Raw genomic sequence first — 246628 nt, 5'->3', positions numbered from 1 at the left:
TCAAGGATGAATTGTTTTATTTTTTTTATTTTATTTTTGAGGAAGATTAGCCCTGAGCTAACATCCACCACCAATCCTCCTCTTCTTTTGCTGAGGAAGACTACCCCTGAGCTAACAAACATGGCTTGATGAGCAGTGTGTAGGTCCGCCCAGGATCCGAACCAGTGACCCGGCAGGCCACCGAAGCACAACACAAAAAAATTAACCACCACGCCACTGGGATGGCCCCTAAATTCAGTTTTAAACACTTTGTTTTTGTTGAAAACACACACATACACGAACATTCACAGACAATTAAGCATTAGTTAGAAACATTATTCAGATGTAGTCCTCATCTGTATGCATTTGACAGCATTTATATTCATTCTTTGCTAAAGAATTAGGAGAGGTCTCCACATCCCCACACAGCTTGGCCAGCGAAAATCCAGATGGGAGCTGGGAGTGGGTGGGGATTCACTCCTCTGCGTTCTCTGGTATTGACTCAAGGTTTTTAGCATTTCATTCAGATTCCAAGAATTTTTATCAGTGTACATTTTTGGGATTCCTACTACGTAAATAAATGTACAGCCACCAGAAATATTATAATCAATGTTTTGATGTCATACTTAGAATAAACAATCAGGTAATTAAAAATTGATACAAAAACTTACAAGTACATTTTTCAGTTTAATCATGAATGTATTTTGACTCCAGTGAGGTCACTTTTTTAATTTACCATATACTTGAGCATTTAAGCTTAAAATTACATGTTTCAAATAACTATAATAGGAATATATGAGTCTGGACAATTAATTTCAGCAACTCCCCAAAGTCAGTAACTTAACACACTAAAAATCAATTCGTGCTGACATCCCCATCTCATGAGAGTCAGGCTGCTCCTTTGATGGTTTCCTTCAGTCAGTAACTCAGGGGCCTAACCTTCTTCCACTGGGTAGCTCCAGCATCTAAGCAAGAGGAGAGAGAGCGTATGAAATATGTCACTGGAGGTTTTGGGGCCAGGCCTCACGGTCTAGTACTCTTCCTCCTTACACATCTCATTGGCTGGAAACTACTCACATGGTCTCAGCCTAATGCAAAGGACGGCTGGGAAATGTCATTTTCCTGAGTGCTCAGGAAGAGGAAACAGGATCTGAGAGTATCTAGTCAGCCTTTGCCTAAAGAATACAATGTTAACGTTTTTAAATAGCATTTTTTCCTTCTTCTCCCCTCAAATTGGTATTCCCCGTCAGCCATGCTGCCCTTCCCCAGGAAAGGAGGAAGACAAATGCCGCTGTCTGAGAAAGGGTGAGTGAGCGAGGCTCGAGGGAAGCCCTGAAAAGAGAAAAGGAAGAAGTAACACATCTCTACAGGGAGGAAGAGGAAGGGCACAGAAGTGGGGAGCGTGTCACCATTTTATGAACAGAAACCCTGAAAATCCTCCTGGTGGGACACTTGGAAATGCGAGAGACATAGCATTTTTTCAGATGGATAGAGGAGCTCAAAAAAAAAAAAAAAAAAACTTAGGGAAATGCTTAGGAGCCAGAAACAAACACAGAGCTGAAAGCTGGATCCTTGATGGTCCACATGTGATGCTCTGTGTCTCTAGGCATGGGCGGGAGTGGTTGGTCTTAATATTCTAGAAGCTTGAGTGTTAAATCTAAGTGAGGGTAGGAGACTGGGTCCATGTGAAACACGGAGTTGAAACTAAAATCTCCCCATAAAGCCAAGTCCCTTGGAAGGCTAGAAGAAATCTACCCACTGGGGAAGGAAGACAGTAAAGTTTGTCTTTATCAGCTTGGATTCTGGGTGATATGATTTTTTTTATTATTATTACTCAAACTTCCTTTTCAATGTCAGAATACTTTCTATGGATATCATCACTTTATTATTTTTGTGTCGTATTCCAGAAATTGAAAAGTGCTGTGGGAGGAGAGGGGAGACAGGAAAGTGTAAGGTGAGTACTAGAAAGGAGTTGTGTTCAAATTCAGTTCCATCTTGTACCAGCTGTGCCAGCTGTGTGATCTTGGGCAAACCAAGTTACCCAGTTTCCCCTTCTGTAAAATGGGATAATAATACCACATGACAGGCTGCTTTGAGAATTGGTTAATGTATGTCAGGTGCTTAGAACAATGCCAGGTATAATGTAAATGTTAGCTTGGCACATACCATTAGATCATTACTTTACTTGTTAATGTGGCTGACTATAAGTTCATACTAAGAACAGAACTGTAAGCTTTCTTATTTCTTATTCTTTGTATTTACATTATTAAAATTATATCTTTTGAATTTTTTTGCAGGATTAATTTAAAGCCACATGGCCATTTTACTGGATTAGATTATGCATGAATTTATCTGAAATCTACTCATCAGATTTTTGTTTCTACTTCTTTCTCCACTTATTTCCAGTTCCAGATGCCATAGGACACTTTTGTATCAGTACTTCTGTGTCTTTCATCTTTTGCCTTGATGCTGGGTGAGTTGGAGCAGTGGGATAGTTCCTGGACACCATTCATACAGTAAAATGGTTAGCAAGTATTTATACACGAGAGCGACTGCTGCTACATGAGTGTATCCCACCAAACCAAAACTAAAGGGATACTCAACTGCAGGTCCTCTTAGCCACGTTCCCCAAATGCCCATGGCCACTCCAGCACCACCCGGTGTGAGGAGAAGTATGATGGAGACGAGGTCAGTGTGAAAACAGAGGTCTTATCTGGTTGCAGTTAATTTATTCAAAACATATCACCATGGAAATATATTGCTAGAGCCCTTTCAAGGGCCTTCAAAGAGGCCTGTGCTCATGAAAACTCCTCAAGTTCAAGCTTTACTGGTGTTATAGAGTAAAGATATTTTTGGGGGTAGAGGATATTGTAAATGACAGAATTTGATAATTACAGGTGCAAAATACAAATTAACTCGAACTGCCCCAGAGTGTAGTTCCTGCAGATCAAGGCCAGGGCGGTTTCATTTGCACAGTGCCAGCAATGATGCTCATCCTCGTGGATACTTAGTAATTAGTTACTTGATTCTCAGTTTACCCTATTTCTTATTCTTAAAGGGTTTATTTTTATAAAGCCAAACAGTTGTACATTTTTTTGTCAAACAGGACATTCCGTTACAGCAATAAAAGGAGAATTTGTGAGTTTTGACCGCCAGAGTAGAGTTTTTTTCAGAATTTTAATTCCCATTTGTGCGTTGCGGTGTGTCTTAGCCGTTGGAAGATCTTCATAGTCTTCTTTTGAGTGTATTTCTTAATAGCAAGCCATGAATGCCAACTGTGTATTTCTACATTCAACTGACGGATTAAACAGTCAAACAGTATCGTTAAAATGTTTGCCGAAGAATTTAAAAACTATATTTAAGACTTTTTACCGCTATCGTTCTTCAGAACTTGATTTGGGAAAGTGTTTGAGACTTTGAAAAATCAAAACATTTATGTCTGTTCTCCAAATCTTATTTGAGATTGTAGCTTATTAAAAGTTTCAAATCTTTGAGGAAGTCATAAAAGAGATTGATAACAAAACATAAACTATTAATCTAGTTAGGAATTCTTTTAATCTGTTTATACCTGATATTATTTTTAATTACTTTCTTTTTGTTGCAGAAAATATCTGCAATCAAGCAGGTCGTGATCTGTCATTGGCCTCTGTCACTTAATAATCTCTTGCTCCAAAATGAGTTAGATCTCTTATGGAAAGACTGGACTGCCTTGATTCGTTATGAATGAATGCTCCCACCCTCTGGAAGTGATGAGTTTGGTCCATGTGCTTTGAGCTGTCACCCACTCTAAATGATTACGGATCTGTTATATAGCAGAAATCTGTTATTACCCAAGATCCACAAAGACATTCTGAAATGAGAGGTATAGTTGTATAACTGCATTGGGGGTCCTGTTCATGAAAATAATTGACACACCTCATATTTATTTCTGATGAATCAAGATACTTTAAATGGTGTTCAAAATAGTGAAAGGACAAGTGTCAAAAATCTAGGGAGCAAATTGTTCTTGTTTCTTTCTGGGATAAATTTTAGGCCAGTTTTGCAAGAGAATCTTCTGGGAATTGGGATGGAGTCGTTAGTCTTTCAGACTAGGATGTCAGCACGTTCAGAGAACACCTCCCCTGCATGAGACCTATTTAAACTTCCCCGATTACACAGAGATTTCAGAGATTTTTGCTCAGTAGATGAGTGAATAGTAAATAATTATGATACTTCTGGGAATCAATTTGAATTCACTCATCACTCAACAAATTCCAGGGAACCTTAATAGTCTTGTTTGACCAGATGTTCAATCCTAAAAGGTCAAAGTCGATCACATTCAGTTTGATATGTCGTATGAACTGTGTATAGGAATTGATTCCACAGAGCAAGCCCGTACATGCCAAGGAGGTTGTTACCACTGATACCATGGAAGTGAGTAGTTAAAACAGAAAAATTGGCTACAACAGAAAAAGAGTGGACATTTTATTTTTTCATATCACCAAGTCAGATGCTCTCTTTTCTCATGGGAAAACTGCTTTAAAAACATCTCTACTCTGGGAATGGCTTTGGAATTCACACACCAACGTTAATACAGAATGTCTTGGACAGTATTAGAGTTATTTTTAGTACATGACAGAAGGCATGCTGTCAGAATTCTGAAATTATAAATAGTAATTCTTTCTGCAATCATATCTGAGATAATAAGAATAGGTAATGTCCATTCTTTGCATCCAATCTTGGTTTTTCACAAATCTGAAAATAGCGATTCTATCTTTGGAAATATAAATTCATCACAACATTTACTAACATGACTAAGATTTGGTGCAAGAAGTGTCTGATTTGAGCAAATTAGATGGAATTAGATCTCAGTGTAGAAACTTGAGTTCAACATCTTCTTTTCCCTTCCTCTCTCACTATCCAATGCCCAACTATGTAAGAGTGAGAAAAAAAGAATTAAACATTTAACAGGTGTTCTTCAAATGCTAATATATCAACAGAAGCCAATATCCACTCTTTTAAAGAATAACGAATTTGTTACTTATTTTCTAGTTTAAAAGTAAACATGTTTATGGTAGACAATTTGGAAAATAGAGGAAAGGACTGAGAAGAAATAAAAAATATTCCATTTAAAGCACCAGCCAGAGGTAACTACTGTTATTACTGGTGTATCACTTCACAAATATTTGTGTGTGTAGGCATATGAAAATGTTGGTGCTTGCAGATATTTGTGTGTGCATGCATCTAAAAATGTTGCTGTTTGAAAAATTGATTCATATTCTTTTTGTAACATAATTTTTTCATTTAATTCCAGGAGATTAGGCATATTTGTTTTGTTCACTGTGTCGCCCAGTGCCTGGCACATAGTAGGCCATCAATAATTATTTGGTGAACCTACCAGTACGGTATGACTCTTATTCATATATCAGCAAATATTCTGTGAAGACATATTTAATGGCTGAGCAGTGCACTGGAACTTATGTAACAAACATACTGTTGCTGGGAATTTAGATTATGTCAAAGCATTTTTGCATAAAATTACCAGAACATTTCTTGTACGTGATTTCTTTTTTTGTACCACTTTGATTATTTGAAGTAAATTAAAAAGCTGGAATTGGGGCCGGCCCCATGGCTGAGTGGTCAAGTTCACACACTTTGCTTTGGCGGCCCAGGGTTTCGCTGGTTTGGATCCTGGGCACGGACATGGCGCTGCTCATCAGGCCATGCTGAGGCGCCATCCCACATAGCACAACCGGAGGCACTCACAACTAGAATATACAGCTATGTACTGGGGGGCTTTGGGGAGAAGAAGAAAAAGAAGAAGAAGAAGGAAAAAAAAGATTGGCAACAGATGTTAGCTCAGGTGCCAATCTTTAAAAAAAAAAAGCTGGAATTGGATGAAATCCCCTATTTTAAGAAGGCTTCCATAAAATTTAAGCTAACCTGTATCCCTCTGTCGTGATTTCCCCTTCCTCAGGTGACTCTTGTCTCTGATATTCTTATCCAGGGGCTGCGGGAGGGCTGGACCCCACCTATGAAGTCATCCTCTGGGCCAGAGCGAATGGCTCGGGAATGGACCCATAACCTAACTCAGGCCACTGAGGTGAGAAATATTTACTTTCTCAGGGTGATTGGGGAAATCATTCTCTTGGCTCCTTGATGGAAAGCAGGAAGAATACTCTTATGGGGACTGCAGGCAGCCTTGTGGTATATGGGGAGTCAAATTTAGGGTAAAGCAGACATCAGAGAAAGCAGAGAGGAAAGAGAAAAAAAATCTGGATTTTTGTACAATGGGGCCAGACTGACTTGAAGCTTGACCTAACTGTGAAGTTTTGAGATACTTGACCCAAAAAGTTCCCTCCTTTCCCAGTTGAGGTAAGTTTTCTATTAGCTGTGATATAAAGATATTGATGTGATGAACATCCCTCACAGTGTTGTAAGGGGATCATTTTCCCAAAATCTACTCAATACTGGCTATCATGATAAATTGGCTTATTTCTTAGGAAGCCCATTATGTCTCATCTGTGTTTCTTCAATTGCTAGTGAGGGTAAACATTTTGCATCTGATCATCAGCACTGTTTCATTCTTCTTTTCTGGTTCCAGTTCTTTGTGAGGTGTTTCAACCACTAGGTTTCCAGGAGATACACTGGTATCCTTTTGTTTGTTTGTTTTTATGTAATCTTTTATTTTGGAATAATTTTAGATTACACCAACATTTTCAAGACATTACAGAGTTCCCGTATGCCCCTTCACTCTCCTTGCCCTAACATCAGCATCCCACACAACCATGGTGCATTCGTCAGAACTAAGAAATAAACAGTGGGATAGTACTGTTAACTAAGTTACAGACTCTATTCGGTTTCAACAGTTTTTGCATTAATGTCCTTTTTCTGTTCCAGGATTCAAAGTTATATTTAGACCAGCTATTCTTGTTAGTGAATTCCTCTCTCGAGATATTTGAATTCATGCAATCAAATTTCACTTGCCTAAGTCAATCATGAACATGAAAAATGTTAAGTGATCCTTAACATTAAGCAAATTTGAGAAAGAATTCCGTATGGTAATATTTGCATTATTTTTGTTTTTCTCATTATTTTTGTTTTGCTATTTTGTTTATTTTTATTTTACTGCTCAGCAAATACCCAGAATGATACAGAGAAGGTTGATTCTGTATTCGGTCAATGAGTAGGCTACGTCTATGTTGTGAGTACAAGATGGATAAGATAATTTCTGATGTCCCCTCCAAACTTGTGTTCATTTTGGAATAAGAAGGGCTGAACCTCAAAAACTAAAATATATACCAGCTGTGTATGATCCTGGGCAAGTTACCTAAAAATTGTCTTTAGGTTCATCGTCTGTAAACTATCACTTGATTAGGCATTCCAAACTTAACGTGCTTAACTAGGAACACTTGCTTCCCTCTTCCTCTCTCTCGCTCTGCTCCAAACTGTCTCCCCCTTCTTAGTAAACAGTGTCATCTTCCATCCTTCTAGAAGCCCAGGCCAAGATGTACGTGCCATCCCTCATTCTTCACGTCCTCATCCTCCATGTTTGATGCATCAACACGTCCTCTCAGCTGACTTTCCAAGGGATTCTTCGAACTGATCATTTTCTCTTGGTTTCCATTACTAGAATCCAGCTAGTTCAGGTGATCCTCACTTCTTTTTTGGATGACTGCATTAGCTTCCTAATTATCCTCTCAGATTCTACTTTTATGCTTATCACCCATTTGCCACATTATACTAGAATCATATTTTTAAAATGTAAATCATATCATGATTCCACTTTTTTGTTTAAAATCCTCCAAAGGCTTCTCATTTTGCTTAGACTAAAATCTAATCTTATTGCTGCCATCAAGTCACTACAAGATCTGGGGCCTGGCTGCCTCCCAACTTGGTCTCATCTTCTTCTTCCCCTCCCTCAGGATGCTCCAGGTACTCTGGCTTTCTGTTTTTTTCTCAAACATGCTCCACTGTTGCAGACTTAGAGCCTCGTGTCCTTGCTGGTATGTCCACCTGGAATATGTTTCCCTTAGTTTGTTTCAAAGCTGGATTTTTCTTACTATTTAAGATAACTTCCAGCTTAAAGATGCCCTTCCTAATTAAAATTTTAGTGCTGTGTATTTGTGTTATTTTCTCTTTGTCTGTCTTCTGCCTTTAGATTGTAAACTGCCTGAGAGCAGGAAATGTGACCATAATTATCTGTATTTTTGGTGCTAGTATGGTGAGCAGGACCTAAGAGGCATTCAATAAATATTTGTTGACTGAGTGAGGAATAAAGGATAAAATGATATCAGTTTAGCTATTTGAGTACAATTCTGATGAAGTTGAGCAGAGAAAAGGGAGTGAAAATAGGACTTTTTTAAAAAAGGAGACTTGACTACTGAGTTTTTCGTGACATATCTGAAATTACGTAAATTGCTACCTTATGGCTAAGTAATAGGCTTCCCTTTTATGGGGAGACTCACATTTTCCAAGATTGTTTCAGTTGCGGACCAACAAGCAATTGCTAAGTGACTCAGTTCCAGAAATCTCTCCTTGTTAATCTGGGATTAGGAAAGTGTGTGCGTGTAAGGAGAAATTGCATGCTTTTGAGGCTGTGGGGTTTTGGTCAGCTCAGGCATCTGGGGTTAGGTCCACTATTCCAAAAGTATAATTAGAATAATGCAGTCCTCACGTTAGCATGTATTCTAGGTAGCAGCCATAATGGACTATATATGGTTGTAGTGTGTTACCTAAAATATTTTGGATGCCATTCATTTTTTTCTGGGTAATTTTGTTTATGTTCTATAAACTAAATTTCATTGCCTGCTATTTAATTATTTACTTATATCCTTCAAGATTCCAAAAAAAGGTTTAATGCTGCTTCCTTTGCTGCTATAATCTTCCTCAAGGATACCCCCCTACACACACACTCATGTGCATGTGTGCAAGTTTATGATTTCCAGAGGAAGGTGAATTTGGAAGTGACTGGTTATAGGCAGATTTGAGAGTTGTAACTAATGACTTCTGACAATCAGAAAATGTTATTACTGCAACAAGCATCTTTAATATGTTTTTATTTCCATGAATCCTGTTAGGTAACTAGTAGTGTTTGAGCTAGATTAAGATATTAAGTGGATGTTGGTCTGAAGACATCCTGTGTCTCATAAGGTGGGATAGCATGTGCTAAGGTCTTATTGCTACAGGTACTATCGCCCCATACTGTGGTTCATAGAGTGGAGCGTTCCTTCCCTGCTTTCCCTCTGACTGCTTCTTACTGTGTTCACAGAGAAGAACTGAAGTTACAATGCTCCGGTCCTGAAGATGCCAGAAACTGGATTAATCAAGTCAAAGGACCGAGCTGGTATTTGCCCTGGTCTTCCCGTCTCGCTTCCTCCTTCTAACAGATATGTAGGGGGTGTCCACTGGCTATGAGGCCCCATGCAAGGCACTGACAATATTGGGTGAGAAAAAAAAGAAATATTTTCTGCCTGCATGTAGTTTGCAGATAATAGGAGTTAAGTAGGCGTTAATCAGAGTCACATGAGCACCTGATCACAATCAGAAACAGATGCTGTGAAGGATCAGCTCAAGCTGCTCTGAGAGTAAAAGGATTTAACCTGAGAGGCAGGGCGTGGCCAGGGGGGCAGACGGTCTCGCTGAGGAAGCTGACGTTTGCCTGAGACCGGAAGTAGGAACAGGAGGTTTTGGGTAAATGGAATGTGGGATGGGGTGAGGTGGGCATCAAGGGGCGTGGGAAGTGTGGAGAAATTTCCAGGCAGAGTTTAGCGTGTGCGATAGCTCTCAGGAGTGAGGGAGGCATGGGCAGAGAGCCAGCCAGTGAGCCTGGATACAGACAGGGAGCGGGAGAGGAGGGAAGAGGATGCTTCCCTTCAGTAAGAACCTGAGAGGTGTGGAGAGATGGATGCGAGAACGCACTGAGCGTGGGCTGGGGGAGTGGGGTGGAAACGTGTGTGGATGTAATGGGGAAATGACTGGCACTTTCCAGTTTTACTTGAAGCCAGCCTTGCCCTTAGGTCCATGAGAGTTTGTATTGAAAAGTTCATATATCCTCCCCAAACCCATAACCTCTGTCTAATCATGAACAAAACATCAGACAAACCCAAACTGAGTGACATTCTACAAAGTCACTAACAAGCACGACTCACAGCTGTGATGGTCATAGGTCATCAAAAACAGGGAAAGTCTGAGAAACGACCAGAGCCAAGAGGACTGTAAGGGGACATCATAAATGAATGTAGTATGGGATCCTGGAACAGGAAAAGGACATGAGGTAAAAACTAAGGAAATCTGAATAAAGTACGGACTTTAGTTAATAATACTGTATCAATATCAGTTCATTAATTGTAACAAATGTATTATGCAAATATGAAGATAGTAACAATAGAGAAAAGTGGTTATGGAATATACGGGAACCCTCTGTACTATCTTGCATTTGTTCTGTAAATCTAAAACTACTCTAAAATTAAAAAATAATTTAAAAACTTCTTACATCTCAGAAAACATATTTTGAAGGTTCCTGAGTGTTAGCAGCTCAAATCCTCAAATTTTACATGTAAAAATTTCTGAACTTAACAGGCCAGATATAATAATTCTATTTATGATTCCACTCTTCACTTTTTCCCTTGAACAAATTAACATCTGTGCTACACATGCTGATTTATTAAAGTAAAATTGCTGACTTAAAACCTTGTGTTCTAGTCACAGTAAACCGCTTTCAGTTCTCTCACTGTGCTGGGCTATCTCAGGCATTTCTTCTCTTCAGATCATCCCTCTACCGAAAAACACTTCTGCCTTTTCTGGGCCACAATCACTCCTCCTCTGCCGCCTCCGCTCAGCATTTGTGACATTTCCTCCAGGAAGCCATCCATGATTTTCCCCCGACTGGAGTGTGTTTCCCATTCTCCCGTAGCTCCTTGTGCCTCCTTCTATCGACACACTAATCCCACTATATCGGAGCTACAGATTTGCTGTCTGTAAGCTCCTTAAGGGCAGAGACCTACATCCTATTCATCTTTCTCTGCCCAACATCAATCACGATGCCTGCACCTACACCAAGGACCTCTAAAATCATTTCGTTGAATGAATACCTGAACCAATGTTGGTAATTCCTTTAGGCAATCTTGAATCACAGTGCTACAGAAAAACACAGGAATAACTTCTAAAAACTCATGTCCTGTTCACCATGAGATGTTGCCATGAGAAGATTTTGGTTACAACAAAAACAGATGGCTCAGCAAGGCTATCAAAAGGGTCAGTTGATATCCTGGAGCTAGTATCACGATGGATTTTGGTCTTTCTTTCAAAATGAAATAAGCAGAAGTAACGAGAATAAACCACCTCCTTCCCCTCCTGCAGGTGGAAACTGAGAACAAGGTATTTGGCAAAGAAGTTTGTTGAGGCCCTGGTAGAACGATTGTCTCCAAACGTCCTTTTTCCTAAGAGATCCACTCTTGGGAAGTACAGTCACTGCTCCACTGAACAAGGTGACTCCCTGTATCAGAGGGCAGAGGCGCCTCCCAACTTATCAGGCAGCTGGGAGGCAGTCAGCAAATGGTTTTGTGCTTGCTTATGGATTCCAGCTGTTGGAGCAAAGCTGGCTGACAATTTATCTTTGCCCTTGAGAGGTGTGTTCTTTGTCCAACAGGTCTGTCTGCAGCTTGGCACCCAAACAAAGGATCCTAAGGGCCATGTGAGACTTGGGGCACCAGCTGGCCTTTGTCCTCAACTCACATAGGAGGCCGTGTTTGGGAAGTGAGGGCCATGTTTCTCACCAACCATATTGCTGGAGCCCCCCTGCCATTCCTCAACCTGGATGGAATGAATCAGATTTAGGACACTGTGCTAGAAGGATGGGAGTGGGTAGGGAGAGTGGTTGCACATCGTGAGTAGAGAATTGGACGTTTCAAAAAAATACAACGGAGAGTCTCACAGGGGAGTTAAGAAGGAGTTCTTTTGGAGAGTGCACAAAAACAAAAATGAACCAAAGAGAGAGCAAGGTTTAAATTCTAAGGATTTAATTTTAATTTCTAAGGATTCTCCCCTTGGACTCTAAAAAGTATATTTAGTTCACAGTCTTGTTTCCTTGGGAGCCCACATAAAGACAGCAGCACCTACTAAGGGGGTTGTGCACAGGAGGGGCAGGACGCGAACTGCTCAAGTAGCCGTGGGTCATGGTTGGAGCTGAGTGTGAGAGAGAACAGGAGCACAGTGAGGAGCAGGGGGTCGGGGAGTTGGCAGTAACGGGTAGGAAGTGATGTTTGAATTAGACCAATAAGGAATCCATTAAAGCCCAAGTTGGCATAAATCAATACTACACCTTCATTATAAACCAATTTCATCATAAGAAGAGAAATTAAAGCCAAGATGAGCATGCCAAAGGAAACTCAAAGACTTTGGGCAGCCTCATTTCTTTTGACTTTAAGGATTCTTGTACTAACTTCTGACTCAGCATTACCAAATTTGCATATCAATTTACTACTTACTGCTTAGAACCCTAAGTTATCTAAATCATCTGGTCAATAAATTAAGACTTCATTTACTGGATTTACATTGCAGGAAAATGATCCATGATGATGAATAAAAGCATTACTTTAATGTTAATCTTCATGGAAGAGAACCTACACCTACCGGCAGGAAACAGTTCATCTGTTTAATGTTTGAGTTCCAGGTGGCTCTACTCAAGGATGGATCTTGGCGGTTGGGAGTCAAGAAGGAACAAGAAAAGACCAGAGCCAGAGGTCATGTTTGGGTTACCAATGAAGTCAGTTTTCCAGATGACAATTTTTCAGATTTTCTTATTAACCTACAGATTCTCCTGGAAGTAGACTCTCCCATCAAGCCTGAAAGTCACTGCACTTTTTTTGTGCTTATCTTCTCCAGGGAAGAAGTCTTGAAAACTCAGATGCCATCACCAGCTCTTCTTCCCAACCTCCCATTTGCTGTTGAACTGCCACACTCTGACATCATCCTGACCAGTCACTGACAGGACCCCCTGAAAACCAAATCCAGACAGTGCTTGTAAAAGGTACTGCACAGGACTGTTCTACTCCACTTGACAATCAAGAGCTCTTTGTACTTATTGAACTTTTCCTTGGTTTCTGCTCTCCTTATTCTTCTCCAGCCTATCTGGTCCATCTTTCTCCTCTTAGCCTAAAATGGTGTTGTTTCCCAAGGTACTAACTTTGGCCTTATCCTCTTCGTCTTTTATGTACTTTTCCTGGATGGCCCCCTTGCTTGTATTGGCAGCTCTACACAGATGCCTCTAAATGCATGATCTAGTTTAAATCTTCCTCTCGAGAGCTCTACTAAGCATTGTGGGCCTCCTTTTCAAATATTTGCACATGAATATTGCATGGGTCCTCAATACAACTTGTTTTTCATAGAATTTATCATTCTTACGCCATATCCCCAAACCCATTCATCTTCTTGAATTCCTAATTCCATTTGGTGACACTGTTGTTCAACCAGTTCCTAAGCCCAAAAGGTAGGCGCAGATCACTCATTCCTTTTCCCCTTCTATATCCAATCTGTCACCAAGTCAAGTTGGTTCTGCTTCCTATATCTTTACTTCTGTATTTTAAAAATTATACAACTAATACCTAATTATTATTTTAAAAATATGTGGTCCAGAAATATAAGGAATAAAGATATAAAACTCTCCTTCAGTCTGTCTTGTCCATAATCCCAGTCTGCACAATCAGACTCTGTCCACAGTCCAAAGAAATAGCTTCCCATCAGCTAGCCTTTGGGTCTGGAGGTATCCACACCCACAGCATGATCTGCCCTGGGTAAGATGGGCTCAGAGAAGTAGACTACACAGACCCTGAACATGGATTCTAGTGAGATACCCAGAGATACACGTTACATCATGTAAGTAAAAGGGTGATCACAGGCTTCGCGTGGCCATATTGCGTTGTCCAAGGGAGGGAGGGGTGTGGCTGCAGGAGGGCACGATGGGCCTTCTGAAGCGCAGGACCCAGCGCCGGGAGTCCTACTTGCCTAAGGGCAGTACTGGTTCCTCTGTAGTACCAGGTTGCATTTGAATTAATTCAGAAACTGAGTAGAGCTGAGACTATAAATCATTTAACATTTTTCTTTATCAAATATTTATTGAGTTGTTATATAAACTGGATCCTATGCATGGACTGGAGAAACAACTGGTAAACAAGACACAGTTCCCATCTTCAGGGAGTTCTCGTTCATACAGAGCGTCTTCCGGTTTCATGGAGGTGTAGCAACGTGGCTGTGCAGCCAAGAGCTGTCATTAGTATGGAGAGTTTGGTGGTGACTATATTTCTATAAATATTCTAAATAAATGTGATACTGATAATATCAGAATTGTTTTGTAATTATTATAGAGTTTAAAGTAAACCTATAGTCTAATGTTATTACTATGTAAACTTGATCTTCAAGGTAAGCGAAACTGAGCTTCTTTTTAAGAGATCGCTGAGGTTCATTATTTAGAGTGCACTGCCCTCTGGTGGTTAAAATACAGTATTTTTTCAGTGTACCCCGAGGCTGCTTAGAGTCTTGTCTTTGCTGATAAGATGTGACATTCTGCATTTTCTCATTATACTTATTTTTACATCCATTACTGTTTTATTGCAAAAAAGTCCCATATTTATTGAAATTACATTTAAAAAAACTACTTCAGGGAGAGCTTTTTAACAATATTCGGAGAATCCCAGAACCAATTCCAGTGAGATTTGGGGAGAAAAAGCTGATTAAAAGTTTTAAGATTTATCAGAAAAAAATAAACGTGAAAGCATGGTCCAGAAACTGGAATTTTCAACCTGAAGAAGGGAAACCTCTCAATGCATATAAACACAAAAGGTATTATAATACAAAAGGGATTATATAATGCCATAATTTTAAAAAGGTAGTACTACCATCGAAATAGAATGATAAATGATATAGCACCCCCCCCCACGCCAAAATCTAGAGACAGTCACAATAATTTTTTGGTATTACAAATGTAGCATTTCGATATGGAAGCTCTTGGCAAAATAGTGATAATGGTTAATGCCTCAAAGGATCTTACGACTCAGGGGAGAAATGGGCATGTATGTATATAATTATCACACAAGATCCTATAAAAATCCACCGATCATGGTTTCCAGGGACTTTTCATGCTTTATAAGTTTAATAGTGTTCAGATTCTACAAACAACATAGAGCTGTAATTAACCCTTTAAAGCCATTTACCAAAGTAAGTTTAAGTAGTTATATTGCTTTATTCTAATTTTTAAAGTAATGAAGGAAACTCTCCAAAGTCGGGGCTGTGTCTATCTTGGTCATTGTATCCTCAGCATTTATCACAATGCTTGATATACAGTAGACACTCAAAGATTAGTTGAAATAATAAAGGAAATTCAGATTAATGCACAAAAACATAAAAAAAATTATACACAATTTGACCAGTTTTGTAAATACTCTAAAAGCATATATTTTTGCTCAGTTTTGTAACTGTCTTCTTAGAAAATTACTTTAATTGGAATTGCTGTGTTTGAAGTATGTTCACATTTTATATTGTAACACATAATGACTTACTACCCTCCAAAAATTTATATTGCTTTACACTCCATCACTAGTAGATATGTGCTTTGGGGGTGAGATAAAAACTGAGAAAACATTTTGATTTAAGAACAAAGGAATCTGGAAAAATACTAATTCAGATTTTACTCCAGTATTAACTTAGCTCCAAACACATACCTTCACCCAGAAAGCTTGTCCTCTGGATTCTGTTGTCAATTAGTTCTTTCTCCCTAAAAAACCATTAAGAAACCTTAATCTTGTGGCTAAGGTTATAATTTATGGTCTGGGATGGCCTACATTTCTCATTTTCCAGGTTCTGTTGGTCATCTTACATGGGGTTTGCATTTTTGGTCGACTTCTTGCTTCTGAGAACATATTATTACGGCAGAAAGACCTTAGTCTTTGCTAGTATACTCACTTAGAAAATAGCTTTTGTTACGTCATTTCTATTGAAGATTTTGTTTCCATTCTATCTTCTCTGCACAGTGCTGGTTGATAGTTTTACAATCTAAAGAGAAGGAAACTTTGATGCTCCAAGGCGTGGGCATTTGGTCTCTGGTCTTTATCTTTTCATTCAAAGTCAAGGGCCCGGTATTCGGATGCAATGGAAAAGTACTTTAAAACTCTCTTTAGAAGTTGAAGTGTAACCTAACAAGGATTTCCTGGTGGGGGGCACCACCATCACACTTCCTTTGGAATATGATAGTAATATACCCCTCTGGCAGCAGCAAAGGGGCTCCTGGTTAACCGTATCATGCTAAAATTCATATACATGATATATATATATATATATATATCACAAATATGTGTGTGTATCAGTGCATAGGTATGTACACAAATATATATGTGTATCAGTGCATAGGTATATACAAACTTGAGCAGTCATTTTATTTGGAGAAGCACGTGCTGAGTGTATAGCTATGCCCAGTCTGCACGTGTCTCTGCGTTCCAAACACATGCTTCCCATTCTGAGACCTAGTGAACTACATTCCTCTGGGAATCAGCAAGCAAAATGTCGGAAAGCTTCACAGCATGTGTGATTGATTGACTTACCTGCAGTAAATCCTCTTAGTTCCTCTCAGTTATTTCTGGTTAATGTTGTCTGGGGAAGGAAGATGCCTTCCCCAGGAGTTCTGTTGGATATCTACCCTTAGCCCAAGTTCATGTGACTGTCACAGGAGGAGTCTTGCTGCTGTAATGGAGAGGAATTCTTCCTACCCAAGTTAAAGGACCACTATCAGAAATTATTAGTTGTTTTGATGTTCATCCCTAATAAATCTAACTTTTCCTTTCATGATTGGAAAATTTGGACGCTTTTGAGTGTCAATGTTGCAATATTTGGTAAAATTTTAGATAAAAATACACTATGACTAGTCAATTGTATTTTTAAGATTCAGACCTGTAAAAATATGAACATGTGTGAATAAAGGCATGATCAAGAATTTTTATTTCAGTGATTTTGTTATAACAAAACAAAAAGAGAAATCAATATAAATGCTTATCAATAAGGAGATAGATAAATGTATTTTGTTATATCATACTGTGGGATACCATGCAACTCTTAAAATGAGAATTAAAAAGGTATATCCAAATTCACTTGAACATCTTTCCATATTGATATGTTGTGAAGTAAAAAAGGGATTTTAAAAATGATAGATATCCACTAAAAAACTACTAGACCTAATAAACAGGTTCAGCAAGATTGCAGGATACAAGACCAATACACAAAAATCCATTTCATCTCTGTATGCTATCAGTGAACCATCTGAAATGAAATTAAGAAAATAATTCAACTACAATAGAAACAAAAAGAATAAAACGACTTACGAATAAATTTACCGAAAGAAGTCTAAGACTTGTACACTACAAACTACAAAATGTAGTTGGTAAAGATAAAGAAGATCTGAATAAATGGAAAAGAATCCGTGTTTATTGATCAGAAGACATTGTTAAAAGAGCAGTATTCCTCAAATTGATTTACATATTCAATACAATCTCTATCAAAATCCCAGTTGGCTTTTTTTTGCAGAAATTAACAAACTGATACTGAAATTCATATAGAAATATAAGGAACTCAGAATAGCCAAAAAATCTTGTAAAAGGGAAGAAAGTTAGAGAACTCACACTTTCTGATTTCAAAACTTATTACAGAGCTATAGTACTCAAGACATCGTGCTACTGGACATATAGATCAATAGAATATAATCGAGAGTCCAGAAATAAATGCTTACAGTAGTAGTCAATTGATTTTCAACAAGGTACCAAGACGATTCAATGAAGGGAAATACATTTTTCCACAAATGGTGCTGGAACAACTAGATATCCATATTCAGAAGAATGAATTTGGACCTATTCTCACACCATATGCAAAATTTAACTCAAAATGGATCCATGAACAAAGGGCAAGAGTTAAAACATAAAACTCTTAGAAGAAAACATAGGAACAAATCTTCATGACCTTGGGTTTCTCAATGATGTCTTAGATATGACACCAAAAGCACAGGCCGTAAAAGAAAGACAAGTCAGACTTCATCAAAATTAAAAACTTTTGCTTTAAACAACACCATCTACAAAGCAAAAAGAGAATCCATAGACTGGAAGAAAATATTGGGAAATCATATCTCTAATAAGGGACTTCTGTCCACAATACATAAAGAATTCTTGCAACTCAATAAGAAGAAAACAAATAACACAACTAAAAATTGTCAGAGGAGTTGAGTAGACACGTCTCTGGAGATGACATAAGAATGGTCAATATGCACATGAGTGGCTGTGCAGCATCATTAGCCTTTAGGGAAATGTACATCAAAACCCCAAGGAGATACCACTGCATAACTCCAGAAAGGATCAAAATGACAGACAATAACAAGTATGGATGAGAATACGGAGAAATTAGAACTCTCATACATTGCTGGTGGGAATACAAAACTTTGCAGCCACTTTGGAAAATAATTAAGCAGTTTATCAAAATGTTAAACATAGAATTATCACAGGGCCTTAGAAATTCAACTTCTAGGAATCTATCCAAGGGAAATGAAAACGCATGTCCACAAAAGACAAGTACATGAATGTCCATAGTAACATTATTCATAAGAGCCAAAAAGTGGAAACGACCCACATGTCCATGAGCTGCTGAATGGATAAACAAAACATGTTAAATCCATACAATGGAATACTACTGGACCGTGAAAAGGAATGAAGTACTGGTGAATGAAACAACATGGATAAACTTCCAAAACATTATCCTGAGTGAAAGGAGTCAGACACAAAGGACCACATATTGTATGATTTCATTTATATGAAATTTCCAGAATAGGCAAATCTACATAGAGGCAGAAAATAGATTAGTGGTTGCTTAGGCCTGAGAGTGGGGGAAAGGGGAAGTGATGCTAATGGGCAGAAGGTTTCTTTTTCAGGAGACAAAAATGTTCTAAAATCAGAATGTGATGATGGTTGCATAAAACTGTAAAATCACTAAAAACCAATAGTTATTAAAATGAATAAATGTTATGGTTTGTAGGGGCCAGCCCTGTGGCCTAGTGGTTAAGTTCACTTGCTCCACTTTGGTGGCCCAGGATTTCACCAGTTCAGATCAAGCCATTCTGAGACGGTGTCCCACATAGCATGACTAGAACATAACCTACAACTAGAATATACACTGGGGGGCTTTGGGAAGAAGAAGAAGAAAAAAGAGATTGGTAACAGATGTTAGCTCAGGGCCAATCTTTACAAAAAAAAAAGTTATGGTATGTAAATTATCTCTCAATAAACTTGTTAAAAAACATGTATAGTAGGATTCTATTTTTGTTTAAAATACATTATATCTGTCTGTGAACATCCATATCTATTTTGTTTAAATACATGTATATGTATTTAAGTATGCATAGAAAAATATGGGGCCACATATTCAGTAAACTGTTGATGGTTTTCCTTTGGGGAGGGAGGAAGAATGAGTGGGAGGGAAGTATTCAAATACTACTTTATTCAGTTATGATTCTTTTAAATAGATTATAATACGCAAGTTAATTTAGTGGGTTTTTTAAGAAAAATAAAGAGAATGAATCCTGGGGCTGACCTGGTGGCATAGTGGTTGGGTTCATGCACTCTGCTTCGGTGGCCCCAAGGTTCACAGGTTCGGATCCCAGGCGTGGACCCAGCACTGCTTGTCAAGCCGCGCTGTGGTGGCATCCCACATAAAATAGAGGAAGACTGCCAGAGATGTTAGCTCAGCAACAGTCTTCCTTAAGCAAAAAAAGGAAGATGGGCAACACCTGTTAGCTCAGGGCCAATCTTCCTCAAAAAAAAAAAAAAAGACGAATCCATTATAAATAAACAAATACTCAGTGGATCCCTGTAATGCATCCTGATTGCAGCTCTTGTTAGGGATATGATCTGGTCACTCATTTATCACCTAAATATTGACTGGAGACTAGGTCCTAGAGAGGACCAATATAGTCCCTGATTTTAAAGACCTGCATGGTTAATATAGAACTGCAAAAATGAAGACATATTTATAATCTGAACACTCTTCCTCCTTTTAAAATGTAACTATTAGTGATCACTAATTTGGTAGCAAGTGGGAAAGTAGTATCTTTTTTACATGGCTGTATTTAAAATAATTTTTCTTTATGACATTAAACGTAATAAATCTTAAATCTGTTTTCTCTTTTACATAAGATTAGCAGGCACAGTGCTTTCTGGGGCATATAATGGTTATATCAAACAAAACCCCAGTACACTGCGTTTACTTCCAGACCCCTTTCCTACAAATATTTCCTATTCCTTTAACACACCACACCCCCATGTTTAGGATGAAGTACAAGAGTTATTTATCTGTATAATAGTTATTTATCTTTATATTTATCTGTATAACCAACCAATAATTGGTTGTCAGGAGCAACAGCAAGAGTTTTGAAGTAATGGCAATGAGTGAACTTTACTTCATGAAGTTTAAATTGTAGTAAGTACATTGAAGAGTGTTTAGGCACTAGTCACAACTTTTTTCAGTAGCTCATTGGGAAAATAATTAAAGTACAGTTTATAATTCTAACTGGGTTTGCTTCAACCAGAAAAATTGCAAATAAAGCATATACCATCCTCTCTCTCTACTTAGTGGTTTTTCTGTGTAACAACAAGCTGTTACTTTTGACAAAGTAATTATATTTTACAAAACTAAAAATATTTGATATAAATAAAAATGTATAGTCTTCTGGAATTGAAATTTGACATATACAGCATGAGAACCAAGATATTTTTCATATGCGTTTTTTATATTTTAAAATTTATTGGGGCTGGCCAAGAGGCATAGTGGTTAAGTTCAGTGCTCTCCACTTCAGAAGCCCAGGTTCACAGATTGGGATCTGGGGTGTGGACCTATGCCACTCATCAAGCCATGATGTGGCGGTGTCCCACATATAAAATTGAGGAAGGTGGGCAGAGAGGTTAGGTCAGGGCTGCTCTTCCTCAAGCAAAAAGAGGAAGATTGGTATCAGGTTTTAGCTCAGGGCCAATCTTCCTCACCAAAAAAAAAAAAAAGAAAGAAAGAAAGAAAAAATTTCCATTGCTATAGGCGTTTTTCATGCAATGCATTCATTCATGATATATTTGCTGAGTTGTTGCTAAGTTCCAGACACTCTACTGACTAGGTGATGTGGGAGGGAAAGAGAGTAGGATATAGTCTCTGCCTTCGAATATTCATGGTCTATCTAAAGGCAATCTTATAAATAAGCAATTTTGGTAGAAAGTGATAAAGAAGTTCCTACAAAGGTAATAGCAGAGAAATAATCAAAAAAAGATCTGGACACAAAAATGTATTCAATCAAGTTACGTGAAAAGAGAAAATGCTAAATTATTTTATTAACCCATTAATACAAAATGGATTTTCTTTATTGCAGCAAGGACCTTGAAATCACTGATGAAAAATCGTAAAATTATAAATAGCATCAGCCTGGAAAGAGATATATCATTGAAAAATTGCACCAATTTAAATTCTATTTTTAAAATCCAATGCTGTGGCAGTATAAGGAAAAGCAATGTCAATACTTTGTTTTCCCTTTTATTCCCCCAGATTTTAAAACAATCCTCTTCAACCGAACAAACATGGAAGTTGACTTGAAGAAGAATATTAGATCCAGCCTGACGTTTTTTGTAAGCAGCTCATTAAAACACCTCACGTCCACAACTGTGTTCCATGCTCTGATCTCCTGACTCCCTCTGCTTTCACTCAGAACAGACAGGCGTGCGAACACCTTGCCGCCAGGGTCCTTGTTTCACATCTCCCTAGAAGCTCTTTAGCATTTGAGTTATAATTATTTGTATGCACATTTCAGCTTCTTGTCCAGACTGTAAGCTCCTTGATGACAGAGTCTGCTTCTTCCTTCTTGCATCCGCCACAGAGTCCAGCATAGTTCCTTACACAAACAGGTGCTCGGCATTTACGACATGCGTAAATGATCTGCTACCAATCCAGGAAACAAACTGCGGAAATTTACATCCCCCCTCACCGACAAACTTTGACTTGGAGAAGGTTTCTCTGAAATCCTTGGGAAAAGTTAATCAGAATCTCAGTCTACCATGTCGCTTACTTTATATAGTCCGGTGCGACTGTTCTTCCGGGTCTATGAAAGCGGCTGGGACATTTGCCAGAATGTATTACTTTAAAATTTAAAGTTTCAGCACTTTAGAAATTGTTTTCCCTTTTAAATACTTTCCCAATAATTAGGATTTCCTGCCATCAGATAGCACTAACGAGCACAGTACCTTAACAACAAAAGTATTCCTTGAGATCCAGACTCTGGTTTTCAAAATAAAATAATCAACTAAAACTGAATGACACTAAACAGATGCATTAATTAAAGCTAAGGAAGAGACAGTGGAATACTTTGGGATTTGTTCATTTTCCACATTTCATTGAGTCTAAGATGTCTTTGATTTTAACTGGCACCATTCTTTTATGCACCATTAAGAAGGAAAGGACATTGTCAATTAAACCATAATAGAATGCTTTCTTACCATTTAGAATTTTTTTCAGCTTTAGTGAGGTAGAATTAACAGATAAAATTGTAAGATATTTAACGTGTACAGTGTGATGATTTGAGGTACATATACATCGTGAAAGAATTCCCCCGTCTACTTGCCTGTCACATCCATCAACTCATATGTTTATCTTTCTGTTTTGAAGATCTAATGTATAACATGGTCACCATAGTTGATAACATTATATTGTACAATTGAAATTTGCTGAGAGTAGAACCTAAATGTTCTCGCCAAAAAAAAAAAGAATTTTTATTATGTAATTATTAAAAAAGTTCTTTTGTAGTTATTAGATTGAGATGCTTACATTATATTACATTGCTCTGTTTGCACGCCTTTCTGGACATATGGTAACTTTTTATTCAATGCTGAATCACAACACAGTCTTTTTGAGAGCATTTTGTGGCAATTAAACTCAACATGAGTACTCAAAATGCACAAAATTATTAAAATTAGGACAAAATGTATAGCCTCTCCCAAGTTTGTGCCTGTTCAGGCTTCACAGTTACCTTGAGAATTCCACCAGAATAATAGCAATTTTAAGGTGACTGATTAAGATGCTGATTTCAGAGATCATTTACCATTTTTTGTGAAATAATTTGAACTTAGGATCAACGAAATACACTATCTTTAACTTTTCCTATGTTAACTTGAATTTTTAGGTATAATCAAAAGCCTTTCTCTGAGCTTTGGGTAACTTTTCCCTCAGCAATGTCTATTTTTTCATCCTTTTGAGAACCATTATTTCCAACCTAATCACAAAAGGTCTTTAATTTTCTCTCCCAGTACTGTTGAGCAGCTAGAAAAATCCACATTACAGCCTCTGACCCAAGTATTTCTTTTAGCCCATAAGACTAAAGAAGAACTGAAGACACAAGCTCATAAAACACTGAGCTTAAAAGTTCCATGACTAGATTCTTTCCAATCACAGGAAGTAATTTCCAACTTTGTTCTTTAAAAGAGTAAAACATATACACCAACCCCCAAATCATCTTTCTACTTGTAATTACATGTTCTACCTTCCACGGCTTAGCAACATCCTAAAAAAACTTGACCTCTGGGACTTCTCATCTGTGGCCAGTGGTAGAACATGGTCATCATCTTTCTCATATAGTTGAAAGTTTATCAGAAATAATGTCGACAGGAGATTCCACTTTCCTGGATCAAATGATTCCAGTTTAGCACCAACATTAGGAGGGGAGAAAGGTTATATATTTTTGAAAGCTCTTTCTGGGAAAGGCATTTAAAACTCTACTGAATCTCCCAAGCTAAATATCCTAAACCAAAATCACTGTTTTTATTCTAATCTCTTGAAGTACCGTGTGCTATCTCTCAGGGGTTGACAGTACTACCATTCATTCAGTTGTCCCAGCCAGAAACTGGAAACATTCAAAGACTTGCCCCATCAGAGTCCTTGTCCTGTCTTTAATTGTTTGCCCGTCTCTCAGTGTTATGGACTGAATGTTTGTGTCTCCTCAAAATTCATAAGTTGAAGTCCTAGCCCCAATGTGGTGGTAGTTGGAGGTGGGACATTTGGGAGGAGATTAAGTAGTGATGGTGGAGCCTTCATGAATGAGATTAGTGCTCTTATAAAACAGACCCCAGAGAGCTCTCTCCTCCTCTCCCCTAAGTGAGGATATAATGAGAATGGTCATCTGCAACCCAGAAGATGGCTCTCACCAAACTCCAACGACATTGGCACTTAGAACTTGGACATCTAGCCTCCAGGATTATGAGAAATGTTTCTTTTCTTTATAAGCTACCCATTCTATGATATTCTGTTATGGCAGCCCAATGGGCTCAGACACCCACTCTAGACTTTAAGCTCTAATATGATAGAGATCATGATTATTCTGTTTATCTTTTTGTTTTGAGGATCTAATGTATAACATGGTGACTATAGTTGATAACACTATATTGTACAATTGAAATTTGCTGAGAGTAGAACATAAATGTTCTCACCAGTTCCTGGTGCGTAGCTTATATGTTAAATTAAAAAGAAAAATGAGAATTCGCTCACCTTGTGTCTTGAGCAAGTGAACCCACCTAATACTAGTTAAGGATGGTGATTGGAGGGAAACTTGGATTTTAAGCTCCTTGATTTTAATAAGATTTTAGCTTGAGCTTATTTTGTACCTTAATAGGGCAAACCCGTGAGAGTACCTAGTGAGGGCTCAAGCTATTCATAGATATACAGAATTTTAGAATTAAGGGGCACTTGGAGATCAGTTCATTCTAAATACCAGGCCCAAAGAAGTTATTTATTATCTGAAGTTGTAAAAAGAAGGAGCAATTAGGCAGTTGGTCAGGCTCTAGAGTTGACTTGGGCTTCCTTTGGGTCTCCCCAGTTCGTGGGAAAGAGTCAAGTACTGCCAACAGAACATCTTTATGAACAAATTAAACATTGTTGGGCAGAATTTGCCTTGTGATAAGAAGCTAACAAAAAATTAGTATTTGGCTCAAACTTTGTCTGACAAAGTTCATATGTCACAGGCATTTTGACATTGAAATTCAAGGAATAGCTAAGTCCAAGTTTCTTTGGAGTATAAAAAGCACTTGAAGGATGTAATGGATGAAGTGGGAGGGAAAAGTTATGGAAAGTTAAGTCTGTCATTTGTTACGTTTGACAAAGTAAACCTAAGTCATGAGAGGAAAAGTAGTATTCTACTAGAGCATGCCTCACTGGCTGTAATCGAATTAATCTGTTCTCCTCTCCAGTACATCAAGCTGCCAAGAATTTTAACAATCACAGAGCACAGAAGGATTAGGAAAGCTGTATACTGCTACACTGGCTAATGAAGTAAAGTGTTATGATATAGGTTTTCTCAGATGGGAAAAAAACTCAACAAAAACTGACTTTGGATATGACATCCATTCACTTCTTATTTTAAAATAAATTATCTAGGAAGAAGTTTTGCAGTTCTCTATACCTTCTTCCTTTTTTTGTTTTTGCAGGCATCAATAGTTCACTGGAAAGATCCTTATTAATAAAAACTATTTTGAAGGGAAAGGAAGGGAGAAGTACTCTAATACTTAAGGAACACATTGTGACAGGTATGTTACGTGCTTATGCTTGACGACAACCCCACTGGACAGGTATTAATATTATTTCCATTTTAGACATGAGGAGTGTGAGGCTCACAGATGTTAAGTATCTTGCCCAAAGTCAACTGGAAAGAAACCAGGACAGCAGGTGGATGAGCCTGGATTCAATTGCAGGTCTGTCTCAACTCCCAGGTGACCTTCTTTCCATGGACTCATTTTGCCACTTCTCACCCTACATCTGCCACATAAAAAACTTCTGTGTTCTAACTGAGATTTTGGTTTGGTGTATGGAAAGTTGTGTCTACAGGACACGATAACATGAAGTGAGTCTTTCTTGCTATTACAAACGACATTTTTCACCACAACAGTAAACAGGAAAAAACGTTGATCTCATGAAAGTTATTCTTACTATTTTCTGCAGAACTGCTATCAAGTTTTACCGTATCCAAAACGAATCAAAAAAACTTAACATGTGGTTAAAATAAAAACAATAACATACTATTATTAAAGTATTTTTTTGAAGGTTGAATCCAGAGAAACATAATATACCAGTAAAATTGAGCCGCCGAGACTCCTAAAGGAATGCCCCCTTGGATTTTAACACATTGCCTCACGTGCTTGTCTCCTACCTTTACCCTGTTTTACAAGAAAAATAAAGAAGAAAGGTAATCGACTTTATTTCTCGCCCACCCCCAGTTCTTCTCTACCGCCATTGGAACAGTCCCTCTGGCTGTCAGCTGAGCTTTCTCTGGGCCTTTGAGCTCATGAATCAGTTTCATAGGTAGAGACCAAATGATACAGTGTATGTATCCATCTCATTATTAAAGAGCTAGCTAGCACTTGATCAGAGTGCAATTTTTTCTTCCTCTTCTAGGGCAGCAAATGGTTAAAATAGCGTGTAATTAAAATCAGGAGATAATCAATAAAAATGTCATCAGAAAACTGAAGGTAACGGCCAATGTACTCAATGATAAATTCAAAACCACCTAAGACTGAGGAGCTATTAATAACATATGCTTGGCCATAATTTGTACAGTTTTATTTAAAATAAATACTTAGATCAAGCACTTATGGAGGCTATTCATTCTAATTGCCTTCTATTTTTAAAGTAATGTTAACAATATGATGGCCAATGTAATAACTAGTTCAATAATTCATACAACTTGGGTATGATTCTAATTTTCAGGGAACTCATTATAAATCAAAGTGCATATTTTAAGCCTGAATTTCTTCGAGTTAACATTCTTATCTGAATTGAGGGGAACGTACCTTAAGGAAACCAGCCATGCTAATGGTTTATACTTAATAGTCTTAGGACTTGACATGAATGTACAATAAATATTCATTTTCTCAAGGCCATTGTTAACATATGTTCAGTTCATTTTTTGTTTAGCAAAATGAGTTAGGAAATACCATTACTCTAAAAAAAAGAGACTATAGCATAGTTTTTATAATTTAAGATAGCTCTTCAGTTTTGGTCATTCATCCACAGAATATGAGGCTATAGACACGCACATCTTAGCACCATAATCAATTTTAGAAACTAACAAAAACTCCAGTATCTCAAAACTTTAGGACTGATACTTTAAAGTTATCTTCCAGGTTTTATATGAAAATTACTCCTTTGATTAGGTTGGTTTATTAAACACTACCACCAAAAAGGAGACTCTCTGTAACCTACAAAATAACAACATAAAACAAAAAAAATAATTTGTGGTTCAATATAGATACTATGTTGTATCCTTAAAGTTTTGATCATTGGCTTATGTTAAATAGAACAAACCTACAGCTGTTATCTCCTTATGGAAGCAAATGTTTGCAACCAAATGGATGGTTGGAAACCCTGGCAGGGGTGCAGGGTGGGGGTGAGAGGGTGGGGGTTGCCCAGGAGTTCTGTTTTCTACAACTCTATTCAATAGTAAAAGTTAACAGAAGACTATTGCATCCTATACTGATTTACTCAGAAATGAAGAATTAAGGCTCAGATCACTCCATCAGGGGAAAGACTTAATCAGCAGAGGTGCTGGCTGTGGGTAAGGCAAATACGGACTCAATGGTGAAGGAGGGAATGTCAGTTTGTAGTTTAGAACCAGTCGTTGAAAAGGAGAACTGTAGTCTGTGTATATTCTTAATGTGTTTCTGTGTCCTTTTGTTTTTCTCTCTATTACACAGAAGATATGTTTACTGTTTTGTCCAAAAGTTGCAGAATATTAAGAAGGCACTGGCAAGAAACTTGTGGGAATGGACATTTCCTGGAGATTCAGGATTCGGGGATCAGAAGCCCTACAACAGTACGCAGAACATTCTGTTATTAGTGGTCCTTACTCTGTGAAAAAAACTCTAAGAAATATAAACTCTCTATGTTGCTAAGTATAGAAATAAATGTAAGATAGAGCAGATCACAAAAGGGGGCTCTGCGTGTTGAAATAATTAACGAGACACAGAACTGTGCATCTCGGTGATGGTGATTTTCATCTTGTTAATGCTTGTCGTAACAAGCTAACAGAATAAAACCAGAAACAAGTGGGGGTATGATATCTTCAGGAAATAGCAATGGATAATAGACTTTGCTTCATGAAGTTCTGTTGTATATACAAAACATTTGTAACCATTTTTAAAAAGTCTCATTTTTATTTTCAGAGTAATCTTTACGTACAATATCAAAAGAGGTCAATTATTGAGGATGCCGATGTAAAAACCTGCTTGCTTGCTTATTCGGAATGCTCCATTCATTGGGGGACTCTCCTCTTTTCATCTTCCTCTCCTGGGGGGTTATTAAATATTCATTTCTAGTATCCAAATAAATAAATGATACCATCCCCAACACAAGAAAGAAAAGATAAACTTAGTGCAAATGCCTATGATAGTCTTTCTTAAAACAACCTTCCCGATGAATTCAGATATTTTAATTTGGTGTTTTGCCTCCAATGGATCCTGTTAGATTTTATACGGATCTTTTCCTCCCTATAGAATATCTTTAACTATACATTTTTTCTTTTTCTCTTAGCAGGGATATTCACTTATACCATTTTTTCTTTATTTTCTCTTTTCCTTTCTTTCCTTTCTCTCTCTTAAGAAAAATAATTATTCACATGGGACAACAGAAGAAAACCCAGGCAGGAAAGAAAAATTCCGTGGAGCCTAATCGAACGTGGAAACTGGAAACCTGAGTGACCCCTATTCAGAAAAAGATAGAACGCCCTTTCGTGGTGAGGGTTTCAGGACAGAAGCGGCTTTGTGAAGAATTTTGGAATAGATGGCAGTGCAGATGACGTAGCTGGCCTGGCAATGGTGGCCCTTTTCATTCCTGGAGCATGATTCACTCTGATCTTCTCCAGACGTAACAGCACTCCAGTAAGACTGTCCCTTGAATCTTCCAACCTGCCCCCTAGCCCCCAAACTCAGGAGCCGTGTGGATCTAAGTCTGTTTTTTTTCTTTTAAGTACGCATTTCCAAATACGACATAAAGTGTCTCGCAAAAACACTGAACAAAAACAAAATATAATAGGGATTGTAGGTGATTTTATTTCTTTTCTTTTGAAAAATTATTTAAATATTTCTCACACATTTTAAAATCGTATTCATTGCTTGAAGAACCAGGAAAAGGTGTTATTAAAAGTTAAATACAGTTTATGCATGCAACTGCATCTTCCCTTTTGGCTGGGGAAAGCTTGGGGTGTAAATGCTACTTTCTAACCCTGTCTTGTTGTTGTGATAATATGAAGAAGGGCTAAAATGGGTTTCTATTCTCAGTCATTTGCAGAGAAGTTTTCTAAGTCTCCAAATCTACTTTTATGTTTTGTTTGTAGGTTTTATTGAAAAACATTTTAGGATTGGCATTGCTTCAATTGTTTGCAACCTAGGTTTTAAAGAATCATATTAATCCAGACTCCTCTGTAATCAATGGATTTCAAGAAAAAGAAATTATTTAATTGAAGGGAAGATCTTACTTTTATAGTACAGATTTTTAAATAAAGTCATTTTAACAACATCTTAAATAACTTGTCACTTACTAAGATTCCCTCACTGAAATAAAGCACAGATGTTCTGGTTTTGCACAATGCAAGTACTGTAGGCAGTTACATGGATGGTGGGCTTCCTTTAATTAGAAATATATGATCAGAGTTGAATTGTTTGCCTCAAGAATATACAATTCAGGGTAGTGAAAAGTAAGTTCTGTTAAAAAGGGCAAGTGTAGTAATCACGGAAAAATTAATCCCAGAGTAAATTTCATTCCAAGGGTCCAGCAGGGAGGTATGTTGGGGCCCAGATAAGATGACAAATTTGTCCAAACAGCTAATGTGATTCTCTAGGTCAGGAGTATTCTCATCATAATCTCAGGGCACATATCTCTTAGATTCAGAAGGAAAAATAGAATTGCTAAAATGACTTGTTCATTCTTGGGGGACACATTTTTGTACTTTTGGAGCTTTCAGAAAAAGGGAGTCATAACAAGGGCGTCTTTGGATTTGGGCCCAGAATACCGATTTTATCCCATCCATGCTAGTCTTCGCCTGCAAGTGTGTGGAGGCCGATTCACGGTCTTGTGTGGGTGGCTAGGCATGCCTTTTCTGCAGAGGAGAGGAGACCTCTGTCTCAGATATCTAGAGTGACCAACTTTGTTGGCTTGTCTGGGAGTTTCCTGGGATGTGAGACTTTTAGTGCTAAAATCAGGGCAGTCCCGGACAAATCAGGGCAATTGGTCTCCCGACTCCATTTTCAGTAGATGATTAGACATTTTATCACTCACACAGAGTGGGCAAAGGAACGTTTTAGCATCTGTGCATCAGTGAAGTAGCCCTAGTGTCCAGATGGAAGACAGATATTTTTCGTTATCTCTCAGTTGATCCCATAGTATCAGAGAGAGGCCAGTCTGAAATCTTCAGATAACTTCTTGCCACATCCCTTTGATGAAGAGGTAATTAGATCATCCACCACTCACAGGGAAGAGAAAAAAAGTCATCTAGGTCACATCTCAATAATGATTTATGCTGGAGCTCAGATCAGAGACAGATGTGTTTCCAGAAAACTCAGAACCAGGTGGGTGATTATCCAGAGGCCTAAGTTTATTTTAGGCATTTCCCTTTCGTAAAGTTTAGAAGAGAAAGTTGGGTTAATCATCAGGCATAGGTAGTACTTTCCACCAGTTTAGGGCAGATGAACCACCGTGGCTTTTGCAGTCTTTCTGTGGAGGAATCCGATGACCAGATATTTCTGGAATTAGCTTTATATTTATTAACCGTTGAAGCACTGTAGTCAGTTCTATTACAGGAAGGTAGCTTGTGCATTCTCTTGTCAAAGCTTTCTTCAGCAGAAATATTGAGCCCGTTGTCATGGATTTTCTGACTAACAATAACTCTGTATCTTAGAGTTTCTTTCTATTCTGAATTTTCTTTTAAATTTTTATTTTTTTCGGATGTAAATCATATTTCGAATTCTGGATACATTACATCATGTTCACCACCCAAACACTAATTATAGTGCATCCCCTCGTATGTGACCCTAATCACCCCCTTTGCCCTCCCACCTCCCCCCTTCCCCAATGGTAACCACCAGTCCAATCTCCAATGCTATGTGTGTTTTTTTTTTTTGTCGTTTTTATCTTCTACTTATGAGTGAGATCATATGGTATTTGACTTTCTCCCTCTGACTTATTTCATTCAGCATAATACCCTCAAGGTCCATCCATGCTGTCACAAATGGCTGTATTTCGTCATTTCTTATGGCTGAGTAGTAGTCCATCGTGTATAAATACCACATCATCTTTATCCATTCATCCCTTGATGGGCACCTAGGTTGCTTCCAAGTCTTGGCTATTGTGTATAACGCTGCAATGAACATAGGGGTGCAAGTATCTTTATGCCTTTGTGTTTTCAAGTTCTTTGGATAAATATCCAGCAGTGAAATAGCTGGATCATATGGTAGATCTAGCCTTAATTTTCTGAGGATGCTCCAAACTGCTTTCCATAGTGGCTGCACCAGTTTGCACTACCACCAGCAGTGAACAAGGGTTCCCTTCTCTCCACACCCTCTCCAACATTTGTTGTTTCCTGTCTTCTTAATTGTAGCCATTCTGACCAGAGTGAGGTGATACCTCATTGTAGCTTTGATTTGCATTTCCCTGATAGCTAATGATGTTGAGCATCTTTTCATATGCCTGTTGGCCATCTGTATATCTTCTTTGGAGAAATCTCTGTTCAGATCTTTTGCCCATTTTCTAATTGGATTGTTGGGTTTTTGTTGTTGAGCTGTATGAGTTCTTTGTATATTTTGGATATTAACCCCTTATCTGATATGTGGTTTGCAAATATCTTCTCCCAATTGTTAGGTTGCCTCTTCGTTTTGTTGATGGTTTCCTTTGCTGTGCAGAAGCTTTTTAGTTTGATGTAGTCCCATTTGTTCATTTTTTCTTTTGTTTCCCTTGTCTGGTCAGACATGGGACTTGAAAATATGCTGCTCAGACCAATGTCATAGAGCGTACTGCCTACGTTTTCTTCTAGAAGTCTCATGGTTTCGGGTCTTACATTCAAGTCTTTAATCCATTTTAAGTTGATTTTTGTGCATGGTGTAAGGGAATGGTCTACTTTCATTCTTTTGCATGTGGCTGTCCAGTTTTCCCAACACCATTTATTGAAGAGACTCTCCTTTCTCCATCGTATGCTCTTGGCTCCCTTGTCAAATATTAGCTGTCCATAAACGTGTGGGTTTACTTCTGGGCTCTCAATTTTGTTCCATTGATCTGTGTGTCTGTTTTTGTGCCAGTACCATGCTGTTTTGGTTACTATGGCTTTGTAGTATAATTTGAAATCGGGGAGTGTGATACCTCCAGCTTTGTTATTTTTTTCTCAGGAATCCTTTGGCTATTCGGGGTCTCTTGTTGTTCCATATAAATTTTAGGATTCTTTGTTCTATTTCTGTAAAAAATGTTGTTGGAACTTTGATAGGGATTGCGTTGGATCTATAGATTGCTTTAGGAAGTATGGACATTTTAACAATGTTAATTCTTCCAATCCAAGAGCACGGAGAATCTTTCCATTTCTTTGTGTCTTCTTCGATTTCTTTCAACAGTGTTTTATAGTTTTCGGTGTACAGATCTTTCACCTCTTTCGTTAAGTTTATTCCTAGCTATTTTATTCTTTTTGTTGCAATTGTAAATGGGATTGTATTCTTAATTTCTCTTTCTGCTACTTCATTGTTAGTGTATAGAAACGCAACCGATTTTTGTACATTGATTTTGTATCCCGCAACTTGACTGTATTCCTTTATTATTTCTAAAAGTTTTTTAGTGGACTCTTTAGGGTTTTCTAGATATAAAATCATGTCGTCTACGAAGAGTGACAGTTTCACTTCTTTTCAAATATGGATCCCTTTTATTTCTTTTTCTTGCCTGATTGCTCTGGCTAGGACTTCCAACACTATGTTAAATAAGAGTGGTGACAGTGGGCATCCTTGTCTGGTTACTGTTCTTAGAGGGATAGCTTTCAGTTTTTCTCCATTGAGAATGATATTTGCTGTGGGTTTGTCATATATGGCCTTTATTATGTTGAGGTATTTTCCTTCTATACCCATTTTATTTAGAGTTTTTATCATGAATGGATGCTGTATCTTGTCAAATGCTTTCTCTGCATCTATTGAGATGATCATGTGATTTTTATTCTTCATTTTGTTAATGTGGTGTATCACGTTGATAGATTTGCAGATGTTGAACCATCCCTGCATCCTCGGAAGGAAACCCACTTGATCATGATGTATGATCTTTTTAATGTATTGTTGTATTCGATTTGCTAGAATTTTGTTGAGGATTTTTGCATCGATGTTCATCAGTGACATTGGCCTGTAATTTTCTTTTTTTGTGTTGTCCTTGTCTGGTTTTGGTATCAGGATAATGTTTGCTTCGTAGAAGGAGTTAGGAAGCCTCCCCTGAAATTTACAGTTTATTTATTGAATGTTGGGTTAGCCTCCACTTCTACACTTGTCAACTTGTGCTTGTCTCCCTATGCTTCAAAATTTCTGTTGCAGAAATATAAACTTCTGTTGCAGGAATATACGTTGACTGACAGAGCTCCTTAAGGTTCTCTACTGTGAGCTGGGGGTTTTACTTGAATATCCTTTGGAGTTTTGGTCAGTTTCAGTGAAGAAGGGTCATGGTGCATTGTCTTCACTGGTTTTTCAGTCTGGACTAGAACATGGTCTTTTTTGACTTCATTTTTTGTTAGTATGTTTTGTTTTCTGGAGAGAAGGGAGGAAAGGAAGGAAGAAAGAAAGAAAGAAAAGAAGGAAGGAAGGAAGAAAAGAAAAACAAGAAAGCAAGCAAGCAAGCAAGAAAGAAGAGAGGAAGAAAGGAAGCAAGGAAGAAAGAAAGAGGGAGCATGGGAGGGAGGGTCAATCTGGTTACTTCTTCAAAGAATGTGGAAAGCCCCTAATGCAAGTGTGCAGGACTTGATTATTTTGAGGAAGAAATGAATATGTCCAGCCTGCTATTTGGGGCAGGACTTCATGGGCTGGCTGCCTATTGATAAGTTCCCACAGGATCTATTCTTGGCCTGGGTGGATGAAAATCTGAATTTTGTCATTTTACTCAGGTATGATCAGGTTGTTAGTGAACTCAGTGAATTCAATTAAAATATTAATTGAAGGGCATGTCTGTTGTGGAGCCATCTAATTATGAAAATTACAAAATGCAAGGTAATTTGAAAAACAGTTTTAGAATCTAAATAAAATAGAGCAAGTGCCTACTATGTCCCAGGTACTGGGCTAATTATAGTTGGGGAAAGATATCAGTAGGAGTAAGAGGTTTCAAAAGGAAATGTAAATGACAAAAACAACCAATTAACTATTATGTAATATTATTCTGGAAAGTTCTTTAGACCTATTAGCATTTTGCTTAAAAGTGATACTTTCAATTCTTTTTCCTAGAAAGTCTGATTTAATTTGGCCTATAATAGCATGCTATTAATTTATAATTTTCTTCCTACTGGCAAATTTTACTAAGCTTGTTTTTATTATTCATGATTATTACTAAGGTTCATGATCTTCAAGAATAAAAATTTGAAAATATTAAAAAGTAAACCACAGCATTTAAAGTGCATAGGACATCCTGAGCATGAATGTCTAGTTATTATTTTCTGTCAATGTCACAATTTTAATGAGGAGTTGAAAATAATTCTGGGTGTTAACTTTTATTTCAGCTCTTTCTACAAAGGATATTTGGCGGCCTACAAGAAGTTATATTATAAAACCTGTAAAAATATGAACTATAGCAGAGAGGTCAAAAATAATCCGTTTTAGGGGCCAGCCCGGTGGTGTAGAGGTTAGGTTCACATACTCCTCTTTGGCTGCCCAGGGTTCCTGGTTCGGATCCTGTGCGCAGACCTACACACCACTTGTCAAGCCATGCTGTGGCAGGCATCCCACATATAAAGTAGAGTAAGATGGGCACAGATGTTAGCTCAGGGCCAGTCTTCCTCAGCGAAAAGAGGAGGATTGGCAGCAGATGTTAGCTCAGAGCTAATCTTCCTCAAAAGAAAAAAAGTCTGTTTTATATATCATGTTATAAAAATGGATTATTTCATTATTACAAATTTGTATGTACCTTGTTTTTTTTCCTCCTCACCTCCCATCAAATATGGCTTAATAGTAATGCTATAGATCTAAAACCCAATGACTTAACCTACTCTCTAATGAACTAATTGTTATGTTGCACAGTCAACAAGGAAAGTCACTTAACTTCTTGGGCTTTTTTTTCTTTGGAATGACAGGTAAAACTCTTCCCACATGTGGAATCCTTGGATAAAATGTGCTTTGAAATAAAATGTTTTCTCTGTTTATCTTGTTTAATACTATTCCACCTTAGAATAGGACTGTTGATGTCTTTTTATAAAAAAGACTTCATGGGATGACGACTGTCTCTTCCTAGGGATGCCAGTCTTGTGTCTGCTTAGAGCCGTGCTGAAGAGCACAGGACCTTGTCGTAAGAGGCACTTGATTTAGACTTGCGTTTTCCCCTGTTCGGTGATGTTCGCAAAAGGAATGTTTAAGTCATCTGTTGTGGGAGATTTCTGCCTTAAACATCTTTCTTCTCCTAATCTAAATGGATTAAAGAATCTGTGAAACTGAAATTAATGACAATTTCTAATGTGATTTGTCCAAATTCTTGGCTTCTGACTGGTTGTGCATTTGTTTCCCTGTTGCTGGTAAAACTTTAGAAGTCTTGCTTCTGGGTGCGGATCAAGTGTGAATAATGTGCTTGGGGAGACTCATTTAAGAAATCTTGTCAAGGCATTTTGTTGACAGACATATCCGTCATTACATGGACCAAGTCCTGGATTCCTTTGCAGCCTACCTGTGAAAAGACACCACTTGGTTATTTGAGAGCTCTGCTCCCTCCCTGTTAAGGAAGCAGAGTTGAATCTTCCTTGGCACAGTGAAACTTAGAGAAATTAGGAGCGTTGGTAGTGGGTACTGTATGGCAGTTTCAGATTCAGAACTAGAGGATGACCAGAAAGTGTGAATGGCTCTACATCTAGCATTGAATAGTTCATAACTTTAAGTCCGCAACCTTATTTTGGTGAGCCTCTTGAGAACCAAAAAGGAGGAAAGACATATGAAATTCTTAATAAAACTCAACAATCTTAACAACATAGGAATAAGTAGTCATTTTAAATATGATAGTGAAATGTGTGTTTCAAATGAAAGATCAGTCAGCATTATTCCCTTCAGTTGTAATGGATGGTAGGACAGCTGCCATTCTTACCTTATTAGTCAAGGCTGTTCCAGAAGAATTTGCTCATGTAATTAGAATGATGCACAAAATAAATGGCAGGAATGCAAATCTTCAGCCTTTGCAGATGTTAAACATTGTATACCTGGAAACACGGGGACATGTTTTCTAAACTAAAAAAAATATTAAAATGATTACTGAATTAAATTATTTAGAAAACAACAAAAAACAATAGGATTCTTCATATAAATAACTGGGTAGAAAATATAAGGGAATAAAAGGTTGTCTTAACAAAAACAAAAACAACTTACCAGAAATAAATTTAACAGTACCTGTGTACTACTAGTATAAAGATAATTGTAGGGGCCAGCCCCGTGGCTGAGTGGTTAAATTTGCTTGCTCTGCTTCGGTGGCCCAGGGTTCGGATCCTGGGTGTGGACACGGCACCGCTCATTAGGCCATGTTGAGGTGGTGTCCCATATGCCACAACTAGAAGGACCCACAACTAAAAATATGCAACTGTGTACCGGGGGCTTTCGGGAGAAAAAGGAAAAATAAAATCTTTTTTTAAAAAAAGAGGATAATTGTAAAACTCCAATGAACGGGATAAAAGAGACTCAAATGAAAGCAAAGACGATGACACACCTTGTTCCTGGACAAGAATATTCAGTAGCATAAAGTTATTAACACTCTCCTAGTTTATGCTCCCTTGTTAAATCTCCATAATGCAATATCAACAAAAATAAAAGCGATTTTTATTTAGGGACAAAGTGATACTAAAATGTATTTGAAAACAAATTAACATGTGAAAAGACACTGGGCAATTTCTAGGAGCGTGAATAATAAAAGTACACTAGTCCCCACCAGTGTTAAAATATTTTATTTTGTGGCAGAAGCTAAAATTGTATTTTACAAGAATCTGAATAAACGGATCAAGGGAAATGAACAAAGAGTTCATAAGTATTCATGATGTTTGTTTCCAGATGATAGTGACTTAATGACAAGAATCAGAACGGATTCCATCACTCGTTTGACACTCCCTACCATCCTCATTGCAGGAGAACAAGCTGGTTCCAGATCAGCCAAAAGAGAGTGGACGAGTAAGACTGGCTCAAGGAGAAGCAGCTACCATCGAGGAGAAGCTTCAAGATATGTCAGTGCTCCCATGTGCATGAAAGCGTGGCATGGTCCCAATGTGGTTATGCTTAGAAAAATATCGGGAGGAAAGATGACAAAATGCAAAAAAGTGGTTACCTAGCATAACAGGATTGTGAATGATTTAAAATTTTCCATAGTACCTTATTTATCCTTTGTTTTTTCAGATTTTGTAAGGAATTTTCCAAGTCTCTGTTCATGGAGAAGTCTGTATTCCACTGTCCCCATTGGTGGGAAGGGAAGGTCTGGTCGTCACATCGTCACATCGTGGTTCAGGTCCTTTAGATTTGGTGATAAAAGGAAGAGCAATTACTGGTTCTCCTCTCCTTCCTTTGCGTAGGTTTTTTCTTCCTTTCACCAAATTTAAATGTTTACCTCTCTCCTTCCTTTTACTCCCTTCCTTCCTAATTGGGGCTCTATCATTATCATCAAGTTTTTGTTTTCTTTTAGGAATTACAATCATTTATGATTTTTGTTTTGCAGACCAAATATTTGTTTTAAAATATATCAAATTTATCCACAGCATCTCTCTCTAAATTGGTGTCCTTAGTAATAGGCTAATAATATGTAGGTGACAAATGTATGGCAATAGCTCTTTTCTTTTTGTTTAAAATTTATTGAAAAGCATTATATTTTCATGGCGCTTGGTTTTATATCATTTGTCAGGTAATTAGTTTACATGAGCTGGAATGAAAACTAGCAGGTTTCCTGTGCTACACCCTTCAGGAGTGGGGAGAAGCAGCCACGGATTGTGTGCAAGGGCGAGCAATACGGTTTCAGTAGGATCTCTCTGTTTCTGTAGTTCACCCTCCATCTCCTAAATTGTTTTGAAGTCTGTCCTATGCTGTATCTTATAACCTTCTCCCCTCTTCTTATAGCATATGCTCTTCTTGATTCAATTTATTTTAGAGTCGTGTCTGTCTGCTCATGGGTTTCCTTAAGCATCTCCACGTCCTGTGGCAAGGTTTTGCATTTATTTTTTCATCAGCTTTTGGTCAACCTCTAGGGAAAAGTGTCGTTTGCCAAATTACTTACCTGTTTTTTCAGTTCCTCCCTAGACGACAGCTCATCATTCAGCCTGGGCTGTCAACAGCCTCTATCTTCAACTCTTGTTACTACAGATTTTATCTGTGAGACATGCATCGTTTTAAATTTTCTCACACAAGCAGTCTGCTAGGTGGCTAGATTTATTCCATCTCCATCCATTTCCTTTCTTATTGGACATGCCCTTAGATTCGGAATCAGTAGTGAGCCCCGTCATCAGCCAAGTGCAATTATTTAGACTTTAAATAAGTCTAGAGCTAGAAGGTGGATGTCTGAGACTTTCTCATTTAATTGATTTGTTCACTGACCTCAGTGTGTTGCTCCGTCCAGCTATCCACTTCCCTTCTATGTTCTTGGTGAGCCCAGTATTTTTTTCTCAAGCCCATGGAGTTTGTATTTGATTTTCTCTTCATTTAGTTTAGCTTCATTAGAGGAAGTTGCTATCTTCCGGACACGCCGGAAGCACCTGCCGAGCACGCCGGAACCACCTGCCGGCTACGCCAGGTGAAAATTCTACTGACTTCCTTACAAGAGTAGATAAGCAGAAATAAAAATAATACAACATAATACAATAAAATGTAATACTGGTTCTATTATTTTCTAGTTAGAATGTGTTTAAAAGATTTTGAAAAAATAGTCTACCTTATAAAAACCCAATGATGTCAATTAGAAATAATTCACATTTCAACTCCCAACTGTAACTAATATCAAACGTATCAGTCATTACCGTGTGACCATTTATGGTCTTTACTTCTTTTAATTTAAATTCCCAATATTTGTCTATTACATAAAATGTGAATGAGATTCTTAAAAAATCACTTGGAAGCTAATCTATTTCTTTATAGTCTACACCCGTGGTTCTCAAACTTCAGCGTTTATCAGAATCACCTGGAGGGCTTGTTACATCACAGACTGCTCCCTCACTTACCCCCCAACCACACATAGTTTCTAGATCACTGGGTCTGGGCTGAAGCAGAAGAATTTGCATTTCTAATAGGTTCCCAGGTGATGCTGCTGCGGCTAGCCTGGAGATCATACCCATCTGTACTAAGGTAAGGATTTCGGAAAAAAATTTTGTGTGTATTTTTATGTCATTTAATTTTAAACTTTTATCAATGTTCTCCATTTCCTAAATTTTAAAATCTGATGTTTTATAAATAAAGTTATATCTAAAAGCTCATTACAACATACACATAAACAAGACACGTTCCTGACCTTCCTTACCTATTCGAATTCCTTTTCCCAGAAGCAAGCATTTTCGATTCTTAGGACTCTTCACAAAAATCAGATCAGGCTGATGCTGATCCCGCAGCATAGCCAATGGTGTCTGAAATAACTGCACTGTCAAAGGCTCCAGACTTGGTGGATCTTCTTTGTAGCTATTGCTCTGAGTCTGTAGGTGTCTTTGTTTATAAGTATACTTATAGCCAAAGCTTCCTCAATACTGAGTTCCTGGGTGACTTCCTAGATTACTAGGCAATGATGTCTCTCATCTCACAAAGTTAAAATGACCGGCATCTTCAAGCATGTCATCGCTCTCTTCAGACATTTTCATTCTAACCACTACTCTTGTATTTATCCTCTCTTGGCCGCTTTGATTTCCGTAGTGGGAAACTGTTCTCATCTTCATATACTACAGGTTTGACTTCCTGACATGCTTTGGGTTTGTCTTATAGTCTTAAGGAGGTCTCACACAGCGTTCTTCTATAGGCTCAGCTGTGACAAACAAGGTACCACTGACGAATTATGGTAATTGACAAAAGAAGTCAGGTTTTAAATAACACCCAGGGTCCCCCTGTGGCTGAGTGGTTAAGTTCGCGTGCTCCGCTGCGGCCGCCCAGGGTTTCCCTGGTTCGGATCCCAGGCACAGACATGGCACACCTCGTCGGGCCATGCTGAGGTGGCATCCCACATGCCCCAACTAGAAGGACCCACAACTAAAAATATACAACTATGTACTGGGGGGCTTTAGGAAGGAAAGAAATAAAAATATATATTAAAAAAACTGACTTAAATAGCATCCAAAGAGGGGCCTCCTTAGCCAATTTACAGATGAGCTCTGTAATTCTCGGGTTTTGATTCCCAGCCACGCTGGCATCTAACATTTTCTCCATTAAATCCACAATATGTGGCTTGAAAGAGAAAACCATCTTGTCTGGGCTCACCTAATGAATCAATATCGAGTTTGATGCTATGCATGCAAATATCTTCTATCTGGAGAAGACTTGGCCGCCAGAGGAACTCTTTGTGCTTTTCTATGAGCCTGTTTTCATCCAGGAGGCCTTGAGGCAATGGCTGACTGTGCCATTTCTTCCGGAGTCTGACTTCCCAGGTACACTTTAGTGTCCTCAGAACTGTTGATTCTTTAAATCCATGGATTCCTCCATGTTCTCATGGTACTCTGGTGAAAGTTCTTTTATCCCAGGTTTTTCTCAAAGAGAAAGCTCTTTTTCTTTTTAATGTATCCACTCTCACCTTATTATGACTCTCTTTACCTAAGTGTTAGGTATGAATCTTTTAAAAAGATTATTTTATTTTTTTTGAGGAAGATTAGCCCTGAGCTAACTGCTGCCAATCCTCCTCTTTTTGCTGAGGAAGACTGGCCCTGAGCTAACATCCGTACCCATCTTCCTCTACTTATATGTGGGACGCCTACCACAGCATGGCGTGCCAAACGGTGCCATGTCCACACCGGGGATCCGAACTGGCGAACCCCAGGCCTCGGAAGTGGAATGTGCGCATTTAACCACTGTGCCACCGGGCTGGCCCCAAGACTTTATTTTTATATAACTATTTAAGATGTTCTGTTTTTTAAAAACTGTGAGTCGTCTTATTTCCTGTTATATGCTTTTTGGTTCTGTTTGAAACTTTTCAAGCTTTGTCTGTTGAAGATCATAACAGAAGCAGTGTATTTCACAGATCATGTACCTCATGTTAAATATAAATAAAATAAAAGTGAAGTCAGTAGCAAAAGTTCAGAAAAGAAAGCAAAATCAATAATATATCTTGACATCTGAGGGGGCTAGTAAAACGTCACACTACTTTCTTTACCTCCAAATACCAGAGTGAATTAAGAACCAAGACTCAAGTGCTCAGCAAATGCCTATCAATATGTCAATAGGCATTTGGCATTATTAATCTTGTCTGTGTATTTCACACATAAAGTTTCATAGAAACTATGGGTGGGGTCTGAAGCCAAATGGACTTTTCTAATATTTCATACTAAGTTTAAATTACTCTCCATAGTCAGAGTCGGATGACTACACGTCCATACCCCACCCACCCAGGCTTCAGTGACAGAGTGTGCCCCTATAAACTCACAGCTTGATAGAGAAGAAAATGTGTGTTTCTTGAGGAAAAGCTATTATGAAAGAGAAAGAGAGAGGCCCCAGAAAGGGAAAAATATAGTATGCTCAATTCCTCCTCCTGAGCTCACCAGTCAAGATAAGCTGACAGGACTCTATCTGAACAGGAAGATTACTTCTATCATCTCTAAATTTCCTGAGATGCACAGCTGTCTGAGAGACAGTAGGTGTGGAAAAGGCAAATCATGCAGGTCAGACATAAATTTTCAAATAGACAAAGTTTCTTAAGAGAAATAGTGCTTTTTTCTCTTCCTGTAACTTCAATACCATAAGATAGGTGGAGATAATGCTCTGTGAAAAACATAAATACGATTAGTGACACAAAAAACTATTCAGGGTTGTTTTTTAAAAGCAGAGGTGCTAAAATTAAAAGAAAAATAAAAACAGCTGCCCAAAGGAACAGAATTTGGTAAAATACTTTCAAAAACCCACAAAATAGATGGGGTCCTTATTTAAACTCCTTAGAATTAGTTTGGACAAAGTAAAATTAAAGAGGTTAGACATGTAGATGGATTAAGAGGCCTTGCAACCAATGTACATTATTAATGTCAATTGAACTCAGGACAAATTTTATGAGTTTGAGGTTTCATCCATAATCATTATCTATAAGGCAATGAAACACTCTTTTGGGAACAATTTCAGTTGACAATCTGAAATAGCTCAAATGTGTATATTCTGCTGGCATGTAATCATGAAGATTAAAGATATCCATGAGGCATGCTCAGTTTGAGAGAGAACATTTCAGCATTCAAGTTCAATAGATGGGCCACAGAGACCGGCCAAGGGAAAGAAGTTGACAAGCCTGGGAATATTGCCATTACCTATGAGGACAATGTCAAAGGAGGATTTTTGTCTACCTATCTCTAATAATTCTAATGCACATACATCTATATTTTAGGACCCCTTGGGTACCCAGGCAATATGCTCAGTCTCATCTCTTCTAGGCTTAATGAAGGAAGCTGAGTGCAGTAATTGCTTATTTTAAATTACATGTTAATTTAATTTGAATTAAAATTAATGAAACTTCAAACATTTGCCATTAATTCAATTCAATCTTTCAAATAATTCGTTAATTAACGTTTATTGAAAACAGGTAGGTATTTACACATCATGAGAGTTATAGGAGATATAAAACTGAATATGATATTGTCTCTTCAATCAAGAAATTCATAGGCCATTTGGGGACACAGACCTGCAAAAAATAATTTAAAAATATATATGTATAAAGGATGATAAGTATTACCATGTGTTAGCAACACAAAAGTAAAGTAGTTGCACAAAAGAAGTAATCAACTCAAGAGAAATCAGTGAAGTTTTCATAGAAATATAGAGAAAACACATTTTTTCATAATATACTTTCACAACATTTAAATACAATCTCTAGTGTGTCATTTAGGATCATTTTTCAGATGATAAATTTTTGATAATTTTATTAAACATAGCTCATTGAATGGACAAAAGTTGTTTACTTAAAGATGTTTTGTTACAGAGAAGAAAGTTGCTAGTGAGTAGAGGTTTTGTTTTGTTGATGTTTTTATTGATGGAAAGAGGTGGTATAAAGTAAAGGAAACCCACAGTAACTTTCCCCATGACTTTAATGGTGTGAAATTTCAAGATGAGCCCAAGGTCAAATTTTGGGATTAAGCTGATAGGTTCTATGCTTTCATTCTTTCCTCTGTGTTTACAAATTTAATAATTACGAGATTAGATTTTGCCAAAAATGTGAGGCATTTTCAGGTTATTTTTCTATGATGTTGAAACTCTGAAAAGATACATGATGAGAAGGCATGAAATTTAGATTTCTTTGTTCTGAAGAGGCAATTTATAGGCCAAGTTGCACAAATGATTGTTATTCACTAGATGGCAGAATACTAAAAGAATACTCTGGCATAGTACAGCTGGTTTCATAAATCTGCTGGGTAATTTGACTTAAGACCCTTCATATCGCTGCAAAATTCGATGATTCATTATTAAGTGACATTAAATATACATGAAGATTCTGAAGTAGCCCCTGACACAGAGGAAGGTAGTTTCTATGAATAAATAATAGAATCTTAGATTTGCGAGGGATTTTTTATCATCCTCGTTCCCTCTGGCATGCTCCCAAAGTTTTGCCTTCTGTGTTTCCCAGGATGGTTATTTTCATTGTAATCCTCCTGGCTTCCTAACTCATAAACCTAGGAGATACTCTTGAATCCTTCCTCTCGGTCGCCCACATTTAACACAATATTAAATATCATCAACAGAGGTCTGCTGGTCTCCTTCAACAGCTGGCCTTTCTGATATGGCGTCCCCTCTTATTTATTTCTCCTAATGCATTCAAGGTGCTCCTCTGGTTAAGGCATCCTCATTTCTTACACAGTTTGTTGTAACCGACTCCTACCTGTCCTTTTGGCCTTGATCTTTGTGTGACCAAGCTAACCCCCATACCACCTCAGCAGGATCTCTCCAAAACACACATTTCATCACATTAGCCTACTTTGAAAACACTATAGGGATTACTTTTTACTTATCAGATGGGAAAAAAGCAAAATTTGATGAAAACTCGCTGTTGGCAGGAATGTGGGGTAATAGATACTCTCCTACACTGATGGTAGGGCTATCACATATCTCTAAGACAGGGAATTGTGCACTATTTTTGATATTAAAAATAGAGATTTTATTTGAACAATTCCTCTGCTTTTAATTTTGTTGCAGCATTATTTCTAAGACCCAAATCTGTAATGAACCTTAATATTAATCAATATAAAATATTTAAGTATAGTTTGGAATGTTTACATGATGGAATACTGTGCAATCTTTGAGAATAAAGTGGATCAAAATATGTTGCTAAGAAACTATCTTCAAGGCATCTTATTAATTGAAAGAAGATGCAGAGTAAAATGTAGAGTATGAGTCATTTATGTTACAATATTTATGTCGTGTTTTTTCCACACATGCACACAAATGTAAGTGAGGCATTCGTATATTTAACCAGCCTGGTGGTTGACAGCATAGATCATGGAGCCCTACTTGCCGGGTTCAAAGCCTAACTCCACCACTAACTAGTTCTATGATCCTAGGCAATAGTCTAGTCTTTCTGAGCCTCAATTTCCTCTTTGTAAAACAGGAATGATAATAGTAACTACCTAAAAGGATTAAAAGGATTAACAAATGTAACTTACTTTGAACAGCATCTGGCATGTATAAGATCTATATTAGGGTTTACTATGAATTTATACATTACTCAGTTTCTTTCTGGAAGGATATGTAAGAAACACTTCTGAAAAGTGGGTCTGGGGGCTGAAGGATGTCTATTTTTTTGGTACACTGCATAAATAATATTTAAAAGGGAATACCTTAAAAAAAATCCTTCCATTGCTTTCAGGTGAATTTGAAATCAATTATCATGTCACTCAAGACTTTTCACGATCCTTGTCTCCCTGTTTGGCTTTAATCTGTGTCCTGCCCCATCCTCTGGTACAGGACTTATTCAGTGTTCTTTGAAGCTATTATGTTCTTTCAGATATTCTTTCCTCTGACAGGATGTCCTTCTCTCCTTAAGACTTCCACGTGACCTGCGAGGCTCTCATGTCCCGTCCCCAGAAAGCCCCATGTGTGCCTCTTCACATGCCCTCGTAGCACTAGGAGGGCCCCTCTGTTACAGAGCTTATCTTCCTGGTGATTGTTCAAATATTTACCTCACCCACTTATCGTGAACACTTACAGGCAGGAAGTATGTCTTGTTCCTCTTCATATATTCATTACCTGCCGCAGTGACCAAGTATTTGCTTACTAAATATTAAATTAATGAATAAATGAGGGCCGGCTCCGTGGCCGAGTGGTTAAGTTCTCGCGCTCCCCTTCGGCGGCCCAGGGTTCGGATCCTGGGTGTGGACATGGCACTGCTCCTTATGCCATAATGAGGCAGCATCCCACATGCCGCAACTAGAAGGACCCATAACTAAAAAAATATACAACTATGTACTGGGGGGGATTTGGGGAGAAAAAGCAGAAAAAAAAAGATTGGCAACAGTTGTTAGCTCAGGTGCCAATCTTCAACAAAACAGAAAAAATTAAAAAAAATGAATAAATTAACTATAAACAAAATTCCTTTCCCCCAATCCAGAAATTCCTTCTAAAACAGTCTATCAGATCCCAGAAAACAGAAACCTCACTGGGGATTGCAAACTGAGCAGATTAGAAATTGGTTCCACAGGTGTAGGAAGGTGTAAAGAGCAAAAAGGGGATCCTGAGGTATCTAAATTTAATAACCGCAAGAAGTTAATGCAGCAAGAAGAAAGAGACCGGTTATGGAACCTAGGAGTTTGATGGAAGGGCTCAGTGGACTGGTGTTTTGGAGCTCTGGGGGGAGCTCTGTACAATTTGTACTGGGACTCTAAAGAGAGGGCATGATCTGGTGGGTGTCGGACTGCTGAAGGTGGTGTGACCTGGTGGGCTCTCAGACTGCTGAGGTGGAGGTGACAAATAGGTGCTTGGATGGCCCTAGACAATGGCCCAGTTGGTGAGCACATGGCTTTGCTGGTTCTCAGACGACCAAGGTATGCTGCTGACTGCTGTGGAGCCTTGAGGATGCTTGGAGAAGCTGGTGCTAGGAGTGCTGAGGGAAGCTGAAGATGGGACAAGAGTGCAGGGTAATGCTGAGAGGAAGTGAGGAACAGGAAGGCCGTCCTTCTTGTCTTCCTTGCACTTCCAATTCTCCTCCACTGTAGATCTTCCTGCATTTTTCCTCACTGCAATTTTCCTCCATTGGCTGATCTCAACAGGAAGGCAACTGGCAAGGGAGTCTGGGAAAAGTCGGTTGTGGAGTTTCAGCTCCAACACCACAGAGGAGCAGACGGAGGTTGTGCTTGCTGCTGGAGGACAATAGCTGGATTTGTAGAGCTCTAATACAATTGACAGCCTCTATCTCCCACTTAAGCTCCTGCCTCAGAAATTCTACTGGAATACATTTATGTAACACCTTATGATTTTTCAGTGGAGTTTCACATGTATTACGTATCTCTTTTTGAGCTTTACAACACAAATAATCATTTCCATTTTACATGTCACCCAGACATCACTTTAGATCACTCTGTACTTTTTAGACATTTTGTTATTGTTTTGTTTTCAATTTTTATTTTAAAATAATTTTAGACTTACAGGAAATTTGCAAAAATATTACAAAGATGTATTACCACCAGCAACATATGAATACGCCCGTTTACAAGTATTCACACATTCATTCATATTAACACAGCCTTGCCAACAGGATATGTTCTTGTACTTCCAAAAGTTGGGCTTCTGAAATGATATCTCAGTGTTAATTAAATTTACACTTCTCAAATTAGGAGTGAGTCTGAACAGTTTTTTCATTTGTTGGGGGTTATTCTTATATATTTCTTGTGAATTGTCTATTTATATCTTTTTCTCATTTTTCTACCAGATTTTTAGAACTTTGTCCTTTAATTTTTAAGAATTATTTATACAATGGGAATTTTAGGCCTTTCTGATATATGTTGCAAATATTTTCTACCAGTTTTTCAGTTGCGTTTTGACTTTACGGTGTCCTTTGCCATGAAAATGTGCTTTTCCTTTTAAAATTTTAAGTAGTCAAATTGGTCAGTCTCTTCTTTTATTGTCTCTGGATTTTTAGTCAATGTCAGAAAACCTTTCCCTATCCTGTAATTAAGAAGAATTCTTCCATGCTTTCTTCTAGTACTTGTATGGTTTCAAGTTTTGCATTTAGATCCTTAATTTACTTGGAGTTGGTTCTTGTGTATGGTACAAAATATGGATGTAATTTTTCTCTTTTCCCAAGTGACTATCAAATTGTGCCAGCACAATTTATAAAAATGTTTATCTTTTCTCTAATGATTTAAGATGCCTTCTTAATCTTATACTAAACTCTCATATATACATTTGGATCTATTTATAGGCTATTTATTTCATTGTTCTATTTGTCTTCATCAGCCAGGACCAGGCTATTGTAATTATAGACACTCTATGTTATGTTTTAATATTTCATTGGGCTAGTCCCCTCTCAGAGTTTTTCTTTTTCAGTGTTTTCCTGAATATTTCTGCATACTTGTTTTTCCATATGAATTTTAGTATCAAGTTTATTCCTAAGTATTTAATCTTCTCTGTTGCTATTATAAATGAGGGTTTCTCTATCATATATCTCTATTTGGTTATCATTTGTGTATTTGACAGCCACTAATTTTTTTATGCCAATTTTATATTCTGCTTTCTTAACTATTTTTGCGTGAGTTAATTTTATAATTGATTCTTAGATGTATCCTATTACATCTTCTGCAAATAGAGAGTTTTACCTCTTTTTTTTTAACCATTCCTATGCCTTTAGTTAATTTATTTTGTCTACTTGTAGTAGCTAGTACCTCTAGTACAATGTAGAGTAGTGGTGGAGGTAATGGGCATACTTCGCTTATTTCTGATCTGAGGGAAATGTCTCCAGTGTTTCTCCACTAAATCAGACTCTAGATATGGACCAAGATATGCATATTTTACAATGTTAAGGAAGTATTCCTCAATTCCTATTTTTGAGTGTTTTTTTAATGAGTGGATGTTGAATTTTATCAAAGGCTTTCTCAGCATCAATGCACCAATCATATGTGTTTTTCACATTTATTAGATTTATTAATGTGGTGTATGATATTAATAGATTTCCTAATATTCAACCACCTTGCAATCTTAGAATAAATCCACTTAGTCATTGTGAATTATGTCCTTAATCAGTGTTGGATTCTGGTTGCTAGTATTTTACTTAGTGCCTTGGCATGTATATGCATAAGAGATATTGGTCTGTAATTTTCTACCTTTTTGCTGTCTATCAGGTTTAAGTATCAGTGTAATATTTGTTTCATAAAAGAAACTTGGAAGTTTTCCTTCCTCTTCTGTGAAATAATTTATAGAGTATTGGGTCTCTCCGGTCTTCAAAGTTTTGGTAGAATACTCCCGTGAAACTAGTTGAGGTTGGTCCTTTTTGTGGAGTAGTTCCTGTAGTGGGTTGAATAGTGACCCTCCAAATGATATGTTCAAGTCCTGTGAAGTCCAGAAATCCAGTTCACGTCCAGAACCTGTGAAGGTGACCTTATTTGGGAAGAGTCTTTGAGTCTTTGCAGATGTAATTAAAATAAGGATCTTGAGATGAGATCATCTGGATTAGAGTGGCCTCTAAATCCAATGGCAGGTGTCCTTACAAGAAACAGAAAAGGCAAGGACACACAAACACAGGAGAAAGTCATGTGAGGAGAGAGTTAGAGACTGGAGTGATGTTGCCACAAGCCAAGGAATGCAGGTGGCCACCAGAAGCTGGAAGAGGCAGGAAGCAGTCTCCCCCATGTTCTTGGTCAGAGCATGGCCCTGCTGACACTTTGACTTCAGATTTCTGGCCTTCAGAACTGTGAGAGAATAAATTTCCCTTGTTTTAAACCACCGAGTTTGTGGTAATTTGTTACAGAAGCCCTAGAAAACTAATTCAGTTTCTTAATAACTTTATTACTTTTATGGAAATTGGTCTTTTAAAGCACTGTAACTCCAAAGAGTTCAAATTTGGTAGTCTGTATTTCTCTAAGAAATTGTCCATTTTATCTAAGTTTTTAAATATATTTGCACAGATATCTATAAATTATTCTCTTCAGACTTTAAAAAAATATTTTGTTTCAGTGTTTATTTTCTCATTGACATTTCCTATTTTCTGTATTTGTATTTTCTTCCTTTTTTGTCAAACTACTCAGTTATATTTTTAATTTTTTTTCACAAAAACAGGATATTGATTTGCAAATCCAATGTACTACTTTTCTGTACTCCTCCTTGTTATTTTCTGATTTTTCTTTATTTTTTTTTTTTGGTGTGTTTTCTTTTTGGCTTACTCTGTTCTGTTGTTGTTTTCTAGTTTTTAAAACTGAGACATAAATTATTTTTGTTACTTCATTTTTACTGAGAAAAGTGGTTAGTGTTATAAATTTTCCTCTGACCTGCTTTAAATGTATCCCACAGATTCTGATATGTAGTGTTTTCATAGTTATTATTATTATTTTCACCCAAGCATTGTTTAGTAGAAGGTGCTGGTGGTGGTTGTTTCAATTTCCATATGGAAAGACCTGTGCTTGGAAATGTAAATAAATTTGGCCCAAGCCCCCAACCCTCATCCTATCAAATGTGTAATGATCTTCCTGTCACTTCTCTGAATTCTCAGGGTACAGGAAAAGTCCTAGTCCAAGGGAGGTCAGCCATGAGCAATGTGAGAAATAATACAAATATCTGGGGAACTTTTTCTCTTGTGTCTAGAAGTGACATCTTAGGGAGTGAGAAAATTGGTCTTATTTCTTTTTAACTGCATCGAAATAAATGAACTGTCCCTGTACCTTCCTTTCCATAGTCTCCTGTGGTAAGATTGTTTATTGTTTAAAACATGCAAGTGCACTGTGGAAAACTGAAACAGTCTAGATTTAAATGACAGAAACTATCTCAGAAGCCAATTCTACAACATATGTTTATGAAAATGATAAAAGGATTTGTTTACCATTTAGAAAGAGTTTTGTTTTGTTTTTTTGCTTAGGAAGATTCACCCTGAGCTAGCGTCCACTGCCAGTCTTCTTCCTTTTTCATGTGAGCTGCTGCCACAGCATGGCCACTGACAAATGAGTGGTGTGGGTCAGCCCAGTCCGCCAGAGTGGAGTGCGCTGAACTTAACCGCTAGGCCAACAGTGCTGACCCAAAAGAACTTTTAAAGAATCTACAGAGTTGGAAAAGAGAATAAAAATTTTGAAGACATTTTTATATGAAATTATGTGTATTAAGTATCCTAATTGAGTAGTTAAATTGTATGACTTTACAAATTAGTAAGCTTTATAAACTAGTGAGCTTAACTTTAATTTTAACATTTAGATGAAATCTAAAACCAATAACAGATAATCCAAGGGTACGGTAGGTGTCCTAGGAAATTTTAATTTAAACCTAAATTCAAAAGGTTTAGTTAAATCGTTTGAGAATTGTCATCTGCCTTTTTAAAAAAGTTATGATAAAAGATAGTGCTGGTTTCCTTAACGCCTTTCCTGAGTCCTAATACACAATGTGAATGTTTGAATGTTGGCCTAATTTATTTGAGATTAATTCTAAATGAAATGAAAAATCAGAAGCTTGAATTATTAAGGTACTTAAAGTATATTATCATATAAATCAACATGCACTGAATTCTTATGTTTACATTGGAGAACAAAGCAAGTAAAGACAATATCCTAGCCCTGTTAAATTATCAGTACAATATTGTGGGTATTGAGTGGACATGGTGAGTGGAGTGAAAATAGTTTAAAACCCCCTCTGAAGAAGAATAAATCACCAAAGTACTGAGAGAATGCAAAATTAAAATGAGTAATTAGTAATGTCTGTTGAAGTTCAGAGTTTAAGCGGAGGGCTAACAGTGACTTCATCTTTGATTGCATAGTGGAAATTTAACAGCTCAGTAGCATTCTCAGTAATAACGTGCAATTTGATAATATAATGCCAACACAAAATCCATAAAAAATGTTCAATAAAGAATATATACCCTATTTTATAAGGAAAATTAACTCCTGGGTAAATATGCCAGATCTATAATTTAGAACATTTAATTGGGCATTAATCAAGTATAACATAGCACATTAGCTCTTATGTATTTTAAATAAATACTCTGAAAGGGAACATTTAAACAAATCATCTAAAGTTTATTTGGATGGCTCATGGATTTGAAAACTGAGAACTATAATTCATTGTATAGAATCTTTAAACCTAATTCCTGCTTTGAACTGTGTTGGTGGAACCGTGTAAGTTTTAGTGAGAGAAGGGTGATTTAACTCAGTCTCCAGATGAAATAGAGAAAGGAAATAGAGTGAAATATATCTCTACATAAACAAATCATGCCCCTTATTAATAACGCTTCAGTTATACAGATAAACTAATAGGATTTGTAATACCTCAATCCTATTATGCAGTAAAAACAGGGAAAATGCAAATCATAATCCAGGACTTTACTTGGATATATGAGAGATTTTTGGTTAAAGGAACCATTGTGTGGAAGGTGAGGAGGAGAAATGGAAGTTCCCAACAAGAACTCCAAGAGAATGGGAGGGGAAGGTACAGTTTCACGTTATCACATTCAGTTCTAGGAATGCGCAGGAGAAATGGGGCAAGCAGACCAAACAGTGGTCCTCGTCTTGTCAACCCTGCAGACATCTCACCTACAGTTCCTCAGGATGAGTTAGCATGGTGGTCTTTGGAGGTTTCCCGGTGGTTATTTCATTACTATAATATATATATTATATATCATATATTTTTATACTAGATACATTATTTTCTAGAAATTCTTGGAAATATGAGGCTCTCAGAGATTTTAAAGAACTGAGCTATTTTCTGAAATTTTCTGATGACTTAGTCTCTGCTAACATAGTTCTGTAGCTTGACCATTTGCTAGTTCTAGGGGATGTCCAGGATCATTGGGGAATCACTTAGTTGCTTTAGAATCAGTCAAGCCTGAGAGATCTCAACTCTATGAAGTCAATGCTTCCTGAACACCTAACTTGATCTAAAGTGCAGACTAAAAATCTACTACATAACCATTTAGGATTTAATATAAAATTCTCTGACTTCCCAAATCATATATATCCTCTCCTTTTCTATTCTTCACACTTCACGAGTCATCCTCTTCTTTTCCTGCTTTGGAAATTGGAAAACTTTGCTAAGTTCGCCCCCAGAGAATGGAGAAAGTAAGTAAAGGAGGTTCGTGTCTTCATCAAATATTTCCTGAGGACCTACTATGTGGCAGGCTGTAGGATGATGCTGACATATTGTTTTAATTTTTCAGGAAAACTCTGGAAGTCATGCCTCAAAGATTTGTGACAGAGGCAGGAATCCTGTGCAAAAAGCGTTAAATCCACACCCAATCTGGCTAATTCTGCTTGGGAGAAAACAGTGACAATGCATCTGAAACTAAACTTACCAGATGCCCAACAAAAAGAGGTGTTTTGCTCTGTTTTCCAATCTTCCAATGTTGTAGTCTGACCAGTACACATTTCATATAAATCTCTGTCAGCTTTCTTTTAAAAGGAAAAGAATGTTTGCACTTTAAGAATTTTTTTTTAAGATTTTTAAATTTTTTTCCTTTTTTCTCCCCAAAGCCCCCCGGTACATAGTTGTATATTCTTCGTTGTGGGTCCTTCTAGTTGTGGCATGTGGGACACTGCCTCAGTGTGGTTTGATGAGCAGTGCCATGTCCGTGACCAGGATTCGAACCAACGAAACACTGGGCCGCCGAGCAGGCGAACTTAATCACTCAGCCACGGGGCCAGCCCCTGCACTTTAAGAAATTTTTATGAAACTCAGCTTCACCACAAAATAATTGTTTATGAATGGGATTTTAGTTTATTTCATATTTCTGGCGTTTTCTGTTACTAACAACTTTTCCCACTACATTGATAGTGTATCATTTGCTAAGTTAATTGAATACAATAACCCTTCAAAGCCGTCTGACATGAGTAATCAGTATGCTAACGTGTAAGCTTGTCCTTTTATATGCTCGTGTTTTCTCAGTATTTGCTCACTCATTCATTCTTTTAGAGAATAGACTCCAATGGGAATGTCTGCTCACTGTTTTCTTCTAAGACCTGTGGCGTCCTCTTCTTAAACTCCGCCAGAGAATCTGGACTGGGGACCAAGCAAAGCAGGCTTTCTACACGTGGTGAGAAACTGAAACATTTAAATTTCCGTTTCTGCTAGTATCCCTGTATTCTTTTCTATGTACTAAACAAATGGACAGAGAGGAAGGAAATGAAGTGATATACAGTGAAGAACGAGGAAAACAGGTGAACAAATAGCCCTGACTGCACTCAGATCCCAGGCTTCAGTTGTATTTGAGACCCAGCTTTAGTCCTATTCTTGGAATTGCGAGAAGTTCCTGCGTCCTTTTCATAAATTCCCTTGCATAGAACCCAGTCTCAGCGGGGAGCCTCTTGTAAACAATTCACTTCTAGCGGATACAATTCAATATTACTCAATGGATTTTATGGGACCGTGAATAGTTACCGGGCTCTGCGGTAGGCGCTAGGAAATAAAGACAGATAAGACATGGCCAGGGACCTCAAGCACCCTTGATTTACACAAATGCTAACTAGCATAGGGGAATGCAGAGAAAGTGCTATCTGAAAGAGCAACGGATTTCCCATAATACCTAAAAAGGTCAATAGGGGTCTCTCATGATTCACTGAACCGCTTTTCACAATGACTTCCCGAAGCACTAAGTATTTATGGACTTACTTTATTGTAGTTTCTTTTCATGATCTCACTACTTTTGGTAACACATTATACTAAGCAACTGGATATGAGTAAATGAGATGGATTTGATTTGATAGTGCTAAAGCAGCTTTTACAATCCCCTTTGCTTCTGAAAATACTGTCTTAGTAATTTGAGTTAAAGTTTGCATTTCACATACAGAATTATTAAGAATAATTGTCTTAGTTGTTACTGATGAGATTTTAGTGTACTCATGGGGTGCTGGAAGGCGCTCTAAGACAAGAGACTCTCCTGCACAAAGTACTTACGTATATATTGAGACTAAAGGATGAGTGGTTAAGTTCACATGCTCCACTTCGGCAGCCCAGGGTTTTGCCGGTTCGGATCCTGGGTGTGGACGTGGCACGGTTCATCAAGCCATGCTGAGGTGGCAGCCCATGTGCCACAGCTAGAAGGATCTACAACTAAAAAATATACATACACAACTATGTACTGGGGGGCTTTGGGGAGAAAAAGGAAAAATAAAAAAAATCTTTTAAAAAAATAAAGGACAAATAATCTATAAGAAATAGAAAACATAGATGAAAATGAAAATGTCTGTATTCCTGACAATATTCTCACTGGAAATAGGATGAATTTTTCTTCTTTCACGTGGATTTTGTTTTTTGTTTTCTTTCTTTTTTTGTGAGGAAGATTGGCCCTGAGCTAACATCTATGCCATCTATTTTATGTGGGACGCTGCAACAGTATGGCTTGATGAGCAGTGCTAGGTCTGTGCTCGGCATCCTAACCTGGGAATCCTGGGCTGCCAAAGCAGGGTGTACAAACTTAACCACTACACCACTGGGCCAGCCCTTTTGTGTGGATTTTAACTAGGGCTGTGGGAAATTCTTAACCACTGAAGAGAGAGCTTAGCTCTTGATTTTCAAAAATATTTTACTGGTTCCTCTTGCTGAGTTCCTATTGTATGAAGCTGCATGGATGCTATGGGTTCAAGGCGAGCTTAACCATATTGCTTTCTACAGATGACTAGCTAGATAAGTGATTAAAGAAAATAAGCTAATGAGACTGATCATATGATGTGTCCTAGAATAGGAATCCAATGAAGCAGACCTGTATCTATATTAATCTGCTTGGGTTACCATAGTAAGGGACTACAGATTGGGTGATTTACACAACAGAAATTTATTTTCTCCCAGTCTGGAGGCTAGAAGTCTGACATCAATGTGTTGGCGGAGTTGGATTCTTCTGAGGCCTCTCTTCTTGGCTTTTCGATGGCCACCTTCTCCTTGTGTCTTCACGTCGTCTTCCGTCTGTGCGTCTCTGATGTCTGTATCCTAACCTCCTCTTCTTATACGGACACCAGCCATATTGGATTAGGGCCCACCCGTATGACTTCTTTTTATCTTAATTACCTCCAAATCCAGTCACATTCTGAGGTACTGGGATTTAGGACTACGACATATGAATTTTAGGGGGACACAATTCAGTCCATACAGGCACTTAATATATTGCCATCTACAGATGATTAGCAGGTAGGTGACTAAAGGAAACAGGTTAATGAGATCAGTCATGTGATGTGCACTGGGATAGGAATGCTATGAACCAGGCCTACCCTGTTGCTATGTTAAAAAGAGACTCAGACAACTGGACCTGTGATTACCCAGGCTTGGACTTAGGCTTTGAAGCTGTTTTGGGGAATTTTGGTTTTCCTAAGATCTGGGCCTCTTTTAACTCACAATTTAAAATTTATTTCTTAATCCTTCTGTGTGCAAAAAATTATTGGCAAACTTAATTAATGTCATGGATTAAGTGTGTGAGTCCTCATATTCAGTTAGTTCCCGTTGTTGGAAGGTATGTGTGTGTACAGCTTCTAAACTGAGTGTTTCTTGGATGTTCATTAATAAGCACTCTTTAGACTTTAACTAAGAGGGAGTTTACTACTAAAATGCGTGTAGGGAGCTATTGTGTTTCTCTTTAAGCATGGCTCCTTGGAGAATTGTATTCTCTCTTAAACACCAAAAACAGCCCGCTCTGTAGAGGGACTGCTCACCATCAGCTATTAAGCAGTATTGCCTCTAAAAAATGAAAAACAAAAGAAGAAGGCCATCTGGGATGCGGGAAAATGTTTGTATGGATCTCCACAGGATCCTTACAAGAGTGTGTACAATGAAAGAGAAGTCCAAATCTTTGGAAAACCAAAGGGTAATTTAGAAAAAAGAAAAATGCTTTCTGAAAAGAAGGCAAACAAAATCATTTAATACTTCCCATGTGATAGACATTTTGAAGTTAAGATCAGTTTTGTTGTTAATCTGTTTGTGTATTTAATGTTTATTTAAGTATGCAAGTATTTATTTTTAGAGATTTATTTTCGGTTTTCCAATGCTTTCTCAAACATTATTCTGCACAATATGCCATGTATGTTACTATTACAATTGTTAATGGGTCAGGCAGTTGATGGAGTTTATAGTGACCGAGACACTAAGCCGTGCAAAGTGACCTTGGGAAGTTGTAGAAAGTGCTTTATAATCACCAAAATCTTTAGTAGTTTTGTATACAAAACTGTAGCACATCAATGAGCGTTTGAGGAATATAGCATCTTCCGTTGACTATAGAAAATTTATAAGGCCACTTATTAATGCAATACAGATTTTACAAATCTGCTAGAAAAATGGAGCATCTTCCATTTAATCAGCCATTAAATGTGGGTCTGGAAAAAATTGGATGAGCCTTCTTATATTCAGAGGAAAAAAATTGGGCAAATGCCATTTCTTTGAAACAGTACCTTTTAATCATTTGTAGCAGCACAGAAAGAGACTTGAACTAAAGAAAAATTAATGTAGAATCTTAGAAGCTGGACTAGCTTGGAAAGACTATCCATATTTGTTGGCTTTCTAAGAGTAATGACATCGTATGCCTTGGCTCATAAGCAAGAAGAACAATGGGCAACCATTCATTTGAGCACAGCTCTTAGGGCAATAGGTCTAAATAAAACTACCTAGTTCGTACGTTACCTGGTAGGAAAGTGAGAGGCCCAACCCCAGCATCCGCTTGAATACTTCTGCCATGTTTCTTAGACACTGCTTACATTAGCTCGTGGCTGCTCTAAGTATGAAAAATGCTCTCACTGCCCTTCAAGTTCTAAGCTGTTTTCTAACTCTGTGTTTGTGTGTGTGTGTGTGTGTGTTTGGCCCAACTTATGAAACAAATAGGAAGTAAAAACAATTTCCTCAAAGAGTTGTGGCAACCAGTACTGGATAGTGATCCACATGAACGAATGGAATTAAAGGAGGCATGTAGGCAGTGTTGCACAGTGGTTGGGAATGTGGGCTCCGGAATCAGGAAGCCTAGGTTCAAACCCTTGCCTGCCAGCATGATCTTGAGCAGGTTACATCATCTCTTCTTGCCTCATGTTTCTTCTCTGTAAAATGAGTATAATAATAGTATGGCTGGCCTGTGTGGTTATTAATATGCGTAAGAAACTTGGAGTAATATTTGTCACGTTGGGAGCGTGGTAAAATTGGTAGCTAGCCTTGTTTGCCAAGTAAAGTACGAATAGTTAGCTATCCTAGCAGACTTTTTGTTCTTATCCTAAGTATTGACGCTGTTCCTGATCTTTCCTGATGATTTTGATGAGGGCCTGTGCAGGTCTGATATGCTTGCAGAGACCTCTGGGGAATGTCTCCAGACCTCACTTACTCCAGAAAGCCAGCCTCCTTCCTTTCCTCTTCCTTCCATTTTCTTCTTTTCTTCCCTTTCATCAAATATTTATGTACCAAATTTTAGGCATTGCACTAGGGTTACAGAGATGAATAAAGCCAAATCTTGAGTTCAAGGAACTGACAGTTTAGCTTGAAGAGGGGACAGAGTTTGTGGCACAGATACTTAAACAGATACTTTCAATACAGCCTGGTTACTGCTACACTAGAATTAAGCTCAGGGTTCCAGGAGGGCTGCTATGAGGAGCAGCTGACCCAGGGTGGGTAGTGGTCTCGATGAGGGACTGGAGACCTGGGGGAAAACCTTCCTGGAAAGGTAAAATCTGATTCAGCCTGTGTGCTGAACGATGAATAGGAATTAGCCAGACTTGGGTGGAAGAGAGAGGCTGTTAGGCAATGGAGAGGAAGGAAGACCCGTATAGAGAGATGCATTTTAGCGTGTTAATCTAGAGGGGACAAGGTGTTTGACATATGCGGAAGGTGGAAGCAGATCAATGAAGCGCTGGGATCTAGTGAAGTATGAAGGGGCCCAATTAGTAAAGGCCTTTTTAGTCCATGCTAAGGAGTTTGGAATTTTCTCAGAAACTTTGAAGGGCGATTAGAGATTTTAAGCAGGAAAATGGTAGGAGCTGATTTGAGTTTTAGAATCTTCCCCACACTGTGGAGAATAAGTTTGAAGGAGCTAAGACTGGAAGAAAAGAGTCTAGTTATAAGGATATTATAGCCACGTATGTGAGGAATTAGAGCCTGAGCGAAGGCAGGGTGAGTGGGTTGAATGAAGTGAATAGGATCAAGAAATGCAGTTCTCAGAACTCGGTGGCTGCTCAGATTTGAAAGTGAGGAAAGAGAGGGTGCATCAGGATGACATTCACTGAATAGACTGGGCAACTGAGGGGGGAGAAGCCAGTCACTGAGATAGTTGACTAAAGGTATGGGGTTGGCATGGATTTATTTCTCAACCTTTGAATGTGAATATGCTAGCATGCAGGATAAGGCTATAGAGCAAGATGGTGATAAGTCAAAGACAACAGATTTAGGAACATCAACATTTACAGTGTGGTAAACTTTGCACTTGGCAGGTGGGGTGAAATACTATGACTTTGCTTCCAAAATATGCAGGTGAATAAGAGGATATCCTGGTCAAATGACCAGAATAACAGCCATAAACTTCAAAGGAGCAGAGACTTTGTACATGAACATGGAGGGGCAAAGGACTAGAGTGTGGAAAAGAAGTCGCCACCCAAGAAGGCTGTGGCAGGAGCTATCTCTGAGGTGGAAAGCCAGGTTTTGCTTAAGGAATGCAGGTTCAGGAGCACTCAGGGAAAGGTTGAGGATGAGGATGAGTTCTGTTTTAACAGAATGAAGGTGTCCAGGAAATAAATAGTTGATTCTGAAGGGAACAGTAAAATGGATTTTGAAAGAGTAGCACAGCAGTGTAGAAACGATAGTAGAGGAAGAGGAAAGAGGGTCAGAGAGGTGATCATGTGGCAGTGACCAAGGATGTCCCTACAAGTCTGATATAAAGCTGCTCCCAGGCTGAGGTGGAGTTGAGCATGTTTTGAGATTAGCAGTGTGAACCTTGGTGTCTTGGCATTGTGAACTTCCCTCCCAGCATTAGAGGCTTGGTTTAATCAAATGTTGTTGTGACTGGATTGAACCAGACAGTTTCCTTGATTCACAGCTGAGAAGCTTAGCAGAGTGTGATTCCCAACAGACCCATTCTGCCTCTGCCTGCGCCCCACCTGTTTAGGGATGAGAATTTTTAATTTCTATCTTGCACTTAAAAGGAGCAAACTAAACTTTCTTGAGTATCCACTATATTCCTGGCAACTTCAATCTCTTATATTATCGAATTATTTTACAAATAAGGAAACAGATTCACCAGGTATAAGTGACTTACTCAGAACCACATGGCTACGAGATCACAGAGCAGGAAGGACAGACTGGGTATGCCCTTTACTAAATCCTGTTTATTCTCAATTGCATTCTGGGCAAACAGCATTCAAGACTCACCTGAGTTTCCTGGATGCCTTGAGAACCACTCTAGGCATCTTAGAGCACAAATGAATAGAACTAGAAACTGAGTTCCTAACTTGACTTCTAGATAGTCAGAATTCAGAACTGAGCTGGGAGCCATTCTGACACTCTCAGGAACTGTCATTATTAAGAGCCAAATGGAGCATGACCAGCCCATCTTTCCAACCAACCATTAATTCACTGAACATTTAAGTGCCTGTTTTGTTCAGAAACTGTTCCAGGTCCTGTAGATGTGAGGATAATTACAATAATATTGACACTATTCATAACAATTAGCATTTACTGAACAACTGCTAAAAACTAGACACTGTTCAAAATGCTTTACATGTTTTAACTCATTGAGTCCTCTTGGCGACCATATGAAGTGGGTACCATGATAACCCCTATTGTAGAGATGAGGACACTCATCTTTTTGTATTGTGTTGATACTCAATACTTTTTGTATTGTTTTCATTTTCTGCAATAAGCATCTGTTAACTTCATAAAGAGAAGAATAAGCAAAAGGTAAATCAATCACTTAGTAAATAATATTAGATCCAAATACGTGAGATCAAGGTTTGCCTGTCGGCCTTGGAGGAAGGAGGGTCTGGAGAAGTGGAGGTGAGCCTGCTTTTCCACCAGGTGCAGTTTATCACATAATTGGCACTTTGCTAAGCCCATTAAACACCTTGTTGATTGGTCCAATAGTCCCTAACCAGAATACCAGGTACTTGTTATAAAAATAACGCTAGGGCAAAAGATTCACTGTTGTTGTTTTTTTGGCCACTGGAATATATTGTTTGCCTACAAGATTGTACTACCTAGCCTACCTTTTCGTATGAGTAAGCCTATATTTCTAAGAAATAAGAGTCTACTTTTGGGTTTCTTGGCTTTAAGGGCTTGAATTCAAAGCCATAAGTGATACTATAATGAATTTTACAGCTGTTAGTTAGTTAAGTATTCTGGGAAAAGGCCAGTGTGTTCAAAAGATAGAAAACTCCAGAAGGAAAAATATTTACCTAAATGTAAAATAAGAAGTGTTAAGGTGATGCTAAGCTGCAGAACATTTTAGAAAAGTTATTCAAGCATTAGGGGTTGCTTACACCCTGGGGAGTCACACATGAAGCAGAGTAAGGTGTTCTGTCCCTCTGATGTGTTGTCATATCTGATATTTTAGTGTATTCTTTTTTTCATTACACTATAGGTCACTATCATTGTTAATACTCTGGATGTTACTTTGTCATTAATTATAAAGATAGTTTTTTCTTCACTTAAATATGTGATCTAAAAAGATTTCCTATGTTCCCCAATATGGTTTAATTAAATTTAGAGGTCATAGTATTTAGTAGAATAGATTTCTGGTTTGCATTTCTATATCAGACATATTTTTATGGAAGAAGTTTGGAGAACATATAATCCAAGAAATATTTAAAAGTCTATCTGATATATTGAGAAGTAGAAGAAACTGGAAGGAGATGTTAATGAAGGTTATGTCCTAATAAGCAATGAAAAAAGATAGATTCTCCAATAGGTATAAAAGATAATATGGACAATTCAGGGACTCCCTAATCTGCTTGTATTCTGTATCATTTATTGTCATTTATCATGGTCTTCACAAGAAGCACGTTTGAAGACTGGGAAAGTACTGTTAGTCTCAAGTTCAATATGCATGTAATTATCATTATTAACAATCCTAAACCTTAGCTAAAAAAAAATAAGGGAATCTACCTGTAATCTCACCACATTACAATTCCCATATATTTTAATGCTCTCCAAATTTTTGACCATATGTGTATGAAATATGTAGCATTTGCAGGAAGATAGAGTCTAGTTAATGTATGCAACAAAAACTTCCTGTCTGCTACGAATACAGAAGAACAAGACAGATCATGTTCCTGCCTTCCTCGAGCTTACTTTCTAGTAGGTAAAACAGTATGCAGATACATATATATTTATTATGTTAGGTTACGATAGGTGCTTTGAAGAAAAATAAAGGGGCAAGAGGGTACAGACCGAAGGGAGATTCATTCTATTTTATAATGTGCGGTAGGAAATGCTTCCCTGATGGGCTAACATTTGAGCAGAAACCTGAGTGAAGGGAGAGCATGAACTCTATGATATGGGGGGTGGAGGGCATTTCAGGCAGGGGTAACAGCATGAGCCAAGACCCTACGACGGGTGTCGTCAAGAAAAGTTAAGAAGGCCCAAATGGTTGGAGAGGACCGTAGGCTAAGGCAACATTGCTAAGGGGCTATTCATCTGGTTCTGCCTCTGCTGGCCATCAAAATCTTGACTCTAATTGTCAGATATATCTACCCAATTCAAGTGTTTATCTAGAAAAATATTTAATGTTGGAATTTACCTTAGATTTTCGAAGACTTCTAGATATGGTGAGAATGACTGAACCTGCACTCTATATTTATATACATTTATTAAATCTTCCAAAATTATAAAAGGGTCTATAGTCAGTTCTTTTCTTCACAAAGATTTATTGTCCTTAGAGATCATAAATAAGAAAATCATCCCTATGACAGTTTAGTCGGGCATTTCTGCCATATGTTCCACTTTATTATTTATTTATTTATTTATTTTTGAGGAAGATTAGCCCTGAGCTGATATCAGCTGCCAATCCTCCTCTTTTTGCTGAGGTGAGGAACACTGGCCCTGAGCTAACGTCCGTGGCCATCTTCCTCTACTTTATATACGGGACGCCTGCCACAGAATGGCTTAACAAGCGATGAGTAGGGGACCCCGATCCAAACCCGTGAACCCTGGGCCACTGAACCAGAGTGCGTGAACTTACCTGCTATGCCACTGGTCCGGTAACCATATGTCCCACTTTAATAATTTGTCTCAATGCTGTGATAACTCCGGATTTGACCCCTTTACGAAGTCTTTGCATATGAGTTTGCTCAGAGTAGCATCTCAGGATGGGGACTTCTCAATTTGTCTGCTCTGACTATATGAAGGTGGGAAAGTAGGTATATCTTTTCCTTGGAAAGATACTACCAATGTTTCCAAAATTCAGTATGGAACCATGGAGCCGCCGCTTCCTCTAGTGAGAGTGAGCCCTCATTTCACCTGCAGTCCCTCAAGCCAGTTCAAGACTGCGGCTTACTTTTGTCTGAGAAGAGTATATCATCAGGGAAATTCTTACCCTACCAGCATGGACAATGGAAATCCCTCCCCTTACTGGGAGGTAGAGCTGGAGAGAAAGAGCGGAAGAGTCAGAGATTGAGTCAGGAAGCATAAGAATCGAGGGTCCCTGCTTCCTCCTCTCAGGGCAGGAGGCAAGGTACAGGAGAATTTTGGAAAAGCAAGTTTGCTGTTCATCTCTGGATATCCCTTGGGAAATTCTGAACACTATACTCACTGTGTTTTGAGAATGATAGGCCAGGGCAATAAATTAGAATTGGTTGAGGCAAATGTCTAGGGCAATGGGATTGAGATAGCAGTCTCAGATTCCCACAGCCTGAGCATGGTGCCTAGTAACCTAGAAGGTCCCTGTGCCCTGTTGGCTGACACAGAAGTGCTTAAAAGAACCAGAGAGTACAAGAGGGCTGCGGAGAATGTCTTGTTGCTGTAGAGGGGCCCTGGACTTCAGCAGCTGCTGTGAGCACAGAGACCAAATGAACCAGGTATGTCCAAGTGCAGCTCAACAGATACGGACAGAGAATTCTCGTGACTAATTGGGTTAAACTGGATTGTAGGAGAAGGTAGCTTAACCCCCTGAGACCATAGGTTCCCTTAGTAGAGAAGCCAGAAGAATGAGAAAGGGAATAATTAAAAATTCAATGAGTTTATACAATGAGAAATCGGAGTAATAGCAAAAGAAATTGTTGACCCTAAAAAGATCAAGCTCGCTTGAAAATATTTGAAAGATTTTTTTATCTACCTCGTAAAAATGGAAACTTGAGACAGATGACATCATCTTTGGATTTTAAAAGTGCATTTTTTGTACATCTAAATTACAGTGTGCAAATTTCAACTCTTGCTGTATTAATTTATTTGGCATACTAGACAGTAAAAGACTTACCGTAAGCCATGCGAACTGCCATAAGCCCAAACTGATGAATTTGTGGCTTTTAAACCACAAACAATCCTCAAGAGAGAAGACAACGAAATTTCCACAACTCTTCTTTATTTTTACATCTTTGAAAATTTGCACTCCCACCATCATGTCGTCAAATTGTGGTTCAAATTCCTCTCAGGGCCCCCCTAATGCATCTTTGTAAATCCTTAAGTTTCCAGAATTTAGCAGCATCTACCTTGGTTGCCTTGCTTCTGTAGTGTCTGTCCCAGCTCACCAGGCCCCGAGCTCAAGGTGGCCTCCTGCATATCCTGAGCCTGTCCCAACCAGTATCAATATATCATCCATGGACCTGCCTTCCTTCTCAAAGCATCATCTAACTTACTTTTTTAAAAAGTACACGTCTGAAGATATGAGCTCACGTTAGACCATTAATCTAGGATATCTACTCTCATGTTATACATGGCTACTGCCCACATTCCCCACCTTGCTTCTGAGGGCTGATAAATTATTTGCCTTAAACAGGTCTCTGGTCCTCTGGGAGGATGTTCGAAGTCCATTACCGCTTTTGTTGCATTTGCTTTTGCCCCCCAGAAATATTCCTCTAAAAGTTTGGAGTCTATGGTGGATTGTACTTCATTGGTTTACTTATAGAGTATGACTTGGCTTGGGAGCAGTTAAATAATCTGCTTTGTATTATTCAGAGTAAATAACATTAGCTGCTGTAACAAGTATTAGTGGTTTATTTCTCGTTGCAGTCTGAAGCAGGCTGAATGCCTTTCTTCAAAGTAGTCATTCCGGAATTTCACCTCCACCATCAGTGTGACTACACAATCTCAGAATCCTTTGGTCCTAGCCACGTAGATAAAGCAAAGTGTGTTCAAGAGGCATTTTGGGGGTTACGCCTAGAAGCAGTTTACATCAATTCCATCCACATGTGCACGGACCTGCCTTATCTCTCAATAGGTGATATAACTTTTTAAAGAAAGTCCATGTCTGAAGAGAGGCTTGAAATATATAGTACATATGTGTATGGGTGAGCACTTGCCTGCCGTTGTCTGTCCTCTGGTCACCAAATATCAGATGGCTTTCACCTCTTCACCCATAGAACACACTAACCCCGTCCTCAAGGGAGACAATGTGAGATCCAGGCAGTCAAGGTAGCTGGCTCAAAGTCCACAACCTCAGGGCTCTGTAGTCCTTTCCATCAAACCCAAATATGCTTCCTCTTGCTCCTTTAATCTACAAACTAAAATAACAAGTCATCCTTCCCTCCTCTCACCTCCCATCCCTGATATACCATAGTGATCAGGACAGAATAAACTTCATAAACCTCTTATTGGGAAAAGGGAAGGAAGGAAGACCCTCAGACTTCGCTGGTTCATAGCTATGTTGGAATCCCATGCAGCTGCCTCTGTAAAGAACCACTTTTTGGGGTGGTGGGGAAAGCTCTTGGTTGGTCTCCAGTTCTGTTCTCTAGGAAAGAATTTCATCCGGTATTTGTGGTGCCTCTTTCCTTTGCCCTCTGCCTTCCTCATCCATTATTCTCTTTGGCCATATCTGAAATGGCTGTTGGTCGCTATAAAGCCTTTAAAACCTGCCTCTTGCTTGTGAAAGTTTAGGGGCCCATGGGAAGTTTTACGTCTCAATCAATCAAGTTATTATTAATTTTTTTCATCAAGACTCTTGGTTGTTTAGATGATACATTTTTCTCAAAAACTTAGTGGGCTTCTGAACTCTGTGCTTCCAGCCATTTCCATTTGCCAATTACCACACTCAAAGTTCCTTTTTGTACATAATTCTCAAGTGGATTTATTTCTTTTCTTCCTCATCCCTCAGCCTCTCACCTTATTGGCTGCTTGTTTGTGACTGTCTCAAACATTGTATTTGGGTGGGGGAGTCACACTTTTAATATGATCATTGCCACAGATTTAAAGATTGATTGGTTAAGGCTTGTTTCTCAAAGCCTCTTTCAATCTTATCTTATACTGGTTTTATTTATTTTTTTTTTTGAGCAAGACTAACCCTAAGCTAACATCTGCCAATCCTCCTCTTTTTGCTGAGGAAGACTGGCCCTGAGCTAACATCCGTGCTCATCTTCCTCTACTTTATGTGTGGGACGCCTACCATAGCATGGCTTGCCAAGCGGTGCCATGTCCGCACCCGGGATCTGAACTGGCGAACCCCGGGCTGCTGAAGCAGAATGTGCGCACTTAACCGCTGTGCCACTGCATTGGCCCCTCAAGTTGAAAATTTAATGAATGGGTTAAACAACACATCAGACAGCTAAGGAAAGAATTAATGAACTTACAACATTAGCAATAGTAGATGGTGCTAGCACTGAATATTCTCACTATTAAAAATATTTACCATATATAGACAAAGAATATTAATAAGCAATTTGGAAAAGAAGAAATACACATGACCATTAAGGAAAGTTTTTTAAAAATTACAATCTCACTTATATTTCAAGAAATGCATATTTTGTTTATTAGCTTGGCAAGGCTTAAAGGGTGACATCAAGTGTTGGCCTGGGTGTAGGGAAATGAAAAACTCCACACACTTCTCTTAAGGGGCAAAAATTGGCACGGAATTTCTGGAGGACACTTGTTTCAAAGGGCATAATGGGCAAAGTCTTTGACTCAGAAATTTCACTAAAAAAATTTTTCCTTAGGAATATAATTTCACAGATGCACCGAGATGTTATGTAGAAACTGTTCCTCGAAGGATCTTTGTAGTAGGAACAAATTGTAACAATCATAAATAATTAAAATATCCAAAAGAGGTTTTGTTGAATACACTGGGATAGTATTAACTATTGACTATAATTGTGTGGATATTTATCAATATGGTATATTAAGTGAAAGAAGGAACTTTTAGAAAAATGTATGTGATACTTCTATGTATTTCTAAATATGGGCACAAATTTATACACGTATGTGCAAAGGAAAAATCTGAAAGCAGGTATAGCAAAATTTAAACATTGAATAGCTCTCTATGTTTGAATTTCAGTTGATCTTACATTATTTTTTCTTGGCTGCATTTTTATTTTTAATCTTTCTTTTATTAGGTGAACATGTATTACCCAAGTGATAATTTTTATAGACACAATTTGCTGATTTGAAAGGCAGAAATAGTGACATGGTTAACTTATATTATGATTTCTGATGCGGTTGAAGAATTTCCCCCAGTATTTGTTTCCTCTTTTTCTTTTGTGATTTGTATGCTCACAGGTTTTACAATATTATTTTAGTTTTTTTCTTTTCCTGTGGAATTTAGAGGTCTTCATGTATTTAAATTTATATAGTTGGTTTCTCATTACAATTGCATTTAAATTACAGCAATAACCACATCTACATATATAGTATTAAGAGTCTAAGTTTGTGTAAGGCTTTATAATGTAGAAAGTACTTTCATATATTTCTCTCCAACAGCCTATTGCTCCCAACAGCTACTCCAAACTGTCACAGCTCTACTCAAGTCAGACTGTGCCATTCTCTCTCCTCACACTCAGCAGATAACCTGATGCCTCACTCCACAGACTGGAACTCTTCCAAATTCCTTCCCATCTCTCTCCTCCACCCTTCCCACTCACAGTCACATAGACATCTGTCTGCAAATACACGTACCCTTATCTCTACGCACCCACCAGTGGAGAGAATTGTCCTTCTACCTGGATCCTGGATCCTGGCCTCTGTCACCTCCTTGGTAATCTTTAGTCCATTGATAACCTCTCACTTTCTTCTGTATGTTTCTCTTTGTTGCTTCATTTTCCTCTTTTTTTTAAGCAACTTAAATTTCCATCTGCCTAAAATAAAAACAAGGCAAACAAACCCCCATGAAAAAGCCCAAACCCTTCCTTGGGCTTTTCTTAACAAGTTAGTGACATAAAGGACCTGTGATCGCGTTGAGCTCTAAGCGTTATTGAACACTCAGAAAGCGTCTGGCCCTGTAATAGTTTCTGGAGCAACATTGGTGAATAAGTCACATACCTTTGAGGAGTTTGCTATTGTCCTTTTACGTAGTTAGAGCTCTGGGGGTGATTGACACATGGCTTACAGTGGAGCTGCATTCAGGCAGCGGCAGCTTCTATGAATCCTGTTGGGGAAGCTTTGAATAAAGGAGGAAATGACTAGTTAATTAAGTGAAGATCCCAGATCTTCCTCCAATCTTCAGAAGAGAACTACGAATGTCTGTTGGCTAACAGATATCATCCTTCTTCTTTCCTTCACTGTCAAGATTCTGAAAAGAATGGTCTATGATCATCCACTGTGATCAGGCTTCTGCTTTCTTTACTGAACTAAGATGACAAGAGAAAATTTTCTGTATGCCTTTCTATCCTGACTTCTCTTAGACATTTGGCAGTTGACCATCTCTCTCTTTCCTGAACCCCTTTTCTCCTTTCTCTTCAGTGTCGCTTCCACCATCCCTCTGGCTGCTTTCCCTCAAGATCCTTTATGGGCTTCTTTCTCTCCGCTTATCCTCTGCCTCTGTTCTCTTCGTTCTTTCCCTGGCCTCTGTTCTCTTCATCTGCAAGCTCTTCTCCCACATGGATATTAAAAGCATTGAGGAAGGAACAGATTAAAGATTGATGTAATCCACAAACAAATCTTAAGAAAACTGAGGAAAGGAGAACCTAAGTGTTATTTCCAAGATCTCATATCCAATGACAGCTAGAAAGATCCTGAACTCATCCTGGGTTTCCCAATGTCAAATCCATCCGAGTGTTCTGATGCAATTCTTCTGAAAATAGTTTTTGAACCATTCCACGCTGCCAGGTACTAGGATGTTACATCAGGAATATTTAAATAGGTACTTTCATCCTCCTTTAATAGCTCTCATTCTTTTTTTTTTTAATGTGATGTTTATTAGCATCAGCAGGAATAAAATTTGCCCTGGATACCATGAAGATTCAAAGATAAAATTATTTTATTTTTTTTCCATTGTGAAATTTCAGTTGTGCTTTATTATTTGTCAGTCACCATATATATGTGCCCCTTTACCCTTTATGCCCACCCCTAACTCCTTTCCCCTCTGGTAACCACTAATCTGTTCTCTTTGTTCATGTATTTGTTTGTCTTCCACACATGAGTGAAATCATAGGTGTTTGTCTTTCTCTGTCTGGTTTATCTCACTTAATACCCTCAAGTTCCACCCATGTAGCTGCAAATGGAACAATTAAGGATAAAACCCTTAATATAAGTGAGAGTAACTTAAAGCAATGTGCAACATGGGGAAACAGCTATTAAAAATAAACAAGCTCATAGAGTCCAATGTTACAATCAAGCATAGGCGTATATATATATATATATATATATATGTATATAGATATGTGTGTATAACATTTATATCCATATGTAAGCCTATTAGATGGCGTTTCTACAACTTACACATTTATATTATTAATGTATAGTTTTGTACAGAGTTCATCTTTTGCAGAATGCTTTTGAGTGTTTACAGGGTAGAACACTAGGAAAGGGCAGGTTGGCACTGCTTGACAATGTGTTTCAGCTGGCCTGTGGCGCTGCTGGTCCCACGCCTCACAGACAAACCCCTGACCCAGCCTGCATGTTCTTCTGATGCTCCTGCCTGGTTTGCTGAGGGATCTCTGTGAAGCACGGGACTTCTAGGTACCATGACTATCCAAAGAGGTGACCCAAGCTTAGCTCCTATTGTCCGGGCTTCCTGCTTAGTGGATACAGGGCAGGATGGGGTGGGGGATAATCTGATTTATGTACATGGAAATTGGAGAGCAAACATATGTAAATAAAGGACTTCTGGGACACGCAAAGGAAAAAAACCTCAAAACCCTGAAAGAATGTGTAAAAAAGTAACAGTTTGTTTCTGAGCATTAGGCATGCTTATTTTCTTCTTTTTCTCTTTCTGGCTTTCTGAATTTTAAAAATAATTATCAGATATTGTTTTTATAGTCAGGAAACATGTCATGAATATGAAACTTCAATCTATTTGTGCTAGGATGGTTGGCCCCCAGTCCGCAATACCTAGTAATTAATTGATTTTGTAGTATCCATAATAATTATTAGAAGGATCAGATCTTTAACCATTCATAAGATTTGTTTTGCTGATCTTCTTTTGTCATTTTGCTGAATTTTTGTAGGAGTTGTTTTTACAATAAAAATTTTATAGGCAAATACTCTGGGTATTGCTCAATCAGAACACTTTATTCCATCAAATTCTCAAACTGTTAACCAGAGAATGGAATCATGATGAGATCATTAAAAAGGCAATTTGGCACTTAGAAACCATTCCACACACTATTTACAAAAGTCTCTTATGGATGCCAGTGAAATCATGACGACTAGTAGTTTTAACATTGATATTATTATTATGATGCAAAGTTCCCATCTAATTATAATATGTCAACATTTGAGCACGATTTACAAATTCTATCTTGTCAGAGAATCTATTGTCTTCCTTTACCAGAATGGGAAAAATAAAGGATGAAAGTTAAATGATTTACTCAAAGATACACATCATCATGTTAAACATCTGGGACTAGAACTCTGGTCTCTGACATTTAATTGAGTACTCTATTCATTTGAGCATATTTCCCATCAACTATGCCATTTGCAGTAAGTAATCCTTAAAGAATCAGTTTATTTAAAAATACGTTCTGTGAACAGTAACCATAATTTGGCTTTAGTTTCAATTTTGCAAATTACCCAAGTCTTTTTGGAGAGGTCATGAAAAGAGAAAGTCAGGATATGGAGGAAGATCATATATAATACCAAGAAATAGATTTGAAAATGTTTGAGACAAAAATTCCCTCATACTATTTTTTCTTTCAGATTTTAATTCCATCTAAGTCTGTTTTCTCGAATTTTGTAGCAAGTGAGACAGATACATAGGAACTTTCGCCCAGGCTTTTAACATTTGCTTCCGATTTGAGCTGTCAGTGTTGCAAATTTTCTTCCTTACAGTACTTCTGTTCCATTTTGTTTTAGTCCTCTTGAAATCATGAAAAAAGTAAAAAATGGAATATTTTAACGTTTTTCAACTTGTGGGTAAAGTTTGGGATACATGGAGACCTCATTTTATATTTGGTTTGAGTTACTTTATTCACTTTTAGTTTTAATAAAATGTGAAACAAGAAAAATCCCTCTAGTGGATAAGCCTGTTTATTTTATTGTGCTCTGTTTAGTTATTCAAGGGGAAAAAAAAGTTACAGAAGTGTAATCATTGCCATCTGTTGTATTTGAAGTAAAATCTAGCTCAAAAGTCAAAAAAGTCATGGCAACAACTTATAAAAACAACTACAATAATATCAACTCACTATGGTTACTGGTGAAACTTTATTTTTTCCCAAATGAAGTAAGTTTCCTTAGAGGATTATTTTAACATTTGATTTATATCATTATTAAATTTGCCTCCAAGATCATCAAAGTCTCTAATAACATTGTTATTTAACTCTCTTCCTGATAGGAGATTAGCAGGTTTTTCTGTCACTCTGACTCAAACCTCATCAGAATTCCCTCTTTGGAGAGTATTACTTTTAAGAACTTCCTAGCGTAAGATTTTAAGGACAAATATGTGTATATATGTGTATACATTTTCCCATAGTATTAATTGGCTACTGTTACTGGGAAATAAAAATGCAAATTTGGTCAAGCATAGGATTTTCATTGCAGCTTAAAACATTTGTTCCTATAGCGGTACCGCCTTAGGCCATACTTTTCTCTGGTTCTTCTTTAGAAACTCTAGTTGTAAAACAGTAGGTGGGCTTCAAGGTAGACATGTCTTATGTAAGATTGTCCTCTCTGATGGAATACAGGCATAATACGGCAATAACATGGCACCAACAGGGTTCTTCTGAAATCAGCAGAGCTCGTATTTAAAGACACTCATTGGAATGGCCAAGGTATTTACTTGATTTTTATTCTTCAAAAGGGAACTTTAATTACTCTACAAAAGGAAAAAAGAACATTCTGCTACATCCATGCATACACATTCTAAAATCATAGATTTTTACCCCTTTAAATATTTTTCAAAAGAAAACATAATCAGAGTTATTGTGGGCATTCAAAAATATAGCATATTTTAGAGAAATTAGCATCAAACTTACTGTCAAGTTATTTAATATTTTCTCTACTTCTATTCCAGGAGTGAAATAACTGTATAATTCGAACAAATAATTTAAATTATTGACGCCAAATTTTCATTTGTAATATAAAATTCACAATCATTACTTTTGCTATCTAAGAAAAGGATTGTGATTTATAAATAAGAAAATAAATTTGAAAATGCTTTGGGTTTTTTTCAGGACAACATTTTGTGAAAGCCGATTTTTGCAGTTTCTACATTGGCAAAATTTGAACGAATGTGATTTTTGGTGTTGGCAGGGTTTGTGTATGTGTGTGAGTGTTTGGTGGAGAAGAAAATGTGGAGAAGAAAATCATTCATTCAACACATATCTTGCTCACCTGTTATGTATGAGGCACTGTGCCAGTGTAGTGTAGGATTTATAACCGAGGTTTACGGAGTTTCTAGGCCACACTAGATGGGGAAGATAACATATATTTGTATGGCTACACACCACCCTTGCTTGTACAATCTTATGCCAGACCACACAAGCCTGGGAGTAAATATAGGATTATTATTATTATTATTATTATTTTCCCCAAGGAAGATTAGCCCTGAGCTAACAACTGCTGCCAGTCCTCCTCTTTTTACTGAGTAAGATTGGCGACCAGCTAACATCTGTGCCCACCTTCCTGCAATTTTTATATGTGGGACGCCTGCAACAGCATGCTTTGATAAGTGCTACAGTAACCACCTGCTGTGTTTTCTTTTTCTTCTGAAATGATTTGTTTATACATGCTCAAAAAAAAGCTAGCAGGTGACTTATGTGAGCTACTGGATACTATCAAAATCTTTATTTGTGTGCACGTGTGTTGTATACATGTGCATGTCCCATGTTGCCTTTTTTCATTCTCAGAGACACCAGACTCGTTTTCTGCGCTGGGATGACTATACTCTGTTCCCCACCCCAAACTAAAAGTTGTAAAGCTGTTGAGGCCACAGGGTTTTCCTGGGTCTGCCAACCTTGCTGTTTAAGCACCTACTGAAAATTTAGCGTCAAAGCGATGTCACAGGTGACGCTGCTCTGTGAGCTGTGTGAAAACCCTTCACGTGCTGGGAGAGCTGATGGTCCTCAGGCCCTACAGCTGTGGTGTGTAACCTAAAATAGGGAAAATTCTTTCTCTCTACCTTTATGGCGTGTACACCAACAATATTCAGAATTTTATTGAAGCATTCCTTTATTTTCGCTTGCCGGTAGCTCCTCTCTCCCTGAGATTCAGACATAAATCCCCAGGTATAGGGAAGGAAGGCTGTTTCAAAATCACTCAATCCTCTAATAATGAGGGTGTTGTTATTGGAAGAATCTTGTGTGCCTACCCTTTCTTTCCTTAGACTGAAGTCTTTCCCACAGTTTATTGTCTTTATGCAAATCTATTCCTGTGCTCATCTCACCTGTCCTGAACTTTCTAAATCCTAAAATGAGAACAATTTGTACACAGCTGGGATTCCTGTCACATAAAAGAGAAGAGACAAGGAGTTATAGGACTTCAGAGAAGAAAAAGAAAATCTTTGTCTAAGAAGATTTCGTAAATTAATATTTGAGCTGATATTTGAAGAATTGAGGAGAGGATATGATCAGATAGGCAGAGTTAAGAAATTTCAACTTGTAAATGGGAATCAACAAAAAATCTAGTTCATGTGGTAAATTTTTTTTGGTAAGATTTTATTTTTTTCCTTTTTAAGCATCGAGAATTTAACATAGGGAATTAAGCATTTACAAAAATGTGTAGAAGGAGGGAAGGAGTGGGGACTGCAAGCTGGTCCTACAGGAAAAACTCCCAGAGCATCAAAGAATTGACTCACCAGAATCTTCTCACGCTGCTTTTAAGAATGCTATGAGCAAACTTACTATTAAATTTACGAACACCCCAAAAGGGAGCTGGTATCCAGGGACTGGAAAGTTGCAACTGCTGCTGTCACAGTAGACACTGGGCACCCAGCAATGAGGAGAGGGAACAGCAGAATGACTTTCAGAGACATCTCACATCTTTACAGCTTGTTTTCTGGCAGAGGATATTGGCCTGTGGCTCACTCTTCCCATTCTAAATATTGTGCAAATACATCTAATTGGTGGCATCTAATTTGCCTCTAGATCACTAGCTCAAAGATAGATCAGAAAATATTTTCGTCAGAAAAATTGGCAAACAATACACATCAGAGCTTCCTTGCCCCTCTCCTTCCCCAGAAAACTGGCTTTTTAAACATTTATTAGCACATTGTTAGTATATTGACTCAATCCACAGTGTCTTCCATATTTTGCACAAGACATGTAATACGGAAATAAAAGTGTAAAGCAACACTGGAATTTTATGTTTATAAGATTAGAATTTTCATGAAGGATTTGATGTTGACAGATACAAAGCTATTCCTTTCATTAATTTTTGGTAAAGATTCTTACAAATAAAGCTCAGGACCTCATTACACCACTCTGGCCTGATATATTAAGGAACTAAAGTAACAACTGGTACGGTGAGCCTACTTTTATATCAGTAAACCCACAGATCTATCCCTATTCAAGAATACCGCATTTATTAATAACCTATTGTCTCTGTCCTGACCCATGTTTACAGTTTGAAGCTGTCTAGAAATAAAGATGCTGTGGAGATGTAATATGACACAATGACCAATTTGTTTCTACCATCCAAACATCATAGATATTATCACGTTCAATTGGAATTAAAAATATCATTAGTGGCTGAGGCAGTTTATCTCCATAAGTATAGACATTTTCAGTTAATATCACAATGAAAATTATTCTAATATTAGTCTTTTAAAAAAATTGTATGTAGGTTGGGAGGAAGGATTTCAATAAGCCCTTGACTTAGATAATGGTAATTAGATTCATTTTGATTTAGGCCAAAGTAATCCTTTTTTTGTCTTTTAAATTTCAAAATGTTTCTAAATGCCATATGGGTATAAACTGAAGGAAAATCAAAATGGTTTGGTTTTTGTAGGCTCAAGGTTAGACTTTTACGGGAAGACATTCTACCCTTTCTTAAACTGTGTTCAAGGACAGTAAGGAGATAGAACTTTTAAGAAGAATGGAATTAATGATGTCTTATGTAGAGTTAATGACAGGAAGCAACTGTGGTCACATGGGCTCTAGATATTTATCTAGCACTCAAAAGGAGTCTGATATTATACTTAGTTCTAGAGCTGTGTAGACCTACACAGATGAAAGGGTCACATAATTTGGAGGAGATTCCAGTTGGCCTTTCGTATCCTTTGGTGATTGACACAACTCCTGAAAATTGAGCCTCCCTTAAGGAGAGGCAGCTTCTATGGATTATGTTGGAAATGTTTGAATGAAAGGAAAAATGGTGAATGAATCACATAAAGATCTAAGATTAAGTCTACAAGAGAGAACTATGGGTGTCAGCGGCAGGAGCAGCGGAAATGACAGGAGTGTAAGCAGCCTGTGTGTAGTCTTCCTACTGGGTACAGAGTGGTTAGCAGAGCTGGTGGGAAGGGACCTCCCTCTGAAAAACTTTTTAACAGCAAGTAAAGTGAGTCCTACATGTGAACCTTCTGTAGCGAAAGACTGTGCTTGAGTTTGGGGAGCTTACTTCCCTTGTCACCAGTGAAGGGAGGGGGACCTGCCTGTTATCCACTAACAGATATTTGCAGGGCTCCTTCTCATTATCATGACAAACAGGAGAGACTGAACTTGTTTAGATGGGCTGATTTCTCAAATTTTCTGAGTAAGAATTTTGGCCAAGAGAGAGCTGATACCCCTAAAAATAATTCTTGGTGACATTGGCTTTTTCTGACGCTGGATTTACAAGGATAAGCAAAACAGATCAATGTCAGTGACATGAAATCCCTGTGAAGTGAACTTTACTCTCCCTTGCTTTCTAAAACATTTAATTGAAAATCTATTTGAAGGACTTTCAGATAAAGTAATTACCTGCACACTAACTCCTAGCTTCCCTTCCTCCATTCTGATGGTAATGATAAAATAATAGGGAAACCCAGAATTCATGTTGGTAACCAGGAAAAATTTCTTTAAATTTGTCATAACATTTCAGAAATTTATGCTTGATATGGCATAGATCAATGGGCTCTCTAAGAGCCAAATTTGAAATTTTCCTTTTTGATGACTAGGTTAGCATAGAAAATTCTGGTAAACTCCTACAGAACGTGAGTGAACCCTTGGGGGAGAAAGAAACATTCCACTTGGAGTCACTTTCACTACTGAAATTTAAGGCATTTGAAAGGACCTGCATCCAAGGACCCACAGGCCCCAGGGAACTACAGAGCTGGCAGCAAAGTGGGAATCTTATCTGACAGCCTTACACTTATAAGACAGTTTGAAAAGTAATAAAGGACCGAAAGTTAATAAAATAAATGGAGAAGGAATGAGAACCTGCTTAGAAACAGATAGAAATACAAAGGAAATTAGCTGTGTGACCTAAGAAAATTAAGCATGCAATAACATAATTAAAACTTGCATTGTGAACTATAACGATTGAAGTCTGAGATACAGCTAATGAAAGCAATGTAAATTTCCATGGAGGGTCTGGCAGTTAGGGATTTAAAAAAATGAATAACTGAGAGCAGAACTTGAATAGAGATTCTCACAAAATAATAGTAATCAAAAAGAAGACAGTAAGCAATAGCCAAAGAAATAAAGGAAGAACATTTTCTAAGTCCAAGATGAACTTGAATCTACACATTGACTGTTCTTCCCTGGAACAAGGAAAATATTAATGAAAAGAGACTAATATCAAGACAAAATCTAGTGAAATTTTTGAATGTGGCGATCAGAGAAACAGTCCTATAGCATTTGGTCAGGAGATAAAATAAAACTATCAGTTTTAAAGAAAGAAAAACCAGCTCAACCCCAAAACTACAACACATTAAATACAAGAGATAGTGGGACAACATCTATGTTTTTAAGGGAAAACATGCGATCTAGGATTTCTCTACCAGCAGAATTGATATTCATTTGCATTAATAACTATATCTTTTTATGGAAAAATTAGCAGTGAAAATTGAAACAAAAAAATGAAGTTTAATTGTGAATATGCACAAAATGCAAATGTCATGAAAATATTTAAAAATGAGAAATACACTGAAAAATAAAAATAATGAACTGACTCTAAAATCTCAGCTAATATTATTGATAGCATAACAGGGATTTGGAAGGACTAATGGATGGAGGAATTTTACAACCATGAGAATAAGTGACTTGGAAATAATTAAATATTGAAGTCAATATTTAGAAAAATTTAAAAAAATGAGAAAATGCAATAGAATTTTAGTAAGCATAAAATCAGAAATGAGTAGCCAGAAATTATTAAAAAAATGAGAAATGATAAATAAAACAAATTGTTTGCCATATGAAAAGACATATAAAATTTTAACTAATTTAATCAAGCTGAAAGAATTACACCTCTGAGAAGTGGCATGAGGAGCTTAAACTTATTTTTTTCTTTAAAGAGCTTAAACCTAAAATCATAACCATTTTTATAATATTTATTGCAAGCTAGTTATTGAGTGCCTATTTAATGCTAAACCATGTTCTAGAAGTAAAAGATAGTTCGATGTACTAAACAGACAAAGATCCACGCCCCGGTGGAGATTATATCGCTACAGTAGAGAGAGAGGCAATAAGCAGTGACCATAATAAATAGGTAAATTATGTTAGGAAATGATACATATACTCTGGAAAAAAAAACAAGTAAAGCACGGAAAAGGTGATTGGAAGTATGGGAGGCAACTACAAATTGGACATTCTGAAAGCTCTCGATAAGAACGTGACCTTTGGGCAAACACTTGAAGAAGATGAAAAATTTCATCACCTCGATAGTTGGAAGGAGAGTGATCCAGGCAGAGGAACCAGCTAGTGCCAAACCATTTCCTCCTGATTGCACAGCTGGATTATTCTTCCCTGTAGTCTGGGAGGGGATGTAAAATTAATTCTTGCCAACAGAGTGTGAGCAGAAGTGGTTTACGCTCCTTCTACAAGGGGCCCCTAAACCTGCAGTCATATTCTCAGCCAGCTCACTCTCACCTCCTCTCTGTGACTCTGTCTCTTGTCCCTATTTCTATCTCTCTCTCTCTGTCTCCTTGTTTGCCAGTTGGGTGGAGGAAATCCAGCAGAGCACACCAAGATGGCCTTAGGGAACAGCAGAGTCACATGATGGAAGGAGTCTAGATTCCTGAGTCACCTTTGGGAGGAGAGACTTCTAGAAAAGCCACCCACACTGCATCACATTGTAACATTGTGTTGAGCCAGCAAAATGTATTATTTTCAAACAGGGAGCTCTGTTTATCTATCATTACTTACTCTGACTAATGCAGAAATGATTATAAGGACTTTATCTTTTAATTCGAGTAAGATGGGGAGCCAGGGAAGAGTTTTGAGCAGAGGAGTGATTTGATCTGACTGACATTTTAGGAGTTTCCCTCTGGCAGCTCTGTTGGTGGCTGACTTTGGAGGTGCAGGAGCATAAACAAAGAGACCAGGTAAGAAGCTATCGCAATAACTCTAACAAGAACTGATGGTGCCCTGGAGCACTCCACAAGCAGTGGAGATGATGAGAAATTGTCAGCCTCCAGGTAGATTTTGAAGGTAGATCCAACAGAATTTCTGCTCACATTGGATATGGGAGTGAAATAAAGGCTGATGCCAAGGTTTTTGACCTGAGCAACTGGGAGGATCGAGTATCTATCCCCTACATGCAGAAAGTGGTGGGCGGAAAAGATTTGGTGGAAAGATGAAGTTAGTTTTGGATATGTTGAGTTTCAGGTGTTGAATAAGCAGTTGGATATGAGCCTGGTTTCAAAGAGATTTAATAAACTAAAAATGTTAAAATAAATCACGTCAATGGTATTATTTTAATCACATAAACTTTTAAAGAATACCCTGTATGACAAAATGTAACTGTCAATTTGTCTACAGTGTCTGGATAATATTGGATATTACTATTCATCAAACGTCTTCCTTGAGAATGATATCCCATTTTAGTTTGCTTTTCTTCAGTTACTATTGAAAATAGGATTTTGTCATGTTTAGGGTCTATCTGTATTTCTGTTATGAATTACTCATATCATTTACACATTTTTCTATGGCGGAGATTTATATCTTTATAGATTTATAAAACCCTTAGTGTATAATGATATTTGATCATTTGTCTCAGATATATTTTGCCAATGTATTCTCTCCATTTTTTTTCACTTTTTGCAGTTACAAAATCTCAGAAATTTGATGCAAAATCATAAATAAAAATGTTAATTATTTGTCTTTCTCTCTTTTAATATAGAAGACAAGAGAGAAGAAAAGAGAATAATACTTTTCTAGCTCCATTTATTTCTGTAACTTGGATTCTTATAGAAATATGCTTTTCCTTAAGCTATTTCAAGAAATTGCCTTCTGTTTTGCAAAATAATCTTCCTATTTTAACATCAAATCTCTTGGAGTGCAAGGGTTGGGATCAGCAGAAACTGAGGTCTATAGAGTTCCTATGGCCTTTTGATAGCTTCCTTTATGATCTGAGATTTGGTTGGATAGCAAGTATCATCAAAAGGAGGCCATAAGGGGACCATGAGAATCTTCCCAGGATGTTCTGAAAACCTTGACCCCAGGATGACTCTCAGATCAGTCCTGGAGAGCACTGTCAGTAATCAGGAGACTGGAATGTGAATTGGTAGCAGAGAAGACTCAAAGAATTTTGGACAAACACCATTCTTTTGCCTGACCTGTTTTGAACATCTTCACCACAGATAGCTTTTGCTTCATTGTGAAGCTAACACTTGGTATATGCCAGTTGAAATATTTTTTGTCTCTAACTTCCAGTCTGGAAGGTTTCTGAATCCCAGCATATCTGCTCTTCGTCCTCCTTATTCCTCCCAGTCCTTGAACAATTCAACCTTCCCTCCCTCCCTTCTTCCTTCACTCCCATCATCCTTTTTCCCTTCTCTCTCTCTCCTTCAAGTACTATGTCTATTTTAACTTTCCTTTTTTTTTTAAAGATTGGCACCTGAGCTAACAACTGTTGCCAATCTTCTTTTTTTATTTTCCGCTTTTTCTCCCCAAATCCCCTCAGTACATAGTTGTATATTTTAGTTGTGGGTCCTAGTTGTGGCATGTGGGATGCCGCCTCAGTATGGCCTGATGAGCGGTGCCATGTCCGCGCCCAGGAACCAGACCGGTGAAACCCCGAAGTAGAGTGCACAAACTTAACCACTCGGCCACGGGGCTAGCCCTATTTTAACTTTCATAATGGCTTTGTTTTCCATTCTCTTAGCTTGATAATTCACTTATTTTTACCTTGTTATTTTCTTTTTTGTTTCTTTAGTTTTACTGTGTTATTCTATCCAATTCCTTAAGTTGTATGATTAATGTATTAGTTATCAGCCTATCTTCTTTTATAATGTAAAGAGCAGGCTGTACATTTCCCTGTAAGTTCTCTTTTCTTGTATTCAACAAGTTATTTTTTTTTTTTAAAGATTGGCACCTGAGCTAAAAACTGTTACCAATCTTTTTTTTCCCCCTGCTTTTTCTCCCCATATCCCCCCAGTACATAGTTGCATATTTTAGTTGATGGTCCTTCTAGTTGTGGCATGTGGGACACCACCTCAGCATGGCCTGATGAGTGGTGCCGTGTCCACGCCCAGGATTCGAACTGGAGAAATCCTGGCTGCCTAAGTGGAGCGCGAGAACTTAACTTCTCGGCCACCAGGCTGACCCCTCAACAAGTTTTTACATGCAGTTTTACATAACATATTTGCATTATATGTCAGTTTTAGATAAGGAATTTCCATTATATTTCTTTATTGACTCATGAGTTAAGATATTTTAAATTTTTTTGAAAGAGATATAAAACATTTTATTTTATCAACAATGATTTCTAACAATTCTATCTGATCTGAGGATGTGTTCTGTATTAAACCAGTTCTTTGAAATTTGTTGAGACTGGTTTATAGCCTATTACATGACCAGTTTTCTGCGTTTAATTTAGTAGAATGTGTTTCTTAATTGCTAGTTTAAAGTTTTATATAATCTCTTTAGATCAAGCTTGTTGATTGTGCTGTCTAAATGTTCCATATCCTTTCTGGTTGACTGATCGATTACTGAGAGAGAGATGTTAAAAATTCCCACTACATTGGTGATTTTTCCATTTCTTTCTGTGGTGGTCTCAATTTTCTTGCCTTATCTATTTTGTGGCTCCTTTATTGAGTGCATGGAATTTTAGAAGTATTCTAACTTCCTTGTTAATTAAAATATTCATTATATAGTAAATCTTTTTATGTCTAATCATGCTCTTAGCTTTAAACTTATCAGTCGGCCATCATCAGCTTTCTTTTGGCAAGTATTTATAGATTTGTCTCATTCCATCCTTTTACTCTCTATCTTTCTGGTTCATTAAATTTTAGAGTATCTCATAAACAGTATGTAGCTTGATTTTTGTACCCAATCAATATGGAAATTTTTTGTTTTTATTTGTGAACTTAATCTATTTAAATGTATTATAATTGCTGATATGTTTGAATTTATTTCTACTTTCCATTTTGTGTTTTTTCCATGTTTCTTTTTCCTTTCTTTTAGGTTTTCTTTCTGTCCTTTCTCTTTCTGGTTTAGAGATGATTTATCTGCTCTATATTCTTTTAATTAGTATTCTAGAAACTATAACATGCAATCTAAGCCTACTGAATCAACATCTTTACTCTCCTCCTGAGACAACTTTTACTGCCTTGAGCCTTTTCCTGGCTCCCATGCTATTATTATGGAGCATTAGTTCAATCTTTTTTTTTCCAATCCTCCTAGGTAAAGCTTGCTTAGACAGTTACGTCTTTACCATTTCTCTGCTCCTTCCTCCCCGCATCTCAAGCCCTCCTTCTGGGATCTTTTCCTTTCCTTTTGAATCACTCTTAAGAATTTTCTTTCATGAAGCTAAGTTTCTCTATGCAAGAGTCTTTATTTTTTCATTGTTCTTGACAGATAGTTTTGTTGGAAATGCAATTTTGCACTGAGATTCTGAGAGATAATTCGCCCCCAATTTGAAGGGATTCCACTGTCTTATTATTTCTCGTGTTACTCTTGAGCATTTTAGCTGAGAGTAGAGTTGTTGTTTCTTTCATTTCCTTCTAATTGTATTTAAATTCTCTTTATTTTTGATCACAATGTTTTGTAGGGGAGGAGGACATTTCCTCTACCCTCTCTGGGTCCTTCTGGCTGGACAATGAATTAAATTCACATGAGACAGAATCACAGAAGAAAATTGAACAAAGCTTTATAACGTATATACATGGGAGAGGCTCAGGAAAACTGAGCAACTCACCAAAATGGAGGAAGCTCTCACCTTAAATACTACCCTCAGCTAAAGACAAAGGAGGATGTTGGGGGTCGGGGGAGTCAGTTATGGGAGGTTACCAGAACAGCACAATAAACAAAGGTCAGGTTATTATGCAGATTTAAGTCCTTGCCTTCTGCATTGACAAGAGTTTCTAGAGGTAAGGTCATCTCCCCTTCCTGGTACAGAGAAGGAGACACCTTTACAGACGGAGATTTCCTTTATAAATGTAAACATCTCTTAGAAAGGGTACCTTCTGCTTTTCAGAGTTTCTCAAGTCTGTAGTTTTTAAAAGTAACCAGCCCAAAATAATCCTTATGCCAAAGAGACATATCTTGGGGTGGCCAATTCCAGTGCCCCACAGCTTCTAATAGTAGATTTCCTTTTTTTTGTTTAAAGATTTTATTTTTCCTTCTTCTCTGAAAGCCCACCTGGTACATAGTTGTGTAGTTTTAGTTGTGGGTCCTTCTACTTGTGGCATGTGGGACCCTGCCTCAGCATGACTTGATGAACAGTGCCATGTCCGCGCCCAGGATTCTAACGGGTGAAACCCTGGGCAGCCAAAGCAGAGTGTGCAAACTTAACCATTCGGCCACGGGGCTGGTCTCTTCTATTTTTTTCTTTTTAATTCTGCTTCCCAAATCTGACAAGTCTTGCCTTTCATTAAATCTAGATGATTCTCAGGATTATTTCCTCTCTCTGACTCTTCTTCTATCCTCTGTATTTTTCTGGAATTCTAATTTGGTCAATCCACTTACTCTGTCTTCCAGATCTCCTACCATAGCTTTCATATATCCTATTGCTTTTCTCAACTTTTCTGCAATCTAAGTAATTTTTAGCATTATCTTCCAGTTCATAAATTCTCTTTTCATTTCTGTTTAAGGTACTTTAATTTTTTATTATAAAGTATAACATGCATATATAAAAGTGTACAAAACATAAATATATCATCTACAAAATGATTATCTTTATAATTAACACCCTGATCAAGAAATACAACATTCCCAAGACCCACATGTTCCCTTCTCATACCCAGAAACAATATAGGGTTTGTGAAAGCTGAATTTTAAACAATTTTGGAGGCTATTTTAAAGATAAAAATTATGAATACGAACTAAGAATTATTTAGAATGAGGAAAAAATTGTAATTACAAGTTTTAAAAGCTTAACATCCTACTAGTATCACAAAATCCAGAAGAGGACACAATACTTTTATTTTTAACTGCCTGATGCATCCCTTTATTACGTTTTTTCTGCCTTCTATGTTTGGCTATAAATTTTTTGATCACTTCTTCATATAACAGAAATTTCATGATGTCATTTTTGGTTTTATAATGTCATTTTCAGCATTACAAAATAATTCAGTCTTTTCTTTGGCATAGTTAATCAGTGTGTTTTTATTAATAATAAAAGAGAGGCATAAGACATGCGACTTTACACCTAGGTGTACTCAGTATTTTCAGTACTTCTATAGGTTCTTGCTCTGCAGACACAGGAATCCTGATGAATTCTGTTACTCATAATTCCCAGAAAAAAAAGGAAAAACATATTTGCGGCGCATTTATAATTGTTTATGTTGCACTATCTAGTATATTTCCGTCTAGAGACAACTTCCATTTTGACCAGGCATCACTGAGAAATAAATTCTCTGCCTACAATTTTATACATCAGATGATTGGAAGAATTTCCATGGACTAGTTTCTGGCTCTGTTCATTTTACATTTGCTCTTCTCCGTTACCCAGATATTTCCAGTGGTTGGCACTGTAGGATACACTTATATTGCCATATGACCTGGCTTTATACCTTTATGTCACAAAGCTAAGGAATCAACATAGTGGTAGCATTATTCCTAGAAGCCAGTCCTACACTGGAAAGGTAGCAATAACTTAACTGTACACAAATGTAATTGTGAACCAAATAAAAATATACCACTAGAGTCAAACTAAATAAATAGCCAACTTACTTTTAGATGGATCTCTTGAATGCTCTCTTAAGGCATCCAATAAGAGGAGAAGTATAACAGAGGAGAATTTGGACTGGAATAAGTCATCAGTCTTAACCAATTGCAGCTAAATGTATTTCTTTTGAGTATTTTACAAAACATATGCTCATGTGAGCACATTGTTCAGGTTCCCTTAGGACTTTAATGGGGGCCCGTGCAAGCAAGGAGCCTGAAGTTTATTCCTCTGTAGCTTCATTGCAAATCTACCCCTGGCCAATGTCTCCCCTCTCCCTCTTCCTCAAGGGTGCCCATTGTTCTGCATTCTAACTTCATAGCTTAGCTTAGCTTAGCTTTTACTTTTTATCCTTTATTTTTTTAGATTTTATATAAATGGATTATACAGTGTATATTCTTTTGTTTTTGGCTTCTTTCACTGAACACTGTTTTGGTGAGATTCACCAGATTGTTGCATATAGCTATAGTTTGTTAATTTTCTGTATAACATGACATCATGTGAATAAACCATATTCTTCCGTTGATTGAAATTTGAGTTATTTTTAGTTGATGGCTGTTACAAATAATGCTGCTACCAACATTCCCATCATGTCTCTTAGTGTATGTGTGTAGGCATTTCTTTTGGGTTTATACTTAGTAGTGGAATTCATAGATTATAAGCTTCTTCGACTTTACAAGATAATGCAAAACTGTTTTCCAAAGTATTATATCATTACACTTCCACAGTCAGTGTATCAGAGTTCTCATAGTCAACACTAGTCATTCTGGTAGGTGGGGAGTGGAATCATTCAACTTACAATGTTCATTTCCTTATGACTTTCGTATGTTCTTTAATCATTTGGATGTCATCTTTTGCAAAGAATCTATTGAAGTCTCTTGACCATTTTTCTATTGAGTTGTCAGTCTTTCTCTTATTCATTTGAGGAGATATTCATATATTTTGGATATATGATCTTTGTAAGTGATATAATTTGCAAATATCTTCTCCCACATACTGAATTTGTAATTTTAATAACTATGTGTTTTATACTTTTAGAAAATCTATTTCATTCTTTCCAAATATATTTGGTTGATTTTTGGTAGACTTTTAATTTCTTTATCTTTTTAATTTATTGTTTTTATTTCTTTAAACACTTAAAAATGTTAATATTTTGTATTCGAGACTTCAGTATCTGAAATTTCGTGAGTCCAAATCTGCTTGTATTTATTTTTCCTCCTTGCTGATTCTCTCTAATGTTTCCTTCCTGTATTTGTGTGTGGGAGGGGCAGGGGTGGCCAAGAAGGGAATGAGATCTTGGTTGAGGTTATCTTTTGCTACTGAGATTTGATTGTTTTTTCTTGCAGTGTGCCTTTGTGTGTGAACAATCTTAGACTATCTTAAATTCATTTCTTGTGAATGGTATGATACACCAGAGTTTGTACCTAAGTTGCTAAAACAAGGGAGACACTGATAAGTTTAAGTGTGAGTATGACGTTTCTAATGTTAAACAGAAAGAGAGAGAGAGAGAGAGAGAGAGAATGAGCATGTAAAATGATTTGGGAAGATAGTTGGAAGATAGAGATCAGGACGTTATGGCAATCATCCTAGTGAGGGATAAGGTAGACAGGCACAAGAATGGTGCTAAGAAAAGATCCAATGGCTCGTAGAGACAGTAAGTATTTACAATTAACATGGGTATAAGTAGAAATGAAAAGAATAAAAAACACCACCGCTCAGACTCACATCTTTGTAAAGAGATATTGTAGTGTCATTTACTGCTGATGGAAATATAAATTAGCCAAATCTCTAGGTAGGGAATTTAGTAATATATACCAGAAACTGTAAAAACCGTGAAAATAAAACAGTATAACTTTCTTCAGCAATTCCACCTTTAGTAACAATTAAGGAACTTTTCAGGCAAACCTGTAAAAGAATGTGAACAAAGATTTTCACTGCAGCTTTGTTTTTGAGGTAGCAAATTAGAATAAATGTATATATATATATATTTGGCAAAATAGAATGGAGTCACCAAAAATGAAGATGTAAGTTTACATATTTGGACATGGAAAAAATTTACAATGTATTGCTAAGTCATAAAAATAGGTCAAGAGTAGTACATAAAATATACTATTTAAAAAATAAAATAGGGGCTGGCCCCACAGCCTAGTGGTTAAGTTCATGCACTCTGCTTCAGCTGCCCAGGGTTTTGCCGGTTAGGATCCTGGGTGCCAACATGGCACCGCTCATCAGGCCATGCTGAGGTGGCATCCCACATGCCACAACTAGAAGGACCCACAACTGAAAATACACAACCATGTTCTAGGGGGCTTTGGGGAGAAAAGGAAAAATAAAATCTTAAAAATAAAATAAAATAATATGTATGCATGTATAAAACATATTTGAAAGTATATATTTTATACAATTATATATATAATTTAACAGTGTTCATATCAGTGTTTTTTTTCCCCTATTGCCTTATTTTTTGATAATGCATATGAATTGCTATGTTTTGGAAAAATGGTGATACCGTTAATAGGCACTTCAAAGAAGCAAGTATGGGCCACTGGTTTAGTGGAGAACGTGCTGAACTTAGATGTTGTTTGAGGCTCTGGTTGAAAATCCAATTGGATTTATCTAAATATCAGTTTGGAAGAGTCTGACTATAGAGAATTTAAAATGAAATTACTGATGACAAAATTTTAGAGATTTTAAAATAAAGTGGCTGATGATAGAATTTTTCCAATATTAAAAAAAATAACTGGCTTCCAGGAAGTTTGGTACTAAATTTTTAATGCCTAATTCAAAGAATGACATGAGCCTATATTTTGGTAGCCTTTTTCCTTTGTAGGGTTTACCTTCCTTCTCTACCCGCCCTAGTTCTATTGTATATAATTATATTTACCAGAAATGTGACTCATTTAGAGATTTGGTAGGCTACACATTTTAAAGAAATATATTGTATAATTAAATGATGATTCTATTGGTCACTATTTATGACCAAGACATCTAAGAGGGTGCTTCAATTAAATTCTACATTTGAATAAAACTTCTATCCCTGTCACTTCCTAGCATATAACTTTTCAAGGCAAACTTTAAATAACATTGATGTTATTTATGTAAAAATTTACTTAAATGTTGTGTTATTTAAACATAAAATGATCATTAGTTTGCCAGTTTGAAGTTTTGACTTTTTTAAAACTCCTAACATTTGCTCATTTTTTAAAGAACAAAAAGTCTTTTATTTTCATCATAATATAGGAATTCATCTAGTGTACTTATGGTTTGTGTAAGAATTTGCTAAATCCTATTGACCAAGGTGTTTCAGTTTTACAGGTAGAAAAATTGTTCACAAATCCAAACCAACTAAAATGGAGATAAAAATGTCAATGTTTATTTCTAAAACTGTTTGAATCTATCTCTGCAATATTGTTAAAAACCACCCACTCTTCTCCATTCGACTAGTTCAAGCCCGAACTTTTTCTCCCTGTATCATTGCCCCTGCCTGCTCTCCCTCCTCAGCGTCTTCTCATTTCACCTCTGTTCCACATTACCACTACAGGGAGTTGATATGTGAAGTCTGCTTGAAAACAATCTTCACTCCCCACTCCTGACACACTAAACATTCTTACACAGAAAGCAAGATCATCTACACTTTGGCCACCTCCCACTTTCCTCACTTCATTTCCTTCTACACTTCTAAACACCCTGCAATTTAGCTACTCAAAGTTCCTAGGGGCTTGAAGTGAATTATCCTGTCTTCTGCTTTTGTGCCAGTACCAGGAAATTTCTTTCCCACACTTTCTTTACCTTTTCAAATTCTTTTTGATCATTTTTGGTAGGTGGGAAAACTAGTCTGAAAAATCTGTTGTGGCAATTTATTTATCTAATAACTAAGTAGATTTCCTGATTCTTTTCCTCGCCCCAATTCTGGCTCAAGTACAAGGTTGAAATGAGTGACATTTTCAGCTAAAAGAAGACCATTTTGGAATAAAGAATAAAGTCTTCCTTGAGAGCTCAGGACAAATATCACCAAATGTGAAATTGTCACAAGCTCACTACTCCATCCCTTGGCCCCACATACATTTCTGTCCTTCCCCATGTATTTTACTCTCATTCATGTCAACACCAATGATGGATAGATAAGATTATTTGATTGTACTGGCCACAGATTCCATCTCTACCTGTTGGTCTGGGAGGATTCCTTCTGTACATTTTAGTGACAAGTCAAATGAGGGAAATAATTTTTAAATTGTAATTAATAAGGAAAAAATAGACTTTTGAGTCCCTGGAGGAGACAGAGACAAAGATTTTAAGTTAAGAAACAGGAAATAGCATCATACCTCTCTTTTTATCCTTCTGGCAATCCAAAACTAGGAAAAATTATTAATGACACATTTGAGCTCCAACAATTATTGGTGTGGTATCAGCCTCATTATTAACACACAAATAAAACACCTCTCAGAAAGTGTTCTCTTCCAAATCCCATCCCCCTTCCCCCTTCCAAAAAACGAACAGACAGAAAAAATTAGAGTGTCTAGAGAAAAGTTTAAAGGTACCAGCTTCCTCATATTGGCCATGACCTTGAAGGCTTGGGTTGCACCCAAGGTCATTGCCCTTCATTAGTCCATGGAGACTAATTGACCCGTGCCTGGGAGTTTTCTAAGTGGGAAAAAAATGAGGAGGTGTTTTGCATTTGTAAGATGTCTACATTTTTAAAAATAGATTGTAAGTCTGCGGGAAATGTTCTATTTCAGCTTTCAGTTCGAACAAGGTTAACTAAATAAGAAATCCTCTTCCTTGGGTCCATTAATAAATTGCTCTTAAAAATTAATTCTCAAACTAATATAATATGTCAATTATACCTCAATAAAAAATTAATTTTCTTTAGATAGTTTGTTACAGAATAGTTCCTTACTACTAAGTGCACTTAACATTTAATAATAATATTTATATATTATCATTCTAATTATAACAACTAGAATAATTGTCTTCTGGGCAAAACATTTTTATTATTTGTATTTATCAGGATTTCTTTGGAATCAAGCATTAAAGTAACTTTTCCTAAAGTCTGAGGTATTGGTGGCATCCCTTCCTCATTAATTGTTTATTTTCTGCCTCTCATTTGTTTGCTCTTCTGCTGAAAGAGACTTAAAGAGCAGGGCCAACATATAGCTTTGCTGTTGTCTTTTGGTTTTCCCTTTTTTTTAAACATCACCTTGTAAAACTAAAAGGATTTTTATCTTAAATACTGTTTATTTTGGTCTGTGTACTTTTAAAACCTCCATCTTGATAGCTTTGGACCAAACGTGGAATCGTCAAGTTTGGTTAATGTCTAGTTAGGAAATGAGACTGTATCATTCTCTGCTGTCACGGGCTTTCTGACCAATGCAGAATTATTTCTTGGTTTATAAGCGCTGTCTCTCTCATGAAAATCTCTCTTTGGCTTTTCGGATCCAACAGACACCTGCTTCCATGGCTCTTCAAAAACCTGACCCAGCTGGGCCCCTTCTCTGGTTTTAGTCCTCCGGAGCTCCTTTCCCATTATCTCTTTGGAATTCAACCTCTTTCTCTGAACAAATGAGTCACGTTTATCTAAACCTTACCTTTCAACTTTTTATTTTTTTTTCTTCTTGTGCTTATGTTTGGGGCCTCTGGAAATCTGAGCCTGGGGAAAAGAAAAACAAAGACGCTGAACTTTTCCTAAGAATGCCTTGGCTCTTACCCTTTCTGCGGTCTCTGCAGCAGACACAAAGCTTCCATATCCATTTCACATAGATCCTTCTCCCCAGAGCTCCTTTATTCCAAAGTAAAGCGAAGAATTTATAGTCATCTGGTGAATTCCAACTTAGTAATTCAATTTTTTTAAATAGAAATTTTACTGCTTAATATTTTGGCTAGGCTTATCTTATTAATCAAGGTTATTAATTATATTAGTAATAATGACTGGCATCAACCAATTGTGCCTAGTACTGAGTGAAGTAGTTTAAATACATAGTTATATAAGAAATCTAGATTTATCAAATAACAATCACCCCTTCATTTCAGTCAATATTGTGTTTTATGGACCATGATACAGACAGTCAGTACGCCACATTCCGCATCATGGTCCTTGAGTCAGAGACCTGGGTTCAGTTCAGTGTCTGCCAAATAATACGTGTATGATCTTGAACGTTGTTTTATCCAACAAATATTTTTGAAAATACCCATGCCTTTTATTTATTTTTAAATTAATTTTAAAATTATTTGTTGAATGTATAAATTTAGAACCTAAGTTACATCATTAATCCAAAGAAATGATAATACGTAAGTCATAGAGTTATTGTGAGGATTAAATGAGGTTATATATGCAAAACACTGAGCTTAGTGCTTGCCACACACCAGTAGTCAATCAACTGTAGCGCTCTCCCCCTCCCCCAGCGGCTATCAAGCTGCTAAATTCCTGGGGTTGGGAATCTCCCAGGATCTTATTCTTTATGTATCACAAAATTTCACAACAATTTCCAGCATTAAACTGGCTAGGATAGAAATCATGTAAAGTCATAATAAAACGAAAAATAATAACAGAGATATATTCAAGCAGTTTTAAAGCAATTTCTAAATTTGTACACTTTTGCATTTCATTTTATTTTTCCAGATAACATCATTATTATATCTGGGGAAATAAGTGGTTGATCATGGGCCTGATTCTTTCCTTTCCAATAAAATGTAAAAGACAAGGGCACTCAAGGTGCGATATAGCTATTGGCCAGTCCATCAGAGCGCTGGCATTCTCAGAACGCAATAGAAGAAGGGAGTCAGAAGCTTAGAAAATTTAGAGAGCAGTAGCCTAGAAGAGTACCACATGCTGATTCATAATGATAATAGGCAGCCCTAATCGGTCAAAGAATAAAGAGAAGAAAGCAACTCCATTATTTTCGACATCCTACATGTAATGATCAAGGTCAGGTTCAAATACCAAAACACTGAATTCAAATTTCCAGCCTGATTTTCTTTTCTCTATATTTTCCCATGCAGCACACCCAGGCAGGACCACTTGCTCCTCCAGGAATATATTGTACAAGTGAATCTTATGAAACTTTGCTCCTGTGATGAGCTGGGTTAAGATTTCCACCCCCTCTGCTGCCCCACCCTCGTTCTCCTCTATCAACATTCCACTCATCTTTCAAATCTTAGATCTGGGGCTGAACCTCTTCTTTTCCATTTCTCCTTAGCAGTCTTTTTTTGTTTTTTTTTTTTTTGAGGAAGATTAGCCCTGAACCAACTGCTGCCAATCCCCCTCCTTTTTTTTTTTTTTTTGCCGAGGAAGACTGGCTCTGAGCTAACATCCATGCCCATCTTCCTCTACTTTATATGTGGGATGCCTGCCACAGCATGGCTTGACAAGGGATGCCATGTTCACACCTGGCATCCAAACCAGCAAATCCCAGGCCACTGAAGCAGAACGTGCGAACTGAAGCACTGTGCCACCAGGCCGGCCCCACTCTCCTTAGCAGTATTTGTCTTGATATTTTCATAGCAGTTGTCTATATCTCTACTATAGCATTTATTTGAGTCTCTTTCTTTACGATTTTTTTTAAAATAGAAAATCTGAATCGTTTATCAGATTTAAAGAAATTAAATCACTAGTTAATCTCACAAAGAAAGCGTCAGACCTCGGCAATTTTATAAGTGAGTTCTACAAAGTTTTAAAGCAATAAATCATTTCAGTCATATGAAAATTTCCAGACAATAGAAAATCAGGAAATACTCCCCTCCTTATTGTATAATACCAGAATATTCTTGATATCAAGACTAGGTAAAGGCAATAAAAGAAAAGTTAATTATAGGCCAATCCAGCCCTGAACACACATGCAAAAAAAAAGCCCAAGCAAACTATTGGCAAACTGAATTCAGATGATATACAAAAAATGTAAACTGGAATTCTCATATTCCACAAATTCAAGTTTGACTTGACATTAGAAAATCTATTAATAAACTTGCTGTATTAACAGATTAAGGAAGAAAAAAATTAGAAGCTTTTCTCAATAGAAGTACATAAATCATTTGATAAGATTCAAAACCCGATGATGATTTTGAAAAAAGATCTTAGCAAATTAGGAATAGAAGACAATATATGTGACAATCTAGAGCAAATTTTATGCTTTATGGGAAAATGTTAGATACACTCCTTTGGGAATCAGGAATAAGAGAAGCGCTCAGTAGCACTGTTTCTATTCAACATTGTTTGGGATCTTAGGGTCCTAAAGATAAGCGTACATGGTAATTCCCACTGGCAGGGCTCAGAGGACCACGTGTCCCTGTTGGAAACTGGTACCCAAGGTAGGTAGTCTAGGGTGTTCAAGGCAAATGTGCCCAGCTTCATTGTGTTGAGTACATTTTCCTGTGCCAGTCTCCCAATGAATAGCAAATGTCTAGAGCTGTGCTGTGCAATATGGTAGCTACTGTGTACATGTGGCTATTCAGCACTGGAAATAGGGCTAGTCTGCATTGAAATGCCCTGTAAGTGTAAAACATAACACAGTATTTGAAAGACAATATAAAAAATGCAAAATATATTATTAATAATTTTTTGGTAACATGAAGAAATACTAATATGCTGTATATATTGGGTTAAGTGAGTATATTATTAAAATTAATTTCACTGGTTTCACTGTATCTTTTAAACTGTAGCTACCAAGAAATTAAAAATTACGTATCTGCATCACCAAGCTGCATTATATTTCTACTGGACAGCTCTTGTCTAGAATAAATCCAAGTTGAAGGGCATGAGTCCAGGATGGGCGGGATGGAGATAACATAAATGCTGGAAGGATGGGCGGAGCCTAGCTCTCCCTCTGTTCTAGGCTGCAGCGTCACATCTGGGAGGCCCTAGTTCTACAGGGTGAGAAGCCAGAGCTGAAGACTTGTTGTCCAATGGGAGAATTCTGGTTTTGATCTGTGGAGATCAAGGCACTGCCACAATGGCTGCCCCAGATGGCAACCGTTTGGGGACTACAGTGGGGCCATGACTACAATGCCTGGTGACTACCATCAACATCTTAAGCTTGGTCCTGGACCTTTGAGGCTGGAGCAGTAATCTCCTATTAACAACTTTCTGTCTCTCTCATTAGACCATAAGATTCTTGAGGAGATCCTATATCTTACCATCTTCCTTTTCCACAATATGTTAACACAAAGTGTTTTGTACATCAAATACGCTCCAAAAGTATTTGCTGAATTAAGTTGGAATCACTTCTTAGTTCAAAAACTTTCCATGGGGGGACCTGCCCGGTGGCACAGTGGTTAAATTCTCACTTTCCGCTTTGGTGGCCTGGGGTTCACTGGTTCGGATCCTGGGTGCAGACCTATGCACTGCTTGTCAAGCCATGCTGTGGCAGGTGTCCCACATATAAAGTAGAGGAAGGTGGGCAGGGATGATAGTTCAGGGTCAATCTCCCTTAGCAAAAAGAGGAGGATTGGCAGCAGATGTCAGCTCAGGGCTAATCTTCCTCAAAAAAAAAAAAAATTTCTATGGGACCATTATTTTTAATCTCTTCATTCACTGCTACACTCTTTCAGGAGAATAAGCAAGCAGGACTCTTTAGCTCCCCAGCACTTCCCAGAAGGCATAAGTCCCTTCACAGTGCCCAGTTCCATGGTGTTTTTAATGTATGTTGGAGACTTTACTATTGGTATCATTATGATTTGTGTATGTTGAATTTATTTTTTATTTTACTTAATTATTTATTGTTTAAAGATTGGCACTTGAGCTAACAACTGTTGCCAATCTTCTTTTTTATTTCTTTCTGCTTTTTTCCCCCCAAATTTCCCCAGTACATAGTTGTATATTTTGGTTGTGGGTCCTTCTAGTTGTGGCACGTGGGATGCTGCCTCAATGTGGCCTGATGAATGGTGCCATGTCCTTCCCAGGATCCGAACCAGCGAAACCCTGGGCTGCTGCAGCAGAGCGCATGAACTTAACCACTCGGCCATGGGGCTGGCCCTTATTTTTTAAACTGATATTTTCACAGCCCTAATTAAGACATCTTTGTACATATGATGATCTTTGAAATTCCAAAATAATAATAATAGAGATATTTGAAAGTCTCAGTAACTGAATAGATTGTAAAATAATTTTATTACACTCTTTTTTTGCACCTGCTCTTTTTCTTGACTTTTTTTGCACTAACATTGCTGACAAATGGATTAACGTATTTACTGGTGTTATTGAAAATATACTGTATAAGGCTCTGTGAGGGCTGAGAGATACACAAGACATATTCTCTATCTTTAAACTGTTAGCTATCTCATAAGAGAGTTAAACTGTGTTTTTAGCACACACAGTATGTGAAAAGTGTGATAGGACCTGTCAAAATTCAGGAATGTCAAATTGCCTGGGAGAGAGGGATCTCTCTCACTTGGAGATCAAAGCAAATATCACTGTCGAGATGACATCTGGACTGAGTCTTCGATGGTGAGTGGAATTTGGATAAGTGGAGAGGATATTATCTCTAGGTAGAGGGAATGGCATGAAAAATGGTATAGTCTTGTAAAAATGAAGTCTAACTGTTTGAACTGAGCAACAATTTTGAGGATTTTTTTCCTCTCCATAAATAAAAGTGGTGTTTGCTTTACTTGATAGGCAATAGAAATGTACTGAAAAAAACGTCGTGAAGGTGTGTGATATGATCAAAGCAATACTTTAGGAAGATAATGTAAAATTGTTGCTTAAGGTAACTTAAGGAAGATTAAGAAGATATTATACTTCAGGGGAGTGTTGATAAGAAACTGAAATAAGCAACTGGAACAAATGCGAAAATTGCCATCAAGAAAGAATTCACAGCATATAGCAAATGATTTTGATATAGGTGATGCAGAGAAAGAAGAGAGGATTATAACCAGAGATCTGAGATTAATAAACTGACTAGAGCAAAAATTATGTTTTGGAATTCTAAATGCAGCCAACTATCCAACTTTCTTTTATCCTCTTTCCCTTTAGTAGCCAACCTGTCAACTTCCACTTTTCAGATTTTTCGTAAAATAGTTTTCTTCATTTATTATTTCCATTATTTCACTTTCTATACACTTTGAAATCTGGTTTCCATTAAGGCCACCTCACCAAAATTTTTTGAGTAAAGGGTTTTGATGATCATCTGTGGCTTAATACAACAGAGAATTTTTATTCCTTATCTTACTTGACCTCACCGAACTATTTGAGAATGGTAATTAATCGATCCTTTTGAACTCTCTGCTATCTTGGGTCTGTGACATCACTATCTCTTTGTTTCTTTTCCTACATATCTGGCTGTTTAAAGAACAATGCTTCCTTAACCTGTTTCATATATGGGTGTTTCCTAACCTTCTGTCTTTAGCCATTACATCTTATTATTCTACATTTGCATTCCTATGGTTTCAATTATCATCTTCAACGTTTTTTAGAAGAGTATTTACTGAGCACCTGTCTTTGCCGCGCATTGAGTTGCTGAGTCCCAAATCACCATCTCTAGCCCAGCTCTTTCTCCTGAGCTCCAGATCCCAGAAGCCCATCTATCTGCCTGCTTAGGTTAATCTCTGGATTGTTTCCCGGGCTCTACAAAGATAGCATCCTGCATCTAATCCCTCCTCAGACCCGCTCTTATTTGTCTATCTTTTTTCCTGGTGAATGGTGATATCATTCATCCAGCTGACCCAGTTAGAGTCCCAGGAGCCATGCTTGACTCTGCCTTTCAGTAGATGACAGCACAGGCAGATGCCAAGGCCAGAGACCAGATGCCTTCCTTTCATTATGTACAATGAAATACCCCCTGAAGAGAAAGGGGAGTGGAAGGAAGGAAAATTTTGAGTAGAAAGTGTTTAAATTAAAAATAACTGTGATTCCCTAGAATTGGCTAAAGGATGATAATAGAGATTAAAAATTGAGACTGAAGTGAATTATAGCAAAAGAATGTTAACTTTTTGCCCAGCTGAGTGTATGGCTTAAAATTATGTCTTAAATTTGTTCAGTTACAATATTCTTCTTAACATTTTTCAGAGGCTCCTCACAACATTTAGGATAAGGTCCCCAAACTATAGCATGGATCCCAGACCCTTTAAAATCTGTATTTAATTATATATTATAAATACGTATAATGTATATATTATCTATCTTATATTATAAAAATTACATATAATTGTTTACATATACATATATCAATATATATTTATGTATGTTAAATATATATATTTTTTGAGGGGAGGTGGAAGATGAAGAGGTAGTGAAAAGACACCTGAGAAGTTTTCCTAAATATACAAAGGGCAGAAGGAGAATCCACGCCCTATAATTCAAGAGAAGAAAAGGTTTCATGGTGAAATAATGGGTTGACATTGTTGAATAATGTAATTTGTCAAATGTTGTGGGGATATATCAGAAAAGTCAAGAATGGAGAAAATCCATTTTATAATATAATTAGGATATCAGAGTTGACATGTAAAGAAACAGTTTCAGCTAAGGGTGCGGACAAAATCTTAATACTAGCAGTTGACAAAAATGCTAGTAATAAAATGGTAGAAGCTTGGATAGGAGAGAGATTAAATGATCCTTTGAGGGATTGGCAGGTGAAAATGAAGAGGTGGTATTATATTGAGACCAATGTATCTTTGGAAAGAATGTATGTTTGTCTAATGAGTGACAATGGCAGATGGTAGAAAACATTAAAGCAGGAACTAGTGGTGGAGGGTGGTCTTGAGCAGAGTAGGATGGTATGGAATCATTGCAAGCGTGAGAGATTGGAGAGGTTCAAGGCACCTTTTTGCACAACGCGGACGACAGAAAGAAAATAGATGGGGTACAGAATCGTTTTGAGGTATAAAGGGAATTAATTGCAGGATTGTTAAAAGTTCTCAACAAATTCTGACATCAGCTGGAGATGGGTCAATGGAGCATAGAATCAGAGCGGGAGGTTGAGGCAACTAGACCAGCTTGGAGGAGCCACTGTGAAGATAGTAACTACAGAGTCAATAATCTAGTAATAGTAATAAATGACGTGTAGTTTAGTGATGAGGACTGATACGGCTGATACAGGATGGCTCTGTGAACGGAAGCAGAGAATACAGTCAGTGGGCATGACCTGAGGAAATAGATATGCTAACAGGGAATGTTAAAAATTTACGGAGATAAGGAATTCAAAGACCTTATGAAGGGCGGCTGAAGTAAGTGATCATTTGGACTATGATAAGTAATACCACAATGAGTAAATGGATTGATAAATACGATGTAGGGATCGAAGGTAAACATGGGAACAAAAACAAGTTTAGTAGTTGTGAGAGTAATAGAGAAAAAAACACAGGATAACAAGCAATTGTTGTTAGTGAGAAGAGAGTTCATTTGTTGAGTATTTTTCCATGTTTTCATTCCTCTAGTGGCCCGTAGGAAAGTCTTAATAGATTCTGTATGATTCCCAGACTTTTAGATTTCATAAGCCAATAAAATTTCAAATTTTACTGACAAAGTTCCCAGCTTTAAAATTTTATATTGATTTTTGACAACTAAGGACAATAATAAAAAGAACTGCCATCTGCTATCAGTATAATGTGCAAACATAAAATGTATTTTAATATTAAAAAAACAGGAAAGGCAAAATCGCAGAGTAAAAAAATAAAAATAGGGGCCAACCCGGTGGGTGCAGCAGTTAAGTGCCCACGTTCTGCTTTGGTGGCCTGGGGTTCTCCGGTTCGGATCCCGCGTGCAGACATGGCACCGCTTGGCAAAAGCCATGCTGTGGTAGGTGTCCCACATATAAAATAGAGGAAGATGGGCATGGATGCTAGCTCAGGGCCAGTCTTCCTCAGCAAAAAGAGGAAGATTGGCAGTAGTTAGCTCAGGGCTAACCTTCCTCAAAAAAAAAGTAAAAATAAAGATGAAAATAGTCTTTCCCAAGAAAGCACATTTTACAACTATGTCAATGCCTGGACTTAAATTTGTATACACATGCATATGCTTCTAACTGTCTGTCTATCTATCTATCGATCAATGGCTCTATCAATCTAGCTTTATTGTTGTATCATTATTACTACAACTTATTTTTTCCTAATTTTCTCATAAAAGCTTTGCTGTGGACTTGTACAAGACTGATAATTAGCATTTGGGTCTTGAGGAAGTGATAGTTCATCTGAATTCTGAAGGAATAGGCCTAACTTAAGTGCATAGGTGTATTCCAGAGGGGTATTCCAGGGAGAAAACAGCACTGGAAAAGCCCTAGAGCAAGAGAGAGTGGGGCAAGTTTGAGGACCTGAACGCATGACTGAAAGGCAGAGACCGGCATACGATGATGTGGAATCAAGCCAGAAAAGAGGACAGGGGTGGGGTCAGAATGTTTTCCTCTCATTGACTGCTCTCCTCCACCACTAGCTTCCTTTTCTGAGCACTCTGGGAATTTGAAGGGTGGGGAGATAGGGAAGTGTACTGGACTGAAGTGTCCTCAAAAATTTATGCCCACCCAGAACTTCAGAACGCATCTTTATTTGGAAATAGGGTCCTTGTGTATATAATTATTTAAGATAAGGTCATACTGAATTAGGGTGGGCCCTACATCCAATATGACTGGTGTCCTTATTAGAAGAGGAGAGACAGACAGGGGAGAAGGCCCTTTGAAAAGGAAGGCAGATGCTGGAGTGATATGTCTATAAGCCAGAGAACACCCAGGATTACTGGCAACCAATGGAAGCTTGAAGAGGCAAAGAAGGATCCTCGCCCTGGTGCCTTTAGAGGGAGCGTGGCCCTGCTGACACCTTGAGTTCGGACCCCTAGCCTCCAGGACCATGTTCTGTGTGTTATAAACCACCCAGTGTGTGGTAATTTGTTATGGCAGCCTTAGGACTAATGGGGGAGGTAAGAGCAGTAAATTGTTGCTTACTGCAAGTTGTCGTGGGCTTGATTCACGGTCTCTGGGCCTACAGATGTTCAACACTGACCCTTTTCTCTTGTAAAGTACTTACGTGGATTATTCAGCCCCGCTGCTGCCCTCCATCCCCAGGGTCCTCTCATTTGCCATCCTGACGTAGGTGATGCTTTCACTTGTGGTTTAGTTCTTTTGTAGGCTCTAAGAATCCAGGGGTGGCTTTAACTTCCTTCTGCTGTAGCCAGCTCACTCTTTACACAGGCTTCGTGGGCTAGGCCCGAACACAGTTCACCACACTGACTCTCCCCATCTGCGGCCCAAATCTGGTCTATGGAAAAACCTCAAATATCTTTTGCTTTTTTGAATTCTGGGAATACAGGCACATCTCAGCTCAGCCACCCTAATTTGCTCCCCCCCATCAGAGCCATTAGCCAGTGGTTTTTTGCCTTTAACATTTTCTGGGTGGGAGTAAAACCCTGTCTATTGCAACTCCCAAATCTGACGTGCACATATCAAGTTCTCTGAGGGGCCTCATCGAAACCCTTGTAATGAAGTTTGATGTGAGAGGCAGACGCCCTCCCCATCTGTTTCCCTGGACAAGGAGGTGGGATTCACAGCATGCCAACAGTTTTCTCTACTGTTGACCACTGTCTGCTCTTGAAGTAAAGGACTTATGGGATGTTTATAAACCTCCTTTGAAAATTTTTATGTTTGTTTATCATTTCCCTCTGATGTCTGCTATCTACCATTTTAAGGTGTTGGTTAAAATTTCTGGTTATGCTCTTTTTCCCTGTGATCAGTTGTTGAATGTTTGCTTTTTCCTTAGACAATTACTTCTATGAGAGCACAGGTACGTTTTTCCTAACAAATGTATTCCCAGTACCAACCTAATTGCCTAACTTATGGGAAGACAATAAACAAAATATTTTTTGAATGAATGAAATTACAGAAGAAGCATGTTTCCCTGGTACTAAATTTTAAAATAAAAATTTAATGTGATGTTTTAAGAGGGCTATGTTTAGAAATGGACAATGTTCTCAACGTCAGTGTCATGGAAGTTCTAAGCGAATATAGTTTACCCTTGCATCGTTTTCTCAAGAAGTGTATGGATGGCATGTGCATTAGATTATCTTTTCTAAATAGCTTGTTTCTTAGCCATTTTTTAAATCAGAAAACAGATTTTTTTTTTTTAAAGACTGGCACCTGAGCTAATAACTGTTGCCAATCTCCTTTTTTTTTCTGCCTTTTCTCCCCAAATACTCCCAATGCATAATTGCATATTTTAGTTGTGGGTCCTTCTAGTTGTGGCATGTGGGACGCTGCCTCAGTGTGGCCTGATGAGCGGTGCCATGGATCCAAACCCGCGAAACCCTGGGCACCGAAGTGGAGCGCACGAACGCAACCACTCGGCCATGGGGCTGGCCCCAGAAAACAGATTTTGATATTAATTTCTTTGATGAGTAAAAAATGTCTATCTGTAAAGTTGGTTGATGGCAGATCCATATTCTTTAGAAAGTACACTATCTGGTAATGTTATTTAACATTCCATTATGAATGTTGAGATACTGACACCAATAATTTTCCTAAACTAAAGGACATCTAACTCATGTAAGAAACTATCCATTGCTACATAACAAATAACCCCCGAACTTCAAAGCTTAAAACAACAAACACTTACTATTTCATACTTTCTGTGGGTCAAGAATCTGACCCCAGCATAAATAGATGCCTGTGGCTCAAGATCTCTCATGAGGCTGCAGTTTAAGCTGTTGGTGTTGGCTGGGTACCATCTGCTGGCTTGATGGAGGTGGATGGGGGAGAGATTTGCTCCAGCTCATTCATGCGGCTGTTGGTAGGCCTTACAAGATCTGCTTCCCAGTTCACTCATGTGGTTGCTAGTAGGGATCAGTTCATCACTCTCCATAGGATGTTTGAAAGTCCTCACAACAGGACAGCTAGTTATTCAAAAGAGAAGGCCAGAGAGTGAGAAAGAGAGAGCAACTGAGATGGAAGCAACAGTTTTTTATAACCTGATATTAGAAGTAAGATCCCATTATTTCTGTATTTTACTCGTTAGAAACAAGGCAATAAGTTCAACCCACGCTCAAGGGGCGGGGATTACACTAAGGCAGAAATACTAGGAAACTATTTTAGAGGCTGCCTATCATACCCATGAGGACCCAAAGCAAAAGATAAGATTTTCTCGAGGAATTCAAATTTCTACGTTGTACAACATGTGAAAATGCTTAGCCAATAATTTAAAAGCCACTCTTACTATTTGGCAACTTCCACATAAAAATTTTTCTGTGATTGCTTCAAATAATATTTGAGAGTACAATAGTGGTGATTACTAGGGTAGTTGTTCCTGAAATCTGTTTATAAATATTACATTGAGACAAACACCCTCAATTTGTTGACGAGAAACCTGCTGTAGTGTTTTGCAGAGATATCCAACACTTCATTTTCATATTTCTTTCTCTATTTTTTTGTAGCATGTATGGGTAAAGTTCCCAGGTCTATCTTCTAGTTCATTAATTTTTCTCTCAGCTGTGTCCAGTTGGTTGTTTAAATCATTCACTGATTTTTTTTATTTTGGAGATCATAATTTTTATTTCTATTAAAATCTTTTTCAAACCTTCCTGTTCTTTTTTTCAATGTCCTGCTTTTTTTTTTTTTTTTTTTTTAAATTATGGTCTCTATTTCTTGTGCTGTCTAACTATTTTAAGCACAGTTTTAAAATAGTCTCCTTCAGGTGGTTTTATTGCCTCCAGTTTTTGGATGTGCAGCACCTCCTGCTGTTTTATTTGATGACTCCTGCTTATGTTAGATTGTTTCCTCATGTGGTTGGTAAGTTTTGATTTTGAGCTTCCCTTCAGTGAGGATTTCTCCCCTCTGTTGGAATACTGCGGGTGCGAGGTTGTTGAAGTCCTGCTATGTCCTCATGTTTGTTCAATTCATTTAGGACTAGTTTTTAATTTCCAGGCTTGAGGATTCTACTACCATCCTGGAAGATAGTATAGTAGCGTGAAGTCTTTTGTTTTAATTTTTAAGGGGGAATTTTATTTTTTTCCGCGTGGATCCTCAGGCAAAATCAATATCCTTGTTACTTCCCCAGGTTTAATGTTACCCCTCTCTCCTCCATTACTCAGGAGTCGCTCTTTCATTTTGCTAGCTTTTTATGGGGATCTCAGGTTCTACCTCTAACGTCACATGTGTCTAATGTCATGTTCATATCCCAAATGGACATTTAATCCTCAGCCTGTAGTAATGAGGCTTTATCCAAGTCTGATACCCTTTTGAACATCTATGAGTGACTTTACAAATCTCTAGTTTCACACTTCTTTTTTATTGTTGGCACTTAGGAATTTCTCTTTCTTTTCTTGAAATTCATATATACATATTTTTCTTATTATTTTGATTATATATTATTTACTGTTTCTCTACTTTTATAACTGGAGGGGCTGTTTGTTAGTATAGTCGGCCAGATTGTGGGACCTGGACTGCAAAAATAGTATAATTTGCTGACCAAACATTTCCTTTATTTATCTTGTTTATTAGGCCTGTCTACTCTCCTATTCTCCATTTTCCTTATTTTGTTTTGTCCCTGTGCTTAGACAACATCATAATTTCAGATCCTGCCCTAAATGAAATCTATGTCTATATATAGCCTTTCATTCCTTCGCACCCACCAATTAGTCCCTATATGTGCCTAGGCACCTACTGTATCATTTCATTTACCCTGTAATTTAGAACTGTATACATAAAACACTTACAGGGTGAGAAGGCATAAATCCTTCTAGCTGAAAGAAATGCAATTAGTGCTTTGGGGAATTTGAGTGTGTCATTGTAAAGTCCTGTTCTGTAGGGTAGTGTTGTGGTTTGGTATAAAGAGAAGTAATAGAAATGTTCATGACAGAGCCCTAGGATATAAAAGTCCCTTTGTGTTTTTCATTACTAGGTCATTACTTGCCATTCTTTACAAAATAAACAGGAAGAACTGTTTCCAGGTTTTAAAGTTCAAGAGTTTTGGGACCAACTTGCAAAATGGAAACTGAAACACTCAAAAAGAAAGGACTACAACTGAGAAACAAAAATTTAAAGATGGATATTTTCATACCAACAGAGATGGGTTTACTATTCTAAAAGCTGAAAGTATGTCTAAACATTTTCATTCAGAAGCTTACAGAAAACTTCTGCAACGTTACAATTTATATAACCAAAAGGTGGCAGTGTTCCATTTGTTTCCTTTGGAACCCCATTTTTCTAGAGCTATAATTTTCAGATCTATTCTGCCTCTAATTTACTTTTAAAACAAATATTAAGCAATATTACTATTATCACATGTGCCAAAAGATAATTATGATTGAGAAGAAATTTTTTTCCGACAATAGAAGCTTTAAAGTGTTTATTGTTTAGAATGCTTTAATCTGAGCAGCCAAAGAACTGACATTTTAAAAATTAGCATATGGATGTTTCATGGCTAAGCTATTTTATTTGTTATTAGGTTATCTTTTTGGTGTTCTACTCTGTCTCGAATATTGTTTGATTCGTTTTATAACACTGTACAAGCATTGATTTAGTTTCAGGTTTAACTAGTTAATGAGGGAAACAATTTGCCTTTTGTGTTCATAGCAGACACTATATTTTCATCAGCATGATTAAAAATTTTCTTCAAGAATCAAATAATAAAATTTATGGCCATTGATGAATAGGTTGAAAATATACGCAAATATATTCTAAGGCTATTAGTATTACAACGAAAGCAGCTAAAATAAATAATTGAAAAAGATTTCAATCCCCAATCCTAAATCTGTTCCAAAATCTTAAATGAAAGCTTACTTGAGGCAAAAATCCTCTTTTACAAGTATATCCTGGCAAGAACTGACCTAACAGTCAATTATTATAAACAAAGTCCAGGTTTCTTAATTAAAATACAAAATATTGGCTCTCCTGTTTAGCCTGAAATAAGTTATGTCTTAAGGAGACTGCAATTACGGTGGCGCCTTCTAATGCCACTGATGGTCAGAGCCTGTCAGCGTTAGCACAAAACCTCATTTTTTTAGAGCTTTGCAACAGTCCTGTGGATTGTTCCTTCCTTAGCTAAAGCTTGGCATCAAAATTCTAAAACAGAAGTTTAGGGATTTTGTTTTGATTTTGGTCTGAACACCAAAAGACTTTCATTTCTATTCTCAGAAATGTGGGAAAAAGTAAACTCTCTTATTTATCATGGTTACATTTTTGGACTTGGGGATTTTGTCTCTGTTCACTTACTATGTATAAAAGTTATAACTGGCTATATTTGGCAAACAATACTAAATACAATTAATGAAAGCTCCATAGCACTTTCAATTTTCAAATAGCTTTTAAAGAAAGCCTTTATGGATTTGAGTGATAGGTATTTTTAGTTGGGGAATCAAAATTAGTTTTCATAACTGATTTTATCAAAATGAATAAAAATTTATTTTTCAGTTATCTGTGTTCATGGCAAAATCTTTTTAAATGACTTTACTCCTTCCCTTCAAGCCCCTTTACCACCTAGCCTACGAAAAGTTTCTAGGACAGAACAGGTTTGACTAGTATTAATTTCGTCTTTCTTCTACTCCTTCGCTTAGCAATTGAAAGCAGGCGAATGACAGTAAAATTGTCTCCAGTTGGTCAGTGAGAGGAAGAGAGAGTAAAAGTCATGAACTGATTTTTATACCTTAGACTCACATTATGATTATTTACTTCTATGTAATAAAGGTATTTCTATACTTTGAAAAAGTGAAACTGTACCTTTTCAGTTCAATACAAACTGCTGTTAAAAGCACATATTTCTAGTTCATATTTGTTATGGTTCATCTGGTGCACTTGGCTAGTGTCGTAGGTCACGTTGGCATAAGAAAATGTCCTTTAGGAGGTAAGCATTTTGACCTTTTATGTGTTAAACCGCAGGATGCATTTTGTTGGGCTGTGTTATCAATGCGATGACAGTTTATGTGGACCAGTCAAAATCATGACCTACATTTCTTAGACTTTAATACTACATTAGAAAGTAATAAGATGTGTAAATATCTATTAACGTTTGCTTAATAGTTGCTGTTGTTAAGTTATAGGTAGATACTTAGCAAATATGTTTTTAAACAAATGAATGAACATTCATTCTATTGGGCATCTATACGCCAAACACTGTGCTAGGCATGGGGATATAATGATCCCTAAAAGGAAAGTCTTGTCTCCTGGGAATTTGTCACTAAGTAGTGCAAGATAATGGTACCTGACATGTATGACTTATTATGTGCCAGGCCCTGTGCTAAGTCTTTTTACATTCATTAACTCATTTAATGCTTATCAAACTCTATCTGGTAGGAACTGTTTTTACCTCCATTTTGCAGATCAGGAAATTGAGGCAGCGTGTTGTTCCCCAGCCACAAAATAGTGGAGCCAGGATTCAAATTCAGTCTGACTCCTGAACGCAGGCTCTTACTCCCTGTTTTCCTTTGCCTCTCCCGTTACAGCAAGGCACAGATTAATCTTCCCCCAACGGGCTGCCTGGGGATCAGTCCTGGGATGTGTTTTGCAAAGTCGTGATCAGCTGCTTAAATAAATGACACAGTGGTAAAATTTGTTTGGAAAATGCTGCATACTATAACTCCGCTTCATCACAACCACCCTTAAAATATCCTTATTTGTTCTAAATGTGCACTACCATGCTAAATGCTTTGGGCAATCTCTCTGTAAAGCTATGAAAATTGTCCAGTATACGTCTCAATGACAGTATTCTGAATAATAAATGTGCCAAATCCTGCTATAAGGATTGCTTTACACTTATGAAAGAATATTCACATACTATGCTGTTTAAGGATCATAAATTATTAATGATTAATCTCTTATATTAATCCTTAATCAAGCATATTATTAATCTTATTTTTTTAAGATAAAGCAACTGAGGGGAAGGTGTTAAGTGACATTTCTCACATGTAAAGAAGTAGGCAGTACCAGAACTTCTCCTTGAAATCGCTCTGATACAAAAGCCAATTCTCTAATTGTGCAGAGTAGACGTCTCTCTCATGGGAGCCCACATCCTTGCAGGCTTGCATGTATGCTTTAGATGATTCTTTTTCCCACCCCTTGGTCCTATGTTGTTTACTTGAGTCAAAGCTAAGCAAGCTAACTCTTCATCTCTTTTCACTCACCAAGCTTCCGTTAATACTCATGGAAAACTCAGGGTAGATGTGCATTTAAATTTTCTCCCTTGTGCAGTGGAGAAACAGTTAGTTAATCAAACCTGTTTTTTCGCCTCCGCACTGGATGCTGTAGGAGCAGATTTGAGATGAACTGATAAACCAAGGAGGCAACATCACCAAGGAGAGAGATGCTCTCTGTTCTTCAAGATGTTAGGAGATTATGCATAAAGATAACAGCATAAAATCCCTGGCTTTGTCTAACTTTGTCTGTCTGTAGACATAACAATCTTTTTTGGGGGAATGATCTTTTCATAGTAATTCTTAAGTGTTTTTCTCCCCATCAAGTGATTAAACAGAAATACAAACATCGATTCTCAGTTTATCAGTGTGCAGCAACCAACGGAAAAACTTGCGAGAATCTAAGTTCCACTGGGCCCTGTGCCCATGATAATAAGTTACGAAACACATTGGTTTTTATGAAGCGTTTTCTCACATATTCTTCCATTTTAATGAGTTCAACAACCCCATCGTGAGGTATTGTTTTTCCCCTTTTCACAGATGAAGAAACAGCTTCAGAAAAGTGACTCCTTCCTGTTACTCTCTAAGTTGTATGATTCCAAAGTGACAACTCCAAGGTCATTCAGACAGTAAGTGACAAAACCAAGATATAAATCTAGTTTCCTGGCTGACAGTCTCTGAGCTCACGTTTAGTGATAAGGTGTAATGAGTGACGACTAGAAGTTTCAAGCATCCAAATGGCATTTGGAGACATGCAAAGAAAATAGTATATACATATAGGACAGTGAGTTTTAAGCTGATGCCTGTAGTTATTAATTTCATCCTTCTAAGTGATTCTGATTCCACTGCATACAGATGATTCAATCCTCTAATTTGGTAGAGGAATCATGCCAGCATATTCTTGGGCTTATAATTATAGAACCAAGTACCCATTAACATCTGTAGATTTGGAACAGAAAAAGCTTAGAGCAATAGAACTACTCCAGAGTTCCATGGAAATAACTTTTGCCACCTAGAGAGTGCTGGAAAAGCTTGACCAGTCGTGAATGTCGCATTTGTACTACTCTGTTTAAGGGACATTATCAGATTGGTCTTTGTCTAATGGATCTTTCTCACTGACTTAAGAAGCATGTTTGAAAATACATGTAAATGAGTATTATATCTACATATGAGGAATTCCTGAATTACCTTAGAAATTGTAGATGATTTGGCTTAACTTTCTTTACTTAAAAATGGTTGGAAGATAACATACAATTGATAAGTATTGTATATAGAGAATTTTCTAGAAAAAGTCTTAAAAGACGTTTTAGAAGACAGTATTGAGTGAGACTGCATATTGCATTAGAGCCTCTTAAGAGACGTATGTCTCATGTCAGAATATAAAAATATTGAGAGTTAGAAAATGGTTTGAACTGAAAGATAATTATCCATTATGCTAAGTGTGGACTGGCGTCAGGATATAATTTCAGTCTCTATTTAGGTTATTTTCTTGTGTTTTCACTATAAGGCTGTATATCTCATTAAAATTCAGAATTACTGTTATTGTTCATATTACTTTTAACACTTTGGCCACAAATATTTAAAAGTTGTGAATGTTTCAAAAGGATTTATATCTGCATCTGAAAATGCTGATCTGGAGTTGGGTGAGTTGGGTTGATAGCCTACAATATTTTCATCCGTTTCTACAGAAGGAGCTTAAATGTAAAATGAATTTATCAGAGGGGAAGAATCTCATTATCCTGCAATTTGATGTTATCACCGCCTTGCTAATGAACACGCAGTGACAGAAAATACAACTGTTCCAGAGGGAAGAAGAAAGAACTGGAGATTAGAAGGGAGAGGGTAGGATTACCCTGAAGGAGGAGAGGGGTGGTGAAAGGTGAGAGATAAAGAAAACAGTCACACACTTGAAAGAGAGTTCTAGATAAGGAAAGGAGGAGGGATAAGGCTTTTAAAAATGGAGACACCGAGATAAAGAGTTTATTGTAAAATGGAGGAACAAAATATATCAAGAGACTGCAAGGTTTAAGACGAGAAAATCAATCGCTTTTAAATATAGATAGTAACTGGGAAATGAAGATGGATGGAGATCCCGTGAGAGAGGTAACTTCTGAACTATGCACGTACATCTGAGCAACGCATGCGTGCATGCACAGGCGTGTGTGCACGCACACACACACACACACACAGACCCCTCTAAAAACCAGGAAAGTAGGCAAAATATCTAGTATAGGCACGAAGGGCACCTGTTATGTGAATTCAGTTGAATTTTTTAAAAAGGCAATGGAGCAGGCCTTGTGATTCACATTATATTATAATCCAAGAAAGAACTATAAAAAGGACAGTGTGCTAAATAGATGCCGTTTTGAGGAATATATTCTTATTCATTCTGTGATACAATAGCACTTTTTTTGTGTGTTTAAGAAATTGCATTTTAAGCTCAGCATTCAAATGCAAATATCTGAGGAAATTATTCTAGAAACAGCTGACCTTTAAATTTGGGAAAAGCAGGCACTGTCTGTCTTATTTATTACTATAGTAGGTGCTGAGTAAGCTATATTTATTTATAAATAGGCGCAAAGGGTTTGCTGGATGCAAGCATTGTGTTTTTGTTTAAATAACAACTTATTACATCATGGAATCTTAGCAGCAATCAAGGAAAAATCAAAGGTCTTGTTCTAATTTGGAAACCCTATTACGATACTGAAACATACTCTTATTATGTGTGTAGTGATTGAGATGTTGCCAAGACTGTTAGGGGTCCTCAACTTTGGCTACATATTAATCAGTATTAAAAAAATACTAGTGCCTGGGCCCCTCGTCAAGAGTTAACGATTTAATTGGTCTTCCATGTGGCCCAGCCATTAGTATTTCTTAAAAGTTTGTGATTGTAATGTGCAACTTGTTTGAGAACCATTGTGTTAGAGGCATATCACAAGTTTTTTCCGGTGCTGATGGACAATTTTTGTGACATAGTTGGGGCTAATTCATTAGGCCCTAAAGGCTTTTGATGAGGATTCTATGAAATATTGTCTGTTGGCTGAAAAAAAAAAGATGCTATGGAAAAGTAGGGCCATTTAATTGAAGCATTGCAGTTAACTGTAAGTGTGCTATCAAGGCAACTTTGCATTGGGTAAAATAATTTTTAAATTTCCTTCAAATTTTCTCACTTTGAACACATCATGACATTTATAGATTTTATTTTGACTAACCTGCTGTTTACAGGAATTATTGGGATAAATCGACAGTTGTGCCTTTCACTGAACTGTGACACTTCTACAGATTTTGAATTGGTCCATCTGTTGGTAAGATACTTATAGAGTCTTCCATCTGAAAAGTGTAAAGGATGGACAGTGTAGGTTCAAAGACTTACGTTGGTACTCTGGAGAGTACAGTACAAACTGGAGTTTGCCGTAACAAGTGGCTTTTCCCACACTCCAGGCATTTTCAGACATCACCTCATCCCAGTGTCTACTGTGTGTCTCCCTCTGCATATACCTGCTTGAGCCTTAGCAGGTGTCGTGTTAATTGCTAACGTTTGTCAAACAAAGAGTGGTCACTTTCAGAGCTTCTTGCATTGTAATATGGGTCATAAAAACAGCACCAAAAAACCAAACCAAAACAAAACAAATAAGCCATTACAACTCAAAGAAATGAGATATTAATTGACAGGCACAGAAGTTGCTCTTTTGGTCCAAGGGTCACTTTAACTCAACAGGCAGTCACCTCATCAGCTCTCTTTGTAATGATAGACCATGGGATTTTGCAAGTGCTAATGTGATTCATGACATGATGCTTTACCTTCTGAGTCATTACGATTTCTAGTATTGACAGAAGTTTGTCCTTTGTTTCATAACTGTGGGATGAGGCATGTAATAAGCAAATTTCTTTATGAAAGGAACATTTAGTAGGTTAGCTGAGCCAACCTATTAAGAGACACAGCAATTCGTCAACTGTGTGCATAACGAATCCTTATAGCTATGCTTCCAGTGAATACTGGCCTTAAAAAAAAAACTTTGAAATATTGTTCAGCCTTGCTAAAAAATTGGTTGTTTGACAAATATTAATTGAGCTGCTAATAGGTATTTTTTGATACTGATGAATAACATAAATTCAGTCCCTACTCTTATGCAGCTTGTATTCTAGCTAATCACTCAAGAAAAAAAGTAGAAATATCTCAATTAATAACCACATTTAAGTGATAACTTTGTCATTGAATCAATTGAAATATCATATGATTATAAACTCTGAGTATAAGAGCCTCGTTTGAATTTTTTTTTGTACCTAAAGCATATAGCACATAGTAGTCACACAGTAGATATTCAATAAATATTTGTTGAATGAATAAATAATTCCAAATCCTGGGTTCTTGTGAATAAGTTTTTAAAATTATAAAGTGCTCTACAAATGAAGATATTCTTTCATGGTTAACTACATAATTGCTTAATGGTCAAACTACCTATTCAAACTCTTCTGGCAATTTGGGTGATGAATAAAACGTTTAGCCTAATAATTTGACTGACTAAACGTTCTGGAGTCAATTAATTGCAGTCTGTTCTTCAGACACAATCTCTAGACTTGTATGTCATTAACAGTGTTTGATTTTTAATGATTAAATGTCAGTTTATTCTCTCTTAAGTAACTGTTAGAATACCTAGTCTCATGGAATAATATGAAACAATCTTAGGGACATGTAATAATACAAAGCATATTGAAAAATCCTCTGTTGGCAGAAAAATATTCAATAAATGTCACCATCCACTAAAAATAACACCAAACATTTCAAAAGATTTCGGTGACTGTATTTTATTTCTTATTCCCAAGGTTTTCTTAACAAATATCAATTCGATAGACAGTAAGTATGGACTGCCCTCAATTACAGTCCCTTTCAGGTTACTGCAGGCAAATCTAGGTCAGACGGTGGTGTAGTACCGCCTTGCCTGCCTCTGGACCACTAGCACACACACTACATTCTCTGTTTATATATATGCTATATTTTTGGCTCAAAAAAGAGTGAACTGAAGGCAATTTAATATTAAAGTTCTGCACTTGTGCATGTATTCACCAAAAAGATTCTAGAAGGTGATGTCTTCCTTGAATTCTCCCACTGCTGCCAGCCTCTTCAACCTCCTAAGTGGTCTCCTTCCCACTCTTTCCCCTTACTCCCACCAACTCAATCTAAGATAGGTCCTGCTTAAGAATTTTATGATCCTATTCAAATGAGTTTGGGTTGTTTTCTAAACTTGAGAGATCATTTACAAATGTAGATACCACTTATATTGGGTATCTGTCTTTCACTGCAGTTATTATATCTTTCAATTAGGAATTTTTCTTTCAAGGAGAAAACAACCTAACAACAACAATAACAACAGAACCAGAAGTGAAATAGAAAGACCCTTCCAGAACAAAACCAGATTTACAAATGCTTTGACATTCTTTTCAGCTAGTTTCTTTTGAAAGGCTGGGAAAAAATGGAGTCAATCTATTAGACATAGTTTACCTGTTCATGGACTAGATGTGTCAGATTTTGGTGAGGGAAAGAGAAAAATGAACAGAAAGAATGGCAGTGGAGAAATGCTTTTTACATGGATTCAGTTGTCTCTGTTCCCCACGAGAATGTCACTTACGTTAGCTAATGCTACATTGTGAGAGGTGGGTGTTTATGAAGATACCTCTTCTTGAAACGTTCTTATCTTTAGGAATAATTCTTGTGATGCCCTCGATGTTTCTCCTATCCCAACTCCTTTCTTAGCATATATTTATTCAGTATGTTCAATGACTTATACAACTTTTAAATACATGCTCTGAAATTTGGAATGTTTATACCTTGCAGTTGCAAAATACCGTGTCTTTCAAACTGCTTTCACGTACTTAGATAGTAATCTACCTGGGGATCCAAATGGTGTGATAAACTACATTTACTTTTAATTGAAAATCAATCTGACTTTTCCTTTGTTGTTTAGCATTTCCCCTTTATTCCTGGTGGGTTTTTTCTTCTTTATTTTCTTTTCCTCTCATTGCACATGTTGATCCTTTTGAAAAATGAATGTGTGCCAAATCCAGTCTGTGTTGGAAGGGAAGGTGGGGGGAGGGTAGATACTAAAAATTCTGACCAAGAATATTAGCAACTGATTTCCAATATAGAAGTAGGCTATATGCCTGGTTAAGCAATTAAATTACAATTACACTGATTGGTATTATAAATCACGCCTTGGGAAAATGAGTTTGTGAGACTTGTGACACTTAGACTCATTTTTATTTTTCACTTGTATCTTAGGAAAAAAATCCTCACGTGTGGAAGATAATAAGAATGATTTCCTTCTCTGGTGTGGCCAGTTTTTACTTGTAACCCTATGCTGTGCTCCAGAGACATGAAGCAAATTCACAACCTTGATCATTTATTTTAAAATGTGCAGGAAAACTGTAGTATACTTGATGTGGGGTATGTTTTATAAATGCAGAGGAGAAACTTTTTTGTCTCAGGGTACTTGATTTGAATCTGTACCAATGACCAAAAAATCCTTAGTTTGGTTTGGATAAGAAATAAACAATTTCGAGAATTTTAGTGGCTTAAACTATTTCTTATTGAAATGATATTCCTTTACTTACTTCCAACCTGCTCTCCTGCTATTCATGTGACATCAATTGTATGCAGTTGTTTCGCGTATGTCAGCGTTTGAGTTTGCTATCGTCCCATCCCACATGGCTGTTAACAAAGAATTTTCAATAGGGGAGATATTAAACGACGTCATCAGGTTTTAGTGCAGTTAGTTTGCATCCGAAAAATGGTGCGCACAGTAAGATTCTGCAAGCTCTTTCAGTATCTTGCCTTCACCAATAAACTCGAGACTTGTGAGAAATATGGCTTTGCTTTAGACACTCAGAGGAAAACATCTGAAGAGAAATTAAACAAGAAACCAGGCACCTCCAGGTAGAGTAAAGGAAAAAGATTAAAATTTCATAATAAATCTAGAATTTGCTCGATAAATCTACACTGGTATCAGAATGCTATCCTAGACAATGAAAGTACTGTGAGCCCTAGGGTTAAGTGAGAGCTTGTAAGGAAAATTATAGCTGCACAAAAACATTGTAGACTTCCAAATTTTAAAGGCATTAAACATTAAGGATAAACACGTACTTTGCTCATTTCCTTGGATTAAGTATGGTATTTTAGAAAGGTGTGCTCTTTCCCCATTCTACTCATCAAATTTTAAAAATGCAAATTTCAATCTGCATGTAGTCATGAAGAATGCTTGACTTATATTTATTTGCATAGGTTAAAACAAAGCAAAGTAGTGAATACAACTTATGGGAAATATCTAATTTGTAGGTCTGTTTACATTTCAACTGAAACGACTTAAAAGAATCATACTGTATCTTAGAGTATTTGTGTTTCAACTGTACTGACTTAAGACAAATAGGAATATGCTTTTCTGCTCAAAATTTTGATATTTAAAAACTCTTAAAGCTGGGCTATCTAATCACCATTACTGAATTATTATAATTATTGCTTTGGGAACTAGAATCTATTTACTGGTGATTAATTCTCTACAGTATTTTATTCTAAAAAGATCTGGCTGATATTAAGAAACAACAAATTAACCTCCATTTACAACTACTTCTTTTATTTTTTTAAGCAGTAAACTTTAATAACTTGTAAAAACTAGAAATAACCTCAAATATAGACTGAGACATATCTTGTTAATTTAGCCACAACCTGAGGCTTAATATAGAAGTGTATTAAATATGTACTATTAAAAGAAAGATCTAAAAGAGTGCTATATAAAATTGGTGGCAAAATTTTCAGTCTGCTGCTTAAAAACTGGCTTTTTTCCCCCCTAGAATTTATATACCCCATGCATCATTGTGCTTTGTTAGATGCGTGCCTATAAAATCGCGAAAATGGAGGCTTTTCTGGTAGCAAAAGGGTTAAGTTCTTTTTGCTTTACCAGTTTCGAATTACAATGAGAAGCCTCTTCTTCCCCAGCAGGGTTGTGCTTACATTACTCTTTAGATCTCCCTTGAAGAGGGCTGGTATATTTGTGCCTGCTGGAGGTGGAATTAACAGTAAGGAGGAGAAAGGGATTGAATGGATTTACAGGAAGTTTTGCAAGTAAATTCAGGGAAACACATTTACTTGAATAGTACAACCCTGAGTCTTATTTTACACTAAGACGACACAAAAGATGTTAAAGTTATCACCAAGCTGCCGGACAAATATGTATTCCAACACCAAGGTGCAGATCAGCGTAGATCTGTGATTCAGAAATCAGGATTTGTCTTGGAAAGCGCTCAAGGGTTGAGAAGAACTCAAGAGCAAGTGAAGATAACTTTGGGAACTACAGTTTATCAGAAGATCAACTTTCGTTAATTCAAATACCAAAGGCCTGATTATCATAAATTCATATAGGAATGCCTAGGTCATCTGGTCAAATAATATTAGCCGTCTCCTGCTACATCAATGCAGCAAAAACTCTTAACAACTGTGGATAATTGGAAATCCGAGTTTCAGCTTTCTTAGAAATAACTGCTCTTGACATATTCCAAAATATTTAAAATAGGGCAGGAAAATCAGTGAGGATGTTGTGTTCAGAAATGTCACTGTCATGAAGAATAGGTAAATTTGTTTTCTTCAGCTACTGGGAAAGTGTACCTCCTAGGAACTTAGATTTTTTTTTTTTTTTTTTTTTTTTAAGAGGACAAGAAGGACTAAAAATATCAACATTTTGCTTTTGGACAAAAATGCATCTGACTGTATTTTTACTTAGGGGTATTGTGGGTTTCCTCTGGAGCTGCTGGGTTCTAGTGGGTTATGCAAAAGGAGGTTTGGGAGACAATCATGTTCACTCCAGTTTTATTTATAGAAGACTACGGAACCATGAAAGACGGGAAATACAGAGGGAAATTCTCTCTATCTTGGGTTTGCCTCACAGACCCAGACCATTTTCACCTGGAAAACAAGCTTCCTCTGCACCTCTCTTTATGCTGGACCTATACAATGCTATGGCCAATGAAGAAAATCCTGACGAGACGGAATACTCAGTGAGGGCGTCCCTGGCAGGAGAAACCAGAGGAGGAAGAAAGGGATACCCAGCCTCTCCCAATGGGTATCCTCGTGGCATACAGTTATCTCGAACGGCTCCCCTGACCACCCAGAGTCCTCCTCTAGCCAGCCTACATGATACCAACTTTCTGAATGATGCTGACATGGTCATGAGCTTTGTCAATTTAGGTATGTTGTTCGTTTATTTGTTAATCTATGTTATTACAAAGTGGAAGTTTTCCTAGTGGGAAAGTAGCTGCCTGGTAGGTGGTCATGTTTATATAAAGTCATTTTCTATAACTCTCCTCTCCAGCTTCTGTTTCCTTTCTTTCATGGATGCAATCTAAGATTTTGCCGTAGGCAACAAAGTCATATATATACGTATATATACTTAATTTTTTGTTTTTTAAAAGGACAAGCTAAAATTAAAACACTTACGGTTTGGGTAGATTAGGGGCTTTTCAGATCTTGTTAAAATTTCAACCTTGCTTAAATGTATGAATAAACAGGTGATAGTCTAAAAAAAGGAAAATTTATGAAGATAGCTGTGCTATGGGCAAAAAACAATTATAATAATAAAAATGAAAAAGAAACATTTGCAGATGGAAAAGTAAAAATGACGTTCTGAACCACTTTTTTGTTAGTAATTTAAAAAACATGTAAGTATATATTTATATGCCACTTAAAAACTCTCATTTAGAGGGGGCAACTACTGTGAAAATATTGATGTGAAATTAACTAAGATCCAATAATATTGTAAATGACTACTTTCAAAGATTTTCAGGGGGAGATTCGGAAATCCTGAGAAAAATATTTTAGAAAAGGAGTTTCAATCTAACATTTCTTGACTGTAATGATTAAAATATATCATGCCTATTTGACTTTTTTTCAGAAGCAAGGGAAATGTAAAACATGCTATGATGGTCTTTATCTATACAAAAGTTTCCTATCCATTTGAGATAAAAAATTAATTGAAAACTCTTTAATTAGCAGCATTATTAGAGAATGATTTTGAAAATTATGTTTTACTCAGTGCAGTACTGACATGGTAGTTTTTAAATATTGACAATATCAACTGGTAAATTACTGCCCGATACATCATCTCATAATAATATTAAAGAGTTGCTATTTAAAATGATTTTACAAGGGCTCTAATTTTCTTAAAATGTTTTAGTAGACACTGAAGGTGAAAATTTACTATCTTCCTTGAGACCTTCAAAAAAATAACATAGAATATACTTATTTTGGAAGACAAAATTTTATCAACAAATTTAATCAACTTGAAAGAATTGAGAACATTTTAATGTAAGAACTCTTCAAACTTTGCTTTGAAAATGCAAATCTGCTCTGACTTAAAATTGACATGTTTTATTATACACAATTAAAAGCTTCCTCATATAATGTCTCAAAGAAAATATTCCTTGAAAAGTCAGATAGCCACAAATCCTAATAACACATCGATACTTTTATAATACATGTTGCTTAATATGCTCTGCTCATTTGCTCTTGGCAATTCTAGCGTGAGTGAAGGATAAGGTGCCTAATAAATCATATGCTTCAGGTTAGTAGAGACAAAGCTCTCATTATGAGTTTTAGTAAGCCATCATTGGTTCCCCTAATCAGGTGTCCTGGAGGCCTTTTCTCCTACATATACTTAACAGGTTTCATTTGGAACTTTCAAGCCATTGAAATATAGCTTAATTCTAAATTAGTTTGATTGCTTTTTCCTAGTATAAGTGGCATGCAAATATGGCTCATGGTATGTTTTACTTTACAGCAATTTCTAAAGTATTATTCAATAATTTAAATTAGTTTTAATTTTTTAATAGAAAAATTACACTCCAACATGATTTACATATTGACAAAGTAAATCACTGAAAAAATCAGTTCAGATCATCTAAAATCTGATAGGGAAGAATGTGTCATGTTAAGTACTTTAAAAAACAATACCTAAGTCATGAAGCTGTCCTAATAATATATTTTATTATAATTGAATATTTTGATCATTCACAAGTGTATTGGTTTTTTAGAAAGGAATTAAGTATGATTTTTGAATCTGTGTGCCATTACCTTTTATAAATCTACATAGAATAAGGATATCAAAACCAATAATGAACAGTTTTATTCAGTGACTTCCAGAACCATTTCTGTCATTAAAGGATACATATAGTTTTAATCAATGAAATTTTGGTGATATTGTTTGGATTGTAGTAACAAGGCAGTTTATTAACTATCCCATGAAATGCAGTTATTCATTTTCTGTAGAGAAACAACATTGGAGATAAGCTTCAGAAAATTTCTATTTGTCTATTTTTATCAGGCTTGAACAGCTGAGTAGTGATTTATTCTCAATAAGAAACCATATTGTTTTTCTTTATTTAATAATTCCACACTAAATGTCTCACATGAAACTACTGACAAATTGATTCTGATGCTAAGTGAGTTTTCCTAGTAGTCTCTGAGGAAAATTGAACCACAGTTTTATTTTATTATCCTTCCACCAGGCCTTCTAATATATCCAAAACTTGCAACCAATCACTGCTTAGTAAAAAGCTTTAACTCCTGCACTTCTTCCATAATAAAATAGGTCAAAGCATATTTAGAAAAGGTAAAAATATAATATCATTAACTGCACTAAGAATTTCAGAGTTTCTTTGTGTAACATTCACCGGCAAATATTATCTGAAACTTGTTTCATGTACTTCTAAGACTCAAGAGGATTTGATTTGATTTTTTAGTATTTTGAAAGCGATGTATATAGTGGGGACTAATGGAAAATGATCAAATTAGCAATAGGCAAGGGATTTGTATTGAGGAAGTCACCTGGATATTTAAATAAGTGAAAAGAATCTGTTGACATTTCCCATAATAGGTTGAATTATATAAAAAGGATCTAGTAGCATCTTTTTTTTATTAATGCTTGCATGTGTCATTTTCAAGTCAAAGAATAGATTCTACACTATTATCTGGTCATCAGAAAGACATTTTTTTCCAACATAAATTTTGCTCATCAAGAACAATTAAACTTAATTCAAACTCTGAATCATATTTAACAAAATACTTTTTAAATTTCAGATGAGATTAGTTTTGTGTCCATAAGCGAAAAATAGATTAGAATTTGTTAAAAGACACAACAGTGAATAAATTGCCTTAAGGCCAACGTAAAGAACTAAATATGAAACCAAACTCATTATTTTTACCTTTATTTTAGTGATTTGTTCATTTTGAAGAAACAAATATTAATTATTAATTATTCTTTGGCCAACTTTTGTCGATCTCTTACTGTGTAGCTTTTACAGGTTGACTTCTCAGTTTGTCCTCAAAACTGTTGAATATCCGTGGAATTTTTGCTTAGTCAATACCACATTATTTTGTTAGTGACAGAAGTATCTTTCTGGTAATTTTCCTTTTAACTGTCTCTTTTTCAAAAATGTTAAGGGTTAGTTTATATATCAAATATCTATGCAAATGAAAGGAATGATTAGGCAATTTGCTTGCAATATTTAAGTATATCTCCTGTTTACATAAAGATAAACATGCAAGCATTCCTAAGAACTTTTATTTAGAAACTGCTTTTTATTTGATTACTTGGTGGTGGTATAACTAAAATGGCATAAGATTGTAGATGTTTTAGAGGAGATTACAAAAAACAGTAAACGCAGGAAATTTACTTTTTATTATTCTTTGTTTACATGTATTTCTCTGGTAAAGAAGAACTCTAGGTTTATTAATGGTTTTTAACTCACTGATCAGTTGGCTTGGAGTCAAATACTTCTTAGGGATACTTCAAGAATATGTATTAATTCTCAAGCATAAAACTATATAAATGTGATGCTTACTTTTTCAGTATGTTATAACACATATTTAGCATGTTAAAAAAAATGCTTTCAAAATTTTAAATTAAACCCTTATCCTTTTACTTCCTCAAATCATTAAACTCTCCTGGTACTGGAAGAAAAAAATGCTTATGTCCTCAGTTGACAGATTTGAAAGACATCATTGATATTTATTGTTGTTTTTGGCTGACTCAAGTGCCCAGTGAAGAGGACTTTATATACAGATCTACCTAAAGATGCCTATCTATGGAGTCTCTCCAACAGCGTTATTAACACGTGTGTAACATAAACACACCCATAAACACATGCAAGATTTTCTTTTAGGGAGGGGGGATGGGATGGGAGGGAAGATGATCTCAAATCTTTATAGTACACATTTATGGATTCTATCTGGAATAACAAATGCTACTATTGAGTAAAACAATCATTCTTTAAAACTTTTAACTTTCGAAGAGAAAAGAAGTTGCTGAGGATGGAAACCTTCTTCTCTCTTCAACAAACCTTGGCATTCATAAATGTGCGCTGACAGATTCTTCTTCTCCTTTAAAGCTATTTTATTGTTAGATGATGTGCATGGCTCCAGAGAGCGTTATAATCATAGTTTAATTAAAAGGTTTTTTGCACGTGTTAATAGTCGCTCACAAGTAGCCAGTTTAAAAGTTTAATAAGAAGTAACAGCTGGAAATAAGAAGGTGTGATAACATACTCTGGAAGGGCTTGGGTCGGCCTCACCCCCCTTCCCCAGTTCCTTCCCTTTCATTCTTCCATTTTTTTTAATATTGCCTCCCTCTCTCTTCACCCCGGCTCTCCTCACACTCTGTGGCCTTTCCTCTTCAGTTCTATGGTCTTTCTAGCCTCAGGCTCTCTTGGCACCTCTCTCCTTACTGCCCCCACCCTTCCTGGGGTCTGTCTTTGGTCCTAGTTTCTTCATAGCTGGAGGCTTAGATTAGCTGAAAATCAATTAGTTACAGCTTGATTATTTAGGAACAGTCTCCTGTTTTCTCTCTAGTTGAGAAGGAAAAGGTTATGATGTGCCAATTGCAGCCTCCACCCATCAGGAGAAAAGCTCCCCAGGGCATCAGCACTGCTCTGGCTCTTGCCATCCCCTGTAATTGTTTTTCTACCAACCCATTCTTCATCGCCTCCTCACCTCTCCCTGAGGATGCCATTGACAGAATTTAATTGTTTTTGTCTTTACTCTTTTATAACATAATTAAAATTTAAAAGGGAAAATTTAAGGGAAAGTGAAAAACAACAAATAGTAATCAAAATACAATTCTTTATTAGTTTACAAAATGCTTTTGCTTATATTATTTTTATTTAATACTCTTGTCACGTCTGCGAAGAAACTATTTCCTTTTTAAGTTGAAAAGAGATGATGAGAGCGGATAAAGAGATCAAGAGTAACAGCTGAAGGCAGACAACGATGAGGATGAGACAGAGAAAGAAATAAAATATTTTTTTAAAAGCCCATGGAAGAAAGAAAATGAATGAAATGAGTCATTAGAGGCTGGTCTTGGGGTTGTGCAGGTGGAGGACACGTTGGGAAATCCTCAGTCCACCTCATACTGACACAGCAGCTAATTCAACATCCCCAACCACATCAGCTCCAGGGGAAAACCCTTTCATCCTTCCACACTGAAATACCGAAGCGGGTAGAAGGGAGGGGGCTCTCTGTGTGTGTGTGTACAAGGAGCATACAGACGGCTACTCACATGGACAGTCATAAATAATGGAGTAGCGCAGCTTGAAAAAACCACAGGTTAGGGGAAGAGGCTTCCCTGACGCACAGAGAGGGGCTGAGATCAGAGGAGCCTCTGAAAGGGTTGGAGGGGAACAATGAATCCCTTGTTCTAAGTAATATTTATGAGTGCTTCTTTGCACCTTAAGTTCACATTTTATTGGCTCGGCTGTGGGGTCTCCCCATTCGCTCATCTCTTAAAATAATACCCTTGGCTAAGATAGCCATTAAAGCACACCAGTCAGCTCTGACAACCGGCTCATTTATTTGGGGAAAAGGGATTTGTTGTGATTTTGATGTGAGATTGGGATGTTTAAGATCCAGCTATGGATCTTAACGCTACCACAGTAAGATGAAAATAATAGTGGGAGTATTCACCTGCCTTTTTCGGAGATGTTTACAGGAGTCCACGTAACCAAGTAGTAACCCCTGATTTGCATGAGTCTTGTCTAAACGGTTGTGGTAAAATTATAATCTAAAAAGAGAGAAACAAAATCTACTAAAGCGTATAATGTTTCCAATGAAAATAAAAAAATAATTTGTAGATTAGTAAGGGTCTTTAGTAGTTTTGAGAGAAAAGAAGACAACAACAAACCTCCATACGAGAACAGAGTGCGTATCCTTCCTCTACTCGGAGTCGGTATCCTCTGCTTGGAGCACGTATCCTCTACATGAGTGACGTCAATGTTACGTACAGCTTAGGGACCAAGACCTTGTATAATGTTAAATCATTTGGTATCGAAATTAAACTAGAGTGTGTGTTATTTTGTAATTTCTAAGATGATGAAGATCCCTGTCTTCATAATGATGTGTCCTTTCATTTTTCTTTTCATAAACAATGGAGTGTCTGTGCTTGCATTAGAAGACAACTCTGTATTTTAGAAATAAATGCATCTTAAATTATCCTTTAGAAATTGTGTTTACTTAATTTCTTTCTGGAAGTAAATAACAGCTTTTATAGTTCTTGTTGTCTAATAGCCTTCCCGGTGTTGTTAGCAAGAAAGAAAATAGTTTTTAAAAGTCAGGATTACCAGATGTAAATCTCATTTAGATTTTATTCAGGACTATGAGACATGTCAAAATCAAAAGATTTATTAACGTTTACAAACCCCTTCAGCTATTTTTTAGGCTGTCATGATATGAGAAATTCAATATTTTTTGTCGTGCACAGATTTTCTGTCCCTCTTGTAACCTTATCATTAGCCTTCCTAGATAGCTTTGATGGTACATTTTCAGAACCTTAAGTCCATGGCATATTACTGCTCAAATGACTTTAAGGTTTAATTATAAATTAAACCTAATTGCTTTCCTTTCTGTGCTTCCACCACAGAAGCAGAGTAGCATAGAAGAAGCCAGAATGCCTGGACTGGAATCCTGTATTCTACACGTTCTAGCAGTGTGACCTCGGGCAAGTTACTTAAAATCTCTCTGTGCCTCTGGGTCCTTATCTAACAAGTGCCGATAATGGTAGCACCTTCCTCACTGGGTGTTGAGAGGGTGAAATGAGTTCATATGCATCCAACTTTAAGAACGGTATTGGGAACGTAGTGAGACCTCAATAAATGGCCCTTGTTGTTATTAGATTTGCATTCGTATCCACCATCTGTACCATATGTACAGGAGCAGCTACATAATTTTTGGAGCCCAATGCAAAATGAAAATACGAGGCCCATTGTTTAAAAATTATCAAGAATTCCAAGATAATGGCAGCAGATTATTAGACCAAGGGGTCCTCTTGCGTGTAGTGCCCTGTGCAACTACATAGGCCACGTGCTCATGAAGCTAGCACTGCATCTTTGATGATATGTTGTGATGGCAGGAGATGGCAGGAGCCATGCCCTGCTTATCCCTAGTGGTGTATCAGGGTCCCAGAAGGAAAGAGACAGCATGTGCAAACCAGATCATTTGAGGAGAGTTTAATATTAATAATGTTTATAATGTTGTCGGCAGGGCTTTTTGTCAAAACAGGGCATAATGCAGCGCCTGGAACAGCAGGGGAGCCTTCATTATTCCTGGGCAGGGGGCAGAAACAGTTACCAGAAAACTCAGAGGTGAGCTGCATGGGGAAGGTACCTGACAGGAATTGTGGCTTTTGTTAGAGATGCCAAACAGCCCACCCCTAGATACTCAGCAGGGAGGGAGACCAAAGAATAAATACCTAGAGAATACTTTTCTGCCTTGTTTCCCATTGGCTGATGCTCACTGAAAGCCAGAGGGCCATGGAGCGTGTTTGCACAGCTCATGAAAGTCAGCCTCTTAGTGCAGAGAACAGAGTAGAGGAATGTGGAGAATGGATCTTGAGGCACAAACTGAAGATATTTGGCATAAATACATAAATGAATATTGGGTGTTAGGCCACCAAGAGTTCTAGAATCACTTCAATTTCAGTGTAAGTTACTGAGATATATGTTAACCTTTGCCCTACTTAATTTGTTACACAATTCAAGAGATAATCATAATTTAGTGTGAGAGTTAGTTACTTCACAAGTTAGTGAAGTAAATTGGCAAAAACAGACATGGTATGCGGAAAAAAATTCTTTTTTTTTTAAAGTCAATAAACTTTTAAGTAATTTCACATGTTATGATTCCTTCCACTGCCAATCACCTTAGTTCCGCCAAAGTTTGAGTCATAATCTTCAAGATAGCCCCTTTTAAAAAGAAATTTTACTCAGTCCATGGTTGTCAGGTCAGTCAGTTCACAATTCTTTCAGTTGGGCTTCTTTCTCTGCTTGAATATGGACATACCTTAAAAATTCCCGACCTGTAATCTTTGGGATCCAATTTCTGCAACCAATTTACTTTGGAGCCACGTTTAGGGTCAGAGTCAATGGATCTGCCTGGTTCTCAATGTGAGACACCCTCTAAACATGAATAAGTTCAAATCATATTCACTGCTAAGGTCTCTCACCCTAGAATAGTATAGACCTTGGGATATGCCAATACCTAAGATTAAAAAAAAATTCACTATTAGGTCTTTTATATGGATCAGTAATTTCATATTCCATATTAAAACTATTTTAGAGCAAACTAAAATTAAAAACAAAAACCCAGGGGGAAGTAGCACTTTCAGATTGCAATATGAACAGTAGACTACAATTGCCAATCAAAAAACCAGTATAGAAAGCACTAGAGAATATGCAAATACGTAGAGCAAATATGAAAAGCAATAGAGTTCTTGAGTCTTTAGGCCTCTTTATTTTCAATACTATGTCATTCTTCCTGAATTGATCCATGACTGTGTGTTAAAGTTTTTTGAATTCTGAGTAGAATCATCTGGTATTCTCCACAGTTAATGTTGCAGGCAGAAATAATGTTAGAATGAGGTAAATTGGGATTATGGTCTTTTTTCTTTGCCTCCTTTCCTCTCCCCTGGCAGAGTTCCTTTGATTCACAGAGGCAGAATTTACTGGAAGAGCAGGTATGTCTGCTATTTAGTTCTCATAGATAACCAACCACTAAGCCTTGAGGCCAGAGCCATCCCTCTGCCCTGTAGTCGGGCATCGAGTAGAAGTGCTCCTGTCCAGCAGAGTCTAGGTTCCCCTTCAAAGCTGCTAAGGATGGGAATTTTCACCTGATTTTACTCCTATAATCATCAAAAGCAAAGGAAAAGAGAGTTCAATGTGGAAATTGTGTAGGCTCGTCTACAAATAACCTTGATGCAGGCGTTGAAGTCTTATTTAGTGGGGAAGAAGTGAAGGTCATGAATTAAATAGGCTTTATGGTTAATGTTTTGTAGATGTTTTCTTTGCTTGGAGTGAGAAGGGATTACTTGCTTCTTTATCTCAGTGAGGTTTAAGTGTTAAGGGCTTTGGAGTCACGCTGGTTTACCAGCTTTGCCTTAACAGCTGCATATCCTCAAGCAAACTATTTCACTTCATTGGAACAGTTTCCTCGTCTGTAAGCGGAGATCATAATAGTGAATTGCATTTGAGATTTAATAAGGTAAGGGTATGGGCCTTTAAGCCTACATGAGAAAAGTACTCGTTGGTGATCACTACTGCTTCTACAACTACCTGTACTAGAGTAGAATCGATGGCATTCTAAAGTTGGAGGAGATCTTCACCCAGTCCACTGGACTTTGTCAAATAAATGCTTTGCTGAAATTGTAGAACATTAGGCATGTGGCTTTTCCTCCTTCCAAAAGAAAATGAACCCTTGAATTTCATTGACTCTGTTTTCAAGTTGGACTGTGGATGGATTACATTCCTTCATCAGGGTGTCCTGGAAAAGGTCAGTCCACAACAGAGCATTCAGGTGACTGTGGGGCTGCCCTTTGAGCACCCAAAGGCAACATTTGCTGTGATGTGCTGCTGAAAGGTGCTTTTCATATCGCCTTTGGTCAGATTCCTAGAACGAACCCACGGATTTACTTCAGTTTCAGATATTACTTCTTCCATTTCCTCGCTTGTGATGGAGAAGGGGAAACTGATTGCAGGCCAAAGTAATAATATACAATTAGAAAATACTTGGTTGTGAAGACATGAGTACTTTCTAAAAGACCCTTTGAAAGAAGGAAAAAAAATCTTGACGAGTTCTAAGGCTTATTTTCAACAAGCCAACTTGTTTTTTTAGTTTTAGGTTTTTAAAAAGTTGATTCAGAATGAAAATCTTGAATAAACTTCTGAACTCTAAATAGGAAAGCCAATCTGCTCAAATAATCATTCAATTTGGGAGCTTTTTATATTGTCTGTAACTCAAACCATGTTTGAATTTCAGATTTTCTGATTTGTACCTATTCTCATTACTATTTGTACTGTTTGTATCATAATTTTATTTCTACTTCATATCATTCAACCTTAACTATTTTGACTTTCCTAGACTATTTCTTTGGGCTGGGTTTTTTTCCAGAGGACAGTCAGATCTTTCTATTAATTTTCTTGAATGGCTTCCTGTTATAATATTTTGAAGCAGGATGGGAATTTATGGGTTTGATCCAAAAAGTCATACAAAAGTCCATACATGAACTGTGGGCGTCTTCTGTTTATAGTCCCCATATTGTAAAGTCATCACATTGACTTTTGATATTTCATAATAGACCAACTGGGAAAATATGCATTTACTGGTTTTTCATTATTTGATGACATACTGAAAGATAAGCCATTAAGATTATCTTTGCTAAATTTTTAGTTATGGTGAGTAAAATTCTTAAAATAAAACACGGATTCTGACTGCATATATTGGCATATTCAAATCAACATTTAAGACTCTTCTCTTCCATCCTGCCATGTCAAAAGAGTTATCATTCTACAGTTATTTGCTTTGAGGAAGAATTTTTCAAAATTACGTGAACTGTTTATCATTTTTGTGTGTGTAGGTGATACATTTACAGCATATGAGATCGTCAGGTCAATGTAATTTTAAATTACAGTATAGTTGTAACAGTAGTACTTAGAGCGGCAGTAACAATGAACACAACTCCAGGGCCAGGAACTGGGCTGAGTGATTTGCATGCATTATTTCAATCAATCTGCATCTCAACGGTATGGGTAAATATTTTGTTATTCTCATTTTATTTATGTGAAAATTGAGGCTTATCAGAGGTTAAATGGCTTACAAACGTCACCCAACTGGTAAATGGCAGAATCGGTACTGGAACCATAATCTGGCTACAGAATTTTTGTTTTTCCCTACTACTTTTTAGCTTAGTAACCACTTTTGAAAATTATGAAAAAAGTCAACTTTTTACAACAATAATAATAATGCTGTATACTTTTTGAAAGCATCTTTATGTGCATTTTGTGATTTCACCTACATTCCTGCCGTGGATAGCACTCAAAGACATAAATGGGATCCCACAATATACATCTGTGGAAACTGGAGTTCTGAAAGGTCATTCATTCAGGCATTTGACAAATATAAGCTGATTACCCACTGTTGGGCCAGGCACTGTGCGAAAGCCTGTTCCTGTTTTACTGCCAAGATCACAGGGCAGGGGAGCCAGGCCTAGGCCCAGAATCCCTGATTCCTGTGCCAGGATTTTTTTGCTCAGTGTCACATACTTTAAAGAAATCACATGAAAATTCCAGCACCAAGGAAAATTAAAAGCACTAACAAACATTATCTAAAAGAACATGTTGTTTTGTTATTTAAATAACCAGGTAGGATTAACCTCCTGTGTATACAGGAAATATTTTTCAAACCTCAATACCTTTAAGGAAATTAAAAGAAAAAAACCTATTACTAGCAAACAGAACCTAAGGGAGCCTTGTAGTCCAAAAAGCATAGAGCAAAGGTAGAATCAAGCTTCAACAAAGCTTAGGGGCTCTGTCAGAAACTTGCTTGTGTAGCTGAAAGGCCTTGCTAGTATGGAGGCTCCAGTGGTTTTAAAGGAAATATTTAAAAAGAAGGTTTATGTTTTACACTGGATGCTTAGAGCACATTCCACAGCATAAATGTGGCCTAAACACTCATTATTTATTTGTGTTGTACTCAGGAAATAAGGGTAAAAGTTCATAGAATTTTTCAAAATTAAGTTGTTTGATCTTTCTAAATCTTGACCCCTGACCCTACCTTACTTCTTCAACTGTGTGCTAAGAAGTTGTGTTCAGTGTCTACTTTGTTCCTGTACACACTGATCATGATGTGGATTCAGGTTACAACAAGAGTCAATGGAGATACATTTTATAATGTGGAAATTAACAGAGAATTCCAAGAACTGGTATAAAGACCTCTTTGATACATTGCTTTGAATCTGCTCAGGACATTGGGCATTAGGTAATTATTACTTAAGTTGATTTTTGAGAAAAAGTGACCAATATTTGACAACTATTTACTCTTTACCAACAACCTGCTGTGACTATGAAATGTATATTGCAGCAAAATGCGGACCTAAGTCTACTGGCATACCATCACAGTTATTGGTGTTTACCCATCGATTCACATCAATGAAACACCACCTCATCAAAGTGAACCAATAAAAGTAGAAGAACTTAAGACTTGTAATGATTTCTGCCCTTCTGGAAATGCACCATCTTCCACAGCTAGCCTGTATTCAGGGCTTATGGAGTGCAAGACAGTGTGCTAACAGCATTTCAAGTGCTCACATTTAATTCTCACAAACTGACCCTATTTTACAGATGAGGAAAGCGAGACCCGGAGATGTTAAGTCATTTGTCCAAAGTCCTATATCTTATAAGAGAAGGAACTGCATTCAGAGTCCAAACTATTCACTGCTATGCTGTGTTGCCTTTGTAAATGCCATTGGGAAGGCTGCCATTGGGACATTGTTTGAATTCTTTGTAAAACTCTATATGTTTTTCAGACATTTCATGTATTGGATTAGGGATGCTTTCACTTCATTAGTAATGCTTTATATTGTAGGGAGAAATCTCTAATAATGAGTTTCCTAAGAGTTTTGTCCTTGGAGTTGGACTCTTACAGACCTTCTTCTGAACTGGGATGTTGTGGCCCTGGGAAGGAGGCAATTACAATACTCACAAGGCAGAGGGGAAGAAGTACTTTGCAGATGACAAGGGTGCTGAGCTTTGTGCCACCTACCCTGACTGGTCAGTAACATGGAAAGGTGATCTGTGTTGATTCCCACCTTCAAAAGACAGACTCAACAGGAACAGGAGTAACATTTAGCAAAACAGAAAAGAGGCAGAATATCAAAGTTGCAAACAGTAAAAGGCCTCAAAAGCAGTGGCTGGAGATTGGAACAAACTAATACTGAGTTCATTTGGATGCTGGAAAACTACCAACCTGCTGGCCAGTGTAGAAGGCCACACAAGCAGGGTTGCCCTGTGGCGAAGTATGAGGGCCTTGGCCAGCTTTTCTGACCCAGCCATGGATGGGCCAGTGAATCTCATGAGAAACCTACTAACATGGAAATTTGGGCTGCAAGACCATCTGCAACACACAAGTCAGGAAATTCCTGCTGCTGCAGATAGAGACTGGCAGATAGCCTCTGCTTCGTCCTGCTAGTTATGATGGAAATCTCCTCTGTGTTCTATATAATGTTGAACACTCCACATTTAATACACATTTCTGGATTTGCAGCAGCTCTAGCCCTAATTTCTTGCATGTGTAAAGTGGGTTCTTTGCACATAGTTCTCTCATTGCCCCTGTACCACACGAAAGCTAAATATGTTATTTCTGCTCCTCAGGTATCTTATGAATTAAAAGCTAAGGCCTTGAGATAATTAATTTTTTTTCCCCAAAGTAAATATTTCTGGGATGACAACATTTCTCAGAGGAAAATGCTAAAGTACAAGAGGACAAGTCAGTTTCAGCTCCTCTCAGCTCTCAAGCAAAAAGGGGATTGTAAAAAGCAGATATGATTGTTAATACATTAACTTTTAGCTAAACTCCTGAGGACTAATCTCTGCTTTGAAAAGCAAGCAAAGAGCTAGCTGCAGGGTAAAGATGAGCACTTAGGAGTCACCTGCTGGTTTAAAGAATTCTATTTTCTGGGGCCCACTCTGTGGCCAAGTGGTTGGTTTCACCAGTTCAGATCCTGGTCGCAGACCTAGCACTGTTCATCAAGCCATGCTGAGGTGGCACCCCACGTAGAACTAGAAGGACCTACAGCTAGAATATACAACTACGTACTGAGGGGCTTTGAGGAGAAGAAGAAAAAGAAGGAGGAGGAGGAGGGGGAGGGGGAGAAAAAAAGAAGATTGGCCACAGATGTTAGTTCAGGTGTCAATCTTTAAAAAATAAGTTTCTATTTTCTTTATCGCTCCTTTTCCCTTTATCTAACCACTCTTACCCAAGCTAGCTACAGCCCAATGGTAATGTAAGGAGAAGTGTGAAGAATCTCAATATCTGAATTCTAATTATTTAGACCGAGAGGTATTTAGGAAGTCAGATGATAAAATTATTGTTTATGAATATGTCAAAAATCTTATTTAATTTTACTTCGACTAACTTCATTGACATATAATAGCTAAAGCACATGCTTATTCAAATATCTTGGGCATTTTCAATCATTTACTCTTTTTAATCAGAATCCTTTGTCAGTATTTCCTAAAGTGTATTTCATTGAAAGCATTTCTACAGCCTTTTAAGAAGTGTTATCTGAAATTTTGTAGTCAAATAAATTTGAACTATGCTGAGAAACAATAACTTTATTGGGTTTTTATATTTCCAAGATGAGAATTCTCAGTGTCTTTATTATGCTAATGAGCATTGTGAGTCTCTTCGAGGAGGATGTGGGTTGTATGGTTTCACAGGCACATTGGACCCTGGAACTCTCCTAACACATCACCACGGGCACCTAGTGTTACAGGGGACTCACTCTCAGGAGCTCTCTTCCATGTGGAAATACTATTTTATAAAAGCCATTTTGGAAATATGGCAAGCGAGCGTTATGATAGTCTGATTCATTGACACTGTGGTCATTTTATATCGAAAATTCAAAAGAAGCAGGAAAAACATTATAATTCCATTATCTAGAATCAATCATTGTTGATATTTTTGTACATTTCCTTCCATACTTTTTAAATATATCTTTTGCATAGAGCTGAACAATGTTTATGCAACGTTGTACCCTTTATTCTTGATTTTTAGTATATGACTTTCCTTTTTGTTTGTTCTTTATGAGCATATTGTTAATGACAATTATATTTCAGCTAAATAATCCATTATAACTTACATAAACATTCTTATATTGTTGGTTATGCAAGTTTTCCAGTTTTTACTGTCTTATACTGTGTTGCAATGGATATCTTTATATAAGTGTTAGAAAACATCTCTGACAACTTCTAATCATTCCCTTAGAAATCGTTCTTAGAAAATGAGCTATTAGAACAAAAGGTATGATTGTTTTTTAAGTCTCCTGAAAAAGATGACTAAATTGGTTTTTAGTAAATTTGTCTCAATTTCCATTTGCATGGATGCTAGTGCTATTTTACCAGACTGAAACCTAAATGAAATGTGATATGTTAACATTCTTGATAATCTAAAACATAACTTTTTTTGTGTGTTTCTTCTGAGATTGATTTTTTTACACATCTATTGGCCATTTACATTTTTTCTTCAGAAAGTTCTATGTTGATATTTTTTCTCTATTTGCCTTGTTTCATTATTACTTATGCTAAGAAATTTTCCGTGTGACTAGATATTTAACAATTATTAACTGTTTCTTTTTCATTTTTATGCTTTGATTTCTTACTTTCCACCTAATTTGTCATTTGTACGTAACAGTCGCAGGAAAACACTTCCAGATATTTAAGAGTTTGAAAAATATACCACCAACTTTACATTCTGAAATAATTGCTCAAAGGTGTACTGTAGCTGATTGCTGGAATAAAAATGAAGAAGAATGGGGAATTCATAGTCTTCAGGGAGCCATAGTTTGAGAATTAAAGTCAGCTGAACAAACAGATTTGGTCTAAATAAGCTTATGCCCAAAAGACCTTCTATAATTTAATTATAAAACATGTATTTACATACGACCTAAGAACAATTGGGATGGTAGAGGCGTAATAAGCGTCTCATTGATTACACTACTGAAAGGTGGTGTTTTGGGACTGGAAGGAGGGAATACTAAGTAAATGCACACATTTTTTAAACTGACTAGCAATCACCAACATTTGCCCACAAATTATATACTTTCTAGTTTAGTATCAAATTTGACTTTGGAGTGTAAGCCTTTTTCACAGAATCCCAGAATGTTTTCGAATCACTTTTTCCATCAGCAGTTATTTAAATGATCACAGTAATGTGGAGTATTCACAAACCACTTTCATCACCTTGACCTCTTTAGCACCGTCCAGGTTGACAGCTACGTCTGACAGGGTTATGGAAGAGTACCATGGTATGCCTGTATTTTTGTTTTGGCTAAATCTGGTCTCTAAATCATGGTTTTTCATTACACATGTTCATCATCTTATCAACTTCTGTTAGCTTTGAAAAGTTTTTAATCATACACAATAACTTTTTGAGTTTCAATACTGTATCATAGTGTAGTTTAAAAAAAAACACAAGCAACAGTTAGAAATCTAAATTTAAGTAACTCAATTGCCATGACAATCAAATAATTGATAAATTCTGAATCCAGGAATAAGTTATATCAGGACTATACAAGCAGAAGAAAGCAGAGGTCAGAGTATATTAGCAAGTCTAAAATTCAAGGGAAAATGAATGACATGGAACAGAACAAGTCGCTATTATGATCATGAACTATACAAAGCTCAGCAAAGCTCCAGGATTGCCAAATCTTTATATGGAAAGTAATAAATGAAAATGCATAAAACAAAAATTGTTACAAGTGTAAGAAAATATTGGTAGAAACAAACTTATAGTATGAAATCTTACCATACAACTAAAACTGCATAATAAACAACCTAGTTTATGGTATTAAAGAGAAAAACAAAACTGCATAATACAGCACACACACACAGACGTCAAGAATATACTTGAATAATACAATTAATAAAGTAAAATTAATGGACACATCTCAAAGATTTTACTTTGAAATATATTTCAAATTGTGTAAGAATATACTTTTTTTGAGATTCCATGGAATGTCTAAAGAAATCACTAATCAAATGATACATAAATTTAAAAATATTATAAAAGTTATGGATAGCCAATAAATACATAGAATCATATTCAACATCATCAGTCATTAGGGAAATGCTAATTAAAATCACAATAAGATGACACTACACATTATAAATATAGCAAAAATGGAGAAAGAAAAGTTAAAAAAGCAACAAAAATTCACAATACCAGTGCTGGCAAGAATATGGAGCTCTCAAATTTCTGGTAGAAATGCAATTGATGCAGCCACTTTAACGTTATCTTAGCAGGTTCTTATAATACATATATACTTACCATTGTGACCCAGTAATGTCACTTCTAAGTATTTACCCTAGAGAAATGAAATCTTAGTTTCACATAAAAACCTGGACCTGAATGTTTGTAGGAGCTCGATTCATAATTGTCTCCAAATGGAAAGAGCTTAAATGTCCTTCAATGGCTGAATGGTTAAAAAAATAGTGGTATATCCATTCAATGGAATCTCAACAATAGAAAGGTGAGAACTATGGATACATGCTAAAACATAGATAAATCTAAAATAGATTTTCCTAAGTAAAAAATGCTAGATTTCATTTACATGAAATCCTAGGAAAAGCAAAACTATAGAGATGAGGCACAGATGACTGTTTACCAGGGATTAAAGACAGGCAAGGTCCTTTGACTACAAAGGAGCTGCAGGACAGTGATGGAATTACATGCTCTGTATCTTGATTGTGGGGGTGGTCACAGAAATGTGCATTTGTCAAAAGCTGTAGAACTAACAGCAGGTTTACTTGTGAAAGTAAATTACAAAGAGACAGACACTTTCTATGCTATATTTACAATGAAATATTCATAAAATACAGAATAACTATCTTTTATGTATAAATCTCGACTAAATTAAGAGAAAAATTAAATGTTTAAGGGATAAGATTTAGAAAATGTCATACATGAAAATTTATCAAAACATGAGTGGGTGCCAAAGCTATACTCTATGAGAAGTTCTTGCTTTCAGAGATTTTGACTAAAAAAAGGAAATAAATGCAAATTAATAAATTAAGCATTATATTCAACATATCCTATTAAATGCTGAATGGCTGAGATACAGAAGTGAAAGCAAAATTTACTGAATTAGAAAACAAACTGTAGAATTAATTCGTGTAAGAGCTATTAATTTGGAAGACTAAGTAATCAACAAGCTTCTGGCAAATATTGTCAAAATGAAAGAAAACAAATAAGTAAGTGTAATGGTATATTATTATAAATATAGAGTTAATACTTTATATATTACTACATTAACTCTACGCTAATAAGTTGAAAAGCTTGATGAGATGGCTCAGGAAAGAGAAAAATGAATAGGTAAACAACATTGGTAGTTATTGAAAATTTGATCAAAACATTATTTTTTTTGAAGATTTGGAGCTTTGTCATTCTGAGGGGAGGAGTGAAAAAAAATTAGGAAACAAAAAAGCAAATGCTGCATAAACTGGTCCAGAATGCCAAAAAATGTGGCTACAGAGTGACATCAGCAACACGGCAGAGTGAGCTGTTCCCTTTCTCTCTCCCCCTTGAACTACAACTAAATGGATATTCATTGACCAATGGAGGAAACCCACACAGCACAACTGGATGCCTGAGAGATTCATGCAGCTATACATCTGAAGGTGGATTGACTGGTTCCGGGGCAAGCAGTGAAAATAGGTGAGCACTCTCTGCCCTTCTCTGGCAGCCCTGTGCATGTGCACATATGCTTTCCAGTCTGGTACAAGTGTGCATAGTACCGCTGTGCCCGAAAGTGGGAATGCGCCCCAGGACGACAGGAGGAAGAGGCAGCAGAAGCCCTTAGCTTGCACACGATCACTTTCCCAGAGGTGGTGGAGCCCACTGGGCCCCTGCAGCCCCAAGGAGTGGCCCTGGCTTGGTCCCTGTGAGGAAGACGCGCCCGCCATGCACAGTAGCAGGCAGGACTGCAAGAAGAGGCAGTGGCAGATCTACGCAGTGGAGCAAGTGAATTCTCAGCCCCCATGAGCACCGATAGTACTGCTGCATCCTGAAAACGGGAACGTGCCATGGGGCAGCTATAGGAAGAAGCAGAGGCAGCACTTAGCCCACTTGTGATCGCTTTCCTGCTGGTGGGGGACCCCATCATGCCCCTGTAGCCCCAAGGAGTAGCCCAAGCTTGGACCCTGCAAGGAAGCCCCACCCACGAAGCAGAGTCTACATGTGTGCCGGAAAGCTCTCTAGGCCTGTGCAAGTGCCATAGTACCCCTAACAACTTCCAGCAGATGGGGTGGGACCACAAACTCAGCTCCTGCGTCCCCCTCGTGGTATCAGGTGGAAACTGCAACCTAATACTACCAAAAATGCGCTGACAAAAGATTAGTTCACCCAACACCATGAACAACTACAGCAACAATTCAAACCAGAAGGATTATGACAGTTCTCCAGAAACCAACCCTGAAAGCACAGAAATTTACAATGTAAATGACAGAGAATTCAAAATTGCTGTCATAAAGAAACTCAATGAGTTATGAGAAAACTAAGAAAGACAATTTAATGAGCCCAGGAATAAAATTAATGAGAAGGAGTACTTCACCAAAGATACTGAAACTATAAAAAAAAAAAGCAGAAATTCTGGATATGGAGAGCACAATTAATGAAATCAAAAATAGTTTAGAATTCTTAAAAGATAGAGCTGATGATCTGGTGGAAAGAATTAGTCAGTTAGAGGATAGAAATATAGATATGTGTAGGTGGAGGAGGAGAGAGAACTGAAAATAAAAAAAAAATTGAAGGAATTCTTTGAGAAATATCCAACTCGATTAGGAAAAGTGACATAAGGATTATAGGTATTCCAGAGGGAGAAAAAGGGGAGAAAGGAGTAGAGAGCTTGTTCAAAGAAATAATAGCTGAGAACTTCCCAAAGCTGGGGAAGGGACCAGATTTACAAATACACGAGGCTAATAGAAAGCCTAATTACATCAATGCTAAAAGACTTTCTCCAAGGCATATAATAGTAAAACGGGCAAAAGTCCACAACAAAGATAAAATATTAAGGGTAGCAAGGCAGAAGAAATAACCTACAAAGGAAGCCCTGTCAGACTTTCAGTGGATTTCTCAGCAGAACCGTAATAGGCTAGGAGAGAATGGAATGATATATTTAAAACACTGAAAGACAAAAACTCTTGGCCAAGAATACTCTATCCAGCAAAACTTTCCTTCAGATATGATGGAGAAATAAAAGCTTTGCCAGATAAACAAAAGCTAAGGGAGTTCATCATCACTAGACCTCCCCTATAAGAAATGGTTAAAGATGTCCTCATACTGGAAACAAAAATGCAAAGGTCTACAAAGCTTTGAGCAGGAGATAAATAGACAAAATCAGAAAACTGCAGCTCTTTATCAGAACAGGGAAGCAAATACTCAAGATAAAGGGAAGGAAAGCATCAAAAGTAATAATAAACACTTCAACTTAGTCGCAAACTCACAACATAAAACAGAATAATTTGAGACAATAATAACTCATAAGGGGAAGAGGAAGGGAATGAAACCTGCTTAGGCCAATGTAGATACGAGGCTATCAGAAAATGGATTTATTAATCTATGAGATCTTTTATACAAATCTCATGGTAATCACTGAACAAAAAAAATCAAAGCAGAGCCACAATTCATAAAAAAAGAGAAAGATGAGAAAACCTCCAAGAAAACCACCAAAATGAAATGGCAGTCAGAAATACAAAAAAAAAGAGAAACAATGGAAACATAGAACAACTGAAAACAAGAGATAAAATGGCAGTATGAAGCCTGTGTATATCAATAATCACTCTAAATGTAAATGGATTGAATTCTCCAATCAAAAGACACAGAGTAGATGGATGGATTGAAAAACAAGACCCAACAATATGCCACCTGCAGGAAATACATCTCAGCTCTAAAGATGAACATAGGCTCAGAGTGAAGGATGGGAGATGATACTCCAAGCTAATGGCAAACAAAAGAAAGCAGGTATTGCCATACTTATATCAGAAAAGCAGACTGAGTTAAAAAAGACAAGGAGAGACCAAGAGAGGCAGTATATAATGATAAATGGGACATTCCAAGAGGACATAACACTTATGAATATATAGACACCTAACACAGGAGCACCAAAGTATATCAAGAAACTATTAATAGACCTAAAGGAAGAAATTAACAGCAGCACAATAATAGTAGGGTACCTCAACACCCCACTTACATCAATGCTTAGATCATCCAGAGAGAAAATCAACAAGGAAATAGTGGATATAAATGAAACACTTGATCAGATGGACTTAATAGGTATAGAGAGAGAACATTCCATCCAAAAACAGCAGAATACACATTCTTCTCAAGTGCATACAGATCATTCTCAAAGATAGACCATATGTTGGGAAACAAGGCAAGCCTGAATAAATTTGAGAAGATTGAAATCACCTCAAGCATCTTTTTCGACCATAGTGCTATGAAAATAGAAATCAACTGCAAGAAAAAAACTGGGAAAGTCACAAATATGTAGAGAGTAAACAACATGCTACTGAAGAACCATTGGAACAATGAAGAAATCAAAGGAGAAATTGAAACATGCTTGGAGACAAATGAAAATGAAAGTAGAACATAACAACTCTTATGGGATGCAGCAAAAGTGGTTATAAGGAGGCAATTCACAGCAATACAGGCTCACCTCAACAAACAAGAAAAATCTCAAATAAGCAATCTTAAACTACACCTAACAGTACTAGAAAAAGGAGAACAACAACAACAACAAAAAGCCAAAAGTCAGCAGAAGGGAAATAATAAAAATTAGAGCAGAAATAAATGAAATAGAGATTAAAAAAACAATAGAAAGGCTTAATCTTAATAGATGCAGAGAAAGCATTTGATAGGATCCAACATCCATTTATGATAAAAAATCTCAATAAAATGGGTATAGAAGGAAATACCTCAACATAATAAAGGCCATGTATGACAAACGCATAGCCAACATCATACTCAACAGGGAAAAATTGAAAGCCATCCCTCTAAGAACAGGAACAAGACATGGGTGCCCATTCTCAACACTCCTATTCAACGTAGTACTGGAGGTTTTGGCCAGAGCAATTAGGCAAGAAAAAAAAAAAGGGAATCCAAATTGGAAAGGAAAAAGTGAAACCCTTGCTGTTTGCAGATTACATGATTCTATATATAGAAAACCCTAAAGAATCCATCAGGAAACTATTAGAAATAATCAACATCTACAGCAAAGTGTCAGGGTACAAAATCAACTTAGAAAAATCAGTTGCATTTCCATACACTAACAATGAGCTAGCAGAAAGGGAAGTCAAGAATACAGTCCCAGGGGCCAGTCCTGTGGCCAAGTAGTTAAGTTCATGAGCCCTGTTTCAGTGGCCTGGGGCTCATTGGTTCAGATCCTGGGCGTAGACCTACACACCATTCATTGGGCCATGCTGTGGCAGCATCCTACATAGAAGAACTAGAATGACTTACAACTAGGATATACAACTATGCACTCGGGCTTCGGGGAGAGGAAAAAATAAAAAAGAGGGAGATTGACAACAGATGTTACTCAGGACCTATCTTCCTCACCAAAAATCAAAGAAATAAAGAAAGAATACCATCCCATTTACAATCACAACAAAAAGAATAAAATATCTAGGAATAAATTTAACCAAAGAGGTGAAAGACCTACACACTGAAAACTATAAGACATTATTGAAAGAACTTGCAGATGACATAATGAAATGGAAAGATATTCCATTCTCAAGAATTAGAAGAATAAACATAGTTAAATTGTCCATACTACCTAAAGCATTCTACAGATTCAATGTAATCCCAATCAGAATCCCAATGACATTCCTCACGGAAATAAAACAAAAAATCCAAAAAATTTATATGAAACAATAAAAGACCATAAATAGCCAAAGCAATCCTAAGAAAAAAGAATAAAGCTGGAGGCATCACAATCCCTGACTCAAAAATACACTGCCAAGCTATAGTAATCAAAACAGCATGGTACTGGTACAAAAACAGCTGCACAAATCGATGGAACAGAATTGAAAGCCAAGAAATAAAACCACACATCTATGGACAGTTAATCTTCGACAAAGGAGCCAAAACATACAATGGAGAAAGGAAAGTCTCTTCAATAAATGGTGTTGGGAAAACTGGACAGCCACAGGCAAAAGAATGAAGCCTCTTATACCATATGCCAAAATTACCTCAAAATGGATTAAAGACTGGAATGTAAGACCTGAAACCATAAAAATCCTAGAAGAAAATATAGGCAGTACACTGTTTGACATTGGTCTTAGCAGTATCTTTCCCAATACCATGTCTACTCAGGCAAGGGAAACAAAAGAAAAAATTAACAAATGGGACTACATCAGACTAAAAACCTTCTGTAAGGAAAAGGAAACCATGAACAAAATGAAAAGACAACCCACCAACTGGGAGAAAATATTTGCAAATCATATATCTGACAAGGGGTCAATCTCCAAAATATATAAAGAACTCTTATAGCTCAACAACAAAATAACAACCTGATCAAAAAATGGGCAGAGGATATGAACAGACATTTTTCCAAAGAAGATATACAGATGGGCAACAGACACATGAAAAGATGTTCAACATCACTAATTATTAGGTAAATGCAAATAAAAACTACAATGACAAATCACCTTACACCAGTCAGAACGTCTATAATTACCAAGACAAAAATAACAAATGTTGGAGAGGATGTGGGGAAAAGGGAACCCTCATGCACTGCTAGTGGGAATGTAGACTGGTGCAGCCACTATGGAAAACAATATGGAGAGTTCTCAAAATACTGAAAATAGAAATATCATATGATCCAGCTGTTCCAATACTGGGTATTTGTCCAAAGAACTTGAAATCAGTGATCCAAAGAGTTTTATGCCCCTCTAGGTACATTGCAGCATTATTCACAATAGCCAAGATGTGGAAGCAACCTAAGCGCCCTTCTACGGGTGACTGGATAAAGAAGATGTGGTATATATATATATATACACAATGGAGTACTACTCAGCCACGAAAAAAGACAAAATTATCCCATTTGCAACAACATGGATGGACCTTGAGGTTGTGATGTTAAGTGAAATAAGCCAGACAGAGAATGACAAATCTTGCATGATTTCACTCATATGTGGAAGATAAACAAATACATGGATAAAGAGAACAGATTACTGGGGAAGGGGCCCAGAGGTGGGCCAGAGGGGTAAAGGGGCACATATGCAAGGTGATGGACAAAAATTGGACTACTGGCGCTGTGCACGATGAAGTCTGTTCAGAAACTGATAAATAATATTGTACACCCAAAATCACACAATGTTATAAACCATTATGATCTCAATAAGGTTATTGAAAAAAAAGTTTATCTTAAAAAAAGTGGCTACATAGTAATTTTTAATGTTAGCTAACTTGGATGGGAAAATATGAAAAGAGATCTTTTCTTGTGTGGTGAAAACTTAATTAAAATTACTTGCAAATCAAAACAAGAATCCTATGGCAAAATCTTAATTAAAATATTTGCAAATTGAAATTTATTAATTTTAAATAGTCATCCATCTTTACCAATTGAGTTTGATCCTGGAAGTGAAAGGATGATTTAGTGTCAGGGAATCTGTCAATTCAATAAATTACATATTCTTAGTTGACTGCATACCTAGAATATTAGACACTCAGAGTAGATCATTTTAACTCTTGCTCCTCTGTGTGACGGCTTATTTTTTAATAATAATCGTGAAATGAATCCAATAAAATAAGACCACAAAGGAAATACCGTGAAAAGTTTCTTTATTGAATGATATCTATCTATATGTACACATATATACATTTGTATATGTGTATTATGTAATCAATAAAATTAAAAAATTACAGCATAATAAGAGGTACTAGATTAACACTTTTAAATTACATAAATGTATTTTCTTAAAGACTTTATTTTTCCTTCTTCTTCCCAAAGCCCCCCAGTACATAGCTGTATATTGTTTTTAGTTGTAGGTCCTTCTAGTTGTGGCATGTGGGACACCGTCTCAGCATGGCTTGATGAGCAGTGCTACGTCCGCGCCCAGGATGCAAACCCTAGGCTGCCAAAGCAGAGGGCACGAACTTAACCATTCGGCCTCGGGCCTGGCCCCTATTTTTTTTAAATAAAGAAAAATATTAACCAATATCTACATTTGGTCATATACGTAAGAAATGACATTAGAATTTCTGTTTTCAAGGCTTCTGCAGATTTTTCAATGATTTGATAAAAACAGTCTCTATAAATTTGTTTAATATCAATATAGCCATTTTTGTCAATCTGCTTCACACCTGCTTGATCAAAGAGCAATTTTTATGAATTTTAATTTCAAGAAGTTCCTTTCTTGTACAGCAACAGATATACAAATAGCTAAGGAAAGTCTTAAACATCTGGATAAATTTGTTTGAGATTCATGAAAATCCCATTTCACCTTTTCTAGAAACTGGAAAACATACTGTCTGTTTCTTTGGATTACTTCCAGCAACTTTCAACGTTTTCATGTTTGAAAGTTTTCTGCTAAAATATCCTCACCAGAAAATTCATAATAAAATTATGTCGTAGTTGGTAAAAACTTCTGAAGTTCATAGTGTTTTGGAGTTTTTCGAGCTTGCTATTTTTCGGGCGCTGTGTCTCCACGTCACGTGGTGCCACATAGTCTGCATTTAAACGGTAGATTCGGTGTAGATAGTAATAGCACAGTCACGGTATAGAAAAAATATAGCTGAATTTACATGCTTACTCACACGCTTGCATTGAGATCGACTGCACAGCCATCACTTCCCCACATTAACTACTGCAGAATTCAATGTTTCTTAAAGGATAAATAATAAAAACGTGCTACTTTGAAGCTGATATATACATTCTGAAAATACAATAGTAATAATAGCAATTTTTTTGAACTTTGAGCAACACAATTTTTCTAGGACGAGTGTTTTTATCACTGATGCTGTTTAGAATTGCTGAGGCAAGGTGATAATAAAAAGCAGAATGACTTACAGTTGGTTTTATTAATGTCTTTAATGAATCCTTTCTTTCCTGGACCCCACGTGGATTGCTCTAACTGCCTACTCTCCGTACGCCAATGATCTTAATAGAAAATTAATGGCGTACAATAAAATTCAATTCCCAATCCTGTTAGAGAGAGAGAACTAGGAATAGAAAGACATTTTACTCACACAGTAAAATCTATTGTAAATCAGCAGCAAATATTCTAACAATAAAGGTCTATTTTTTTAAAAAAGGACAAATTAAAGAAGAAAACCGCAACAGCAAAAACAGACAAGTGTCCTGGTTATCACCATCAACAATTAACTAGGGTCTAACTATAATGAAAAAATTACATCCCAGTGACAGTTGAAGTAAAACCAATCACCAACATAATGGTGTAAAAAGTTTAACTGGAACCCTTAACAAGAATGTGTACAACCTTTATGACTAAAACTTTACAGAAATAAAAAAGGTATAAATAAATTCAGAGACAAACCATTTCCTGAATGAGAAGAGAGGTGTAAAATATTATCTTTCTAAATGCATATAGATTTGCTATATTCCAATTAAAACTGTTAACTTGATCTTTCTTGGATCTTGACAAAATATACTAAAATTCACCTTGAAAATGAGCGAACATCTAGTTGAAGAGGAAGTTTGGGTATCTTCTTCCCAAATCTTAATATACATTGTAAAGCCTTACCAAGTATTATAACATAATGTAATGCTATTATAATAGAAGCAGTATAGTATTTGTATATGGCAGACTATATATCCATGAAAAAGGATAGCTAAGAAGCAGTACCATACACAATAATTTAATATGCAATAAATGCATACTTACAAATCAAAATGGAATTGATATTTAATCAATTAATCTAACTTAATGTATTAATGTTTATTTACTTTTGACATATAACATTGTATTAGTTTTAGTAGCACAACATAACGATTCTGATATATGTATGTATCGTGAAATGATTACTCTAATACATTTGGTTAACCTCCATCATCACACATAGTTATAAGTTTTTCTTCTTGTAATAAGAATTTTTAGGATTTACTCTTTCAGTAACTTTCAAATATACAGTACAGAGTTGCTACCTATAGTCATCGTGCTGTACATATTAATGTTTATTTTGAAGTAGTCATTGGGGGAAGAAGTTCTACTATTAATGGAAATGGAAAAAATCTCAGAAAAAAGATAGCTAGATTGAACTATATCACAAATGTGTGATTTCTCCACCTAAGGGGAATAGAATTAGAAGATCAACAGCCAACTGGACAAAAAAATTTTAACAAATATAAAATATAAATATTACGTACTAAATGTGGAATGATCTTAGATACATTAACATCAGCACTAAGACACTAACAGATAAAAGAGCAGAGAATATAATAGAGATGTGGCTCAAACTACTGTTAAGGAATATGCAACTACTGCATCTGTTTTGAAGATGAATCACAAAATGCCTGAGAAGAAATGAACCAACCTGCTAATCAGCTTAATCTCTGTGAATTAAATTATATTATATGTAATATAATCTATTTAATATTAAAATATTTAATATATTTACTAAATTATATGTTATATATAAAAAATATATACATTGGCTTTATATCAGGTGAAAATAGTTAACTTCTGTATACTGCTTGCTGTTTACCAGGTATGTTCTAAGCAATTTAAATCTATTATCTCATTTAATCCTCACAACAAGATACTTACAAATACTATTCTTGACCTCCATTTTACAAGTAAATAAAATGAAATGTAGAAAACTTAAGTAATTGGTCAAGGTTGTACGACTAGTGAATGGCAGCTGGTGTTTTAATCCAGATCATTCCAGAAGAGGTGGTGTATCAGAGATACACTTCAAGTTTTTGTCTAGGTCAAGAACAAGAAGAAAAATATGGCACTGACAGATTTTGACAATTTCCACGTGTGCTGCAAGACTCCAAAACGTTCTTTGGCCCTAAGTTCAAGAGGAAACAAGTTGCTATGTCCACCAGAAAATGTAATGCGAGTTTAGACTTTATTAAGAGAACAGATTATGCAGAGGAGGGTGGAAATAGTCCTTTTCTAATTGTTGATCAGATAAGTGCAGGATTGTTTTCATTAATTTCTGGTCCCCATAATTTAAAAGACGTAGAGAAAATTCAGTCAGTTCACGGGAGGTGAATACAGGTTGTGAGGGTGTTCGCAATCATTTAATTAGTTCGGGAGCACTTGAAGGAAATAGAAAAGCTTTCCATCTCACAGAATAAAACCCGAACACCTTATCCTGTTCTACAAGGCCTTAAAACAATCCGGTTTCTGAGTAGCTCACCTCCATTTGGTCCTGATTCTTCCTACAGCTCACGTGACTCTAACTGGCTCATCGTTAAATAAGCCAAACACCATCCTGCTTTGGAGCCTTTGCACCTGCCAGCACACTGCCTGAATGTTCTCCCCTACTATGTGTCTTACTCTCACTTCTCTAAATTGCTGCTTTCTCCGAGAGCCCTTCCTCAACCATCTTACCTAAAATAGCACCCATACTACTCACTGTCCTCTTATCCTGATATGAATGTATGTATGTACGTATGCATGCATGTGTGTGTGTACATATGTACATACATAAGATGGCACTTGTCTCCATCTGGTGTTATTTCTCTATCAATTCTTAGTCATTGGTGTTACGGTTTTCATCAGTAGAATATGGACTCCACAAGGACAAGGACTTCTTAACTTCCATTCAGTGCTGTACCCTCAATTCCCAGAACTGTGTCTGACCCATACTAGGCTCAGAATAAATATTTGTTGAAGCAATAAACAACTGACCACTTAGCCTGGAGAAGGGAAAAATACAGTGAGGATGCTCATTATCCACAAATATTTGAATCGCGTTTGCACAGAAGTGTGATTAGACATAATCTGGAATAGTGCTAAATTATCAGTAATCACATTCAGGCTCAAGATGGGAAAGGATTTTGTAACAGTCCCAGCTGCCCAAAGATGAAGTGGACGCTTACAGGTAGTATTCCTGCTCCATCACCAAAGATATTCAAACAGCATCTGCCTAATTTCTTCGTTAAGATTTAGAGCAGATCATGCCCAGACTAGATGAACTTTAGGAGCTGGTTTAACTCTGCACCCTCTTATGACTGGAAAGAAGGGAAAAATGACTCCCGCAGCATCATTGTCCCAGTTGATGTGTGGCTCATATGTAGAATCATAACATTTCAGGGCTGACAGACACTAGACATCTTATAGAAAATGAAGTTGAAAGCTAGGAAATAATATCATCCCCCTGCCACAAAGCCCTCTTTGGCCATCCAGAGACCACAGCATAAAGTCCCAGCTCCTCAGTCATCAACAAATATTTATTAAGCCCCACCTCATACCAGGCACTGTTTTCAACCCTGGGGTTACGGCAGGAAATGAGATCAACAAGGACATTCTTCTTATTGTGGTGCTATCCATCATCTGGTAGCTCAGTTTACATATATGTATATAAACGTATGTGTAAATTCTGCATTTATGAATGGGATGAATACATTGAATTATGAGTAGTACACGAATCAGCTAAACGTTGTGTGTTCTTATTAAATGACAGAGAATCAAATGTAGCGACTGGGAGGCAGGGTTTTCTCTGTTTACAAACTTGCATCCTTTTGGCCTTTAAATGATTACACCAAAGTGACAGCAGTTGGTCAACCAGAAATCAAGAGTCAGCCGAATTTTTGCAGGATATTTATTCATACATTAGGGTGGTCTTCCAGGAAACAGAACAACAAACAGAACATTTTACAAGCAGTGTTATAGAAACATACACAAAGAAGCTTTCTGGTTAAAAGTAGAAACTTTGGGCCTCACACGGGGAAGTCTAAACGTAAAGTGGACTACACCAGCAGTTTTGACTAGGAAAGTAAATAGGAGTCTTTAAAAAGTTGTTTTGAAAATGATGGCCTAAGAGTCAAAATGCCTCTTTTAGAATCATTTATCCTTCTAAGGAAAATTAGCTGGAACAAGACAAAAAGCCCTCTTCACTGAGAACATTAGTGATCAGTACAAGAAAACCACAGGCGTGAGTGATGTGCCCTAGGAATCTCTTTGGAAATGTTGGCGTGCAGTTTTCCTTTTCACAATATTGAGATAGATCACTGATATTTTGTAAGTGGGGTGCTAGACGCCCTATAATAATAAACATTCCATGCAATGAAGAATTTTCTGCTTCTTATGCAAATTTCTAATCTCCTACTGGACATTCATGTAGGTGAAAAACCAAAATCTCGATTCTAAACCCATTTAACAGAAAAATACAAAATATTTTTACACTTTTACATATACAGATTTCTCCACTAATGTATTTATTTTACAAGTCAAAAGATGACTGTACTTTTTTGCTTTTGTCAGGAGTTCTAAGAAGCACCATTTTCTGTTTTGATCAACAATATGGCTGATGGCAGTGCAAATGTATCAGCCTGCATTTGAGGCTGTTGCATTCCTGGTGATATTAACTTCTGACTACTTCCACTGTACATAGAAATTACTTTATGATATTGATTTTTTATTGATGTTTTGGAAACTGTGAAGGTAGGTATAATACATTATTAAGAGTTTTGCTTCAAGGTAGAAAAGGACGTATTACAAAATATTCATCATGGAAAGAAGTGTTGGGTCTGTCTTGGCTGCGAATGAGAGGAGAAGATGAGGAATGATGGATATTTATCCTGGGCCTGGTAAAGATGGCCAGAGGGGCTTGGGTGTATTTTAAAATGCATTGACTTTGAATCCCAGTTCCAGTACTTTCTAGCCGTGCAAACTTGGGCAAGTAAATCTCTTGGAAGGTCATATTCCACATCTATAAAGTAGGAGCTGTAATTCCCGCTGTATGAGATAATGGATGTATAATGGATATGTTGTGGGTATATAATGGATATATTGTGGGTGTATAATGCTTGGGACAAATCTGGTTCATAGTTAGCCCTCAGTGGTTCCTTTCCTATCTCTGCCTTAGGGCAGTGATTTCATCTTGAAACTACCTTTTAATGATAAATATTTACTTTCCCTAAATGAAAATCATCAAAAAATATAATCTACTTACACATAATTATAAAACTACAGCTAATGTTTAAATGTAATATAAAGAATAAAAAGAAAAATAATTTATTTTTAAATATTATATATTTAAATATATAAAGACTTGGGTCTTAGATTAGTAGATGAAACAACAAAATGCTTGCACCTACTAAGAATGAAAATACTTGAATTTAAGAGATGTGACGTCAGAAGCCATTCTATTCAAAAAACACTGAAATGAAAGAGCAGACATTCAGGGAAATACGAGCATGTAAATTAGTGTTAGGATAAGAAATAAAAAACCATGCCATTTGCACATGATAAGAGAAAGAGGATGGTAATGTGTGTGGATAAGAGTTCAAGTTTGATTGAAGACAGGATCCAAAAGAAAAATGACCGACTATTGAAGTGGAGAAAGTGAGAGACTATGATAGTGTCTCAAGCGAGGGTGCAAATAATGCTATCTTGAGCCCTTTCGGTTGCCAGCTTTTCTAAACTACTTTGGGCAGCCTTACTCTCTAGTAACATAATGAGGACCATCCCAAACATCTACTATGTGTCTTTAGTAGCAGGGAGTAACACATTAACAAAATGGAAATTATCCAATCAGCACTGGTATGTCCCTTTCCATTTCATTTACTATCAGCACATTGCATTTAAATTACACATTGGCTACAATATAAAGTAGTGAGTAAATAATTCAATAATTTCAAGACAATGCCTTTATTCCACTTAAGCTTCCCTTTCAGTGTTGAACTTTCGCTGAGTGACTGGTGTTCTCATGTAAGTTCAGGAAAAACTCTTAAGGATTATTACGTGTTAAAGAATGGCCAGTTTCTGTTTATGGAGGTCCAGTCTGGTGGCCATTCAAAGGGGATGTGGGGCCGAGATAATTCTTCCCTCTGAGGGACTCTGGTGTTGCTCTTCCAACTAAATGTCAAGGCTCTATATTTCCAAACCTCTCTCTAGGGGCAGCATTTCTTCCTCTGAGATTTTCTTGCCTTAGAACATTGAGGTTAGAGGGTGGGGCTGGGGAGGAAGGAATTGGATTCGGTGTCCTTCTTCACAAATTCTTTATTCTATAAAAGTATGGGAATGAGGAGTGAAAATGGCTGCCTAGTGGTACAATCTACGTTTTCCAAGACTGACATGAGGAAATTTGATAAACTGAACCCAGAGGGTTCGTAGCATACCTTCCAGATCACGGACAGAGAGAAGTACCATAGTCTCTCTCCCTGGGTGAGAGGAAACTGATGATCTCTTCCCTGTGATTCTCTGAAAGGCTTCCTGCTGTGGTTTTATGATAGTTCAACCTCATATTTTAATCCAGGTGAGTATATCAGCTATTTAAGCAATTTTAAAGTAACAGGACACTACTGCTATCACCCACAGATCTGCCTAGTAAATAAAAAACATCTTAACGTTTGTAGGAAACACTCATCTTTACAATAAATGAAGTGTTGTATATTCCCATATTCCATGGAAATCCGTCCACCTTCTGGTTATATCACTATACCAAAGCATCTAGACCACGATTTTATTTCAAGCGTTGCTCCACAGATCCATTTAGGTTTCAGGTGAATTCGCTACAGAGTGATTTAGTTACTTGCAGATGTCAGGTAATTTGTATGGTAAAAATCATATCTTGGAATAATTCATAAAGTTCCATGTTTATTTTTTATTGTCTCAGCATATCTGATTTGTTGTGAAACTCAAATTTCTTGGCAAAAATATAAATCTCATTATAAATGTCCATTGAAGTAAATATGACAGCTCTGTTTCTTATTATGTGCATGTGCAGTGTAAAGATATTAGCCATAAAATTTGGTGAATGTCCTCTAGGGGATGTCGGATTTTAGTATGTTTCAAATAACTCGCAGAATTGCATTTGTTTATGGTTTTTCATGTGTATAGGAAATAATAAATACCACTGACAGTCATGTACACGGTGAATTAAACTGAAGCTATATGATATATACAAGGTGTCACTTTTTGGTTTTGGAAATGGAGTTAAAATGAATTTAATGGGTCAGGGTCAATATTTCAAAATGTACATTTTTAGCTAAATATCTCAGTCTTAGAAAATATTTTGGTAGGTGTTAAACAGCATTATTACTTTTTTCTTAGAAAAGTTTTATGTCTTGGATATATCATTTTGTATGGAATCATAAGTATTTTTCTGTAGAATTTCAAAATTACTGATAGAAAGAGTTAAACTGTACATTTATTAGATTTTAAAGGGCAACAAAACAAATTTTCCATAGATTATGTAATTTATAAAATTCTTAATAAAAAAGTATTGGTATTCCATTTATTGAATACCCATGGAATTTTAGTGATCTGCTCTGAGCTATTTTGAAGTCTGAACTTTTGGAAACGAGGTAATCTGCAAAATTTGTAGAACTCACAAAATCACTCTCAAGGAGAAAGGCCATTATAAAAAGGAAATTACTTCTAGTTTAAATGCATAACATTAAATGAGTCCACAAATATGCATAATCTGTTGTAGCTATAAAATTGTATAACTTCAAGATACTATATTTTCCCTCTGCAGATAGTTTTTATTTTTAATTTTAGAAAAAGCTTGCTGACTTTAGATTGATGTTGCAGGAAAGGAAACATGACAATGTTTTTATTCAATTATCCAAATCAGAATTAGATTAATGAGGCATGATGACAGCAGTGTGGTTAAAAGAGTTGATAAATTGTCAGTGGACCATCTCCAAACTCTTGCTTGTTTTTCCTCTTCTGAATGCAAAATCTTAGTGGGGAAAATGCCTTAATCAGAAGACAGAACAATCAACTCCTAGGCTCCTGCTGTGTTCCTGTGTTCGGAAAAATAATATGATGTTTATCGAAAGGGTGGGTGGAAACTTCATTAAAGTAAAAGCAACTTATCCTGTAGCATAAATACTGATTCATATGTAGGCTTCTCCCTCAGTGTATGTGTTGCTGGTAGAGATGTGAATGAAGCTATTTAGGGTCGTTTGACTCTTCATAAAAAACCTAGTGGCTGATACCGAATTAAAATTTAAGAACAATTCCTTTTTACTTTAACAAGAGTGCCATAATCTGAATTTTAAAATTATTCAGAGAATTCAAGTTTCTTTGCAGGATATTAGCATATTATTCAGGGCAGGATATCAAGAGTACCAATTTGAGAGTCATGCAAACCTGCGTTTGAGTCTCGGCTCAGGCAGTACTGGAAAGCCTTGTTAATTCGGTCAACATTCATTTATTAAGCAACTACTATGTGTCAAAGAGTGTCTTTGATATGATAGCAGATAATCATTTCTGCTATTTCAGATTAGTTATTTTTACTCTCTGAATATCAGATTACTCCACTGTACAGTGTGAATAATAAATCTTGCATTTTATTAAGAAAAATGATTATATAAAGCCTCACCTCAAAACTAGTAACTAATTTTTGTTATTATTAGAATAAAAAATTCTACCGAAGTAGAAACTAGTCTATTTTTGTTTTTCAGTTATTAAAGTTGAAATAATAATCTGAAAAACAAATATTATATAACGAATTCATCTGTGTGCTCAAATTATCCTCGGCTAGAGACTTGACTTATTACAAATCCTTTTATCTAAACATATTTACAGCTGGTTTGACTTTCACTATTCCTAAATCATTGTGCTTGCAGAAGAACCCCCTGGTTCTTTAGAGACAAAGCCAGCCTAATTAGTGTGAAATCCAGGGCCTATATGTTATAGAGTAATGCAGAAAAAAATCTAACTTTCAATTTGTGAAAAAAACATTATATCAGTTATGATCAAATGGTTAAGGCGGTATGCAAGTTTTTGAAATTTTTGCTCCAAATGTCATTGTAGAGATGTCCACTTATGCTTTAGTTGATTAGCTATATTTCTTGACTTCAAAATGTACTAATTTATATAGTTCATAAAATGCTTAAATATTTAGAGGAAAATTTAAAATTTTATACTTGTACCAAGCAATTTGATGAACCAGCCATTCTGCTGTAAAAGCTAATCATTTATCAGTAAGTCTAAAAATCAGATATCCTAACTGGGAATACTTAGAAAAGAAAAAGATGTTTTTACATGGTGGAATGTAGCCTTGTGAATTACTTTTTTTTATTTGATAAGCCTATGGAAAAAGAAAATTCAGAAAACTCTTACTTTATTCTCCTTTTTAATTTTACTTTATCTTTTGGTTTTAAAGTTTTCATAAGAATCAGTACCAATGGCCGGGGAATAGATTTAATAATATTTATTCTTAGGAGACTGCCTCTGGTACAGACAAGCAATTAGGTTCTTTTCAATCTCATAGCAAAGAAGAAGTAATTAGATGAGTGAGGAAAAATAATTCTTTAAGGCTGATATATACTATTTTAGCTCAAACATTTAAAAAATACATAAATGGTATTTTTTCTTCTGATCGTGACGGACTAACTGGTCTTAGACATATCTTTGAGGTTAAAAAACACAATAAAACCAAACAAAGTAACCTAGGAAACTGAGAAAAAATATATGAGGCGACCTTTCTAGGCATTGAAGAGCAGGCAGTGGAGGCTTATCGTCTTCAATGGAGTGGATGCACACAAGGTGACACTCATACTTGCCCAGGTTTTCTGTGTGGTGGCATTTTTGGGGACCATGAAACAAGAAGGTGGAGCCTAAGCTGAGAGCAGCAGCCACCGAGCTGAGGAGGTAGTGACTGGAGACTGGGGCTGCTGAGGAAGTTGGAATTTTTGGAGAAAGGTACTACGGGTGAGGAGCTGTGTGGAGGCACTGAGCTCCCCTCCAGAACTTGGCTAAGGGCTGGGCTCTGTAAGTGCAGGTTGAAAATCCCAGAGGCCTAGCAGACAGCAGCTTCTCCAGGGATGAAGCAGAGGTCAGGTCATGGGAACTTTGGAAGATCTAGCCCGACCAGAGTGGAGAGACCTTACTGACTTGGACTGACTCAGTCAGTTAGGACTTCAGAAAGGCCATATTTTAGGAGGAAGGATACCTAGGGTAGGGCCCATACCCTAACTAAGACAGTCTGCTCTAAGAAATCATCATCTCATAACAACACAGACTGAGGGGATTAAGAGGATCCTTCAGGGATTGAATTTTCTATCAAAATAAAACTCAATAGCATTCAAAGAATGAAAACGTTCAGACTCTCTACAATGTAGCATTCACAACGATGCCTAAAATGATGATCTATTTTCGATGAATGAAAATGGGGATATTTCAATGCATGGAGACCTGCATTCTAAGAAGCATTAGAAGAAAATCTTCAGGGTCAGACAAATAATACCAATATTGTGAAGGGCATCTACACAAAATCTACAGTTAACGTTACACTGAGAGGTGAAATATTGAGTGGTTTCGTTCTAAGATAGAGAATAAGGTAAGAACAGCTTTGCTTACCCTGTCTATTCAACATTATATTGGAGTTCTTAACCAGTTGGGAGAAATAAAGATTATAAAAGAAGAAGTAAAACACTGTTTATTTGCAGACAACATGAGCATGTTCAAAATCCTTTAAAACATTCTACACAACCACTAATAGAAAAACTAGTGGATTTAGCAAAGTCACAGGATACAAGGTCAATATAAAATAATGATTATATCCTGGCATCAAACAATTGAAGAATAAAACTTTAAAACACTATTTACTATAGCATCAAAAATAAATTTAACAGAAGATATATAAGACCTCTATACTAGAAACTATAAAACATAGCTGGAATAAATTAAAGAGATTTGAACAAGTGGAGGCATAGATTGACTTCATGGATTAAAAAGCTCAATATTGTTAAGATGACAATCTTCCCTGATTTAATTTATACATTCAATGTTATGGCAATTGAAATACCAATAGTCTTAAAAAAATTGAAATTGACAAACTTTGAAAATATATATGGAAATACAAAAGACCTAGAACAGCCAAAATAATCTGGAAAAAAAAGAAAAATAAATACGGAAGAATTGTACTATCTAATTTCAGGATTTAGTATAAAGTTATAATGATCAAGACAGAGTGGTATTGGAGTGAAAATAGACAAAAAGAGCCATGGAACAGCATAGAGAGTACTGAAATAAACCCACAGAATTACACTCAAAGAATTTTTGACAAAGGTGCCAAAGAGGAAAGGAAATTTAATGGGGAAGGATAGTCTTCTCAACAAATGGTGCTGAAACAACTGGATAAAAATACAGAAAAAAATGAGCCTCAACTCCTACTTCACACTATACACATACTAATGAATCATTAGAGATGGATCATAGAATTAAATGAAAAATTTAGAATTATAATGCTTCTAGACAAAAATAGGGCAACATCTTCATGACCTTGCAAGAGTTCTCTTTCCATCCCTCCCTCCCTCTCTCTCTAGTTAGCTAGACAATAGTTACACTACATTGGACTTTAGCAAAACGAAAATCTTCTGTTCATAACACACTAAGAAAATGTAACGTACAATCATACCCCCAGAAAAAACATTATCAATATACATATCCAACCAAGGACTTGCATCTAAAATGTATATTATATTCCTACAAATAATTAATAGTAAGATAAACAATCCAATAGCATACGACAATCCAAAAAGATTGAACAGGCACTTCACAAAGAATGAATGGAAAAAAACATATGAAAATGTATGTGAATATATACAAAACATTTATGAAAATGTTTATGAACGGCAAGAAAACATATGAAAAAGTATTCAACATATGGAAAGTCATTAAGGAAATATAAATTAAAATTACAATGACTGGGACAGCAAAATTTAAAAAGATAGATAGCAACCAGTTTTGGTAAAGATACAGAGCAACTGGAAGTCTCATGCTTTGGTAGCAGGAGTGCAAAATGGTACAACCACTTTGGAACACTTTCTGGCAGTTTTTCAGAAAATTAAAAATACATGTACCCTGTGATCCAGCAACTATACCGCTAAGTACTTATTCCAGAGACATTAAAAATCTATGTCCACAAAAAAGGTTTACTAGAATAATTATAGGACCTTTATTCATAATATTCCCAAAGTTGAAATAACCCAAATGTCCATCATTCTAGATATGTTATGGTATACTTAGAAAATGAACTAATATTTAGCATACTTAGAGAACAAACACTGGTAGATACAGAAACATGAATGAATCTCTAAAACATTTTGTTGAGTGAAAGAAGCCAGAAGTTCAAGAACAAGAAAAGCCAAACTCTTAGGATAAAAATAAGAATAGTTGTCTATGTCGGGGGCGGGGGGGGGGGGGAAGTTGATTGGAACAGGACATGAGGGAAATTTCTGAGGTGATGCAAATTATTTCTTGATTGGGATGTTGGTTATATAAGTGTATTCATTTGACCCACTCACAAATTGCACATTTGTACTTAAGATATGTGCATTTCACTGTATATCACTTTTATCTCATTTAAGAAAAAGTCCCATTAAAAAGCTTAAAGATATGCATTTGAGTAATTAACTCCACATTTTTTTACATGAACGTGAAAATAACCTTCTAATTACAAAATGCTTCGGTATAGGTAAAGTATGCCAGAGCATAGTTTATGTGTGTGTGTTGTGTAGGTTTTTGTGTGCGTATACATATATAATGTGTATGTATACCTATATACGTATGTGTATACACATATACACACATACGCACAGGTAGTCCGTGTTTTACACAGTGCTGTGTTAACTGAAACTCACGCATCTCAAAACCATGTCCTTGATTTGCATGGTTCCACAGCAACTGAGACCATGACAGATTAGTACAAAGTGAGGACACAGTTCCAATATGCACAAATTTCAGTTGACATGGCATCATGCAAAGTGAGCCTGCCTCTGTGTATGTGGGTGTGTGTGTATGTGTGGGTATGTGTGAGTGAGACAGAGAGAGAGAGTTTTTTTGGGTGTGGATGGCCTACAATAGCTTCTAGAAGGTTGTCATTTTACTATTTTCTGAGTGTGCTGGAATATCAGCAACTTTTACCCAATATCGCTCTGAGTCTCCTGTCCCTTTCTTGGCTCCTGCCAACATTTCAACTGATTATGAAGCTTTAAGGGAGATATTAGGAAACTGCGACCAGAAATAAAGAGGTGAAGTCACCTCTTACACAATGTGCTATACACAAATCGTCCTAAAAGTCATCAAGGAGCTAGAACGGACAGAAAATTGAGCATGTATTAGTGATCAAGTATGAAAACAAAATATCATTCTCTCCATGATTTAATATTTTTCATATTTTTTTGTTTTAGAAAATATTTAAAACAGTCTAATTTAGAAGTTAAGTTCAAAAAAATGAAATGAAACAATCATTAAAGGATCTCTAGTGAACAGATTACAATGGGAAAATTAGTCAAATTCCACTCCCATAAATACCATGGTATTAATAAGATCTGCTAGAGAAAGATTCCTAACACTTCATCTATTGAGGCATTTATTTTTTCAAAATAGTTCAACATAATAGCACACCAAGACATGCCCTTTATATGATTTCTATATACCTATTTGTTAAAGCTTTTTTTTGAATTGTGCAAAATTCCAAAATGCAATTAGAAGGAAAATGGTTGTGGAACATCTTGTTATTTATAATTTATAAAGTTCAACAGAGGTATGGCAGCAAAAGCACGAGGAAAATATGTGATTCTATAGATGTTTCCATGGGGAATAATAGGACAGAGAAAGATTTTTTTAAAAGATATAAATAACTTGGAGAAGGTCCAGATCTTAAAAGCACTCCCAGAAATTTTTAAAGTAGTATTTAATGAGACAGCTTAGAAAGACTGGAAGGATTTAGCCCAAAATAAACTGTCTGTCTGTCTGTCTGTCTGTCTATCAATTGTCTGTCTAAATTACTTATATTTTAGATATAGAGGATTATTTTAAAACTTGTTCTAGTTACGTAATTTTTAGCAGTCCTTCCCATACTTTGAATATCAAAAATCCCACATTTGATAGCAGCATAAATTTGAAGAACTTTGCTTATACTTAATTTTAGTTTTCCACAATATATCATCTGATTTGAATTTTTATGTCCCTCAAGTTCAATCTAAGAAGTGTTTCCAAATTGTAGTGTGAGACAGTATTAAGAGAGATCTGCGAACTTCCTAACACTGATGTTTCACACTGGAACAAGAAATCACAAAGGTACAGCTATATGAGTCCAGAATTGACGGCACTCTCTGGAGTATGTTAGTTGGCACTAGTGCGGAGTATGGGAGGGCAAACTAGATAAATCTGGGAGGTCTTCTAGGGATACCTACTGATGTGTGTGTGTGTAGGGGCGAGATTAACGTCTCTACAGCCTAGAGTTTGTTAGCTGGGGGTCTACAAAGTCAGCAGACGAAAATCTGATTCTTAAGACTGATTCATCACATAACTTGGTTCATCAAGATGTATCATTAGATTTTCATGTTGGACCATGGAACTATTACGTCTAGACTTAAACCCCTTTCGAGGGCTGGAAGAAGGTTTTTATTTGTTTGTTTTTGTTTTTGAAATAGGCTCTCTAGTCTTTGCAAAATAGTTCTATGTATGTACAAATTCCAGGATACAATTAATGTTTGCAACTTCTTAATGCTAACAATTATGTTCTAAAAATTCAATAACAACCACTTTTAAAATTATTTTGAATTGCAGTTACGGATTTTATATAGTAGTTAATTTTAAAATGCATCTATAACCCTTGATTCATTGCATGGCATACTTTAAATTCTCAATTAACACCAGCTGTAATTATAACAATTGTTCATTCTCTGATGTTTTTATGAGTCTTTTTTAGATATCATAATCAACCTCACAAGTATGCTAATTTGTTTTGTTTCTGTTGGGAAAATTGAGCCATGCAAGTTACACTTAAATAAATATTGAGATGGTGTTATGATTCCATTCGATATTCAAGAAAAAAAATTCAGTACTTCACTTGTGTTAAAATGTATTGAAAACATGCCAACATTTGTGTAGATTAAATGCCTATTTTTTAGTTCTAAACTACTGCTGTTTAACTCTAAATTCATCTCTCACTTTGGTTTTAAATTTAAATTGAAAACTGTTTGTAACACTTTCCCCCAAATAGTTTCGACAGAAAATTCCTTTCTTAGTCCCTTACCACTGAAGTGTTTTTCAAATGTGCTCTATCTGTGGCCTTTCCTCTTGAACACAATGAAGGCTATAGTTGGCATTCTAGAAAGGAAAAATAGGTTACTGAAAATTGGACAGAATCCAAGCCTCAGACACAGGGAAATGGAAAAATAGAACTATATACTCTGGAGCCCTAAACAATGTAGTTTAGTCTTAAGCACAAAAGTAGTGTCTATACTATGCCTTAAGCTCTCCCTTCCCCAACTTCAAGCTGAGCACCTTGTACAAAATAGGTGCTCGGTAAATGTGAGTGGAACTAGATTTGTAACTTAGGTTTATTTGCAAGATAGTATGTAGTGCAAAAGGTAAAACTGCATTATGCTAACCAAGTCAAAGTGTTTCTGTACGTGTGCCTTTTAAACCAAAGAGATGATCCCTGCTCAGTTAGTAAACTTTGCTCCATTCATGTTATGCTCTTGTTTTTGTAAGCTTTTGATGAAATCTTGCGTTTTCTTATTTGATGGGGGGAATTTAGGACAGGGTCTTGGTTCTCATACGATTATTTTTTAGATGATATGTTAGGAATAAGGTGAATGCTTCCCTGCAAATAGAGATGTAGCAAAAGACCGAATAGAGACTGCTGTTCATGAGGATGTCTTCTCAAAGTAATTGTTCCAGAATTCGGTAGCATTTTCTTTGGTATATTCTGAGCACATATAAAATCTGTATCTGAAATCTCATCTCTGCTGTCAGCTTAAATGTATTCTTTTATTTACTTTAAAAAATAAATCATATAAACTATGAGTTTCAGCTTTTTTGGAGGGATGTATGCCCCATGATGCTCCATGACACTCTGCCACACTCAAAGCTTCAATAAAATGATAGTTGATTGAATTTTTGTAGCCATAACCTAAATGAATGGATAAAGACCTGAAAAAACAAATACATGAACCAGCCGAGTGAAAGTTTTCTTCCGAGACGATTCAGAATCCTCAAAAAATGACGGCAGCCCTCTATGCAGAGACAAGAGGCAAGTCATGTTAAACATGTGAGGATGTAGTTTTACTTATCAATTGAATGCAGATAACATAAATAGTATTACATTTATTGAATTCTTTTGTCACAATATAACTAGGAGTGAATGGAAAGCAAGATTTGAGGAGAGAGGAAAAGAAGTGCCTGTTTATGAAATCTAACCTAAAGTGGCTTTACAAGAACAGACAATTTCATATTTCAGCAAGAAAGACATTAATCACAGATGGAAAAATGTTCTAATTTAATTAACACTAATTTCATGTTACTTTCCATGATCTTCATTTCTTCTAAAATCGAACCACCCCAGAGAGTAATTAGACACTTGCCTGCAGGAAGATAACTCTTTCTTCTCTACCCTCCTCCTTCCGCTCTGCTCCCCAATCTTCTCTGCCTAAAATTGTGGCTGAATAATAAACATTCGCTACACGCGGGCTGATTTTCTCTTTCTTCTCTCACTAAACACATATTGTATTAAGTAAGATTATACGCATTTAGCATAATGTCTCCTAAATGTTAGTTATAATTTTTATAATCACTATTATTATTATTGACTCTGAACATTATAAGACTTTTAAATATCTACCTAAGCTTTATAAATTCATTAGGATTCCATGACTGTGTATGGAATATCCTGTGTGATTTTTGAGTAAGAAGAAAGGAGACACAATAGCTTCTAATTTCTATACCATCATTAATATAGTTGATGATACAGGCTTTGCTTTATTCTTCCGAGCTTGCTGCCCTGTCTACATGTTCTTTGACAAGACTTGCCTGAATTTATCAGGTAATGAATATTGATGAGGTTTGTTAACGCCTTCCTCTCTTAGATGCCTTCAGTTTCTCTTTCAAATGAAGTCCCTTAACCATTTTCATTACCATTGTCATCTCTCTTCTGTTTAATGGTTATTTACATGGTTATCTTCAGCTTTAGCTGATTTCCTTCAAAAGCAAACAAGAAGAAAGCTAGTTATAACTGGAAATATGTCAAACATAGCTTCGAGAAGACTTCTGTTTTCATTGAGTGTTAAGAGCAACGCAGAGTAAATTGCGTAGTGATGCTCATACGCTTTCAGGGATGCGCCTTGTTTGCTGTTGTGAACACACATCAAGGAGTGAGAACAGAAAACAGAACTTTAAGTGTGTTTTCTGTTTCTATACAAGAGCAGTTCTTGCTGTACTTAGATATGATTGTAGGAATAATAATTGCGTTTTGCAGAGTCTCAAAATCCTGTGCTATGATCAATGCTGTGAGGATTACTGAAAATGCTCCCTAGTGTTAGACAGTCCAAACCTCTCTATGATTTACTTATAAAGGAAAGAGGTCCAAAGGAAAATGAGAAACAGTTGAATTTTGGAATTAGTATAAACACTGAGGCAGAGCATAAAGATAAATGTTCAAAGAAATTTAGTAGGCTCTTGGAACATCTCCTAAGAGGCACTAATGTGGTCAGACCTAGATTTGAATCCATGCTTCACGGATTGCTGTATATTTGAACCTGGATAAGTTATTTTTCTCTACTTTAATTACATATTTTATATTCTATCAGATATGTTTGACACATGAGCAAGTATAAAACTACTATTAAAACTCTTAGGAAACACAAAGCTAGATAGGTAAGTAAAAGTGTTTAGGTGAATGGTTCCAGAAGATGAGATAAACATAGCTTCTGAATAAAATTCTGGTTTAATTTGCTTGACAATTTTTAAAGAGTCCTTTCTGGGGAGGTAATATCCTGGGAATTTTGGTAGCTATAATGTGGTGAGGCCAGGTATGGTCCAGTCAACTGAAACATGGCGAGAAGGTACGACCTTTTCTGAAGCCTCACCTTCTGGGCTCACTGTGGTCAACAGCCAGCTTTGAGGAGTACAGAAAAAAACAAAACAAAACAAATTTCTGTGGGAAGGCTTGAGATCCAATTCTTGGATGATCTAGGCTGCAGTACTTTGAGGAGAGAGCAGGAACTTCGTAAATCATGTCCGGAAACCACTTGCAGGTACAGATCTGGTTCTGGCTCATGTAGACTTTGTCAGGTTCAAAGGATAGAATGAACGGGAAATGAGATCTTTATGATGGTAGCCTTAAAATATCTTTGTGTTGAGTTTCACTGCTCCAGCATGGACTGTTTGCCTTCTATGCCTACAGCACAGCTGTCCCGAGCTCTCCTGTCGTGATCATTCTGGGAGCGATCTTTGTTTCTCTTGTGTTAAACCGTCTCTTCCCCATAGCCCATGCCTTCATCTTCTTTCTGGCTTACTTGTTTTGGTGGATCAAATTCTTTAGGAAATTCCTAAGAAATATTTTTTGGGAACCAAATTTTTGATACCTTTTATGTCTGAAAGTATCCTTATTATGCCTTCATATTTGATGGATAATTTAGTTGAATATGAAATTCTAGGGTGCAAATAATTTTTCGTCATGATTTTGAAGGCATTGTTTCTTCGTCTTCTAGATTGCAGTGTTGTTTTTTAGAAGTCTAAATCCATTTTGATTCCTGATCCCTCTTTATGTGATATTTATTTTGTCTCTAGAAGCTTGCAGAATCCTCTGTTTGTCCAGAGAGCACACATTTTCATTCTTGAAGCTTTTGCACTTTGGATCAGTGAGCTGAATTATTTCTTTGATAATTTCATTTTTCTTTTTTCCTGCTCTCTCTTTATGGAACCACTATAATTAGGGCTAATTCTGGGCTAATCCTTTTCTTGTCTTTCTTTTTTTTCCGTCTTCCTCTCCTATGTTCCACTCCTTTGACTAATTGCTCTCCTTTTTGAAAATTTCCTCAATTTAATCTTTCAAACTGAGGTTGATTTTCAGCTTTATTCCCAATGGCATTGTGGCATTGAATATTTGTTTTCGTTATAGCATCTTCTTGTTTCACAAGTGCGATACCTTCTCCTAACTCTCAAAGGGTATTATGGTAGTTTTTCTAGTAGTTTTTTCCCAAAGTTCTTTCAACTTCCTTTTTTTAAAATCTACTTTGTCTCTGTATTTGAAGGTAGAGAATTTTCTCAGATATTTAGTGATCTTCACTCATCTGCTCTCATTTAGTAGTGAGAGATTGAAAAGCTAATTAGAAGCTCAGGCTATGGGTGAAACTTGCCAGCATCATTTTTTCTTTAAGATGTTCTGCTTTGCCGTTTCATGGGACTTAGTCCTTCTCCTCAGAGTAGTCAGATTTCAATGAGAGAACTCTCCTTCTCTTGTCTGGAAGGTACAGGCCTGGCTGTCAACATTCTGGGAACCAAGTGGGGAAAGAGACCTGTGATTCAGCATTTAGTATGCATAGGTTTCTCTATTTCCTCTGTCTGCGGTGTACCACCACACTCTCAACTGTGCTGGAGAGGCCACAATTTTCCTCTCTTCTGAAAACTTCCAAACTTCTGCTCATGTGTGGAGGAGCAGTCACTCAGCAGCACAGATGTGAAGGGCCGTCTAAGAACCCACCCGCTTCTTAAACAGCTAACACTCAAACATCCTCATTTTAACCCCACACTCATACCTGCTCTTCATACTCACTTCTGGAGGTACTAGGTGTCACCAGCTCCTGACCATTTTAAGGAATATGTGGTTTACATCAGGTTGGTATTCAGCTTTTCCTATCGCCAAATTTGGTTGTTTACATAACAGCACATATGGGTTAGTCGGATGGATTATTAAATAACACTATGAACAAGTCAAACTTTTAGCAACAAAAGCATCAGAAAACAGACCATCTGATAATTAATATAAAATTGGATTGGAGACTGAGGAAGTTATTAAATTTGAATCTAAAATGAGATTGTCTGACCTGGCTCTCAGAAGACTTATTGTTCCTTCCAGGTGTGCATCTTAAGAAACTTGGAGGATTTGATAGTTTGAACTCAAACCAGATACTGCTCAATGATTCTTAGCTGAATTTTGCTCTGAGTTTTGTGGTTGACCTGAAATCCCAAAACAAAGGAAAGGCCCAGGAGTGTGAAACCAGATCAACCAAAATATGAGACTGTTCATGTGAATACTCTGTGACCTGAGACCGCTAAGGATCCCTTGACTCTAATTACAATGTGGCCTCATCCAATAAATGTGGGAATATCATGTGATTTCTTTATTGATTCTGGCACCTGCTCCATTTTTATTAAATCTAGCACATGTTCTGAAGTGGGTCTCCAATTATAGAAAACATCTTTTAATACAATGTATTGATTCATCTAACTCACCATTTTAATAATGTGCTATAAAGAAATGTTAAGCAAGTCAAGACACGTACAATCTGTAAACATACAGACTGATAAAATGAACTTTCACTTTCAAGGATGATGTTACAAAAGCATAGCAAATAAAAGCAGTTATAATTTTTTCTAAACAGAAAAGAAACTAAAAACACAAAACTGGGGGCCAGCCCTGTGGTTAAGTTCACACACTCCACTTCTGCAGCCCAGGGTTTCACAGGTTCGGATCCTGGGCGCTTACATGGCACCGCTCATCAAGCCGTGCTTAGGCAGTGTCCCACATGCCACAACTAGAAGGACCCACAAATGAAAATATGCAACTATGTACTGGGGGCTTTGGGGAGAAAAAGGAAAAATAAAATCTTAAAAGAAACAAAACCAATTTTTAAAGTCACCATTATTTTCAAAATTTTAGGAAGAAGATTAAAAAATTATGAACATATTGCCAAAGATTTGGTTATATTACATATACATATTGTGGCGGAATGAAATTCTTAAGTGTTTTTATGTAAATAAGAGACAAATCAATAAGGATATATCAATTATTATGCTATATTCAAAAATGCATAAATGTCTCTTCTATAATACATGATTCAGTCTGCAAATTATTTTAACTACAATTCTATCAATAACCATAAAATAAGAGTAATGTTATTTAATTTTTCTATTACCTTTTTCTCCTTCCCAAAGAGCAGTACATCCATTTAAGAATCATAGAGATTCTATTGGTGTAGCACATGTTTTTAAGTAACAATATAGCTAGTGGGAACTGAAAATACATTTACGACAATAGGATTCAGTCAAGCAATAATAAGTTATTGCTATTTATTTGAATTCCTTTAAAAGAAGAAAGGAAAGAAAGGAAAAAATGAGTATACCATTGGGAATAATACTACTTTTTAACACGGGAAAGGCTCATTTAAGAGTCTGCATTTACTCTCCTTCCTGAAACAACAACAACAACAAAGAACCGGAACTAAACATGTATTCCTATATTCATGCATTCCACATGTATATTGCACACATACCATGTGCCAGGGATTGAGGTAGGAGCCGAGTGTACAGTGATGAGCCAAGAAAACTGCTCTTGGCAAGTTTAAAATCTAGTGAGGGAGATAGATGGCAAATAAGCCCTTCATAGGAAACAAACAGGGACCATCAGCTACTCTTACATGAGTTATCAATTCTATATGTAATATATTCTTATACATCATTTTATTCCTCTTCTTGAAGATCTATAAAACCAAGTCAGTGTGTCTCCCATAACTTTATCCATCATTAAGTATAACCACATTTCTCTGTGATCTCCTTCCATGTACCAAACTTCATTGATGAAGCCCATTTGGCAAAAGAAATTTATAGTTTGCTTTTGTTTCAAATGACAGATTGAACCACAAATTGAACTTGAGTGAACTCCATAAAAGTTATCATGCTGATTTAAAAGTTAAAGCAGTTAATTTGAGAAAGATATTTATTTGTTTGTTCAGCTACAAAAATTCTCATATCCTTTATACTATGCAAACTCTGTCTTAAACCTACTTCGGTTTTTCTCCCGCAGAGAAGTTCTTAACAAATTTAATATAATGTCAAGTTTTCTAGTTTTTCTTTCTTTCCATTAAGTATAAATTTTTTCTGGGTAAAATGTCTCTAAAATTCTCCAAAATGAGTATTGAACATACTAAAAATGTGATATGAAAAAAATATTATATAAATAAAAATGTGCACACAAACTATTGATACTCAGGGTGAGTGGTGTCACTTTGACTTCATGTGTGTAATGACATGGAGATTATCTCTGAGTTATAACCAAAGGAAGTGAGAATGGATTTTAGGCTTGGGAAAGAGCTGTTAATGGGATCATAGACTTCTGATGTCTGTCTTTTCACAGTAGCACAATGGCTAATTCCTGTGACTCCTGACCTTTTAGTGTCTCCTAACCAAGTATTGGCATTAATCTACTGCTTATCTGTCACCCACCACATTTGATAGTTCCAGGCTCTGTTTTTAATTATCAGTCATTAGAGAAGGCACTGAGCAATTCCAGAAGAAAACTTGCAAAACCTTTGACCTGTTTTTGTCAGATAACCACAAATATTCACTGTAGATAAACTATCATTTCATTGTATTCAAGATGCAAGGGGAGGTTCTTTGCTGTATATCCACTTACTGTAACCTCTATCACCTTCAGGTGGCTAAAAATGGAACGTTTTATTTTATTTACGGAGCAGAATTCACAAAGTCATTCGGTGAAATCTGATGAGATTAGAATGGTTGACCTTTAGCTGCCAGGCAATCTATAAAACCTACAGAGTCTTCCACTAAAGAAAACAGGAGAACTAAATATTTACCAAAAGGTGATTATCAGACAGTTGTTATGTTGACTTCTTGCAGGCAAACAAACTTTTCCCAAATATTTGTACATGTTGTGATTGAAATCTATTATTTATATACTAAATATATTCACTCATCATTATGTAATCATTTTTATTATACAAAATAATTAATCACATATCATCTGTATTTATTATAAACTAATTTTTGAAGTTTAATACGACTATCCAACCTATAAAAGATGAGTGTTTATTTTAAATTCCAATTAATAAGATCCTGTGTAAAATATTTATAATAAAAACAATAACAAAATATTTTCTGTACTTCAAGATGCATTGTTGTATTCAGGGAAAAAGTAAGTAAGTGACTCTCAGACTCTTTAAAAGAGGAGTCGTGTCAGGACCAGCAAATTTGTTTGGACCGATGGGCAACATGTGACGGTCAAGATATGTGCTAGTATATCCTCCACTTTGCAGGTGTGAAATATCTGAACAAGGTATCAAGTAAATACAATTATTTTCTATCTATGCACTGTTGTAGAATCTAGCCTGAAGTTTTTTTTTTTTAACTCTAAGATTTTTTTTAAAAAAACCAATAACATTAATCGCTTTTATTAATAAACCTATATTCCAGATAAAGAAATTGATCTTTTGACAACCAAAATGGCTATGTTTTAGGCCAGGTGGCAATTTTATGTACTTAAACTTTTATTGACCATTTACTATATAAAAATTCCTGTTTGGAGTAAGTGAAGAAATACAAAGATAAGAAACAAAACAACAAGAAAATATGCCTATTTCTCTGAGGTATCTTACTCATAATAATAAGAGGAAGGTCACATAATAATTATAATGCAAGTGGAAAGTGATTAATATGATAGCTACTGCTTTTCGAGAACTTGCTGTGTTCTGGGCACCATGCAAAGATTCCCTCTCTCAAATATCATTTCACCTTTGCAACACACAAAGGTGGAGTGCGGCTTTACTTCCATTTTAAAGATGGATAAATAAAGGCATAGGGATGTTGAGTAACTTTCCTAATATCATGCTCTTTACTAAGTTAGGGAACTCACGGTGAATTTAAGTTTTTCTCACTTCAAATCTGGCACTCTTAACTCTGGCATTATATCATCTCCATTATCAAAAGGGAGATACAGAAACAGAGCTATGGGTTTCCCAGCAGGAGAAATTAATTTGGATAGGAATTTTCAAAGTAGTCTTTGTGGAATTAGAACTGGAAATTTTAAGTATAGGTAGGATTCGAATCTCTTAAAAATGGGGAAAAAATTTTAGAGGAAAACGTGAGCAAAACCATCAAGTAAGGAAAGGGAGATGATCGTTGAGGAGTCATTAATTCATTCAACTTTCATTCAAAATTATGTGAGTGTTGTCTATGTGCTCACCTGTGCTAGGTGATACTGATTTAAAGAAAATAAGCTCCTGTCTTTAATTATTCAAATATAGAATGCATCGATGGAATGGAAATACTGGAAAATGTTGATCAAGTCCCAGGAAATTCTTACTATTCCTCATATCCCACTACTAATCCCCTGGACCCTACAATGTGCAATCATAATGAACTAGTTATTATTCACTACTTTGGCTATAATCTTTCACATCTCTTTCCAACTATGTGAACTCTTTCTTCTACATGGTAATAATTCTTTAACACCAAGCTCAAAACGACCTCCTCTTGAAGACTCCTGCACAATGACTCGTTCCTTCCTTTATTATTCTGCCTTGCATCACACACATCCCCAAAAGCGTCACCACAACTGTATTGTAATTGTACTTTTCCATGTTTGTCTTTCTCATCTTTAGTGCCTGTCTCTTTGCTTCTTTTATCTCCTTAACTATTAGGATTTGGCCTGGAGCAGTTATCCAATCAATATTTTGGGATGGAATAAATGTAGAAGTAACACAGTAGCTATTTCTAGGACAATCAAGATGAGTAGATATGGAAGGTGAGAAAGAGCAAAGCAGCCCAATGACAGTCAGGAGCCGGCCTGGACCGGTCAGCCAGGCATTGGAGTTGCTATGAGCTGACCTGGCGCTCAGAGTTGTCCTGTTGAACTTAAACAGCTCACAGAACACCAACATTGGACAAGACCACCCTGTGGCCAAAAGGGAGGAAGATAAAAAGAGGACCACTCAACAGTCACGTCTGAGCACAGGTTAAAAAACAAGAACATTGTTCAAATCTCGAAAATGACCAAACATCCTCTTTCCTGGATAGTATCAGTGAGTGTTCTTTCTTTACAAATTAGGGCTTTGTCCTACTTCTCTTCTTCTCACTTTCTAGAAGAACTTCTACCAAATGATAAAATTACCTCTGCTTCCTGAGGGCACCCAGTTCCAGAGTAAAACCCTGCCTCTGAACCTTGGCCCAAATTACCTTACATAATTCTAACAAGTCCTTTCTAACACCCTTTTACTGAGGCCCCCTATGGCATCTGGCCCATGACATATGTTGAAACAAGTCAGGAAACCCCACTTTGTTCATCTATAGCTGTGCTCGCAGTGTTCTATTGTCCAGGGCACCAACACAAAGCAGAGAGAGAAAGATTGAATACACAGGAGGAGAGAACGTGCTAAGAATGAGCACAGGACATTGGGAGCAAGGCTCAGGCGGAAACACTGGCCTTGGAAGGGAAGGGGAAAATTTTTGCCCGGAGACAGAAGTTGTGATTATTACTAGTTGAAACTCTGGTGCACTGCACATTAAATTAGGAGTCACAGGTTCAGATACTATTCCTGGCTTTGTAGTTAACTAACTTTGTGACATTCAGGAGGTTAATGCTTTTTATCTCTACTGGGGAGAAGATAATGGAGGATAATTGGGTCTATATGGAGGTTATTGGGTCAAACAAGAGAGAAGAAACAAAAATTTGAAATATATTAATTTTATGAAATTAATACTTTATTGTTATTATTGTTTATTTATTAACTTAATTATTAAATGTATCAGTTTTCATACCAGTGCTTGATATGTATAGTTGTTATCACTATAGTGTTTAAATACCCACTGAGGGCTGAGTACTGGGCCCAACCGATCTCAGGAGGGCAGATAGATCATGCAACCATCTTCATCCCAGTTCCGAAGCTCTTTTTATGTAAGACTTAATTCTTTGTGTCCCTAAATTGCTTATAGTTTTTAAAACAAAATAATATATAAATATTGGATCATTCGTTACATTTTGTAAATTTCAAAATTATGAGCATTGTATTTTAAATTGCTTTAGGGAATCTATTTGTTTAGCTATCATATTATCATGTTTATTTAATCATCTAATCTTTCTTTTTTGATTTTCCTTCTTTACAAAACTGTATTCATGAAGCATTTATGAGTCAAGTAAAAATATTTTAACTCCAGAATATTTGGAAGTCGATTGAAATTGTTCTTTGAAACCAAACATTCGGGGGACAATTTTCTCTCCTTCGGGTCCCCCATTGCTGTGGTATTAAGAGGCTCTTAGGGTTTCTGGAATCTGGAGTTTACCACACTCTCTGGAATGGTTATCCATTCAAACAAACATGTACATGTACACTCGCTGACCAAAGAATAGGCTTTTATACGACCAAGTTTATATTTCTCAGTGGGCTAGTCAGTGAAGAATGTCTTGTGAAGTGATACATCTTGGTAGTCACATGATATCACTGCTTTTTTTCCTTTACACTAAAATGCAACACAGATAAGTAATAATTCTATGAGTAATCTCTTAATGATTTTTTGCACTCAGCAGCAAACAATGATCTGTATTCTTTCAACAGCTGGCTAGGCTCCTGGGAAAGTGCTATCTTTTCTTTGCAGCTACTGATTCTATTTGTGTCGTCCAAGTTACAGCCCTTGTGTGGGAGATTAAGACTGATTGCCCGTGAATGCGTCTCCTTAAAACTGCAGATAAATCACTAATAGATAAAACTGCGATCCTCTGTTAATTAATTCTACTCCTCAGATATTGTAGACATGGAAATATTTAGTCAAGGTGTTTCTATACAATTTTTGTTAAGGATAAAGTCATTCAGAGAGGTGTCCATTTGGGGAAAAAAAAGAGACTGCAATCAGTCATTAACTTCTAAGTCACATCTCAACAATAAAAGGTTTCAGTGTATGTCTTTAAACACAGGAAGCTTAATCTTTGCAGAACTTTGGCCATTTAGAGCATTTAGAATGTAGTTTGGTGCTTATAGAAGGCAATCCTGTTTCTTTTCACTCTCAGCCCATTAATCACGAAATGTGAATCTTTCCATTCATGTTTTCCCTCTTGTATGCTTTGATGTTACCACTTTTCAAAACCAAAATATAATAAATTAATTCTCTGGTTCTGTCAGTGTAGGTGAGCTTTCACTTTCTTTAGGTCGTTCACATAGATGGAAATATGCGGAACATACAAAAACCTGCTTCCTAGAAGCAGAAGGAAGTATATTCACCACCATCATTATGATTGTGTTTTCAGTGGTAAACTATAAATTTTGATGACTTTTTGATGGTTTATTTTCTGTTAGTTGCTCTGTGTGTGTGTGTACACACACGCACAAAGCAACTCTTTTTAATTTTTGCAGAGAGCATTGTTGGCAACCATTAGCTAAATAGACATAAATAAACAACCCTGTATTGATAGACCTATTTAATTTTTATGGTGATATTCATTGGTTTTACATCTAGCAATCTTCAAAACGGGCAGTGTCATGAATGGCAATGGGAGAAGAGCATGTGGCATTGGTGCAATGTACGCTTGGTTGTTGGCCCAATGTAGCCTGTTGATCTTGTTAGATGTGTAAGCAGATATGAAAACAGCAGTTTGGGCAGGTCATTATGTTCTCTTTTTAAATATAATTGAATTGATTGATACAGTATGTGTGTTTTAAATCTATTATGTTTGTTCCTGAACTCTCTTTTCCATCTCACACGACGGAAATGGTGTCTATGGTCTGGGATGAAGGAATGGTCTCCACCAGAGAAAAGTGCTCACCCTCTGATCTCAGTGTGTTTTAACACTCGTCTGAGTATTCAGCACGTCTGGGACTGGCTTGAATGAGCTAACCCTCTTGCTTGTTTCCTTTTCTTTTATCTCATTTGTTTTGCTTTGTTTGTTTTGTCCAGTTATTAAGAAAGTATTTTCTACCACTAAATAGGAATGTAATTATGGTTGTTGTGGAGTCCTGCATAATTTTATCTGGTAATACAGATTTTATTAGAAATGATAATAAAGATCATTTAGGAAACTCATGGTATTTAGTTGAAGTAACATGTAAATGAAAGAGTGAATTGAAAGGATCAAATATTTAATGTATTAGGAGGCAAAAAACAAAAATAGTATATACGTTGCTGATTTTTTTTCTTGTTTAATTGTTTATCTTTTAAGCTTTTCAAGCCATTTGCAGTTACAATTGGTGATAGCAAACTGTAAAATACAGAGAAAGAGAATGCTCAATATTTACCAAAATCATCGCAATATGAACAAGCCAAAAATATCTCCTATAAAAAGCTTACATTTAAGGAATATAAAATGTGTGTGTACATTCTTTTTCATCTGTTTTGGGAATGATGTTTTGGTAGTGGATCTAATGGAGAAAAGGTTGGAGTATGGAGAGATCCAGCTGGTGAGTTATAATTATTTTAAAATATGGTTGCAGTAAAAGGATGACCTTGCATATGAATATATGTAGTACATAATATTAATTCAAGCTATGAATACAGTCATTTGTTTATTCATGCAAATTTCCTCATATAAGAAATGGAATCAATAATAAGTAAGTGAATAAAATAATTTTTGCTAAGATAAAGATTGGAGGGAGTGAGTTCTAGAAGAATGAGTAGAGTTCAGAAAGCATGGCATCTGTCTAGTAGGTGCATCCGAGAAGAGAATGAAAGCACTGAAAGAAGATCAACTTTCCTGAGGGACAATTACATAAAACAAACCAACAAAACTACATTCAGGAAAAACAAGCAAACCCAGTGTTGGTTTGTCGAGGGCTTGGGAATTGAAATCTTGATTCTGGGATGAAATCTGTTCTCCCAATTATACATCTTGGGCTCTTGGGCGAGTTCTAGAAGCTAATAGAAATAAGTATCATTGTGAGGATTAAAGGAAACACATGCCAAACAAATGACTAATTAAATAAATGATCATGACTTTCTTCAATGGGGAATGCAGCAGGATGATGCCGAGTGAAAAGATAGGACCAGATTTTGATCCATCCCTACAGTATTTCATTCAACTACTATTTATGAGAAGATTTCTTTGCATTAGGCATTGTATTGTGTTAGATGCTGCTTACACATTGGTGATCAACTTCCTGATTCTCCAGCCTGTTAACACTTTTCTGTGCACTGCTGAGAAACGTTGTTTAAATATATTAACCATGAGCTAGTCCCTAAGTACACAACAGTAGGATGTCATTCTGTAGGTGGTATGGACATTGAACAAAGATTTATAATGAGCTTTAGAAGACAGACATCTGTTCCCGCCTAGCTGTCATCACCCAATTTCTTATTCTTAAGTCAGGGATATTAATATTTGACACCTCCCCAGCATTACTCTTTGAGGTGACTGAGATTACCTTGTGAATATTTGTGAGCATCATTAGAAGTGCAAGGCTTTATAAATACAAGTTTTATTCCATTACTCATTCCAACATGTCCCATAAAATTTACTAGTGCAATTATAATTCAAAGCAGTGGGATATAAGAATTTGAATCATTGAAAATTTGCATTGCAACTTTATTCTGTGTGGTATATTTAATATAAAATTTTATTAAACTCTTTGAAAATTTGCCCCTTAAGGGGTTAGGTTAAATAGCCTGGATTAGAAAACTCAAATCTTATAATAATGGCTGAAATTCTAGCTTTCCACTTTATTACACTAACATCTCCCAGGGGATTCCAGAACAGTAGATGACTTTACATAATATGAATTCAATACTTATCTGCATTATGCAGGTGTGTGTTTTACATTGGGTCCTAACAAATTCATGTCAAAGCTTTTATTTCCAGGACTATAGGTTTTTTTGGTTTAAATTTCAAATATAAAATTGATTGTAAATGCAAAATTGAATAATAATTGTTATTACTTAGAATTTTGAATATGGACTTTCACATTAAGAAAATATATTTTTTGAATGTCTAGTTGGTGCACATATCATAAAGCATGAACTTCTCAAGCAGATACTGGGACAGTACCATCTAGTCAAACACATGACCATTTCTGCAGCAAAGCAATAAATATTTATATAAAGTCGGATAGAGACTTTAAATAGCCTCAAGTCAGTTAATTTCCAGTTCTTATGCCAAATGATCTTGAAACCAAACTTTCAGTTTTCAGAGCTTTTTGAATTGTAAATGTGAGATTTTAGATCTTTCTGAGAGCATAAATACTTAATGAATTAGGACAAGGTAATTATCTATAAGCAGAAGTAGCATATCCTGGCATTTAAGAACTATAGCTTGGTGGCATCAAATGATAGGATTCAAATTCTTTGGCAAGGTATTTATTCTTTATGCCTCCTCAGTTTCTTCACCTTCAAAATCAGGATAACGACCGAACCCACTTCCCAGATTGTTATGAAGTATAATATATTAATATTAATAAAAAGCTTAGAACAGTACCTGGCATATAATAAGTGCTATTGAAATACTGTCTTGTAATTTCATTTAGGTTAGGGTCAGAAAAGAATAAATTTCCAGTCAATTAAATTTTGTCCTCTGTAAACAAAAGTTGCGTCTCGTTTTAATGTTCATACATGCAAACTTTCAGTTCTTACGTATCCAGTTTGTAGGTCTTTTCTTCCCTTACGCTTTCCCTCTCATGTGGCTCCGTCAGGAGAAAGGACAGATGGAGACAAAGGAGATCTATTCAGGCTATTCTCTCGCCAGCAGAAGATTAGATAGAAAAGAGGTTTGAATTATGGATCAAAATAGGATCCTAAAAATGGGGTTATTTTCCTTGTTTAGGGAAAAGTTAATTAATGATCTCTCTAGAAATGGGCCTCTCTTAGGACCAAGATAATGGTATTTTAAGAAAACAAATCTTCATGAGTCATGCGAGGTGGTAGGAGTGTGAGCCAGACAGTCTTAAGAGCACCATCCTTGCCAAGCGCCCCAGAACTAAAGTGCCTTCAGGTGTAGCTCGTGGTTTTCTCTTTGCTAGTTTAGATGTCTGGGGTGGGCGGGGGGAGGATGAGCTCCTCATTCTCCTAAACCACCTCCTACTCCTCTGGGAAAATAAACCAGAGATTATTTTGGAGGAAAGGCAAGGAATTGTGGGTTCCTTTGTCATGAGCTTGCTGTCTGACATGGACCCCCTCTGGCACTGGAACTCGGAAGTCTAGCAGCTTCAGCTCTCCAAAATCACAGGATGATCACCGTCCTGTTCTCTCTTCCTTAGTCTTAATCCTTCCTCCAGTTTAGGACCCCGAGTCTCATATATCCATAGCAGTGTTGACCTAATTTCAGTTAACCTCCTCAAGCTATTTTTGTATCTTAACCCAATTTTTGAACCTTGTGAATTCATTTGTACAACTTATACATTTTTTGTAACAAAATTTTAGCAATGAGTCATGTCATTGAAAATATTTAGAAAACATTACTGTAGGCTGTAATAGTGAGACATTTTGCCCATAGTGATTTGCAGTGGATTTTTTGTAATCCTGTCCTATATTATCCTAGATAACTGAGATTTTAAGAAACCTACCAATAGAGAGAAACTTAACACCATCAAATGATATTGTCTTACTAAAAATGAGCCCTTTCAATAGAAAGTTCCTTGAGAAAGTTTTAGAGGCCCAGTAGATAGAGACTGTATCAGATAATACACTATCTTACAAAGCCAGATTATATAATAATATGCCTGAGACTTACTGTCCTGAATTCCTCCAAATTCCTTAGTATGCTCAACAGGAAAAGTTTTCTGGCTTCATTTGCTAGGAAGGGTGCTAAAGGGGAAAATATGTTCCTCTCTCAATTCTGAGCAAGACCAGACAGAGGTCTTTGGGAAGCTTTAAGCCACACCACGGTTAAGGAGGTTGAACTAAACAATCTAGAGAACTAATGAAAGTGGCTTTTTAAAAATTTTTTTTAGAAAAAGAGCATTTCATTGCTGAGAGGAGAAAAGAAAACTCTTCTGGGGAAGATATTTTAGAAATAATCTTTCTTGTGAACATGAATTTGTTTTATTCACTTGACCTCTCAAATGTCATAAACCCAGTCCTATGTGCCTGCAACTCCTCAGTCCCCCTTCCTATTTTCCTCCCCTGGCTGTCCTAAATATTACCACAGCTTCACCTGGAACACTGGAGTTTTCTATAACATATTCCTAATTCCTGTATGAACCCTCCTGTGTTCTGGTGCTTGATACATACTAGTAACAACTTTACAACCTCCACTTTTTAAAATGTTTTTGGATAGCTTTTCCATTTAGGGTCCAGGAATTTGTATAAAACCACAGAGGTTATATTGCTTTTGAACTAAAGGCTATTGGTTTGTGGAATTTCCGTCAACTGGAAACACGTATGAGCCTGTGGTTTTAGTGTTGTCCCAGTTTTATAATATCCTGCTTGTTTATTTTCATTTTCAAAGCTGGAGAATTTACCATTAATTTCCATATTTTATAAAGAACTAACTTTTTTCCTTCCTTGTTTTTTTCAGTTGAAAGAGACAAGGATTTTTCTCACCAGCGGAGGCATTACAAAGAATTCCGGTTTGACCTTACTCAAATTCCTCACGGAGAAGCTGTGACAGCAGCTGAATTCCGCATCTACAAGGACCGGAGCAACAGTCGATTTGAAAATGAAACAATCAAGATTAGTATATATCAGATCATCAAGGAATACACAAATAGGTATCAATTTTATATCTAGCTTATTATTTTAGCAAATAAATGTTAGACTGTAGTAAAATGCAGTGATAACCCATGTGATTATCCAGTCATGTTTTGTTTGAGGGTAACGATGTTCAAGACCAGGTATAGACACATTGAAAAGTAAGCGGAAATGATCTGAAGAGTGCCTTATGCATTCCACAGCTTTCCCTGCTCCTGACACCAGTCCGTGTACAAAATGGTCTCACACTTCCCCATATGTGCTTTCCAGGCCCGTTGTCTCATTTTGTAAATGAGAAAACTTTTATCCTGCACACATGAAATTTATTATTAAGATGATTTAAATCACCTGGTGTTTTGTAAGTTGGAGAAGAGTGGCTTTAATTTTCACTGGCATAAGTGTAAATTGTATGTGTTACGTGTACTTTGATGTAGGACATCGTATTTGCAACAGGTTCTGATAGTTCACCTGCATGTCTTCTGTCTACAAAAGACAATTCAAAATGGTACAAAAATGGACAGATAATCTGGAACACTAAATGTATGAAAACTTCAGCTGATAATGACTGCAAATAAGCCATCAAAAACACGAGTTAGAAGGTGACCTTAGCAGTGTTCTCTGACCTTTCACCTATTGATGTGATCTCTTGGGCAACATGTTTTACAGGTATTGAGTCACCTTTGTTGAGCAGCTCTTACATTTTCTGAAAAAAAATTCTTATTGAAATGTTACATTGAGGTGAATTTTTTTTTATTTCTAGTTCCCGACATTTAGATTTTTCTTGGTCTTCTAGCATTGCAGCGTTTCCCAATGGGTGTTCCATGGAACACCATCCCCTCAAATACTCAATGAAGAAAACAACAGAAAGCTTCTGAGGTGAAATGCATTTGAAGAGTCTCCCTGTTAGACTATCCTCTAAGGGATTCACAATGCGTGTCAGAATATTAAAGTCTCAGAAAGGCTTTATAGTAAAGAAACTTGTCAATTTTGTTTTATCTCATCTTTCTCAAAATTATTCACTATGGAATCTTTTTCTTTGGGTGTGTAATATCCTATGAAATACTGTCTCAACAGGACACACTAATAAATACTGCTCTATATACACTCTTAAGAGCAGTAATGCTAATGCAGAAAGATCTGTGTTTTTCTTAGCTTTAACAGTTACTAGCTATTTGTGGATGAGTTTTTGTTTTTTAAATCCCAATTTAATGGTTCCATTTATAAAACGAAGATATTAATTTTTTTCTCAGACAGATCCTGACAGCCTATACTACATTTTTTATACTAAATAATGATGGTATCTTTTAAAATTAAGTGATAAGAATTGAACATAACACTCCAAGTATTATTTAATGATATTGTCATAATGAAGAAATGTTTTATTTATCATTCTCTTTTTTTGTGTCTGTTTCCACACTTGAACTGTGAGCTCCTTAAAGACAGGATAGTATCTCAAGTAATTTTTTTTTTTTAAAGATTTTATTATTTCCTTTTTCTCCCCAAAGCCCCCCGGTACATAGTTGCATATTCTTCGTTGTGGATTCTTCTAGTTGTGGTATGTGGGACGCTGCCTCAGCGTGGTTTGATGAGCAGTGCCATGTCCGCGCCCAGGATTCGAACCAACGAAACACTGGGCCACCTGCAGCGGAGCACGCGAACTTAACCACTCGGCCACGGGGCCAGCCCCTCAAGTAATTTTTTTTTTAATCCTCAGCAGTACTAATTTGCTTGGTATGAATTAAAGTTTTGTAATCATTGTTATCCATGATTGGAATACTATTTCCATTAACATAGCCTAAAATGCTTGAACTATCTTTATTTTTGGTCATTCGCAACATATCTTTATGCACGTTAAATTTGTAGCTGTTTGCTTAACATCTCAAGAATTTTTAACAGAAACCATCTCTATTGTCTGGAATATATTTACTGATTGTTTGAATCTAAATACAGACTTTTACACTGATCACAATTAAAGGTCCTAGCTTATATTTCGGTCCATTGTTCTATCGTCTCAGGATATTTTTGACTGTCATCCACTGAACCTGCTACCCCTTTGAGTTTTCTTTTTCCTCTATTTTCTAAGTCTCTGAACTGTACAATTTAAGACATGATAAAAAAGATGAAAGTAAAGGACTAATAGGAAAGTTTATTGATAATAATTTGTAGATTTATTTCTGAATGAACTCATGCTGATTTTTATTAATAATATATTTTGGAATATTTATGGGTATTGATGCCTAGCTTATCATATTTCATAGTTTTGAGAAATTTCATTTCTCTTAAAAAAGGGTCATTTGTCTATCTTAAAACTTTGGTATTTCTACAATTACACTCAATTTTAAAAATAATACTTTCAATGTTTCTACAATTACATCTGCATGCTCTCTCAGTATTCTTGGATATAAATTAAATACCCAAGTCTTCACACATAAAATAAGTCTTCACTTATTTTAACACGTGTTTTCATCTACTCTGAGATCCAGGATTTCACTGATATTTTGCTCAAATATTTGAAAAATCATTTCTAACAGCTGAAGTACATTTATATCTTTGATTGGTATTCTCTTGCTTTGCCATTCCAAACTCTAGGATAGCATAGATTGGATAGGTTCCTATCCAACTTACTGAATATTCTTTTGAAAAATTCAATTCAGTAATTTCAATTCCATGTTAATTCATTTCTACCAAGTTCACATTTTTGAACATTTACAATTAAGTATTGTTGCTGAATTGTGATTTTTATCCTGGAGGGTTATATTTTACCTATTATCTTCTGTGGTATTTGTTTTGTTAATGTGTATGGGATGTTTTTCCTCCAATTATCTTTTCCAAACCCTGAAACATACAGGCTCTCACGTGCATACCCTACATTTCAATTTTACGTACAACAGGTGAGAGGATCTCCGACAAATGCCTTCCTTGTCTTTGAAATAGGCCTTTGTCCATTGCCGGGGGTTCATGAATCTGCCCTGGAAGAAAAGGCAATCCTGTGCCCTGTCATCGTCTATAGATCTAGGATTCACTTTCTGTACTCCACTTTCTCTTCCAAAGAAAGACATCTGAGGGACAGAAGATATAGAAACAGCACATGTGCCTCTTGGAATATTTCAGGTTTCTGTGTAGAATTTCCAAGTCACTATAGAAAACAGTAATGTATAACAATAAGAGCATAGATTTTGGAATTCCCACGTGGGGAAATTGCTGGACATCTTGACGTCTCAGTTTATAAATCTGGAAAGAATAAAAGCAAAAATAAGTGTTTGAGAACAATAAAAAATATTTCAGATGATTTTGGAAGGACTAGTTCTTATCACAGTGCAAAGACTGCAGTTAATACTTAATAAATCCACTGGCCAATAAATACTCACATAGCTTAATCGAAGAATCTATTTCCCTAGAGTTTAGAGGATTTTATACATAGGATAACCAAAAGTAGGTTATTATAATAACAGTAGCTACCATTTGCTGACAACTGCTTTTATGTAAACATACAGTAAAATGATGCTAGGTGCCTTTACTTAATACAAAATTACCTAATATTTGATTCATATAAAGGAATTAGTACATTTGTAAGTCTAGTATTGAAATGAATCCCACCTAACCTAACAGCAGTGTCATTGGAGCCATCTACAAACTTGCTCCTGAAAACACAAGTTCTAGATAAATAGTTGAACTCTTCTTTAAAATATAGCGGAAGAGGTATGGGGATGGGAAACTGCTTATTTATTTCTTTTTTCTTTTTTTCTTTGTATTTTATTGAGGTCATATTGGTTTACAACATTGTGTGATTTCAGGTGTACATTATTATATATCAGTGTCAGTGTAGACTGCATTGTGCTCACCACCGATGTTCTAGTTTTTGTCTATCACTATACAAATGTTCCCCGGTGCCCGTTTCACCCACCCTCCTCCCCACTTCCCCTCTGGTGTCCACTAACCTTTTCTCTTTATGCATGGGTTTGTTTATCTTCCACATATGAGTGAAATCACGTGGTGTTTGTCTTTTTCTGTCTGGCTTATTTCGCTTAACATAATAATCTCAGTTCCATCTGTGTTGCTGCAAATGGGACAATTTTGTCTTTTTTATGGCTGAGTAGTATTCCATTGTGTGTATGTATGTATGTATATATATATATACCACATCTTCTTTATCCTTTCATCAATTGATGGGCACTTGGGTTGCTTCCACATCTTGGGTATTGTGAATAATACTGCAATGAACATAGAGGTGCGTAGATCTCTTTCTATTGTAGATGTCAAGTTCTTTGGATAAATACCCAGTAGTGGGATAGCTGGGTCATATGTATTTCTATTTTTAATTTTTTGAGGAATCTCCATACTTTTTTCCACAATGGCTGCCCCAGTTTGCATTCCCAGCAGCAGTGTATGAGGGTTCCCTTTTCTTCACATTCTCTCCAACACTTATTACTTCCTCATCTTGTTACTAATAACCATTCTGATGGGTGTGAGATGATATCTCATTATACTTTTGATTTGCACTTCCCAAGTAATTAGTGACATTGAACATCTTTTCATGCGCCTGTTGGCCATCTGTATATCTTCTTTGGAAGAATGTCTGTTCACATCCTCTACTCATTTTTTGATTGGGTTGCTTGTCTCTTTGTTGCTGAGTTATATGAGTTCTTTACATATTTTGGAAATTAACCCCTCATCAGACATATTATTTGTAATTATTTTCTCCCAGTTGGTGAGTTGTCTTTTCGTTTCGTTGATGATTTCCTTTGCCTTGCAGAAGCTTTTTAGTCTGATGTAGCCCCATTTGTTTATTTTTTTTGGGGGGGGCAGCTTATTTATTAATTTACTTACAGAAATGTCAGAGATATAGAAAAGTTAAACAGGGATTCACATATAAATGTTTATCACAGTGTTATTGTTTATGATTGCATAAATTGAGAACATTTCAATTTTAAACAGAGGAAATAAACTCACATTCCATTTTCTGGAAAGTGGAAATGCTATACCTAATATATCAAGTAGAAATTGTGTTTTAAAAATATTTGATAACACTGGAAAGTGCGCAGATTATACCATTCATTGACCAAAAGCAGGAAACGTAATTGCACATATTATAATTTTTAAATAAATTCATGTGGAAAACAGATCAGAAGGAAGCATCAAGTGTTCATTGTAGGCTTGTGGGTAATTTTCAATTTTGATTCTTACCCCTCTCTGTACTTTCTAGATTTTTATAATGAACGTTATTTTTATAATCAGAAACAAGGATAATTATAGTTGAGAGATAGAGAAGATAATGAAACAACTATATGTTATACATTTGTTTACAAAATAGCATTCCCAGCTTCTCCAGTTAGAGAGGGGCAAAACCAAACCAAAACGAAACTAAACAAAATCCCAGGATTTAAATAAGTTGCTCTTATTTTTTTCTTAAGCTATGGAAGGCATTTTTTCCCCACAGAAAATGAAGAAAATAAATTATTTTTCTTCTCCCTTATTTTATGGAAAATTTTGTGCCACTTGGGAACCTTGACTTTGGTTCTCTAAAAGTGAAGAGAAATAGATTAAAAATACTTATATATCATGTGATCGCAGTCAAAACTGAATTTCAATTTGAAAAAGTAATGTAAAAGTCCAATTATTATTAATTTATTTAATATCGATTATCTGTGGTTTCACATATTTCTTAAATCAAGAAATAAAATAAAATGGGGCCGGCCCAGTTGCGCAGTGGTTAAGTGCTCATGCTCCGATTCGGCGGCCTCGGGTTTGCCGGTTCGGATCCCGGGTGCAGACATGGCACAGCTTGGCAAGCCATGCTGTGGTAAGTGTCCCAGGTATAAAGTAGAGGAAGATGGTCACGGACGTTAGCTCAGCGCCAGTCTTCCTCAGCAAAAAGAGGAGGATTGGCGGCAGATGTTAGCTCAGGGCTAATCTTCCTCAAAAAGAAAAAAAAAGAAAGAAATGAAGTGGAAGGGCCAGCCCGGTGGTGCAGTAGTTAAGTTTGCATGTTCTGCTTTGGCGGCCCAGAGTTCGCTGGTTCACATCCCAGGTGGGGACCTACACACCACTTGTCAAGCCATACTGTGCTAGGTGTCCCACATATAAAGTAGAGGAAGATGGGCACGGATGTTAGCTCAGGGCCAGTCTTCCTGAGCAAAAAGAGGAGGATTGGTGGCAAATGTTAGCTCAGGGCTAATCTTCCACATATACAAAAAAGAAAAGAACTAAAATAGAGGTAGGAAAAGAAACTAGTTCGTACCCCTGGCTATTTTCAATGCTGAAGTCGCCTCTTAAAACTTCTTTCTTCAAACTTAGGGATTTCATCTGCTCAGAATTTTGAATTAAACTGAGAAACAATTGAAAAGTCAATGCAGACCATACTCTTTCATGGTGCATTTGACAATGCATACATACACATATGTGTATGTACATATATAATTTTTACATACATACCTATCTAGGAGTTTTGGTGGAGATTCTTACAGTAATTTGGACTGATGCTTTGTAGATAAGTTTTATATTTGAGACATTGTCTGATCTATTAACCACCTATTATATGAATTCTTTGACAGCGTTATGTACTCAAATTAAAAAAAAAAAAGACAGACCCATTATGTCATCTCTTTCACACGTACTTATCTTAGCAAGACTTAAAACTCTTAAAATTAGATATTTTATTCCTACCATTTCCCACCTCCTCCATTTATCCCTACTCATATTTAAATGTGTGCAATTTAAAAGACTGTTCTGATATTTATCCAAATCTTTATTTTTCTTGGTAAAAAGTTAACACACTTTGCATCATTTCACTTATTTAATCTTTTCATATAAGGCTGACAGCCCCAAATTCTATATAAAAGGCACTGCTCTTCAGTCACACCTCATATATCTGGCATTATTGGGAAATACGGTTTCCACATGATTGAATTTTCCAGATAATTCAGCTGAGTTCGGCGTGCTTTTGCTGAGCACCTACCATGGGGCAAGCACAGGGGACATCGGGCCAAGTAAATAAGATCTCCAAAGCCTATAGCCTGAGGGCCAGGGGCTGCGGTGGGCCTGCCGCACACGGACTTTAATAACTATAATACAATGTGTTAAGCACTATGATGTAAGTATGCACCAAGTGTTGTGGAAATACAAATGAAGGGAAAATTAATTCTTCGTGTGGGAGTGTGAGGGACCTTAGTGGAAGCCACTGAGAGGAGTTTACCCTTGAGTTGGACCTTTCAAGATGAGTGAGAACTTTCTCTAGCTAGGGAGAGACAGAGACAGAAAGAGAGAGAGATGTATTGTAGAGGAAATATTCCTAAGAATTAAAATGTTTAAATGTATAAAGAATTAAATAATACGTATAAAATTATCAATGCCGGTCTTACCACAAGAATAGCCGCCAGCACTTATCCATTTCACTGGCACTCACCATGTGTCTGGCACCGTGCTAAGAGCTTTGCTTGAATTAATTTTTTCACAAATATATATATTTATATATTCCCCAAAGAAAATGTGCTATGTATAATTCAACCTTTTCCTAATGTTCCGCCATGAATATAAATTTCTGTACTCTGTTGTAAAAACATTTTAAGCTAGCCTGCTCGATGTCATTAGCCACCTTCATGACTTGGATATATTTAGTTAAGCTGTCATCATTCCAGTTCACAGTCAGCTTCATATTTACCTCATCTCCCCCCTCCTGCTTCTCTAAGATTTGTGATTCTCCTGTGGACATACTTCAGAATGTACATTGACAATGGCCACTCCGGCAGATCTCATGGGCTCCTGAGAGCTGTGTAGCAGAGCAGGACAGCGGGAGTGTTGACGACGTTTCTCTAACTCTGCAGGACAGTACACAAGCACAGCTTGCATTTCTTCGGTGTGCGGGGATCATGTTCGATTTCAGTGGTGCTCAACTGGGGCGATTGGGCCCCCAGGAGATGTTTAGCAACGTCTGGAGACATTTTCGTTGTCACGATTGGTAAGGGTAGGAGGATGGGGTGCTACTGGCATCTAGTGAGTAGAAATGCTGGAGTAGTAATGTGGTAGCAAGGCTATTAAATGTTCTACAATGGAGAGGACAGCTCCTCCACCCAATAAATGCTGATCTGATCCAAACTGTCCATCACGCTGAGGATGAGAAAGCCTGCTCTATTTGAAGATTTAAGTTATAAGCCTAAAAATGGGAATAATTTGCACCATAAAGACTATTTTTCTCTATTTCATATTTTGGGTTGTAAGAGTCGTAGCGTGGAAGAGCTCTTAGGAACTTGCACTGGGTACATTGCCCGTTCATTACGGGACACTAAGAGTGGTTGGAGTATCTATTTAATAGCCCCGCTTCTTTGTTTCTTGTGAATGAAGAGACCTCCTGTGTATGTATCTATACATCCAGTGGCGCATGTTTAGATGTCTCTGCAGGGTAAAAACATGGGATGATGTAATGCCAGGAAGCCGGCTAAACATTAACAATATCTGGGCAATTAAAAGATATTCTGCAGAGAGACAAGTGACTGCATTTCCGTAGTGGTAATTCAACTTGATTTTCCATGCTTTACCATGCTTGTCATTCAATATCATCTAATATTGCTATTCTACCGATTGGCATCTGTACTTTTTAAATGTAAATACGGCATTGACTTAGATATTCTGAAAACCAATGCTCTGTGAGATTCATGGAGTTTTGTTATTTCATATTTATTCTGGGAGAATCAATAACCACCATTTGAAAATATCAGTGAGCTAACAAAGTCAAATTCAAACACTTTTAAGCTGAAGGTGCTCATGAGAAAAACTTTGACATCCTAAATTCAGAGAATACCATTTATTAATTTGTAGCCCTTTGTTAATGTGTTCCGTACATCGGGTTCCTGAAATGGTGTGGTGATATATATGTCAAACACCCAGAGAATGATGTATGCTTCCTTCTTGGGTGGCCATCATTACATTTTTCCTAGCCTTGATGAGCTACTCAAAGACAAAAGGAGATGGAAGGAGGTGAAATAGTTATAGTAGAAATTTTGGGCAAAGTGGAGATGTCACTGTGGATTGTAAGGTTCATGCCTCATGGAAATAGAGTAGTATTGCAATGTTTCCATTTTAGAATTTATCTGGATATCTTCCAATTTCCTGAAGCTTTTCTTGTCCAGGTGTAGTGCTTGTTAGTTAGATAGTAGAACTGTTATACTCTTCGTAACTATTCTTCTCTCTCTCTTAACATCTACAAAATACATGTGTATACACACATACACACGTAAGATTGCATATGTATAATGGAAACAACAATATGAAGAATATTTCTCTTTCATTATCTCTTATTGTTGATTATATAAATAATTTTACTTCCTTTTGATAAATTTGCAACTTAATTTTTTTCCTCTAATTAAATTTACGGACAAAAGTTCATTATGGATTATATGTATCAATAAATGTTACCAAAGTCAAAGAAAATAAATGGATTGCTGTATCCAAAATTTGTAAGTACAGGTTATTAAGGAACTTTTATAGTAAGAATTGCATAAATCACTTCTGACCTAATTATGCCATCAAACATAATACATGTAAATTACATACACACTCACATGCCATAAATGTATTTTGGTAGGAAAATAGCAATTATAGTAATTTGCATAGCGTTTTTATTTGTGTATCCTTTTGTCCCTGCAACAGATTAATAAGGTAGATTTTATTCTAATCTTCATTTAAAGAAGAAGAAACAGCAACTCAGAAAGAGGACTTAAAAGGCATAATTATTTTTTCTAATACTAAGCAAAAGCCTAAGTATAGCAAGTCATTGTTGAAATTAAGCAGATACCAACTCCACCTACAGCTATGAATCTTTGCTTTATAAAGGGAGACTTACAATGAAGCTCTTCAGGGGACCCACGAGTCCTACACCTTCTGCTCAAGGAGTAAGATACCAATAAGAAAGGTTTATTAATCATATTTAGAAACAAGCAACAGAATGTATTTGCCACAAGCCTATGATATAGTACCCTTGATAAAACAGATTTCAGCCAAAGATGAATGGGGGTCCCTTCCCAGGACTTATCCAATGCATGTTAGTTTACTCAATTTCCCTTGCTAACAAGTGATTTTACTCATAAGGAAGTTTTACATGTGAACGCCAAGGATAGTGTTATAGAGAGGTAACCAAGCATATGCTTATTCTGGGAGATTTTCAGTGTTGTCTATTGACATTTCTTCTTGTGTTGAAATAATGTGAGAGATTCCGTCTTCTACATATGAATTTAAATGTGTCCTATGAATATCCTCATGTTCCTTACATTAATTAAAAATTCCTTTACTTGATTGTTTGCTCCTTCTGCCCAAAATTCTACACTATTTCTCTTCCCCATATCTTAGCCAAGCTCACTGATATAAAACTTCGCTTTAAAACCCTTCACTTTCTTATATTTTATTTACCCCTCAACCCACTGCAATTTGATTCCCATAACTCTGCTCTACTGACCATCCACCAACAGACTTTCGCTACCAAATCTTACACTTTTTCATTCTTCCTGTTCTTTTCAGTATTTGATATCACGGATCACCTCCGATTTAATATGTGAAAGTAACTAACTAGCGGAGTGTATTGGTTTCCTAGGGCTGCTGTAACAAATTACCTAAAACTTGGGTGGTTTAATACAAAACTATTAAATCCTCTCACAGTGCTGAACTTGATTCTCTCACAGTGCCGAACTTGATTCTCTCACAGTGCTGGAGGCCAGAAGTCCAAAATCAACGTGTGCAAAGGGCCAGTGATACTCCCTCCAAAACCTCCAGGGGAGGATCCTCTCTTGCCTCTTCCAGCTCCTAGTAGGCGCAGATGTTCCTTGGTTTGTGTCGACATAAATCCCATCTCTGCCTTAGTCGTCATAGGGCTGCCTTCCCACCGTGTGTCTCCATATCTGTGTCTCTTCTCCTCTTTTTATAAGGAGAGCAGTCATACTGGATTAGGGCCCATCCTAACGACTGCATCTTAACTTGATTACAACCGCAAAGACCCTATTTCCAAATAAGGTCACAGTCACAGGTGCCAGGGATTAAGACTTCAACATATCTTTTTGGAGGACACAATTCAACACCTACCAGGATGTACGTCAGTTAGTGTCAGGTAAGAGAAATGGAACCATCATGAGAGATAAGGGATATGGGATTTATTCCAGTGGTTGACTTTTTGCAATTGTGAGACCTGGTTAAATAGTTCATATAAGGCTGTTGCTTCTGCATCTAGGGACAGGTCTTAAGTTTGTAGCACAGGAAACTGAGAAGGAAAATGGATGTGGAGTAGGAGAGAAAAAGAAGAATTACAACCTGGGAGGAAAAACTGGAATCCCAAGGACAAATTGAAACCCATTCCACCTGTTAAACTCCAACTTCAGTGACATGGGTGACCTGCAGGGGAAGCTGGCGCACTTCACATGAGCTCCACATACCCCTTGCTCAGGATCTGGAGAAGCTGAAGGAGGTGACCTGCCAGGAGGAATTGTGGGCCGGGATTTGGAGAAGCTGATGGAATTGAGATCCAGTGGAAGCTGGAAGAGCTGCAGGCCCAGCTGTTCCCCACAACAAGGTGAGCCAACAGATCAGCGACAATGTATGTGAGCAGCAGGGAAGCCTGGCACTTTACCAACCTTCTAAGCGTAAACTTGGCTGCTGCTTTACTCCCATTCCTGCACACATTTCTTGTGTGGCTAACCTTAACACAGAACTCAACAGGGAAGAGAATTCTGGGATTTTGGGTTCCAGTTTAGCTAATTTGACAAAGTATAAAGCCACAACAGTCCACCCCTGTCAACTTGGCACTGACACATATCTTTTATAACCACTCATACTTTCCAAAATATACAATAGTAAAATAATTCTGCTGCCTTTTTATCCATCTTTGGATCTTGTTCATTCCTTTTCTGATTGAGTCACGTTCCCTCTATGGTATCCTGTCACTTCACTACTGAAATATGAGATTAGCTAGTATCAAAACTACTTATCCTAGATGGTAGGCAGATGGGGAAGGGAAGAAAAAAAAGAGAATTGGTTAATGTGTATAAAAATACATTAATATGAAAATAAGGGAGTAGTACTCATAGCTATTACAAACCTCCTTCTGCAACTTGGCACATGATTTTAGCCAGTATTTATAACTTCCTTCTTCCACTATGCAACTCATAACCTCTTTGTTTTCAGTAAGCACCACGGCTGGTAATTGTTCCTTACCTACTGAAGTAAGCCAAACATTTATTCTTGAAGCGTCTGGACCATTAGCAATAATACCCGCATTGAGCTGTAGTTTTCCACTGATTTTTATCATATGACATTAGAGTACTAAGAGGTGTTCCAGTGATCTCTTGTATTTGAGACATACTCCTCTTTTCCCATATTGTGGTAGTACCAAGCTACTTTCTTCTTGATATTTAGGGTCAATCATCCCATGTATTACAGTAGCCTGTTGATTAGCTTGTTGATTCACTAGCACGAGGAGCCCAAAGTCACCATGTGGATGTCTCAACTTCTAATTTCAAGGAAGCATTGCTATGGCCACTAGTGACAGCATTCCACTATTGGAGACTAAGAGCTATGGACAAACAGAGCCCAACATCTTGGGGCCCAGCAGCAAAAATTTTGCTACTTGGATCAGGTAAAGTGAGTGATGGGAGCCACTCCTGTTTCCACCCCTTGATTTCCAGACTCATGAGAGATATGGCTATGAGATAAATACTCTAAATTGGTTCCTTATTTAGGTCATATAAAACTTCCTGAAGATATTAGTCCATCTGCACAAGATATTGACACCCAACTGGTGGCATAACTGAGTCTTCAAAAGGTCATTCCACTGTCCTATCAGGTTAGTTACTGCAAGGTAATGAGAAACATGGTAAGATCAGTGAATTCCATGAGCATGGGCCCATTCTGCAGTTCATTTGATTTTAAATGAGTTTCTTGATCAGAGGCAATACTGTGTGGAATTCTGTGACAGTGAATAAGGCATTATGTAAGTTCATGGATAGTGATTTTGTCAGAAACCTCCTGGACAGAGAAGGAAAATTCATATCCAGAGTGCCTATTCTGGTGAGAAAAAAGTAGAGCCCTTCTGTGATGTAAGTGGTCCAACGTAATGAACCAAACACAAGGTAGCTGTCCAGTACCTCTGAGGAATGATGCTGTAAGGATTTGTTGAAGGGATTTGACCTTATGCAATTGTGGAAGGTAGTTAAACAGTCTATGTAAGGCTGTTACTCTGCATCTGATGCTGGGCCTAAGGTTCTCAGGGCAGACAGGAAGGGAAGATGGATGTGAGTTGGGGGAAACAAGGACAAAGCAGAATCTGTAAGGATGATCTAGAACCCATGAGGACAAACTTGAACCTATCTCCCAGCCTCCAACTTCAATGATACAGGTGATTTCCCAGCTACCAAATCCTTCCTCATAGATGTGCTACGTGCCTGGCCCTGGATTCAGAATAACTGAATAAAGAGATTCAGTAGGATCCGAAGGAGCTGTCGGCCTAGCTGCTGCCCCACACCAATAAGGTGAACCAACAGATCTTGACAGTGTATCTAAGCTGCAACAACACTTGATCATACAGACAACTTCCAGGCATAAATATGGCCATTGCTTCACTTCCACTTTCCAAATTACCTCAATTTCTATTGTAGCCAACCTATTCCAGAAATTTACAGGGTAGTTCCAGCTTCATTTAATTAACATAGTGTAAAATCATTACAGGGAGTCAATAAATGTCAAATTCAAAGAGTGAATAAATGAATGTATGGATGGATGTATTTATGAAATGTCTCATGTCATTCCTTGGCTCCATTTCTGCTCATCTTGTTTTAGGCTGATGGCTCAGCTCAACCTTTCAGTATTCCAATCCAAAAACCAATGATCTTTCAGTATAAGGAGAAGAATTAAAGTACGGCTTGGGATTAAAGGGAGCTGCCATGATATAAAAGTGTTCTGAAAATGGAATATGGAAACCTGGGTTCTAGTCCTCCAATTGGCTAAGTGACCATGGGAAAGAATTCAATTTCTATAAATTTTCTCATGAACAAAATAATAGTTTGGCTAAGTAATTTTATCCTACCTAATTCTAGTATTCTGTGATTTATTTTGATCACTTTCAGAGGTAGACTCCGAGACTAGCTGATTTCACATCAGACGTTCTTGGTCATAATTTTTATTTTAGTCTTATAATGAGAATACTGTGTTTATCCAGCTGTATAGACAGTAGAGAAAGTTGACATTTCAAACATCCCAAACTACATGCACAGTGTGCTACCAGGTGTGTTTGCGTACTGTATATGCCTGATTATTAGAACATGTAATCATGATATGATCATATAAAAATGATATCCACTTTATGCATGTAAAAGATCAAAGTAATTAAAGGAGGAAATTGAATATTTACAATGGGTCTATTTATAGACAAAGATATATAATGAATGTAGTTAAATAGTAAAAAATAGTTATAAATATAATTGTCTATGCATATTTTAATCATATGTTATGTAAAATATTAATATAGTCGTATTCCTTGTTTCACTCTCAAAATATGTATGGGAAAACTTTCATCAAACTTTTCACATGCATGTTTGACATGTGAAACATGTCATATCATGTCTATCTCTGTAGCCATATTTTGAATCATATATCAGAGTATCACAAAGTATATAATTTTCAGGTCCATCTATGTTGTTTGAAAAATAGCATTTTTTGAATCTGTATATGATGCTGACATTGGAGATACTATATTATCAAAAGTACCAGTACCTACATGTTTTTTGTTATTGTTGTTTGTTTGCTTTTTAGGGTTTTCTAGGTGGATAAATGTTATAGCCATAATGCAACCTCTGATTCTATGCTTATATAAGTGATGTTTTAAAAAGTAATTCACAATACAGCCAATAGTTGGATTTCCAAGACAACATTCCCAGGAATAATTACTCAATTTCCCTGTGTCTTCTTTTTCTCTTCTTCTCCTTATCCTCTCCTCCTTGCTCCCCCTATCCTGCTCCTTTGCCCATCCTTCTTCCTCCTTTCGTTTTTTTTCCTTATAAGCAATTCTATAAGCTAACATCTGTAAGCATCCAAAAATAACATTGATTGAGGTCATTTGAAGATAATGTGCCTCCCCAAATAATACGTTCCCAAACCTCACAATTAAGCAATTTAGAGCTATCTATATTATGACAGACCATCTAGAAATTCAACCATAGTTTGCCTCTCAGCCAGATAGATATTTATATTACATTTGGTCTTCGCAAAATCTTTCAAGGCAGGGTTTTCTTTTATTTCTAAAATAAAATAAAAGGCTTTCTTTTATTTCTAAAAATAAAAATAGAAATTTTAATAATTATGAATTATTTTCATCACTATAAATTTACTTTCACATATTTGCTTTTGAAAACACTACAGTGTTGATAATTGCTATAATTTTTATACGTGGGGACACTGAAGCTGGGGAATTCCTTAAGTGTTCAAGCTCTGTCTGATCGCCAAATCCTTATTGATTTCATTACAGTACACTGATATTTATATAAAGATAATAAATATTAAGTTTTATCTCTTCCATTGTCGTATTCTTAGATGTAGAGCCTCAATTTTCCCATTCCACCAATCTGTATTTTCCGGTGAGTTGTAAGAACGATGATAACGCAAATTTTGCTGAAGTTTGGCTCCTGCTGCTCAGTCCTTAGTGAAGTACCTACCCTTCTGGTGTTTTGAGACTCCCAAGGCACGTTTGCAAAACTCTTTGCTCTCTCAGTAAAAATAAAGAGCACTCTTGCAAATCAGTATCTACATGTGCATCAATATCCCACCACTAGACATGGTTAAACTTCTGCTCAGGATTAAAGTAAGATCTGCTCAAATGTATTTGTGCTGTATAGATGTATCTACACATATGAACGTTATTTTTTCCCTTTGAGTAGCTATATTTTTCTATGTATTTCGTATCCAGTAAGTCTACCTGTGTGTTGCAAATGCTTTATCTGTTAAATATGACTCTGTATTTAACAACTTCATGATGACTTAATTTAGCTATATAAGAAATTATTATTCTAATCTGTCTCATAGCCAAGACAAATGTTCAAATTCTACCTGAAAAAGAAAAATGGAAATGTTAGTAATTATGAATTATTTTCATCAATATAAATTTACTCTCATGTATTTGTTTTTGAAAGCATTTCGTTGTTGATAATTGCTGTAATGTCAATAAACACAGACCATTCACATCCAGGATTTTTCCTGCCTTTTTAAAAAATACTTTTAAATAGCATTATGGGTTGAATTGTGTTCCCTACTCTCTCACAATTCATATGTTGAAGTCTTAGCCTCCAATACCTCAAAATGTGACCGTATTTGGAGAGAGGGTCTTTAAAGGGATAATTAAAGTAAAATGAGGTCATTAGAGTGAGCCTTAATCCAATATGACTGGTGTCCTTATATAAAGGGGAAATTTGGACACAGAGACATATAAAGAGGGAAGATGATGTTCAGACACAAGGAGAAGATGGCCACCTACAAGCCAAGGAGAGAGGCTCGGAACAGGCCTTTCCCGCACAGCCCTCGAAGGAACCAATCCTGGCAACACCTTGATTTTGGACTCCCAGACTCCAAAACTGTGAGACAATACATTTTTGTTTAAGCCACTCAGTCTGTGGTACTTTGTTATGGCAACCCTAGGAAACTAACACTATGCCATTCTGAAATATTAGCTTGTATACACCCATGTAAGTAGACTTTATTTCCTTTGCTAGAATTTAGATTTTAATCTTAGTTTCGTTCTTATAATTGTACAAAATATACACGAACTATATTATGGATTTATTTCTGCTATAAATGTGTCTTTTTCTACATATATATTTTCTCTCTACTGCATTCTTTTTAAATGCATTTATATTTAAAATTTTTTTAAACTAGATATTGCAAGAATTTCTATTAAAAAAATCAGGTAAAAATGGTAAGACGGGGCAATTTTAACAAGTTTATTTATACCGTTCATGCGAAATACTTAGTATTTCTACTCTTTCCAGTGATATAAGTGCCAATTTTTAGTGGAGTAACTTTATACTTCAAAAAAGTCACATCTAACTCTCTACAGAATGGGTGGGAATTTATTTTTAAGAAAGGCGCTACATGAGTGAAAATCACAGAATGGTTACCTTCGTGTTTATTAGTGATAGACTTGATTCTCTCAAAGCATATTCTATTGTCTGGAGGTAATGCAGAAGAGGTTCTTGTACAATAGAAGAGAGGAGAAATTAAAGAAGAGAAGTTATCAGCCAAAAATAAAACAGCTTGACTCAAGAACAGGAAACCGTGGAGCTTAGGAAAGCAACTGAACCTTCATAACTTTTCAGAGGTGAACTGGAAGTATATGGATCTCTCAAACCACACTATTTCCCTAGATTTACCTTCCACTGAATTGTGATTTGCATGACTGAAGTTCAAATATTTAGGGCTTGCTGGAATCCTTTGGCTGGTGTTTTTTCTAAATATATCCCTTAAAGTGGAACCATTTTCCTTACAGACGTACTTAAAAGTTTTGAGACATGAATGTGGATAATTTGGGGATTTTTTTTCTGGAAAAATAGCAGAATTTAAAAATAATAGGAACTATCATCTAAATAAATACCTAAAGATACTTGCTAACTAGTTGGAATTACTCTTCAAATTTCCCTCTTTGTTCATTTTTGTTTTTGAAGTGTTTATTTATATCACGCCAAGGGATGGCATTATAAGGTTTGCAGAGTGTGTTAGAACATTTTTACCAGACTTCAAATAAAAGCAGCCTTGAAAGCAGGGTAGCACTTGCGTGTTTCCCAAATTACAGGATGACTCCTTCTTCTGTATAAGAAGCTAATAATGTGATTAAGTTAATTCCAAGATTACCATTTCAAAGATATTTACCAAATATCTCAAAATTTTAAGGGTAATTTGTATTTTCTTAAATTCTGTTTATTTGGTGGGTTTTCCAATTTAGGAGGAAGAGGGAGAATTTGATTGACATTCCATCACACTGTGAATATAACAGGTCTTTAAAATTCAGATGGGAACTAATTGAGTCTTTTCATTGTGTTGCAGTATATACTTGTCATATTTCTGCAGTATCTCAAACTGAGACCTATATGGGATGTGAAAAAGTATCTGCAACTCTTCATATCTAGTGAAACAATTGGGAAACACTATGTTTAATATTGTGAAGGGGAATGAAAGTTTCATAGTTTGGAGTAGGGTAGCTGGATGATTTAATTGATCATAATATGTTTATTTTAATTTCTTTAGGTTAATGGAAGAATGGCGTAAGTGAAGTTGAAATAAAGAAATGAAGATGTAGCTTCTAAAATATTGACTGCGATTCTTTACTTCACTTCTGTTAAAAATAGTCCCGTTTTCAATTATAATGGAGTATTTTTTCTAAAGGAATAATATATGTGCATAATTTGGTTTTATTCGAAATTTGCTTTGTACATCTTGTAAGCGACCTTTGAAGTGACCTCTATGGTGCAGATAGATGGCAAATGCATTAGAACAGTATTTAACATAGCTTATTATGACATAGCTTTGATTTTCCTCATGTAAATAATATGCTCTTAAACTGATCCAGCACAGTATAAAAGGTGATAAAAGTGCAGAGTAGTGTATTTCTATTCTGTTTTGAAGGAGTTCCAGTGTCTTACCATTAACCTATCTCAGCCTCAATTTCATCAATATAAAAGAGCTGTTGTAAGGATTAAATGTTAGAAATATGTAACATTTAGCTCAGAGGCTGCCTACAGTAAGGGAATAATAAAATAATTTATTATAATTCAACAAATAGTCATACATTTGTAAATTTAATGCTAAAATTAAGATTGATAAATGTTAATAACAGTAACACTGTGGAGATTATCCTGAAACATCTGAGTTCATATTCATAGCCATTACTGTCCCCAGGGCACTTATTCTGCAGAAGATGTTACAGCAAATCATGGCAGACCTATCGCTGGGTATGTGGGATTTATCTTTTAATCCAGTGGTGTGCTCTGTGACCCTCCCTTGGCCTTTGGTATCCATAAAGTAATTGTATAATAAAAACAGAAAATGAAATAAGAACTAAAAATGGAACACTCTTTCTAAAAGAGATGCTTGCATCGCATCCTGCCTGTGCTCCCTGCCTTGGAGAATCCATATTCATTCAAACTGGAGCAGCAACTTTCACTTCCATCTCTATTCATTTGATCTTTTCAGTGAACTTGCCAGTGAGGGCTTCTTACAGATAGTGGTTTAGGGGAGTGCTGATTGTCAGAGACCAAATCAAGACCTTTACGTCAGTTTGCAAAGGCCAATGAAGAGCAGGAAAATGGAAATTGCTTTCAGATATTGCTAATCCGCACCAGGTTTGGGTTGGAGCCTCATAATAAAAGGTTCTGCATCTTATTACTCATCACTTGAGTCACTGGTTCCCCTTGTTCTTTAATTAATTCCTGTTATTTTAAAAAGTGTTTTCACTTACGTATAGGAAATGATGATCTTTCTTTAAACCTTTAACTTTTTTTGTTCTTTTCCTCCTTAGGGATGCAGATCTGTTCCTTTTAGACACAAGAAAGGCCGAAGCTTTAGATGTGGGTTGGCTCGTCTTTGATATCACTGTGACCAGCAATCACTGGGTGATTAATCCACAGAACAATTTGGGCTTACAGCTCTGTGCAGAAACAGGAGATGGTAAGCACAGAATTTCATATCTTTTTTGTGGTGCTGCTTTTGACACGTTGAGAGATACAGTCTTTTGTGCGATTTAGCCAATATATGCTTTACACTTACAACATGCAAGCTAGCAAATTCCAGAGGATCGTGCAAAATATTAATTAGTTAATTGATTTATGAACAGGTTTACTCAACACACATTTATTATCAGGGTCTGTGGTGGGGGTGGAGGGGTAAAGAAGGTGTTCCTGCTCTCAAGGCGTGTTTAGACTGGTATTGAAGACCTGTATGCAAACAAGTAACACTACAGTAATACAACACCACCAAAAGAAAGCTACATAAGAAGGGCTAGGGATCTATGTCTTGATTGCGGTGGTGGTTACACAACCATACAAGTTGTAAAAACTTGTAGAATCGTATCTTTAAAAAGAAGGAATATTACTATATGCAAATTATATCTCAAAACCTGACTAAAAAATAACGAAGAAATATATATAGAAAAAGTGACAGAGAAACAGACAAAGGAGCTTCCAATAATACATGGGGGAAGGGAAGATGGGAATGGAACAAGAGTCACAAAAAACTGCAGAAAGTAATGTCAAGTTAGGTCTTAACATATTGTAATATTTCGTCAAAGACAGCAGCTCCAGGACCAACTGTGGGAGGGGTCTGTAGGAAATCTTCATTTTTAAGATGCTCCAGAAGCTTTTCTTACCCTCACGTATATTCATTGAGCAACTACGTGCTGTGCATTTGGCTAGATGCTAGAGATAAAATGATGAGCAAATGCAGAGATGGCTTCATGAGACTTGCAGTGGAGTGAGGCCAAGGTAGCAATCACATAATAATGCAATGGAATGCGTGTCACTACACATTGAGAAGAGTCCGACGGGCTTATAAGTATACAGCATTGAGTGAATTCGAGCTACAATCTTAGAGATCCAGAGAGATGTGATTAGGAGAAGAAATTGGGGAGGCAGGCATTTCAGACAAGTGGAACAGAATTTGCAAAGACTGCAGTGAAAGGGGTCTTGGCACATTGGATCAGGAGGCCGAGGAAGCCAAGGCCAATTGGCTCAGAGAGCCCTGTTGTCCTGTGATCACTCGACGAGTCCAAAAGTTTTAAAGTTAAATCTGGACTTCCAGGTCCTTTAAAATTATTATTGTCATGACAGGAGGATAGAATACAATTTATCTAATCATTTGTTAGCTTTTTAAATATTTAGTACTTTTAAGTATTTAAAAGTGTACCAAATGGGCCTGCATTACGCTTCTGCCTCACACCCTGCAAATTTTAGAGACGGGCTCAGGGAGGGTAGTTTTTAAAAGGATGATTGATTAGAGAACGCGCCTTATTTAAGTTTTATTGCCTTTGGTTTCTTGCAGGATCAGGCAACAGAAACATTAGCCCTAAAGTCTGCTCACTCATTCCTCCTCGGTGTATTACACTAAAGCCTTGCTTAATAAACTAGGGAGTTAAGTACAAGCTGAGTCTGTCTTGGGCCTCCTTCAAGGGGTTCATTACTAGAAGCAATAGGACCTGACAGTGGCATTGTTTTGCCTACAATCACATTCATAGCCTAAGAATAATACCGTAACCAATGCTGTTACTCCAAGTGTGTATATGGAATGAGGTTGACAGACTCAGATTAAATATATTCCCTAGTTAGTCCAGTGAAAGTTTCATGTGCTTCAGATCTTGAGCTAGAAAAAGAAGGTTCTTAGTGAAGAGATTACAGATAAGTTTCATTCCCCCCCAATCCAGACTTTTCCATAGATATTAGTTATAATGCTGAATTTTAAAATTTTTTATAAACAGTTCAAATATTTTGAATTATAGATTATTTTCTAATTATGGCTTTGAGATTTTCATTAAGGATTTTCAAGCATTGTAAATGTAGGCTGAGAAAAGCACATATTTAAATAATCTTCCAAGAATTCTTACAATGTTAGACTACTGTACATTTATGGTCAGAAATGTGACTGGGAAATCAGCACTGTGGGGGTGAACCGGTCGTTTCTTCCCTGGTATGTGGCCCAAACAAGAAAAATTAAATTAGTGGTATGTGCTTCTCCCAGTCTTCTCCTTGGGGATATGCTTGAAATGTCTAACTAAACAATTCAAGAGATCTGTGAAATATGATCAGCCTGTTTCCTTGTAATTCCCTCCCGCCTGCCCCCACTTGAAAATTCTGCAGTTTCTCTCTGGTTTTCGCTCCTTCTCTTGTATTGGTTCTCTTTGCTTTGCTGTCTATATAATTTAGCTTCTGTCTTGCTCTCTTGCTTCTATCTTTATCTTTTTCTCCCCAAGAAGTACTTTATACTTTGCATTTCCCCTTTCTCCTTGATTTATTTCCCTTATATTTTAGGAGTAATTTTACTTTAAATCACTGTTGTATTATTTGTGGGGGTGTTTTTTTGAGCCTAAATTAAACTAATATTTCGCTTTTCTCAAAGGTTTCCAAATCCTTTAAAAGTTAAGTTTGAGATACACAGCCTTTTCTTGCTTTTGTTTGTCTCTTTAATATTGTCTAACATGAAAATATTAAAAGGATTAAATATGCTAGGGAAGCTGGATTTTGCATTTAAGCAATGCTTAAAACAGCTTTTAACCAGAGGTAGAGCATATACATGACCTCGGGAAAGCAAGTGACCCTTCCGGTACCTTAGTTTTATTAACTGCAACCTCATGGAAAATTTACATGAGACGTTTCTCTATAGTGTGAATAGTCACACTTCAGCTTATTACTCCTTCATTCCTTGCTATTGCTGACGTTTGCAATGTGATATTGCGGTATTGCTTCAAACAAAGCAGACAGACCATCTTTTATTTGAAATAATGGAAAAGTAATGGGAAGTCATGAAAGGATGATACTCATGAAAGTCTGCTTTCGTATCCATTTGTTGGTTATTCATTTTTTCATTTGTGCAACACAGAATGATTGAGTGCCTATATATGCAAGATGACATGTTAAAGGAGAAAAATAACATGGAAGACAGACTTATGTAGCTGGTTTTACAAAGCGTAAAGTGCCCTAAATGCTAAAAACGGTGATACAGTCAAGACACTCTAGGAAACCAGAAGAGAGATAGTTAAGTCCAAATGGAACAGAGCCAAAAGGACCATGGTCCAGGGGGCTTTTAAGCTAGGTGTGCTGGTAGGATTTCAAGGAACGGAAATGAGGAGGGAGGGAGTTGTGGGGGTATATGAAATAGTGATGAGAACGAGAGCAGAGAATTCATTCCTGGATGAGGAAACGATGAGAGTAAATGCATAGAATGGCAAAATGGCATGGTATAGTCTAGAGAGAGTCGATAGTCCAGAGTTGACCAGAACAACTTTGATGTATTAAATATGATTGCAGATGCTCTTAGCAAAGTGATTTGGAAACAAATCATGACAGGGACCTGAAATCTCACTTATGTATAATATATATTCTTGTAGCTTGATCACACATCATAAAAGAAGTAGACTTGCTGCTTTAATTAATCATAGCAATACCATCGTGATTACATGTTTGAATGAATATGTTTCATGAGGTCGTTGGATGCGTGTTTCTCATTCACAGTTGTACCCTCAGTACTTGGTACAATGTGGGTTGTAGGTGTTAAAGATGTCTTGAATGATCATTGAATGAGTTTGTGGTTCAAGAGGCTCTTACAGACCACCTGCCACTGAATATGTGACTCCTAAGAAGACATTTCAACCTGTAAAATTTTGGTGATTATTAACCAAACCGGTTTGGTGTAATACAGGAGCACAATTTTGTACCGCAAACCACAGTACAGTAGTTAAAATAGTTTCAATCATAAGGTGAGGAGAAAGTCAGTGATGTATATTATTAAATTTTGTTTATCCTACCCCTGCAAAGAAAAAATAGCAGAGAGACCTAAATATATTTTGGAAATCAAAAGACTGTTGAAATCAAAAGTAGCATTATGATTCCTCAGAGGACTTGTGGAAAATATGTCAGTTTGTGAAATACGCTTTTTAGAAATTTGACAAATGAACTGTCAAGGACTTGGCAGGAGAGTTTAAAGATATCTTATTGACTTTTTTTCATGCAGAATAGATAATTCTCTGAGCTCTCTCTGTTTGTTTCAGCAAAACAAACTGAACATACGAGCAATCAAACAAAAAGGAAACATTACTGCTTCTTTAATGGCCAGATCTAGAAATTCCAGACAAGTGGTTCTATCCAATTGTGCGAAATCAGTTTCAGAATTCTCAAGTGCTCTCTCATGGTGCTTAATAAACCTTTATGATAAAATACTCTTTTTTTAATAGTAAATTAGTGGGCTTAGGTCTCTCATAATTTATTATGAGATTTTCCGTTCCCTAAGTTATAAAGATACATTAATTATCTGACTTATGCTCTTTATTAAAATTGCTAATAAATCTATGGTAATTATTATCCTTTATACATATCTGCACACAGAGGTTATTACACAGGGAGCAATTTAATATAGCTTTTAAGAGTTGGGGTTTTCTCCCCAAAGACTATAATTTTCCCATTGTTTGATGCTTTATATAGTTTAAAACTTCCAAGTAAATTAATTTTTTTTCAAACTTGGTTTTACAGAATAATTTAGAGACAGAAAAACAAAGATAGTATTTTTGAGTTCATTAGAATGTCTTTTTAAAAACCCTATGGTTTCAGACCTTTTAGGTTTGGCAATACTCAGAATAAATTTTGCCAATGACTTTTTCCCTTTCTATTCAAACCCACTTATACGTCAAGGAAAATTCAATCCGTATGTTTCTGATTCATTTGTATTCAAGTCGTCAAAATGTTGTTTTGTCAGAGTATTGTTTAACATCCAAGAAACATTATAAGGTTCTTTTTTTAATGACTGTAAAATCCATTTTTCTTCGAACAAAGTTGTGGCATAATTTCCAAGTGTCAAGGTAAAAATTCAGCCTTAAAGTCAGAGATTTCAAAGTTTCACTAAATTTTGTAGACAAATCAAGAAAAACAGATTCATAGGTATTAAACTATCAAATTAAATTCCATTATAACTGATGGCTAAATATAAGATAAATAAATTCATAGTTATTGCTGTAGATAACTTATAGTTTAGTTTTGATACTTAAGTAAGGAGGATAAATAAATAGAACAGATAGCCCGTTCTGGATATATAAAACCTAAGAAGAAATCATTAGGAAAACTAGATTCAGATCTTGACTCTGACATAATATGTTATATTTTAGCCATAGCATCAATATAGTGAGTGTAATAGTAATTACCTTAGAAGGACAGTGTGAGGTCGTATTGGATGATGGCACCTGGCACGTGGTAGGACAGGAATAAAATAAAGGTCTTTATGCAGAAGTAGGCTACAGAATGCACAGGGGCTTTTTACTTACTCCAGGTGGCACCGTTTAATTTAGGGTCAAATCTTTTATCATGGAGATTGTACAGACGATTTAAGGGAGTTTTAGATAAATTCACAAAGGATAGTCCATTGGAGAAAGGTAAGATTATGGATATATGTTCGTAAACTTTGAGTTGGTGGCACAGTGTACAGATGGTTGTGTTATTAGACTCATGTCTAATAGCTTTGGTTGATGCAATGATTATTTATAGGAAGCTTTTAAGTTTATTCTGATCTAGGGTATGAAGCCAATAGAAACGAACACTCAGAGATATGTGTCGTGATCAATTGGTTGCTTATATTGGTGAGATATTTATAAGTACCAAAGAATATCAAATTATTAGTACTTAATATGGTAGTTTGCTTGAATCCCATCCATTTTATTCCTAGAAAAAATAACAGTTATTTTGAGGGTAACTTATTCCATCAATGAACATAAGGGAAACAAGTTTCTTGTCACTCAATGGGGTTATAACCCCATAATTGATAATTGATGAAAGGCTGGCCTCCATTGCCATCAGAAAAATGTTCCAACCTAGAGAAGCCTCAGTATAAATTACTAGTATTTGACTTACTAGACCTATTAGCAAGCCTGATGAATCAAGATGACTTCTTACAAAGATTGCAGAATTACAGGCAGTATTTTAATATTCATAGAACGCAAGCCTAAAGAAATATTGATAGTCTTTGCTAAAGAGTGGGGCCCAGTAGTTCCTAATATATGTTGTGTTGATATTTATAGCAAATTACATAAAATCCCCACTATATAAATGACATTTCCTATAAAATAATCAGAAAATTGAAGAGACCTTATGAATTTATTGGAGGAACATCAGAGATGAGCTCCTTGAAAGTCAAGGAAACAAACCATTGCAACTGTTGCCCCCTTTGCAGATTATAACCCATGGTGGTCAGCGGCTGTATTTCCCAGATGTTGTAAAGGGGTAAAGTTATAGTTTGTTTTCTCCTTGTTGGTACACAAGAGTTTTGTCTGTTCCAGTTTTAGAAATTATACATATGGGAGCTTTTCTAAAAGCACCGACAATTTCATCCTCTTTTATTTTCACCAACATTATTGGGCAAACAAAGAAAAACTAATAAGAACTAAAAAAAACTTTAGTTATTAGTACAATTAAATTGACAGTAGCTGTTTTTAAACTTTTATTACCTAAGGTTTTGCCTTGTTCTCTACTCTTCAACTTGTAGGGTTTTTTGTTCTTTCCTAGAAACGGACAACTGCTACTTCTCCGTTCATGATAAGGAATGAGATTAATCATTTTTTTCTACAACCTTGAGGTGTTTTTTATTGCTATTGTTGCTTGCTATGTGCAGAGTAATTTAACATATGGATAAAAATTTTCTTCAAAGTTGCCATATCCTGTGATATCTTTTAAATATTCTGTGTTAAAAAAGTCAGATTTGGGGGCCAGCCTCACGGCCGAATGGTTAAGCTTCTGCATTCTCCTCTTTGGTGGACCAGGATCACGGGTTCGGATCCCAGGCGTGGACCTGCTCCACTCAGCAGCCATGCTGCGGAGGCATCTTACATGCAAAAAAATAGAGGAAGATTGGTACAGATGCTAGCTCAGGGCTAATCTTCCTCAAGTTAAAAAAAAAAAAAGAGAAAGATTTGCAATGAATTTTAGCTCAGGGGGAATCATCCTCACACATACACAAAAAAAATCAGATTTTTCAAAAATTCCATGACATCTTTTGAATTACAGAATATATATTCATAATTAGAAAAATATATGTTCTAGTATCTAAAGGCCTCATGTCGTTATACATCTAAAAAATGTACAAGTTACTAACTTGATATTCTTTTACTTTTACTAAATGTGAGCATGTTTGTGTGCGAGAGATGAGTTCTTAACATAATATCTGCTTAAATTTAGTAAGTCCTGGAATCTTCTGCTTTTCAATGGAAGTATCTGGTTCAATAAGTTTGTTGTGTTATCCTTGGGATCCCTAAAACAGTCGTTTTTACCTCAGGGGGAAAATCTCCAAATTAAGCCCCTGTGTTGTCAGATGACTATTTATCTGCGCCAAGGGTCAGCTGATCTATGTGGCTGGTTAATCTGACTATCAGCTGGCACAGTGCTAATAAGTAGCAGAAGAAATGCAGAGATCAAGGGTGATATTTTTCTTTTTGTCCTGCTGTTTTGACTACAGTTTCTCATTCTTATTTATCTAAGTTCAAAAAGTTGAATTATGTCCACTTATCTGAGGATCTTTCAAACATTTTAAGATTTGATAATGTTCTCTTCCCTTATCTGAACTTTATCTTATAAAGCAATTAAGTCATTTTTGTTCATAAAACCATATGGGTCCCTTTTGCTGAATTTATGGTGATAACAATTGGTTTCAAATAAATAAATGAGGGAGTCTCCTCATCCAAGAAACTGCAAGATTCACATATTTTGCTGAATGTTCAGAAAGGAAGAAGGAACGTATCCTCCTACGATTTGTTCTAGGTAAATATTAGTATAAATGAAAAAGTCCTTTAAGTGCCTAATGTTAAGGGAAATTGGAAAACTGAGAGTACTTGCTTGATGTTTGGATGAATATTTAAGGATAAGTTAGGAGGATAGTTGAAGAGTAGTTGTCTTCAAATATTTAAATAAATAAAATGAATATGTAAAATTGAACTTTTCCCCATCGTCCAGAAATTAAATCAATGAGCAAAAAGGGCAGATTTAAGACACAAGGAAAAAACTGCCTAAGAAATGGATGTTAATGGCTGTGTTTGTCCTCTGAGGGAATGAGCTACAAGTGACTGGAAGAATTCGCAAGGTATTTGACCTTTTTTCTAGGCATTATTATATTGCATGGATAATTTCTCTGGTAATTATAACTTATAAGCATGTATTTACACTGTAAGCATTATACATATATAAATATTATACTCAGAGAGGGCACGGTGAATAGAGATAACCCATTTTAAAGGAACCTGGTATTAAATAGTTATATTCAACCCAAAACTCAAGATATATAAAATCAGAGGTATAGAAACTGGTAAAGAGAAGCAAGAAATGTTAGACATCCCATGAATTTTCTTCTGGGGTAAGTGTGTGTGGGTGTGTGTCGAGGAGGAATATTCAGGCATAAACACGTTCTCAAGTAATCTTGTGAGGGATCAGACAGAAGTTCATAGCTGAAAATCTATATTTATTAAGGTTTCCAGAGAGCTCTTGTTACAGGGTTTAGTAGGATTATATTTTCTTTTACTTTCAGTGCCATGGTAAGTTTTTCAGTATCATAACAAAACATAAAACTTAGACATTTTAGAGTGGCTTCTGTTTCTATCATATTTCTATAGAATTTCAAAGACATTAAAACACAAGTTAATTTATGGCAATGCATTAGTTTATAAAAAACATTTTTTGTATGAATCAAGCCATGGAGAGGTATTTAAAAGATGTCTAAAAGAAACAATTGCATTGGTTCTATTACGTGAATGATTCAGAAAAGTTTCCATTGAGATGAATTCCGGTATCTTTATGGTAAAAATGACTGGATTTCTACTGAAAATAAATATGACATAGATTTCCTTTGGGGTTTAAAATCAGCATTTGTTAATTTTCCAAGCCCATGTAAGCTGTGACCTATGGGTTTTCTAACTCGTGTAATGTCTTAAAGCACATCAGAGGACATAAATCTTTCCTATATGCTTTAGATTTTTGCCATTTTCCCACTGCATAAAAATGAGCAAAATCATCAATATGCCTTTCATGGCTGGAGTAGCTAAATGTAAATCTTGGAATACTGTTAAATTTCTACTTTGTCCATCTCAAGATCTTATTAATTCTCTTACTAGTCATATAAGATTCTTGTTAACTATACTTCATGTAATTTCAAACTCACTCTATTTATCAAAACTTATTTTCTGTCCATACAAATATCTGCTTTTTTATGCCCTGATTTTGGCTTTTTACCAACATCGATTATTCTTCCATGCTAATATTTCATATGTTTTAATTCTTCACGATTAATCCAAGTTTTACTTCTCAAGCACATCTTTAGTTCATTTTTAATGTCTTAAAATCATGTATTTGCTATGATGTTCAATCAAAATAATATTAATTAGTGGAAACTAACATTGACTGAGAACTTACTAAATGCAGGTATATTGCTGACCTCTTTAAATGGAATGTCAACTTTAGCTTCGCTATTATCATCCCATTTTGTACATGAGGAAACGGCCTTAGAAGATTTAAAAATCTTCCCATGAAACTAAAAATGATTTGTTTCAGAGCCAGTTCTTATGTACTATGACTCTCACAAATGAATTTTGTTTAAATTTCAACTGAAAAAAACACAAATGTATTTTTATCATTTCCAAATAAAACAATGCTGTTAATAATGATTGTTTGGGACAAAATTGAATTTTCTGTTGGGTTTGTTGAGAATTACCTTTAAGTTTGTATATTTTCTGTCTGGAATTTAATTGGGATCTAGCCCACAAAAAGTAACAGCATTTTTATCATATTTTTTGTTTTCTAAATCTAACTACTTCAATATTTTTTTAGCCCCTGCACGATTATAGCTAATTTGATAAATTCATAATTTGAAATGAAGAAAAAGTAACTTTTCTGCTGCCAGTGATTCACTTCAACATGTGATTAAATTTAGCCAAATTTAATTTCTTTATTTTGAATTTGATAATGAACTTCCCCTTTCTTTTGTGCCCTATGTCACGCACTAATGTATTTTGATAGGCTCTCCTCCCTTCTCTGCTTTACTCTCCCTTAATCCATACACGCCATCACGGAGTCCTCATCTCTACCTCCTTCACTGCCCTTTTTGTGTGTCAACGGGGCTCAAGTTTGTAGTTTAAACTCGGGTGTAGTGAACTCACCCTGAGGCCAGTTAAGTGTGCAGTTTCCAAAATTTATTAATTTATTGTTTTGCAACCCATCAGTATCAAATCACTTCTTTCTCTCATCTTACCATCCCACCTCCCAGCATCAAAGATGATAGTGAATGGATGTTATTCCAACCCTAAAGAGGTCTTGAACTACTGGAATTGTGTTTTGGGGGACAACACATTAGTGTAATTTTTTTCCAAAAAATTGAAAAGAAAAATCTCTGGCAATAAAATATGTTTTTAATTTGTCAATGTGCTTGCCTTTGTTTTTTTTCACCATAAGCAGAGCTTAATTGGGTGAACCATGACTGCTTTTCTAAAAACTTTGTATTTTGAACAACGGCTTGAATGTAATTTACAGATCCTTTAGTTCTGTTGAAAATGAAGAGTCCCGATTCTGATTTCAAGATCTGTATCTATTTTTGAGCTCTATATTTTTCTCTGATCAGTACTCTGAAATGGGCCTCTCATAGTCTAGTCTAGTCTTATATAATGATTAGTAGAAAGAAATAATTTTTCTTTATGAATAGATGTTGATTACAGAATATATTCAGTAATAAATTGAAAAACTTGAATTTGCTGTTTTACCATGACCATTATATATACAACGTTTTAAAGGCAATTTTCTATGTTTTAATTTATGGTATGTTTATATTTGAATGAGAGCCATATGGTAAACATAATTTGCTTATCCAAATTTTAGCATCACAACTCAAAAACATACATGAAAAAGAGTTTTGAAATCAATGATTTAAAGTAAGCGGAGACAAACGGGAGTTAGTCTTGCTTCATTATCTGGTGAAAGATGTATTTTTAACATTTTTTAGATTTCCCTTAATGAAAAGGGATAAGAAAGTGTTTGGCTACATCTGTATTTCTGTTTTCGATTTTCTCTAATTCAGAACAGCAACCATGGTGCACCAATCTTGCCAAACAAACGCCAATGTCAGCAACAGATTCCAGTTTTTGTTGTTTGTTAAATTCTCTATTCTAGGCTCTAACTCTGCTTTAACTAATGATCTGAGGGGTAAATATTTTCATGGTAATACTGATTGAGGGCCATGAAAACTATGAGATTCTCCTTATTCTCATCAGGCACCAGATTTAACTCTGTCTTTCCCATTGCTCTTTCCACTGTGAGTTTAACTTATTGCTGGTAAACATTTCCAAAGACCTATTGTAAAAATAACAACAGTGCTGGTTTTGCATCGTGAGCTGAGAGCACAGTGGAAAGCAGAGAGAATCTTTAGTTAGTATCAGGTATGATCAATCACTTGGTTCTGTGCTGCTGAATTAAACCTGGGCACACCTGGTGTAAGCTCACGGGGATAGAAAATCAAAAAAGAAACAAAATCATCTAACAACCAAAGCCAGTAGTATGCATTGCCATTGGCGATCAAAATTTGAAATTACAGGTAAAATGCTTTGATAGAGAAATTACGTATTCCAGCTCCTTAAAAATGCCTACTAATTTCTCTGTATTGTGACAAATTTCCATTTGAATGGAATAGAAATCAGGGAAATCACCTGCCCTTCCGTGGCTGGTAAGGAATGTTGAGTCCATATCTTCCCACTTGGTAAGGAATGTCTGATCTTGACCTTAACAAAACAAGCAACTGTAACATTGTTCTTGACAGACACAGTGTGTGTGTCCCTGGCAGATGTGTGAGCTGATGATTTTCCTCCAGTCTTCTCAAGGTGGAAAGCAGAGACCCAAGATGAAAGCAGCAGCCGTAACCAATCCCAACAAAGGGGAACACTGTGCACTTAGATGAATAGCATACAACCTTAGGGTTGGCAGGGCGAGTTAAAAATCTGACCCTTCTCTGAGCCTTGTTTTATTCATTTAAAAATGTAACCATTGTCTTGTTGTGAGGAGTAAATAGACGATGCGTGTAATCAACTGGTAAAATACTTGGCTTCGATAGACGGCAGCTGTTGCTTCTGTCTTACCTTCAAAAGTATTGAGTTGGCTACCCTTCTCAATTCTCAATTTCCCTGATCGTTTTGAAAGTCATGCTTGTTATTGCTTTTGAGCACCAGCTACATTTGTATGTGGAGGTAGTCACATGACTTTTCTCTGAAGTAATGCAACTCATACGAATATGAAAGTTCTACTTGTGCTATGAGATCCAATGATGCTGCTGAGTCAGATTGACCAAAAGGTAAACACTTTTGGAAACCAGCTGTTATTTTGCATGTAGACAGCTCAGAAGGATGCTTTTGTTCTGGGGGCCACTGTGGCTCATGGTGATGTGAGATCTCACCTTGTGACTGGTGCCTTACATGGGGCAGGCCGGTTTATGTTCTTGATACAGCCAGAGACGGGAGAAACTGCTGAAGAAAAGTTCTGCATCTCTTCACGCAGAGGAATGTTTTGTGATCCAACTTTCATACATGAAAGAAAGAATTAAGTCCTAAATGTCTTAACTCAGTTTTTGAGGGGGCAAAAATAGACACTTATCGTGGTACATATATTAGGTATCTCAGTACCAGTGCCTCATTGCATATTTTGGAAAATACCTTTTCTTCTCTTCACTCTTTCTTTTTGTTAGGTGTCAAAATAATGTCTTCCATTTTGGTGGTATGGATTAATCTAAAGATTCTGGAAGTAGCTTGTGATCATTTCACACTTTCATGTATCAAACTGAATGGAAAGGTCAAACATTTAATGAACCATGCTTTTCCGTATGATAAAAATTCTTTTGAATAATATATCATATAAGCTGGTAAAAAAGAATGTTTCCTTTAGACACTCATAAATTTCCCAAGTAACTGCATTAAGTTCTTTTCAAAGACCACTTTCATCCACGATAGATAAAATGCCGAGTAAGAAATTAAATTAATTTCACTGCCATCAAACAAACTAAAACAGGTTTGAAGTCAAAAAGCTTTCTTCACTGACAGCTTAACACATAGAAATAGTTTTTAAAGGCTTTTTTGTTGATTTCTGCTGAAACTCTGCTTCCTTCTAGTTTTACTTAAATTTCCTATGATTTTAAAGGAAAGAATTGTATGTGTATGTATAGTTTTTTATTTTAAACTGTCACATAATAACTGGAAAAAAGTTAAAAATAATCCACTCTTTCCATAGTTTTGTGAAAAGAATGTTTCTGCTTTCTTAAAATAAATGAGGGATGTAAGACCAACTGCTAACCAGTCTTTTAGGGGCATGTGACAGATGATGTCTGAAAAGCTCGTAGGGTCTCAGGGGAAAGGCGCTATATATAAAGAGAAGAGCTATTAAAACGCAAGTGCTGATGTGAAGGTAAACTACAATTCTTAGTTTGTGATTCATGTTTCCACTAGCTGCAAAGAGGTCCCAAGCAAAAAGCATGTGCTGGGCTTGTCACGCCTGAGCCTCCTCATTTCAGACTGATGTCCCATGGAAGGAGACATCGTTTTCCATCACCTCAGTCCCACCCTCAGTGCAATAAAACATTTGAGCGTTCTGGACAGTTTCCATAACTAGGCACAAACCTCTGGCCCTGATCCTTTATGGTTCTCGGCCTTTCTTTCCCCAGGCCCTCCTTCCTGGAGTCTCATGATCTCCAGATCTCAACTGTATGCTTTTCCCCCCGTCATGCCTTGAGTCATCATGCCAATTTTTCTGACCAAATGTCCAATTTTTGAATCCCTACCGCTTTCTCAAACTGCGGGCATTACAGTCCCTTCCGCAAACTTTTTATAAGGAATTTCAACTCTTTTAAAAATCTCTTCCTCCTTTAAATTTCTCTACCCCTCACACACCCTGATCATAGAGGAAAATGAATTTCTTCTACTGTTGTGTTACTGGGAATTGTAACCACATTTCTTGTCTGCAGATAATTCCCAACTCACGATTCATGTCAGTGCATCAGGATACGGTTCCCAATGGCCCTCCCTGGATTTCATACGTCCAATGTGTCTTTTCCTCTTTATTACCAGCCACAGAGTCTTACCTGTATCCACATATATTATTACATTTGTCCCTTCTTTTGTTTTTGACACTTTTTAATACTGAGTGTATAATTGTGAATATAATATAAAACAAAGTGGATATTTTACATTTACTCTTTTGTCAGTGTAAAGAAGAGACTAGAAAGATCTAGCAAAGGCATTGTAGGAAGAGCCTGGATTCTTAAACAAAATCCCAGAATTGCTATGAAGAATCACTCAAAAATTTTACTACCTAGAACTCAAGTTCAAAATATTTTTTTTCAAATACTACTTAATTGTGAGTTTCCAGTGTGACCGAAATAGTTTAAAATCTCAGCTTTTCCTTGTTTTTGTTTGTGATTATAAGGCAAGGTAAACCATCTTAAAAATTTCACAAAGTTCTGAGCATGAATGTAACATGCTGTTTGTGATATTTCAAATCCATGTGCTTATATCTCACAATAGATCTGTGCTTTTACTATAAAACTAGAAACTGTGCAAAGTTTTCATCAAATTATAACAGAATTTAAATTTACAGCTAGATTACAGTACACTTAATTTAATGTTGCACTGATTTAAAATGTATGTGGAACTTAAGTAGACAGAATTTTGTCTTCCCCACATTCCTTAAAATCTGATATAAAAATGATTTAGCCTGTATGCTGGGTAGAGAATTCTGCACATTTTAAATCATCTGTTTCTAAAAAGGGTAAAATTCCAGTATAATTTAGAGTCACAGAAACTATAATTTAAGAGCACCAGAATCAAATTTAAACACAGATTGAAAATAAGCGAAGATCAGGAGGGTATGTGAACGAGCAACAGTGCACTGATTTTCCTATGAAATAGTCTGTAAAAGATGCTGCAAGAGACTGTTTTGAAATGAAGGAAAGGTAATTTGTGCACAAGTTCCATCACAGGTGTTTTGGGTTAAGCAGTCAATTACTGTGGGTTTATAGGAGAAAAAAACAAACTGGAATTTATGCTAACATCTTAGAGATATCAACGTTTAGACTCTGATAAATCCTCAAATGAATGTTTTTCAAACTGTGTATTCTGGAGGGAAACTAAATGCTCATATTTGGAACCACTTATCCTTATAACATCAACATGTCTCTAAAGAGCTGTTTTATGTCAGAGTCTCCTTTAATAACCCTGTTTTTAAAGAAATAAACATTTTGAAAGTCACATTTTCCAAAAAGAATGGTCTGAAATACAAAACCAGTGAGTTGGGATGGATCTTTGGTTTGCCAGCCTACCTTCTCTATGAGCCTAAATTTGAAATAGTCAGTTGTGTCCTAGGCAGATGTGAAGACAATCCCCTGACCCCAGGGCTTACACACAGTCATGAGGGTAAGAAGATCAGATCTAGAGCTAGAAGTCTTCAACCTCCATCCTCAGTCACGGCAAAATTCAGTAGGTTAGAGCCCCAGCCTCACGCAGTTCCCTCTAGATTTCTGTGTGAGAAGGATAATCATCTCTTTAGAAGATATCATCCTAACCCTGTCTTAATTCACTCTGCAGTTAGTAAAACTGAGAAATAATATGCCCATATATTTGCTTCTTAAATTGTTTCTTTTCCCTCAGTATCTGTACCATAATTTTGAGATAAAAACAAGATGGCTAAGGAATGAATAGTTCTAACACACTTTCATATGCAAAGAGTTAATAGGTATTCTTTTCGTAAATGCAGAGGACAGTACCTCTGCCAATACCAAACTCTGGACTCCTATGTTTGTTCTCATTATCCCTTTCATTTTATAATCCAAGAATTCTATGACATACAAACCTGTCATAACTGAATGCAAACAATGCTTTTTTGGGTCTAGCTGCCGTCAGTGAAATCACTAGAATGTTGGTATATCCTTCAAAGAACCTTTCCTAACTCCTCTACCCTCCCATTTGTATGGGAGAGCCCAAGTGTATTTAAGCTTGAATAGTTCCCAACAACTAGCTTCTTCTCCCTCTCTTGTTATCTCTTCACCCATTTAGTGAACCATTTCTGTTCCCCCTTACTAATGTACAACCTTAGGCCATGGATATCATGCAAAGGAATTGTTCTCTTACTCTAGGGGCCACTTTATTCCATCACTAGCACTGCCTTTCACTTTGGTACAGTTGTTGGTGCACTTTAAAACTCCCAATGGCATCAGATTGCTGCTCTGCTCACCTTTGAGCTGCTACCACTCTCTGAAGCTAATGCTGATGCTGGTACAGGAGATAATCTTGGACTTATGTTGTGTTGCTGTCATTCTGTACCATTGTGGAGCTGTGCAGAAGCCATTCTTCTGAAGCAGAAAGAATCTTTTTCTACCGCTTTGTCACACTGTTAACCAAGTTCCAAAGGAGTGCTACCTTGCCCTCCCAGTATTTTACAGGGACTTTGGATAAAAACAGTTCTATTAGATTTTCTTGAACCCTTTTGTTGTTTAGGAGTTAGTCGTGCAAACTTTGGAGCTGTGCCGAAGGAACTCTTAGTTACAGACTCCAAATCATGGCTTCCTTATACTCACTGGGACATTGTTCTGAATCTATGAATCTATGAATCCTTTCCCTTAGGATGAGTTCTTTGAAAACCATGAATTCGCTCCATACTCATTCAAATACATGCCTGATGAGTTAAACCTACAACATACTAGCTATGCCTGGACATGTCTGAATCCTAATGTGACTAAGCTTGGGCTCAAGTTGGTGTCCTTATCACCCTTTTAATACTTTTTTCATTTTCACTGTATATCCAGTACTGTATCTTTATATACTATCCCTTTATCATTCTATATTTTTTTAACTAGAAATCAAAAATAAGGATCAGTTTTGGAAAATGAATCCATGGAGATACATACCCCCACATAGCTTTCCTAAATCAAAATGTTTTAGGTAGGCTTCTTTATTTATATATTTGTAATATCTAAAACATTCTGTGCATTTAATAATAAAATTCAACACATTCAAATAAATTTATCAAAGATTCACTATTTTCAATGCATGCGGATAGTCTGGGTTCCCATTAGCACTTCTAACAAAAACAAGTGTTGAGCCATTCAAAAGGTTTAGGCAACATAATCAGTGTAGGTATGTTGTGCCTGAAGGAGTGGGTCAAATAGTTAATGCTTCTATGGTGTAGCTCAAGACCAAGGGTAACTGAGCAAGCATTAACCTATGGAATCTTAATGGTCACCTCATTGCTGAAGTAAAAAGGAAACCAAGAGGAAACTTAATAATATCAAAAGTTATTTTAAAGGGAGTTCACGTTGGTTAGAAGGGTCCTTTGCTTCACACACAATATCCGCCTTTGTAAAGCCCAAGAAACCCATATTTGTAACATACACACATCTTTACGGTTTTCAGGACATAAATCTTTAGAGCAGTATTATTTCTCCACAGATAAAAATTAAAACATTGAAAGTCTTTAGAATAATAATAAAAGAAACTCTTTTGCAAACCAAAGGGAACTTGGAACTTTATGTAAGTGCGTATTTAACTATAAAAAGTTCAGTGTGTCGTAATGAATGGAAAACCGATTTCGCTGTAGTATTCCATTTGTGAGCATTTTGCAGCAACCTATTTCGGTATTAGAAAGATCATATATTAAAAACGATTTCTGCAATCATCAATGTGTACAAGTAAAAATTTAGTTTCTGTTAAATTAACACTTCATTAAAAAATCAAAATAAAAGCTCAACAAATACTTTTTATGTTGTACTCCAAGACAGAAAAAAACACAAAAATTGGAAGAACAGATTGCCAGTTATTCTACTCCATAACAGTTAAGTTTCTCAGTTCTTTTTTTTTTTTTTTTTCTTTTGCTGAGCTCTCTGTCACTGGAAACATCTTAAACCAATTTCAAGTGCTACACCTGAATAAACATGTTGTAAGAGTGTTTATGTATTGAAGTGGGTCAGTTCAAGGTATGGTATTTGGCTGGAACTTCTAATTTCTCTTTTTACAGCAAAAGGGCTGCCAGAAGGAGGAAGTCTGAGCTGAATTAATACATTTGTTACAGTGGAAGTAGAATGGAAACTGCTCTGACCACAAATCAAACTGCCTCTTTCATTTATGCCAGTGATAGAGTTTTTCTAAGAAATATAGACTCTGGCATAGAGCCACCGTAAGTTTGCATTTGCAAGAGAAACCTATATGCTTATTTGTTTAAGCTTGGCTGCTTGGATTATTTGTAAGTTCTTTCTTTGGTAGGCCTGAGTGGAGGGGCATTTGTGAGGCAGATAGACATTTTACTAGTTGTAGGAATCGAACAAGTTTTCCCGATATATTGTAGAACAGTTGGGATGCTGACGCTGCCTGCATTGGTGCACGCTCTTTTTTTTTTTCTTTTTTTCTTTAACCAATACCTCCACATTTAAAGGACCTCTGTGTCCCTCCCAACAGCTGCACAACCTCACATGACACGGTCTCATTTTCTGACGGTAGACGGTCTCTGCACAATACAAGTATACACAAAAGTGTTTATGCTGCCAAAATAAATTTTGTTAAGAGCAAGAGTTTATTTGCGAAAATGCCATTGATGCTGTTTCAGGGACTTGCTTTCCTTTTCTTTCTTCTAAGGTGAGTCAGGTCTTATAATGGACTGAGGTTGCTCCACAGTCTTTACTGAATAAATATTTTAAGAAAACATGCACATCTCTCAGGGGGCAAGGCAGAGTCAATCATGCACATATTTCAAACCACATTATATGGTCCTCTTAAAAGATCGGTAACTTCTGTATCTAGAGTAGAAATTTTGCATGAGTTTTGAGTAATTCTCAACTAAATTTACAACTGAAGGTTACATAGTTCATCCTGTGGGTGATTTTCATGGAACCAAATATCAGCCAATGGTTTTCTTTATATATAGATGCATAAATATTTTTTTAAATTGTCAGCGATAGTTATTTGAAATTAGAAGAGCATAACAAGCGTGAATTGTAAAAAGGAGAAATAGTAATACCTAACTCCTAGGGTGTTTGTGGACTCAAAGTCAATAGTGCATGGAAGATACAGAAAAATGCCTAGCGCGTACATAGCAAGCGCTCCAAACGTATTTGGCATTATTATAAATGTTATTATTGCTACTCCAATGGGAGAGAGACTTTATAGACATCTACTTCAGTGTCTAGAACACCTTGCCTTCTAACTTGCTCGTGTGCAGGCCCCCGCTGCACTCCTTCTCTGATACACAACCACACCGATAGGCTCAGAAGGGTCTGGGATGCAGCTGGGTTTAGAGACAGTCTCCGAGATCACCTGGAATGTTTCTCCTTTCTGAGGGTCTCCTGGCTTGCTTTGCATCTTCTGAAATCCTTTCAGTAAACGTTCAGGTGTGTGTGTCGAAACTCAGAGGAGTAGGAATTCTGAAATTTCCATGTTTACTTCAAAATAGTTCACAATGAGAAAGAACTGGAGCTTAGAGCAGAACTCCATCCCCAGCAGAGGCTTCTAGAATGATCTGTGAAGAGCTTTAAGTAGAGCATAACTTTGTAAAGTTTACTGGGCACAGGCCAGAGGTGAAGGGGGAAGGCTAGCAGCACTAATTAACACTTGAAAGGCTTGAAATAAGCTGGAGAAAACAGAAAGGCCCAGCCAGCCACTCAGTTTTTATCACTTAGAGGAAAATTCTGGGGCATTGAATGCAGAAGAGCCCATGGCTTGTATTTTCGAAATTGTTATTTAATGTGGACATTCCATTTATAATATGTAAATGTATTCCATTTATAATGTAAACATTTCCATTTATAATAGTGCTGACTTCCAGGTCTGAAGTATCAGTTAGTGAAGGCAGCTTGAGGGTGTTCTGTGGTGGACAAACGATGCAAAATGAAAAACAAGCATGGATAATTATCTGCAATAGTAAACTTTCAATGTTTATAAGAATCTTTGGCCTGAAAAGAAAACATTCTGATAATGTTTTAAAACTTTTCCCTCTTTCAAAGTACCCTCAGAATTCGTTCACGTCAGCCAAACTTTATCTCATTTTCAGGAACCAAGTGCTTGTATATTCTGTTCTAGGACGCAGTATCAACGTAAAATCCGCTGGTCTGGTGGGAAGACATGGGCCTCAGTCAAAGCAACCGTTCATGGTGGCCTTCTTCAAGGCGAGTGAGGTCCTCCTTCGATCTGTGAGGGCAGCCAACAAGCGAAAAAATCAAAACCGCAATAAATCCAGCTCTCATCAGGACTCCTCCAGAGTGTCCAGCGTTGGAGGTAAGATAAAACCAGTTGTGCACAGAGAGTTATGGGGTCATATGCTGCAAATCAAGTAGCCACAATAAATTTACCCTCTGGATATACCTTCATTTGGTCTATTAAATCATCCAGCGATGTTTCTAGCATCTCCAGAATGTTTCATCAGTGGGTCACTCAGTAATTCATTTTAAAATAGGTATGACTTGCCTTCACATGTTGAAAGATTCAGTTCAAATTAAAATCAAGCTGGCAGTAATGAAATTATGAAATGGCTACATCAACAAAGTCCAGCCAAAACCAAACTACGCAACTTACTGAGCTGACTTCCCCAGGGCCTCTCAAAAGTGGACTGGTAACCAGGTAAACATTAAAATATTTGATTAGTACTTAATACATGTGAATCATGCAGCTTAAAACTTTTCTGACAATAAAAGCGGGATTGACTGTATGAGAATTAAGATAATCTGTATAGTTCCATTAATTATTTGGAGGGCTGCTATCTAATCTGCTTTAAGTGTGTCTGTGTGTACACACACATGCATATATAAAATCTAACAACAATATATTACAAATGCACAATTGATCCCGATGTACTTGCAGTTTAATTTTATTAATTGATAGACAAGGAAATAAAATTACAGTTGAGCTGAATGCGTCTCACTGCCAAAATCTGAAGTGATTTAGTCATATTATTTATACTACCAAGTATCTCGTTTAGTCCAGGCTGCAAACAGATTTTCATAAGCTGTTCTTAGATGAAAATGATGACTATTTTATTCCAAGGAACTATCGTTATCTGTAAAAAATAAATCCATTCGAAGGGGAAAGCTTACTCTCCCAACTTAGTACAATATGTTTGTTCATTTGTAAAATATGTATTCTTCTATGTTAATGGCCACCATATGCAGAGGACTTGCGAGGCACCATGGGTGAGCCGGTGAACAAAAGAGCCTGCATCTGCTGTTTCAGCAAATGAGGTTGCTTCACGTTTCCAAACAGACACATTCAGACTGTTCGCCATTATTCCAGAAATCTTCATTTTTTCCCAAATCACTTGAAACTGACAAATCATACTGCACTTTTTTATTAAACATGTACGAGTGTTAGATAAGAATGATTATAAATAAAACAAAAACCACATAATAATTTTCTTTTTGCACCTGGGATTCACAACAAAAATACTAAATGGAACTCACGGAATCTTCCTAAAGTGTGGGCACAAGGAGAATTACGTTAGAAAGAAGTCTATTTGGGGTATCTAGCAGCAGAAGCAGAGGGAAGATTTCTGTATGGAGTTACATCGTACTGAATGACATGCCATGGAGAGAGCAATGTTTTAAAATAACTTTCCAACAAATAAGTTTAACCATCTTTTTCACTTGAAAGTAAAACATGATATTAGGGCCTTGTTACAAAGCTATTTTATAAAGATCTTCACAAGATATTTAGTTTGGCAAAAATTGTAATTGCCTAATATGAAAGATGGAGAAAAATAACTTTCTAAGACCTTTTCTTCCTTGTAAATACTAGCCTGTCAAAGTTGTATATTTTTCTTTTCATGTAGAATGGTTCCGAAATTGGTTGAAATGTTTTTAATTTAATGTAGCAGACTGCATTAAGGAAAAGCTTTGTTAAACCTCGAATAGAATAGTAAATAATTTTTGAGGAAATTACAAAGGGAAAATTATAAGTTGTCTGCTTATTGCTAGAGCACCTAATGACTCTGGCAGAGGCGTTCCAGAGACTGAATCATCAAAGTCTTTTTCCCTGTTGGTGAATTCTATTTATCGTCTCTTCCTGACCACAAGTAACAAATGTACTTCTATAACCAGAGATGAATAAAACACATGGAACAGAAATCACGTAACTTTTCACCAGTTTCCTAACACCATTTAGAGTACAAAATTATTCTAATATAGACCAATGTTTTCTTTTTAAAAAGTTTGTCATTGGCAACCATTTCTGTGAAATATGTGGTAGATGGTTTTGGAGCGTGTTCATATTTTGATAACAAGAAAAAAGAAAGTAGCTGGTTTGTGTCTATGAGACTTAACCTTTCAATAGGTAGTAATCAAGCAGACAAGAAAAAGTCTCATAGGATTTGGCCTAAAAGACAGGGGTTTGAGGAAAGGGAAAGCTAATAGAAACACCAAATTTGATACTTAGGAGACTTGAAATGCCAGTGAAGTTTTAAAATTATCCAAATATAAATAATAAATGCTGTAATGCCTCTAGGCTTTTACAATAAGATATTGTTCGAGCACTACACGGCTAAGAAATGGGGAAGTGGGGAGAGCTGTAGGAGGTGTTTGCCTGAGTGCATTTTTTCTGCAGAGCATATCATCAAATGCGGAAAGTCTCACTTAGCGCCCAGTTAAAACCCAGGTCATTCTTGCTGTTTTTATCCCATTTTTTTCCTATTTCAATGACTCTTGCCTTTCAACTTCTCAATGCCCCTTTATTCTTCCATACGCCTGTGGAAGAGCCTAGAACAATGTCTAGTACAAAACTGGAACCCCCAAAATATTTGTTGACTAAACTACCGTGTTGAGCGTATGGGAAAAACGAACTTCGTCTTTGAAGTAAATATGTGCAGAAACACTGCTCCCAGATTTTCTGCAAAACCTGTCCCTCCTTGTCCCTCTTCAGGTTTTTGGCAAGAAGGTTGAGAAAACACGTTTTGGGAGGTAGTGCATCTTTCACGATGAGGCAGCACAATGTACGTGTATCAGAATTGGGTGTGGGAGGGAAGGAAATGGAAGCAAAGCTAAATTTTAAGTTAGCTTCACTTTAAGATAAAAAGACACTAATTTGATAAGAGTTTAAAGAACTTACTGAGAGCAAAATGATGTGCAAAGGAATATATCAACACTGCAAAGAACAGAGTCTTAAGAATTTGGGGGGCCAGCCCCTTGGCCAAGTCATTAAGTTCGCGCGCTCCAGTTCAGCTTCAGCGGCCCAGGGTTTCGCTGGTTCGGATCCTGGGCGCAGACACGGCACTGCTTGTCAGGCCACCTTGAGGTGGCGGCCCACATGCCACAACTAGAAGGACCTGCAACTAAGGTATACAACTATGTACTGGCGGAACTTGGGGAGAAAAAGCAGAAAACAAAAAAAAAGAATTTGGACGAACTAACAGGGCAAATGGCAAGCTGTGGTTCCCTGCAGAACTGCTTGAAAAGATTGCTTACTGCGTGCTGTATACTAGGCATCTTTGAAGGCGAATTCAATCACTGGCGGCCCTGCCTGAAACCATGGTGATATTTTAGGACAAGTCTTTCAGGAAGTCATTGAAATGGAAACCTTCTGCACTTATTCTCCACTCTGATAGGCACTATGTCTTACTTAACGGACACAATGTAAAGTCACGCCTCTTGTACAAACAGATATTAATCAAAATCAGATAGAACAATTAATTGACATTATTTCTTCAGAATGTTTTATATTATATAATTAATGTACTTTTTCATTATTTAAAAATAATCGAATCATAAATAAAGCTAAAATTCTCCCTTTATCACTTAATCCTTTTGAGATAGGGTACCAGGATACACTGGTATCAACATGGTATGCGTACTTCCAAATCTTTTCCTCTATACATATGTCTCTTTTGTTATGTTACCAAGGAGATATCAACACTGAGACATCATAATTGTCCAAAGTCTATAGTTTACTAAACCTGAAGGTTCACTCTCAATGTTGTACATTCTGTGGGGTTTGGTCAAGTGTGTAATGACATATATCCATCATATAACACCATACAGAGCATCTTTACTGCCCTAAAAATCCTCTGTCTGCCTATTCATCTCTCTCTTCCCCCATCAACCGCTGATCTTTTTATTGTCTCCATAGTTTTGCTTTTTCCTGAATGTCATGTAACTGATTTTACATATTTTTTTAACAATGTGTCTCAGCTATCTTTCAAGCTGAGCAACCTCATTCTTTTTAATGCTGCCATATATTCAATGGTGCTTGGATCAGAGTTTATTTAATCTTGTCACGCTTTAAAGACATTTTGATTGTTTCCAAATCGGGGCTCTCAAAATCAATGCTGCAGTGAAAATCCTGCAAGGCTGCACATGTGAGAATGTTTCTCATCCACATTACTTCTACAATAATTAACACTAAAAGCTGATATATGTGACCTGAAACATGCGAAATTGTGGGAATCTTTCCTAAAACAACAATTATTTTGCTGCATATAATATCTTGCTCTATCTCTCTCTATCTCTCTCCATCTGTACACTTATCTACATCTCCCTATCATCCTATAATCTGATCCTGGGTCCACCACTCACTAGTTGTATAATCTTGGACAAGAAATGTCACCTCTCTCTGCCTCTGTTTGTTCATCTGTAAAGTGGGAATGTTAATAGTAACTGCTTCATAGGGTAAGATTACATGACTTGTGAGGATTAAATAAGTTAATATGTATAAAGAACTGAGGACAGTAGTACATGCTCATTCAGGGGTAGCCATTATTATTGTTCTTTTCAAGATGACTTTGTATGGTTTGGTTTTTTAGAGCTGGTACATAAAGAATTCAGACTCTTACATCACAGAAAACTAGAGATTCTCTGTCTCTCTAGTAAGTACCCATATCTCTGATCACCTATTGAGATTTCGTGGCCTTTCAGACTTCAGCAGTAAGAGAGATTTTAGAATCTTTAACATAAATTGGCCAATCTACCTGAGCAATTAATTATATAATATAAAAAAAATTGTCAATAGATATTAAGGCATTGTGTCTGTTGTCAAGTTTCTGTCTAGAGAGAATCCACTGAGAGAATATACCTGGGCATGATTTATTGTGAAATGACATTTATTCAATACTAAATAAGCCCCCATTAGGTGACAAGAGCAGTATTAACTATCTGCTGATAAAAGATGGATGGCATAAGGTCTCCTTAAAAAGTGCTCACACAGACAATGGGAAAGACACACACAAGCGTAGCTGTAAGGTAGATTGAGAGCAGGAAAGTTAGAGCACAAGAAGACTTCGTGAGGGACTTATGTGAGAAAGAACAGACATTTACCAGAAATGGAGGGGAGGACGAAGGCATTTCAGACTGATGTACGTGGTCGTAGTACCTTGTACCAGTGTCACCTGGCTGGGTATGCAAGTATTCTTGTGTGAGAGACATGTGATATCAGCCATAAAATTATGCAGAGACCAAATCACAAAGAGTAGGGTATGTGATAGAGCGAGCTATGGTGTCTTCATGCAGGCCGTTGGATAAAGGAGTGCCATAATCAGATATGCATTTTAAAAAGTTAAATTTGGCATCAGAGTGAAGGATAGGATGCCAAGGGAGGAAATTAAGAGCCCAAATAATGATCAGGAGTCTAGTCCAACCCTCCAAGCAATAAAGATCAGAGATTGGAGAGAGGGGAAGTGGAAACCAAAACATGTGATGGGGCCAGCAGTGGGTGGGTGAGACAGGACTGGAGACGGGAGTGTCAAGAAGAAGTGGAAGGTGTAGGAAAAAGATGTAGCTATGAGCCCAAATTGTTAGATAAAGCATAGGACTTGACAGTGCCACAGGAAACAAAGTAAAAGACAAACATCAAGGATGGAGCCTCCTGCGGGAAAGCAATTCCATAAAAGAGGCAAAAGACTTAGGTCAGAGATGTAAGAGGTGAGCAGGGCTGAAGTGCTATCCTAGGATGAAGTTACCAGAAAAGGATGTTGAAGAAGAATGGGGTAACCAAGAGTGCAAAGGGCTTCCAACAGGTTAACTAGGCTAGAAATGGGTCAGTTACTGGGGCTTTGTGGACCAATTTAATGTAGGATAGGAGGGAGGAAGAAAGAAAATCAAGAAACTTACTAAATTTTCTGGCTTGGGCCGCTAGATGACTGGTGATCCTGTTAACCAAACGAGTGAGCACTGAAGTCCCAAGTGAAAAAGTGAGTAGGAGGCGTCTGGGGCACTTACATTTATTGATGCCTGGCAGGCAATTAGAAACTCAGGTTTGTGGAGAGGTTTTTCTGTCAGTGAGCTCTAAGGTGAGCATGTTATTTGGATCATCCTCATAGACACTTTAATAACTAACTGGTTAGTTATTATTTTGTGGTGTCTGTTTTGTGTCACACATTTGTACATAGACCCACACAGTTATCCCTACACAAATAAATAACAGTAATTCCTTCTGGGTTGTGTGCAAATTCAAATGAAGAATTCACTGACTATGGAAGATGGTGACTAGGTTAGAATAACAGTAACATTTTGAAATCTCCCATCTTTTGGGGGGATTGTTATTTTTTGGGGTTCATTATGAATTTCTCTGTCCCCAACGCCTTATCGAAATGTATCTTATTGAGTGGTCTACTTTAGCACCATTCCTGCTTCTTTACGTCTTATACCTTCATTCATTTATCATTTTCGTTTTCTGTAAGTTCATTAAAATCCTGGTGCTGTAGCTGCTGACTCCCTTTCCTTTTGGAAAGTAAGCGTGAGAATGCTAACATCTCTTTTGCTTTGAAACACAGTATCTCGTTATATTTGGTTTGTTTACGTAATTGCCACACTTAAGCGTTAAATTGTATTTTGGATTTTTTTTCTTTTCTTTTATAGTTCCTCCCTTAAAGAAGCTAATACTAGATTTGAAAGAAAAAGAAACCCAAAATGGCATTTGGAGTTGTTTGGATTTGATTTTCTTTTGTTCCCTTCTTAGCTACGCTATGCTAGCCCATGTTTATTTACTTGGTTGTTTCTTTCAGGGACTAGTAGACAGAACATGGAAGCCCTATGTAGATTTCAGGATTTTTTTTTCCACTTTTTACCTCCAAGTACTTTTTTTCACGATCTTTTTCTAAGATAAAATAGTTTTTTAAAAGTCAAATGCAGAGAAAGATTAAATTTACACTGTTTCCAGAAATTGATCATTAAGAAATGTGCAATAAGGATTTAGCAATACTTTCAATATGGTGGCAGTGGTTTCTCACTATTATTGCCATTAAGAGACAAAACAAAGAAACGCTGCATTTATAGCACCTGCCTTATGGTTGAGGAATGTTGGCATGTTTTTCTAGTGTTGACTGTGGCACCAGAACATTTTGGTAATTTCTGGCATGACCCTGCATTTGTAGGCAGGCTCATCAACAGTTGCATTATGTCCATTTTGTTTTAATATCTGAAGGGCTGCCAATCAATATGTTTTAAAGATATAAATCTAATTTCCTTACCCTTCCTCCCACAGTTTATTCTGCCAACCATTTATAGTAAACCTAATAGTAAACCTAACTGCAGACTGTGCTGGTTTGGGTACAACATTTACTTCACTCAGTATCCATTAATTTTTATTTCTGACAGAATAAACATATGGTCCTAACGCTCTATGAAATCAGACTCTTGGAACCAGATTCTGTTATAAATTTCATTGCTCGTTACCTTTATGTGATGTTACATTATATACATCACTTAGCCTGCATGAAAAGCTGCATAGATGGAACAGATATAGTTTTACTTTGAAGTTTTACTTTCTTTCTTTTTCTATAAACATGGAATTCAAATAACCATATTCATAGTTTATGTCTTTTCACATATACTAGTATGTGTTATTGGCTACAAAGTCTTTATTCATATTCAATATTCTTAATTAAGAAAAGGATGAGTGAATAAATATTCTCATTATTGTCTAACGCAGGAGTTGGCAAAGTAAGTTCTGAAAGCCGAATCCAGGCCGTCACCTGTTTTTGTACGGCCCAATTGCTAAGAATGGCTTTTACGTTTTTAAATGTTTGAAAAAGACTCAAAAGAAAAATAATATTTGGTTTTGTGTAGAAATCATATGAAATTCAAATTTTGGTCTCCATAAGAGAAGTCTTATTGGAATATAGCCACATCCATCCATTTACATCTTGTCTATGGCTTCTTTCATGTTGTAGTGGCAAAGCTGAGTCACTGCAAGGGAGACCCCAGAACATAAAATACTTATTCTCTGCCTTTGTAACGAAAAAGTGTCTTTTTCCCTAAAAACGGTAAAAGGAATTATCTATTACATTAACTCTTTGTGCTGTTCTAATTAAGGGGATGTTTATTCAAAGAATAAACTTTGAAAGTTTCAAATAAATTCTCTTTCCCCCATTTTCCATCATTATCTATATATTTAATTTGTTTTAATGAAGGCAGTTGCACAGTAGGAATAAGTCTGATCTAGAAGTAAAAAGTTCCTGAGTTCAAAATTGAATCATTATCTTGTTTTCTAGACTGACATTAAGTAATTAGTTGAAGTAACTGAAAGGCAGATGACAGGTCCCGCTAAGATGGGCCCCTTGGATCTTTGTTGTGCCTACATCTTCAGTGAGCTTGAGGGTGACTGAACTGGAAGGTTACACCTTAAGACAGCCAGCTTCTGCGGCGTCCACTGCTGCATTGATTTGCCAGAGATGACTGTCAGCATGAATGTCGCGTTCGTTCCTAGAAGAAAAAGTTAGCTGTCTTCTTTGAAAATAAATTATTTGCTAGCTCCTTTGCCCTAAATTTTTCTCCCTTTCATACTTCATATTGGAAATTATCAACATGGGTTGGCTTTTAGAATGCTATTTGTATAAAGTGTGAACACACTGTAGAGAAGACAATATAAAAAGATTTTCTGTAAAGTTCTGTCTTTCTTCAGTATTTCACTTTATTCCAGATGCAAGACTGGGGCTCTTCATTCGTCCTTCATCCTTTTGCACAACAATAAAGCTTATGGGTTTTTCAGATTATATTCCAAAATAGGTAATGGAAATAATGTGTTTCTCTTGCTTCCAATCATTTGTGGAACACTCTGAGGAATTCATTCATTAATTCCTCAAATATTTTTTGAATACCTACTGTGTGCCAGATTCTATTCCTGATGCTGGAGATATATCAGCAAACCAAACAGAAACATACAAAATTTTTACCCTTGTGGAGCTGACATTCTAGTGGGAGGAAACAGGCAAGAACCGATGTACGTAATAAACGAGGCAATGGCATAGCATATGCCAGAGATGATAAGCGAAATGGAAAAGAAACTCAGAGCGCGGGGAGGGAGATCAGGAATGTCGAGGTGGTAGCTTTGATCTTAAATAGGGCGGTCAGTGAAGGCCTCATTGACAAGATGACATTAAGTGAAGAGTTGAAGCTACGGGTGTTAACTATATAGATATCCAGGGGGAGAGCATTTTGGGGAGAGGGAATATGAGAGTGAAGACTCTAAGGTGGGAGAAACCTGACCTGTGTGCAAAACAGCAAACAGGTGTCATGGCCAGAGTGGAATGAAGGAGGGGACGAGTAGTAGAACGAGTCAGAGAGGTAGTAGGGCCAACCATAGAGCCTTGTATGCCACTGTGCAGATATTTCATTCTTAGTGATATGGGGAACCGTAGTGGGACATTTTGCTTGGAAGTAACATAATTTTTTGTTAAAAGGTGCAGATATTTCATTCTTAGTGATATGGGGAACCGTAGTGGGACATTTTGCTTGGAAGTGACATAATTTTTTGTTAAAAGGTCCACTTTTCGTTGTAGGGGGGCCAGGGCAGAAGCAGGGAGAGTAGCAATGAGGATATTGTAGTAATTTAGGTGAGAGAGGATGGCATCTTGGACCAGGATCAGTCATGGAGGTGATGAGAGAGGGTGGATTTTGAACCTATTGAAGGTAAAATGTGTAGGATTTCTTGACAGATTGAATGTGTGAGTGAAAGGAAAGAGGAGTATGTTTTGACTCCAAATTTTTAAAATTAATTAATTTTCTGCCTAGGAAGCTACCATCAGTCAAGAATAGAGAGGTCTATGGGGCTGACCCAGTGGTATAGTGGTTAAGTTTGCGCACTCCTCTACCGCAGCCCAGGGTTTACGGATTTGGATCCTGAGGGTGGACCTACACACTGCTCATCAAGCCATGCTGTGGTGGCATCCCACATACAAAAATAGAGGAAGATTGGCACAGATGTTAGCTCAGCGACAGTCTTCCTCACCAAAAAAAATTTTAAAAAAAGAATGGAAAGGTCTAGATGGGACAGGTTTTAGGAGGATGATCAAAAGGTCTACTTTGGGTTTCCTGAGTTTAAGATATTTATTAAATAAAATCAACTCAGTAAGATCCCAGTTGGCACTTTCCCAATGTCTGTCTCATGGAAGATGTTAAAAAAGTATTGTATGAATACTTGATATATTTAAATATATTAAATACCACTCTAATGTGAATGAGTTAATGAATGAGCATTCACTGAGCAGCCGGTACTCAGTGAGTAGAGGACATCAGGCTGTGCACCATCACATGGGGGCATCTAACAAAACCCCAGTTAGAACCTGACAAGGTAAATGGTATTGTTTACATTTTACAGAAGAAGAAATGGGACAAGGGACTTGCCTGAAGTTCACATGGTTAGTTAGTAGCTCCTAGTTTTAAGATTCAAATTCATATTTGACAATTCAAATACAGTCTCTTATTTATTTTATCAGTGATATCACAAAGGAAATATTAATATACCTGGTGAGCTGCCATTTGTTAAAATTTGATTTTTATCTGCAGATTATAATACAAGTGAACAAAAGCAAGCCTGTAAGAAGCATGAACTCTATGTGAGTTTCCGGGATCTGGGATGGCAGGTAAGGATGGTCAATCAACTGAGGTGTGTCTTCTCTGCTTTATTATACATCCTGAGTTACTCGTAATCTTTATCACTAATTTTTCTGATACAGTAACCCGTTATTTTTGACATGGCTCTTCAGTATATGCATTATCCATATCATTTTCTTTTTTGAGGAAGATTAGCTCTGAACTAACATCCACTGCCATTCCTCCTCTTTCCTTTTTTTGCTGAGGAAGATTGGCCCTGAGCTGACATCTGTGTCCATCTTTCTCTGTTTTATATGTGGGATACCTGCCACAGCATGGCTTGATAAGCGGTATGTAGGTCGGTGCCTGAGATCTGAACCGGCAAACCCTGGACCCCTGAAGCGGAGCATGCAAACTTAACTGCTGTGACAACAGGCCGGCCCCTATCCATATCATTTTTATTTCTCCATTATCCTTTCACCATTGAAACACAGTTTTTAGAGTTTACAGTAAAAAACAACTATGCTGAAGAAGAAATGTAACCCCATGATATTTAGAAAGTAGAAAAATGTGCTGTTGTTTAAATATCCCAAACTTTTAATTTCAATATCAATTTTTCAAATTAACTACAGCAATTCCATTTGCCCCCTGTGGTCCCAAAATATCAGACTAAGAAATAGACTCCTCGACTATGAGGTCTCTGTCATAAGACAAAATACAGACAACAGTTTTTCTTCTTGCACTTAAAAATCTTACTGCTGTCTTTTACATATGCTTCACAACCAGCTGAGGAGGAGGATTTAACCAAAATAGTTTTTACTGGCTCTATGTCATAATAGTTTAAATTGAAGGTTTTAGATTACATTATCCCATTACAATGTATCCTCAGAATATGAGCTATCTTACTGAGAAGTAATATTAAAATGTAAACACTTTCAAATTTATGATAAACCTTCAACATCAACATTCAATAATTTTACATTTGGGCCAAGTTTTACATCTCTGGGAAAAAAGTCAGGGCAACCATTACATGTGCCAATTTTTTACTTCCTAAATTTTTCACGTGCAGTTTTCAGGAATTTGCTCCCATTCATTTCTTCTAAAGAGTTTATAAAGTTAATACATGAATGGAAAGAAAAACAGCACGAGGAACAAATGTTAAAGCTTTAGGAGGCTGTCAAGCTTCGAAAACCAACAATCAGTTATTAAGAAGTAATGAGAATTATCTCAATTAAGTTTATTCTTTTCCTTTCTGGTTCACTTGAACTTTCCAGAGTTCATCATTTCCTGTTTAAACAATATTTAGAAAGCTATTTCATGATTATGGTTTTATTCGTGAATACATGGATTTAATACATGCTATGAATATCTTACATAGTGACCTCTTGGGAGAAATTACAGAGGACAATTTCTTGTGAAAATATTTATACTTTTCTTGTAAACTTCAGCTTAAAAATAAATTAAGGGCTTGGAGGAGGCTGTCCTATTAGAATAATTGTTGGACCAAAAAAGGAAACCTATCCAGGTTAAACATGTTTGAGTATTCTTTAAGAATTACTTTTCTTTCTTTTTATTTTGGTGATATTATATTTTTGTTCTTTTTTGTGCATTTTTAGGACTGGATTATAGCACCAGAAGGATATGCTGCATTTTATTGTGATGGAGAATGTTCTTTTCCACTCAATGCCCATATGAATGCCACCAACCATGCCATAGTTCAAACTCTGGTATGCTTTGATTTTGTAGCGTTGGAAATGGTTTATGATGCAAGCATCACATAAAATTGTTTTAAAGGAAAGCATCCATTTATAGTTATGCAGTGCATTATCTTCTTTTCTCAAACTCCTTTGGTACTTTTTAGAGCCAAAATAACAAATTGTGAGTATAGCCAGGAAATGCAGGCTGGTTTAAAGAATAATCCTGATTCCAGAATGGGGAGGATTCAGCTAGGGAATTAGAGTAATCACATGAAGTGGTCATTCTGCACCGATTTCTTCACTACACAATATCCAGCAGGTTCCCAGGGGTTGTTTCTAACCCAGCAATTCACTAGTAATCATTGCAAAAACATCGAATAATAGCTGCACTGAATTTCATCTGAGGGGGTTACTCTAATTATTTCTGATTGTTCCATGACATACTTTGGTATTATGAACGTTCTTCAATGTGGAATATAAGTAGAAGACTCATTTCTATTGCTTGATACCTTTGTTTGGTAATCTTTCAGGTGGAATTATTCTTCATTTTTTTTCCCTTCCACACTCAGGAATTTAGCAGTGATTTAATCTCTAATAACCGAGGCTTGTTTTTATGAAAAAGATAGTGAAATGTTGATTTCATGGTCTCTAAATGTTTGTACTCTATCTAATGAGCTCAGGAAACCTCTTGAGAGTCTGACATACCTGCCTTATGGAGTGTGACTTATTGCTGTGGCAGAGAGACAACCTCTGGAAGACTAAGCAAGAGGCTCCTAGAAGGTGCAATAGCCTATGTGATATCATTAAAATGAATGTTTGCGTTAATATGAACATTTTAACTGTACGTAATTAGGAGAGAAGGAAGGGAACAACTTATTTTAGATGCAAACTCAATGATGGGATACATGGCCATTGTTGGATGGCTGTAAGAGAGCAGAAGCTATGAGAAAAAAAAATCTCTTTGTGGGCGAGGCTTGTTTATGACCAAAACAAGAGTAACTATGAGAATTTGTGAGGAGTTGACTCTTCGGATTACTTTTTTCACAATTAATTTAAAATTTAAAGTGGATGGAAAGGTTATCCCAGTTTCCTTCTGAATAAGGAATGGTCTCCATAAATGGAGAGATTAAATCTTTGAATGGCTTGATGTTTTGCTGGCATCTTCACTGACTTCAGAGGTACTGCAGAATAGGTAGACACCAAAGACGCTCATCGATGGCAACTAGAGCGTGAGCGTTGTCAAAAACGTTGGCAATAACCTTGGAGTGAAGAAACACAGAGAAATAAAACAAATATGCATTTTGAAAGGTAGTCGTTTATAAATGTTCTTTTTCTTTAGTCTGGACCAATGAGATTGCCTACTTCTGTGCCATATACAAAGTATAGAGTAAACTCCTGGGGAAATTTTAAGGTCTGCTATGACTTCGTCTTTGCTATCCACAAAGATAAGTACTTGATACAGGGTATCATTTCTGGGGGTTGAGGATCAGGTATGCTCTGCAAGGATGAGTGTGTTGTGTTCAAACTTCCATGGGTAACAAGAATCCATGAAGTCTAGTCTTGTAGCCTTGTCTATGGGAATTCACATTGACCTGAAAGCCAGTCACATAGAGAGAATGCCGCCGTTTCGTGCCTTGAAGGGACAGCCATGATCACTATCTTTCTGTAGGGTCACGAGGAAAAGCCACTATTAGCTTATAGAGAAATGTCATTTAATTTCTCAGAAAATTCTTTGCCTCTTTTAACTGTCATCTCAATGACTCAGAAAGTAGACATTTGCTTCCTTAGATGTGTATCTAACTCATCAAAGGTTCCCTCAGGCTGAGCAATGCTTAATTATTGCAAAAAGTCTTTGCCAAATTCTCCCCCTTTCTCTCATTTTTCTTTTTCTTTTTTTCTTATAAATATATAACTACACATTGTCAGCTTTTAGGGCTGTAGTCTAGAAGGCAGTGTCAAAAAACAAACATTTAAAAAAAAATCTGACACGGATTTGGAACAGGACCCTGCTTTGCATTACTGTCCTGGGATATGGGACATACGTCATTGCAAAACTTGAAGCGTACATGGGGAAGTTTGCTTTTGTTTCCTGGCATTGTGTACTCTCTACGTTTGTTCTGTGAAGGACATGAAACAAGAAGACAGGCATGTTTGTTGCTAAAGAAAAGCATGTTTGTGACTAATATGTTTGAGAAGCCATTCAAGAACAATCCATTTTTTTGGAGCGACTGCTCCGTGAGGCTGCCAAGGCCATTGAAACAGGGAGTTATCCGTCATGAGTGTATGGGTTATGGAAGATAAAGCTGATGAGGGACACAGGCTGCATCTGAAATTTGTAGAAACTGTCCAACTTTTAGTTTTGTGAAGTCTTAGGAAATTTCAAGTTCGTGTCAGATCACCTCATTTTTCCTGCTGTTTTTGTCCACATGCAAGGTTCCTATATCATTTCAGCCAGCACACTGTGCAGCCAAAACTCCAAGAGACCGTATTCACTTTTTGTCAATCCCTTAGGACTCATCAGTGGCAATTCCCATAAACTCCTTTGGGGGAAGGACCAGGGTAGGTGGGTGGGAAGGGAGGAACCACGTTCTGGCTCCTTGGTCAATTACTGCAAATCATAGGCAGACAGCCAGTCTGATCAAAATGAGAATAAACCCTTTACTTAAGCATTTCACTTTCCACCTACAGCCACCTTTTTAGGCTTTTGCGGGAGATGGATATTCAATTCGTAAAATATCTAGGCTCCTTACCTCTGCTTTAGCTTGGCCTGCTTTTTGGCATTTGTCTAGAGAAGAAAGTAAAAGGGTATTAAACTCCAGCCAATCTGGTAAAAAATTCTGCGAAGAGTTGAAATCATTGCTTTAAAGCAACTATTGGATTATACCTGGAGTTTATTTTACTGTGACTTTTATGCTTGCTTTACGATGGAAAATTAAGAGTTGGCAAAACTTTTATGATTTATTGTTTAATTATCCTTTTAAAAATAATTCTTAGATCCAAATCTTTCTACAGTCCAATTGTGTGGCTTCATTGATTTGCATTTATAATTTCCATATTTCTCATGAAATAAATAGAAGCAGTCGTTCTAACCCAAAGCAACTCAGTGCTAGTTGCCACGGTCTTTCCCGCAGGAAAATTTCCACTGGCTATTCCATAGAGGGAGTTTTCCTTACGTGGTAGAATATTTTTCAAAGCCCCAACACATAAGTAGAACTTCTGGGTTCATTCTAGGTGTTAATGCTCAAGAATACATCCTTCACTACGGGCAGCCACCCCCATCCCAGCCATTGAACATAAATAGGAGGATGCTGGTCAGCTCAGGGGTGTGCTGACTGTGAATGATAAAACAAGCATAGTATTTTAAAGCTGCAGACAAAATGTCTACCTTATTTCTTAAAAAAACCCCACTTTTTTCTTTCCCAGGTTCATCTGATGTTTCCTGACCACGTACCAAAGCCTTGTTGTGCTCCAACCAAATTAAATGCCATCTCTGTGCTGTACTTTGATGACAGTTCCAATGTCATTTTGAAAAAATACAGAAATATGGTAGTGCGCTCATGTGGTTGCCACTAATATTAAATAACAATGGTAATAAGAAAAAGATCTGTATTAAGGTTTATGACTACAATAAAAAGTCTACTTTCAGACAAAAGGGGCGTTTCATAAAATTAGTCTGGCTCATTTCATCTCTCTACTTATGTACAATATCATGTATATAGTCACTTTTATTTATTTAAAGGTATATATTCTTCTTTGTGGATGCCTTATCAAGAAAATCTATTTTATAGGTCACTACATTGTACAATAGATCGCCCAGTCTAACTTTCAATGGGATATGCTAAGTCCAATTCCATTCCAACAGTTTTTCTAATACAATTTTTATATAATTTTCTGAAATTAGAACTCCTTTGACTCTTAAATATTGTTGAAGGAAATTGAATGCATTTGGTTACGTTGTGCCAAGGAAAACTATGATATGATATTTATTTAGAAATAAAACTTAAAAAGATAGCAACCCAAACAAAAATTCTTGGATAAACACAATTTTTCTTTTAGAGTTTCTGCTTCGTTAGATAAAGTGAAATGTTGAACTGAATTTGAATAAATAAATGGTAGGCAGAAGATAGAAGCTGCAAGATTGCACATAATTGTTATAACTGTTTGCTTTAACAGAATTGGTGTAACTGTAGGAGCGCGTTCCTTCTTGGCTTGTGGATTGTAGATTTTGCAAAGAGCTCAAAGCTCCAGCAATTTTGTGGAGACAGGTTTGAGCCTGTGTCCATAACTTTCCAAGTTAACGCTAAAAAATTGTAGCACAACCTTCTTACCTCAAATAAATCATGTCTGCCTATTATCTAGAACACTACTGCTGCACATAATTTTCAGATTTAAAGAGTCCAAAATAAAGAAACATTTACATGTGCTCCACTTCCCTCCCCACTGACAAGAGTCGCTGCATGCCTAAAATATACCGGAGCAAAGATGCCGACAGAGCCATTTTCCTTAGCTCTCCTTTATAACTGAGTTTGCTGATTGATGTGATGCAAGGGATTTTATTTAGAGTAAAAGCACTGAAACTAAACTGGAGGAAATTACCAAAAATCCCAGAATGGCTTTGACAGAATTGCCATTTCCAAAGACCAGCTGAGATCCATTTTTCATATCTTTGAGAATGAGCTCAATGAAAACCTGATTTTGTAAGGGGATTTTGTAAACCTTTCTCCAAGCACAAATAATTCCAAACGGGAAGGTTCTGTTGTGTGTATGTGCATGTGTGTCCTTCCCTCTGAAATTAATTTATTTTCTCTCTCTGTTTCTCTCTCTGTCTTCTAAGGCTTTTCTTTAACACACACTGACTTCTTGAATACTGACGTTTAGATGGATAACTTGCTGTTTCATGGTGGCTCCACGGTTAGCTTTATTTACAGTTCATCTAAAATACTCATAAAGCACCATTTATTATTCACTTTTTTGGGTCTTTCAAATAAAACTTATATCAGAAGTAACTTCAAAAATGTTATGGGTTTGTCATTCAGGTCTATTGCAATGTTGTTTTAAAAGACAGTCTATCTTAAAGAAAATTGGATAATAACTATTTGGGGGGTACGTTAATTAATATATTTTTTGATTAATGGTGTACCATTGTAAGAATAAGAAATGGAAGTCTATTATATTATTCTTTAAATGTGCTGTTTAAAATATATTTCTATATTTTAAAATATATTAAACGTGTGATGCTAGTTTCTACTGTGCTTCTCGATTTGGCTCTTTATTTAAGAGGGATACAAAATGTAAGCAAGTATGTCACAAATGAAGAATATAAGAATATCAGATGTAAAATGTTTGTGGGTTACTGATTCTTTAAGTTGTTTTTAATTGCTAAAACTAGTTTTTGTGTTGTTAATAAATAAGTCACCATTAAATGAACCAAGCAACAATCCATGAATTAATATTTTCTTAATCTATTCAAACAACAAAGGAATTTTAAAAATAGCAAAAGATGATTAGGATGAGAAAATACTTCTCTTGTTCTCTTTCATTTAAGAAGGAATATAATTGACATCAATATTTTCACCTTTTCTCAATTATATATGTACATATATGGAGATGTGGATATACACATATGCACAGATGCTCCGTCACATTATTCTCAAATAGCTATTATAGTAAATTCTTAGTATTACTTTGGTTACCAGAAATCAGAATAACTTTGCCTATTTTAACACAATCCAAACTACTCAGATCTTTTTAGCTGGTTACGTATTGGCTTTTTTGTTTGTGTGTGTCTTTGTTTTTAATTTTTCTGCTTTATATGTATTTTGCTTTGCAAAGTGGCCCTAATCCTTTGTGAAAATAGAAGAGCAAAAAACACAAATACTCAAGTTCTTTAAAACTAAGGCAAAAATAAATCGTCTGTGTTGAACTAAAGAAAGAAGGATAACACAAGAAAGAAAATCCAAAATTATTTTTTCCTTAAGTAAAGAACTCTCGTTTTATAATCCCTGTATCACCATCATCTGAGCCAGAGTCTACTGGCTACTATACAGTCTGGCAAATATCATCTCCCAAGACATTTACAGTGAAGAATTAGCTCACGTTGCATCCCCCTTCAAGGCAGAAGAACTCCTCCTTCCCGAACACGAGTCACCGTCTCACAACCATTCCTTCCAGGGCTCAGTCTATCCAATTCCCATCGCAGATCACCTGCTTTTCTGCGTTTTCTCTTTGGCACTTTTTTTTGGCCTGAAACTTTTTAAAGTTAGAAGTGAAGAAAGCTTTTCTGATAAAACATCTACATTGCTAGGTATACATCTATAAATCTGTATTTTATCAAGTTTCATGACGATCATAGTTGAAGAGAAAGTAGGAAAAGTAACAATCAATGCCAGTATTTATTATTATTTAGGCAGAAAAGTGACACTATATCCAAGTGAGCAATTTAAAAATAGCAAAGGCTTTGCAAAAAATTACTTCCAAGTCCATTGTAGTATTTGTTAAAACCTGGTTAAAAGACGGAGAGTTCAAAGACAGGAGAAACTGGGTCAGATGTAAACTTTTAAAAATACAAAGAAATTTCAGAAACTTTCAAACATGCACGTTAACCTTGTATTGTAGTTTCAATTTGATGGAGGCAACCATCCTCGAAGCTAGCTAGCTTCGAGGTCAGAGTACATACACAATGGGGAGAGGATGGGTGGATGCCCCACACCCCACAGCCTCAAATTCTGCATCTTATCCATAGGAAGATAAGAGAGGGAACACTGCATAACAGCCTCAAGACTCAACCGGTCTAGAAACAAGACCTAAACTGATGGTTTAGTGGGCTGTGAGCCCTGTTTTTTCCCAGTTCATTGTGGCTAATATTACATGGTAGAATATAATAAAAACTACTTAAAAAGTTTGACTGTGTTTATTTTCCTGAAGTACCTATAAAAAAAGAAAAGAATTATCTTCCTTAAACCACAAGATCAATAAGATGTCTTAGATTATAGCTTTATACTTTCTTCAATAAAACACATATAGAGACATGTAATACATAAGTGTATTTTTATGTGTTTTAGAGAAGAGGGAATAAAAATGTGAATATAAAATATTTTAAGTAAATCAATAGAACTTTCTGGGAAGGAAAAATATAAATTTAAACTTTATGAGATGTGTTACAACAGTGGCTTAGATATCACTGGTGAGAAAAATAGTGAGCTGAAAGGTAGATCTGGAGAAATTATCCAGAAGGCAGCAGCATTGAGACAGAGAAAGAGATGGAAAATCTAAAAGACCTTCAAGTCCATGGGGATCCAAGGGAGTTCTAGCATCCGTTTGATCAGTATTCCAGAGAATTGGGGACTATTTTGGGGCTAACAGCCGACCTCTCAATCAAAGCTGCTTTTCAACTTGAAAGTCAGTCAACAGGCAATTATTATCTCCTAATTGCTAAGGAAAAATAAATGTTGTTTGGAATTGTGTATTCAGCAAAACTATTTCAAAAATTAGGGCAAAATAAAAACATCCTCAGGCAAATAAAACTGACAGAGCATTTAGCATCAACAGCAAAGCCACTGCTAAAGGTTATAGCCCAGGAAGAAACAAAATTAACCCCAGAAGGAAATATACACAAAAATGGTGAGCAGGAAAGTGGCAAACATAAGCATAGACTAAAATAAATAACCATGTCTGGTAATTGTGGCTTAAAAAAACAAAAGAGTTAAATAGCATTAAATAGGGTTGAATATGGTAAAATACGTTACAACTACAGAACGTATGTTGGAAGGTGGATGGTTGGAAATATAGGTTTGCATTTCACTTGGTGATAGCGATTAAATTAGACTCATTAACCTCAGGATGCAAAATAGTATATTTTAAACCAGGGTTGGCTAGCTCTTTCTGTAAAGCACGTGATAGTAAATATTGTAGGCTCTGTGTTTCTGTAGCAACTGCTCTAGTCTGCTGCTGCCGTGTGAAAGCAGTCATAGGCAACATGTACACCAATATGTGCAGCTGTGTTCCAATGAAACTTCATTTACAAAAACACGCGCAGGTGGGATTTGGTCCATAGGATGTAGTCTGCTGACCCATATTCTAAGCCAGTAGGGGGAATAATTGCAATATGGCCAAATGCAATCAATTCAACGAAATAAAAAAGAAGAAAAGGATAAAAGAAACATAGCAGAGGGGAAATATCACATATAATAATATGATAGAACTAAATTCAGACAGTCATCTAATACTAAATGTAAATGGACTCAAAAGATCAACTATTGCTGGATTGGATTGAAATAGTAACTTCAGGGACTGGCCCTGTGCCTGAGTGCTTAAGTTTGCATGCTCTGCTTCAGTGGCCCAGGATTTCACTGGTTGGGATCCTGGGCGTGGACATGATGCCACTTGTTAGGCCACGCTGAGGTGGCATCCCACATGCCACAACTAGAAGGACCCACAACTGAAATATACAACTATGTACTGGAGGGATTTGGGAGACAAAGCAGAAAAAAAAAAAAAAAGATTGGCAACAGTTGTTAGCTCAGGTATCAATCTTTAAAAATAATAATAATAATAACTTCAACCACTAGCTACATTTTGTTCAAAAGAGGCACACCTAAAACTTAAAAACATAAGAAGGTTGATAGTAAAATGAAGGTAAAATATGTAACAGAACAATACCCGTCACAGGAAAACTGAGTTAACCATGTTAATAAAGTGAATTTACATTTTGATGCAAACAGCGATTACTAGAGAAATGAGGATCAAAACATATTGATAACACCTCTAATCACTACTCTCATTTCTAAGCTTATACGTAAGACAGAGTATTCTATGTCTTAGAACTACACAAGCCAAAAAACTGATAGAACTACAAGGAGAAATTAAAAATGCACTTTTTGGAGCCAGCCTCGTGGCATAGTGGTTAACTTCACGCACTCTGCTTTGGTGGCCCAGGGTTCACAGGTTTGGGTCCTGGGCATGGACCTACACACATCTCATCAAACCATGCTGTGGAGGCATCCCACATAGAAAATAGAGGAAGATTTGCACAGATGTTGGCTCAGTGACAATCTTCCTCATCAAAAAAAAAAAAGTTCACCTTTTTAGTGAGAAATTTTAGGGAATCTCTCTCATTAACTGATAGATTAAAAGAAAAAAGATCAGTGAGGATAGAGCAGACATGCCCAATTAACAAACGTGACTTAATGGATGTGCAAACAATATTTAAGAAATACATTATTTTCGAGCAAATATGGAAAATGTCGGAAAATTGATCATTTCAACCAACTTCAAAAGAATAAGTTTGCTAACTCAGACTACTTTTGTGACAAGAATATGAGAAAATATTGGAACAACCTATTTCTTCTTTGTCTTTCTTATTTGAGATGTGCAAATAGACAATGGACCGAGTATGTCATCTAGAAAGGCTGCATCTGTGAGTATAGAGTGCCCTCCTTTTGAATATAAGGACATACTATCATTGCCTATTCAATTTTTGGCATATCTCTCATAACATAGTTTGTAGATTGGCTTTTAAAATTACCTGTTTAAAATTAATAAAGAAAAAAGGATATAACGGCTTTCTCTTCTTAAGGTTATTAAGACTCTGGTGATTAGAAGACTATTTGTCTTAAAGATGAAAGTCCACAATATTGTTCTCAATAATACGTGTAAGTTGTTCCATTTAGGAAATTAAATAAAGCCTATAGGGGCCAGCCCTGTGTCATAGAGGTTAAGTTTGCACATTCCACTTCAGTGGCCCGGGGTTCACGGGTTTGTATCCAAGGTGAGGACCTACGCATCACTTGTCAAGCCATGCTATAGCAAGTGTCCCATGTATAAAGTAGAGGAAGATGGGCAAGGATGTTAGCTCACGGCCAATCTTCCTCAGCAAAAAGAGGAGGAAGATTGGTGGTAGATATTAGCTCAGGGCAATTCCTCCTCCTCAAAAAAAAAACTAATTAAAAAATAAATAAAGTCTATATAAGAGAACAAGCACTTCTCCAAAGACGTTATGATGAAAAGGAAGAATCTTTGAAAAATCTTGGCTGTTGAACCTAATGGCTCCAATGACTCTCACCTCACACTTCTGGAGTGTGAGAACTATTATTAAGTGAAAGTAAATTAAAGTACTTTCTGTGTCCCCAATACACTAATACAGCTTCTGGGTCTTGATAACATTTTCCCATTCATCGGAAATGCCCTCCCTCAATTCTGCCAGCTGATATCCTACTGATTCTTGGAGGCCTTTCTCCTTTGCTACTTCCTCAAAAAGACCAAACACACCAAACCCTTGTCTGAGCTCTCTAATAAACCACTGCCGCTCTCTGGCTTCTGAGACAAGTACAGCCAGCTACTGTAGTTATTTGGGAAAATCTTACACTCCTTCGAGATCCTAAGATGAAGATATCCTACCGTGTTCACTCATTTATTAATCCCTTAAAACATTATCATAAACATATTCTCAGAGTTGATGTTCTATAAGTGATTTGGAAATGAGTAGGAAGTGTCTTAATTTATTATTTTAATGGAAAATAAACAGCGAACATAAAAGGAAGACTGTCAAAATTGAGACAGTGAGGGGACTGAATTCCTCACCTTACAATGAATGTTGCCAAAGTATCTTTCACTTTTAATGCATTCTAATCTGTGTTTCAGTAAGGTTTTTAAAATTTTTTTGAAGAAGATTAGCCCTGAGCTAACATCTACCACCAATCCTCCTCTTTTTGCTGAGGAAGACTGGCCCTGAGCTAACATCCGTGCCCATCTTCCTCTACTTTATATGTGAGACACCTGCCACCGCATGACTTGACAAACAGTGCGTAGGTCCACACCAGGGATCCAAACTGGCTAACCCTGTGCCACTGAAGTGGAGCATGTGAACTTAACCACTGGGCCACCAGGCTGGCCCCTCAGTAAGATTTTTTTCTGAGATTTTATCTTATTCTTTTGTTTGAAACATCTCCCTTTGTTTCTTCATTGCACCTGACTCTCTGGGTTGGTTTCTATGCATTAGGTGAAACAGCCACCTCTCCCAGTCTTGAGGGAGTGGCCTTGTGTAGGAGATGAACCTCGTCGTTCAGCCCTGCCCTAGCTCTCAGTTGTCTCTCCAACCTCTGTGATTGTCCCAGCAGCCTATTTTGTTTTGAATCGCACCTGGCAGCTGAAAGTGCATCATGGCCAGTCAGTATCCCAAAGGGGAGGACCTCAGTCAGCAGCTAGACTCAGGTGGATTAAAAGCCAGACCCTCAGGCAGCAGCTTTTCAAGAATGCAAATATATACAGTCCTGTGGGACCACAGGTGTAAGCCCTGCTGGCCACCAGAGCCAGGTGATGTGGAGGTGTCCCCTGGGTAGCAGGCAGAAAACCAGGGCTCCAGAAGTGTGTATGAGCTCCTTTCTGGTAGACACCGGGGAGCTGTAGCAAGCCAGGGGGAGAGCACAAAGTTGGTGTCCCCAGGGCTATATTCCCTGACAGTCCCTCCGTAGGCCCCCATGTGTTGTGTGTGCCAGACCTGAAGCCGGCTCCTCTAGCCAAAGCTCTTTGGAAAGCAAATAGGCCCTTTCTCAGGAGGACCTGGTGGGTTTCAGCCTGCCGTCTGTGCAGTGCCCTGGGGATGGTAGTTGGCCAAGAACTGTCTCTCCGATTGTTACAGTCCCGTGGCCTCCAGAGCCAGGTGATCAAGGGGCATCCCTTGGGTGGCAGGTGCCACAGGCACCACATGCCTGTAGTAGCTCCCCTCTAGTGGGTACTGGCCCGCTGGAGAGCTGGAGGTGGTGCCCACTGCAAAGATGGTAACCATGGAAAAAGGAAAAAAAAAAAAAAAAACGGGGGGGAGAAAAAAGAAATAAAAAGAAAAGAAATGAAAATTTAAAAACAGACATGGCGCCCTCCAGTTTTGGCAAGGCAGAAGAAGGCAGGAAGATGGCGTCTACCAGCCTCTGTCCACAGAAAGTATCCCAGCAGGCACCTGCCCCTTAGACCAATGCTTCAAAATCAGCAAATGAATCTCTTTCACACAAAGCCTGGATGCTTTTTAAATGGCTGCTTCTGTGCTGGGCCTGGGAGGTGAGTCTGTGTGTGGCTCTTTAAGAACCGGTCCTCACATCTCACATGTAAAGTGGAGGAAGATTGGCACAGATGTTAGCTCAGGGCAAATCGTCCTCACGAAAAAACAAAGAAAGAACCAATCCTCAGATCCCCACAGCCCTGCTGGTCTCCTGTTGGTCCTCAGAGCCAAGTGTCTTGGAGGCTTATCTCTCAAGTGTGGGCCTTGAAAGTTGGGGTGCCCCACGTGAGGGACAAGTCCTTTGCTGCTCAGGGAGATGCTCCAACTTTTGAATTCCCTCCGGATTGTGCGTCAACATGCTTGGGTTGGGGTTTATGGCGAGATTGTGTCTCAGCATTTCCAAGCTGCTTCAACGTGGTTTCCTTCTTGTTGGCCCAACATGAAGGGGTCTGTCTGCCAGTTTTTAGTAGATTTTTGAGGGAATTGTTACATATTTAGCTGTAGATTCGGTGTGTCCATGGGAGGAGAGGAGTTCAGGTCCTTCCTGCGTTGCATCCTGCACTAGCAGCTGCAGAGCATTCTAATCTGGATAAAACAAGGAGCACAGTCTGAGCCCACAGGATGATTTAGTATTCCTAAATTGTAGGAGACAAAAGAAGACCTCTATAAAGGCTCATGCATACGGTGGTGGTACAGAATTGAATGTGGCGACAACAGGAGCGATGCATTTAGGTCTCTGTGGGAAGAACATTCCAGGCAAACGCAGCAACAACTGCAGAAGTATGGTTGGCATTTCTGAGATGTAGCAAGGAGGCCGTTGTGGCCTGGTGGAGTGAGTGATGGGGAGAGAGGAAGGACATGAGTTCAGGCTGGTAGCAGAGAGTCAGAGGGTATAGGGTCTTAAAGGCCACTGTAAGGTCTCTGAATTTTGACTCTGAGGTGCAAAGCCATTTGGAGAGATTTTGAGTAGAAAAAGTCATGACTGTGTTTTCAAAGGAATGTTAGCCATTGTGAGGAGAGCACTGGGTAGGACGGCAAAAGCAGAAGCACAGAGCACAGTTTAGGGGATAATGAAATGATGCAGTCCTAGAGAGTATAGTAACTCAGACCAGTGTGGTAACTGTAGAAGTGGTGAGAAGTAATGTGAACTTGGAAATATTTCAAAGGTAGTGTTGATAGGATTTGCTAATGGGATGTGAGGGAAGAGTGAGTTAAGGATGACTTCCATTAATAGGGCCTGAGGAAGTGGAAGGAGGGAGGAATCATTTACTGAGCTCCAGCAGAGGAAGGGGAGGGATTGCCCCAAGGGGTTGAGAGTTTGATTTGGGGCATGTTAACTTCTGAATGAGACATTCAGAAAGTGCTTAGAAATACAAGTCCCGAGATTACAGGAGAGGTCCTGGCCAGATATAAACCTGTAAGTCATCAGCGTATGATGGCATTTAAAGCCATGCAGTCAGTGAGATCACACTGCAGATCCAGGTACCTGTGGTAAATGGGAAGGCTTCTCCAGCTTTTATTACTCACAGCTTGATCACACCCAAGGTCTGTCTGTGGGAAACAGATATTGACATGAAGACAATGAACTTAGTTCTGTCCTGTCTGCCACAGGGCTTTGTGGTCAGCTTCTCTCTCTTTACCATGAAAGGTCAAGTGGAACTTCCTATCAGTTTTGCAGAAAATACAATTTAGATGTTAGTTGATAAAACATTTTTGTCTAATTTTGTAATACTAATGCTGGCTGTGTATTTAAAATAGTTCAAGGAGCTTCGGGAAAGTGAACACAGCAGTGAGAAAAAAAAAGATGGATGAAGCTGACTATCTGGGAACAATTGTGTAAAATGTCATTGGCAAAAAAGTTCTTAATGAAGAACAAAAAAGTAACACATGATTTTCCACCAATTCTATACATGTAATGAGGAAGGAAAAGAGCTTTAATGGTAGCATAAAAGGTTTAGGAGAGACATAAGGAAGCCATCTCTGATTTAAAGTGCTGCTGAATATTAAAATGGCTTTCTAAGAAAGACTTTGAAAGACATTTCATAGAAGCCCTGTAGATTTTGCATGTGTGTGTGTGAGGAAGATTGGCCCTGAGCTAACATCTGTTGCCAATCCTCCTTGTTTTGCTTGAGGAAAATTGGCCCTGAGCTAACATCTGTGCCAGTCTTTCTTTATTTTGTATGTGGGATGCCGCCAAAGCATGGCTTGATGAGCGGTGTCTGTGTCTGTGCCCTGGATCCAAAGCTGTGAACATGGGCCACCAAAGCAGAGTGCACGAACTTAACCACTAGGCCTCTGGGCCGGCCCCAGAAGTACTGTTGATTTTTGATCATTCCTATCACTCAGCATAGACAAGACACAATTCTGCCTTGAACTCTTTGACTGTAAGTTCCTTTGTGTACTATTAAAATTTCTTTCATTCACATAGCTTTATTTTGGGCTGAAATTATAGCCATTTTCTGGTTGTGAAGCTGAAACCTGTTTTGCATTAGGATTAGTTAGTAAAGAAGTTTGTTTTTTAAAGAACTGTATATACTAACACAAAAGAATTTACATCATGAGGAAACAATGTGAATATCAGTCCAAAATTTTCTAGATACTGTGGTATTCGTGCAACTATTCTGTAGGTGGATAATGTTATTACTGGGTTAAGGTCTTTTATTTACCATTACAGATAATCATGTATCATGTGTTAATACTAATTATAAAAATAGAACATAGTATTTTTTTCTGATACCTTTCTTTAATCTGTACTGGTTGCTTTTATTTCAATTTTACTAGCTTTAAATATCAGTGCCTCATATTTTGTCTCTAGAGCCTGAAGAAGTCTTTTAAGTATGCTCTGTATTTTATCTGTTTTATTATTCAAAGTTTCTAACAGCTCTCTTAGGGAGTGCTGTATCCTAGATGATGTTGTGGGAGTTGATTTAGAAGGGCTTAGCCAAGTCTGTTGCATGTTGAACTAGGAGGAACGTTTTGAAGAAGTCTGTTTTCTTACTTTACCTTTCAAGCATCTCCTCACAAGGATGTGGAGAACGCCAGGCAATCAAATCAGGAAGACAGATGCTTAATCTGTTTTGAGAGAAGGGTACCAACCCAGTTTACTATAATGTTAACTGTGAAAAAGAAAATGAAATTGGAAAAATGCTTTTCGTGAAAAATCTGTATAAATTGGCACATGTGTAATACTCTATGGTCTAAAAAAGTAGCTTTCCTTGATGAAGAGTTTAAGTTCCTACTAACTAACTAATTTTACATGAGACATACTCTAAAGATAATAAGACAGAAAAAACCTAAAATAATGGATGATAAAAGGTATAGGAACAATCCAATAGAAAAGTGAGGAAAAACTTAAATAGAATTTCCCAAAAAAGGAAGAGCAATGGCCAAGTAACGTGTGAAACAATGTCCAACCACACTACCGTTGATGAAAAGGCAAACAAAGACCACAATGAGTAACATTTCACACCAGAGTGGCAAATAGTTTTTAAAGAATGTTTTAACATTGACAGTTGGAGAGAATATGGATCATTATGCTGCTAATGGCAATAAAAATTGCTAAAATAATTTTGAAAACATTTGAGCATAATTATGTAAAGAAAATTCACATACTATATCACCTAATGATTTCTTTTCTTTTCTAAATCTTCACCATGGAAACACTTGTGGAGATCTGAACTAGGAAATTATACAAGAAAATTTATGACAAAACTGTTAATTTGAGCCAACAATAATAAAAAAACAAATAAATGTATGTATGTTACAACTAAAAACCCAGACATGACACAGATGTTCATCTACAGAAAATGGAAAAATACATCATATTATATAGCAGTGAAAATGAATAACCCGCAACCCTATGGATAAATCTTACAAATATGTTGAAAACATAAAGTACATCATAGAAGATTACATATGGTATGATATAATTTTTATATATCTCAAAATAAAGCAATACTAAATATCCATCTATATGTACACACACATTAAAGAACAGCAAAGGAATGATTTAAAAAATTCACTATTCAAGATAATGGGAAAGGGATGGGAAAGTGGTTTTAATTGAGGAGGGGGCTATTGATAATGCTATTTCTTAGTATGAATTACAATACAAATGCTTGTTTACTAATATTTCTAAAAATGCATGTATATCGTGTCTCAGCTTTTGCTGTGTAAAAGAATTCTTTTACATCTTAGTCAGTTACAACAATGATTTCTTAGCTCACAATTCTGTGGATCAGAGATTTGGACTCGGCTCAGCCATGATTGTCCTACTGCTCCTGTCTGGACTTATGCTGGCACTGCAGTCAGTTTACGCATCGGCTGGGGTTGCGTGGTCTAAGAGAGCCTCATTCACGCCTGGCAGTTGGGGCAGGCTGTTGGTTGGTGCTAGCTGGTTAGCTAAATGTTGTAGGGGTGGCTAGGCCACATGTCCCCAGTCAGCTAACCCAGGCTTATTTCCATGCTAGTGGTTACCAGATTCCTGGGAGAAGTTAGAAAGCACAGCCTGTTGTGCAAGCCCTTTTCATGGTCTTGAATCACATTTGCTATCGTCTCTTAAGGCAAAGCAGGTCGTATGACCAAGCCCGGAGTCTATGTGGGAGGGAAATACATGAATATAAATAGGCATGAACAAACTGGGTGCTGTTACTGCAATAATCCACCACATTCATTTTTATACATTACTTTGCATATATTCAATATTCCATAATAAAAGTCTTAAATTTTAAAAAAATGATGAGCCCCTATAGTGAGATATAGGTAAAGAATTCAGCATGCTTAATGGAGGAAGAGTTATTCTGGTTGAAGCAACCAAGTCAGGCTCTACAGCAGAGGGAGCATTTGACATGACTTGATGAATATGTAGGCTTAGGGTTTGGCAAGGTGAGGCTGCATTACAGTCTAGCAGAATAAATAAGCTTGAAGCAAGAAAGGAAAAGGCTGAAGGGGATTGCTTTATGCTTTAATTTCACTGAAACAGTAAGGTTTAAATGACAGCTATTGGAAATAATACCCTGTATGAAGGAGGGTGTCAGCACAGGGACTTGAATGATAGGAGGAAGGGTATGAAACTTATTTTTTGGCCATTAATTAGCCATTATTGCGACTAATATAAGCTATCAGGCAGCAGTGTGAGAGCAAGTATTTGTAGGAAACCCATCTAGAAGGTTAAAACAAAATCTTGGCAAGAAAGAATAGCAAAAAGGATTTTATTTGCATGTCAATTCTCATCTATGGGTAAAGGCTGCCTGGAAGTTTATTTGCTGAGAAAGGTCATATGGTGAGTTTACACATGGTTAAAAAATAAAAGAGGGGGCTGAGCTCCATTCTGCGACTTCCCTAGCTCTAGATCTTATTATTTCTCCTCACTCCAGCTACGGTTGCCTCCTAACAAGCCTCCAGCTTGATTGTTTTCCGTGACAAATCAACTAAGGATTAGGTAACTTCTGTCACCAGAATAATTTATCCAAAACGTAATTCTGATCATGATGTTCACCTGCTTCAAACTGTTCATTGACTCCCCATCTCCTCGAGAATAAAATCCTAGGTCCTTAACATGCCATACAAGACCCCTAATGTCCTGGGTGGAGTCTGTCTCCTCATTCTTAATTGGGAATAATAACAATAACTATCTGATTGTCCTTGTGAATATTAGTAATAATATTTCAAGTAATATGGTATAGTTCTTGGCACATAGAGAGAAATTAGTGAGTGGTAGCTATAATTCTTGTGGCAAAAGAATCCTGAGCAAACTCCATCAAAAATTCCCCTGGGGTATGACGGTAGTAAGCAAGAAGTGAAAAAGGCAAGCAGATTAGCTCACAGAGTTCACTGCATGCAACCTAGCCTTGGAGAAAGTTATTTTAATCATGGACAATAAAATAAAAGCTATTTTAAACAGTGTGGTGTCTTTCAGATGATTTCTGAATCAAGAATCTGATCAAGTGTCCTGAGTTTGTGCATTTATCAGGATATGATGCTACTCTGTAAGTCTTTCTCTTGCATCTTGACCATGTTCTTAGAACTTTCCTCCTGCATCCCTGAGATCCCAAGTCCATGTTAGACAGACCGGTGAAAAGAATGTGAAGATGATCCTTTATTTCTTTCAAATGAACCTACCTGATCCCTGAGAAGTAAACATTACTTAAAGAGACAGAACTTGTGCTTTGCCAAACATTGCACAAAATGATGCATGAAATGGTAGGAAATCAGAAAAGCCTGATACTGTAACTTTATTCATGATTATTATTAGGATCTTTGTGAAAGTTATAAGCTGAGTATAAAAACTTTGAAATTGGAATCTAAACAATTTCAGGGGGAAGAGCTTATTATTCAGATAATTGTGGATAAATATGTAAATTTGTTCAAACCAAAAGCAAATACTAAAACTATTGAGGCTTGTTCATCTTCACTGTTTACCTTCTGTTGTATCAGATGTATGTGGCTCTTAACAAAGAATTTAAAAATGAAGGGCCGGCCCTTTGGCTGAGTGGTTAAGTTCTCATGCTCTGCTTTGGCGGCCCAGGGGTTTCGCCGGATTGGATCCTGGGTGCGGACATAGCACTGCTCATCAAGCCATGCTGAGGCAGCATCCCACACAGCACAACCAGAGGCACTCACAACTAGAATATACAGCTCTGTCCCGGGGGTCTTTGGGGAGAAGAAGAAGAAAAAACAATGAATGGGGGTGATGCAGTGAAGAGAACAATTTAGAAAGGAAAGATTAAATAGAAAAATTACTCTAGCTGCAATTTAGAAGATGGATGGGAGGCAGAAAACCCGGGTGTGTGAATGTCCATTCTCCACATTCTTGGTTATCTTTTTCTGCCTGATTATCGCATTCATGCTATGGTGCATTTGTGTCTGCTAGGACCCCTCATTAAAAGAAGATGCTCAAGTGCTGACCTGTGGTATCAACTTTTCTCCAAAGAATGAACCTCAGATACCACATTCACCTAAATCACTTCCCCAAATGGGCAGTTTAGAAGAGGTGTTTTCTGAGAGATGTCTTTATGGATCAAGAAAGATTTGATTATATTGAAATTAATTGTGAATGGTTTGTGTAAGATGCTTAAGGGATAAATAGTATTATATATGTTTTAAAGCAAATGAAAACCACCAATGACAAAATGCAATGGCTCTTGGGGCCCATGGAATTAGAGAAGGCAGCCATAGAAGAAGCTGGAGCAGACTCCTCTGTGCTGCAGTGGGGGTGACGGTAGAGTGCATTCGTAGACCCAGTGATTCACCCTTCTATGTATGCTCCGTCATCGTTGGACTTTGAAATTCTCCTCAGTAAAAAGATGAAGTGTATTTGTTCACTCCTTGCCTCTGAACCTGACCACATAACTTACTTTGTCTAATGGAAGATTTGTGGGTGTGATATGAAAAAAGCATTGAAAAGCACTTGTATGGGTGTGCTTTCTCTATTACACATCTACTAATACCATAAGGGTAGGTTTAAGCTAGCCTGCTGTTCCGGGAAAAGGATAAGTAACTCTTGGAGCTAAGCATCCGTGGACACATCAAAGAGTCCAGTCAAGATCAACAGAGCTGCCAAGTCTTACCCAGTTTAGATTAGCTGACTCATGAGAAACCTCAAGACTTGTGTGTAAATAAATGCTTATTCCTGTATGCTGTTGAGATTTTTGTGGTTGCTTGTTACAGAGCATTATTGTGGATCTGACTTACTGATACAGAGCTGTAAACATAAGGTGGAATTTTGTTCCAAGGGCTCTCTTCTCCTTTTCAGTGATGAAAGACACTTGGTTGATACAACAAAAGCCCCAGAGTTTGGGTATCATTATGTTCTGGTTTCTTAGAAATGTTAGTTCTGGGCAAGCACAGAGATGTTTTATATAGCTTATTTCTAGAATGAATATAAATGTCCAATATCTCTCATATGTTTATTATTTTTCCATGGGAATTAAACTAAAGATCTACTTTTAGGATTACATCCCATATTACGGTATGATAAAAGAGAAAGAAACCAAAGTTAATTTTTGTTGTACAAGTCAAATAATTTTCAATGTGGTTATCCAATCACAAAGGTAATTATTATCATTAAATTCTTTAAACAAACATCATTTACTTACAGTTGGAATTATTTTCCTGATTTCTTTTCCTTTAATTTTGCAGATAGTAAATATATAGTACTATATCGTGTACTTTATTTCCCTTTAGTCCTCACGGCAATTAAGAACAACTGGTGCATTCCTGTTGAAAGTTCCCAAATTGTCACTCTGGGGAGCTGAAGCTCAAGTTATTTCCCAAGAATAATAAGAAATTTCCCCCTTATTTTGTGTCAAAAGAATAATTACTTAGTGACAGTCTTTAAAAAACAGGATAGTTTATAGTTTAATTACATGGTAGAAGGATCCTGATTCTTGGATGCTGTCTCGTACCAGCTGTTGTATCTTGTTTCATGAACATCTGTATAGCCATGGGCCATTGTTCCTTATACATTCTCATTAACATAAAATTATTTTTTTTTTAATAAAGTGGTTAATTGTTTATT

General features: G+C 36.8%; 1 protein-coding gene across 6 annotated transcripts; it reads left to right on the top strand.

Moving 5' to 3' along the window:
• Positions 1–113028: 113028 nt before the first annotated feature.
• On the top strand, positions 113029–231373 carry BMP5 (bone morphogenetic protein 5). 6 transcript variants are annotated; one of them, XR_011529815.1, is made up of 9 exons: positions 114264–115495; positions 173723–173915; positions 175401–175586; positions 193424–193572; positions 213719–213913; positions 224398–224474; positions 226041–226151; positions 226802–226901; positions 229545–231373. XR_011529815.1 is itself a non-coding variant. In XM_070584812.1 (8 exons), exons 1-8 carry the CDS (start codon positions 115006–115008, stop codon positions 229692–229694), a joined length of 1551 nt encoding a protein of 516 aa, XP_070440913.1. In that variant the 5' UTR covers positions 114264–115005; the 3' UTR covers positions 229695–231373. The 6 variants fall into 6 exon arrangements, 2 of the variants coding, with proteins under 2 accessions (XP_008513530.1, XP_070440913.1); XR_011529814.1 differs by having other exon boundaries at positions 226797–226901; XR_011529817.1 differs by lacking the exon at positions 175401–175586.
• The last annotated feature ends 15255 nt before the right edge of the window (positions 231374–246628 follow it).

This window comes from Equus przewalskii, chromosome 19 (genome assembly GCF_037783145.1).
Source record: "Equus przewalskii isolate Varuska chromosome 19, EquPr2, whole genome shotgun sequence".
Lineage (NCBI taxonomy): Eukaryota > Metazoa > Chordata > Mammalia > Perissodactyla > Equidae > Equus > Equus przewalskii.
This window is presented reverse-complemented; position numbering and strand designations above follow the sequence as displayed.

Excerpts from the sequence above, each read along its gene's own strand:
- BMP5 (XM_070584812.1), top strand. The coding sequence starts at position 115,006 with ATGCATCTGACTGTATTTTTACTTAGGGGTATTGTGGGTTTCCTCTGG. Across the intron at positions 173,916-175,400 it reads ATCAAGGAATACACAAATAG|CCCCCCGGTACATAGTTGCA; the intron begins GTATCAATTTTA and ends TTCTCCCCAAAG. Across the intron at positions 224,475-226,040 it reads TCCGGGATCTGGGATGGCAG|GACTGGATTATAGCACCAGA; the intron begins GTAAGGATGGTC and ends GTGCATTTTTAG.